Here is a 288,358-nt window from a genome sequence, read left to right as displayed (position 1 = left end):
AAGCATCTTCAATGCGGGGTGTGGTATATTGGTCTTGGATGGTGCGTCGATTCAACGTGCAATAATCAATACACATACGTAGAGACCCATTCTTCCTCACTACCACGATAGGGGAGGCATAAGGACTCCTAGATTCTTGAATTACCCCTGACCTCTTTAACTCAGCAAGTTGTTCTCTCAAATCTTCCAAGTCACTAAGGGGTACCCTCCGGGCTCGCTCTCAAAAAGGCTTGTGCTCCTGAAGACGAATTCTGTGTTTAGCACTTCTTGTGCATCCCACATCAAAATCATCTTTGGCAAACAGCTTCTCCCATCTCCTCAGCTGAGTCTTCGCCCTTGCTTGCCAGGACGAAGGCAAATTCTCTGAACAGTGCTGGAGCTCTTTCTGCAACTGCTGGCTATTCTCCGAACTCTTCACCTCTTCCGGAAGTACAGGGGTGGCAGCGCTCACCTGCCACGCCAACATCCGAGCTCTCAAAGTAATTGGCTGGTCAGTTACATTCTTCAACTGGATAGGCACTCTCCTCCCTGTTCTATGCAAGTCCCGGGTGGGGACCAACTCAGGAACCATCTCCAGACCTATTGCTCGGGCTCTTTTGTCTGTCTCCAGCACTACAAATGGCCCTGGTTGATCCCACGTTAGTTTAACTGTGGCCTTCACATCAGCAACTTCTCCCGGCCGTAGGGTCCTTTCTCTGGCCTCCATCTTCCACAGCCATCCCACTTCTCCTTTCGGGGCCTTCTTCTCCCTTACCCCCCACTGGCAAGCTTGCCCTAACTGCGGGTGAATCTTGTGAGTAGTGCACCATTTTTCATCCAACACTGAGGACAGTAGTCTTCTCACTAGATCCGTGTTCGTTCCTACCAATATGGAATTCTGCCCAGCCCCTGGGGGTCTGGGACACACGACAGCCAGCATGTCGAAAGTCTTTTTTTTCCCCACAGCTGCTGCCCAAAGGAAATTTGAATGGGGATGTAACCATCGTAAGGACATCTGGTGGTCTCGATTCCCCAAATCTCAAGCTCCTCCAACTTACGTATAGGAATGTGACCTAAGTGCTTGTCATAAAAGTCTCGGTATAACAGCGTAACTTGGGCCCCTGTGTCCAGTAAAGCCTTGGTATAGACCCCTTCAGTTTGCACTGGTACAAGTGGGAACGGCCCCACTAGTTTTTCCGGGAAATTCTCTGAAGTCTCCCTAGTGCGGTTAGGGTCATCACTCCTCTTCTTCTTGGTGTTCCGAAGATCTTGGTCATTAGTCCTGGGCGATATTTTAGAGTTTCCTTGAGTTGTGCCCACTGAACAGGCCTTCTTGGGAGTACTCTGAAAGGACCCAGCCGTGGTCCTAGAGACCGGTGAAGCATTGACTTTCTGTGTCCGGTTTCCTGACCCTGGTGTAAGGTTACTTGACCATCGGCTCACCCTTTGGTGAGGTACTCTCATCTCCTTTGGCCTCATTCTGGTCATTTTCCCTTCCTGCTTCTTGTAGCTCTGCTTTTAAGCGGGCTTCTCAGCTGGCTCCTTCACTGAGACCCACGAGAGTTTCCCGCCGGCTGATCCTTCAACAAAGTCTTCAACATTTTCACCAATTCCCCCAACAACTCAGCATTAAGGTCCTTCTTTGGGCATTGTGCCCTGAAATGTCCAGGGTCTCTGCACTGGTAGCACCTCAGAGCGCCCATCCGCTCAGTTGGATTCTTAGCTTGCACCCCCATCACTCGTAACAGAGCTTGTTGCACTTGTGCTTGAGCTTGGGTTCCATCCTCGATTGGCTTGACCCAGGTAGGCTTTGGGGTGGATTGCACCATAGGATTTCTAGAGTGTTCCCCCCACTCATACTCCTCATCACTTTCGTCCTCCACACCTTCCACAGACACTGACTGCGCAGCAACCCTCTCATTCTTCTGAGGGGTCCCAGTGATCAGCCGAGCCTCTTTACCGTCTAGGATGGCTAGGATGGCTTCTTCTTCTCTCACTAGTCCCATCAATTCCGGGTAAGAGGGAGGCTCGTTGGTGCCCTTCAGGAGTAATTGGAGAGCAATGGGATGGTTTGGTCTAGCCCCCTGTAAAGTCTGTTCCAATCTGACTTTGTCCACCTCTTTAGGGTCAACGCCCTTCTTCATAATGATCTGATGCAAGATCTGGTCTATGCGAACAATGTAGGCAGACAGCTTCTCTCCCTTCTTCTCATGAGTATGCTCGAACTGATACATCAGGTCAGATAATTTTTCTACCCTTCCATACACAGCATAAAGAGCTTTGATGTATGTAATCCCTGGCATCATAGTCTAGCTTTCCCCTTCTAAAGCTTCTGATGACATCAGCTGCTGGGCTCAACAAGCTCTCACTGATTCGTCGTCTTCCTAGTGGTCCCTGGACATTCCAATCTTCCAAAGCTTGCATGGCCTGATCCATCCAACTCTCAAATTCTTCCTCCCCCTCGGGTCTTGGTATTCGTCCTGAGAAGATCAGCAGCCTCCGATACCTCTCATTCGTGGACGTCTGGTGGCTGTGTATCAGACTATCCATGAGGCGGCTCATGTCCAAGTAAAATGATGCCGGTGGCATCCAAGTCACAGAGTTCCCTCCAGGGGTCGGACACACAGGGTTTAAACTTCCTGTCATTGAACTTCTTGCCAATGGGCTTCCTGGCAGTGTCACTGGTGATTTCTCTTCTAATTCTTGTAGTGGAATCACCTGCCCATCAAGGCCTTGTGCTAAGCTCACCACCCCCTTTCTGAACTCTGCCGGGGTATATTCTCTCCATGCTAAGAGGACGTAAGTAAAATCTTCCTGCACATCCTGCTTCAGCTCCAACAGATAAGACCCTTGTTCTGGTACCGCTTCTTCATAAGCAGTCTGGCAGTCTCAGAATGGTGGTTCTCTCCAATGAGCCCCATATTCTCGACTCCCTTGAGTGGCCGTTGTTGAATCCATCATTTCTTCTATTCTGGACTCCTCCCCTGATCTGTGCGGGCATTCCAGTTGGGAAATCTCAGTGGGACCTCCATGTGTACCCCCATGGGGGTTGCTGGTTTGTTCTATTTCCCACTGGCTATCCCAGCTACTACAGGGCTACCCTTACCTCTGATACCTCGGGTTCCTTGCGATCAGTAGAGGGACACACACACACAGATGGTGATTGAATAACTTAAGCAGTTTACTGAAAAGAGATTGGATTAACTTTGGAGACAACACCTCTCAAGTTATTTTATACAAACAAACAGTTGCAATGAAGGTATAAACAAATGCTCACCCTAACACACACAATTAATAAATAGTACGTGCAAGCGTGTCTCCAAGTGGGACTGATGCTTAGAGTGGTAAGACCTTTTACTCTGGGCACCTTCCCAATTCCAGTACGGCCATGCAAGCACACCAAACCCTCAGCACACTATGTAGTGCTAGTTAACAACACAATACAGTATAATTGCTCATGAGCTCCCCCTTTCAGTGTAATGCAGTTCTTTGAATATGTAAATGAACACAAGGCCTTACAATGAATGGTATAGGCTCTTGCCTTCTTTCTTCAGCTAGCCATATAATACTACAGTAATTGTATTCCAGGGAATGAACAGATGACAAAATGATATAAAGTAGTAGATAATAGTGTGCTTAATTATGCAACACTCTTGTAACTTTCCTCTGGTGAGAATAGAGTTGAACCGTCAATCAGTGACTGGTAGAGTACAGGCTTTGAGGCCTAACTACACACAGTCTATTAGATGAGGCCGTTCTGTGGAACTGCAGGTCTCAGCACAATCTGAAGCACTCTATACCATGTAGTCAAGTGTTATATAAATCTTGGGCAAACAGCCCTCTCACCACACCAGGCCTGGACAGTTGGAATGTTCCGCTCCTGTGATCTCCAGCCAGCACCGTCATGCTGTGCTGCTCCGCTAGATGACCAGGAACCCTCAGTTGGGTCCGTCAGGTGTTCTGATTCCTCCGATCCGATCACGCTGCTGATCCAGCACACTGTGGTCTGAGTCTCTCCGGTGGCTTCAGCTTCATTCCACGCCAAGCAGGCTGCGGCTCTTCCGAACACACACCCACACCAGTCCCTGCAGGCAGGTCTCATGTCCCGGGAAGAAGAGACCCCAACATGGCTGCGCTGGGCCTTTTATTTCCCTCCCCAGCATGCAGTTCTTTCACTTGGCCTCATGGGTAGGTAAGTGAGGCACTGTGGGTAAGTAAGTCTTTCCCATATATTTCACAACATGTTCTGAAGTGTGCACAAAGTTTTGCTTCACAGATATACTCTGACCACTAGGGGAAGACATTTGCTTAAGCAATACAGTGCTGGTTCATATAACTTGTGAAACATCCTGCATTGCATCCTAAATTCAACTAAGCAAGGCTACATACAGTATCACACAAAAGTGAGCACACCCCTCACATTTTTGTAAATATTTTATTATATCTTTTCTTGTGAAAATACTGAAGAAATGACACTTTGCTACGATGTAAAGTAGTGAGTGCACAGCTTGTATAACAGTGTCCCCTCAAAATAACTCCAACACACAGCCATTAATATCTAAACTGCTGGTAACAAAATTGAGTACACCCATAAGTGAAAATGTCTGAATTGGGCCCAAAGTGTCAATATTTTGTGTGGCCACCATTATTTTCCAGCACTGCCTTAACCCTCTTGGGCATGGAGTTCACCAGAGCTTTACAGGTTGCCACTGGAGTCCTCTTCCTCTTCTCCATGATGACATCACAGAGCTGGTGGATGTTAGAGACCTTGCGCTCCTCCACCTTCCGTTTGAGTTTGCCCCACAGATGCTCAATAGGGTTTAGGTCTGCAGACATAATTGGCCAGTTCATCACCTTTACCCTCAGCTGCTTTAGCAAGGCAGTGGTCGTCTTGGAGGTGTGTTGGGGTCATTATCATGTTGGAATACTGCCCTGCGACCCAGTCTCTGAAGGGAGGGGATCATGCTCTGCTTCATTATGTCACAGTTACATGTTGGCATTCATGGTTCCCCCAATGAACTGTAGCTCCCCAGTGCCAGCAGCACTCATGCAGCCCCAGACCATGACACTCCCACCACCATGCTTGACTGTAGGCAAGACACACTTGTCTTTGTACTCCTCACCTGGTTGCCGCCACACACGCTGGACACTATCTAAACCAAATAAGTTTATCTTGGTCTCATCAGACCACAGGACATGGTTCCAGTATTCCATGTCCTTAGTCTGCTTGTCTTCAGCAAACTGTTTGCGGGCTTTCTTGTGCATCATCTTTAGAAGAATCTTCTTTCTGGGATGACAGCCATGCAGACCAATTTGATGCAGTGTGCGGTGTATGGTGTGAGCACTGACAGGCTGACCCACCACCCCTTCAACCTCTGCAGCAAAGGCGAGGCCTGTTCTGAGTGGAACCTGTCCTGTTAAACCACTGTATGGTCTTGGCCACTGTGCTGCAGCTCAGTTTCAGGGTCTTGGCAATCTTCTTATAGCCTAGGCCATCTTTAAGTAGAGCAACAATTCTTTTTTTCAGATCCTCAGAGAGTTGTTTGCCATAAGGTGCCATGTTGAACTTTCAGTGACCAGTAGGAGAGAGTGAGAGCGATAACACCAAATTTAACACACCTGTTCACACCTGAGACCTAGTAACACTAACGAGTCACATGACACTGGGAGGGAAAATGGCTAATTGGGCCCAATTCAGACATTTTCACTTAGGGGTGTACTCACGTTTGTTGCCAGTGGTTTAGAAATTAATGGCTGTGTGTTGAGTTATTTTGAAGGGACAGCAAATGTACACTGTTGTACAAGCCGTACACTAACTACTTTACATTGTAGCAAAGTGTAATTTCTTCAGTGTTGTCACATGAAAAGATATAATATACTATTTACAAAAATGTGAGGGATGTACTCACTTTTGTGAGATACTGTATATATACTAGACTGTATGTATATGTATGTATATATATATATATATATATATATATATATATATATATATATATATATATATATATATATATACTAAACTATATATATACCGTATTTATCGGCGTATAACACGCACCCCAAGTTTAGGAGAGAATTTTAAGGAAAAAAACTTTTAGGAGGGAAGTTTAAGGAAAAAAAACTTACATTTAAATGCCCATCAATGCAGCCTCATCAGTGTTCATCTGCAGCCTTGTTAGTGTCATTGCAGCCTTTTCAGTGTCAGTGCAGCCTTGTCAGTGCAGCCTTGCCCCAGTGCAGCCTTGTCAGTGCAGCCTTGCCCCAGTGCAGCCTTGTCAGTGCAGCTTTGCCCCAGTGCAGTCTTGTCAGTGCAGCTTTGCCCCAGTGCAGTCTTGTCAGTGCAGCTTTGCCCCAGTGCAGTCTTGTCAGTGCAGCTTTGCCCCAGTGGTCAGTGCAGCCTTGCCCCCTGTGTCCATGCTTGATCGCCGCCAACATACACATAGCTGCATGTTTTTTTAATATGGCGCCGCGGAGTTCGGAGGGACTCGGCGCCGGCGGAACTGAACGAATGCCGCCGAGATACACATAGTCGAGTGTATTCGGCTCTTCTCGTTGCCGCTCACAGTCCCGCCCAGTCCCGCCCTATGATGGACATAACACAGGTCCAATGGCGGGACTGGGCGTGACTGTGAGCGGCGCTGGAAAGAGCCGAATACACTCGACTATGTGTATCTCGGGCTCTGTGATTTCGGGGGCGCTCGTTCAGCTCCGCCGAGTCCCTCCGAACTCCGCGGCGCCATATTTAAAACTACTCGCTATGTGAATGTCGGCGGCGATCGCCGCCGATAGCTCACAATTAGCGGGGATCGGCGTATAACACGCACCCACGATTTTCCCCTGATTTTAAGGGGAAAAAAGTGCGTGTTATACGCCGATAAATACGGTATATATAAAAGTTCAAAAGGTTGAGGTGCACTTCGGTCAGAGTAACAAGTGCAAGCAATCAAGCCTTCCCAAAGGCTTATATTATAGGAAACTACAAAAAGGGATTGCTGCACAAAAATATTTTAATGAAAAATATTATCAAAACATCCAAAGTATATAGGCAATCATAGTTAACGGTTTCGGGCTGGTACAGGTCACGCTCTTCTTCAAAACATGGTGCCTATGAGTAATCACATACATGGTTCAATTTATATAGAGCAAATACATCTGCATTCTATTAAGTAATCAACCAGCCTGTCTAGAATCAATTCATCACTGGATCTCAGTTAGCCAACACATTATAGTAAAAGTCAAAAATCTATTATAACATAAAGAAGATCCTGGAACGAAGAAAATAACAGGTGTAACTGTTTTCCACACTTCACAGAATATATCAATCGAACGAACTCCTGAATGATGAAATAATTAATAAATAAAATAAAATAAAAATAGAAATAATAATAATAATAATGATGATAATAATAAGCTTACTCCATGTATACATACATATGTGATTGTGTGTGCCCAAGGTGCACACACACGCACATATGAAATAAAGTGCAATGAATCAAAAGTACATACATAATTTATAACAAAAAATGCATGACGCAAAAATTAAGCATAACCAAAAGTGAAAAATTTAAGAAATAAATACAAATCAAAATCTGAATCCAACGCTTTAGGTTGAAGGGTATCAAGCCGGTGTATCCAAGCTGTGTGTATCCAGGTGTTTTAAGCTCTAATTCTCTATTGCCACCCCGTCTGTTTCTTGAAACTCCGTCAATCACCATAAATCTGAGTTGGGAGACTGTATGACCCTTACCTACAAAATGTCTCGATAGAGGCAAGTTTTCTAATTTGTCCCATATGGAATACTTATGTCTCGCAATACGATACTTTATTTTCTGTGTGGTTTCCCCCACATAGAGGAGACCACACGGACATTTAATAATATAGATGACGTAGGTAGACTGACAGGTGGTTTAATCTCTAATTGCTATATCATAACCCTTTTGAGGATGAGAAAAAACATTTGCCTTTCATCATGCTAGAGCATTGTATGCACAAGAGGCAAGGAAAAGATCCCTTATTCTTAGGGCCCAGAAAAGTCACATGGGGGGGGTAGGAGCTGAATACTGATCCGATTTGACCACTCTGTCATATATACTCTTAACCCTGCGATACGACGATAGTGGGGGGCTGTAAAACAGAATGGATAGCTGGACCAAAATGGACCAATTTTTTTTATAATATTGTTATAATGTTGTTTTCCGAGAAAATGGGTGGAATTGAGAGATGAAGGGCATTCTGCAACTGGGTCTGATAGTTTTAGTACTATCCTTTAAGGACAAGCACTCTTTATGAACAGCGTCTACAGGATACTCCCATTGTCGGAGCCTGTCCTCCATCTGTCCCAATCGAATCTCTCAGGTTTCAGGATCACTAGTAATCCTGGCTACCCGTTAAATTGGCTATGGGGAATGGACTTAAAAACTCCTGGAGGATGAAAGCTACAATACTTTAATAACTGATTACGATCAGTAGGTTTTTTGTACAATAATATGTCCATCTTTAATTGATAATAATGTATCTAAAGATGCAGTATATTCCTAATTAACTGACATATTAAATTTAAGGCCTGGAACCAATAGATTTAAATACATATTGAACAATGATAGAGATTCAGAATCGCCCGTCCAGATGGCGAAGTGTCGTCTCTAGGGGGTGGCTTTTGGGGCTATAGCCCCGAATCTGGGGCCCATAGCCTCGAGTCTCTGCAGGGGTCCCCAAGGGGAGGGGAGGCTCTCTGGGGACCCTGATGTAAGTGGGGGGCTCTCTGGGGACCCTGATGCAGGGGGGGAGGCTCTCTGGGGACCCTGATTTAAGGGACAGGCTCTCTGGGGACCCTGATGCAAGGGGGAGGCTCTCTGAGGACCCTGATTTAAGGGAGAGGCTCTCTGGGAACCCTGATGCAAGGGGGAGGCTCTCTGGAGATCCTAATGTAAGGGGGTTCTCTGGGGACCCTGATGTGAGGGGGGGCTCTCTGGGGACATATACACACACATGTATATTATATACAAGTGTATGCCCGCCCAAGGGTATGACTTTCTTTACTACGTTGCTATGGGCTCTAGCCCCAGATCTTTTGTAGACCTAGCAACACCCCTGCTGTACAGTTATCATTGAAAAGAGTACAATTGTAAATAAACCAGTCTACCAACTCAGATTTATGGTGATTGATGGAGTTTCAAGAAACAGACGGGTGGCAATAGAGAATTAGAGCTTAAAAAGAGAGAAGTCCATTGGATACTCCAGCTTGATACTCTTCAACCTAAAGGGTTAAATTTAGATTTTGATTTGTATTTATTTCTTTAAATTTTCTCTTTTGGTTATGCTTAATTTTTGCGTCATGCATTTTTTGTTATAAATTATGTATGTAATTTTGATTGATTGCACTTTATTTCATATGTGTGTGTGTGTGTGTGCAGCTTGGGCACACACACTCACATATGTTTGTATACATGGAGTAAGCTTATTATTATCATCATTATTATTATTATTTCTATTTTTATTTTATTTTATTTATTTATTTTTTCATCATTCAGGAGTTCTATTGATTGATATATTCGGTGAAGTGTGGAAAACAGTTACACCTGTTGTTTTTTTTCATTCAAGGATCTTCTTTATGTTATAATAGATTTTTTACTTTTACTATAATGTGTTGACTAACTCAGATCCAGTGATTAATTTATTCCGTTTCAATTATTTTTATTATGATATTTTTCACATAAAAACATTCCATATCATTTCATTTAACAACTTTATATATAAACATTCTTAATATACATTTATATAAAACAAAACACACAATCACCAGTTCATGGATCAATCTCATAGTACCTTCCAAAAAAAATGTTAAATGTTTTCCACGGTCTCCCCCCTCTCCCATCCCAAGAGAGAAAAAAAAAATATCCAAACATAATAGTAATGTGTATCCCTTTACCCTTTCCCTTTACTTTAGTGACCCCCCCCCCCCCCTTATTACTTATTCCCGATCATATTTATCCTTTATCCCGTACTATAACCCTAATATTTTCCCAAACTATTATGTTTATTTTGAAGAGGAGAGAGTCGCAACTCTCTAGCAAGGTTTATATTATTCCTTTGTGAGAGAAAAAAAAAATTAAAACTTTATAGTGTAATGTACCCCATGTCCTTTCCATTGATTTTAGTGACCCTCTTACCCTAACTACTTATTTCCGATCATAATTATCCTCAACCCCGTACTATATCCCTAATATATACATATATGTGGTACTGTATCTTTCCCAAAACTATTATGTTTATTTCAAAGAGGAGAACGTCCTCAAAAAAAAAAAAAACATTTATAAAGGGAAAATAAAAATAAGGGGAGGGAGGGGGAAGAGACAAGGAACAACAAAATTCCTAATTACCCCCCATATAGTTCACATAAACCTGAGTTTGCTTAAATTCTAGCCAACTCTTCCAGGTGTTGGCATATTTTATTTCAGAATTATTTTGTACATGTATTACTTCTTCCATACACCTAATTTTATCTATCTCCCTAAACCAATCCTTTATCGTAAGGATATTTTTTAACTTCCAGTATTTCAGGATTAATACCTTTGCTGCGTTCAGCAAGAATGGTGTAATTGCTTCTCGATATTTCTTCTTTGGTATCGCAGTTACATGAAACAGGTACTGCCAGGTTTAAAAAAGAAAAAGAGAAGTGGGACTTTAAATGAAGCACACAGCAGCACAAAAGCAGGTCAAGTGACCAAAATACATTTATTTGGTATAATCCATGGTATGTAAAATGGGAAAAAGTCCCCCGAGCGGGGTTTTTAGGCAGCTAACTATAGATATGAGCAAAGCATTAAGTAAAATATTAAAATTCTTTATTGAAGGGTATTGGATAAGTGTAACAACATATGAATATAAATTAACAGCTCAAGTGGGAAAATACCCATACCATATACATATAATAGTAAACATAGGTTATACACAGCATGTGATAAGGCTATTGCATAACAATCCTGGCGTGTTTCGACCCATGAATTTTGGGGTCTCTTCAGAGGATGAGTTTGCTAAGGAAAAAAGAAAAATTTATAATAGTATGTCCAGCTTATTTAAAAGAGTTACAGCATAGGCAAGTTTGTTTAGCAACATGTTTAGTAACACTTTGCACATAATTACCACTGAGTTTGGATGTACCCCTCGATCAGAGCCTCCCTACATAGCAGCTAGACCATCCAGTGTGCCGCACGTAGCAGCACCCCGGAAGAGGGGGGAACAGGAATCCACTTGATATGGCTTGCAAGGAGTCACACGTATAATTGCCCCCCCACCAACACGCCACGGGGGAGGTGGGGCCGGAACCTACGAAAATTGTCAGAGCATTCGCTCATGAATATACCCATGTTGGTTAATGGTTAAAGTTGTCTATTGGGCGGTCAGAAGGTGTTGTAATAATCTATTACAGCTTGAATTGATCATGTGAAGGATAATAATATTAGTAGAGTGACTATATTGGTATAACTAATATAAAATATGTCAGGGATGACCTTGTCTTTAAATGCTGACAATGGCAGTGATAGGAGAAAAAGTGAGGGATGTGCACAGTGAATATTGACGTGTAGAATATAAAAAATATAAAGAAAATGTAAAAAAAGAAATGTGCATGAAAATGATGCGAGTGAATGTTTGAACAGCAAGAAAAAAAAAAACAACAAAAAAACAAAAAAAAAAAAAACAATGAGTGTGTGTGTGAAGTGTGAATTTGAGGAAAAAGTGCATGATATTGCCAAGTATCTAAGTCTACGGCATCCAGAGCTGGTGTGCACATAAATCAAAATTAAATATAAGTAAAATATTATTCTATGGAGTCTGACAAAGCATTGATAATCAGATGTATCATAAGTTCTTACTCACTCCTACCATTGAGGAAAAGAGTCTGGCCGTCCAAGGAGGAATGTGGAGGGATCACACCCAGATCCACCCCCATTAAATAGTGTCCTTAATTAGTACTGAAATTAACAACAGCTATCGTTTCTTCCGCCCCTCAACCCCTGTGTGTAGAGGGAGGCTGTGGCCGCCATTGGCAGGCCTCATGTGGCTCCCTCGGCGTCCATCAAGGTGAAGCCCTGACATCTGTCATCACCTTCGCCGTAAAATATGTGATGTCATGAGGCCGCACGCACACGGGACCCACACGTGTGCGCACACCGCACGCAACGTCCGAAGGTGATGAGGGATGCCGCCGGCAGGGTAATCACGCCCGTGGGCGGCCGACCCGGGAATCCGGCCATCCAAGGGGAGAGACAAGGGGAGCGCAGGTAACTGAGCTCCCCACCCTGCCGGGAAGACACATCAGGGAACATGATCCCCGACCCGGGGAGCATGCGTCCATGCAGGCATCACAGGGATCCGATGGCCCAAGCTGCAAGCGGGGAGGCGCCGATCGAGAGGCACACAAACGAGCTCACATATGCAATTTGTGAAATGACAAATGACAAAAGTTTTCTACATAATTACTTATTGATCATACAAAGTAAACATTTGAAACTGTGCACTGACAATTCTAACAATATTCCTAAAAATATGTAATAACCAAAACAACCCAGAAATGGCAACATGATTTCAACGTTTAAATAGATTTATTTGAAAGGAAATAACTCCCAGATGCACAAAGTAGTAATGTATAACAACCCAAATAAGGAAATTTGCATTGGATCCAATGGATCCCTCATTGCTCGCGGTTGTGATGCGATTTTACTCTATTCGCAACCACGAACGAGGCTATAAATTATAGACTCGATTGAGTATAATAATAATACAGACTCACAATACAAGAGCGTAACTGATTTAGTGAGCTCAAGGGGAGAAATATAATTCCGATTTAGTCCCCTTATTGCGAGTCTACTTAATATCCTAATATGCGATTTGACACATTTTTGGAAGATATATGGATGCAATCTAATGTGGTATCTAGGATTAACACAGAGGGGTATATACAGGAGAACAGACAGTGCACAGCTTATGTCTAACTCCCATGTGTCAAATGGGGGAAGGGGTGTTTAACCACCTGAATTTGTATAGCAAAGAGGGAAGACACATTAAGGAGAGATATCAATGCTGCTCACCCCAATATAGACAAGAAAAATGGGAAAAAGTCCCCCGAGCGGGGTTTTTAGGCAGCTAACTATAGATATGAGCAAAGCATTAAGTAAAATATTAAAATTCTTTATTGAAGGGTATTGGATAAATGTAACAACATATGAATATAAATTAACAGCTCAAGTGGGAAAATACCCATACCATATACATATAATAGCAATAGGTTATACACAGCATGTGATAAGGCTATTGCATAACAATCCTGACGCGTTTCGACCCATTAATTTTGGGGTCTCTTCAGAGGATGAGTTTGCTAAGGAAAAAAGAAAAATTTATAATAGTATGTCCAGCTTATTTAAAAGAGTTACAGCATAGGCAAGTTTGTTTAGCAACATGTTTAGTAACACTTTGCACATAATTACCACTGAGTTTGGATGTACCCCTCGATCAGAGCCTCCCCACATAGCAGCTAGACCATCCAGTGTGCCGCACGTAGCAGCACCCCGGAAGAGGGGGGAACAGGAATCCACTTGATATGGCTTGCAAGGAGTCACACGTATAATTGCCCCCCCCACCAACACGCTACGGGGGAGGTGGGGCCGGAACCTACGAAAATTGTCAGAGCGTTAGCTCATGAATATACCCATGTTGGTTAATGGTTAAATTTGTCTATTGGGCGGTCAGAAGGTGTTGTAATAATCTATTACAGCTTGAATTGATCATGTGAAGGATAATAATATTAGTAGAGTGACTATATTGGTATAACTAATATAAAATATGTCAGGGATGACCTTGTCTTTGAATGCTAACAATGGCAGTGATAGGAGAAAAAGTGAGGGATGTGCACAGTGAATATTGACGTGTAGAATATAAAAAATATAAAGAAAATATAAAAAAAGAAATGTGCATGAAAATGATGCAAGTGAATGTTTGAACAGCAAGAAAAAAAACCAAAAACAAACAAAAAACCAATGAGTGTGTGTGTGATGTGTGAATTTGAGGAAAAAGTGCATGATATTGCCAGGTATCTAAGTCTACGGCATCCAGAGCTGGTGTGCACATAAATCAAAATTAAATATAACTAAAATATTACTCTATAGGGTCTGACAAAGCATTGATAATCAGATGTATCATAAGTTCTTACTCACTCCTACCGTTGAGGAAAAGAGTCTGGCCGTCCAAGGAGGAATAATATTCCATAATAAGGGAAGATTGGTAATATTCAAAGCTCTATGCGTTTTGCGGTATAACAACCGCTCATCAGGAGCATACGTCATGGAATGATTCTAAAAAATATTTTTTTATTTAAAAAAAAAAAAAATATATATATATATATATATATATATATATTATATTCAATAAATAAGCAGAGGATGAAATGAAGCCAAGAAAAAACATAAACAATAAAGACTAGTGAGAAAGATGAGATGAGGAAAAAAGGAAACAATACCTGGTGTGCACAGAGTGGACAATTCCATACACATGACTGTGATGCTGAACAGAAAGGAAGGTAAAGTGTGTGAAGCCCAGCCTAGGAGATGCCTATATAGGTGTTCCATCATGGCCCAACCCCCAACATCAGGTCGACAAACAACACCTGAGAGTGGAGCACTTTCACCTGGGCGCCTATCCATCTCACCAGTGTGTCCGCCGAACAATGACACACCACCGGAAACACTGCGCCACAAGGACGCCTGGTGACCGGAGCATGTGGCATGACGCAGAGAGGGAGGGACCATGCATCTGTCCCCTCCACAACACCGAACGGGCGGGGAGAGGGGTAGGAGACCCACATGAGACATCGCATCTAGCGGAGGTGAGCAAATGCAGACAGATCAGCGAAAACAAAACATGGATAGAGGAGTAATTGTGTGACTGCTGCTGTGTGCTTCCATCCCGGGTTACATATTCAAAAAAGGAAAAGTAAATTTGGGACTTTAAATGAGGCTGGCACCAAAGGGATGCTCGCCTCCATCCTGGTCATTGGTTTAAAAAAGAAAAAGAGAAGAGGGACTTTAAATGAAGCACACAGCAGCACAAAAGCAGGTCAAGTGACCAAAATACATTTATTTGGTATAATCCATGGTATGCACTGCCAGGGATCGAATTCAGTTTCACTCCCACTAATCTTCTTAATCCACTCTACTACTTCCCTCCAATATGGTTGAATTAGGGGACATTGCCATCATACATGTGCATGAGTCCCCTCCTCCCCACATTCCTTCCAACAAAGAGAAGATAGATCAGGATTAATTTTATGTAGTTTTAATGGGACATAATACCACTTCATTAATAATTTATCATTAGTTTCTTTCACCCTTGTGTCTAGTGAAGACGAGTGAACATAGTCATAAACTTTACTTCTCATTATTTCAGGCAGTGAATGATTTAGTTCTAATTCCCAACTTTCCAATGGACATCAGGAACCCACATCTGAGGGAGTCATCAACAGCCTATATAAATTGAAGATCCCTTGTCTATTTTTTCCCCCTTGGTCAACTAATCTTTCCCATGGATCCAGCCCCCTTACTGAACAAAGAGGTTTTGGGAGAGAATCTACAAAATGTTGAAGTTGTCTATATCTCCATGCATCCCAAGGCGTTCCACCATATTTTTCTCGTAGTTCCAATAAGGTACAGATGATATTTCCTTTCAGCACATCCTTTAATCTCAAATGTTCAAAATAGGTCCATTTTAAATATAATTTATTATCCTTACCTGGAGGGAAATAGTTATTACCTGTGAGGGGCATCAAAGGGCTATTATATTGCCAGGATCTACTTTTGGAGAGCTTATCCCACATTCTAAGTGTCTCTACTGTGATTGGAGCCATATCTCTGGGGAGACCTCTGTATTGGCTTGGTATCCAAATAATCTGGCTCAGAGTTGAATTGCTCAGCTCTGACTCAAGTGTTACCCATTTTTTATATGGAGATCCATGGACCCAGTCCATAATTCTCAGTAGTGCTGCCGCCTCATGATATTTTTCAAATCTGGCAGAGATAATCCCCCCTCTCTTTGATCTACTCAAAACTCTGTAAGCAATACAATTCCCTCTGTTGTTCCATTGGAACTTTTGTAATATCAATCTAAGAGTTTTAAGGTAAGCCACCTGAATTTTTATCGGAAGACACTGAAAAATATACAAAGCTTTTGGGAGAGTCATCATTTTAATTACACTTATCCTGCCAAACCATGGCAGTCTATGGGTATGGTAACCTTTCAGGTCTTGTTTGAGTTTATTCAATAAGGGCAGGTAGGTATCCTGATATAGATCCATTGTTAATGTTGACACTCCCAGGTATTTCAGTCCTCTCTTCCTCCACTTAAAGGGGTATAGGGTTCTGAGAACCCTAAGAACCCTTCCTTCATCTAAGGGGGCCGAGATATCTAGTATCTCAGTCTTCTCCATATTTATCTTAAGATTTGAGATGTCCCCATAATTATTTAGTTCTTTCAAAATATCCGGCAGTGTTTTTGTGGGATACGTTATATATAACATAACATCATCCGCAAACGCGGATATCTTATGTTCCTGTCCTGCAACTTCTATACCTGTTATTTTATGATTAGCTCTTATAGAGGCTAATGCCGCGTACACACGGTCGGACTTTCCGGCATACTTGGTCCGGCGGACCAGAGTGTGCCGGACAATCCGCCCGTGTGTGGGCGGCGGCGGACTTTTCCGGCGGACTTCTTCCCAAAAGCCCGCCGGACCTAGATTTTAAACATGTTTGAAATCTTTCCGTCGGACTCAGTTTCGGGCGGAAAGTCCGCTCGTGTGTGTGCTGGTCCGACGGAAAGCCCGCTCGTGTGTAGGCTGGTCCGACAGACCAAATACGACACGAGGGGATGGTATTGCATCTCGCGCTCGCTGCAATAGGAAAAACAAATCTTCCTATTGCGGCGAGCGCGGGGCATACCAGGCCCTTAGGTCTGGTATGGATTATAAAGGGGAACCCCGCTACGCCGAAAAAACGGCGTGGGGTCCCCCCTAAAATCCATACCAGACCCCGATCCGAGCACGCAGCCTGGCCGGTCAGGAAAGGGGGTGGGGACGAGCGAGCGCCCCCCCCCCTCCTGAACCGTACCAGGCCGCATGCCCTCAACATGGGGGGTGGGTGCTTTGGGGGAGGGGGGCGCCCTGCGCCCCCCCCCCCCAAAGCACCTTGTCCCCATGTTGATGAGGACAAGGGCCTCTTCCCGACAACCCTGGCCGTTGGTTGTCGGGGTCTGCGGGCGGGGGCTTATCGGAATCTGGGAGCCCCCTTTAATAAGGGGGCCCCCAGATCCCGGCCCCCCACCCTATGTAAATGAGTATGGGGTACATGGTACCCCTACCCATTTACCTAGGAAAAAAGTGTAAGTAATAAAACACACCACACAGGTTTTTAAAATATTTTATTAAACAGCTCCGGGGGGGGGGTCTTCTTCCGGCTTCGGGGGTCCCTCCGCTTCATCTTCTCCCGGCGTCCGGTTGGTTCTTCTCCGCTCTCCGGCCTCTTCTCCCGGTGTCGCAGGTCTTCGGCCGGCCCCTCCGCTCTCTTCATGTAGCTCTATTGCGAGCGGAGGTCCGGACTTCTGGGCTTCTTGGCTTCTTGGCTTCTTGGCTTCTCTTCTCTTCTCTTCCCCCAGATGTTGACACGACGCTCTCTCCGGCTGGACTGGTCTCTGAGGGCTGCGTTGTGACTTATATAGGCGGAGACCCCGCCCCCATATGATGTCACAGTCCCTGGGCATGCTGGGACTGTGACGTTTTAGGGGGCGTGGTCGACGCCGGACCAAATCTGAGCATATATTTTAACATCCTCATTAATCAAGGATATTGGCCTAACGCTCAAGCACAGTGTTGGATCCTTTCTTTCCTTAGAAGTATAGAAGTGATATGTAGGCCCCCAAAGCTTCTTGACGAATTTTCAGGCCTTCCTTGATGGAATTCATATATGAATGATAAAAGGGGTCAAAATACCTATAAACTTTTTAAAGTATAAGGCTGTATATCCATCCGGGCCTGGACTTTTACCAGCCTTGCTTTTCCTAATAGCCTGCTCAATTTCATCCCTGGAGATTTCTTTTTCTAATTTACTTGAATCCTCCTCTGATATTACCGGTAACTTAATCTTCCATAAATACTGATCTATTTTATTACCTTTATTTAGTCTATCTTCAGAATTTTGAGTAGCATTTAGTTTATATAATGATTGATAATACTCCAGAAAAATGTTGCCTATATCCCTTGTAGAGTATTTCTCCCCTTCTATCCTTCATTTTTGCAATATAATTTAAGTTCCTTCTAGGTTTAATCACCCCTGCCAACATTTTCCCAGGTCTATTTCCACACTCGTACTGACTTTTTGCTGTTCTGATGAATGCACATTTAGCTTCTTGCTCCATCAACTCCCTCAGTGCCTCACATTTTCCTATCAATTTCCTCTTTACTGTATTGTCATTTCACTCTGTATGTAACTGCTCCAGATCCTGAATCTCTTGTAAAAGAGATTGTTTATTGGCTGTCAAAATTGTTTTACTCTTAGCCCCTTCTGCTATTAGTCTCTCCCTCATAAATACTTTATGTGTTTCCCATAAAATAGTTGGATCCATATCCTCCACATTATTCTCTTCAAAAAACAGGTTCATATCCCTTTCCAGTTCCACCACTATACCCTGATCATATAGAGGTGATTCATCCAACCTCCAGGTTCTCTGCCTATCCGGTATATTTTACAAATCCAAGTTAACAATAACCGGGGCATGATCCGGGAGGGTGATTGACTTCACCTCTGCCTTTAATAACACCTCTAATAATTGATGATCATAAAAAACATAGTCGATTCTCGAGTACAAAGAGAGTATCTGAGAATAATATGTATAATCCCTCCCCTTAGGATGCATGATTCTCCATGGTGTAGCTTATGTTTTACTACCTTAAGATGTTTACCCTCTGAACATAGAGATAGGGGCTGGGTATCCAGGGTTGGATCAAGCACAAAATTAAAGTCCCCTGCCATAATTACCTTCCCTTTTTTTAAATTATCTAGCGTTCTCATTACTTTTCTCAAGAAGGAACACGGGTGGTTATTAGGACAGTATATGTTCACCAAAGTATAATCAATATTGAACATTGAACACTTGATGAACAGATACCTTCCTTCGGAATCGGATTCCATAGATTTTAAGTTAAACAGTGTATTTTTATCGAAACCTATTGCTATTCCTTTGTGACTGCTTCACAATGTTGTGTGTATATATTGTGTGTTGTCTCATGCTGTTGTGTATTATTTGCTGTGCTAGTTTGGGGTGGGGCTGTATTCCAAGGTTCTATTGTGTCTGTCTGCCTTGGATATCACAGGATGTGTATCTCTATGGAGGGAGGGGGGATTCCTTCAACAGCTCTCCTTGCTGATAAGACTGTGTACTGATGAGATGTTAAACACACCTGACCTGTGTGTCCATTGTCATTGGACAGTTTAACCCACCCTGTTTTCCAAGGATGGGGGGAAGTGTTTTGAAGTGGGATTTGTATAACATGTGTTTGAATAAAGATTCATACCTGCTTGAACCTCAAGACAGAGCCTTGTCTCGTATTTGGGGGAGAATTATTTGTATGGGTTCCTTGTTCGGCTGATGGAAGTGTTTGGTAGCTGCCTTTTAGTTCGGAAATGGAATGTCTTAAACGGCTTAAACCCCTTTCATACTCGGGGTGTCATTACACTTTATATCTCTTATCAGGGGAATATCTATGAAACCAGACTGGGAAATTTTTGGAGTTCAATCCAACCTTGATGATCATTTAAAGTGAGTCTCTTGTAAAAAGACAATATTAGATGACCAACTTTTTAATTTCTGCAATATTTGATGGCGTTTATTAGAGCTGTTTAGGCCCCTGACATTATATGTCACTATCTTCAGTGGTGCCATTTCTTACATAGGTGGAAGATAGAATCCCATACATTCTTGCTATAGGGTGAAAATACACATACTTCTAATTTACCAGAGATGATGCATTTAACTGGTTCAATACAGGGCATTTTCACTCCCTATCTTCCCAGACCAATTTTTAGTTTTCAGCGCTGTTGCACTTTAAACAACAATTGCGCGGTCGTGCGACGTTGTACCCAAACAAAATTGACGACCTTTTTTCCCCCACAAATAGAGCTTTCTTTTAGTGGTATTTGATCACCTCTGCGGTTTTTATTTTTTGCGCTATAAACAAAAGAAGAGCGACAATTTTGAAAAAAACACAATATTTTTTACTTTTTGCTATAATAAATATCCCAATTTAAAAAAAAAAAAAAAAAAATTTTCCTCAGTTTCAGCCGATACGTATTCTTCTACATATTTTTGGTAAAAAAAATCGCAATAAGCGTATATTGATTGGTTTGCGCAAAAGTTATAGCGTCTATAAAATACGGGATAGATTTATGGCATTTAAAAAAAAAAAATGTATTATTTTTTTTACTAGTAATAGCGGCGATCGCAATTTTTTTTTCATGACTGCGACATTATGGCGGACACATCGGACACTTTTGACACATTTTTGGGACCATTCACATTTATACACCGATCAATGCTATAAAATTGCATTGATTACTGTGTAAATGTGACAGGCAGTGAAGGGGTTAACCACTAGGGGGCGGGGAGGGGTTAAATGTGTTTCCTAGGGAATGCTTCTAACTGTAGGGGGAGGAGGGGCACAAGGGGAGGAGACCGATCAGTGTTCCTCCGTTCTGGGAACACAGATCGCTCTCCTCTGAGCTGACAGGACGTGGATCTCTGTGTTTACACACAGAGATCCACGGTCCGGCCCGGTTAACGGGCAATCGCGGGTGCCCGGCGGACATGGGCCTGCCGGGCACACGCACCGGGTCCCGAGCAACGCGGCGCGCGCACTCCCGGCGGCGCGCGCCCCCTAGGTGGCCGGGAGCCTGAGGCCGTCATATGACGTCCACCCAGGATGGGAGATCCCATCTGTGGACGTCATATTACTATGGCTGGGTAGGGAAGTGGTTAACTAACACATACTTTAACAAGATGTAACAAGACTGAACAACACCCCCTAATACCTCCCCAAAAGGGTTCCTCTTGTGAACCCCCCTCCCCCCTCCCAACCTCCCTTCCAAATATTATGGCCTGCCTGGCTATCGTCCAAGTCGTGAGCAGCTAGCCAGGCAGGGCATCCCTTGGTGGTTATATTATGTCTGCCTGAACCCCCAGCTCTCATCCCAAATTCAGGAATGGCGCTGGGAGAGCAGACAGACATCGCCAGAACCCCATGCACCCCCAAGCGGATTTCCTCTTTTACTAAACCATCATACCTTTAACCTGCCCTATGCTGCTCGTTTAATCAATCACCAGTATATTCTGTTTAATGGACACTAAACTTTCTTCCATTGCTGATCTGTTAACTTCCCCCATTCTGGATTTTTTTCCCCCAGTTCTCTAAGTTGATACATGGTAGATCTAATTTGCTACAAAAGTCTTCCAAGTCTTCTGGGAATCGCAATGTAGCTGATATCGCTTGTTTTTTAGCTACCAGACATGCTGGAAAACCCCATCTATACAAAATATTTTTTGCCTGAAGCTGATATAATAGGGGTTTCAGAGCAAGTCTCTTGTGACAAATCCGTAAAGATTAATATCTCGCTTCCATTGAATTTGATTGGTGCAGCACTTCTCATGCCTTATGAGACTTGTTGTTTTATTTCATAATAAGTAAATCTTGCTATTTCATCTACTACATCCGTTTGTAACGTTACTACATCCGTTTGTAACGTATTTGCTTTTTGTATCCGGTGAACTCTATCAATATGTATAGGGAATGATATTTCTTTGCCTAGTATTTTATTAAACACCTCACAAAGCATTTTTCAAGATCACTATTTTTCACGGATTCAGGTAAACCCTGAATCCTCAAATTGTTCCTTCTACTACGATTCTCTTGATCCTCTAGTCTGTATCATATGTTCCTCATTTCCAGCCAATCCAATTCCACTCTCGCCTGCAGATCCAAAATCGCTGTTTTATGTTCTTCGAGATGTGCTTCAGATTCTTCAACCCCTTGTAATACATTTTGTATGTCCCTTTTAGTAGAATTTAGTTCTCCTTCAATCATACACTCTAAATGAGACATCATTTCAGCCATGTCTTGCTTTGTGGGAAGAGCTTGTAAGCTATCTGCATCTTTATCTCCTGCCATCTTCAGTTGTTGATTCTTCGGCTTACTTACTTCTTCCACAGGCCCAAGACTTTTGTTCCTTTGATCTTCTGGGGAGGAAGTTATTGTCTCAAGCTTTTCAGATGTATTTTCAATTATATTTTCAGCTAATTGTTCCATTTTTGGATCGGCTTTATCCTGTACCATATATGTTTTTATAGAGTTACAGTTCTGACTTTCTACTTGGTTAGTTTTTGCCCCTTTTCTCCCCATTTTTTCTTTTCCTGGATTATTATTCCTTCTATTCATTCGCTATCTCAAGAAATGGGCTTTATTATCAAATTGTATAAACTGAATGATATATGGGAGATCTAGAGCGATCAACAGGTGGCTATACTAGTGAAGCAATAACAAAAGTAGCGATACTAATAAGGAATGGTCTATATATAATACCCCGTTCTATCTCTCTATACCATCCTCCAAATTACCATTGATCGATACTCCCTCAACCGTACAGTTCACCTTACGTGCACTATTCTGAAAAATAAACAGTTACAAAAAACATTCAACAATTGAGGGAGTAGAGATTGGCATCTAATGTGGAGTATACCAAAAAAAAAAAAATCAGATACAAACAGTCCACAGAAAGTCAGCGGATCAAAGGACAATAAAGCCAAATAAAGCAGGGTAAGGCAGTACTGCGATAACTATTAGAAAAAACGAATGGTAAGTATAAAAAGAACTACTCCTTAATATATAAATAGTGAAAAGTAAATATATAAGTAATGATGCAGCGTAAAGGTGTAGGTTGATTTACACTTGCTGTTTAAACGATTGTTCAGACAATTATTCAAGCAATTATTCAGGCTGTTACTCAAATTCTTCAGATTAAATTTTTTTGTTTAAATTTCCACCTCCTGCACACCTTCCATACACAGTTCACAATAACACCAATATTATTATTATTCAGGCTCTTGTTCAGGTCATTTTTGAATTTTCCTCCCACATGACTTCAAACGCACAATTTGCCTTTGTAGAAAACAGTCTGTATAATGAGTATACCAGGTATTTTTAAGAATGTAGGTTAAAAAAAAAAAGGAAAAGCGATAGCTGGTTTATAGATGGCAAGCAGAAGAAGCAATTCTAAAGCAAGTCTAAAATATAGTTATAGACTCAAACCTCTATCGATATAGATTTTCTATGTCTTATATAGGCTTTATCAAACCGTCCATAGAGCAATCTTTGCAGACAATCTTTACGATCAAAATGAAGCAGAGCAGTGAAGCAGAACAGAGCAATAGATCAATGGTTTTAAACTTAAATGTTCTTGTTAGTCATCCTTCTATTGCATCCACATAAGTCCTACGTTTTCTCTAGGGACACTTTAAGAAAGGTATGTTCTGTAACCTGTACTTTGCTTTGATATTTTGCTTTTATTTTTGGAAAATGTGGGGAAAAAAACTGCGCTAAAACAAAATGGATGAAAAGAGTTGTCACATGTTCTGTTCTGAGGTCAGAGGGAAGTTTGAATTGTAGGCCATTTGTGTGTCTGTGTTGGACGGTGGAGAAATCTAATGAGTGCAGGAGGAGCCCCTCTCACCGCCCGCTCTACACTCGGCTATCTTGTGCCTGGCCGCCATCCACTTACTGAGGGCCTCTGCTTTTAGCAAATATATAATTTGGGGGTTTTAGGTGGCTTAATTAAAAGCAGCAAGCTCCTTCCCAAAATAGATGCTGGCAGTTTTTTCGTTGGCGTTTATGAGGAGCTGTTCGGAGCTACACCTACCTTGATTTCACAGCGCCTGTGGAGTTTTGGGATGGAGAGTCAGGGACCCTGCACCTGATCCACTTGACCATCTCCCATGCACAACGCCTGATCCGGACCCTTCAGGATCTTGAGCCTTTTTGACCCACTGTCGTAAGACATGTGTGTCCATCCCACCTGGTAAGAATATTTATTTACTTACCCTTGAAGAGTTGCTTAGAGTGACTACAGCCAACCTGTTTTCCTTCCCCCAAAAGAAGTTTCCTTTTAGATCTCTGTGGACTTTATAATGCACTTGCTTTGGAGTTTATATTTACAATTGGACTCATGCACTTATTGCGTTCACTGTATTAATGCACATTTATTTTCGTTTTTCACATACCCTTTTTAACACATATAGATTGTGTTTAAGCACATGCATTACTTTTATTTTTAACCAGGTTTTTTATTCTAGTCAATCATTCCTACCCGATCTTCGATCTCCTGTCAAATCCACTGGTAAGTAGCCGTTGTAGACTTCTCTCCCCTCGGACATCTCCAGAAGCAACAAAGCTTTCAATCCTCTAGAGATTTCTGTAGGACTGACTGTCCAGCTATGCTGCACCCGACCAGCTCCGCTGTTTTCTCGGCCACGTGGCACCCGAATGGCTGTGTGTTGAGTTATTTTGAGGGGACAGCAAAGTTATACAAGTTGTACCCTCACTACTTTACATTGTAGTAAAGTGTCATTTCTTCAGTGTTGTCACATGAAAAGATATAATAAAATATTTACAAAAATGTGAGGGGTGTACTCCATTTTGTGAGATACTGTATATATTCATACGCTGCCTGAAGTCTATTATATACTGTACACCACCGAATATATAGCCTACACTGAATGTAGCGTATATATAATTATATTCTAGACTGTATATATATATATATATATATATATATATATATATATATATATATATATATATATATATATATACAGTTGTGCTTATAACTTTACATACCCTGGCAGAATTTATGATTTCTTGGCCATTTTTCAGAGAATATGAATGATAACACAAAAACTTTTCTTTCACTCATGGTTAGTGTGTATATGAAATACACTGCCTGCACTAAATAACCTGGCTGCCTAATTTATCTCAATCTCTCTCTCTCCGTCTACATCAACAACACTACATATGGCCGCTGTTGGAGGCAGCCTTATATAGTGTGGGGCATGGACTTAGTCCCCCTGAGCCATGATTGGCCAAAGACCCCCTGCCTTTGGCCAATTATGGCTCTCACAGCAGTGCATTATGGGGCGTTCCACGGCACTCAAATTTCCTGCAAACGCCCCATATATTTGGTTCATTTGTGAACGGACGAACACCCGATGTTCGAGTTGAAGGTACGTTTGGCTCGAACCGCGGGCTCATCCCTACTGGGGAGTTACAAGGAGGGGGGAGACTGCCACATGTACCAGTTCTCTCTGAAGACAGCTGTGGGGCAAGTCTTCATCCTTCCCCAGGAGATCTCCTGAGAGTCAGCCGGGTAGGCTGGTGAAGAATCAGTCTGGTGGACTGCTGTGGAGAAGTTAGCCTGGAGGACTAGTGAAAGGGACTGCTGCAGCCAGGTGGGTTGGCAGTGCCTGAAGAGGTGCTGCTAGGATCAGTAGCCACAGGAAAAGAAATACAAGCTAATCACTGTACATTGCTACACAACAAGGGGCTGCAAGTTCCTGCCTGCAAAGGGCTATTTCTAAATCTAACTGAGCCTGTCAGATCAACGAACAATGATTAAGCTGGGACCAGCATGCAAGTGTGTACAGGTGGAAAGTGAGGAGACTGTATATAGGAAGATGTCCCTGAAATTGTTGTTGAAATTCTGCTACATAAAATGGGAATCCCATAACCTCCCATCCCTATCCAAGTTATTAACCCTCAATAAATAAATCCCCCCCAGAAGCCATGGACTGTTCTCTGACTCTGGAGTGCCTGTGAAAATTTGGTGTGCCTGGCTGGGCAGGGTGGGGGTTCCCAGTTCAACTGTGGCTTTTAAGGGGGGGTGCACTACATTTAGGGGCTCGTCCGAAATATTGCCCACGGTATCCTGCACAGCTGTTGCTCCTAGAAACCAGAGTTTATTGAGCCAGAGGACTGTGCTTTGCTTCCAGGACCACTGTGAAGGTTAAAACCGGGAAACAGAGTTATGTGCCCTGCATAACTGTGACTGTGTTGCCTAAGTCAAGTGCTATTATTCATAGCAACCGGTGGGAGTTGCTGCCGAGTCAGTACAGCAGTTTCCCCAACCGCGGCTGGGACGGACACTTGTGCTTAAAACCTGCTATTCAAAGAGAACTATGTTATGTGCTGTCACCTGTTGCAACCACAGCAGGAGATGACGCCAATGGATTACAAAATTCCAGCTGCATAAAGCTGGAAAAGGGGACTGTATGCTGCAATGTCCTGCTGAGAACAGTAAAGTGTACATGGAAATGTCTGCATGTTGCCCATGGTGATTGGGGTAGGCCAGTGGGTACCTGCAGGAGGGGGTCTATCAGTTGTCCAACCATGGCTAATTTTAAGGACTGTCCTAACCCTGCTAAAGACAGTGTGGTATGTGTTACAGACTTTACCGTTGCTCATGGCAACCACAGTGAACACTTACTACCATCTGCTCCCAGTTGCTCAGGCACAGTTGGTGCCGAGCAGCATGTCCTGACAAGTTCTGCAAGCATCAGCGTGTACATAACAATCACCAGTTACATAGTTACATAGTTGGTAAGGTTGGAAAAAGACACAAGTCAATCAAGTCCAACTTGTGTGTGCCTATCCAATAGTTTTTTGAAATGATCTATGCTCCCTGCTGAAACCACAGTGTTATCAGTGTAATGCCTATGCCTGCAAGTTCCAGTTCAGTCAAGAAAGGGTTACTGCAGAGCACCCAGGAACAGCCTTGATAATCAGTGCTGTGGGTGCCAGCCAGTCTGGAAGCTTGGGGGCGGAGCCATGCCCCTGAGGAGACCCAGCGTGTCCTGCTTGCGGAGATAGAGAAGCAAGATGGCGGACGGTGCATGTGTGTACCCAGCGCTGAGCTGGTTGCCTGACATGCAGGAGATGACACTGGTTGACACCACTGTGTGGCTGGAGCATCGAGGGGGATTCACCCTTCAACTGATCAAGGGAACAGAAAGGCCATGTCTGTTATGTCCTGGCTACAGGAGACCTACCACAGTGGTCAGTGCATGGATCCGGTGTGGGCACTGTGACAGACTGCTTACCAAGCTGACACTGAGCAAGCAGGAGTCGCTCACTTACAGCGTGGATCTGTGATCAGGTCTCTGCAAGAAACAGCCACAGAAGCAGGCCTAGAAGTGACTACCAAAGGTGGGGTTGAGTCTGAGGCTGGTGACTCCTCTGTGAAGACAAGTGACATCAGGGAAGGATGCTGGAAATGTGCCTTGGCCTGCAGCCCGGTCATGGAGCTGGTAGCTGTAAGTAGTGCACAGCAGGAGCCAGACGCTGTTCCTGAAAAGCCGGCTGTGCCCATACACCCTGTCCACCCCACCTAGTAGGAGCCAGTGTAGGAAGACAGCTCGTCTTCAGGTGAGCCAGTGGGAAGTGGCCGTGGTGGGGCCATAGACTGGGGGTTGCCTCAACTGCAGGTGGAATTTGGACCCCTAAAAGAAGAGTATGCAGAGTGGTCATTCCATAGCAGCTCAGAATGGGAATGGGGAAACTCCCAGGAAAATGTAGAGGTGCTGTCCAAGGTGACAAGTGTGACAGACTCATCTGAAGGGACCGAAGGATCCATGCAGACCCCAGTTCAAGAACAGACCATCCACAACCCAGGCCAGAGCTGCTGAGTATAAGGCCCGTGTTACATAGTTACATAGTAGTGTAATGGATGTGGTTGGAATATCATGATGAAATGTCTATTCCAATATATATAAGTACATGCTTTATATGTCTGACATATATCAGCTTCTGCTTATAAGCTTATAAGCCGGTATATGTGCGCCACGTGGACGCCAAACAGCCGGAACGGGAAGCATGACGTCGACACGCAGTGGAGAAGACCTCGCCCTCCGCGTCAGAATCTCCCTTATTCCCTGTTGAATTTTGATTATGCATATTGTATGTGTGCATTGGTGGTGTCGGCTGTTGTTTGTCTTGGCCGTGCTTCTTTTGTCACGTCCCGGAGCAGTGGGTATTTCCCCTCCCCCTTGATCTGACGCGGGGGCGGGGTCTTCTCCACTGAGTGTCAACGCCATTCTTCCCGTGCTGGCTGTTTGGCATTCTCATGGTGCACATACACCGGCCGGCAGGCATACCACCTCCAGCGCTCGGGGAACTTGATATGACGCTTTCAGTTGAGCGGCTTGGTATGTCCAGCTGCCGGCTCCGTGGCGCCTCCCTCGCCCCCATGGGCTGTTGGTGCATGACGTTGGGGGTTTATTTGTTGGCGGAGCTCCCCGCTTGAGCCTCCCCCTGTTCTGGGTCCCACACTTTGGTCTCCTCTTTTCACCTTCCCCTCTGGAATCTCACGTCCCTGGCATCCTTTCCCTTATTCACTTTGCAGCAGGTAAATTTTCCCTTTCACGATCCTTTCTTTTTCTTTCTTTTCTTTTTCCTTTCTTTTCTCTGTTTTCTTTTTCCTTTTCCATGTTTCCCTTTTTCCCAGCTTTTCTTTCCTTTTGTTCCTTGTTTCTTCTATGCATTTTCTCCCTCACTTTATTTCTTATTTTTCACACACTTCAATATTAGTTTTTATTCACACACCACTCATTTTTCTTAGGTCTCCCCTATCTTGGGAACACCGTCCCATCTGCCGCCCCCCCACCTTTCACCAGCCACCTTTGTCACTCCCCTCTTTACCCACTTGGGGTGTTGTTCGTGCTGATTGTATGTCGCCCGGATGTGCCCCCTCAGCTCCGGGATGTGGCATCTTTGGCTGGCTTGACTTTCATGGCCGCACCGCCATTGCGCAGATATATATGTAAGTTTGTGGGTCAAGTGTACATATGTGAGGGACATATTCTACATTTGCCCACCTTTTTTTTCCTAAACCCTTTTACAATATGGTTGTTTTCCATATCCATAGGTGATCACTGCGGTTTTGCTCCTGACGAGTGGCTATAAGGTCCCGAAACTCGTAGAGCTTACAACTACCAATAGGTGTACACAATTATTAATCGTGTATGGACGTTCCATCTTTATCTGTGTTCTTTCTTTGTAACCCCTTCCAATTGACACTTCAATGTGTCACATATTCCATTTTTATCTCTTAGATATTTGAATTTTCATGTATTTGCAAACAAGTCCTTGTTGGAATGTATATCTTGATGAAATATAGAGTATTAGTATTAACTATGTGCAATAATAATATGTAAATATATGACTATTTTAAACCAATAAAACCTGCTTTCTATCTAATTTTTGTATTTGCTTCCTTGTGCCTTATTCAAAGTCCCGCCCTTTGCTCTTCTCTTTTTATGTATATTGATGGAGGAGGGGATCTGAACGGCCCCTATAACTTCATTTAAAGTCCCAACTATTTCTCTGTTTTTTAATATTCAGTAGATATCTGCACAGCTCACCCCTCTCTTACTGTGGAACTGAACTGCAAGAGTTAACAGAAGAATCACTCCTGCTTCCAAGAATACACTCAAAAGAATACACCAACGTTTTAGAAGAAGCAAGAACATAGCTATGACCGGTTGCTACTTCCTCATATGGATGACCCAGCTAAAGCCTATACTTAAATAAAAATATTTTGTGGTGGTTTTGTGGTTTGCATACGCCAGCCTTATCTGATAACGAAATGTCCGGCTAATAGTATATAAGCCGTGATGGCAGGAAATAATAAAGAGAAGTACTTTTACACTGAACTCTGTGTGTGTGTGTCAGTGAATTGCTTCGGTGCGCACCCTCCATTGAAACCAATTTGAACAGGGAGACAGATGTAAAAATATCGAACGGTTCTGGTTCGACCCAAAACATTTGGCGCCCAACATGGGGCTCGAGGCTAGGCCAAAAGGCTAGCTGATCCAGAGGAGACTGAGAAGAACCAACACGGGCAGGTCGGAGACTAATCACCTCTGAGAAAACGGTAAGACACATTTTTTTTATATCTTGTCTACTGTCTATCCTGCACCCGTGGCTGGTTAATCTCTGTGTCCGTATCGGCTTCCTGCGGTCCGCAAAGACAGATATATATCTTGCCTAGAGTCTGTTGATATAATAAGGAACCTGCCTCGCCTGTATTTTGTCTGTCCTGTTCTGTTGATCTTGTGTCTTGTGGCGGCTGCTGGGAATGAGGGATTGACTATATAGTCACGGACAAGGATTAGTTGACGTGGTTAAACCCCTCCTGGGGGAATACATAATTGTGCGGCAAAGCACGGGTGCGGTAAAGCACAAGTAACCAGGAGGGGGGTGTCAGGAATATGCCCAGCGGCGTGGGGATCCCGGTAGAATCTAAGTAATCCTATAATTCACTCCGGTCGTCACATACCTTGTTGGTTACATCTTGTTGGTGGTAATGTCATGTCCTAAGTGTGTCTTTGGTCTGTTATTTGGCATACATGAAGAGGGCTGGAGTCTGATCAGAGTAATAGAGCCACATGCTGTGCAATATAATTGTATTCAGATTGAATGTATATTATCCAGTCAAAATTGTTGTTGGCAAATCATTGGAGGTCATAGAGGCTCAAGCTAATAAGTGGACAAGGAGCAAAAAGGTGCCCCTTGCAATCTCAACAACCGGAGGGGCTTGAGGAGAGGGAAAAAGCCAGAGTGAGAAATTTGTGCTTTGAGCTGGGGCATGTAAAAGCTTTGAGCTGGGACTTGTAAATGAAAGTTGAAGTGGTCCATTGAATATTAACTGCTGTACTCCTTATTTGTCTGTTAAATGTCTTGTTGAGAGTAATAAGTGGTCACATATTACTCGGCTCCCCTACCTGCGGCCACCTCGGGTGGACAGGACCGTGACTAGTCTAAGTTTTGGGAAGATGCACACAAAGAGATTTGCGTGGCAGTCGAACACAGTAGTTGCTCTCTCTCTCTATCACTCTCTATCTGTCTTGTCCTCATTAACTTGAGACTGCGATATAGTCTGAACCGGTACCATGTGAAGGATTGAGGATTGTCAGACCCTTAAGTCCAAGACAGCCTCATGACCCGTCTAAAAATCCTGAGCAGACACATAAATATCCCAGTCATCAAGAGGGAACGTAGCAAGGTAGCCTTATATATTGGCGGGTGGTCCGAAAGAGGACAGGTGGCGGTCAGAGGATTGCCGGACCATTGAGTCCAAGACAGCTTCATAAAACCGCCATACAAACCCTGAGCCCGGACACATAAAATCTTCAATAGCTAACAATGGGGCAAAAGTTAGGGAGGCCCAAAGAGGGCAGTCTGGCCTGTTACTTGGTGCTAGAGCGGGAAGGAAAGGTCGCTGTAAAAAAGGGAAAGAAATTGGCAAAAGTGTGTGGCGTTGATATGCATTTGGGCGGAAGGCTACAGGTAGATGAATGGCACACTATTTTGAAAAAAAAAAAGGGTCTGTTGTCGGATCACGGACTGCAGCGAGCAGCAGACACTTGGTTCAAGGTTGCAAAAGCTATTTATGAGGAAGGGTGGACAGAGCAGGAAACGAATCAACAAAATAGTTGTATTGTATATGTGTATAGAAAACCAGAGTCACGCCAACCCTGTCAGGATGCTCCTAAATGACAGACAAGTCGGAACAGCTACGATCCCACTCCAACGGACCGTTACATTTTCAGGCCTTCCCCTGTATGACTCACAAGCTGGAGGGGCAATAGATCCTTTCGCGCCACCATTCAACAACCCATTTGACAACCTATTTGATAGTAACACACATTTACAGCCCATGTCCCTCTTACGCCCTTCACAGTCAAATACACAAATCCAACATACAACTACCAGTATTCACCCTGTACCCTCACACCACCAAGGATGCGGCCCCATCCTCACACCACCGAGAGGACTACCTGCAGCACCAGGGGCTCCCCTGATGTACGTAAAGTTCACCCCCTCTCAGGCCGCTTCTCTTGTCACGAGCTTACCGGACCCTGAAAAGCAGCCCCTGCCATTTTACAGAAGGATCGCTCAAATCCAAAAAACATACGTAGCTGCGTGGCAGGATTTGGTGAGCCTGTGTGAGATAAAGGCAGGGGATGCTTACTGGCCGGTGATGGAAAAATGCTTTGATGAGTATTACAGTGACAGTACTTATGACTCAGGATGTGACTTGGTGAGTCACATTTTAAAAAAATGGGCTCAAGACCGCTTGGCAGACCAAGCAATTAGTATACACAAGATTACACAGGAAAAAGGCGAATCCGTTGAGAAATATCACAATAGAATAACACAAGTGTTTATTGATTTGGGTTTTAGCATGCTGAACAAAGCACACAGACACATGCTAGCTGCCGCATTTGTCTCAGGTCTTAAAGAACCAATCCAAAAGGGTCTGCTCCTATCACGCCCAGAGTACAGAGTAATGGAGCTTGAGACGCTGTTATTAATGACAAAAGGTTTAGAATCCTCACAAAGCAGTAGAAAGGTAGCTCCTCTCATGATGGCCTCTGACACACCATACCTGCGACCACCAGTACCAACTCCGCATGTCTGCTACAACTGCGGAAGACCCAGCCACTTCAAAAGGGAATGCCGAAGCCCTCAGAAATTCACCCACAGTCAACCAAGCCCCAGCCGTGGTCCACATGAAAGCGCTCAGTATCAGAAACATGACACCCCACCCCGCCCCTCTCCGGATCACATGGACCTTCTCCACCAGGATTCAGGCAAGCCTGTGTCACCTGCCCCTGCCATGGTATCCTCCGGAGACTCAGGAGGCCCTTTTGCAAATGTAACCCTCCCCATCGAGGGCCATCCTACCACTTTTCTATGTGACACAGGCGCGGCCAGGTCCGTAATCAGGGTAGAAGAGCTACCCGATACAGTGGAACCTCGGATTACGAGCATAGTCCATTCCAGGAGTATGCTCGTAATCCAAAGTACTCGCATATCAAAGCGAATTTTCCCATTGAAGTCAATGAAAATGAAAATAATTTGTTCCGCATTGACTTCAATAGGATGCAATACCTCATGCAGCCAGAGGCGGGGGGCGCCGGAGAGCCTCGGAAACAGCCGAAAAGTCCGAGGACACTTCGGCTGACCTCGGCAAACCTCGGAAAGACTTCCTACCAGAGATTTGCCGAGGTAAGCAGTGCTGTACTCTGGCCTTTCGTGCATTTCCGGGGCCATGGAGAGGGGCATTTCCATTAGGCTCTGCTCGGCACCAGTTACGATTTTCAAAAATACAGTGCTTGTATTGCGAAATGCTCGTTAAACGCGTTACTCGCAATCCGAGGTTCCACTGCACATCATTCCTATCAAACATTGATATAACATGTGTGGGGGTTGATGGAACGCCCAGGAAGAACCCCTTAACCTGCCCCCTACAAGTTGGCAATTTTCCTGACCTACTAGCAAGATTTGTTATCTCGTCCACATGCCCCTTAAATCTGTATGGGGCTGATGTCTTGTCCAGACTCCAGGCTTCTATTTCCTTCCACCCTGATGGTGGTGTTCTGATCACTTCACCACTAGCTATCGATGATGCCTCAGCGTTGTGCTCCGTCCCCCTTCTGCAATCCTTAGACACACCTGATGAGGCTGGAATCCCACAAGAAGTCTTGGATCGCGTACCCCCCCATGCCTGTTGTCCACAGGGCCCAAAGATATAGGACACCTGAAGGTGCCACCAATCATGATACAGCTGAAGCCAGGGGCCCTCTTGCCCAGAAAACTACAATACCCCCTGAAGCCAGTTCAATCTGCATCCATTTCAAAGCAAGTAGAGGCCCTTTTGTCGAATGGAGCTCTGGTACCTTGCACATCCCCGTGTAATACACCACTGTTTCCGGTGAAGAAACAAACCGCAAAAGGAAAGCCAGAGAAATACAGATTGGTACAGGACGTCAGGGCAGTGAATGAAGCTACCGTACTGGAAACGCTCATTGTGGTCAACCCCCACACCTTGCTGGCAGGGATACCGCCCACAGCAAAGTACTTTACAGTGGTGGACCTAGCGAATGCTTTCTTTAGTGTCCCCCTCAACCCCTGTTGCCAGTACCTAATTGCCTTCACCCACGAGGGGCGGGGCTACACCTGGACTGTTATGCCACAAGGGGCCCAGAATTCCCTATCTCAATTCGCTAAAGCGATGGCCCTCATTCTGGACACTTGGATGACGTTACACCCGGACATTGTACTTCTCCAGTATGTATATGACCTCCTGCTCTGTGCAGATACTTTTGGAGATGCTTTAATCTTCTCCAAAAGCCTCCTCCACCACCTAGCCAAGCAAGGTTGCAAGGCCTCAAAGCAAAAGGTCCAGTGGTGCAGAGAGAAGGTGCTTTTCCTAGGTCACTGCATCTCCCAAGACACTTGACATCTCACCGAAGAAAGAGTTGCTACAATCAAGGTCATCCCCTTGCCTCAAGGCCACAAGCCCCTGCATGCTTTCCTGGGATTAATCTCCTATTGTCGCTCCTGGATCCCAGAAGCCTCCCTCTTCATGCAAACTCTCTATGATGCCCTGAAATCTGACTCTTTCCTGCTTTCCCCAGAAGCTGTGAGCAATTTTGAAGTTCTGAAGGAGATCCTCTCCATGGCCCCCGCTTTGGGCCTCCAAGACTATGAAAAGACTTTTTCAAACTGTTTGTCTCAGAGAGACAAGGACATGCCACAGGAGTTTTGGCTCAGGCCCATGGCAACAGGCTCATACCCATTGGGTATTATTCCTGTCAGCTGGACTCAGTGGCCAGGGGGGGACTCTCCTGTCTCAGAGCTGTCTTTGCAGCCCAAGCCCTTCTGGACAAGACCGCTGACCTTGTGTTGGGCCACCCTCTGATCCTCCTGGTACCCCATGACATAACTGCCATACTTAACCAAATACAGCCCAAACACCTGTCCTCAAAAGACACGTCAGACTCCAGTGTGCCTTGCTTCTCCCCGATAACATTACTCTCCTCCGATGTAATACCCTTAACCCATCCACTCTGCTTCCTCTTCTCGAGGGGGGAACCTCTTTGGAGAATAACCCTCATCTCACCGCTCATGACTGCTTCGAAGTGATGAAGATGGAAACATCACACCTACCGACAGTCAGTGAAACAGCCCTTGAGAATCCTGACTTTCCAATTTTTGTGGATGGTTCCAGGTATGCAGACAGCACTGGACGGTACCACACAGGATACATAGTCACCACCGAAGATACAGTTCTATAGGCTTCAGCATTTCCTTCCTCCATATCTGCCCACGAAGCAGAACTCCAGGCCCTAACCATGACATGCAAGCTAGCAGAAGGAAAAAGAGCCAACATCTATACAGATTCAAGATATGCCCTCGGCGTTGCCTGCAATTTCGGTATCATCTGGAAGACCAGAGGGTTCCTAACAGCAGCAGGTACACCAGTGAAACACAGTGCAGCTATCAAGGACTTAATGGATGCCTTACTCCTCCCAACACACGTGGCTATACTTAAGGTGAAGGCACACGAAAAATTGGTATCCCAAGAAGCACGGGGCAATCACCTGGCAGACACCGCTGCAAAACAAGCTGCAAATGGAATGCGAGAAGTGGTCAGCAGAGTGAATGCACTCATCCTGGATGACCCAATAGATACCCCTGAAGAGACTGTGCAAACCACCATGATTCTACAAAAGTGATCAGCGCAACTAATTAAACTGTATAACAATCATGAGGTATAAATATAATCACTGTGCAAATAATGCTTGTATATACAATCACTGGGCAAATGATGCTAGTAAACAATATAATCACCGTGCAAATGATGCTAGTAAACAATATAATAAAGTGACTAAATAAATATGTGCAAAAAATCAAATCCAATAATCCAGTGCAAAATTTCAAAACAGTGCACATAACACTATAATGTGACAAACAAATAAATGGCTGTTACCGAATAGTCTGTCTGAGTTAATCAATAACAGATGGGTGGTTCATTCAGTCCCAGATGATCACAATCAAAATCAGAGGCTATCAAAATGACTAGGATAGTAGTCAGTTAGTCCATAAAAGAGGAAAAAAAGAAAAAGTGCAAAAAGTGCATACAATCTGTATCTTCATTGAATAATCTCCAATGTGGCATCTTCGTGTGTATCACACAGTGCTCTCTACACTCTTACCTCTGTACAGATGGTATATGGCTTTAGGGTTAATGCGACTGGGGGGCCTCCCAAGGTTCAATGAAAGTGAATAGTGCCTCCCCTGGTCCTGCGTTCCAAATACTGGCTCCCGGTTTATCAGCATGGGTGTTCACACAAAGCCGGTATATGTAGGGGATGAAAAAGAATCTCCCATAGCATAGTAACGTATGAACAAGGAAGTTTATTAATTAAAAAGGGGGGCCAAATGGGTGCTTACAGTTATATAAAGAAAAAACGTCAGATCTGTAATAATAACGGCGTTACAGGTGCCTCTTACAACACTTACGGTTCTCGCAGCATCCGATCACTTCCTATGCATTACGACACACCACGTGTCTTCATTATATGCATTACGACACACCACGTGTCTTCATCAGGGTCTGATGAAGACACGTGGTGTGTCGTAATGCATAGGAAGTGATCGGACGCCTTGAGAACTGGAAGTGTTGTAAGAGGCCCTTGTAATGCCGTTATTATTACAAGATCTGCCGTTTTTTCATTATACAACTGTAAGCGCTCATTTGGCCCCCCTTTTAATTAATAAACTTGCTTGTTCATACGTTACTATGCTATGGGAGATTCTTTTTTGCCCCCTACATATACCAGTTATGTGTGAACACCCATGCTGATAAACTGGGAGCCAGCATTTGGAAAGCAGGACCAGGAGAGGCACTATTCACTTTCATTGAACCTTGGGAGGCCCCCCAGTCGCATTAACCCTAAAGCCATATACCATCTGTATGGAGGTAAGAATGTAGAGAGCACTGTGTGATACACACGAAGATCCCACATTGGAGATTAGTCACTGAAGATACCGATTGTATGCACTTTATGCACTTTTTGCACGTTTGCACTTTTTCTTTTTTTCCTCTTTTATGGACTAACTGACTACTATCCTAGTTATTTTGATAGCCTCTGATTTTGATTTTCATCATCTGGGACTGAATGAACCACCCATCTGCTACTGATTAACTCAGACAAATTATTCAGTAACAGCCATTTATTTGTTTTGCACATTATAGTGTTATGTGCACTGTTTTGAAATTTTGCACTGGATTATTGGATTTGATTTTTTGCACAGGACCATTGGACACTGTCACACATATTTATTTAGTCACTTCATTATATTGTTTACTAGCATCATTTGCACAGTGATTATATTGTTTACTAGCATCATTTGCACATTGATTATATATACAAGCATTATTTGCACAGTGATTATATTTATACCTCATGATTGTTATACAGTTTAACCACTTGCTGCCCGCCATATAGCAGAATGACAGCGGCAAAGTGGTTTCAAAATCCTGACTGGACGTCATATGACGTCCGCAGGATATTGAGCCGCTGCGCGCCCCCGGGGGCGCGCATCGTGGTGATCGTTGTTACGGGGTGTCAGTCTGACACCACGCAGCACCGATCTAGGTAAAGAGTCTCTGATGGAGACTCTTTACCACGTGATCATCCGTGTCCAATCATGGCTGATCACGGTGTAACCAGGAAGAGCCGGTGATCGGCTTTTCCTCATTCGCGTCTGACAGACGCGAGTAGAGGAGAGCCGATCGGCTGCTCTCCTGACAGGGGGGGTCTGTGCTGACAGGGGGGGTCTATTGTTTATCAGCACAGCCCCCCCTCGGATCCTACCCAGGACCACCAGGGAAGCCGCCCAGGATCACCAGGGAAGCCGCCCAGGACCACCAGGGAAACCAGTCACACTGGACCACCAGGTATGCCCCCTAGACCCCCAGGGACATACTAATTAGTGCAAAGGCAGCTGCCAATCAATGTCCAGGCAGCTGCCAATCAGTGCCCACTCCAATGCCTACCACCAGGGATGCCTATCAGTGCAGCGTATCAGTGCCCATCAGTGCCCATCAGTACCGCCTATCAGTGCCCATCAGTGCCGCCTATCAGTACCCATCAGTGCCGCCTGTCATTGCTCAGCAGTGCCACCCATAAGAACCCATCTTTGCAGCCTTTCAGTGCCCATCAGTGTCGCCTATCAGTGCCCATCAGTGCCCACCAGTGCCACCCAGTGACACCCATGAGTGCCCATCAGTGCTGCCTATCAATGCCCATCAGTGCTGCATATCAGTGCCACCCATCAGTGCCGCCTACCAGTGCCCATCAGTGCCGCATATCAGTGCCCATCGTCAGTGCCCGTCAGTGCCCGCTCATTGGTGCCACCTCATCGGTGCCGCCTTATCAGTGCCTGTCAGTGCTGCCTTATCAGTGCCCATCAGTGAAAGAGAAAACTTACTTATTTACAAAATTTTTAAACAGAAACAAAAGCAAAACTTTTATTTTTTTCTAAATTTTCTGTCTTTTTTTATTTGTTTCGCAAAAAATAAAAACCGCAGAGGTGATCATATACCACCAAAAGAAAGCTCTATTTGTGGGAACAAAATGATAAAAATTTAGTTTGGGTACAGCGTAGCATGACCGCGCAATTGTCATTCAAACTGCGACAGTACTGAAAGCTGAAAATTGGTCTGGGCAGGAAGGTGTCTAAGTGCCCTGTATTGAAGTGGTTAATTAGTTGCGTTGATCACTTTTTATATATTTATTTGTTATGAGTGCACTGTATACGCTTTAGGTCTAGCTGCAATTTTTAGATATATCATCGTCCATTTAATAAATTCACTTTGATAGCGCGAAGGACTACACTTTATACTCATGATTCTACAAAACCTTCCCGTGGACAGGACTCATCTCAAGGAGCAACAGGAGGCAACTGACAGAGAAGAAAAAGAAGTGTGGATCAAAAAAGGAGCAACAGAAGTTGAAGGAATCATGGAATTAAACAAGAGACCGTGTCTGCCACGATCAATGTTTCCTGCAGTGGTACAGTGGGCCCACGGTGCCTCTCACCTATCAAAAACTTTGATGAACGCCCTAATCAACAAATACTACTTGGCTCCAAGGATCACTCCACTTACCAACAACTTCTGTAAGTCATGCACCATCTGTGCTAAATGCAATCCTGGAAGAACAGAAAAGGTACCTTTGAATCATCTAGCAAAAGCCCAGTACCCCTTCCAAAGGATACAGATCGACCACATCCAGATGCAAAAGAGTGGCCGATATGAATATGCATTGATTATCACTGACATGTTCTCCGGATGGCCAGAAGGCTATCCCGTTACTAACATGATGGCAAAGACCACGGCTAAAAGACTTTGGAAATAGTGTACAGATATGGTGTCCCAGAGGTCATAGAGAGCGATCAGGGGCCGGCTTTCACAGCCTCAGTGACCAAGGAAATATGGGCAGCTTTAGGGGTCACACTAGCTTTCCACACCCCATACCATCCTCAGAGCAGTGGGAAGGTAGAAAGATTGAATTGCACAATAAAATCTAGAATTCTAAAAATGTCTCAGGAAACAGGAATGAGTTGGCCAGACAGCCTACCCATTGCCTTATTCAGTGTTAGGTACACTCCAAGGGGAAACCATGGCCTGTCACCCTATGAGATATTGTTTGGATCAGCCCCCAGAATGGGTTGTTACTTCCCACAGCATTTACAGCTCCAATCTGATGTATTGACTGATTATGTGACTGCTTTATCTCGAGAATTAACCCGTATCCATTCACAAGTGTTTTCTACCATTCCAGATCCTGAGCTAGATACAGGAACACACAAGCTGGTCCCTGGTGATTGGGTCCTATAAAAAAAGTTTGTGAGAAAACATACTCTTGAACCCAGCTATGATGGTCCTTTCCAGGTTCTCCTAACAACTGCCACATCAGTCAAGGTGGCCGGGAAGAATACGTGGATACACGCCTCCCACTGCAAGAAAGTCCCTGTACCTGAGGAAGAGGCCGAGGGGACCAAACCATGATTCTGTATATCCTTTTCATTGTAATCATTGTTCAGGCACACAAGGTAGCAATCAAACAGAAAAGATGGTATAACACAATTCTGGTACAATACATCCAATACACATGTTGCCACCTTTATATCCTCTTATGAACAGATAATTCCAGGTACTATGTACAAGATCCGGTCCTGGGATCGCGCATTAGGTCCCATGACTGTGTATGTATGCATCACTGACACCTATTGGGGAAATAACTGTGATTCCTGAGGAGCAGTGGGATGGAACACCGGAACAGACTGGGGGTAGAAGCCTGAGAACGCCTTGAATAGAAAGGACAAAAATGGGAAGTCACTCATAGATAGAATGACAATCAACAAGCACATGGATCAGTATTTCACCAAAGATTTCAGGTTGACCATTGAGGATCGTAGCCCAGGAGACAGTGGGACCTATGTTCTGGGCCTGTGGTGGGGAAGTGGGTATCCCAGTTTTAGAAAACCTTTCCAACTGAAAGATATGTTCAATAACCCAAAGTGGGGAGTTCCCCAATCTACATCTAGCTCCAACCCTCTGAGGCCCCATATACAGACATTAAAGGACATGGTAGCCGTAGCAGACCCTACCTTTGAGGACACCATGGCTGCAGAGACTAGGTTCTTAGATGTCAACTTGTGGCTCGAGTGGATGAGGTACAGTGCAGGAAAGCACAATAAAACCAATTGCTATGTGTGTGGGGGGCTAGACCTCATTTAGGAACAGTACCCCTAAACATGAACATGAGACATGTTTCCTTATCCTGTTTACCAACACAACCACAAACCACTCCCTGTGCGAACATTGGAAAAAGGAGTATCCCATAGGTACCAAGACCCCAAAGCCAGGAGAGGGTATCACCATATATCCTGGCAATTACACATGTTATGGACGGTATCGGGGAGTGGGGAAATCTCTTGGGAATTTCACTAAGGGTTACTGTGGATCTTATAGTGAGGTGTCTGCAGATCTGGTGCAAAATCAAGTCCAGTCTTTGGGAGATGTGTACTGGATCTGCAGAGGCATGAAAATCAGAAGCAGATTGACAGGACAATGGACAGGGGAATGTGCATTGGCTAAGGCTATAATGCCTCTGCATATTTTCACAGAGGCCACTCCGCAGATAGAACCAGCACACAACACACCCAGGCCTAACAGGAGGCGTAGGAATGCCCCAGCAGGGAGCTTTGACCCTCATGTATATATGGATGCCATAGGGGTCCCTAGAGGGGTCCCAGATGAGTTCAAAGCAAGAGACCAAGTAGCAACAGGATTTGAGTCCCTGATCCCCATCATCACTGTAAACAAGAATGTAGACTGGATAAATTATATGTACTATAACCAGCAGAGGTTTGTCAATTACACTAGAGATGCACTCCAAGGTTTAGCTGAACAACTAGAAACCATTTCACACATGACCTTCCAAAACCGCATGGCCTTAGACATGGTCCTAGCTGAAAATGGGTGTGTGTGCAAAATTATACCTGAAACAAGTACATGTTGTACCTATATCCCAGACAACACAGGCCCAAATGGTAAAGTGACCTTAGCCATCCAGAAACTTGAAGGTTTGTCCAAGGAACTAAAAAGGGATTCAGGGCTCTCCAACCCCTGGGATCAGTACTTCACCTGGATCAAGGGGGATGACAGGGAATTTTAACACAGATCAGAATAGCCATTCTAATAATTTTAGTGACCCAACTGTCATAGTCTGCTATGTTCTTCCCTGCTTTAAGAAGTGTGTAGAAAAACCAGAAATACCAGATGATGATGAAGATTATGTAAGACTTACTGGTAATTATGAGTTATACCCCATTACAGATGCCCCCCCCGGATGCAATACCGCAGGGCTGTAGCGATAGACAGCACCTGATCGCCCTTCTCTAAACTGTATTGAGGAGGGTAGTGAGTTAGTCGCTGCTCTTCTCTATATACAGCCCAAAAGATTTGCAGAGATTGGGCCAGGTGAGTAGGGCTTTTAGTATGAGGGACAGATTGAAATAGAGACTTTCAAGGGGGGACTGTAATGGATGTGGTTGGACTATCATGATGAAATGTCTATTCCAATATATATAAGTATAAATAATGATATTTGAAGCGCTTCACAATGTGCAAAAAAATGAATATATATGAATAAAAATAAATAAATAAATATAAATACTCAAAATAAATCCAGCGGTGAGTAAAATTTCCTAAAAAATCCAGCAATCAAAATAGTGTAAAATTATAAAAATTATTAAAAAATTAGTGCCACCAAATGTGTAAAAAAATCCGCATAAAAAATCAACATAAAAATAAATATATAGGGATGTATTCAGAAGGATCAATTATACAAGTGTAGAATCCGATTGGTATAAAGCTTTGATCCGGTCCCACTAGCAAAGCTGTTTAAAAACACTTGCTTAATTAAGGTGCTCATTGACATTTATAGTAACAATGTTTCTTTTGCTTCTGTTCACAACCAATGTGAGAATCATAAACAGATCTCATTTAACAGGCAGATAAGAGAAAAAAACAATCATTGTGCAATAGTTAGGATACCAAGGTACACAGGCAAACTTCAAACCACTCACGTGTGCCTTATAATGATAAGGCATATGCAGGTTTTGCTATAGCAGTCAGCCGCCTTAGACAGGAGCAAATTCACTGCAGTGCACTGTGTGACACTGCTGATCTGCACAGAGCGTCCTTGGCTCCTCCCACGCGTTGCATCACAGTCACGTGACTTTTTCAAGGATAATACAAGCTCTGACGGACTCAGCTTTATAGCCCAACAGCAGAGTGGTTGCCATGGCTACAGCATGAGTTAATCATCATCCTGCTTCCTGCATAGACTTCAATCCTGTTAAAACCTACTTTTATTAGACATGTTATTCATATGAATATCGTTGGTTTATCAAAACCACGATTCCATGTGTAAAAAACGCAGTGTGTAAAGAACAAAAAATATATGTATTGATATCTTTAATCACGTTTACTTCTTCAACTCCCTCCAGTGGTCACAATTGGTATAACATCTCACAGAGGGAATATATAGCAAAGCATTACATAGTTACATAGTAGGTGAGGTTGAAAAAAGACACAAGTCCATCAAGTCCAACCTATGTGTGTGATTATGTGTCAGTATTACATTACATATCCCTGTATATTGCGGTCATTCAGGTGATTATCTAATAGTTTCTTGAAGCTATCAATGCTCCCCGCTGAGACCACCGCCTGTGGAAGGGAATTCCACATCCTTGCCGCTCTTACAGTAAAGAACCCTCTACGTAGTTTAAGGTTACACCTCTTTTCTTCTAATTGTAATTCTGTCTCTAATGGTTTTGATAATTGACCAGTGCCCCATAATATCACAAAAATGGGGTATCCACATGCTCTGCTCATAAATGTATGGAAAACGGAGTAAACAAGATGACATGATATATATGTATATAAAATACACATATATAAAATTAAAATAAGGTATGATATAAGAAATAGGGAAATAATATTAAAGTGTAAAATTAAAATCTAAAAATTCCATGATAGAATATTGCAAAATCGGATGACCATTATTTATATGCTAGAACTGAAACAAATATTGCCACTCAGAAAAAACTGGTATTGGACAAATAATGAGAATCTAGGACCAAAAAATGAGAAATATATAAAAAAATATAAAAAATTAAAATAAAATATATACCATAAAAATATATATATAAATCTGAAAAACCTCTAAAAATCAGAAATAAAACAATTCAGGTTGAATTCAATGTTCAAACCATGGGGTTCTAATGTACCCATCTGGAATATCCATTTGGATTCATTCTTGCTGAGTTCCCTCACTTTATGGGAACCCCTCCAATGAGCCTTATACTTTTGAATAGCCCAGAATTGGAGACCCCTAGGGTCTCTGTTATGATACCTATCGAAATGTTTTGAAACACTGTGTTTTGGATAGCCTTTTCTAATGTTCTGGATGTGCTCTCTTATTCTCTTCCACATTGGTCGTTTCATTCTGCCAATGTATTGGAGGGAGCAGGAGCACTGTAAAGCATATACCACCCCCTCAGTCCTGCAAGATATAAAATCCTTTATTTCAAATTCTTGTACAGTATTTGTTGAAGAAAATTTCTGACATTTGTATCCATTTTGATTAGTATTTATGCAGGCATAACACCTTTTACAGGGATAGAATCCTTTACCCTGAAAAAAGGTTAAATCAGTTATTCTCTTGGGTGGGTTTGGTACATTTTTAGCTATGATGTCCCTTAGAGTTGGAGCTCGTCTATAAATAAATCTCGTTTTTTCTGGGAGTATATTTGCCAAAGTAGTATCAGTTTTTAAAATAGACCAATGTCTTTTTATAATCCTCTCCATTCTCCTGTGTTGTACACTGAAGTCCATTATCAGAGGTATGTCATCTGTTTTGTCATTTACCTTGATTTTATCTTGGATCAGCGCTTCTCTTGGGGTTTGATTGACTTCTGTTATTTTTTCTTCTATAAAACATTTATTGTACCCTTTTTCTTCAAACCTCTTACCTATCCACTGAGCTTGTTTAAGATAGTCATTATTTTCTGAACAATTTCTCCGTAAGCGAATAAACTGGCCCTTCGGAATGTTGATTAACCATGGCTCATAGTGGCAACTCGTTACTGGTATATAGCTGTTCCTTTCCACCGGTTTGAAGAAAGTTTTTGTGCTGATGATATTGGCTGTTAGTTCTATTTCAAGATCAAGGAACTGGATTTTAGTCTCACTAATTTGATGTTCAAGTTTAATATTTTTTTGGTTCATATTCAAACGTTGGAAAAAGGATCTTAAACTCAGTTCATCACCCTTCCAAATAAAAATACAATCGTCTATGAATCTTTTATATAGAACCAGTTCCTTTGGGGTATTTAAAAAGATGGCATCCTCCTCCCATTTTGCCATGAATATGTTGGCTACACTTGGGGCATATTTAGCTCCCATCCCAATACCCGTTAGTTGTTGAAAGCAATTATCATTATACCAGAAGTAGTTATGTTGAATACCAAAGGCCAGGCTTCTAAGAAGAAATCTTTTCTGTTTAGAAATGAGATGGCTGAATGAATCCATAGCCCATTTAGATGCTTCTATTGCATCGCTATGTTCAATTATTGTGTACAGTGAAGCAACATCAGCAGTTGCTAACAGATATCTTCCATTAGGGTCCAGGGTCAGAGATTTTAATATTTGTAATAAATGTTTGGTATCACGTAGATAAGCTTTAGTGTTGGGTACTAGGGGTTGCAAGAATTTGTCCACATATTCCCCTAGTCTTGCATTGATCGATTGAATCCCATTAATGATGGGTCTTCCTGGTGGTGCCTCAACATTCTTATGGATCTTCGGGATGGTGTAAATGATTGGAACTCTACATGTATCCAGTACTAAATATCTAGATTCTTTTTTGGATAAAATATTTTTGTTGATTCCTTTTTGAATCAAAGAGGACAGATCTCGTTTGTATTCTCTAGTAGGATTGCTACTGAGTTTCAGATATGTGTTATTATCGTTAAGTTGTCCCATCAGTTCCTGGTGGTAGTATTCCTTGGTTAGTACTACAATGGCGCCCCCTTTGTCGGCCGGTCTAATTATAATATCTTTATTTGCTTCCAATTGTTTTATACCTTATTGTATATGCTGGGATTCCGAGATTCTACTGAACTTGAGTTGTTCCAGGTCTTTGATCACCATTTTTTTAAACACCTCAATATGTTCATTATTTGTAGAGGGTGGATTGAATAGTGACTTATTTCTTAAATTACTATACTGTACTCCTCTGCCAAGTTCCACTCCTTTGTTCAATGTAGATGGTGGTCTGGATAATAAGTATTTCTTGATGTTCAATTTTCTTGTGTATTTTTGTATGTCAATATACATCTGGAATTTATCCAGATTCTTTTTTGGTGCATATTTAAGGCCTTTGTCCAGTGTGATTAATTCCGCTCGTGTAAGCTCTTTGCCGCTGAGGTTGTAGATGCCTTCCCCTAGTACTCTCTTTTTCTTTTGGGTTTGCCATCCTGCTCTGCATCCCCTTTTATGGTGTTTGGACTTCTTTCTCTGTTTGTATATTCCTGTAGGGGATCTTCGTTTCTGCGGAAATCTAAAAAAGATTTTGACTGTTCTTCCTCTATGTAGTTTCTAAGAGGCTTGTATCTATTAGTGGTAGGCAATGGGCTCCTCCTATCAGCATATCTGTATTGGTCGTATTCTCTGGTCCCATTCCTATTACCATTGAACTGGTGGTCTCGAGATTCACCATTGCTCTGTTGATAGTCCCTATGATCTCTCCTATCCTGATCATACCGATAATCCCTTGGCTGATCCCTATGAGGTTGTTGGTAGGAGTTTCTGGGGTCATTTCTGAAATTATATTGATTTTCTCTTGGTTCAGTTCTAGTTGAATGTTGATAGTATCCTTGTTCCCCATACCTGGGGTACCTGCCATTTTCCACCTGATCATATTGCAATTCATTACCTGATTGATGCGATCTTGATTGATTGTAGGGTGGATAGTGGGGTTTGTTTGGTCTTTTATTGGCATTATTTTTCCAATAAGGTCTTCTTGGTGATTTATTTTTTGTTTTGTTCCTCCACCAAGGTTTTGGTGTTCTTGATCCATTGTCATCTCTCAGTGTGTTACTTTGTTCCCATTGTTTCTGTTGGTTATATCTTGGGGTTTTTCTCTTATCTGCCTGTTAAATGAGATCTGTTTATGATTCTCACATTGGTTGTGAACAGAAGCAAAAGAAACATTGTTACTATAAATGTCAATGAGCACCTTAATTAAGCAAGTGTTTTTAAACAGCTTTGCTAGTGGGACCGGATCAAAGCTTTATACCAATCGGATTCTACACTTGTATAATTGATCCTTCTGAATACATCCCTATATATTTATTTTTATGTTGATTTTTTATGCGGATTTTTTTACACATTTGGTGGCACTAATTTTTTAATAATTTTTATAATTTTACACTATTTTGATTGCTGGATTTTTTAGGAAATTTTACTCACCGCTGGATTTATTTTGAGTATTTATATTTATTTATTTATTTTTATTCATATATATGCATTTTTTTGCACATTGTGAAGCGCTTCAAATATCATTATTTATTCTTTTTAAGTGACTCTGAAAACACTCTCTTTTGATAGCAGCCTCACTTGGTTTTATGTGTAATTATCAGCTATTTAGCATCACAGCGCTTTGTGTTCTATATATTCTTTTTCAATATATATAAGTACATGCTTTATATGCCTGACATATATCAGCTTCTGCTTATAAGCCTTAAAACATATTCAGCAGATATCTGCACAGCTCACCCCTTTCCTCCATCATACTTACCTAGGTGGATGCAGCATCGGTCAGATACTGCATCTGTCCCCCGGCGCCTCTACACTGAGAACCGAGTAATCGCTCTGCTCTGCTCTCTAGAGCGCTGAGCTGTGGAGGGGTGTGGAGCGGCCTTCTCAGGTTCTTAACGGCTCGTTGAGAGCCTGAAATGGGTGTTAGTCCAGGCACCTGGCGGATCCAGACTCTCATTGTCATGGGCGGATGAGGCGGTGTCTGGACTGATTTCTCTGACGTCAGCAGAGAGTGGACTTCAGTCCGCTCTCTGCTGAAAACGAGTCACAGGATTCCAAACGAATTGCACTCTTGTGACCCATAGGAGAAGCCCAGCCAAATGAGTATAGGCTGGACTTCTCCTTTAATCCTCAGTGGTGTAATCTTAACCCCTGAGGAAGTTTCACAGAAGCAAAAAACAAACAAATTGCAATGATATAAAACAGTGACACAGAAGCAATATAAGGTACAGTATATATAATCAATAAGTGTGAAAAAACCTATTGATTCTGCAAGAAATCTTGTCACCTGATTGCTTCTTGTGCCTGATACCTGTGCTCTGTTATCAGTTACATTGTTATCAGCTTTCTTTGTGTACTATAAAACATCTAGTCGATGATATGAAGAAGCAGAAAGGCGAGTTGTTCTGTTTCTGTTGTACTGTTCTAAGAGAACAATGCTTCTCTTCCATAGGTACAGTATGTGGGGGGAGGGGTGGGGGCAGTGTTGTTAAGCCTGGTACACACTATACATTTTTTTTTTGTTCAACCCAGTGGGCTGAATGAAAAAAAACGAGGCGCTCGCTGTACTAACTATGTAATGTTAGTACAGCAATCTCCCTGCTGAGCTATTGTGTTCTCAGAGGGGGACTGCCCCTGCCCCATTGCCAGAACACACCAGTCAGCACTTGCAGCCGTTGGCTGCAAGTGCTGATTGGATGCCAGTCGGCTGCTGGTTTTCCAGCTTGCCCGTTAGACAGAAGCCGGACAGGCTGCTGTACACACTGGCCGAATGTCAACTGGTTTCTGTTATAGTTCCGATATGCGGCCCATGTATATCAGCCTTTACCGTGGGATAGTTAGTTTTGCTACTGTTAGGATCACCAGGTGAAAATTAATTTAAAAAAAGAAAACTAATTTTAGCTACCACATCTAAGAAATAGAAAGCTGCAATGTATAATATTTTTGTTCTTGGGTTTACATATGGATTAAGTCCTGTCCCTACCTGGCAACATCTTGCATAGGTATTTATTGAAATTGCCTAGATGATACTTCAGCACCCAAAAGTAGAACTGGGAGCTTCGTCATTTTGGGGATGTAAACCGTTTCATCCCTTAAATGCGCCAGTACATACCTCACAACTTTTTGAGATGGGAACGAGGGACATCTATTAGCAAAAGTATGTAGGCATAGGACACACCCCCTGTCACGCCCCCTTAAAAGTGAATTATACAAAAAACATTAGTTAAACCCACAAATGTTTTTTTTTTTTACCATTGCTATTCCTTTATACCGGCTTTTGAAATTTACATATGTACCAATTTAGAATTTGATGAAGGTTTTAGCACTGGGAAACACTTTTTGAAAGCTAGAAATGTGCACTTTATATATAACTATATAGAGCAGATCAAAATGAGGGACAAATGAGGAGGAAAGAGGGACAGAGGGACTTTGTTCCAAATCAGGGACAGTCCCTTTGAAATCAGGGACAGTTGGGAGCTATGCACTAGTATGCACAAAAGTAAAAAAAAATGTATGCAATAATAATACACTGCCAACAAACATGTCTCATATTTACTTATTTTAAGTGTATGTAAAGCCAATGTTTTTTTTTTTTTTAGCTTTGGATAGGTGATGAGGAGTTAACACGTCTGTCATGTAATTATAGCTGTCTCTGTCCCTGCAAGAGAGATTTGCTGTCTCTATTTTCCTGGTGAGTGCAGTCATTGAGACCTAAAGGTGTCTGTTTATGAAACAGTGCAAAAATTTTGCTGCTTCATTCTCCGGCATTCTCAGAGGAGATCATTCTCCTCTGTGTGCTAGTTTATGAAGCTTTGTAGATCGCTTCTCCTTTTGTGAAGTGCAGAGATCTACAAACGCTTCAAACAGTGGAGAACAGCCCCTGATACTGCAATCTCGTGAGACTTTATAATAAATTATCACTACTCAATACACAGACAGACGGCGTGGTTAATGCTAATAAAATAAAGAGTCCCCCTACATAATATACAGTGGGGACGGAAAGTATTCAGGCCCCCCCAAATTTTTCACTCTTTGTTATATTGCAGCAATTTGCTAAAATCATTTCAGTTCATTTGTTTTCCTCATTAATGTACACAGAGCACCCCATATTGACAGAAAAACACAGAATTGTTGACATTTTTGCAGATATATTAAAAAAGAAAAACTGAAATACCACATGGTCCTAAGTATTCAGACCCTTTACTCAGTATTTAGTAGAAGCACCCTTTTGATCTAATACAGCCATGAGTCTTTTTGGGAAAGATGCAACAAGTTTTTGCACACCTGGATTTGGGGATCCTCTGCCATTCCTCCTTGCAGATCCTCTCCAGTTCTGTCAGGTTGGATGGTAAACGTTGGTGGACAGCCATTTTTAGGTCTCTCCAGAGATGCTCAATTGGGTTTAAGTCAGGGCTCTGGCTGGGCCATTCAAGAACAGTCACGGAGTTGTTGTGAAGCCACGCCTTCGTTATTTTAGCTGCATGCTTAGGGTCATTGTCTTGTTGAAAGGTAAACCTTCGGCCCAGTCTGAGGTCCTGAGCACTCTGGAGAAGGTTTTCGTTAGGATATCCCTGTACTTGGCCGCATTCATCTTTCCCTCAATTACAACCAGTCATCCTGTCCCTGCAGCTGAAAAACACCCCCACAGCATGATGCTGCCACCACCATGCTTCACTGTTGGGACTGTATTGAACAGGTGATGAGCAGTGCCTGGGTTTTCTCCACACATACCACTTAGAATTAAGGCCAAAAAGTTCTATCTTGGTCTCATCAGAACAGAGAATGTTATTTCTCACCATCTTGGAGTCCTTTAGATGTTTTTTAGCAAACTCCATGCGGGCTTTCATGTGTCTTGCACTGAGGAGAGGCTTCCGTTGGGCCACTCTGCCATAAAACCCAGACTGGTGGAGGGCTGCAGTAATGGTTGACTTTCTACAACTTTCTCCCATCTCCCAACTGCATCTCTGGAGCTCAGCCACAGTGATCTTTGGGTTCTTCTTTACCTCTCTCACCAAGGCTCTTCTCCCCTGATAGCTCAGTTTGGCCGGACGGCCAGCTCTAGGAAGGGTTCTGGTCATCCCAAACGTCTTCCATTTAAGGATTTTGGAGGCCACTGTGCTCTTAGGAACCTTAAGTGCAGCAGATATTTTTTGTAACCTTGGCCAGATCTGTGCCTTGCCACAATTCTGTCTCTGAGCTCTTCAGGCAGTTCCTTTGACCTCATGATTCTCATTTGCTCTGACATGCACTGTGAGCTGTAAGGTCTTATATAGACAGGTGTGTGGCTTTCCTAATCAAGTCCAATCAGTATAATCAAACACAGATGGACTCAAATGAAGGTGTAGAACCATCTCAAGGAGGATCAGAAGAAATAGACAGCACCTGAGCTAAATATATGTGTCACAGCAAAGGGTCTGAATACTTAGGACCAAGTGATATTTCAGTTTTTCTTTTTTAATAAATCTGCAAAAATGTCAACAATTCAGTGTTTTTCTCTCAATATGGGGTGCTGTGTGTACATTAATGAGGGAAAAAATGAACTTAAATGATTTTAGCAAATGGCTGCAATATAACAAAGAGTGAAAAATTTAAGGGGGTCTGAATACTTTCCATCCCCACTGTATGTATATATATATATATATATATATATATATATATATATGTATACATATATACTCACACATGTTATATATACATATACCGTATTTATCGGCATATAACACGCACTTTTTTCCCCTGAAAATCAGGGGAAAATCGTGGGTGCGTGTTATAGGCCGATCCCCCCCCAATTGTGTGTGATCGGAGCGATCGCGGCGCTGACATACACAGCCGTGTGGAAATTCAAATACGGCGCCGAGACTGCAGGGACTCGGCGGAGCGGAGTTACACATAGCCGAGAGTCCTCGGGTTTTCTCGGCGCCGCTTACAGTCCCGCCCATAGGGCGGAACTGGGCGGGACTGTAAGCGGCGCCGAGAAAACCTGAGGACTCTCGGCTATGTGTATCAGCGCTCCGCCGAGTCCCTGCAGTCTCGGCGCCATATTTAAATTTACACAGGGCTGTGTATGACGGCAGGGATCGCGGCGATCCCACAAAGCTGCACGGGGGCAAGGCTGCACGGGGGGGCAAGGCTGCACGGGGGGGCAAGGCTGCACTGGGGCAAGGCTGCACTGGAGAAAAGCTGCACTGACAAGGCTGCACTGACATGGCTGCACTGACATATCTGCACTGACAAGGCTGCACTGACATATCTGCACTGACAAGGCTGCACTGGGGCAAAGCTGCACTGACAAGGCTGCAATGGACACGGGGGCAAGGCTGCACTGACAATTCTGCACTGGGGCAAAGCTGCACTGACAAGGCTGCACTGACAAGGCTGCAATGGACACTGGGGCAAGGCTGCACTGACACTGACAAGGCTGCAGATGGACACCGATAACGCTGCATTGATGGGCATTTTAATGTAAGTTTTTCTTCCTTAAACTTTACTCCTAAAAGTTTTTTTCCTTAAAATTCCCTCCTTAACTTGGGTGCGTGTTATACGCCGGCGCGTGTTATACGCCGATAAATACGGTATATATATATATATATACACACACATTATATATATATATATATATATATATATATATATATATATATATATATATACATACACACATTTTATATATGTAGCGGGCACCTACTTTTAAGTAGGTGACCTTTTTTGTTAGCTTCTGTTACAGGTAAATTTAGACAGGCTGATGCTATTGCAGCAGGCCTGTTTTGTTTGATTTCCATGTTTAAGTGACAGGTGGTTTATGTGTTGGTCTCAGCCAATCATTAATTTGCTTGGTAATCCCGGGACTCTCATATAAAAAGGGGGTCACATGGTGCCCGGGAGAGTTCGAGTCCAGTCCTGCTCTGAGGAGTGAGAGAGCCAGCCTGGTTCCCGGAGGGGGAAGTTGGAGGTTTTCCCCTCAGGGGAGCCAACAGAGCTTCACCTTAGTGAGAAGGGTGGAGGTCCGGTCCTCATGGAGGAACAGACGACATCTTGCCGCATGTAGTCGTGGATGTCGTAGGCCGCCCCTGCGGGGAGGGGAACGGGCCACAAAGAGATAGAGAGAACTGAGGATCATTGCGGATGAAGTGGCAACAAAGCGGAAGGAAACTGGGCGATCGATTGTTTATGAGTGGCACATGGACTATTGATCACGTGAGTGAAAGCCCAAGGGAAAGGTACTGCCAGAGACTGAGGGTTGTTGGTGAACAAGTCAGTGAGATGGGCAGTAATGGCCTATGACTTTGAGTTCAGCATTGCCCTGGGATTCCAATTAGTCAAGTGGGAGGAGTTATTCAGGTTGGCTCTCCTCTAGCCTAATTTGGAAGTACCATGTCGGTGGGAAGTAGTGGTAAAGAGGTAGCGGTGAAGCTGCAAGCACACATGTAGAGATATGGATCGTTCGTTCTTTTGAGGTTATCCAGATGAAGAAGTTATTCAGAATGACTCTTTATCAAATCATTCTCTATCAAATCTACTTCCATTGTCCCTGATTGAAGAGAGCAACTGTACTCAGATTCTCCTGTATGATTCATTGAAAGATGACAATGTAACAAAATAGCATCTCAAAGGAAGTCCTTCTCCCATCCCAGTTTATGTTGATGAATAAAGCATTTAGAAAAAGCATTAAGGACTGTGACTTTTAAATCTATGGGCTGCGAGGGTTGAGTAGTAAACGTGAATCACAGATATAGCAAATATTCAGCCGCTCCTTCGGGGGTAAGCGCTACATGTGGGGGCATCGTCCGGGATATCTGTTTCACGTTTGCTGCTAACCATCTCCCATAGCAACAAAAACCTACATTCAGTGATTGTTGTCAAGATAGCCTGCAGTATAACAGTATCTGCCACCAGGGGTTGCTGGGGAGGACTTTGAAAATGTACAGCTACAGTTCCTTGCGCACTGAACCAACAAGTGTGGGGTAAAACCACGCCCCAGAGGAAAAAGTTTCAGTGTTCAGCATGATAGTGGAAGGTGTTGAGGACACGTTTGCTATGCAGCTGTTATCTGATGTGCAGGACCGGGTTCTGGTTGACACTGGTGTTCGGTTGGAGCTAACCGGAGGACTGGCATTGGGAGTAATTAACGGAGTAGAGAAACTCTGTATACTATGTCCTGGATGTCGGAGGCCTACAGTTGGAGTCATCGCCTGGGCTCAGTGTGGACATTGCGGTATCCAGTTAACAAGATTGGTACCCATCCAACAGGAGGTCAAGTATTATTTTGTTAAAGAAAAAATGGGACTGCCGCGGGAATTGGTGATTCGGAAGGCCGGAGAGGGTCGTGTGTCACCTGCAGCAGCAGTAGAGGAGCTCCCGTCTGATTCGGCTGAATCAGAGCTATCAGGAGATCAGGTAGGATCTACTGAGAAAACCTGTGACTTGACTGGGGTTCCGGGGACTGTTGAAGTTGTTGCCCAGTCTTCGGAGGGAACCCCTGAGAAACCAGTTAGCAGTGAACCCTTTCATTTGCCCGTCCGGAAGGAGCCTAAACCACAGGAGCGGGATCCCTCGGGTGAGCCGGACAGGGTCAGCGAAGATCTGGTTATAGATTGGGGATCACCACAGATCTTGCAGAAATACGGATCAATGAGCTATCTATTTGAATGGTCATTTCCTGAAGAGTTTGATTCAAGTGAGGAGGAATGTTTTATTGAGAGTTCAACTTCAGTGGAGGCTTCCACAGGAGTGTCCGGTTCAGTTAAAGTTTCAGCACCTCCATTTAATGTGACGAATACCATTGTTCCTAGCAGGCCAGCTACATTTCTGAAATGGGTCAGTAGAACTACTGACGCATGTGTCTTGCCTGTCCGAGGAAAGGCTAAAGACTTACCTAGACTCTCTAGATTTCAGAGAGAGGTCCAGCGAAAGGTGGTTCAAGAATCGTGTTTTGATTATCCATATGTCCCGGAACAAGTTATGGACATTGTGGAAAGTTCCTGGGAGTCATGGGAGGATGAACTTGTGTGGGACTACCTTCATGTTCCCAAGCCAAAAAGGACACCTGACAGTGAGCTTTGGGTTCGGTTCAAAGACATTCTTTGAGAGTGGAAGCTTGGAAGAGCGATCCACAAGGACAGAGTATTGGTGGTAAAAGCTGGACAAAATACCCGCAGTTACTCTATCTCGGTGAGAGGACCGGGTGATAGTCGAAAGAGGTTGCCTGACCCGAGATATTATTTGTGAGAAGGATTGTATTCACAAGTGTATGTCTTTTACCCAGATTGACTGCAGGATGGCAGATGGGTTAGGGTGGGTTTTCCCCAATTAAACTGTTAAGCAGGAGACTCACATTCATGGTGCCTAACAAGGACAAAGTTATAAGGACACTAAGGTGTGCTATCTCTGCTTGAATCCCTTTGTAGCACAAGTACTTCTTCAAGGACTTTTATTTAAGAGCCATACAGAAAGTTTATTATGCCAACGGACAAACGGATCTATTTGCCGAGCATGTCTATTGGGATGCGCTTTGCAGGAGTACTGCTGCACTCCTTTTGAGGGAGCGATTATCTCAATGGGGATATACATGCCATAAAGAAATGTATATTTGTTCAAATTACATGGTAGAGGATTATAACACCCTCTGCGTGGTAATGTTTGTGTAAGTAGTTAGAAATTATTGTGTGTTTTCCTTTAGGTATATTGGAGATGTGACGGCTATCCATTCCACAGAAGAAGGCCTGTGGTAATCAGAGTATTCCTCCCACGGGAGCAGTGCTTTGGTTCCACTTGTATTGAGTGTTAAATGTAGGGATCTACAGTCAGGCCATCTAAATATTTTCTTTTGAATGTTAATATTGTATACTGTGACAGGTGATATTAACCCTGTTTAATGTTTTTTCCCTTTTTCCCCGTTCCCATTGATGTAATGAGATGCTCTTTCCTTTTGAAATTCTAAGGAGTCAATTTGAAATTTATTCCCCACAACTGGGAACAGTTGTGATTCAAGTGGGGGGTGTATGTAGTGGGCACCTACTTTTAAGTAGGTGACCTTTTTTGTTAGCTTCTGTTACAGGTAAATTTAGACAGGCTGATGCTATTGCAGCAGGCCTGTTTTATTTGATTTCCATGTTTGAGTGACAGGTGGTTTATGTGTTGGTCTCAGCCAATCATTAATTTGCTTGGTAATCCCGGGACTCTCATATAAAAAGGGGGTCACATGGTGCCCGGGAGAGTTCGAGTCCAGTCCTGCTCTGAGGAGCGAGAGAGCCAGCCTGGTTCCCGGAGGGGGAAGTTGGAGGTTTTCCCCTCAGGGGAGCCAACTGAGCTTCACCTTAGTGAGAAGGGTGGAGGTCCGGTCCTCTTTTTTGTTAGCTTCTGTTACAGGTAAATTTAGACAGGCTGATGCTATTGCAGCAGGCCTGTTTTGTTTGATTTCCATGTTTGAGTGACAGGTGGTTTATGTGTTGGTCTCAGCCAATCATTAATTTGCTTGGTAATCCCAGGACTCTCATATGTAGTCGTGGATGTCGTAGGCCGCCCCTGCTGGGAGGGGAACGGGCCACAAAGAGATAGAGAGAACTGAGGATCATTGCGGATGAAGTAGCAACAAAGCGGAAGGAAACTGGGCGATCGATCGTTTATGAGTGGCACATGGACTATTGATCACGTGAGTGAAAGCCCAAGGGAAAGGTACTGCCAGAGACTGAGGGTTGTTGGTGCACAAGTCAGTGAGATGGGCAGTAATGGCCTATGACTTTGAGTTCAGCGTTGCCCCGGGATTCCGATCAGTCAAGCGGGAGGAGTTATTCAGATTGGCTCTCCTCTAGCTTAATTTGGAAGTACCATGTCGGTGGGAAGTAGTGGTAAAGAGGTAGCGGTGAAGCTGCAAGCACACGTGTAGAGATATGGATCATTCTTTTAAAGTTATCCAGATGAAGAAGTTATTCAGAGTGATTCTTTATCAAATCATTCTCTAATAAATCTACTTCCATAGTCCCTGATTGACGAGAGCATTGAAAAATGATCTCTAACTGTCCGCAACTGTACCCAGATTCTCCTGTATGATTCATTGAAAGATGACAATGTAACAAAAGAGCATCTCAAAGGAAGTATTTCTCCCATCCCAGTTTATGTTGATGAATAAAGCATTTAGAAAAAGCATTAAGGACTGTGACTTTTAAATCTATGGGCTGCAAGGGTTGAGTAGTAAACGTGAATCACAGATATAGCAAATATTCAGACGCTCCTTCAGGGGTAAGCGCTACATATATATATATGTATACATATGTATACACATAAATATGACAGGGGGGCATGGTTATTGTCTTGGGGGGTCTGAACAAGGTAGAAGGAAGTTAATAATCTTCCTCTTTGATCCTCAGATCCCCTGAGATTCCCTCTTCACTCCCCGATTCTCCACCTCTGAGCTGGTGAATCGGGGAGGGTGAATTCTGACTCCGATCGCTAGTGGAGAGCTGAGATCAGAGCCTCATAAACTGTCCGTTTCTGTGTCAGTCAATGAGGATTCTCAGTGTGTGGAGATCATCGGCGGGAGAACATGTTCAAACACGTTCTCCCCCGATTATCTCTGTTTCAAAAGTGTTTATGGAGTGTGATCAGTGGCGATCCTCGGGATCACCACTGTTCACTGCTTCATAAATGGACACCAAAGTGAGGGAAAGATTCCAAAATTATAAGTTGCCATCAAAACCAGTAAAGAGAAGAAACTTTCCAGTGAAATACAAATGGCAAAAAAGACAGGCCTTAACCATTAAAAAACAATTTTGCGCAGTGCTCTAACTAAAATATTTCCATTTCAAATTTATATAAATAATGTGATAAAAAAAAATTCAAGAACATAACACCAAAAGTGTATACAATGAAAAAAATGAAATAGGATGGTGATATAAAGTCCCAATAACTCTAGTGAGTTGCGACAATAAAAAACAAAACAAAAAAAAAAACACTATTAATGGTGTTTATAAGCTCAGAGATCTCCATTTCCTCTGCATGATGCAGGAGGTGAAGAGAAAGAGACTTTATTTGTCTAAAGTAGGGAAACATCTGGTGACCTTCTGGAGGTGTGGAGTCCCTAGAGGTGATGGAAAGTGTCTGTACAACTGGTGCACTTAGACCTCTTGTAGTGTGGAGGTCTGTGGAAGGTGAGCACGTACACTTGTCTGTGTCAAGGCACGTGGTGTGTGAAAGAAGGATTTTTGGAGCTTATAAACACCATTTGGTATAAATTTGTACTGGGAATTTTATGGTTAGGTAGTCTCACTCAGAGCGCTGCACAAAATAGTTGTTACATTTTCTGCACTAGATTTGTGTGAATTAATCTGTATGTGTTCAGCTGCCTAATTTAAGAAGGGTTAAAGGTGTTTTCACTGTGCAGTGACTTTTTTTATTCATTTTCTTCAGATCTTAACAATTCCTTACTCTATCCAAATGAAAAAAAGTCTTTAAAGTTTTTTAAAGAAATCCTGGAACACCCCAAATTCTTATTCAAATGGCTCTTTAATTTGCTGGTGGACCTCTGCAGAAGGGGATTTACAGTTTTCTCTTGAAATTGTACAGCAGAAAGTCTCTCTTAACCATTGAATATTTTATTTTAGCTCAACACAGCATATCACTTCTTTCTCTCTTGCGTAAAAGGAATGTGTCGGAAAAGATATATCACAGCTGCTAATGCTGCCTTAGTTTTGAATGTACAAGCTCAATGGTTATTAGCGTTGTTCCTTCATTATTTTGTCACTGATAAACCAGATTAAGCATGTGCATATTAGGTGTTCTAATATCTAATATACAACATGCTTGTTCCACATCAATGACCAAATACTGAAGAAATAATACGTATGACAACCTAGGAGCAAATGTTAGCACATGCATCACCCATATTTTTATGCTGAAATGTTCCTTATATTGCCTTTAAAGCGGAGTTCCACCCAACTTTACAAGGTGGTCTTAAACTAAAGACCACCCCTCCACCCCTCATTTTTGGCTATAGGTATATTTTTTTCTTCTTTCCTACCTTTTATGAAGTACTAAATGTACTTCCGTCCTAGCCCAGCCGCGGTGAAATACGTAATTTCCTCCTTCTCCCCCAATGCCTTCTGGGGCCTGTGTGTGTCCCAGAAGACGAGGTGGCCATTCACAAAGCGCCGCACGACTTGCGCAATGCACAGTAGGAAACCAGCTGTGAAGCCTGAAGGCTCCACTGCTGGTTTTCTTTAGTGGTAATGGTGGCACCTGCACCCGAGCCGGTGGACGAATCGGCCTCGGGGGGCCAACATCACGGGCTCCCTGGACAGGTAAGTGTTCTTATTAAAAGTTAGCAGCTACAGTGTTTGTAGCTGCTGACTTTAAAAAAAAAAGAAAAAATTTTGAGGCTGAAACTCCGCTTTAAAGTGGTTATAAAGCCTAAACATTGTTTACCTTAATGCATTCCTTGCATTAAGGTAAAAAAAAGTTTGGACATTAGTATCCCCCCTTACCCATCTTTTACTTACTTGAGCCCTCACTCAATCCATCATTGTGCATGTCTGTAGCTCTTCTGTCCCCTCACTTTCTGGTCTCACTGTCTTTGCTGAGGCAGTGGGAGCCGATGCTGTTAATGAAATCCAGTGACCAGGGGGTGGGTCGAGTCCTGCTGTCTGTGGCTATAGACAGAAGACTCTGGAGCAAGATTGCATGAGTGCCCCCATAGAAAGCAGCATTCAGCGGAAGGGAGGAGCCAGAAGCACAGGCGGAGACCCAAGAAGGGGAGGATTGGGGCTGATAAGTATAAACCTGTTTTTCTTTTTACATTTACATTAATTAACTACTTTAAAGTTCTTATCTTTCGAAAGACTTAATTTTTGATCTGGGTACTGTGGCTTGATTATTATTATTATAATTCACAGGATGAATGAATCCAAACAATCAGTTTCATTTTGGCAGCCAGCAAAATGTCAAAATTTATACTTTCCCTATTGCCATCTGCCTATTTTAGACTTTTCAGTCTGTGTTGTGCAGTAAACACTAAAGCGAAAATAAACCAATAGCATTAATTGTAATAACATGCAATGAGAGAAACCTTTCCACCTCCATGTTTTAATATATCTTCATGCTGATAAAGCCCCCAACGTCTGTCATAATTATATTACAGTCTATATCCTCCCTAATGCTTTATTGAATATATGTTTAAATTGTGCATGACAACGTACCTAATTACAACACACATGGGATCCTGTAACATTTTTCTGATAATTTTGAGATCTTGGCTTTCAAAAGGTACCACTGTCATTGAACATCTCACACAAGATGCAATAAAACTGATTTTTTTTATTAGAGAAGCGAAATTCAGAAATCTTGCATTTAAATATCAATTAGTAATACAATGGACTGGTTTAAGAATCTGTCATTCCTAAAGTCAAGGAATCTCTCAAACATTGTCTTTAGTCATACCCCTATAAATATGTGCAGCTAATACATAGGGCCTCTACAATTTATTCTCTTGTGCTTTATATTTTTTTCAGTGGTTGTGACTTCAGCACAATTAGGGTGCAGTAGCAAACTGTGGTATACATTTGGATTTAGTTTTAAACACAAATCTTTAATACTGGTGATCAGAAAGGCACTTAGTGTATGAAAGTTTTAAAAATGAAAATAAAAATCTTGAGCAAGTAAACATCAATATAATAATTGGCCCATTTGATCATAAAATTATGTAGAATACAACAATCTACGTTATTCTTTGTGTCAGCCAGTGAAAAGTGCGGGATACTCTTTTATTAAAATTGTCCCACATGCTTTGCATATTGCCACCAGCCTGTTTTAAATGGTTTAGTCTATGTTATGATTTGAACACCGCAGAGAGAGAAACCAATAGCATCAAGAGGTGCTATAAAGTTCAGCACTCTATTGCTTTTACTGGAAAATGGAGGACCAAACTTTTATCCTCTTTAATGTGACATGTGTACTTGTGGCTGCTTCTCACAAAGCACTGAGATAGCTGATGTGAAGAAGGCAGATGATCATCCACATGGGTACTGTGCTGCAGTAATTGGGCGCCATCTTGGTGCAAGTGCGCTAAACAGAATTCCTTTCACTGCCAGAGAGGCCTGAAACACTGTTACAGGCGACTCTGGGACTGAAGGGGATAGAGTTGTGACACAGTTCAGAGGCACATGAGGTGACAAAAAGTAACACTATTCGCTTCCTTTGGTTCCATTGTAATCTGCGTCTCGAATTTCTGCATCTTCTTCAGCTCCATCAGCTACGCTCTCTATCGCTCTTCTGTTCCCTGCGGATCTTCGAGGAGGGACAAATGATGCTGGCTCATTACCCCGTCTGCCAGGAAAAGGAAAGACGGTCAAGCATTTACAATGGTATTTTCCCAGTCTCTGGTAATGATGAAATATTTAAAGGATTGTCATTAGTTTAATTTTTAAAAATTTTTTACATCAGAATTTCACTGACCAGCTGAAAGGTAAGTATCGGTATTCATTTCAGGTTGTCTACATACTATTTTATGGTGCTGTGCTTTCTATGAAATCTTCAATAAAAAAAATTTGCCTCAAAGGGCATTTCTAACTCCAACAGTGCAATTAATATTTTAAATTACTGCTTTAAGAGGGTGCAGGTCACATCACCAAAAGGGCACTATATTTTGACTATACGTAACCTTAGTTGGATAGGCTTGCCTAATGACACTTACATTTCTTTCAATTATTATCTACTGTAAATAGTAAAGGACAGGTTAATGAGACATTATAGCCTTTGTGCAGTGTCACTGTTTAGCAAACACAGTTTTTATGTTCAGCATTGTTCATACTTCCAAGAATCTCATGTCTCCTATAAAGTATCTTTTATTAGCAGTGTGATGTTCTTGTATGGCTGCTATTGTAAATTCATGGGGTTTAATATAATAAACATTATTAGTAGAGTGGTATAATTGTTAATTAATGATCTGAATGTACATCAATATTTTCAGTGATCAGTAAAATCTCCTTTAAGATGACATCTCCTTTAAGTATTTTGATCCACAAATGAGAATGAAAACAAATACCCCTCCTACGCATTACATATTTTCCTGTAAAAAGACAGATGTGGATTAGTAAATGAACATAGGCTTTGACCGTGATATTTATGCTATAATGATTTAGTTCTGTATGTTAAGTTCCAAGGATAATTTTCTGCATGCAGTTTGTATTTAATTACAGCCATGTTACTAGGTTGAACATGCAGGGGTGTCTCCAATGCAGTTAAATAGTATACAGTAAGTTGGATATACTATTATAAATCAAGCATTTCATACTTTTTATTAATATTAATTTTAAAGTCAGCATCTTATGTGTCTAGGGATCTTTCAGCAGTGTTTGCATTTTTTTTTTTTAGAGTACATATATTATTTTTGGCCTTGTACTTTACTGAATATTTGGCTTTAGTTAAAGCCATCCATGTAGAACCCTGGAGAAATCTACATGAAGCAAGATCACAGTGTTTTAGAGCAGTTTGTGTGGAAACAACATTATTACATCTAATGCCGCGTACACATGAGCGGACTTTGCGACCGGACTGGTCCGACGTTCTATCCGACGGACTTTCGGCGGACTTCCGACGGACTTTCTGAACAAACAGACTTGCCTACACATGATCACACCAAAGTCCGATGGATTCGTACGTGATGACGTACGACCGGACTAAAATAAGGAAGTTGATAGCCAGTAGCCAATAGCTGCCCTAGCGTCAGTTTTCGTTCGTCTGACTAGCATACAGACGAGCGGACTTTTCGTTAGGAACTGGGTCCGAAGGAGTTCCGACGTAAAGATTTGAAACATGTTCCAAATCTAAAGTCCATCAGATTTTCGACCGAAAAAGTCCGCTGCAGGTCCGATGAAGCCCACACATGGTCGAATTGTCCACCGGACTCGGTCCGTCGGACCAGTCCGGTCGAAAAGTCTGCTCGTGTGTACGTGGCATTAGGCGCATGCCACCATTTCCCAGCAGTAGAAATATTTGATAGATTTGATGCCTTCTGTTTATAGCTGAACTCCAGGTAAATATATATTAAAAAAAAGCATTTATTCCAGTTATGCATGAATAAGAAAGATATTTAAATGTTTTTTTCACAGAGAACATGGATTTTTTTTTCATATTTCCTAAATCTGTCTTGTTATCAAAGCAATTTTCATACTGCAAGAGGGAGGATCAGCACTTGGAACCACCTTGTTCTCCATTGCTTTGCACAGGTCCTTCAGTCAACAATCTGAACATGCTTACAGGAGAAAGGAGCAGAGTGATTACCGCATTAATATGCTGCTTATCCTTCACTGTCTTGTCACTGGATGAAAGCAAGTTGGTGGCTAAGCTGCTTTGCAGTAGATAGGTTTAAAGCAGCTTATTCAACCACAGTACCCAGGCTCCCAGGCTTCTTCTCCTTCTCCTTTGCAAAATGCCTAAACCTTACCCAAAATTTGTATACAAGCCAGGAGGTGGATGAGGCCTGCTTTTTAGTTACACAAACCATTGGTTTTCATTGTGCATCATTACAACCTTCCAGCCGCCAGCATCTTAATGACCAATGATGTCATCGGTTGATAACTGGGGGGGTCATCCACCTACACAGAATCTTTGTTTGCCCCTCCCTTGCCCCTCTCTTTCAGCACTGGGGTCACATTAGCTGGGTGAAGGAGAGAAACTGAGGGAGAAGAGAAACATTGGAATACTAGTCAGTACCAGTGTGCAAAGGTATATTTGCTTTGGAAGACACTTCTAATGCTGGGTGTCCTACATGTGTGGATGTTGCTGCATTTTGTTTAAGGTCATTATAGTTGTATTAGTGCACTTGTTACAAAAAGAAAAGGAATACTTTCCGTGATTTTTTTTTAATTTGCACTAACATCCAAATTTTCTGGACAAGCTTTTGGAGTGTATCCCCTTCTTCAAGGTCCAAGCAGTACTGCTTGGACCTTGAGGAGAGGGATACACCCCAAAAAACTTGTTCTGAAAAAATTTAGATGTTAGTGTGAATAAAAAAAAGTATCACAGACAGTACTCAATTGTTTTTGTTGTATTATATAGAAATTAATTTAGTTTTTTTTACATTTTAGAATGGGGTGCCTCAAGAGAGTGAATAATTTTTTAGGATGCCTTGACTGAAAAAAAGGTTGAGAAACACTGGCCTAGAGAAAGAATCTAGCTATGCAATCTTGTGCTTTGATTATAACATTAGCTAAACACAGTTTTTTCCTTTCGCAGTTATTTTTTAACATGTTTATGCATTTCAGTTGTGCATATAGATGTTTGCCTTGTGTTTTGCTTTAAATGTTAAACTACAGGTATTTGTGATATTAATCTTATAGACTTGTGAAGTGCTGCTAGAGTGATTTTCTTACCAACAGATTTCCTGTACCAGTAGAGTCTAGACTCTAGAACTACCAAAATCTTGAGAACGAGATTTTTCTACTTTAAGAAAGTGAGTTTCTGAGATGACCAACCTTTTTTTATGTGTTACAGAAATATATAAAACACAAAAACAGGTACTGTACATGGTTTTAAAGGCAACCTGCCAGGATAGAAATGCCACTGCTGACTTAATTTTGAATTTGCATGCTCAAAGCCTGTCCTTCTTATCTTTCCTTCACTACTTACCTGAAAAAAAGCATGTGTATATCAGGGGTTCCAGGTCAGTGATGCATTTAATAGACAACTGGATTAAGGAGGACAGCTCTGAAACATGCAATATATGTCAGCAATGGATTCGGCCTAGGGGGCTGAAGTAGAGATGAGGTGGCAATGGCTGATTTATTTGGGGATAACATTTACAGGTCTGATTGTTAGTTCCCCACACACACACCAGTAAATCATGAACATTCTTTCTGCACACACTCTAATTTTGAAATTGACATTCACCACAAGCAGAAGGTTGCTCATACAAAAAGTCAAGACATTGGGCTCTATCCTGAACTGTGCACAAAACAACAGGTTGCACTGTTTTCTGCACAATTTAAATTTGCCGTGAATAGCATTAATAGTATACTTTATATAACGTGGAGTTTTTATATAAGACTTGGGTTGTACATGGAAGGCCTATCCAAAACTGGATTCTCCTTTTTAGGTGGTATTCTCCTATGAGTAGCATACCTATATTGTACTCTAAGAATAATTGTTGTTGCTGTGTTACAGAGTATACTGCAGATATGTAACTAGCACAATGGATGCAAGCATTCTAATATATGCTCTCATAATAAATAAGACTAGTAATGTTACTATGCAAAGTGATTGAACTTATAGCAACAAACCATAGTTACACTTTTAAAATCATTCTCTTTTACTCTTTGAAATCATCTGACAACAGTAATCTGGAACTGCAGTTGGTTGCTGTGGGTTAGTGTACTTTGCCCATTACCATTGCCCTTTGCACTGCTTTATTCACCAATCTTGTATTGTTTTGATCTAAAAACATTAAACACTTTGCAACTTAACTCCATGTAAACACTTTTCAGTTGTATATGTATCCATTTACAGTACATCTCATTTGCTTTAAAAGAAAATACCAGTGATTAATTAAAATGAAAGGAGTAGAGCATGTTTAGTTTGCCAAGTGAATGTTCACGTACCTTAGTGAACAAAGTGAAGCTAAGTGACAATTCATTTTGAAAAGAAAATGAAAAAAAAAATGTATTTTTGCTTGCCCATGATTGTATGATTGGAGTCAGCAGAGCTTCGGCTTATTCACTAATTAATCCACATTTTTCCTATGGTAGTCTGCTATAAAGTTTATTGAATTAGAACTAGATAGAAATATATTCCATTTAATCCAGGCTAAGGTGCTCATTATCATGCATGACTTAGACGATTGAGGATGGCAGTAGAGAGATTAACGTGTTTCGTTAGTTGAGTGCAATACATTTTCAGAAGTATATTTGTGTAGGTGGAGGATGTTAGTTTTCAGACTATACATCTTCCGTTATGTATTAGATTTGTATCTATACATAAATGTCCAAGCCTTCAGATTTTGCTGGAAAAAGTGTGGCTGTTTAAAGACACATTGCATGCTTCATAACAGAAAACTTTTATACCATTTTGTTCCCAATATGAACTTATTTATTTAAGCTTGACTAGTCCTTGTTTCAACTAAAATAAAAATTCTGTTCCTATTGAGCTGGATAATCCAATTACAGAAACATACAATGTGAATTTAAAATAAAGATCAAGGTGGAAATGTATACACCTGTCTAAAGGAATTGCAAAATTGAAGGCATTGCTACCTGCTTAGTCATTGCGTAGTGTCCTGTGTCCCTCTGAAACAGAAAGTCTACAGCTGTTATACTAGCACATCATAACAAGTTAACGTCAAATAAAATGGGTTAGATAAAATAGCAGAAGGGAATGCCTATATATATATATATATATATATATATATATATATATATATATACGCTCATTCAGTTGTTTTCAGCTGAATTTTATATACCAACCATACAGAAAATATAGCTTCTTCTAATACAACTTTCACAAGTTGACTATAAACCTGGTAATCGGTCCAGCCATTGAGTAACCAGCAGCAAATCTTTTCAAATATAGTAACAGGTGACTAAAAGTAATGTTTCTCAGACCCTTCCACATGTCTCAGAAGCAGTGCATATGTCACATAGAACCTCACACAAGCACAGGATAAGTGATGAGTGTTTTAGTAATGCAATTTAGATGCAGTGGGTATAGAAAATAATCACCCCCCTTTAAAATAATCACATTTTGTTGCTTTGCAGCCTGAAATGAAGGCAGACACATTTTTTGTTTTATCCAGCTGTATTTACTTAGTGCAATTTATAACATCCAAGTAAAAGATATAATACCAACATATCAGAATTTTTCTTGAAAAAAATTCAAAAACAGAATCACTGAGTTGGAAAAAGGATCACCCTCTTGCGTTAGTATTTTATTGAACCACCTTTTGCTTTACTTACAACCTTTAGTCTGTTGGGATTTGTCTCTACTAACTTTACACATCTAGACTTTGCAATATTTGCCCACTCTTCTTTGCAGAACTTCTCAAGTTCAGTTAAATTTCATGGTGACCGTTTGTGGGCTGCAGTCTTTTTTTTTTTTAACAGAAAAGTTTGTGGGCTGTAGTCTTCAAGTCATTCCACAAATTTTCAATGGGGTTTAAGTCTGGGCTCTGACTAGGCCATGCAAGGACATACACCTCGTTCTCCTTCAACCACTGTGTGGTCATTATTGCTGCGTGCTTTGGGTCATTGTCATGTTGGAAGGTAAACCTGCTTCAAATTGACAACTTTCTGGGAGAGGGCAGCAGATTGTCCTCAAGAATTTGACATTATTTTGCCCCATCCATTTTTCCTTCTATCCTGACAAGTGCTCCACTCCTTGCTGCAGAGAAAGACCTCCATAACAGGATATTACCACCTCCATGCTTTACTGTAGGAATGGTGTTATTTGAATGCTGAGCTGTATTGGATTTCCGTCGGACATATTGTTTGGTGTTGAGGCCAAATAATTCAATTTTAGTCCCATCTAACCATAACACCTTTTTCCATATGGCCTTAGAATCTTCAAGGTGCGTTTTGGCAAAGCTCAGTCATGACTGAATGTGGTCTTTCTTGAGGTGTGCCTTTTTTCTTCCAAACCTCTCATACAAGCCACATTTGTGGAGAATTTGTGATACTGTTGTCACATTCACACAATGACTACTCTTTGTCATAAATTCCTGCAACTGCTTCAGAGCATAGTTGGTAGCCTCTCTGACCAGGTTCCTCCTAGCGCTTTCATCCAGTTTGGAGTGACGTCCTGATTCAGGGAGGGTCTGTGTTGTACCAAATACCTTCCACTGATCACAGTTGAAAGTCAAATGGCTATACCTGATTGAGTTTGCAAGTCATTTTTAAGAGGGGGTGATCCTTTTTCCAACTCAGTGATTCTGTTTTTCATTATTTTTTTTATTTTTTATGACAATTTGGTGTTATATCTGGGATGTTATAAGTTGCACAGAGTAAATACAGCTGGATAAAACAAAAACTGTGTTTGTCTTCATTTCAGGCTGCAAAGCAACAAAATGTGATTATTTTAAAGGGGGTGATTTATTTTTTTTAGATTTACTGTCTATTTCAGTAATATGTTAATTAACCTAATTAACTGTATATCTACTGTATACTGGTTACCTTTTAAATCACAAACGACTAATATTTTTGGTTAAAATGTTTTAAATGATTTAGCTGGCTACAAGATAGCTGGTCCTGTGTATTGCTTTAGAAGTAGTGGAGCTTTAAAGCAGTGGCATTAAGAAAACTACTCTCTACACTGAACTAAATACTTCATAAACTGCTGCTAACAGGAGGATTCTATCTCCAATCAATCAATATAAAGCAATATAAATATAAAGCAATATAATTCAGGGTAATGTATACAACATGAGCATACTATTTTGTTGGGATTTTTCTCAGCTAAAGCTGGGAAAAAGATATGCACCTTCTCCCTTCCTACCTGTACTACAATGGTTGGAATTCTGATTACCTTCTCACCCTATCAGTCAGAATATGTATGAAGCATAGCCACACCAGTTTTTGGTATGCTCCACACTTCACTTCTAATCTTAAATCCTCTGCCTTCCAAATTATAGTACATTATTGCATGCAATTCTTATGTCAGTCATTCTATATTTAAAGAATTGCTTATTTGGTTCTTTGCTGTTTTGCAAATATTAAAAACCAGCATAAAGGCTGAACATAATGTTGCTATGTGTGAAAGCTCTCAATTACAATTATCACATGGATTTCTTTGAAATTATTCAAAATATACAATTTTGGGGTTAAAGCTATTGTTGTATCATACAGCTGTTTTGTTTGGTGACCATTCTACCAATAACAACTAGACACAATGATTTTTACTTTATCTCTCCAATCAATTTTTGAATATTTTTAATGTAATAAATATTTACAAGCCCTCATTGTACTGTGCAGGCACTGTGGGAAAAGCAGTGAAATTGTTCTTTAAGCCAGCGCAGCTCATCCTCTCAACAGTGACTTGGCAGCCTTTTAGCCCTATAATGTCAAAAGCACTGGGGCTTAACATGTGTCCCACTCGCTGGTGCTTAATGTGCATCCCACAGTGCGTTAGAGCCTTTTTATAGTCTGGAGAACAGTGTGCTGCACTCTAAATGCCAGCAGCTTTAGAGGGCTATACCACCAGAACTGCTGATTGTCAATGACAGCACTAAGCCCAGGATCTAGACTTGAGTTTCTGTTACAAACCACTTGTTAAGAGCACACTATAGCAGCCTAAAAACATATGAATAAAAACTAAGCTATTGTATGGCCATCTAAACATTAGGGGACTTGAGATCCCTGATATTTAGTAAGTTGACCGCCACTGTTCTAATGTAGACACAGAGCAGGTGCCAATGGAAGGTGGAACAGAGTGAGCTGAGCTGAGAGTGCAGACTTGAATAACTTCAGTTCTTCTGCTTTGAAATTTGAGGATGAATCACTCCACAGTTCCTGCAGCTAGAGAGGTCACTGAGGGCCTATTTTGAAGTTAATTTACAGCTTGTTAAAAATTTCTAGTCTGGTGATTTCCCTATCTGGACTGTTTTGTTTGTCTGTCTTTTCTATTTTTTGGCCATTTAGGGCTCTGCCCTCATTATCTAGAGATAGTCGATCAATCTCCTGGTTATGATTCCATTTGTTCCTGTCTGTTTGTTGTGTATTCAATGTAAACATGGTCCACACAAGAGACTTTAAAAAAAAATAACACATCTATTATATTGTCTTCGTAAATGAAGTACAGCAAAAACAGAACTCCACTGTTCAAAGTAGCTATGTTTTTGACCCTGATAGATCCTTTGTCAAGTTTGGAATCTCCAAGTATCACTTTTGCATTTTAGTAATAAAGACAATAAAAGACCTAATTTAAATTTCTAAATGCAAATCTCCTCTGCAGGTTACCTTAGCAGATGCACTGGTAATGGTATAACATGTGCACAGGGCATTTGTTAAAAAAGCTGTGAAGTATGCTTATCAGTTCTGACCCCGTGCCTACTATCTTGGGTTTCAGCACTGTGCTTATGTTTCTCTTCCTTTTTTACAATGGATTTCTGCTGTGTTCCTATCATCAAGTCCCCTTACGTTAGAAATTCCTAAATCCTCTGCATACTATGACTTGTTGTTAATAGTATATTTATGGATAGATTAAAATGTATCATCTTTCAAAGTTTTATTTATCTATGTATACCTGTTAAATTGTACAATGTACAAATGTTAAATTTACCTGCTAGAAACTCTTGTCTGTATATATTTTTTCTAAATATATATATACTGTAAATATGGCAGCAGCCATATTTGCTATTTATATATGCAGGCTCTGCTTTTTCTATAGTGCTAAACAATGAATGTGTTGCACTGCTGCTTCTGACAATGCAAGTCTACAAGTTGTTCAATTCATTAAAATCAATGCAGTCCCATTATGATAAGCTGATAGCATATCTCAACCATACCTCTCAACTTTTTGTTATGAGAATGAGGGACACCTATTAGTAAAAGTATGTAGGCATAGGACACCCCCCGCCACGCCCCCTTAAAGGAGAATCACACAGAAAAATGATTAGTTAAACCCACAAGTGCTTTTTTTAACCACTACTATTCCTTTACTGGCTTTTGAAATTTACAAATGCAGCAATATAGAAATTGGATGAAAGTTTTAGCACTGGGAAACACATTTTGAAATATAAAAAGTGCATTTATTATACAGCTTTATAGATCAGACCAAAATGAGGGACAAATGAGGAGGCAAGAGGGACAAAGGGACTTTGTTCCAAGTCAGGGACAGTCCCTTGAAATCAGGCACTGTTGGGAGCTATGTCCCAACTGTTATTAAGAAGGGAGACAGAATGATTGCAATTGGACTGTTTGTTACCTCCAGTGGCTAATCTACAATGTGCTTTATGTAATTCAATACTAAAATAAAATATCCATTAAATGACTTTAATGCAAACACTGTAATGAAAACTACAACTAATCTGTTGACTGAAAATGCACATAATTTTCTCTTATGGCGCGTACACATGACCGGACTTACAGCATACTTGGTTCGGCGGACCCGAGTCCGTCGGACAATTCGATTGTGTGTGTGGGCTCCAGCGGACTTTTTTTCCCCAAAAGTTCGACGGACCTAGAAATGAAACATGTTTCAAATCTTTTTGACGGACTTGAGTCCGGTCGAAAAGTCCGCTCGTCTGTATGCTAGTCCGACGGACAAAAAACGACGCTAAGGCAGCTATTGGAAACTGGCTATGATCTTCCTTGTTTTAGTCCGGTCGTAAGTCATCACGTACGAATCCGTCGTACTATTAGAGTACCTCAGCAATTCAAAAAGGCTAAGTTCAGCCAAAAAGGAATTGTTGAGATAATGACAAAATCCTGTAGATAATTAATTGTGTGGAATCTGGACTAAAACTAAAAGGGATAGTAAAAGTCATGATGTTAGTACCAAACCAAGAGCTTGTTGGAGGGATCTTTATGAAGTCCTGCATGATGGCATCCGAGTGCTAAAAGATCTGTTTTGAAGAACACCAAAATTTCAATGTGGTATATTTACTTTAAAAAAGATCTTCTACTGAAAAATATCCCCCACTGAATTCATCTCCATAGAATGCTGTATATAGTGTAATCAGCCAAACTTCCACTAATATATGGCTTGTTCACACATGCAGGGCTCTCTGAAGAGCAATGCCATTTAATAGACGGAGCGGAAGCATTGTGTTGTCTCCTCACTGCCTGGTTTAACTCTGTTAAAATGCTGCACTATAGTGCTACAATTGCATGCATTGCACTTGGTTGTGGGGCTGCCCCATTGACTTACATTGATCATGTTCACATGCCCACTGAATGGGAGAAAGGACAGCATTGTGGCCATGCCATGTGTACAACCCTGAGCAAATAAATGCCCAGGTTCGGGCAGGTGGTTGGAGGGCAGCAGAACTGCGGCTAAGCTGCCTGGTTTTATCAGCTGGTGGTTGCAAATATAAAAGAAGCCTAAATGAGAATACCAACTTTTCTGTCTATCAAGCAAAACCATTGCAGATTTCCTTAGTTATGCCCTCAAGGTTTAAAGGAAAGAAAGCTAAAATGACTGAGGCACCAGGGAAGCAATTTAAAAAATATCATGAAATATAACTGTAAATTCTCAAAAAAATTTGCCTTGACAACAGTATCTCACCTAAGTTTGCTCTTGAGCCCACTAAGTTCTCTGGTCAGCACATCATTACTTTCAGTGGCCTCATCGAGCTCTCTCTGTACTTTTCTCCGAGAGGCATTGAGACGCTGTGTTTCTTCCTCAGCCTCCTCGAGTTGTCGTTTTAGTTGCTTCTGTTTGACAAGTCCCTTTTCAGCCTTAAATAAATAAGGAGAAACTATTTTGGTTATTGGTGAAGTGGATTAAAAAGAACCAAGAAGCTGTCCACCAGAATTATAATACATTTAGCAAAGAGCCCAACTCAAGCCGAAGCCTTTTTTTTATTTTGTTTTAGATTGGGAAATCTGGGGTGGGGGAGGGTTTGAAATTCTGTTAAATTTGGTGCCTCGTTTGAGGAGATTGTTCTGCCAGATTTCTTCTGTGTTCTTGTTCTATCAGACACTCACCGCTTGTAAAGGAAGTGAGGGGAAGCTGTTGTAGGGACACAAACCACAACAAAATGCTGACAGAGGTTCTAAACTGTCCTGCTCTACTAGAAAATTTTGAAAATGTGTTTTTATTGCTTCCTGTGCTTTTGCTGGGGGGATCTTCACTCACCTCCTGTTTTGTCTGATCGAATAGACAAGAAATTAAGATGTTTGTAAAGGCAACGCATTTTTTTTAGTTTTGGATATAGTGGAGAGGGATTAGAACCTTTGTCAGCTTCTATTGCCATCTGTGTCCCCCCGTTAGGAAGATTCACTTTCTCTATTTGTCCTGTTTACTGTTATCACCAAACGTTAAAGTAAAATAAAATCCCAAATTTTGGGTTGACATCAGAACAGAAATAGAGAGGAAATCTTCCAATGGGGACACTAGTTCTGGTGACATACCAGGATCCCCTCACTTTAGAGGGATTTCCTCTCACTTCCTGTTTGGCTATGGGACAGGGAGTGAAGTGTCCCCATTGGGACACAGATTACAAATAAAAAATGACAGGGGTTATAACACTCCTCAACTCCATTCAAAATGAAAAAAAAGTTTTGCTTTTAGTTACACTTTATGATATTTTCCATCGCTTATATTTTGTCACACTGAGAACTCTTGCAACTAATGACACAATCAGCAATAAAAGGATAGCAGGGGGTCTAACACTACCAGACTATATCCAAAACAAAAAAAGAAAAAGTTTTGCTGCAGATTGACTTTAAAACAGATATTTTAATTTCACCACTTTCTTACAGGTTCAAAAACATAATTTGTATTGCAGGCACTGTAAGGCCATGAAAGGATACTGGGCTACTTTATGTCACTATAGCTGAGCAGAACCATTGATCTATACCACAGATACAGAATAATATGCACAGCAATATACAACTGTTTAGGGTGTTTACACTCATCAATGCAAGATAGAACCATGATAGATTAATGGCTTAAAGAACATTACCACTTTCACAGTCACATTTGAGAAAACCCAACTTTATGTTTGTTATATGTTGCCATTCACACAGCATACCTAAAAATTGCCCCCCCCCCCCCATGTAACATGTAACAAATATATAGTAGGTGTTATCTCAATATGGCTTAAAAAGTAGAAATACTAAAGATGCTAATGCTTAAGCACCATACTTATACCCACATTTAAGATATAATATTAAATCCTCATAACATTAAACCCCTTAATCTACAATACCAGGCCATTTTCTTTTTATTTTTCATTCTATTTTTTGTTCTGTTAATTTTAATTATAATTAATTTATTATTATTAGTTACAATAATATTATTTCATCGGTTACAAAAACTTATAACTCCTTCACCACCTTCCCTATATGTACTCTTAACATAGAATGAGATCCATTATGTCAATCCCAATTCATTATACTTCGTCATTTGCCTCTTTACATTCTTGTAAACTGACATACATACTCAACCTGTATTTGATATTCACTATATTGTCAATTGTCAACTGTGAAAAACTTTCAATAATGTTCGATTGAGAAAAAAAAAAGCGGAAATACGCTTTATAATGAGTGAATGGTTACTTGAGAGGAGAGGTATTTACCTGGTCCTTGTACTGCTCAGCCTGTTTCCTCTCATCTTCAACTTGTAGAAGAGCTTCTTTGAGCTTTTTGTCTTTCTGTTTTAAAGATTTTGCCTGTGCCTGTTTGTCTCTGCAAATTTCAAAAAAGTTATTTGGTTAAGTGTGGGAGCTTAAAGAAAATATATGTAGCAACTTTTAAAAATGCACATTAGAATAAATTAATTTTTGTACTTGAAATTATGGACCCATTTATATTTCTTTAGTAGTTCATAGGGTAAAACAGCAGACCACTGGGTATATACAACTGCAGGCAGAAGGCATAGCTGCTCCCTTTGGGCCATACCCTCCTGCAAGGCCACCACACCTCAGGAGTAGCCAACAATCAGAAAAGTAGCCTCTGATAACCTTAAGGAACCGTAATTATATGGGCCCTCGGGTATGAAAAGCTACTAATCTAAGGGAGAAGAAGCATCAGGAAGAATCATTATTGTTTTGGTAAACCCTGATTGTTCTCTCAATGTCCAGGTAGTGAATTACAATATTCTTTGAATAAATAGGAGATGGGCAAAACATGGAGAGGATCACGTCATTATTAAAATTGAAGGAAGATACCCTTTTATAATGAAAGTAGGGGGGAGGGAGGAGGGGTATATAAAACAATCAATCACATACAGACACCCCAGAGGTGACTTTATCACACCCGCTAGGGTGTCTGCATGTGATTGATTGTTTTATATGCGATTTTACTCCTGCCTTTGTGTAAGTAGTTTTAACCTTCATTAAAAAACCTGGATTTTTAATTACTACACTATGAGTTCCTCCTTATCTCTGACTTTTGCTGAGCCCACTGTTGAACATCCTGGTTGTATGGTAACCCATCCTGGAATCTTGGCTCCTGATATCCATCCACCCCATGGGGATATTTGGATAAAATGCAGCCACACCTGCATCTTGGGGTTAGAGTAGCTAGTAAGCGGCTTTAGTGTTGGGTGTGCACCTTTGGATGTCAAGATTTTGCTATCCACACTGAAATATGGATTATTGTTGATACACAAGTATAAATTAACTTTTTGCACAAGAGTACTTCTCTTCTTCTTTTTTTCTGATGAACTTTAATGGATTATTTATAAATTTTTTTTAACACATTCTTATTTGATATGTATTATTTTACTTGATTGAATTTATGCACTTTATATTGTTAGCGCAACACATTTTTCATTAATAAAATTGTTGTTTATCGTTTATGATCATACACAGTCTTTCATATCTGAATTTTCTCTTACGTAAGCCGTATGAAAACAGTACAAATTAAACCAAAATCAATAGTTCTATTCACGCTACGAGAAAAGTTTTGGAGTTTGTTCCTTTTGAAATCTTCATTTGGAAAGTCTGAATCAGACGTTGAAAGTTGTGTACACACTATCCGAAAATCCAAAGATTGTTCCTCGTTTGGAATTTTTCTTTCAATTTTCTCGTAGTGTGTACCCCACTTAAGATAGGACTTATGATGCTTCACAAGTCATTGTCACTCTGTAGAGTTCCTTTTTGCTGGCTTGCTATCTCTGCAAGATGTAATAGTCAAAATATGCAACAGAAATGCTCCTGGCTTTGGAAGAGCTAGTACTGGAACATCAAGTGTAGTTCCCCTATCATTAAGTATAGAAAAAGTGGAAAACATGGGTACATGAAAACAAACATCTCTTACACAAAATACACAAAAGTCAGAAATTCTCCTAAAGCTAAGGATGCTACAACAGATTAGGTTCCACCTGTTTGCTACAACAGATTAAGTTTCCACCTGTTTGAAGCTACGCTGTAATATTACAGCGTTGCTTCAAACAGGTGGAAACTTAAGCAAAAGAATCCTGCTTATTGCAATAGCTTCAGAGCTAATGGGACAAATTAGGAGATTCAAATATTTTGAGGCATCACATAAGAACTCGCTGGCTTGCATTACTACTGTGGTGGGGTGACCCTTCATTACCTAGGTTTTGAGGCAAGCCCACTTGGCAAGGGCTCTGAGCAAGCAGAACCTCTGTAATAATTTTTTTTTAAAAAGGTGAGGATTTTCACCTTTTTGTCCACTAGGTCCATGAAACTTGGAGTCTGTGACAGGGATGACCACTCCGTTGCTAAGGCAGGACTCCTTAAACCAGGGTGTCTTAGCATAGCTTGAATCAGGCTATTAGTGATCTCCTGGAGACTCTGGGGAGAGCTCCTAGTCTGACTCAAATGACATACAGTCAGGTCCATGAATATAGGGACATCGACATAATTCTAATCTTTTTGGCTCTATACACCACCACAATGGATTAGAAATTAAACAAACAAGATGCTTTAACTGCAGACTTTCAGCTTTAATTTGAGGGTATGTACATCCAAATCAGGTGAACGGTGTAGGAATTACAACAGTTTGTATATGGGCCTCACACTTTTTAAGGGACCAAAAGTAATGGGACAGATTAACAATCATCCATCAAACTTTCACTCTTTAATACTTGGTTGCAAATCCTTTGCAGTCAATTACAGCCTGAAGTCTGGAACGCATAGATATTACCAGACGCTGGGTTTTATCCCTGGGGATGCTCTGCCAGGCCTCTACTGCAACTGTCTTCAGTTCCTGCTTGTTCTTGGGGCATTTTTCCTTCAGTTTTGTCTTCAGCAAGTGAAATGCAAGCATAATCGGATTCAGGTCAGGTGATTGACTTGGCCATTGCATAACATTCCACTTCTTTCCCTTAAAAAAATCTTTGTTTGCTTTCGCAGTATGCTTCGGGTCATTGTCCATCTGCACTGTGAAGCGCCGTCTAATGAGTTCTGAAGCATTTTGCTTAATATGAGCAGATAATATTGCCCGAAACACTTCAAAATTCATCCTGCTGCTTTTGCCAGCAGTCACATCATCAGTAAATACAAGAGAACCAGTTCCATTGGCAGCCATACATGCCCACGCCATGACACTACCACCACCATGCTTCACTGAAGTGGTATGCTTTGGATCATGAGCAGTTCCTTTCCTTCTCCATACTCTTCTCTTCCCATCACTCTGGTACAAGTAGATCTTGGTCTCATCTGTCCATAGGATATTGTTCCAGAACTGTGAAGGCTTTTTTAGATGTTGTTTACATCTTGTGGTGAACCCTCTGTATTCACTCTGGTGAAGTCTTCTCTTGATTGTTGACTTTGATACACATACACCTACATCCTGGAGAGTGTTCTTGATCTGGCCAACTGTTGTGAAGGGTGTTTTCTTCACCAGGGAAAGAATTCTTCGGTCATCCACCACAGTTGTTTTCCGTAGTCTTCCAGGTCTTTTGGTGTTGCTGAGCTCACCGGTGCGTTCTTTCTTTTTAAGGATGTTGCAAACAGTTGATTTGGCTACACCTAATGTTTTTGCTATCTCTCTGATGGGTTTGTTTTGTTTTTTCAGCTCTTTGGATCTCATATTGAGAGTTGATAGCAACAGATTCCAAATGCAAATAGCACACTTGAAATGAACTCTGGACCTTTTATCTGCTCCTTGGAAATGGGATAATGAGGGAATAACACACACCTGGCCATGGAACAGCTGAACAGCCAATTGTCCCATTACTTTTAGTCCCTTAAAAAGTGGGAGGCACATATACAAACTGTTGCAATTTCTACACCGTTCACCTGATTTGGATGTAAATATCCTCAAATTAAAGCTGAAAGTCTGCAGTTAAAGCACATCTTGTTCGTTTTGTTTCAAATCCATTGTGGTGGTGTATAGAGCAAAAAAAGGTTAAAATTGTGTCGATGTCCCAATATTTATGGACCTGACTGTAGATGAATCAGCAGTAGTAGTGGGAGTAGTGAGAGCTCCTACAGGCACCTATACTAGGCATGTGTGTGTGAAGACTTGTCTAGTATATGAAACAGTTGAGCTAGAAACTCCTGAACTCAGACAAATTCTCCATTGCTGCACCTGAGAGCTCCAGTGAGGGTTCTGAAAAGGGCATCAACACAAGTGGTTTAGAGGAGGTCTGTTAAACATCACATAATTGGTAAAGCCTAAGTGACCCCTAGGAAAAAGACTAGTGCTTAAAGGTTCCTTCCAGCATGGTCGAAGTACAAAAGATGTCAGGTGAAGACATGCAGACGGTACCCCCGCCATGGTGCTGGTGAGTAAGGTACAGATAGGTGCAAGGTAAGGACTGCATGTAGAAGGCTCTTAACACTTACAGGGAAACAGCAGCATACCCCTTGGAAACAAGTTTTAAAAGTTTTTAAGGACACTTTTTATCTGTGTGGCAAGAAAGTCTATGTAGGCAGGGCATAACAGCTCTATAAGGAAATAAATAAAAGTTGGTGTGCGAAGCACGCCACGGCGAAAAGTGTGCATGGTTTAAAATACACTAAATATTGGACGTGGCTTAAAGGGGTGGGATTAAATAGCGTCTGAGATAACATACATAGTGCAGAATGTGGTAATGTTAAATAGGAAAATGTACAGTGCAGAACGAGGGAGGATGGAGATGACTGTTGTGTGTGTTTGTGTGTGTGTGTGCTGGATGACGATGACAGTATGAAAGTGAATGTGTGTAGGATGGAGATGACAGTATGGAGGTGACTTGTGTGTGTATACAGGATGGAGATCACTGTATGTGTGTGTGTGTGTGTGTGTGTGTGTGTAGAATGGAGGTGAAAGGATGGAGGTGTATGCAGGATGGAGATGACTGAGCCATCCCCATGAGATAGAGACCCCAAATGGCTGCTGCTCGCTCCCCCACCAAAAAAAAAAAAACACAGAGAGAGCCCAGCCATCATGATCTTCCTCTAGAGATGGCGATGCAGAAAGACCCCATGCTGCAGCACTATGTGGGGTCCACTCCTGCCTCACAGGTGTTGCAGTCTAAGGGTCAAGGTGGGCTGGCATAATCATCTTCATCCCTCTGAGGCTAACCATGCCCTCTCTCCGAGTCCCACCCAATCACTGAGAAGCAAGCTCCACCTGACCTCCTCGCATTGGTGAGTGAGAGTCCTGAGTACAGGAGCTGCCTGAGCAATTCAGTTGCTGCTGGGAGAGGAGATAGGGCCAGGAGAGGGATCCGATCTGTGTCCCCAGCAATGTGTTCCACATCATATGATGTTGTGTAACCAACCCCGCAGCTGTCCGTGACAAATAATGATTTTTGGGACTCTGCCTGGGACAAGAAAATTTTGTGACAGCTGCTAAGAATTTGTGAAAGTCACGGGCAATTTGCAACTATGAGGTAGGTGGATGCATATGCTGCAGTAAATCTCCAGGGTTTGGGAGCCTGTTAGGACACTGAGCATGTTAGGTGGCCATGGCTGTCTCAAGACTTGGGGGACTGGTTTAACACTGCCAGCAGCATACAGGAAATCTTTTGTCTTAAATTCTGAAACAACAGTAAACTGTGGAGTGACATCTTAACTCCTAAGTTAAAGCTAAACTGGGATGCTGGGTGTGCATTATAGTATGGCCCACCGGCCTGGAGCTACACCTTCTGCTTACTTAGTGTCCACCCCAAGAAGAAGGGGCACGTACTAAGTAGTCTTGTGTGTTCCCCATTAAAAGCTAAGAGTATAACAGATTTAGCTTTAATCAGGTTTATTTACCTGTACACAGCATGACTTTCAAATGGCCACACTTAAAGCCTTGTTCCAGACATTTTTTTCCTTTTAATATTTGAAACAATGGGGAAAAGTATAGGCTGGAGATGAACTTTACGTATATGTGTACATTCCTTTCTTATTCAGTGATTTTAATTTTTAGTTCAGTTTACATTAAAATTAGAAGCATAGACAAAAAGAGAAAGATATGAAGTAAGGAAAAAGGGTATGTTCAAGTGCAGTAACCCTTGGCAACCAATGAAAATTCATCTTTTTCTATCATGAATACAAGCTGAAATCCGATGATTTATTGAAGATGTCTGAAAAAGTGTAAGCAATCATTTCAAAATCTTGGAGGCTTTATTTATACAGCATATTTCAAAGGACAATGGGGCTCCAATCCAAAGGAACAAGCATGGAAAATCAATTTAAAAAAATGAATGCTGTCAGATATGTGGAAATTGATGTCCTATTGGTTACAATGGTTTACTGTATCTCATTGCCCTTTCTTTGCACTGCGTGTTAGGCTTTCCTCTGGAAATGGTATTTGTAGTCAGAGTCTTCAAGTGAGAAATGCGATACTCCTAATAACCAAGGCCTGAGGTGTGCCTTGGCCTGACTGGTCAGTATGCCTGGGCATACCCTGAAAGTAAGAATAGGAAAAAAGTACTATGAGTATGTATGAAGGCTGGGGGAAACGGGTGGGTGGGAACCCAGAACCGCCGACAACACCAGCCCTGACAGAGGAGGAGGCTTAAATTGCCCTCTCAAACTCCTCCCACAAATACAGGCTAGCCTCCGGCCAGCCTTACAGTTGTAGTCAGAGTCTTCAAGTGTGAAATGCGATACTCCTAATAACCAAGGCCTGAGGTGTGCCTTGGCCTGACTGGTCAGTATGCCTGAAAAGAGGACAAAAATACACCAAATTCAGGTGAAGAAGGGAAGGTAACAATCCATTAAGTGGAGTAGCGTGCGCCCGGATGGCAACAGTATGTATCTGCTAAGTATCCTCTATGACAGGAGAAACCCACCGACTCCTGACTTGGTGATGAGAATTAACCCCCTATAGAACCTGCAAAGCTACCCAGAACCCAACTAAACATCCCGTGAAAGATTGGATGAGCCTGATGCCGGAGACAACCCAGACATGAGAATAAACCGCTTATGAATGAGAGGATACGTGGGGGAAAGGGAGCAAGGGCTGGCCCGAGGAGCCCCTGCAAAATGATGGCCGTGAAGAACGAAATACTTCACATGGATGCCAGTGAAGTAGCTCATTGAAATGCCCCCCAACCCCTGGCCTACCCATACTTGGTATGGGGAAGTGAGAGGGTGAGTGCAAAAGACAACTGGCAGGAGTTTGAAATGCTGGATACCTGATAGATGTGATGGAGTAGGCAGATAAGGCCCATGCGCTATGGCAATAAGCATCCTCGAACATGGAGAAACCAAGCCAGAGACAGAATACTGGTCCCACCTGATTCGATTGGGTCGTGCTTCAGCCTGAAACTTGACAACCGAGTCTGAATCCTGAACCGAGGAAGGAGGGCCAGACTCCATTCTGGGGAAATGAGTCCCATAGCATTATACCGTCGTACCCAAAGTGACTGAAGCCCCCCCACCTGGAACAGGCTGGGGATCGGAAAAAATGACTGGACTGACGTCCCTGAGCAGTTCTCCAGGCAAAGTCCTAGACAAGAGATCAGAGCAGAGAGTGGAATGCAGAATCATGACGATGTTTGCCCAAACCTACCACTTAAGGATCGTCAAGGGGACGTGGCTCAGCACACACACTGAGAGAGACTATAAATCCCTGGGCGGTAACCAGGGCCTCTGCAACAGGATGACAACTGAAAGAAAATTGATGACTGCTTCCGACCCAAGGGTGAGCCCAGTGGTGAAACGACATCTGCACCAATCAACTAGCCCTAACAACGGGCAGAACTGATGGAAGTGAGTGCAAGCATGGTTGATGTAAGTATGGATGCCAATACAGCCCAACCTGAGAACACAAACTACAGAAATGAGAGACAACCAGACATGAGAACAACAATGCCCCTCTGTGCCTACCTAAGTATGAGAACATGGCCAGAAATGTCAAGACCACTGCGCGTAAATGAACCTGATGACAGACCCCCCCACCCCCCCTTGTGTAAGTGGCAAGTGAGCCCGAGTAACTTGCAGCACAGAGACAGGTAATTAAACTAAAACTCAGGGCTGGTGTACCCACAGACCGTGGTGGGTGGTCGTACAGGTGTGGTGAATGAACGTGCATCGTATGACGTATGGTATACGGGCGAGAAGATTGTGGTCAACAATCATTAACAAACGAAACCTCAGCCCATATGGATCTGTAGACGTGACAGATACCGACATGTGAGCCCTAGCTAACTGACCCAGGTACAAACATGAACAAAGATACAATGAGACATGACAAACAACGAAGATAAAAACAGCTACCGAAGTATATGCCGTGACTGAACAACGCCCCTCTGAAAAACGCTGAGGCTGAAAGGCTATGACAGAAATGCTGGGACTGAACACTGAGGCACAAACGCTATGAAATAAATCCTGGGGCAGAAACGCAAGGACAGCAATGCTATGACAGAAAACGCTATGACAGAAATGCTGATACTGAACGCTGAGTCAGAAACGTAATGACAGAAATCCTGGGGCAGAAACGCTGAGACTAAAATGCTGAGGCAGAAATGCCATGACAGAAATCGTGGGGCAGAAACGCTATGACAGAATGCTGAGACTGGAACGCTGAGACAGAAATGACAGAAATCCTGGGGCAGAAACGCTGAGGCAGAAATGCCATGACAGAAATCCTGGGGCAGAAACGCAGAGACAGCAACGCTATGACAGAAACGCTGAGACTTAGACGCTGAAGCAGAAATGCAATGACAGAAATCCTGGGGCAGAAACGCTGAGACAGAAATTCTCTGACAGAAATCCTGGGGCAGAAACGCAAGGACAGCAACACTATGACAGAAACGCTATGACAGAAATGCTGAAAACTGAACGCTGAGGCAGAAATGAAATGACAGAAATCCTGGGGCAGAAATGCTGAGGCAGAAATGCCATGACAGAAATCCTGGGGCAGAAACGCAACAACAGAACGCTGAGGCAGAAATGCAATGACAGAAAACCTGGGGCAGAAGCCCTATGAAAGAGATGCTGAGACTGAACACCGAGACAGAAATGCTGAGCAGAACACTATGACAGAAAAACGCCATGACAGAAAAACGCCATGACAGAAATCCTGAGGCAGAGATGCCATGACAGAAATCCTGGGGCAGAAACGCTATGACAGAAATTCTGGGGCAGAAAACATTATGACTGAAATTCTGGGGCAGAAAACGCTCTGAAAAAACCCTGGGGCAGAAAACACTATGACAGAAATGCCGAGACTGTACTCTGAGACAGAAATGCTGGGGCAGAACGCTGTGACAAATGCTGGGGCAGAACGCTAAGGCAGAAATGCTGGGGCAGAACGCTGTGACAGAAATGCTGGGGCAGATTGCTGTGACAGAAATGCTGGGGCAGAACGCTAAGGCAGAAATGCTGGGGCAGAACGCTAAGGCAGAAATGCTGGGGCCGAACGCTACGACAGAAATGCTGGGGCCGAACGCTACGACAGAAATGCTAGGGCCGAACGCTACGACAGAAATGCTGGGGCAGAACGCTACGACAGAAATGCTGGGGCAGAAACACTATAGCAGAAATGCTGGGGCAGAACGCTATGACAGAAAAGCTGGGGCAGAACACTATGAAAGAAATCCTGGGGCAGAAACGTCATGACAGAAAAGCTGGGGCAGAACGCTATGACAGAAAAGCTGGGGCAGAACGCAATGACAGAAATCCTGGGGCAGAAACGCCGAGACAGAAATGCCAGGGCAGAACACTATGACAGAAATGCCGGGCAAAACGCTATGACAGAAATGCCGGGGCAGAACGCTATGACAGAAATGCCGGGGCAGAATGCTATGACAGAAATGCCGGGGCAGAACGCTATGTCAGAAGTGCCGGGGCAGAACGCTGTGACAGAAATGCCGGGGCAGAACGCTGTGACAGAAATGCCGGGGCAGAACGCTGTGACAGAAATGCCGGGGCAAAACGCTGTGACAGAAATGCAGAGGCAGAAAAACGCTATGACAGAAACGCTGGGGCAAGAAAAACGCTATGACCGAAAAACACTATGACAGAACTCCTGGGGGAGAAACGCTATGATATAAACACTGACCAAAGAAACAAAATAACCAAGTAAAAGCAGCATTGTATGTGGTTTACATCCTCCCCGTCTTGCCAAGCCAAGCCCTGCTGACAATGAATGTGACCTTATGTAAGCTTGAGAATGACATGCGACTAAAAACCACAATGAAAATCGATAATGATAACTGATAACAATCCAGCATGGTACATACACTGCAAGCCACAACAGACCTGTCACCTCCCGTCTGGCCGTTGCCATGACTGCTGTGTGCAGGTCTGATGTCCTCTGTGACTGTGCTGCAGCGATACAAATTGTGGGGAGAGAGGAGCAGGCGGGCGGGTGGCCGCCCATCCCCCCATGTGAGCACCAGGAGAAATGGGTGGGCCCCCTCGTGGAGCCGCATGAGGAGAAGAGCAGGTGGGCTGGCGGCCAGCAGATCACCCCCCCTGAACACCCGGAGAAGCGGGCGGGCGGCTCCCTCGTGGAGCTGGATGTGCATGGGGAGAGGAGTCAGCGGCGGCGGCCGATCACCCCCCTTCACCCGGTGGGAACACCGGGAGAAGCAAGCAAGCGGTCAGGCGGGCGGCGTCCCCCCCCTTAATGCTGGATCTGCCTAGACAGAAAGGAGCTGGTGGGTGGGTGGGTGGCCGATCGCGTGAACACTGGGAGAAGCGGGAGGCCCCCTCGTGATGTGGGATGTGCCCAGGGGTAACAAGGTGGGTGGGTGTATAGGCGGACTCCCCGGTGGAGCCCGGTGTGAGCAATGAGAGAGGCACCGCCACCATGATGCAGCCGACCATGCTCAGCAAGGACCTGGAAGTGACGTCTCAGCCCCACCCCCTTCTGAACCCAAAACCGCGACAACACTGTCCCTGACAGGGGAGGAGGCTTAAATAGCCCTCTCAAACTACTCCCACAAATACAGGCTAGCCTCCGGCCAGCCTTACACTTATCACTGTTACACAATGCATTATTTATTAGATATGGCTAAATAATTTCTAAATTACTATTTGGTGCATTCCACATTGCCCACCTGGATTCCTGTTCTAATTGTTCTTCGAGCTGAGCAATCTTGGCTTCCAAAGCAGTAATGCTAGACTTGAATTTTGACTTGACAGAGCCTTCCATTTCCTGTAGTTTGCTCTTCAGTTCTTTGTTTTGTCTTTCAAGCTGCTGTCGTGCACTCTCATTCTTCTGTGACGTGCTGCGTTCAGCTGCCAGTTCATTTGTGAGTTGTTCCGCCTTGAAACAGTCACGAACACACATTACGGCACTGTCTCTTGTAACCATTCACGTAATGTATAGCAAGATGTAAATCATTATTATTCTACCCACCTGCTGCACTGCTTTCCTCATTCTGTCACCCATTGCTTCCATGTTACCCTGTTCCTCTTCCAACTCCTCCTCCATCTGAGCAATTCTGGCTTCCAGACGGCGCTTGTCATCCTGGAGGGATGATCTGCATAGATTAAATGAATATGGTTATAATTGGCCTTTACAGTGCTGGTACAAAAATTTTACACTGAGGCCCAGTTCACACTTGTGCGATGCCAGACATCGCATGTAATTCGCACTGCTGTTCACATTACATGCGATGTCTGTGCAGTGCAATATCAGCCATACAGATAGTATGGCTGATATCGCACCACTTTCGGTCCAAACACGCAAAGGACCCTTTTTTCTGTTCGGACCAGAATCGGATCGCATGTGTGTTCACACATATGCGATCCGATTCATGTCTGAACTGTCAGTTCGCAGTGCGATATGCAAGTTGAACTGGGGGTGTCGTTAACAATGTATTGACACTCCGCAGCGATATGGCAGTGTGAACTGACATGCGAGTCTCTGCGATGCGGGAACCTGCAGTGGATTTGCAGTGTTCTTTCATCGCACAAGTGTGAACCGGGCCTTAGAGTGAATATGAATTGTACAGCTAAAGCTGGAATTAAGAACATCCAAAGAGCTGTAGACATACAGGCTTTATACGCGCTCTGCCTATGCAGAATCACCAGAAGTGAGAGGCCAGCTTTCAAATGGAGTTACAGACAGCAATAAAAACCTGTAAGTGGTTCTGAGCCTTTTCCATTCTGGAGCTGTGATTTAGCCTTAGGAGTCCTTAGAAAGTTTTATCTATAGGGCATCAAAACACCTCAGCTTTTTGCATCCGACTTACTTCCCAGACACACTTCCTGCAAGCTCTTCTGCCAGTTCCTCTTTCTCCAGCTCTGCTTGTTTTCTTGCTCTTTCTGCAGCAGCCAAATCCTAACAGGACAAAATTATTAGTAGGATTCTAGGGCTAGGTAGAGTGTTTTCTGAAGTTCTAGTTGTCCCATTTCTTTAACAGTACAGTCAACCCTGAGCAGCCAAATTATATAAATTTTACCTCTTGTAGTTGGATGAGTTCAGCTTCAAAACTCTTGGCCTTCTTCTCATTTTCTCTTGCAGTAGCAAATATTTCCTCCCTGGCTGCACGGGCATCATCAAGCTCTCTTTGGAAGTCCTTCATCTGAGCCTGAAATTATATTTTGTTTAAAACGTATATTACATTTTTGAGGTTTTTAACATTTTTGTTTCATCAAAATGCCATCTGACATCTTTATGTTAAATTAAAATAAATACAGCGTGAACATTTGTTTTAAGTTGGATATAAAAATGATATCATGAATCATAATTTTGCTTTTTATTATTTATTTTTTACCTGCAACTTCCTTAGTTGTTTGATAGCTTCATCCCGACCTTTATTGGCAAAGTCCACTTGTCCTTCTAGATCCTTAAGGTCAACTTCTAACTTCTTCTTGGCTGCAGCTGCCAAAGTTCTCTGTTTCCTCTCATCTTCCAGTTCTGTTTCCAACTCATGTACCTTGAAAACAAAAAAGTGTTCATTTCCCAAAAACAGTGGCCTTTTCTTTGTTTCCTGACTTTTGCTTTTCCACCTTATTTATACTGTTAACAAAATGTCAGTTACCTGTTTAACCAGCTGTCTCCTTTTCTCCTCATTCTGCTCATCTCTGCCTTGTAAGTCTCTTTCAAACTGTGCTTTCAGAGCTTGCATGTTGACTTCCAATCTAAGTTTGGCATCTTCTGCTGCCTGAAGCTCATCTTCCAGCTCTTCCAACTGTGTCTTCATCTCTTCAACTTGTTGCTCAAGACCTCGTTTGGACTTCTCTAAATCATGAACCTTTGTATACAAAATATTCAGCTAGACATGGCTAAAAACTAAGTTTAAATTTAAAAATACATGACTAGAGATTCCATCTGTTGCTTGGCTATTTATAGTGGTTGTAACCCTAAAGAAAAAAATGCTCCTGTCCCTTTAAGGCATAGTATACAGCACACTGTTTCTGTAGTGTCCCGTTTTATGTTGTACAATACCTGGTTGATCCTGCCTGTTCCTGTCTTCCCCTGTTTAAACTGACCGCATTTATCATGGCTACTGATCCAGTTTAACTGCCTCCATCATCCTGCTCTCTCCTAAGTGTCTCTGTATTGCCCCCCTCCTTCTCTTCCTGTCAGTTCCATAGTCTGTGTGTGAGCCGATCTCCTCCTTGCCCCTCCCCTCTCCTTTCCTCTCCTCTTCTATCCTCTCATGCCTGTGTAATTCTATTCCCTGAAGCTGCTCCAGTGCTTGTAAAGTAAATAAACATGTATTAATTACTTCGATCCCCTCTGTTTTAGGTCTCTGTTCAGTACACTGTGTGTGTTTATCAAAAATTTAAATACTAAATACCTTCTTTGCAGAGCCCTGCTGGAGGTCACATGACAGACCAGCATGGTGCTGCAAAGAAGGTATTTATAATTTTAGGAAAACACATACTGTACTGAACAGGGACCTAAAAGCGACCTAAAACAGAGAGATACAGAGTAATTAATTTCCATGTGACTTTACAACCACTTTAACATACAAATATTACATCCTGATCAAACTAATATTAACTGATGTTTCAATAAAATATGGGTATATGTGGACATCAATTACTAACCAAAGTTGCCACTGAAAAAACATTACTTACGTTCTTTCCAACATCATCTTTGGAGCTGACCAAGTCCTCCATTTCTGCCTTTAACATTTTGTTCACCCTCTCAAGTTCTTCCTTTGCTTGTATAACTTCATCAAGAGCTTTGGCAAGTGATAGCGCTTTGGTCTCCTTCTCTCTAGCCTCAGCCTCAGCTCTGTCTCTCTCATCAGCATATTTTGAAGAAATAGTTTTCTCTTCTGCTAACATCTGAAAATTAATAAAGTTAGCCAACTTGGCCTTGCAAAACAAAACTTACCTACATTTAGAATCACAAGTAGCATGCTACACCTGGTCAAACTTTTTCTGTTTCTTCTCCAGGTTGGACACAAGTTGACGCTGGTTGTCCAAGTCAACTATTAAGTCATCAAGTTCCTGCTGTAAGCGGTTCTTGGTCTTTTCCAGTTTCTCATAAGCAGAAGCTTTCTCCTCAAACTGTTGTGTCATGGCCTCAATATCTCTCTGGAATTTCTTCTTACCTTCTTCCATAGATTCTATTGTGGCAGTAAATTCTTGCAATTTCCTCTTGGAATCTGAAAGCTAAAACAGGACAGTTGTGAAGATATCATAAGCTACCCTGTTGCTTTAATCTGCTATGAAATTTTACTGAGCAATGATATCTGACAGAAGGGGCTTGTTAAAAACAATATAGACATTCTGTATAGATAAATGAATGTGCACTCATAACTGTGTCTGTTTTGCACATTAAACATGTAACAACCCTGTATGCAAACTTACTAAATTGTACCTGTGTTACCTATTTGACAAGCTGCCATACAGCTCATCTGCTACCACAGTATAGAACACCACATAATCAAATTGTTCCTAATCCTGTTAACTGGTCTGAATTGGTAATCAGGCAGCTTTGGCAGATACCAATAGGCCTGTTGTATCTAAGAGCTTATTTGGGTATTTGACAAGTATGCCAGGGCTTCTTTATATGCTCATCATGGCATTGTAACTGCACATCTCGCTTCTGTGTCTAATAAAACATTTTGCTTCAGTGAACACTGGACTTTTGGATTTTTGAACATTGCATTTTTTCTTATGTACTCATTAATATGAGTAGTCATTTTCACTCATAAAGATGTTGCTCTTTAAATCTTTCAGATAAATGTGGTAGTATTACATTTCGACTATACCAGCATCTGTGTGGAGACTTAATAAATGTAATAAAGTGTCTCAAACTGCTTTTTTTGCGCTTTAGAATAACAAGCTTGTATCTTACAACTTTTATTACTTACAAAATACCATTGCTTATATATATTATGTATAATAAGCAGGTTGTTAGAGATTCTTTGAAAAGTGAAAGTATTAACATGTATGCCTAAAGATGCTGTGCATATATCAATTAATTATATGTAGAACTACTATGGGCTATAGTAATACCTGAATATTTAGAGTTGAGATGTGACGTTCCAGGTTCTGTTTAGCCTCTGTTTCTTCATCTAGTTGGTCCTGAAGAGTGTTCTTCTCATCCTCTACTTGGCGAAGCTTGGTGCCAACATTCAGTTTCTGCCGGGTCTCTTCTTGCAGTAACTCCTGCAAATTGAAGGCCAATAAATAATTCAGTAACATTCCCCCAATAATAAAGGCCTTTATCTATTTATATGTAAATTAATTGAATAACTTGCCTGTGAATCCTGGAGCTGGGATTGTAAACTGGCAACATCTTTGGAAAGCTTAATGGATTTGGTCTCTGCTTCACTTAGCAGAACTGTGACATTTTCCAGTTCTACCTGCAGATGCAAGAAAACATATTTAGTACAAACAACAATATTATCTTCAATGCAATTATATGCTCCTAAAATTATGACCTACAATACCTGTACTCTATGGGATTTTTCTGTCAGCTCATTTCTGGCCCGTTCTCCATCAGTGTATTTAGACTGTAACTCCTGCAACTGGACTTCAAGCTTCTTCTTCTTGTGCTCTACATCTTGTTTGGCCTGGTTCAGTGATCTAATCTCAATTGTAAGCTCAGAGTTGTCTTTCTCCAAGCCTTGCTTGCTCTTTTCCAAGTTGACTTTAACCTATGGACAGAAAACACATTGTAAACTAGGAAGGTATTTTGCCAATAAATGTGCTTTTTGTATGCTAATAAAGACATCATACCCTTTTCACTTGTTCCAGTTGTTCCGTTAGCTCCTCAACAGCTTGAGTATGTTTTTGCCTCATTTCCTGAACCTGGGCCTCATGTGATCTTGTTTCCTCTTCCAATGCTCTCTTCAGAACAGTAACTTCCTGTTCTCTCTTTGCCCTGTAATATGTTTCATAAATTATCCACAGTGCACATGCACAATACATTTTAACCTATTACAACACCCATCAGTTCTCAGCAGTCTACTACTACTACTACTACTACTACTATGTTTGGTTGTTATAGGTTAATGAACACCACAGATATTTACACCATGTTTTAAAATACAATCTATCAAGATATGTAATTCAGTGCAAAAAATAGTGAGGTGGTGTGACCCATAACAGCTCATCAGATTTCATGAGTGCAGCAGTCAGAACAGCAAAATGTAATTACCTAATGGTTGTTACTGGTTACTGCACATTTCTCTTTGCTTTATAAAATAATTCTTTTATGAGTTAATAAAGTAATACATTATTATAATAATGTATTTGTTGCTCCTATGTACTGTATCTTGACTTTGAAATAATTTTTTAACACCCTTAGTCCGAAAAATTGCAGGCTGTTGCTATGTACTGTATGTAGCAACCCCTTTTTGTTTTTTTATTTTTTAACATTTTTGCTCTACAGTAATGATTGCAGGAAACAAAGGTGTTACCTTTACATCAATTTTAAAATTGCTTGGGGACAAAGAGATGGCAAATTTATTAAATACTTTCTTCAGCTCTGTGTATACAAAGAAGCATGGGGGAACTCATGTCCATAATAGGGATGGTAGTGACAGCCCCAAATTATCCTCAATGGCTCAAAAGTATTATGGTCCAGAATATTTAGACAGAATAAAGGTGCATAAAGCACCTGGACCGGATGGCATCCACCCACAGATCCTAAAAGAATTGAACCCTGTCATTTTCAAAGACATTGTTTCTACTTTTTAGGGACTGTTTAATGATTGGAATAGTACCACTGGGTTGGCGTAAGGCCAAAGTGGTGCCTATATTTAAAAAGGGATCAAAGTCTTCACCAAGTAACTACAGACCTGTTATTTTAAAGTCTACAGGGAAGGTTTGGAGAGTTTAATAAAAGACCACATATATGAGTTCTTGCTGGAAAAAAATAATTTAAGCAACAGACAGCATAGATTCATGAAAGTCAGAAGTTGTCAAACAAATCTGATTTATTTTTATGAGGAGGTAAGTAAAACCTTAGTCATAGGAGTGGCTGTGGACGTGGTATACTTGGATTTTGCAAAAGCATTTGACACAGTTCCCCACACACGGCTAATGTGTAAGGTAAAGTCTACAGGCTTGGAAAGATCAGTTTGTAAATGGATAGAAAACTGGCTAAAAGATAGAATTCAGAGAGTATTGGTTAATGATTCTTACTCTGAAGGATCTAAGGTTATCAGTGGTGTATTTATAAATGATATAGGGTCCGAGATTAAAAGTACCATTTCAGTCTTTGCAGATGACACCAAGCTATGCAGTAGAATAATGTCCTTACAGGTCTGTCTCCAACTTACAAGCCAACCTCAATGCACTGTTTAATTGGGCAACTATGTAGCAAATGACGTTTATTGTTAAAAATGTATGCACTTCGGGGCTAAGAATATGTAAGCATCATACATACTAAGGGGTGTACAACTGGGGAAATCAATGGTGGAGAAGGATCTGGGTATTTTGGTAAATCATAAGCCTAATAATAGCATCCAATGCCAAGCTGTGGTTTCCAAAGCAAGCAAAATCCTTTTTTGTATTAAGAGAGGTATGGACTCCAGAGAGAAAGATATACTTTTGCCCCTGTACAAATCATTAGTAAGACCTCATTTGGAATATGCAGTTCAGTTTTGGGCACCAATTCACAAAAAGGATATTGGAGAACTGGAGAAAATGCAGAGAAGAGCAACCAAAACTGATGGGAGATATGGAGGAGCTCAGCTATGAGGATAGATTAGAGCAACTGAATTTATTCTCTCTTAAGAAGAGGCAATTAAAGAGGGGGGGGGGGGGTATGATCAACATGTATAAATACATAAGGGGTCTGTATAGTGAACTTGGTGTTGAGTAATTCACTTTAAGGTCATCACAGAGGACAAGGGGGCATTCTTTACTTCTAGAGGAAAAGAGATTTAAACTCCAAGTACGGAAAGGTTTCTTCACAGTAAAAGCTGTGAAAATGTAGATTGGACCCACTCAAGAGCTGGTTCTGGCCAGCTCAGTAGATTTAGTAGCTTTAAAAAAGGCCTGGATATATATACAACTGGATACTAACAACTATAGGTAAAGTTGATGCAGAGAATATCCAATTGCCTCTCTGGGGATCAGGAAGGAATTTTTTCCCTGCTGGAGCAAATTGGATCATGCTTTGCTGTTTGTTTTTTTTGCCTTCCTCTGGATCAACTGTGGGTATGGGATTATGTATATGGGATTGTATATATAGGTGCATTTCAAAATATTTGAATATCATCAACAAGTTTATTTATTTCAGTAATTAAATTCAAAAAGTGAAACATATATTATATAGATTAATTACACACAGAGTGATAAATTTTAAGCATTTCTATTTTGTAATTTTGATGATTTTGGCTTACAACTAGTGAAAACCCAAAATTCAGTATCTCAGAAAATTAGAATATTACATAAGACCAATAAAAAAATATTTTTAATACAGAAATGTTGGTTTACTGAAAAGTATGTCCAAGTACAGTATAGTATGCATTATACTAATACTTGGTCGGGGCTCCTTTTGCATGAATTACTGCATAAATGCGGCGTGGCATGGAGGCGATCAGCCTGTGGCACTGCTGAGGTGTTATGGAAGCCCAGGTTGCTTTGATAGCAGCCTTCAGTCCGTCTGCATTGTTGGGTCTGGTGGGTCTTCCTCTTGCCAATACCCTATAGATTCTGTCAGGCGAGTTTGCTGGCCAATCAAGCACATTGATACCATGATCATTAAACCAGGTATTGGTACTTTTGGCAGTGTGCCAAGTCTTGCTGGAAAATGAAATCAGCATCTCCATAAAGCTGGTCAGCAGAGGGAAACATCAAGTGTACTAGAATTTATTGGTAGAGGGCTATGCTGACTTTGGACTTGATAAAACACAGTGGACTAACACCAGCAGATGAAATGGCTCTCCAAATCATCATTGACCGTGGAAAATTTTGCATTTCATTTGGAAATCAAGGTCCCAGAGTCTGGAGGAAGAGTGGAGAGGCACAGAATCCAACTTGCATGAGGTCCAGTGTGAAGTTTCCACAGTCAGTGATGATTTAGGCAGCCATGTCATCTGCTGGTGTTGGTCCATGTTTTATCAAGTCCAAAGTCAGCGCAGCCCTCTTCCAGAAAATTCTAAAGCACTTCATGCTTCCCTCTGCTGACCAGCTTTATGGACATGCTGATTTCATTTTCTAACAGGACTTGGCACCTGCCCACACTACTAAAAGTACCAATACCTGGTTTAATGATCATAGTATCACTGTGCTTGATTGGCCAACACACTCGCCTGACCTAAACCCCATATAGAATCTGTGGGGTATTGTCAAGAGGAAGATGAGAGACACCAGACCCAACAATGCAGATGAGCTGAAGGCTGCTATCAAAGCAACCTGGGCTTTCAATAACACTTCAGCAGTGCCATAGGCTGATCGCCTCCATGCCGCACCACATTGATGCAGTCATTATTGCAAAAGGAGCCCCAACCAAGTATTAAGTGTATACTATATTGTATATGAACATACTTTTTTGTAAGTCAACAACTCTATATTAAAAATCCTTTTTTTTATCGGTATTATGTAATATTCTAATTTTCTGAGATGCTGAATTTTGGGTTTTCACTAGCTGTAAGCCATAATCATCAAAATTAAAATAAAGAAATTCTTGAAATATATCACTCTGTGTGTAACGCATCTATTTAAAATATATGAGTTTCACTTTTTGAATTACTGAAATAAATTAACTTTTTGATGATATTCTTTTATATAATTTTTTGAGCTGCACCTGTATATCTATATATATCTATATAGATATATATAGATACTGTATATATCTATATATAGATATATAGATATATCTATATATCTATCTATATAGATATATATATATATATATATATATATATATATATATATATATATATCTATATACATAGATATATATATATATATATATATATATATATATATATATATATATATACATAGATATATATATATATATATATATATATATATATATATATTTTTTTTTGTTATTGGTTGAACTGGATGGTCTTTTTTCAATCTGACAAACTATGTAACTATGTAAAATCCCTAAAATATGTGAAGTAATTAGTAAATCATACATATAATTTGGATATCAGATTCGGACCATATCTGAGAAATTTAAGCTGGGTATACACAGATAGTTTTTTTTGGGGTTGAAGAAAAAAACCCTGACAGATCTTTGCATCAACACAGTGATGTCTGGGATTTTTCAGCATGCCTGTTCGTCAGAAGCCAGCTGAACGGAACCAGCCAATTTTCAGTACGTGTTTACCTGGGTTTAAACCACAGTTGCTGAATCCTATATTTTATCTAGTTCAGTGGTTCTCAACCTTTTTTGAGTCACGGACCCCTTTAAGAATCAGATAAAAGTTATGGAGCCTATACAAAGAAATATTCACATAAAAAAAATTGCATGCAGTGAATATATTGTACTTTATTTTTTTTAAATGTAAAAATGTACATACAGTATATGACATAAACAAAGCTTGAATAAAGTAAACAATTTTAACAAAAAACTCACTCCTTTTCTTACAAATATTATTGTAATTGCTATTTTTTTATCTGACCCTCAAAAAAAAACCCCTGAAAACCATCTGTGGAAAGGTTAGGGGTCTATAGACCCCAGGTTAAGTGGGCCCTGCTCTAGTTCAATTAATAGAGAAAAGAAAATAGAAAACCTCCATATACACCCTCCTATACCCACAGGTGATCTAGAGGAAGGAAAAAAAACAATAAAGCATGATCCAATTTACTAAAGCAGGGGAAAACATTCCTTCTTGATCCCCCAGGAGGCAACCCTACCCCTGGTGTTGTTACCTATACGTGTTAATATCCAGTTATATTTTGTGAATTTAGGAATGCATCCAGCATTTGTTTTAAAACATTCTACTGAGCTGGCCAAACTAGTCTTGAGGGGAGAAGCCTTTCTGTATGTGAAGGTTAAATCAATTTTCCTCCAGATGTATAAAGTGTCCCTTTGTATTCTGTAAAGACCTGAAAGTGAAAAAACTCTACACCAAGTTCACTATATTGCCCACATATAGTATAAATACATCCATATGGTATTTATACATGGTGATCATATCCCTCTTAATCGCCCCTTCTTAAGGCTTCATGTACAGTACAGCTCCTAATTTTTTTTTTGCCAAAGCTCCTAAACTCAACTCCATAAAAGCCTATGTGTCCATGTACATTTAGGAGCTGCTGTGGTTAGGGGGGCTTCAACCTCCCTCTCCTGAACATGAAAGAATTGCATTCAGGACAGGAACATTTTGCCGCGTTTTGTGTTTTCCCGCGCCCGGCGGTCAAAGTAGGCTATGTGTACATGAAACCTTAAAGTGACTAAATGCAGTTCAGCTAATCTTTCCACATAGCGGAGCTCCTCAATGCCTATTATAAGTTTAGTTGCTCTTCTCTGCACTTTCCCCAGTTCTCCAGATCTGTAAACCAAAGCTCTAAGGCACAAGGATCATATTTCTTAAAATAACACTAAGCTGTACATATCATTAAGCCTAATTAGACCTGACTACCTTGTCTGATCTGCGTTGCTCTCTTGGCATTGTGATCTACTCACCTGAGTTCTTGCTGTGTTGCTGTGCTATCAAGTGTGTCTTCCAGCTCCGTCTTCAAAGCTTCCAGCTCTTCACCCAAATCCCTCTTTTGCTTTTCTGCCTTGTTTCTTGCTGCTCTTTCTGACTCCAAGTCTTCTTGCAGGTCTGAGATATGTGCCTCCAATTCACGGATTTTCTTCAATGCATTATTTTTCTGGGCAATTTCATCTTCCAGCCTTCATGGTGTACAAAATAGAGAGGCAGCATTTTAGTTGTACAACAAGACTGTAATACAGGTGCTACCATCCATATCCAGGTATTGTACTTGTCTCTGCAGCATATCATATTATTAGAATCAAGTGGTTCTAGTTCATGCATTAAAAGAATTGTCCGTATCCACCAAGATTAGGTTATCAAACTTGACCCCCATTCCGAACTGATTTTTAAAGAATATGTAAATCCAACATTTCATATTCCTGGTATGTGCCTGCTGTACCATGTACTTGTAAGAAAAAAGTAATGTATCATGTTCTCTTTGTATTGCTTCCTTTGTGTGAAATACTTGGTGTTCCTGCCAGTCTCTCTACTTTCCTATCAACAACTGACCACATTAGGCAGTAGGACACAGCATGGTCAGTTCTCTAGCTAGCTCTCCTGCAATGATCAGACTTGTCCCGATACGTCTCCCCACCCCTGCACAGCCATTTACTGGGAAGACCAGTGTGCTGCTGTTTCTCCTCCCTTAGCTCCCTATGCAGCTGAGAACAGAGATTATGCGATCACTTATAAAAAAGGTGGAAAAAAAGGTAGTTCTAATGTTTTTGTCGCCTCATGCACACAGGCTTATGAAAATATGCTGCATTTATTTTGCTAAAACTTGGTAGAAAAAATGCCTTTAGTGATGCATGAGTGCATAAACTCATTCTACTGGCTATAATATTATTTTTTACTAGCTATTATAATAAACTTACGCCCATATGCCCTCGCTTAAGCACGTCTGTGCGTATGGGCATAAATTATGCTGGAAAACTCTGAATGCAGGTTTGGAACACTTTTTGTGCCTCTGAACACTGCTCTAAAATACATCTGTAAGGGTCCTTTCACACTGGGGCGGTTTGCAGGCACTATTGCGATAATAATAGCGCCTGCAAACCGACCCGAAAGTGCCGCTGCTTTGATTCCAGTGTGAAAGCCCCGAGGGCTTTCACACTGGAGCGGTGCGCTAACAGGACGGTAAAAAAAGTCCTGCTAGCAGCATCTTCGGAGCAGTGAAGGAGCGGAGTGTATACCGCTCCTTTACCGATCCTGCCCATTGAAATCAATGGGACAGCGTGGCTATACCGCCGGCAAAGCGCCTCTGCAGAGGTGCTATACAGTGGTTTTTAACCCTTTCTCGGCCGCTAGTGGGGGGTAAAACCGCCCCGCTAGCGGCCGAATACCGACGGTAAAGCGCCGCTTACAATAGCGGCGCTTTACCGCCGACACCGCCCCCGCCTCATTGTGAAAGGGCCCTAAGAAACACAATGTGCATATAACCTAAAGCTGCTTTCAGGGACATGAAAAAAATGTAAGTTGCCTCTAACAGCAGCATTTTTTCTGCTTGTGTGCATGAGGCCATAATCTATACACAAATGTTTGCCTTTCATTTCTATTTTAAACTGAATTAGTTATTTTACAAGGTGAGCGTTTACATATACTTTATAGTTAAACGTGTAAAATATTAAATCTTCAAGCTCTGAGTATCTGGCACCAGTGCATATCATGAGATTTCTGAAGGGGCAAATGAATTGTAGCATACAAATTGGAGAGGCATTCATAGTACAAACATATTTTCCATTCTACCCAAATTAATTCTGAGTACATAATGATTGGTGAAGTTCGGAAACACATCCATGATGGTTTGCCTTTATAATAGTTATATTAGGGTATATACAGTATATTTTGTCATTTAGAATATATAAAACACAAAGCGCTGTGATGCTAAATAGCTGATGATTACACATAAAACCAAGTGAGGCTGCTATCAAAAGAGAGTGTTTTCAGAGTCACTTAAAAAAGAATAAATAATGATATTTGAAGCGCTTCACAATGTGCATAAAAATGAATATATATGAATAAAAATAAATAAATAAATATAAATACTCAAATAAATCCAGCGGTGAGTAAAATTTCCTAAAAAATCCAGCAATCAAAATAGTGTAAAATATAAAAAATTAGTGCCACCAAATGTGTAAAAAAATCCACATAAAAAATCAACATAAAAATAAATATATAGGGATGTATTCAGAAGGTTCAATTATACAAGTGTAGAATCCGATTGGTATAAAGCTTTGATCCGGTCCCACTAGCAAAGCTGTTTAAAAACACTTGCTTAATTAAGGTGCTCATTGACATTTATAGTAACAATGTTTCTTTTGCTTCTGTTCACAACCAATGTGAGAATCATAAACAGATCTCATTTAACAGGCAGATAAGAGAAAAAACCAATCATTGTGCAATAGTTAGGATACCAAGGTACACAGGCAAACTTCAATCCACTCACGTGTGCCTTATAATGATAAGGCATATGCAGGTTTTACTATAGCAGTCAGCTGCCTTAGACAGGAGCAGAGGAGCTATAGTAAAACCTGCATATGCCTTATCATTATAAGGCACACGTGAGTGGATTGAAGTTTGCCTGTGTACCTTGGTATCCTAACTATTGCACAATGATTGTTTTTTTCTCTTATCTGCCTGTTAAATGAGATCTGTTTATGATTCTCACATTGGTTGTGAACAGAATCAAAAGAAACAGTGTTTTTAAACAGCTTTGCTAGTGGGACCAGATCAAAGCTTTATACCAATCGGATTCTACACTTGTATAATTGAACCTTCTGAATACATCCCTATATATTTATTTTTATGTTGATTTTTTATGTGGATTTTTTTACACATTTTGTGGCACTAATTTTTTATATTTTACACTATTTTGATTGCTGGATTTTTTAGGAAATTTTACTCACCACTGGATTTATTTGAGTATTTATATTTATTTATTTATTTTTATTCATATATATTCATTTTTATACACATTGTGAAGCGCTTCAAATATCATTATTTATATATTTTGTAATTTGCCACTCTGTAAATATGCACATTCTTTATTATTTAATTTTACCTGGCAAGGGCAGCCTGTAATTCCTCTTCCTTTTTGGCCAGCTGCTGTTTGAGCTCAGCAATCTGTGCCTGTAGTTCTGCTATTTGTTCATTGAGATCACTAGCTTCACCTTCCAGCTTTCTCTTTGTTTTCTCCAATTCTTGCCTGCTTTTCTCTTCTTTCTTTAGACGAACTAGAAGAGAAAATAGGTTTTACACATGCACAAATGAAAAGCTAAGGTTACCAGATTTTTAAAATGAAATCTGGGAACACCCTACAGACTATGCCCTCTTTTTACCATACCCATAAAACATGCTCTCATTTTTAGTCACAATCACAACATCATGCTGTCATTTTTAAACATACGATTGGTCACAGACTTCCAGAACAAAAGGCAGATGTTCAAGGTATGAAGACAAAAAAAATAATCAAATGAAAGGCACCAAGATATGCATGCATAGTTTTGAGGGATGTCTTGACGGTATGAAGAAGAAAACGTGGTGCTCACTGAATGCTTGGAGGCATGGCCAATAAAGTGAGTGTTGCTTCACGGTGCATGGCTTGAAGTGTGGGAGTAAATTAAGCCCTAGCATTTGTGGTATTATCACTGTAAAAATATAACTGTTTCTCACCTGTATGTGCACTTGAAACAACACAGTTGAGTACTGTCCATGATACTTTTTTATTTGAACAGTTACATTTTCAGGAGAAGCTTTTAAGATGTTCCTTTTTTTTTCTTGGTCTAGGTATTGCTTGGACTGAGAAGAAGGCAACAACCTGAAATCTTGTTCTGAAAATGTAACTAATTCAACTAAAAAAGTATCCCAAACAGTATTCAACTATGTTGTAGCATCCATGAGAAACTTGGCATCCACCCTTATTCACAGTGCAGGTGTCAGTAGTATTAAATGTGGAGTTTGGAGTCAGTAGGATGTAACACAGAGTTTGTAAGGAAGGATTCTGGGATAAGGAGAAAGAAATACAGAGCAGAGGTCAGTACTATGTAACACAGAGGTCAGTAATATGTAAAAAAGTTCAAAAGTCAGTAGTAATTAATGGAGAGTTCAGAGGTCTGTAGTAAATAATGCAGAGTTCACAGATTAGTTGTATGTAATGCAGTGTGTACAGGTCAGGAGTGAGTAATGTGTAGTTTAAAGGCTAGTAGTAAGTATTGTAGAGTTTATAGGGCAGTTGTAAATTCAGAGTTCAGAGGTTAATAGTAAGTAAAGAACGCTACATTTTTGTTCTATATTTTTTTCTCCTAACCTCAAAAAAATGTTCTTGCCAGACATACAGCACACTGAAGCATGCACTTTAAAACTTTTGTAGCCTCACTCTTCTATTACATTACATGTAAACAATATTTGGGCAGGTACCTCAACACGCAACCCGCATACTCTAGAGCACATGTACCAAACACGAGGCCCGCATGCCAAATCCGGCCCACCATGCCATTTCATGTGGTCCTTGCACCCAGGGCTTTTAAAAAATTATTTATTCTTAAATTATTTTATTATTAAATTATTTTTTCTGGCCAATCAAATGAATTAACATCCAAGCACTTGATGCTTGTAAACACGCCTAAATACTTGTAAAAGTGTAGACACTTTTACAAGCATCAGGTGTTTTTTCTGCAAAAATGAGGTGTGCATGAGGCCTAAAAGTGGCTTTTCTGAAGTCCCTTTTGCCTGAGCAAAAAACAAAAAAAAAAACAAATAATCTAAAACTGCACATTATATGGAAATTGAACAACCAAGTTGAATTCAAACCGTAAATCCAGACGTAACATTTTTTTTTGAGCGTGAGAAAGGTTTTTAATGCTGACTGTATCTTCAGTGGAGAGAGATTTACCCTCTCTTCTTGCTCTATTGACAAGTGGTCACAGTGAGGGAAAAATCTACTCAACGCAGGTATGCAGGCAGCAAAACACTCTTTTTTTTTAGTTGGACAGAGTAGAGTTAAAATCCTCTTTAAATTTTATTACTGTCTGTACCCTCATTAGGTAATGATTTATCCTCACTCCCTATCATGGTCCATCCCTTTCCCACTCTTATCAAAGGTAAAAAAAAAAAAATTTGCAGGAATTAGACATAAGTCCAATATGGCAGACTCTCACAGGTATATGAACATGCCAATTATGAAACCTCAGCCACGACACCCTGTTATAATAAACATAAAGCTGGCAATTACACAACACTTATTGGCTCTCAAAATTAAAAAAATACAAGCCTCATTTCAAGTTACAAATGGTTTTCATGACAAATACATGGTCACAATATTTTCATGAATTCTATTTCAGTATTTCCTATTTATTAATACGACTAATTTGGATCTGTTCTTCCTATACTGATTGATACAGAAGATCCTTCTCCAAATTTATAAATGACTAGTACCCCTATCTGCATATATTTCTCACTCAAATCACTGATAAAGCAAAAGTTTTGTCATACCCTCCAGTTCTGAGATCATAGATTCATGTTTGTTTTTTAATTTAGTCAGATTCTTTGCCTTTTCTTCTTCTTCTGCTAGGTTAGAGGTAAGGTCATTTACTCTCTCCTCAAGCACTTTTCTTTCCTGTTTTTAAAAAAAAGATAAAAATCATGTTTTTTTAACTTCCAATTATTTTCTATTACTGCCAAAAAATGATTTGCCTATATTTTTATCAGCATGTCTATGGGGGCAGATGTGTAGAAAAATGTGTAGATGTGTAGAAAAAGAAAACCTGTGTAGAAAAGGAAAACCAATGCTAATGGTGACCATTTGTACTGCAGCATGTGTTTGTGCAATACAGTGCCTATTAAGTGCCCGCTTAGAGATGAATGGTAAAGTGGTTAGCACTTCTACCTTGCAGTACTAGGGTTGTTGGTTCAAATTCCAACCAGAACACTATCCCCATGGAGTTTGCATGTTCTCTCTATGCTTATGTGGGTTTCCTCCCACACTACAAAGACATGCTTATAGGGTATTTGGCTCCTGTCTAAATTGTCCCTGGCATGATTTAGGGACCTTACATTGTAAGCTCCTTGAGAGCAGAGACTGATGTGAATGTATGATATATGTGTAAAGCCGGCAGAAGCAGCCAGGATTCTGCTGAGAGAGGAGAAGAGGCGCCCGGTGGATGCTGAAGGGATAACCCCCAACTGTCCCAGGTTGCTGGCAATCTCTGCTCTCCCCCTCCTCAATATAGAGACCGATGGCACAAATTTCAGGCCAGCTTCATCCTCCGCCTTCCGCTCCTGCTCCTGTTTTCTGCCTCTCAGCGACTCCCCTGTAAGGAATCCTGCAGCTCTGCATGTTTTAGTTTGGAGAGATATCTTTTTTGTGTGCGAGCGCCAGGCACCCAGGGCATATGCCCCACATTTGCTGATTGGTCCCCCGGGTCCCTGCGCCACAACCGCTCGCATTGATTTTTGTTCCAGTCTGAGGCGCCTTTTTTCCCATCTGTCAGAACTGTATCATAGAGCCGAGTGAAGTACTGATAAACTCCTTCTTGGCTCTGTGCTACAGTCCCAACAGTTGAAGCTGTCAGCGGCACTGTGCTGAAGAAAAAAAAAGCATAGAAATACCAAACAGAATGGTACCTGCTGCATTCTATATTTCTAAGAGGTGAGAGAGCTGGGGGGCAGCATTGGTGAGAGAGCTGGGGGGTATAGGTGAGAGAGCTTGGGGGGCATTAGTGAGGGAGTTGGGGGGGAATTAGTGAGAGCTGGGGGGTTATTAGTGAGAGAGCTGCGGGGTAGCATTAGTGAGAGAGCTGGGGGCATTAGTGAAAGAGCTTGGGGGGTAGCATTAGTGAGAGAGCTGGGGGGTAGCATTAGTGAGAGAGCTGAGGGCATTAATGAGAAAGCTGGGAGGGCATTAGTGAGAGAGCTGGGGGGCATTAGTGAGAGATGGGGTGGGCATTGGTAAGAGAGCTGGGGGTAGCATTAGTGAGAGAGCTGGGGGCATTAGTGAGAGAGCTGGGGGTAGCATTGGTAAGAGAGCTGGGGGCATCAGTGAGAGAGCTTGGGGGCTAACATTAGTGAGAGATCTTTTAGGGGGCATTAGTGAGAGAGCTGGGGGTAGCATTAGTGAGAGAGCTGGGGGGGCAGTCTTGGTGAGAGAGCTGTGGGGGGTATTAGTGAAAGAGCTGGGGGCATTAGTGAGAGAGCTGGGGGGCATTAGTGAGAGCTGGGGGGCATTAGTGAGAGAGCACGGGGGTAGCATTAGTGAGAGAGCTGGGGTAGCTTTAGTGTGAGAGATGGGGGCATTAGTGAGAGTTGGGGGGCATTAGTGAGAGAGCTGGGGGGCATTAGTGAGAGAGCTGGGGGGTAGCATTAGTGAGAGAGCTGGGGGGATATTAGTAAGAGAGCTGGGGGTACCATTATTGAGAGCTGGGGGGGCATTAGTGAGAGAGCTGGGGGGTAGCATTAGTGAAAGAGCTGGGTGGGCATTAGTAAGAGAGCTGGGGGTAGCATTAGTGAGAGAGCTGGGGGAACATTAGTGAGAGAGCTGGGGGTAGCATTGGTGAGAGAGCTGGTGGGGCATTAGTGAAAGAGCTGGGGGGTAGCATTGGTGAGAGAGATGGGGGTAGAATTGGTGAGAGAGCTGAGGGGGCATTAGTGAAAGAGCTGGGGTTGCATTGTTGAGAGAGCTGGGGGTAGCATCTGTGAGAGATCTGGGGGGGAGCATTAGTTCATTAATGAGAGAGCTAGGGGCATTTGTGAGACCTGGGGAGCATTTGTAAGAGGTGAGAGAGCTGGGGGGGCATTTTTGAGAGATGGGGCATTTGTAAGAGAGCTGAGGGGGGGCTTTTGTGAGAGGTGAGAGAGCTGGGGGGCATTTGTGAGAGATGAGAGAGCTGGGGGCATCAGTGAGAGAGCTTGGGGGCTAACATTAGTGAGAGATCTTTTAGGGGGCATTAGTGAGAGAGCTGGGGGTAGCATTAGTGAGAGAGCTGGGGGGGCAGCATTGGGGAGAGAGCTGTGGGGGTATTAGTGAGAGAGCTGGGGGCATTAGTGAGAGAGCTGGGGGCATTAGTGAGAGCTGGGGGGCATTAGTGAGAGAGCACGGGGGTAGCATTAGTGAGAGAGCTGGGGTAGCTTTAGTGTGAGAGATGGGGGCATTAGTGAGAGTTGGGGGGCATTAGTGAGAGAGCTGGGGGGCATTAGTGAGAGAGCTGGGGGGTAGCATTAGTGAGAGAGCTGGGGGCATTAGTGAGAGAGCTGGGGGGATATTAGTGAGAGAGCTGGGGGTACCATTATTGAGAGCTGGGGGGGCATTAGTGAGAGAGCTGGGGGGTAGCATTAGTGAAAGAGCTTGGGTGGGCATTAGTGAGAGAGCTGGGGGGTAGCATTAGTGAGAGAGCTGGGGGGACATTAGTGAGAGAGCTGGGGGTAGCATTGGTGAGAGAGCTGGTGGGGCATTAGTGAAAGATCTGGGGGGTAGCATTGGTGAGAGAGATGGGAGTAGAATTGGTGAGAGAACTGAGGGGGCATTAGTGAAAGAGCTGGGGTTGCATTGTTGAGAGAGCTGGGGGTAGCATCGGTGAGAGATCTGGGGGGGCATTAGTTCATTAGTGAGAGAGCTGGGGGCATTTGTGAGACCTGGATGAGCATTTGTAAGAGGTGAGAGAGCTGGGGGGCATTTTTGAGAGATGGGGCATTTGTAAGAGAGCTGAGGGGGGGCTTTTGTGAGAGGTGAGAGAGCTGGGGGGCATTTGTGAGAGATGAGAGAGCTGGGACGCATTTACAATCCTGGCATACCCGTGTATATGTGCATACCCCTGTATGATCCTGATAAAATGTGATCATGAGGGCATTTCAGAGCGGGACAACTGGTGGCGAGTAACTCTTAAGGCCTGGCGAGTAGCTCAGGGGACATTAGTGAGAGAGCTGGGGGGGCATTAGTGAGAGAGCTGGGGGGTAGCATTGGTGAGAGAGCTGGTGGGTAGCATTAGTGAGAGAGCTGGGTAGCATTAGTGAGAGAGCTGGGGGGCATTAGTGAGAGAGCTGGGGGCCATTAGTGAGAGAGCTGTGGGTAGCATTAGTGAGAGATCTGGGGGGGCATTAGTGAGAGAGCTGGGGGGTAGCATTAGTGAGAGAGCTGGGGGAGCATTAGTGAGAGAGCTGGGGGGTAGCATTGGTGAGAGAGCTGGGGGGGCTTTGGTGAAAGAGTTGGGGGTAGCATTAGTGAGAGAGTTGGGGGATTAGTTAAATAGTGAGGGAGCTGGGAAGGGCATTAGTGAGAGATCTGGGGGGGCATTAGTGAGAGAGCTGGGGGAACATTTGTAAGAGGTTAGAGAGCTGGGGGGAATTTTTGAGTGGTGGGGGGTCTACAAGTTCCGCTCATGCATGCTAATGTTCAAGAGATGTTTTATGGACGACCTTCACACCAACGGATAGAATATCGTTTGTTCACAAACGATACGACACAATTTTTCCATTTTTTCAATCAGTCTGTTTCATTTACAATATCGATATTAGTTGCTGGCCATCAACGAGTAGAAAATCGGCCGATCGGCAGAACGGAAATTTTCGCCTGATTTCCTTATTGTGTATTCCTGCCATAACTCTTAAAGGGTTTGTTAACCCATCTACACAAGTTTATGCCAGCCCCTCTATTAGAGGCTGGCATAGCACATTATATAATTCGTTTTAAAAATGAGCGCTGTAAATACCTAATATCAACTGTCTTCAGGCCGGTCCCATCACTTGCGGCTGCTTTCCAGCTACGATACATGTCTTCTGAGGGAGGGGCCGTGATCTCCCTCTGACGTCAGCCTGGGAGATCACGTGGCCGCTTGTCTCCTCTGCAGAAGCAATGTATCGTAGCTGCAAAGCGGCCGCGAGTCACATGACCGGCCTGAAGAGAGCTGATATTAGGTATTTACAGCGCTCGTTTTTTAAAACAAATGACACAGTATGCTATGCCAGCCTCTAATATAGAGGCTGTCAGTGAAAATTTAGCAAATGTATTTTACAAGAATAGTGGCGGCGGGGCCGGGTCGGAGACAGACACAGCGGAGAATGACAGGCAGGAAGGAGGGGGGAGAGAGGAGATCGGAGCAGGGCAGCCTATCACAGAGGGAGGCACTTTGACCACGGTGATCAGGGTGGAGCTGCCCTGGTTATCATGGTCTGATTAGAGAGGGCATACAGGAAATGGTAGGTTTAGGGTTTTTTTTTTTTTACAGTTTAGAGGGGGGCAGATTACATAGGACAAGCGCAGTGCTGTGTAATCTCCTTTAAGGGACCAGAATCAGCATTTTATTGGGGGGGGGGGGGTTAACAAACGCTTTAAGGCCTCGCGAGTAGCTGAGCCCTGGTGTAAAGCATTGCAAAAATTTTCAGCCCTATATAAGTACATATATAACATAAAAACACATACATCATACATTTTTCACATATATGAAATGTTTATAATTTTTATTCTTGAATGTCCTTCTCCCTACTTTGTGTAACACACACAGGGGCTTATTTACTAAAGCTGAAAAGTGCAAAATCAAGCTCACTTCTGCATAAAAATCAATCAGATTCTAACCTCAGCTTGTGCTATTAAGCTTTGGCAATAAAACCTGGAAGCAGATTGGTTTCAATGCAGAAGTGAGCTTGATTTTGCACTCGCCGGCTTTAGTAAATAAACCCCACAGTAATGCACAAAATGTAAGATTTTTTGTGCATATAGATGCGATAAAAGCCCTTAAGGAAAATGCACAGTTGCTCCCAATCCTTGAAAGAAAACTGGGAGGATCTGTTTTCTGCAATAGAAAGAAAAAGATGTGCTGCCCCTGTCTGGTAGAACTTTCTGGGTTAAAGGAGAAGTCCAGCCTGAGCTTTTTAGGCTGGGCTTCTCCTAAAGGTCACAGGAGTGCAATTTGTTTTGCACTCCTGTGACCTGTTTTCAGCGGAGAGCGGTCTGAAGTCCGCTCTCCGCTGATGTCACTGCCATCAGTCAATGCACCGCGTCATCCCGACTTCCCAAGTCTGGATCCACCAGTTGCCTTGATTGATAGCAGTCTCAGCATCTCAGCGAGACGCTGAGACGGCCTCTCCCCGCCCCTCCACAGCTCATCGCTCCAATGAGAGTGGAGAAGCAGACCAGGAACGATGCTGACTGATAGTCAGCATCGTTCTGCTCGGGGAGGAGTGAGAACCGAGCCATCGGCGATGTTCGGTGGCTCGGTTCTCAGTGCAGAGATGCGGGGGGACAGCTGCAGCATCGGTTTGATGTTCCATCCACCGAGGTAAGTATGATTAGCAAAAACAGAACAAACCCATACATCTCTTTTAAACACAATAATTTTTCTTGTTGGCCTTGGCATCCAGAAGCCTTCTTCCATTTTTCCAGTGTAGTAAGGGCTCTACCTTAGTTAATTTGTTGTTATGGTCATCCATTAAAAGAACATCATCTTCCAATTTCTTGATCTTGGCCTCTGCTGTCACTTTCTCTAGTTGCAGCTTCTGTCTGGCTGCTTCCTCTTCCTCCAGCTGCTCCTCCAGGTCCTAACAAAAAGCATACAAAGTCATGGCACAGATCCTGAAAATTTCTAGGGTATGAAAACTGTGCTAAATTAAAGTTGAACCAGCCTTATCTTCAGTCTTGCACAATTGCACAGGTTCCTCTCCTGTACCAAAGTTAGCTTACTCTAGTTTCACTCCACACCATGTGTTTCTTAGAGTGTGCAGTAGAAGCTACAATCAGTCAGACAGAACCCACCTTATTTTCTGGCAGGAGGACAAACAACACCATCTAGAACTCTCCTCCCCCAGTATGACTGTCTCTGGCCCGGTCTTTAGCTTTTGGAGGTTGAACATGACATGTGGCATGTGGGCATTATCTAGGGTGGTCTACCAACCACCCATCAAGGCATTTTGATGTTTACTTAACTCTTCAAAAGAGGCAGCCCACTGGTTGCAACAGGACTAAGATTTTTCAGGAGGTGTAGTGAAACAGGGTGCTGTGATGTTTTCAGGAAACTACAGTATGCATAGCACCCTGCTGGCCCCTAACAACAACCATGATCTGCCTGCATTGCATAGAGTAGTACAAAAATCTAGATATTACATCACTGAGTATTAAGGTATGTAATGAAAAGAGTTTTTATAATGGGATTTTTAGCATGCTGATGAGGGGGAATGATGGAACCAAAGAAGGCAAAATATAAGCATATTTAAGTTTAGTTTTAAACATTTATTGTTGTCTATAGCAATCAAAGTAGGTCTTCTAATAGCAACATGGGAAGCTATGTTATACCTGCATCTGCTGCAGCATTTTTTTCTTCTCTGCTTGCAGTTGCTGGCCACGTTCTTCTTCCTCTTCTATCCTGGCTTCCATTTCATGAAGAATCTCCTCCAGTTCTTGCTTCTTAGCTTGTAAACGTATCCTCATCTCTTCTGCTTCAGCATACAGCTCTGTTTCAGCTTGAAGTTGCTCTTGGAGGACATTCTTCTCTTCTGTAATCTGATGGAACAAACAATAAGTGTATAAACACATAAGTGGTTCATATAGTGAACTTGGTGTGGAGTTATTCACTTTAAGGTCATATAAAGGACAAAGAGGCTCTCTTTATGTCTGAAGTGAAAGAAATTTAACCTCCAAATATGGAAAGGCTTCTTAACAGTAACAGCTGTGAAAATGTGGAATAGACTCCCTCAAGACCTAGTTATGGCCAGCTTAGTAGATCATTAAAAAAAAAGACCTGAGTTATTTCCTAAATGTACACAATTTACCTTGATACTAATATTTATAGGTAATAACACCAGGAGTAGTTTATCCAGGGAATATCCGTTTGGCTCCTGGGGGATCATTTTTCCCCCCACTGGAGCTAATTGGATATTTATGATTTATTGGGGTTTCTTTTGCCTTCCTCTGGATCAACTGTGGGTATAGGATAGTGCATGTGGAGGTTTTCTATTGATATGAGTGTGTTTTTTTTCCCATTATTTGATCTAGATGGGCTTGACAACTTATCTTGGAACTCGACTGCAAGATATACAATTAGAATTCAATGATAACAATGAAACTGGCAAAAAAATTTGATAGGTTGAGCTAGAGAGAAGTGTTTGCGTCTCTATACCTGCACATGTTTCATGTGTAGTTCCTTCAATTCAAGCTCTGTTTTGTGGTATTTCTCAGTGACTTGTTTAAGCTCGTCATCTTTAGCTTGCATTTCTTCTTCTTGACGGGTCACTTGCAAAAGAGGCTTCACCTGAAAGAAGAATGACAGTCAGTGAAGGGTGGAACAAAAATATATTGTAATGTATTGTTTGGTATATTTATGCATAAATCAAAACTAAGTAACAACTTTACACCTCAGAGGTACCTTGCTAAATAAGAGTGTAAATACGAACTTCACTGGTCAACAAAGAGAAAGATTTATACAGATGACTCAAAGAGCATGCAAAACCTAAGTGGCGGGATACAAAATTTTAGCAAGGTGGTATCAGGTTCATAGGACTATACATAATTTGTTCCAGCTTTCTGCTCCACTGTGTTGGAGATGTCGAGAAGAGGAGGGCTCCATGCTCCGTGTTTTCTGGCCTTGTATGGGTCCCTGGGACTTCTGGGCACAAGTTAAATACTGGATTTTTAGGTTGACGGATGTTCAAATGCCAAATGATCCTTCTGCCTTCCTTTTGCACTTAGCCCCAATGGCAAAGAAGCGCAACAAGTGTTTCCTACTGATACACCTGCTCAATGCAGTTAACACCTGTATTCCACTATACTGGAAACAACCTGTGCTCCTCCCATTAGTCTGTGGTTCGCCAAGATCAATGAAATTAAACAAATGGAGGAATTCAAACCCCCACAAATCACAGGTAAGATAGTTTCTGTAAAACATGGTTCTATTGAACTGAATTTACCTGTTCACCTGAATATCGAGACATTCTGGGCTCTCAATTGTGAACTACTGAACCAAACCCCCTGGAGATGCAGCAAACACCATTTGGGATATGTCTGTCTCCGTCGGGTCTCGACCCATGATGCACACACTCTTGCTGCTTCCCTCTCCCCACCTTTATCTTTTTTCACTGGACACCTTCGACACACCTGACAACCAGGTACTAGGTTGAGACTGTGGAGTTGATTTACTAAAACTGGAGAGTGCAAAAACTGGTGCAGCTGTGCATAGAAACCAATCAACTTTTAACTTCTAACTTCAGCTTGTTCAATGAAGCTTTGATAAAAAAACTGGAAGCTTATTGGTTTCTCTACAGAGCTGCACCAGATTTTGCCATCTTCAGTTTTAGTAAATCAACCCCTGTGTTTCATTAGCATATCTAAACTACAGGCTTTTTACCTGACTAGTATGGATTACCACTGCCCGATGGGTGCTTTATTGCTACTGTGTATGTAATAATGATAACTACGTTGTATATATAAACATTTATAGCAGGCAGTGATGTCACTGGAGCATGCAAACAGTGCTCTGAATAGACGGCACACTGAAGTATGCTGTCCCTAGGGGGACAGCATTTTAGCATCGCTAGGGGGGCTCCATTTTAGGGTAAGTCTGTCATAACGTGCTAGTATGCAGTGCATATTAGCACATTATGACTTAAACCACCTGGGGGGCCTACATTTTTTTTTATTGTCAGAGTTTTCTACAGCTTTAACACTTTTGGAAATTTTTTAACATTCTTGTAGAAGCCAATATGTAGCTAAGGAATTGACATTCAAACACATTTTGTGTCTGTGCTCACCCCCTTCATTACAATTCTATCCCATGGATTCTTTTGGAGTTTGGGGCTGCAGGCAGTCTGCCTTTATTATAGTCTGCCAAAGGGTCACATGCAGGATACAACTGTTATTACATACATGAATGAAAAGCAGTAAATCTGTGAGATGGGCATTTATACATATAAAGTTGTTTCTTTCGGCACACTTACCTTAGTGAATAGTCTCCACCACTGCCAGTTTCTCAACTTTAGATAAGCAGCACAGTTTCTCTGGATGACTCTCATAGCAGTCAGCTGCTGTTGTCTTTTTGCAAATGCCCTATAAAAGCAAAAGGTGTATGTACAATTCAATTGCATACAACATTTTGTTTCAAAGACTTTAGGGTTCAGAATTATTGGGACATATCATTTTCAGGAAAAACATATTTACAGTCATTGGTGTTGGGGATTCATAGAGACTTTAGTTTTAAGCAAACCCTTCCCTGCTCTATCCAAAATAAAATAAAGTTTTGGTTTGAGCAGGTCTTTAAAAAAGAATATAAATATGCCTAGAAAATCTTGGAATATGAGAGAGCTATTAAAAATGTTGGTCTCTCTGGGACTATAACATTTCATGTTTGTATTTGTGCTTGGTCCTTAAATACAGATAAACGAGTGGAGCAATCACTAATCATAATTACATATTTGTATATACGAGTCCTGGACTTTACGTGGGTTTAACATTTTTTTTAGCAAGCTTTACACATGCCTATGTAAATTAACTAATGTGAAACCTCCAGCCCTTCACATTTGACTGGTCCCTGGAGCAGAAATATACTTCTGATTTTTACCTTCCCTTTAATTTAAACAGCCGTTTTTCATGAATGTTAGTCTTCGGATAAGTGTGTCCTATTAAGCAATCAAAACTAACTTAATAGTATTATATATCATATCTGAAAATCTGGGCAATGCATATATAATAAACTACATGGGTTATATAAAAAAAAAAAAATTTAGCTAAATTTTCAGTGCTAGAGAAAGCATTATCTTTTTGGTAAAAACCTGTATTAGTCCTGATACCTGCTGGAGAGCAGGGTCCTCTTATTAGAAGTGTCAGGAATGTGGGTCTTTAGCTTGACCATATTATATGAGTGGTGGCAGTCTGTGTGTACGTTTTCTTATGTGTGGTCGGGGGGCTTGTTTTCTCAGAATTATTGGCCAGTCGGATAGTAAATCTTTTAAAATCAAAACTTTGCATTTCTCACGTTGTCTTCTTCCTGATAGTAAAATTCACAGAACCCTAATTAAAAGCCAGCAGAATTGTGCAGTAGAAATGAAAGGTAAGAGCATTAAGTTACCTCTGCACTAGTAACTAGAAAAGCTCATAAGGGCTTTCCCTATTTTTTTCTAAAAGTAAAAAGCTCCTTATAACATTAGTTTCCTGCTAAAGTATAGCAGATTACATGTAATGCAAAAAAACATATCGCAGTGTCACTCACTTTCTTGCAAGGTAACCACGGCTTTGAGCTTGGAATGCAATAATAATATCTGTTATCTTTAAGTCTCTTTCTTCTTCCAGGTGGGCGAGGACACCTGTCCTAAAGAATATCTTACTTTGACCAATCCTGAATAAATTAGTGTCAAGCTCTAAAGCTTTCATCTAAAAAGAAAGACATTTCACATACATTGTAAAACAGCATTTTTTCATTAGAATATATCAATCACTGACCTATCAAACAAAACATTAAGATATTTCAGTGTGGCAATATACTAAAAGTGATTCAGGAAAATACATAATACAGTTATTCTGAGAGAATCACTCATGAAGATCGCATTACTTTATATGTAAAGACAGCAAACTTTTATTGCAAAAAATAATTACAAAACGCCTCACAATATACAACATATGAAATCTGTTATACACAATTCTTTATTAATAATCACAAAAAAGAACAAATGTATTATTGTATCATATGATAAATATATGATTTATGCAGTTCATCTTGCCACTGCATAAATTTAGCATACATTCACTCACTGACTAAATAGGGCTACAGTGTCTTGAAAATAAACATAACCAATTGATATTCCAAGGTTATTGTACTAAAGGCCATGAAATAACACATGAATCAATAGAATATTTGAAATGAGGAGGAAGAGAAAAAAAATGTTTTACAGTACACTGTATGTCAGGCCACCCAGTTAAGGTTATACTGCTACCGGGAGCATGTGTTCATCAAGGGTAGTAATACCCTATTCCATTCATATCCTCCTTTACTGCCCCTCAGTAGGGCAGTACATCCAAACTATGATGTTGTACTGTTTAGAGGCCTCTCTATCAAGTTAATTACCACTGGCAATGCCACAAAAAGTGTTCCACCTGCCACCCCTAACTTCAGCAAACACAAGAGAGCTGCTCCTGGAAGAGCTTGAAGATATGCTGGGACCATAGCATGTTACCAATGTGGTCAGGTGGTATGCGCAAGATGGACAGAACAAAAGCTAGATCCAGACCATGTTTCTGCACAGGATTCCCTCTTCATCTAATGATCAATAATATACGCAGTAACCTATTTTTTTTAACACAGGGTATAAATGTTTGTTTAATGACATAGGTGGATCTGAACAAATCTGAGTCAGGTTACCAATGAGTTTAAAAAGTATCAGCCCAAACCTAACTTTTAAGCCTTGTTAATTGTTAGTGGAGACACATGTCCCTTGGCTATTTAAAAGGTAGGCCTGGCTTCTGAACGTGATATTGAATTGTCTGCCTGTGACTATATATGTGTAACGTTAAGAAGCAAGGTAAAAATCTATTACATTAATGTTTATTTATTTTTTATATTACCATAAGTATGCAGGCTTGTTTGCCATCCATAAAGCCCTTTGGAATAGCACCAGCAGCAAGAATTTCATATCTGTGATAAAAAAATAATAATAATAATTTAATGCAGTGGCTTATTTTGTAGTCTAATAGGATCTAGAACATGAGAAAAGTTTTCTTTTTACCATTATTTTCTTCTAGTTGTTGCTTTTAATCCTGTTGTCACGCTAACAAATCTTACCTTTGACGAAACTCCTGGAAGACAATTCTATTCGGGAATCCTTGACGGCAAATTCTGATTCCTTCCAAGACACCATTGCACCTCAACTGTTCCAGCACAAGGTGGGCATCGAGTTTTCCTGACTAATGAAATAAAAAATAAGCTTAAAATTGTGAGTTCTTTCCCAGGAACTGTTTTTTTGTTACCTTTTGTTACTCAGCCATTCAGTGTACTTATATTGTATAGTGTAGAGCTATATGCAAGAAACCAAATTAGTAAGTGCTACTGTGTACTTGGAAACTAACAGGTACTATAATAATTTTTAACAATTCTTAACAAATAAAAATGTTCACTCACCCGTTTTTCATGATTTGGAATAATACAACGGACAAAGTTAGGGCTTGTATTTCTCAGTGTTGTCATCAGCTTGGTTAGCTGCTCCTTATAAAGCTGGCCGACTGTACGGAACATGCCTTTTTTAGTCTTAGAAGCACTCGGTAAGGAGCTTTCGGTCATTTTTGCCATCTGGTCCAATCCCACAATACGATCAACTAGAATTATAAAACATATTATCTTTAAAGATATATGACTCTGCTAACTAATTTTATTTAAAAAAAAAATGAAAACCTGAACAGAGCTTTAGGGCATAGGCTAAAAAGTAGAACAATAAGGTGTGGCTGCTTCTAGCCTCATCTTAACCTTACAACTTTTCAGATGGCTACCACTCTCTTCAGAGCTCCAATGAAAAGGTGAAATGAAAGTGACTTAAAGTTGCATTTGGAAAATTGATGATTATTTCTAATACAGTGAATTATGACCTACAGCTGCTATGTCTGCTGGCACTTTCATATGCTAAGAGACATGTTCATCCAGTTACTCTCAGGAAAGCTAGCACCAGGCTCGCCTCCTCAGTACATAAACATTTATACCTGTCTGATAGGTACCTGCATGTTTGTGCTCCATTCTGATAAACAAAACCTGTCAGAGCTCAATATAATGTATACACCTAAGACCTTTTTTCTAGCAACAGCCTGCCTCAGCCTGTTACATGTCATCATGTCTCTACTATTTATTGCCATGCACCAACCTCTATTATTATAATAAAACACTTTTAGATCGCATGGACGCAGAATAATGATTGCTAAAAATAGAAATATTTTAATACCATCTTTCCATAGGTCTGCAACAAATTTATCAGATGACTGGTTCAGTAGTGAAGTTACATTGTCATTCAGGGGGTCCATATTTTTGGTCAACCAATTAGTGGCATCATAGTCTACCTGAAGAGTAAACAAAAACGTAGCAGTAGAATTCTTTTTTTTTTTACTAGCATTATATAATAATCTGTACGTATTACAAAAATAGTTTATTTATTTCTAAGATAAAATTACAATGATCTTTTTACTTTACATTTTCTAACAAGTGACAAAATATAGAAGCAGAAGTAGGAACATAGATTCAAAAGAACCCAACACATACCTTTCCTGCATAGTGAAGAAGGGCGAAGATGGTTTTATCCTTCAGCTGCTTCACTTTTTGAAATTTGATGTGGTTTCCTTGTTCCTGAGTGAGTTTTTCAACAAATGAGACATCAGTTGCCTTAGGGAACCAGCATTCTTCATCAAGAAGGGCCAAGACACCAGGTGGGTTGTTCTTCAGAAAGAAAAAAAACAAACTGGTATAGACCCAAACAAGCTATATTACACGTTACTGTATATAGCATATATTTGTTATTAGCTTACAGGTCTTTCGATGAGCTCAATGCATGGCTGCAGATCAAGACCAAAATCAATGAAGTTCCATTCAATGCCCTCTCTTTGATATTCCTCCTGCTCCAGAATGAACATAGTGTGGTTGAACAACTGTTGAAGTTTTTCATTGGTATAGTTGATGCATAGCTGCTCAAATGAGTTGACCTGAAAGGTAAAAGCACAGATAAGTTTGATGCAGCTCATACATACAGTATACACAAATAGTTAAATTATCTAACTATTCATATCTAAATTGTTTTGTTTTTTTTCTAAGAAACTATTCCCAAGTGAACAGAAGGCATCGCCAGTAAACTAAATGCATCTGTATCAGTAGTAATAACAGGGTATTCATTCTAATCACCATCTTAATGCAATAGGGCAATAGCATCTATTTCTGTGTGTTGGGGTGTAGTTTTCATACCTAATCAGCTTTCATTACACAGCAACTTAAAGTGATTCTAAAGGTTGTAATTTAATTTGGTGCTATGAGAAAGTCTAAGATTTGTTTACATACTCAACACACCTGACACATGACACATGAATATGTAAATTAATCGAGGTTTTTCAAGGGCTCAGACATTTTGGCTCTCCGCCTAATGAAGAAGTCCAATAGGAGGACGCAACACATCTAGGAGGGAGGAGCCGAGTCCGTGATGTCATGCCACCGCCGCAAAAGGTTACATAGTGGTGAGCTGGCTGACGAGAGATTTTAAATGCACATTTTTTAAAGTGTTTTTGTAAGTGTTTTTTATCTAATGGGGATTAATAAATCGTTAAAAATGGAAAACATTATGGTCTTGCTTTTTTGTATCATATAATCACCGGGTGGATCTCAGAAGAGGAGGCAAACCTGTCCCTCGAAGAGACACAGGGGAGAGAGGAGAGCAAAACTGTATGGGGAGAGTGGAACAGCGGTCAGACACATTAGACGTTCCATCTACTTATCTGCTGGAGGTGAATCTCAGGAGAGGAGACAGATCTGATCCTTGGAATAACACAGGGGATAAAGAAGAGCTGTGCTGGGCTGAGAGAGCATAACATCGGTCAGATGTACCAGATGAGCGATTTACCCATGTATGGGAGGTGAGCAGGCATTACATTAGGTGGTGGATAATTACTTGACACGAAGAGGATTTGATGTGTATTTATTGCAGCAAAACACAGAGCACTGGGTGTTGAAATGAATACTGATATATAACTTTTGATTAATGCACTGGATCTTTGGACTTTTAAGCTGATTCACAATTGCCTTGGTTTATTTGTTTATTTTTGTGTTGCGCTTCACTTTTTTTATAAAAACATTTATATGCAAGGGTGAGGTGAAACACCTAATAGTGTTATAGCTAGTGACACAAGGAAAAGTTTAATGATGCTTTGTATACATTTATCACTATTTATTTAGAATTTATTTACACGTGGTAGCGTAGATTGGTTTAATATAAAAAAATATATTGTATTTATATTGGAGGTATGAGGATTTTCAGTGCCACCTAATGTTCCTTTGTTCGATTTTTTTCAGACACTGATTTGATTTGTTTGATTTATAAAGGGGAGGCAGCACTACACACTATTTTTGTTTATTATTGATTTTTTGGTTTTTGTTTAATATTTACACATATTAAAGGATTTTTCTTCTAAACATTATATTTTTACACATTTGCACATTTAACCACTTCAATACAGGGCATTTTCACCCCCTCCCTGCCCAGGCCAATTTTCAGTTTTCTGCGCTGTCGCAGTTTGAATGACAATTGCGCGGTATTGCAACACTGCACCCAAATGACATTTTTATAATTTTTTCCCCACAAACAGAACTTTCTTTTGGTGGTATTTGATCATCTCTGCGGTTTTTATTTTTTGCACTATAAACAAAACAAGAGTGACAAGTTTGAAAAAAACACAATATTTTTTACTTTTTGCTATAATAAATATCCCAATTTAAAAAAAAAAAATTTTTTCCTTAGTTTAGGCCGATATGTATTCTTTTACATATTTCTGGTAAAAAAAAATCACAGTAAGCATATATTGATTGGTTTGCGCAAAAGTTATAGTGTCTACAAAATAGGGGATAGTTTTATGGCATTTTTATTATTATTTTTTTTTTTTTTACTAGTAATGGTGACGATCTGCGATTTTTATTGTGACTGTGACATTGCAGCAGACAGTTCGGACATTTGTGACACCATTTTGGGACCATTCATATTTATACATTGATCAGTTCTATAAAAATGTACTGATTACTGTATAAATGTCACTGGCAGAGAAGGGGTTAACACTAGCAGGTGATCAAGGAGTTAACTGTGTTACCTAGGGAGTGATTTTAACTGTAGGGGGAGGGGACTCACAAGGGGAGGAGACCGATCGGTGTTCCTCTGTACTGGGAACACATGATCGGTCTCCTCTCACCTGACAGGACGTAGATCTGTGTGTTTACACACACAGATCCACGATCCTGCTCTGTTATTGGGCAATCGCGGGTACCTGGCGAACATCGCGGCCGCCGCGCACGCTCATGGGCTCCCGATATATATAGTTAGTACATATTTGCAATACAGGCACATTTTTCTAAAAGTGTGTGTAAACCCTAATATTGAATGTATTAAATCTGCCCCCCTTTTGGACTGCTAAATATACCATTAGTATTTTGTCAGATCGGTTTAATAAATGAAATGTACCTGTTGATTTTGCCAGAAATCTTGTGAGCTGATAACTTAGGAATTCAGAACTGTGCTGTCATGTCATAGAGGAAGGTAGGAGCACACTATATTTCTGACCTATCAACATTTTTTTATATTGACAGCATGTTTAAAGGGATAAAACTTGGGAAATGTGTATGTATTGCAGAGATGTATGAAAGATATATATATTTTCTCATTTTGACTTGATGTACGCATTAAGGTTTATTCCTTTGAGTGTTAACCATGCATTCGGATGTATGAACAGTGAGCATGGCATCCACATTCTGAAACCTTTCAGTGTTACAGGCTATTGGTTCATCAATGTGGAATATCCCCTCAGATGGATCTAGCTGGGACCAAAGATATGTTCAAACTTTGTTGCCAATTTTTGACAAAAATCTATCAGCCATTGTTGTGTAAGCTGATGGGGTTTTATGTTCACATATAGGCCTGCTTCATAATTAGCCTCTAACTAAGTTATTTCCAACTTTTGTAAACATATTTCAACAATATCACCTTTCATTAACAAACTAAGTTATCTATTACCTTACCATAACATACTATGTATTCAAATATTCAATATACAGTGGGGACAGAAAGTATTCAGACCCCCTTTGTCAGAGAGGCTCTCCGTTCAGCACACTTGCTGGGCACTCTGGAGTGCGCCGGCGCGCGCATGCTTGCGGTGTTTGGCGCCGGTTGCCCTATTTAGGCTGATGGGATGCTGTGCTTGGTGCTGTCCGATCATCAGCTTCCTGTTTCCGAACTTCCTGTTTCCTGTGTATTGCTCTGATCTCCCTGTGACCTGGCTTGTTTACTGGACTAAAATTGTAAAATATGTGGACAATTTAAACCGCCTCTGCCTCACATCAATCCGCGCCTTGGAATTACTCTGTAATCAACTGCAGCAGGTTCAAGCAGCTACTTTAAAAATTGAACATGTAATTAAACAATAAGACTAAAATCATAAATTATGCGAGCCAAGTCTCTGATTTGTTGTACTTATTGAAGCAGCGCTGAATGTCCGATGTTAAAACACTTTATATAAAACAAATGCTGGAGAGACAGGAAAGTTTCAAAATAAAGATGTAGTCTGTGGTTATGAAGGTGTACGTAGAAATCCTTCCACTAATAATGATCACCGCGTGAGGGGGTCGCCCCCCGTGAGATTGCACTCACCACAATTTTAGTAATCACAAGCCTTTGGATAATAATCTTTAAACTTGCCGTCTCCTTAGTTCAACCACCAGGTGGTGCAAGACCCATTCTGATGGCTAAATCACTGGTCTGTAATTCCAATCGTCCAGCAATACCCTGTATCACACACGTGCAATCCACTCTGGATCATTATTGGTGGAAGGATTTCTACGTACACCTTCATAACCACAGACTACATCTTTATTTTGAAACTTTCCTGTCTCTCCAGCATTTGTTTTGTTTACTGGACTCTCTCTCTCTGCTATCCGCCTGCAAATTGACCCTGGCCTGCCTCTGACGTTGAACCTGCCTGACCCCTTGTACCGTGCTGATTGCCTGTTGCCAAAACCTGCCTGTGACCTGGACTTTGTATCTGCCTGCTCCCTTTGTACCGTGCTGACTGCCTGCTGCCAACTTTGCTAGTGACCGGATCTGCCTGCTCTGCATCTGTTAGCTGATCTCCAGCCTACCTATTACCACCTGCCAGCTTGTGTCAGGATCCTGGGCCATCCTCTGCTACATCGGGTTCGTCAGTCTGGTAGGGTAAGTCTGACACCCTTAAATGTTTCACTCTTTGTTATATTGCAGCCATTTGCTAAAATCATTTAAGTTCATTTTTTTTCCTCATTAATGTACACACAGCACCCCATATTGACCGAAAAACACATAATTGTTGACATTTTTGCAGATTTATTAAAAAAGAAAAACTGAAATATCATATGGTCCTAAGTATTCAGACCCTTTGCTGTGACACGCATATATTTAACTCAGGTGCTGTCCATTTCTTCTGATCACCTTCATTTGAGTCCAGCTGTGTTTGATTATACTGATTAGGAAAGCCACACACCTGTCTATATAAGACCTTACAGCTCAGAGTGCATGTCAAAGCAAATGAGAATCATGAGGTCAAAGGAACTGCCTGAAGAGCTCAGAGACAGAATTGTGGCAAGGCATAGATCTGGCCAAGGTTACAAAAAAATTTCTGCTGCACTTAAGGTTCCTAAGAGCACAGTGGCCTCCATAATCCTTAAATGGAAGACGTTTGGGATGACCATAACCCTTCCTAGAGCTGGACGTCTGGCCAAACTGAGCTATTGAGGGAGAAGAGCCTTGGTGAGAGAGGTAAAGGAGAACCCAAAGATCACTGTGGCTGAGCTCCAGAGATGCAGTCAGGAGATGGGAGAAAGTTGTAGAAAGTCAACCATCACTGCAGCCCTCCACCAGTCAGGGTTTTATGGCAGAGTGGCCCGTCAGAAGCCTCTCCTCAGTGCAAGACACATGAAAGCCCGCATGGAGTTTGCTAAAAAAAAACACCTGAAGGACTCCAAAATGGTGAGAAATAAGATTCTCTGGTCTGATGAGACCAAAATAGAACTTATCGGCCTTAATTCTAAGCGGTATGTGTGGAGAAAACCAGGCACTGCTCATCACCTGTCCAATACAATCCCAACAGTGAAGCATGGTGGTGGCAGCATCATGCTGTGGGGGTGTTTTTCAGCTGCAGGGACAGGACGCTGGTTGCAATCGAGGGAAAGATGAATGAGACCAAGTACAGGGATATCCTGGACGAAAACCTTCTCCAGAGTGCTCAGGACCTCAGACTGGGCCGAAGGTTTACCTTCCAACAAGACAATGACCCTAAGCACACAGCTAAAATAACGAAGGAGTGGCTTCACAACAAATCCATGACTGTTCTTGAATGGCCCAGCCAGAGCCCTGACTTAAACCCAATTGAGCATCTCTGGAGAGACCTAAAAATGGCTGTCCACCAACGTTTACCATCCAACCTGATAGAACTGGAGAGGATCTGTAAGGAGGAATGGCAAAGGATCCCCAAATCCAGGTGTGAAAAACTTGTTGCATCTTTCCCAAAAAGACTCATGGCTGTATTAGATCAAAAGGGTGCTTCTACTAAATACTGAGCAAAGGGTCTGAATACTTAGGACCATGTGATATTTCAGTTTTTCTTTTTTAATAAATCTGCAAAAATGTCAACAATTCTGTGTTTTTCTGTCAATATGGGGTGCTGTGTGTACATTAATGAGGAAAAAAATGAACTTAAATGATTTTAGCAAATGGCTGCAATATAACAAACAAACAGTGAAAAATTTAAGGGGGTCTCAATACTTTCCGTCCCCACTGTAGCTAATGAATATCTGCATATTTTTCACATAGGTAATGTTAATTTAATAACAGCCAGTAATTTTACTTACCTCAAAAATCTCAAATCCAGCAATGTCAAGAATACCCAAGAAAGAGGCTCCTTGCCTCTTGGTTTTATCCAGAGCTTTGTTAACCCGATTAAGAATCCACAAAAAGAGTCGTTCATATGTGGCTTTGGCTAAAGCTTCAATTGCAAAGTCAGCCTATTGGCAGGAACATAGCAAAAAACACTTTATAACACTTGGTAACACAATATGTAAAAATATGACAGCATATAAAAGATAGCCGAGAATAAAAAAGAAACGCCATAAACATCCTTGAACACAGCCCAATGGCTATATTGTTTCAGACAACTTTAGACAACATTCTATGTTCTTCAACCACCTTAAACGAATCCATGGATCATGACATTTACACTTAACCCTTACAATGTGAATGGAAATGTATCTCAGTAGACTGTACAACAATAACTGAAAACCTACCTGTTCTTTGGTTTGAGCTTTTTGCACAAAATCCCTTCCAACCTTGATGCGAGGGCTAAGGATGCATCTTGTAAAGTCTGTCACATTAATTCCCATAAGGTGACAACATTTCTGAGCAGCTGAGAATATATTAAGTAAAGTTAGGTGACTTGTATTTTTTAAAATAAATCAGGACTCAATTACTAGCATGCCTAAGGAAAGAACAGTCTTTGCTACCTACCCACGTAAAGAACTAGTTTCTCCTTGTATTATAGTGTTTTGATGAAACAGGCCTAATACAGTTTGTGTCAAATTTCATCGTATTTATATTTACAGTCTTTCTTGAATCTGTGGATTTTTTAGTATTGACATAAATACAAATACCGATGCTTCATACAGTATACATCCTTTACAGCACCTTATATTTGACCTGATTTACTAAAGGAGTAAAGAATATTCACTCAAAAATTGGTAAATATTCATTTCAGTTATCCGGTTATGTGAAAAGCATCTGCATATGATTGGGTAGTCAAAGTGAACAGGAATTAGCTTTTTGCACAATTATCCAAATATCCAAACAATCTTTTAAATGAAGATTCTCAATGCCTTTAGTAAATTAGCCTCATGTTGGTATTTAAAACAAATTTTGCTATTATAGTTGTCCTTAATATATTTTAAAAATACAACACTATCTATTATATATTAACTATATTAACACTTAATATATTACTGAAAAAAAAAACTCCAGGCAAAGAGCTAAATAAACATTTGAAATACATGTACATGTACAGTGTCATTGGAGAATGAATAAACGTTATCAGTTATGTGAGCAATGAACTGCAAATGCTGAAGACTTAACGGGAAACATTACAGTAAAATTTCAATCAATGCAGTGTGGCATGGGTTTGTGATTCACCAGAATATCTGACTAGAATTGCAAACACATTTTTTAGGATGAGTAGTTAGCATACATTTCAAATGTAGCAGTATTATTACTGTGTAAAGCATTGATTAATGCAGAAAGTCTAGAGTTTAAGTAATACCCTTTATTAGCTAACTTAAAGTGTTAGTTCACTTTTTCAGAAAAAAATGGAAAGATGAGATAACACCGTACACCCTCCGCAACCCCCAGTCCCTGCTCTACTTATCTCATTGGGAGATGAGCTGTCAGTGCCCAAGCAGATAATGTAGCAGTCAGGAGATTTGAAATCCCTGTGGGGACCAAGGGGGTGAGAAGGGTGTACGGTGTTATTTAACCTTTTAATTTTTTTATGAAAAGGTGAACTTACACTTTAAGTTATTGAAGATGCAAGATTTTGGGATTCAATAAATCCCTTCTTCAGGCTTTATACAATGCATATATGCAATAAAACCTGAAGAAGGGATTTACAGCCAGCCATAGAGGGTCCCTGCTGAACCGGGTGAAATATGAAACCATGTATGGGCAGACTAATTGTACCCAAGTTGATCGATTGATCAACTTGGGTACAACCAGCCTGTCTGATTTTTCATCTATAGCCACTAGCAATAATCACTGTGTGTTCTCCTGGCCAGGATGGCTCTCACCCCCCATACTGAGTAAACACAATAGCTCCACGGGAGGGATTCCCCCATCAACACTGTTCACGGGGAATCAAGCGATTTTCTTTCTGCAACTAGTGGTTACAGGAAAGAAAGTTGCCCATCTATGGTTGGCTTAAGGCATCCTGAAAGCTTGCATCTTTATTAACTTAACATGTTTGTTACCCTAAAAAAAAATAAAATAAATGAATCCTGTTCCTTTAAAGCATGAATAACAGCACAGTGCTTGTGCTGTGTAATTTGGCCCCTTGTATCACCTGAAATACCTGGCTGATCCTGCCTGGTTCTGCCCCCCCCTCTGTAAACTGACCACCGTTTATCATGGCTGCTGAGCTCTGACACCGTGGTCAGTTTACGTGCCTCTGTCATCCGCAGCCCTCCTGTCTCTCCTGTCCTCCTCTCCCCCCTCCCTCCCTGCTGTCAGCTCGTGACAGTGCCCACCCCCCTCTCCTCCTGCTGCTAAAATAACTTTTACATTTTTATACAATCCTCTCTGTTTCCTAATGCTATGTGGCCCTGTGTGTGTGCTTTATGAAAAAAAATGCCATCTATACTTTATTGTGGCTGGTCATGTGAGCACTGAGAGGTGCTCTGAAATAAGGTATAGATAGCATTTTTTTTAAAAAAAGCACACACATAGGGGCACATAGCATTAGGAAACAGAGGATTGTATGAAGAGGACAGAGTGGCCACTTTAAGTTAGTTGATTAAGGCTATCACTTCAACTCCAAACATTTTTCATTATTCAATGGCAAACACAGTATACATACTCTACTACTTGTATCTATAATAACGTAAGTTAGCCAATAAAGGTATTACTTAAAGGGGGGTTCCGGCCGGGAAAAAAAATTTAAAAGTCAGCAGCTACAAACACTGTAGCTGCTGACTTTAACTAAGTACACTTACCTGTCCTGGGTGCCCGCGATGTCGGCTAACTAAGGGAAACAGGCAGTGGAGCCTTACGGCTTTACTGCCTAATTCCTACTGCGCATGTGCGAGTCGCGCAGCTCTTTGTGAATGGGACGCGATGTGTTGTGGGACACACACAGTTCCCATAACACACCGTGCCCCATTCCCCAGAAGACAGCGCGGGGAGGAGAAGACAGAACATCACCGCGGCGTAGGAAGAGGCGGATTAGGAAGACTGCCTAGCAACAGCCATTTCAGTTGAGTTTAAATTACATTACATTTTTTTTTCTTTCTTTCCTCCAATTTTTTAGGGATTTTTTGGTGCGATTTTTTTTGTGGTGGACCTCCACTTTAAACTTTCTTCATACATCTAATATATAGAAATAATACTTTAAAGCCCAATTCCAGGGAAAACTTTTCAGTTTTAGCAGAGAGTAAACCCTAGATTTGACCACTGTCAATGAATCCCCATTGAGGAGATTTTCTTCTACTTCCTCTCCCAGTGACAGGAGTTTAGTTTTAGTCAATATAGGAAATGATGGGAAATTGCTTCATTGGTGATAAAGACTGCGTAAAAACATTTCTTAATAACAGAATAGGAAAAATGTTAGAATGTCTGAGATTTTTTTGCTTTTTATGGCTTCCTGTGCCAGTGACTCCAATACCCCTCAGACAGCAATAAAATCCTGACAGAAATCCTAATCCTTGTTCAGTCTATTTACAATTACTTGGCTGTAGTGGGGCTTTACACCGCGTGTCTTTTTTTTTTTTTATTGCCCATATGTTTACAGATATTTGTTTAGTTCTGTCTGATATCTTCAGCACAAACCCAAAGCTGTGGAAATTGAAGACATTTACAAATTAGGCTTAATGTACACGGGACGTTTTAAAACCTCTCCTGAACAATTTAACTTGACATATAGTAACCAACGTTTAACCTGTTCCCGACCAGCCGCCGCAGTTGCACTGTGACAGGTTGGCTCTCCTGTGCACATCGCCGTCATTGTACATTGGGAGCATACACGGCAATCTGTGGGTGCACGTGTGCCCATTTGCTAGCAGGGGAGCCAATCAGCAGGTCCAGCGGACTCGATGTCCGCCAGCCACCCACGATCGCTCCACAGAGAGGCAGAATGGGGATCTGCCAGTGTAAACAAAGCAGATCCCCGTTCTGTCAGGTGAGTAGAGTGAGATTGTCTGTTCCTAGTGATTAGGAACAGTGATCTCTCTCTACTCCCTGTCAGTCCACTCCCCCCACAGTTAGAAAGCACCTCCCTAGGGAACATTTAACCCTGTGATCGCCTCTGGTGTTAACCCCTTCCCTGCCAGTGTCATTTATACAGTAATCAGTGCATTTTTATAGCACTGATCACTGTATAAATATCACTGGTCCCAAAAAAGTGTCAAAAGTGTCCGAACTGTCCCGCTAAAAATTGCAGATCACTGCCATTACTAGTAAAAAAAAAATTATAATAAACATGCCATAAATCTATCCCGTATTTTGTAGATGCGATACCTTGGATGATTTTTTTTTTTACCGAAAATATGTAGAAGAATACATATTGGCCTAAACTGAGGAAGAAATTTGTTTTTTTTTATTTTTTGGGATATTTATTATAGCAAAAAGTAAAAATTATTGTTTTTTTTTCAAAATTGCCGCTATTTTTTTGTTTATAGCACAAAACATAAAAACCGCAGTGGTGATCAAATATCACCAAAAAGAAAGCTCTATTTGTGGGAAGAAAAAAGACATCAATCTCCTTTGGGTACAACGTTGTACAACCGTGCAATTGTCAGTTATAACGTTGCAGTGCCGTATTGCAAAAAATGGCCTGGTCAGGAAGTGGGTAAATCCTTCTGAGGCTGAAGTGGTTAAAAACGTCCGTTTTGTTGTGTTTACATGCCGCATTTAGAGGCGTTTTTTTTTTTTTAAATAGTCAAAAATGTATCTCCGCTAAAAACACCTGTAAACCAAAATGCGGCTAATGCGAGTTGCTGTATTTACATGCATTTACAAGCTGTTGCAGGCATTTGGCGTTTCAATTGCCTCTGAACATCCGTCCTGAACACATTTTTTTTGCTTTCCAACAAATGCTTCTAAACTCAACTGCCTAGAAACAACTATAAATGATCCTGTGTACATGTGCTGATAAGATAACATAGAGGAGAGTTCAGGGGCAGCTGAAAAAATGCCCAACTGCTCCTAAACATCCGTTTACCAGCAGCAGTGTACATGAAGCCTAGCAGAAATACTGGTGACAAGTTCTAAGTTCTTTATTATATAGGTATACCTGTATCATCTGGCATGGAAGCCTGGTCTGTGTTTCTTTCCTTCTTGAAGACAATATTACCCAGCTGTAATACTGAGGATACCACCTTCATCATGGCTGCCACAGAGGGAAAAAGAGTTTCGGTTTGCTTTAAATAAACATCAGTATATTTTTCATCATTGCAACAAATATTGGCTAGGTCTTTACTCATTTCATCAGGGTCATTTCACTAAAGCATAATACAGTAAAACCTTCGATTGCAAGCATAATTCATTCCAGAAACATGCTTGTAATCCAAAGCAATTGTATATCAAAGCAAAATTCCTCATAAGAAATAATGGAAACTCAAATGATTCCTTCCACAACTATTTATTCAGAGGTCTTTCAGTTTATAGCCCATATAAAAAGATTATTGCAATGTGATAAGTTGTGTAACCATAAAATGTCCATCCACAAATGGCAGCCTCCACAAGAGGATTGGAAGCAAAATCCAGCAGGAGCTACAGAGTATAAAAGAGAAGAGAGGTGCCTCTAAGTGTAGCAATATGTTGCTAAATGTTGTACCTTCATTAAATGCAACCATATTGCTACACTGATGCCCTGTACACAAGGTCAGACATTGATCGGACATTCCGACAACAAAATCCATGGATTTTTTCCGACGGATGTTAGCTCAAACTTGTCTTGCATACACACGGTCACACAAAGTTGTCGGAAAATCCGATCGTTCTAAACGCGGTGACGTAAAACACGTACGTCGGGACTATAAATGGGGCAGTAGCCAATAGCTTTCGTCTCTTAATTTATTCTGAGCATGCGTAGCACTTTGTGCGTCGGATTTGTGTACACACGATCGGAATTTCCGACAACGGCCACATTAATACCTGAGCAATCTGAAGCACAGTTTGAGGCTTAGTAAGAAGTGCTTCAATGTTTGATACTAGGATATCCATCATATTCAGTGGTGCCCGTTCAGACCTGAATGTAGTGTTGCTTGAAGCTTGTCAATTGAAAATGTACATGAGTTCCTTTTGTGGCAGAGTCACACATTTTGGCCTCAACAGACTTCAATGGGAATGCCTGAAAAATACCTGTTTCTTTACACTCTTGTTGTACAGAACCTCCCCAATCATTTAATAATGGGACTAGATCACTGCTATTTCCAGCAGTTTTTTTTTTACAAAGCTGGGACTGATCATTTGACTATAGCTGGAATCCAATCCAACTCATCATATATGAAGTAGGAATCAGTGACTTAAATGTGTAAGCTTCTTTACAAACAGCAGCAGGTTGTTCTGGAAATAAGTTTACCACAAATACTCACATTATCTGTAACTGCCAATTTTACTATTTATTTCAACATTACAATACAAGTGCACTTGTATTGCACACTGCACAAACATGTTCTGCTATTGCCACCATAAGGAAACCCACCCTGAAAAACGAAATGTGACTGCGGATAAACAAACATCATCAGTGCTAATATGCAACGAAGGATGAAACAAAAAGTAATAACAGTATATTATTTAAAAAGTTTTGATTGTTTATTATACACAGGACTTTTGCAAAGTAAATGTCATTCAGTTAGGTTTAATATGTGCCTAATGTTATAGGGCAGGGTTTCTCAATCAGGGTTTTATGGAACGCTAGGGTTCTGCCACCATTGCAGCAAATGTACATACACCCAATGCTTGCTTCAATTTTCCCCTGTAGTTACTGCTAATAGTTCCAGGCCACCTGGGAAGGTAGAAAGACATTGGCCAGTGCTGACAGGATGGGTCTATAGACCAGCAGCCAATGTGTATAGTGTGTGGAAGTGCACCAAGGAGAGTGCATCATCCCCACCCTGTCAGCACTGACAGTGGCTTTTCCTGAAGTTGCTCAGCAACCCAGAGGGGATCTGTTACCCCATAAGGGTCAAGATGAGTGGTTGCTAGGCATTGATGCCCAAGATGGAGCAGGTAAAAGGCATATCACCCTTTACCCCCTGGATACTGTCCCTGCTTACCACCAATGCAAACTTTTTCTATGAGTAGAAATGCAAACTTTTCCCTGGACACCAATGCAGACTTTCCCCTGAGCTCCAATACCACCAATGCAAACTTTTTCTATGAGTAGAAATGCAAACTTTCCCTGGACACCAATGCAGACTTTTCCCTGAGCTCCAATAAACATTTTCTTGAGCCTCAAAATCAAACGTTACCCCGAGTACCAATACAAAGTACACCACTATTTACACTGCCACATTTAACCATCATTACTACGACTTGACTTTCTTTTAGTAATTGTTACATCACCAGTACCAAGTGTACTTGATTGGTTTCTTCGGCATCCCCTAGTCATTGGATAGTGAAAATTCCCTTGCAAACAACCTATTTACAATTAGTAGATTAAACCCTTTGCATCCTCCCCTGTAAATAATATATCTTGTGTCATAAAGATATGTTTCATAACACAAACCCAATCAGTGAAACTTGTTTTCCCTATTATAGCCTTTGAATGTCTTAGGGTTAGTGTACATAGGTATTTGCAATGAGCCTAAGAACATTTTGAGTTCTGGCTGAGATTAGATTTCTATGTACACTATTCCATAAGATGCAAAGCAAACATGTACAAGTACACTTGCCCTTGCAGGTGTACTCATCCTTTTACTAAATGTGAAGTCAATATGTAATGCATCCTACTACAGTCTACTGATCAGCTGACCTGGCTTGACATACAATGAAGGAGTTAATGGTTACATTATTAAAGTTGCCAGCAACGATATTAAGGATCAGTGCTTCAGATTCACAAGATTAATTTAATTGGTAGATGAGGATACTTCAAAGAGAAAAGACTGACTATAATTGGTATAAATTCTTCTGTTGGGCTTAGCTCATAACATAATTTATAACCTTTGGTGCAATCAAAATGTCATTTTCTTAAAGGACCACAAAATTTAAAATGAAAATGTTACACCGTTGGAAAGGGCTTCTTAAACCATTAACATCTATTGTATGTTCATTACAGTACACCCACATGTACAAAAATGCAAATATTTGATATTAACATAAACTTTATTGAATGCCTTATTGCTAAATTTTTATGGCTACCATGTTACTCAAATTGAGATACCTCCTTACCAAATAATGTGTTTCTTCTTTGGGATGGCTGCTTAGGAATAAAAAAAAAAATCAGCCCTATCCTTATTTGATAGTAAACTATTACTTAAAGAGTATGGAAACCCAACATTTCATATTAAAGATATGTGCCTGCTGTACCATGTACTTGTATCAAAAAGTGCCCTGTTCTCTGTATATTGCTTCCTTTGTGTGAAATACCTGCTGTTCCTGCCAGTCCCTATGCTTTCCTGTTACAAAATGACCACACTAAGTAGAAGAACACACCTCTGTCAGTTCTCTAGCTGTGCTGCAAACTCAGTGTGCTCTCCTCCAATGGTCAGACTTTTCCTGACACCCCCCCTGCACATAGCCATTCACGGGGAAGATTAGTGTACTGCTGTTTCTCCTCCTCCAGCTGAGAACAGATATATTTAGAATGAGTTTTTGTATATCTATACACAGATATTTTAAACTGAATGAGTTGTTTTACAAGGTGAGGGTTTACAGTAGCTTTAAGAATACCAAAATATGTTTACATAAAATAGCAGATACATTTCATCCCTAGCCAAAAGTGTAATGCCCTGTACACACGGTCGGACATTGATCGGACATTCTGACAACAAAATCCATGGATTTTTTCCGACGGATGTTGGCTTGAACTTGTCTTGCATACACACGGTCACACAAAGTTGTTGGAAAATCCGATCATTCTGAACGTAATGACGTAAAACATGTACATCGGGACTATAAATGGGGCAGTATCCAATAGCTTTCATTTCTTAATTTATTCTGAGCATGCGTGGCACTTTGTGCGTCGGATTTGTGTACCCACGATCGGAATTTCCGACAACGGATTTTGTTGTCGGAAAATTTTATAGCCTGCTCTCAAACTTTGTGTGTCGGAAATTCCTATGGAAAATATGTGATGGAGCCTACACACGTTTGGAATTTCCGACAACAAGGTCCTATCACATATTTTCCATCGGAAAATCCTATCGTGTGTACAGGGCATAAGAGTGTTAAAGGATAGGAACCCCTTTCAGTCTCCTATTTATATCCAGGCTCTATTGGAGTGATTTCTGCACACATAACTGTCCTGGTGACTGCAGGTTCACCAGACCAGACATAAGAAATCAGCAAAACAGGCAAAAATGAAAGTGTGTTTTTTTCTTCAGATTGCCAAGGACAGGCTAGAACTCCTAGAAGACACAGGCTAAAGGACACAGGTTGAAAAAGTAAAGTGGTAACTTACATATTTGTTCCTCTTCATTAAATCCCATAATTTCCATAGCTTCCAATGTTTCTTGGAACATATCAGAATCATCCTGAGAAGGGATAGGCACATAACCATGGGACAGAAATGTGTAATTGCTAAAACCTTCAAGAAGTAATTCCTCTTAAAAAAAAAAAGAACAAGTTGTGAATTAGCACATTTAAATGCATATTGACATAATCAATCGAATACTCATTCTAATCTATATTCAATAGTGTCTAGTGTTCTAAGTCAAAGTTAAACAACATGCTGCCAAGGAACTACATTTTGCAGTCTACCCTGCCAACAACTGAATTATTAATTTGTATATAGACCTAAGTAAAAATACTTCTTTGTAATGCTCTATAGCAGTGATGGCGAACCTTGGCACCCCAGATGTTTTGAAACTACAGTTCCCATAATGCTCAACTACACTGCAGAGTGCATGAGCATCATGGGAAATGTAGTTCCAAAACATCTGGGGTGCCAAGGTTAGCCATCGCTGCTCTATAGGTTTAGAATCATTAATGTATCAGACATGACTAGGGATGAGCCGAACACCCCCAGTTCGGTTCGCACCAGAACCTGCGAACGGACCGAAAATTTGTACGAACGTTAGAACCCCATTGACGTCTGTGGGACTCGAACGTTCAAAATCAAAAGTGCTCATTTTAAAGGCTAATTTGCATGGTATTGTCCTAAAAAGGGCTTGGGGACCCGGGTCCTGCCCCAGGGGACATGTATCAATGCAAAACAACTTTTAAAAACGGACGTTTCTTCGGGAGCAGTGATTTTATGATGCTTAAAGTTAAAAAAAAGTGAAATATTCCTTTAAATATCGTACCTGGGGGGGTGTCTATAGTATGTCTGTAAAGTGGTGCGTGTTTCCCGTGCTTAGAACAGTCCCTGCACAAAATGTCATTTTTAAAGGAAAAAAAGTCATTTAAAACTGCTTGCGGCTTTAATGTAATGTCGGGTCCTGGCAATATGGATGAAAATCAGTGAGACAAACAGCATGGGTACCCCCCAGTCCATTACCAGGCCCTTTGGATCTTGTATGGATATTAAGGGGAACCCCGCACCTAAATTAAAAAAAGGAAAGGCGTGGGGCCACCAGGCCCTATATACTCTGAACAGCAGTATACAGGCGGTGCAAACAAGATAGGGACTGTAGGTTTGTTGTTAAGTAGAATCTGTTTGTAATTTTGAACTGGTACATTTTTAACGCGTTTAGCTCCAGCCAAAAAATCAATTTTAAGCTTTTTGGAAAACATAGGGAAGGGTTATCACCCCGGTGACATTTGTTTTGCTGTCTGTGCTCCTCTTCAGAAGATTTCACCTCACTTTTTGTCCCAATGACAAATGTTTTTTGAAAATTTGGGTTTTTTTGTGAAACAAGGATTGGTGATAAAGCATCAGTGGAAAGGAGAAACGTTTTTCCCATATTAACTCTTACAGGAGAGAATTTCCCTTCTTAGGGGTAGATTTCATCTCACTTCCTGTTGTCTCCTTCTGTTTGCAAGTAGGAGTCATTTGTAAGTTGGATGTTTGAAAGTAGGGGCCTGCCCTATATACTCAGCAGAAATTTGGGCCTTAGGTGTTGTTGTGGCCACAACACTGAAAGCCCTCACAGGGTCCTGCTGTGTAATATTAGATCAAGAATTGTAATTACATGCCCCTGTTGAACAGGGGCAGAAAAATTGGGCCTTTGGTGGTGGTGGTGCTAGTGCCACAACACTGTAAGTCCTCACTCGCTCTTGGTGGGCGCAGAAACGGGCCCTGCTTTGAAATATTAGATCAAGAATTGTAATTACATGCCCCTGTTGAACAGGGGCTGAAAAATTGGGCCTTAGGCACTGGTGCTGGCGCCACAACACTGCAACTCCTCACAGATACTCTAGTTGGAACGCAGAAACGAGCTCTGCTGCAAAGTATTGCATCAGAAATTGTAATTACACCCCCTGTTAAACAGGGGCTGAAAAATTGGGCCTTAGGCACTGGCACTGGTGCCACAACACTGCAACCCCTCACAAATACTCTAGTTGGAACGCAGGAACAAGCCCTGCTGCAAAGTATTGCATCAGAAATTGTAATTACATGCCCCTGTTAAACAGGGGCTGAAAAATTGGGCCTTAGGCACTGGCGCTGGTGGCACAACACTGCAACCCCTCACAGATACTCTAGTTGGAACGCAGAAACGAGCCCTGCTGCAAAGTATTGTATCAAAAATTGTAATTACACGCCCCTGTTAAACAGGGGCAGAAAAATTAGGCCTTAGGCACTAGTGCTCGGGCCACAACACTGCAACCCCTCACAGATACTCTAGTTGGAACGCAGGAACGAGCCCTGCTGCAAAGTATTGCATCAAAAATTGTAATTACACGCCCCGGTTAAACAGGGGATGAAAAATTGGGCCTTAGGCACTGGTGCTGGTGCCACAACACTGCAACCCCTCACAGATACTCTAGTTGGAACGCAGAAACGAGCCCTGCAGCAAGTATTCCATCAAAAATTGTAATTACATGCCCCTGTTAAACAGGGGCTGAAAAATTGGGCCTTAGGCACTGGTGGTGGTGCCCAGAACCAAAAATGTTCTTACAAGCTATCAGCGTGATCGTTGAGGAGGTAGAGGATAATTACTCAGAATAGTCACTCAGCATCAGCATAGGCAGTCTTTGAAGGGATCTGAGATTTTAAAAAAAAATATTCGGTTACATCAACATCAGATGCTTGGTAGCTGGTGGTGATCCAAGACTGATTCATTTTTATGAAGGTTAGTCGAACGACCGAGTTGGTGGACAGACGCACCCTGTGATCGGTTACAAAGCCTCCAGCAGTACTGAATGTGCATTCCGAAAGAATGCTGGATGCAGGACAGGCCAGTAGCTCAATTGCAAACTGTGCAAGCTCTGGCCAGTGATCCATCCTCAAGACCCAGTAACCCAGAGGATTTTCGGTGGGAAAGGTGTCCAAGTCAGATCTTGCCCCTAGGTATTCCTGCACCATGTAAAACAGATGCTGGCGATGGTTGCTGGAACCGATCATACCTTGGGGCTGCGGACCAAAAAATTGTCTGAACGCATCGGTCAGACGGCCACCTTCTCCACCGCTCCTTCTTTGACTGACCGAAGCCTCAGGAACACGTTGTCCAGAAACAGGAGTTTGTAACCTCCCAGTCTCTGGGAACGCATTGCACAGACCTTTCTGCAAGGCCTCCCGAAGATGTTTCATCCTCTGCTCCCTCTGCGATGGCAAGATAAGGTCCGAAACCTTACCCTTGTAACGTGGATCAAGGAAGGTTGCCAGCCAGTATTGGTCCTTCTCCTTGATACCACGAATACGAGGATCCTTACGCAGGCTTTTACAGGATCAGGGAGGCCATGCAGCATAGGTTTGCTGAGGCATTCGGTCCGGAGTCCTCTGGGTCACTAAGGACGACATGGTCCGCAGCCACCTCCTCCCAGCCACGTACAAGTCCATGTGTTTCTTGGGACTGATCCCTTAAAGACTGCTGCTGATGCTGAGTGCCAGGCTCCACCTCCATACTGACACAATCCTCCTCCTCCTCGTCCTCTTCCTGTGTGATCGGCGGGCATGCAGGAACACTGTCTGGATAAAGTGGGCCTTGAGAGCTAAGGAAGTCCTCCTTTCCTGCCTCTGTTCTGCCTCAAGTGCCCTGTCCATTATTCCACGCAGCGTGTGCTCCAACAGGTGGACAAGGGGGACAGTGTCACTGATGCATGCACTGTCACTGCTCACCATCCTCGTGGCCTCCTCAAATGGTGACAGGACAGTGCATGCATCCCTGATCATGGCCCACTGGCGTGGGGAAAAAAAACAAGCTCCCCTGACCCTGTCCTGGTGCCATAGTCGCACAGGTACTCATTAATGGCCCTCTGCTGCGTGTGCAGCCGCTGCAGCATGGCCAACGTTGAGTTCCACCTGCTGGGCATGTCACAGATTAGGCGGTTCTTGGGCAGTTTAAACTCCTTTTGGAGGTCTGCCAGCCGAGCACTGGCATTATATGACTGGCGGAAATGCACACAGACTTTCCTGGCCTGCCTCAGGACATCCTGTAAGCCTGGGTACCTGCCCAAGAACCGCTGCACCACCAAGTTAAGGACATGAGCCAAACAGGGCACATGGGTCATTTGTCCCTGTCTGAGGGCAGAGAGGAGGTTGGTGCCATTGTCGCAAACCACCATTCCTGCCTAAGTTGGTGTGGCGTCAACCGCCTCTGAACCTGCCCCTGCAGAGCTGACAGAACCTCTGCCCCAGTGTGGCTCCTGTCCCCCAAGCACACCAGCTCAAGCACCGCATGGCATCTTTTGGCCTGCATACTTGCGTAGCCCCTTGAACGGCTACGGAGCACCGCTGGTTCCGAGGACAAAGCACAGGAAGAGGAAATGGAGGAAGAAAAAGAGGAGAGGGTGGAGGAGAGAGGTGTGTCACAATCATTAATAGTGGCATTTTGGAGGCGTGGTGGTGGAACAACCTCCAACACTACTGCACCTTGTCCTGCATCCTTCCCAGCTGCCAGCAGAGTCACCCAATGCGCGGTGAAACTTAGGTAACGTCCCTGTCCATGCCTGCTGGACCATGAGTCAGCGGTAATATGCACCTTACCACTGACCGCCCTGTCTAGTGAGGCCACGACATTGCCTTCCACATGCCGGTAGAGAGCCGGAATCGCCTTCTTTGAGAAAAAGTGGCGTTTGGGTACCTGCCACTGAGGACCTGCACATTCCACAAACTCACGGAAGGGAGCCAAGCTAGCATTCAACCGCTGGGCATGTGGATGGCTGGGAGTGAACTTCTTTCGGCGGTGCAGCAGCTGGGGCAGGGAAATTTGCCTGGTACAATCTGACGTCGGTGTACCAAAAGCAGATTGCCCACAAGTACTTGGCTGTGACACACCTAATTCTACACCTTCATTCCTCTCAGTGCAGGTCTCAGAGAGAACTGAAGGTATAGTGGGGTTGGAGATCTCAGCTGATGAGGAGTAAGGAGAGGTCCTCTTTGTTCTTTGGTGTGAGTCTTTTAGATACGCTTGCCAATGAACTGCATAGCAGGTCAACATATGTCTGGTCAAGCATGTGGTGCCCAAGCGGGAGATGTTTTGGTCATGCGAGATACGCTTGAGGCATATGTTGCAAATAGCAGCGGTGGGATCTGATGCACTCATCTCAAAAAAGGCCCACACCAAAGAATTTTTGGAATAACGCACAGAGACAGCAGCGCCCTGCACATGCGGAGCTTTGGGGTGTGATGCAGTCAGTGTGCTGCCCTTAGGCTGGCCCCTGGAGGGCATCCTGCCTCGTTGGTGATGTGCCTCCTCCTCCTCCCTCCTATCAGGCACCCACGTTGAGTCAGTGACCTCATCATCCCCTCCCTCCTCATCACTGGAGCAAACCTGGAAGTATGCTGCAGCAGGGGGAGCATGACTGCCAGATTGCTGTCCTTCTTGGGCACCCCCTCTGTCCGTGCTCACGTTACTGCCTTCATCTAGCTCAGTATCATCATCAGAGCCTTCTAAACGCTGGGCATCCTCCTGGAGCATGTACCCAACACTGTGGTCAAACAGTTTGAGGGACTCCTCAGGAGAACGACTCCCTCACTGTGCTTCGCTAGGAAGGGACCGCTCTGTTAAGCAGCCACTATTCAACACATGGGGGGATTGGAAAACAAGGATTCCAGTGCCAGGGTTTTGTTTCTCAGTGTCCATTTCTCCTGTAGATGGTGGTATAACAGTTGTTTCAGAATCATTCTGAGCTGTGTCCCTTAATAAAGTACAAGAAAAGGATTTTATGAATTCGTCCTAATGTTGTTATGGCCATTCCCGTTATTGTTCCCTCCCCTTCTTGATCACGATTGGTCCTTATCACTACTTCGTAGTTATTTAAGCTTCCTGGTTAGCCTTCTCCATAATACACTTGAAAAAGGAGCGCGCATGCCCATTACGAGCTTCGCGCATGCTCTGAAACGCGTAGTGGTTCCCAGCTAATCTGAACTGTCCGAGTGACGTCATCTCCCATGTGATCCGCTGGAACGCGGAAGTGACTTCTCCACTACACCGCTTGTACAGCCGGTGCCTCCGAGCGGAGGTCCGCGGCCATCCGCACGGCGTCCATCTAGGCTCCCCCTGATCACTAGTTACTACCGAGAGACACCGGGACTAGTTCTTTATGGAAGCAGCATATCATCTACCTCATTGTGAGTGTTTACTATATTTTTAACATATGAATAAATCCGTTATACTTAAGAGGCGCTTTCTTCTTTGGTTTTCCTCAGGAGAACATGGTGGGGCTAGGGAAGGAGTCATTGATGCCATTGAGCCGAGGGAAGAGGCCGCGTTGGCAGCTGCTTTGCCAGACAAAGTACCCTGAGCATGGGTGAGAGAGGATGAGGAGGATGAGGACGGCTTGGTCATCCACTCGACCAAGTCTTCCGCATGTTGCGGCTCAACACGGCCAGCTGCCGAAAAAAAGGCCAAGCGTGTCCCACGGCCACTTGCTGATGAGGATGCACTGTCTCCACGACCAGCACTGTTGCCTGTAGTCACAGAGCCTGCTTGATCTCTTTTATTGGCTTGTGACTGTCTGCCTCTCCTTGTTGGCCTTCCAGACATACTAATGGCCTGTAGCTGCACTAAGCTGGGATATATATATATACTGATACTGCAGCTAGCAAAATGAACTAAACTGATTGGTCTATTGTTCCCAAGAGCTCATGCGCGGCTCTTGCAAATCAATAAAAGTGGCGCTAAAGGTCAGTGTTTAAACTGCCAAGTGTGCAAAATAGTTCTATAGACTAAAATGATCTAGTGCTGTAAATGCTATATAAACAATACAAAATTATTACATAAATGTGCAAATGAAATCGTGACAGTGTCTCTGAAAGTATACCATACACGAAGCAATATTAAATCGTGCACTGGTATCAATAATAGAATATGAGTGGTTTAGTCCATAAAAAATCCATAGACAGGACACCGTGCCGGAAATGTGCAGTCTCTGGAAACAGTCCACCAATACACTCAGTGATAGTGATTCCTCTCCCTTTGAACTCAACACTCACCAGCTCAATATGCCTCACACTCTCGTGTTTTGGCAATAAGGCATAAGTATAGTTGGTCAATAGAAGACGGAAGATCCAGATTCCTTGATAAATCGAAGTGTCACCTCAATGTATAAAAGAACTCAAAATAGTGTGATACCGTAAAACATGTAAAATTTATTTAATTAAAACCTTCAATCATTGCACTCACAAGAAAACTTCTTGAAAAAAGCCAAACTGACACTGCAAATCCAATCCAAACACAATCCTCCTCTGTGAAACGCCCAGCACCACTATGGAAATGACGGTCACGGCGGACCTCAAGGGACAGCGTTAGATCGATTCTCACCCCACTTCTCTGACACGCTACTGGTGTAGATATCCTGCTGTTAGGCAAGCCCAGGGGGCAGCTCCTCTGTCACCCTCGAACTCTCTCGCCGGTGTACGGAGGTACACAACCACGTCCCGTCCGTCACTGATTGTTACTGGTAGATGCCGTACAGCCACGCCCCGACATGTTTCGTCATACCTGACTTCCTCATGGGATTGCTGTTGCCTGTAGTCACAGAGCCTGCTTGCCCTCTTTTATTGGCTTGTGACTGTCTGCCTCTCCTTGTTGGCCTTCCAGACATACTAATGGCCTGTAGCTGCACTAAGCTGGGATATATATATATACTGATACTGCAGCTAGCAAAATCAACTGCCTGCCTGTAGTATGAGAACACCACCAACCTTCTACAGGTATCTTTAGCTGAACACTGTGCAGAGCTCGCAAAAAACTAACTTGAAGCTTATTTAGCTGCCTGCGGTAGTGATAGGGTCAGGAAAACACCACCAACCTTCGACAGGTAGCTTTAGGTGAACACTGTGCAGAGCTCACAAAAAACTAACTTGTAGCTTATTTAGCTGCCTGCGGTAGTGATAGGATCAGGAAAACACCACGAACCTTCGACAGGTAGCTTTAGGTGAACACTGTGCAGAGCTCGCAAAAAACTAACTTGTAGCTTATTTAACTGCCTGCGGTAGTGATAGGATCAGGAAAACACCACCAACCTTCTACAGGTAGCTTTAGCTGAACACTGTGCAGAGCTCGCACTACACTAACTTGTAGTTTTAGCTGAACACTGTGAGGAGGACGCACTACACTAACTTGTAGCTTTAGCTGAACACTGTGCAGAGGTTGCACTACACTAACTTGTAGTTTTAGCTGAACACTGTGAGGAGGACGCACTATACCAACTTGTAGCTTTAGCTGAGCACTGTGAGGAGGACGACTACCCTAACTTGTAGCTTTAGCTGAACACTGTGCAGAGGTCACACTAAACTAACTTGTAGCTTTAGCTGAACACTGTGAGGAGGACGCACTACCCTAACTTGTAGCTTTAGCTGAACACTGTGCAGAGGTCACACTAAACTAGCTTGTAGCTTTAGCTGAACACTGTGAGGAGGACGAACTACCCTAACTTGTAGCTTTAGCTGAACACTGTGCAGAGGTCACACTAAACTAGCTTGTAGCTTTAGCTGAACACTGTGAGGAGGACGCACTACACTAACTTGTAGTTTTAACTGAACACTGTTCAGAGGACGCACTACACTAACTTGTAGCTTTAGCTGAACACTGTGGAGAGGTCGCACTACACTAACTTGTAGTTTTAGCTGAACACTGTGAGGAGGACGCACTACACTAACTTGTAGCTTTAGCTGAACACTGTGCATAGGTCACACTACACTAACTTGTAGTTTTAGCTGAACACTGTGAGGAGGACGCACTACACTAACTTGTAGCTTTAGCTGAACACTGTGCAGAGGTCGCACTACACTAACTTGTAGTTTTAGATGAACACTGTGAGGAGGACGCACTACACTAACTTGTAGCTTTAGCTGAACACTGTGCAGAGGTCGCACTACACTAACTTGTAGTTTTAGCTGAACACTGTGAGGAGGACGCACTACACTAACTTGTAGCTTTAGCTGAGCACTGTGAGGAGGACGCACTACCCTAACTTGTAGCTTTAGCTGAACACTGTGCAGAGGTCACACTAAACTAACTTGTAGCTTTAACTGAACACTGTGAGGAGAACGCACTACACTAACTCTAAATAGTCTAGCTGCCTGACTGTGGTACTAATAGGATCAAAAGAACACCAGCAATTTTCTTCAGGTAGCTGTAAATACTGTAACAAGACAAGCCTGCCTGTCAGTAGGAAGATAACAGGAACGGATCTAGCTAAACTGAATACAGTGTATATATATATATATATATATATATATATATATATATACACACAACACCTGGGATGCATATATATACACAATACACTGTAAGTGCAGCTAACTCACTAACTGTCCTGCCTAATCTAGCTAACTCAAATGAAATGACACTGTCTCTCTGTCTATCTAAGCACGCTGGAACACACTACACAGGGCTGCCGTGCAGGCAGCCTTATATAGTGTGGGGCGTGTTCTAAACCCCCTGAGCCATAATTGGCCAAAGCCACCGTGGCTTTGGCCAATTACAGCTCTCTCTACTGACGGCGCTGTGATTGGCCAAGCGTGCGGGTCATAGTGCATGCATCAGCCAGCAATGCACTGCGATGTCGCAGTGAATTATGGGCTGTGACGCGCCACACGAATTTGGCGCGAACGGCCCATAATGTTCACAATTCGGTGAACGATCGAACAGCCGATGTTCGACTCGGACATGGGTTCGACTCGAACGCGAAACTCATCCCTAGACATGACAATTTTATAAAATTATGCAGGATCTTTCCACAACAATGTAATACCAAGAGAGCTTTTTAGTAATAGGCCCATTGCATAGATGCAGCATTGAGCCTTGTCCACTGCCTGCAGCCTATCAGGTTGCAGCTTGGCAGGGCTGAACGCTTTACCAAGTGGTACTCATATTTGGGAAAAAATAGGGGTAAGTGGCGCTCCCTAAGAAGGGGTATCCCTATATGAGTGTATATCCCAAGAACACCTAAATGTGTGGTGCAGTGGGAAAAAAATTGTGACCATCCACTGTTAAATAGGCTATTGGAATATTTATGTCACTTTAGTGGTATTTGCTTACATATTCTCAATATCATGTATTGATGCTATGCTTACTTGGTAAGGTATTGAGATACATATATATTTATAGGAATTTTTATAGGAATTTTTGTTTCACATATATTTATGAAGTTTAGGATTTAGATGGTTTCAGCACCACACATTTAGGTGTTCTTGGATATACACTCATATAGGGATACCCCTTCTTAGGGAGTGCCACTTACCCCTATTTTTTCCCAAATATTTGTATCTCACCCTCCTTAGGGAGGTGTGATTCAGGGGAGGCTGCATACCGGTATTGTCCTAAGCGTGGAAATCTAGTCCATTTTTTTAAGTGGTACTCATGTCTAGGGTTGAAATACTTTACCAAGTGGTACTCGTGCTTAGGGTTCTATGTGTTCAGGGAAGAATGCCCAGAATGCAGAAGAGCAATTTGTGGATGTGAAACACTGGGTACAGGGGTTGATTTACTAAAGGCAAATAGACTGTGCGCTTTGAAAAGTGCTTTGAAAAGTGCAGTTGCTACAGAGCTTAGTAAATGAGGTAAAGCTTAATCTGGCAAAGAATACCCAACCACATTCAAGGAAACTAAAAAAAAACAGCATTTTTGTTTGAATGTGATTGGATGTTGGAAGTCAGCAGAGCTTCTGTTCATTTACTAAGCTCTAGGGAAGGGATATGCAATTAGCGGACCTCCAGTTGTTGCAGAACTACAAGTCTCATGAGGCATAGCAAGACTCTGACAGCCACAAGCATGACACCCATAAGCAGAGGCATGATGGGACTTGTAGTTTTGCAACAGCTGGAGGTCCGCTAATTGCATATCCCTGCTCTAGAGCAACTGCCCTTGCAGTTTACAACTGCACTTTGCAAAGTGCACAGTCTATTTGCCTTTAGCAAATCAACTCCACAATGTTTAGCTCCACCCAGACGCAGACTGACATAAACTTTGACAGGCTGCAGTCAGTGGGGCTAGATACTGCACCTGTTCCTCCAGCGTGCAAAAAAACGCCAGTAGGGATGCACAGCAGTTAGACACTCGCCACCCCCGTTTGTAAAGGGTTCTATAGACAACATTTCTAATTTGTTCTTTTATTTTGCTACTACAATGTTCTGGTACCAGACAGCTGAAATATTATTCAGTCAGTCTAGTTCTTATTTAATTTTATTTTTCTTGGATTAAAGTAGAACTGTAGGCACAATTTTTTTTTTATTTTGGATAGAGTAAAGGAGGGTTATAACCCCTTCAGATTTTTATCTATTTATTTTTTTGCCATCTTTGTCCCATTGCAGAAATTTCCCTTCACTTCCTGTCCCATAGCCAAACGGGAAGTGAGAAGAAATCTCTGCAAATTTGCAGGATTTTTGGGGACTCCCAGGTCACCAGAACTAGTGTCCCAATCCCCCTACTTCTTTTCTGGGGACACCCCAAAATTTGGGATTTTTTCTTACTTTCAATTTCAATGCTAATGGTAAACAGGACAAATAGGGAAGGTGAATCTCCTTAGCAAGGGCACAGACAGCAATACAAACTGACAAGCATTCTAACTCCTCTTCATTCTATCCAAAACTAAAAAAAAAAAGTTTTGCCTTCAGTTATACTTTAAGGTGCTCTGGAGGCCATATTGCTTTCAATTTTAAAACACAATTAATGTGCTTTGTTCATGAATCTGATTGTATCAGTTTATTAGATTGCATAGTAAAAACACAGAAGAGATGGATGGTTTATGATCATATCCTACAAATATCGATCAAAATTGATCTATGAGGAGTAGCCACATACAGATACTGTACATAATATATAAACATATCTAGCAGTTGCAACAAACATGGGACTCTAGAGTGTAAGCTCCTTGAGAGTAGAGACTGATGTGAATGTGTAATATAAATGTAAAGCGCTGCGTAAATTAACAGCGCCATATAAGTACCTGTAATAAAATTACAAAAATTATTTGCAGATGTTTTTTTACAGTGTTATAAATGAATCAGTTTAGAAAAAAAATCATGATTTTTAGAGGTTTTGTTATTAGGCAAATGTGTTGCAACAGGTGCTGTATCTGCAGCTGACCTTGTTCTGACAACTGAATGTTAACCACTTGAGGTCCGGGCCATAGCCGAATGACGGCTACAGCGCGGACCTCAATCTCCGGGAGGACGTCATATGACGTCCTCCCCTATGCACGCGCACCGCGCGCACCCTGCAGGGCGCGCGGTCTGCGCGCTGTGATCACCGAGTCACGGAGACTCGGATGATCACAGATCCGAGTAAGGGGCCGGTCCTGGCCCCTTACCATGTGATCAGCTGTCAGCCAATGACAGCTGGTCACATGATGTAAACAAAAGCTCGGTGATCGGTTTCGTTTTCTCCTCACGCTGACAGCGTGAGGAGGAAAAAAAAGCCGATCACCGGCTCATGTCAAAGGGACATCGGTCCCGAAGAGGAAGGAGGCACAGATGCCTCATCTGTGCCTCCAAGTGCCATCTGCCAGTGCCCACAAGTGCCACATATTAAAACCCACAAGTGCCACATATTAAAACCCACAAGTGCCACCTATTAAAACCCACAAGTGCCACCTATTAAAGCCCACAAGTGCCACCTATTAAAGCCCACAAGTGCCACCTATCAATGCCCACAAGTGCCACCTATTAGTGCCACCTAGCAGTGCTGCCATCAGTCAGTGCCCAATCAGTGCCCAACACTGCCACCCATCAGTGCCCATAACCGCCACCCATCAGTGCCCATCACTGCCACCTATCGGTGCCCATCAGTGCCGCCTCATCAGCGTACATCAACGAAGGAGAAAAATTAACTGTTTGCAAAAATTGATAACAAAATATAAAAAAAAATATAATTTTTTTTCAAAAATTCTGTCTTTTAAAATTTTTTTAACAAAAAATAAAAACCGTAGAGGTGATCAAATACCATCAAAAGAAAGCTCTATTTGTGGGGAAAAAAATGATAAAAATTTCATTTGGGTACCGTGTTGTATGACCGCGCAATTGTCATTCAAAGTGCGACAGCTCTGAAAGCTGAAAATTGGTCTGGACAGGAGGGGGGTTTAAGTGCCCAGTAAGCAAGTGGTTAAACATAACATGCATATACTATTTTGGATCTATATTACATACCTTTCCAAGCAGGTTTGGCACCTTGGAGTAAATAGTAAAAGATGTGGAAAGCTCTTTCTTCCCTTGCTTGACGAACAGCACGGGATTTTTCGAGCAAATCTATTTAGTTATTAAAGAAACAACTTTCTCTAGGACAGAAAACAACTGTAAACAACGCTGAACTAAAAAGTTAAGAAATGCAGTACTTGTTTATGCAGTGGCATATGGTGCCAACATCTTAATATTCCTTATATGGAATGTCCACTTATATTTTAACCTTTGTACAAAACATTCCTGTGTAATGGATCTAAACAAGAGCCAATAGTGAGGACACTACAGTGATATGCTATGTTAGGAAATGTTGCTGAACTTGTAATTCAGAAGGTTCAGTCTATAATATTTTCATCTAAGTTTCATCTAACCCTGTGATTTTTCTCTTTGCTATGTTTGGTACACACACACAAGAAGTTTTCAGCTGCCCTAGGCAACTTAAGATGTCTTCAGTTGTCTTACATTCGAGGCATTCAATAAAGTCATTGCTTTATGTGACCCAGTGTTAAGCTGACCATACACTATACACTTTTCTTATTCAATTTTCTTTAGATTTACCTTCAACTATGTAGTACAATGGCCTGCCTGATTGCATACAAATTGAAAGAGTTTAGATTTGCCCTCCTATTATATGGTTTTGGTAAATCTAAAGGAAACGTTGTACAAGAAAAATGTATAATGTATGACCAGCCTTAGTATTCTAAAGATAACAATAGGAACACACTTGCAAATGCACCTTGGTATTGGTGGAAGGCTTCAAAATATATTTGCAAATGTGTTCAGCTGAGACCTCCAACTATTTTTAAATGTTAAAAATAGGCTTTAAAGGAAACCTGTAAATATGCAGGGTGCCATTGACGGCACCTCCTGAACACGCTAATGGCGCAGATGTCCCTGGTATCAATGCTTTCAGAGTTACTGACCTAAAATAAGAATGTAGAAAGTAAAGTCATAAAAAAGAAAATCTTCATCACCTGCTTTTCTGATCAGTGGTTTATAATAATTAAAGCAAGTTGATCAGGCAACTAGCATTTTAAAAAAAAGGACAGGTCAGTAAAGGTATCTTCCATATGTCCCTGAATTGCACCTTCCATATGCATCTCCCTAGCTAGCTATAAATTAACAGAGCGGTTTGCAATTATCTCTTTTAACTCTTTTAGTGGGCAGCACAGTGGTGTAGTGGGTAGCACTCTCACCTAGCAGTAAAAAGAGTCGCTGGATCGAATCCCAACCACTACCTGCCTGGAGTTTACATGTTCTCCCTGTGCCTGTGTGGGTTTCCTCCCACACTCCAAAGACATGCTGGTAGGTTAATTGGATTCTGTCCAAAATTGGCCCTAGTATATGAATGTGAGTTGGGGACCTTGGATTGTGGGCTCCTTGAGGGTAGGGACCAATGTGTGCGATGTATGTGTGGAGTGCTGCGTAAATTGACGGTGCTATATGGGTAGCTTAAATAAATAGGGATAATTGTAGACACGCACCCACGCTCACTCAGGATGGACTGGTGTCTTTATTCAACCTTACTAACTATGTAACTGTTGTCAGTTAAGTAGCCTGAAGTGGTCACTTGACAACACTAACATTAGTCAAAAGGGCTTATAAGAGTGTTTTGAGATTCTATAGGCTGCTGAAACTCAATGTATTTTCCTTGTTTGTGAGGTTCATGCAGCCATGTCTTGCATTCAAAAAGTGTTAATAATAAGAAGCAATATATAGAAACAGAACAGTATTAAGGCAAAGAGCAATGTGCAAAAAACAGTACTTGGCAAATCATCTTCAGGTGTTCGGCCATAAATTAATGCATGGTAAACTTTGGCTTCCACTCATTTCCATACAGCATTATTCCTTGCATTGCCTTACTAGAGGTATAGAGACTCATGAAGCTCACTGTTTCTGGCTTCCAGGAACTGGCCTACAGCATTGGTTTCACTAGAAATGATTTTAATTTGTTGGCAATCATGGACTCAGAAAAAATGTTTTCAAGGAATGGGTGAATTATTTTCTTAGATAAAGATAATTTTTGAATTGAGATGGAGGAACACATTGTCATAATCTTTGACTTTGGTAGCAGCTGGGAAGAGCATCATTTGGAGCTGTAAAAATTGTGAATTTAGCATCTATATAAACAATTTCCATGTCTTAGTGTGTTTATATTTCTACTGTGGATATTTGCCTTACTTAGACATACAGAGCATATCTGTTTATCCAACTGGCTGACTAGGCTTACCAGAGTTCCTTGAAGTATAGCAGGCTAAAAAGGATACAGGTTTCAATGTTCGCTCCCACAATGTAGCCAGTAACATCAAAGTTGATTCGAATAAATTTACCCTAAGCAAGACACAGAATTTATTTTATAGTCATATCATCAAATGTGATTATTTTACATATTTCATATGTGCTTCGCCCATGTAGGGAAAAGCAGCGGGTCCGATTTAACGCCCACCTTTCTAGTAGCAAACTGCCTCTCCTTACGCAGAAGTGCTGGATGCTTTCTTCACTTCAACAGAGCAGCTAAGAAAAGGTGAGCATGCGCTGCTAGGGAAGGAAGCATTAAAGTGAACCTGTTGCTTGGATCTACATGGGCAGAGTTTGCTTTATAGGGTGAAGGCACATTCAGACTTATGGAGAATGTACAAGCAGATTTCAGACAGCAGGTAGTTTTCAAACTGAATTTATTATAAAAGGTTGCAGGTAGCTAAATAAACAGAAAACAAATCCAAGCCAGTGAAGCACCCACTGAAGATTTTCTCAGAGAGTAGCTTCCTGTGGCCCACGACGGAAAGAGAGGCCTGCAACAAAACCTCCTTAAACCTCTGAACACAGCAATAGCAGCAATAGAAGCCAGTAAAAACAAAATTTGGCTGGGATCAGGGCTAAATGTAAGGACAATAAACATTAAAACATACCTCCTTCCCCTCTCTTCTCAATGTCACAATACATACATATACAGTATATATATATATATATAAATAGTTATGTATACATACATATATATATATATATATATAGTAAAAATCCAGCGCTAGTAACGCACTGATATATACTGCATTAAACGTACAGTAACGCACTCAAATATACTGCATCAAACATGCAGTAACACACTGATATATACTGCGTTTAACGTCCAGCAACGCACAGATATATACTGTGTAAAACGTACTGTAACGCACTGATATATACTGCGTTAAACGTGCAGTAATGCAAAGATTTATACTGCGTTAAACATGCAGTTATGCACTGATATATACTGTGTTAAATGTACAGTAATGCATTATTACATGTGTACTGCATTAAATGTGTAGTAACGTAAGGATATATACTGCACTAAAGGTGCAGTAATGCAATGATATATACTGCGCTAAATGTACAGTAACGCACTGATATATACTGCATTAAATGTGCAGTAACGCACGGATATATACTGTGTTAAACGTGCAGTAGTGCACAGATATATACTGCATTAAACGTGCAGTAATGCACATATATACACTGCGTTAAACATACAGTAACATACAGATATACACTGCGTTAAATATGCAGTAACAAACGGATATACTGCGCTAAACGTGCAGTAAGCCACTGATATATACTGCGCTAAACATGCAGTAACGCAAGAATATATACTGCTTTAAATGTGCAGTAACACACTGATATATACTGTGTTAAATGTACAGTAACGCACTGATATATACTGGTTTAAATGTGCAGTAATTCACTGATATATACTGCAGGAAACCTGCCCTCACAAATTAAGCTGACACTAAAAGTAAAAATGAATGATCACACTACACTCACTAAATGGACACTAAAGTAAAAATGAATGGTCACACTATATTCACAAAACTGACACTAAAGTAAAAATGAATGGTCGCACTACACTCACACTGAACTATCAATAGATTCACACTAAACTGATATTCTACACTGACACAATAGCACACTATAGCACACTAACTCGCTAGCAACACTGAAAAGAGCCCTGTTCTATCTCTCTCCATGCCAATATCACACTGCAAATGGCTGCTCTGTGGAGAATATTTTTATAGTGTGGGGCGGGAGTAAGAGCAATGGGCCATGATTGGATAGAGTCATCATTACTTTTTCCAATCATGGCTCTGAAAGTGATCTGTGCCCTGATTTGGCAAAGCCTTCATTGCCTCAGCCAATCAGGGCTTCCAATGCACTGTGTGGCAGCGCAGTGCATTATGGTCATTCGGTGGGCTGAACAAACGGTTGAATGTCCCGATAATTTGGGTGTTCGTCGAACGGGCGAACAGCCAATGTTCGGCCCAAACTCATGCTCGGACCGAACCATTCACCCAACTCTAATGCACAATGTAAGGATCTTTCTTTACACAGAAAATATGAGCAGAGATACTCACTATTAACTGCAAAAGTAACTCTATATTGCCTGAGTATCCTGACGTTTAAACCAGAAGCATTGTTTACAAAAATGAAGACATGTTTGTGCTATTGGGCTAAGAACTAGATTAAAAAATATGAAGTGTATGATAGCTTATGGTCTATGAGAACAATTAAACATTTGAAATTGTGTAAGAATTGTTGGGCTCTGGAATACTTGTTCAATCAGTGCCACCGGCTAGAGACAGCGTTGCTGATGAGTTTATTCTGATGGCGTGGATCTCACTCGCTGTCAGAATACAATAGCTCCACAAGAGGGATTCCACACCTTGAATGTGTGGATGGGGGAATCAATTAATTTTCTTTCATTCTACTTGCTGGTTAAATAAAAGAAAATTAAACATGTATGGCCTGCCTTAGAGGGTATGTACACCATACCGGATGAGAGCAGAATAAGCATATTGTAGCATCTTTTTGATACATGTCAGAAACTATCATTGGTTGATTAAATAGAAGTATTTTGAAATCTGCAATATATAGTATATGCTAGGAGAAGCCATAGTAGCAACCAGTCAGACTTTTTCTCCAGTCCTGTAATGAAAATTTGACAAATTAAGGTGAGGGCCCATTTACATCACTGTAGTGCTTTAGCACATACGCATTACCTAGGTTGCATTAGGTAGCCCTAAAATTTGAATAGGCTGCCTAAAACACTAAAACACCCCGAAAGGGTACAGGTACCATTTCTGGCAGCACACCGCAACATGTATTATGCTGTGGTGCAGCATAAATCTGCTGGCAAGGTGCGCTAAGTTAAAGAAATGAAAATAAAAGTAAAACTATAGGTAAAACTTTTTTTTTCTTCATTTTAGATCAAGAGGAGTTTATAAGCTCCTGCCAGATTTTTTTTTTCACCATCTGTGTCCCATTGCGGATATTTTCCTTCACTTCCTGTCCCATAGCCAAACAGGAAGTGAGAGAAAATCCCTGCAAAATAGGGGAATCCCTTGGGCCCCCCAGGTCACTAGAATTAGTGTCCCCATTGGAAGATTTCCCCTCTAATACTTTTTGGGGACAACCTAAAATTTGGGATTTTCTTTTACTGTCATTTTCAATAAAAATGGTAAACAGGACAAATAGAAAGAGTCATTCTCTTTAATGGGAGCACAGACAGCAAAAAAAAAAAAAACTCAGAGGGGTTCTAATCCATCTCCACTCTATCCAAAACAAAAAAAAAAGATATTGCCTTTAGTTATACGTTAATGCAATACACTAGTGTGAATGGGCCCTCAGTGTTTGAAATTCTTAACTGACAATGAATGCTACTTACAAATCGAGAGGAGTTGTCATTTTTCACAGTTTTGGCATTTCCAAAAGCTTCAAGGATGGGATTAGCCTGAAGAAGTTGTTTTTCCAGCTCTCCCTGGAATTCATATCAAGCAGTGTTATGAACATGAAGTCAGAAAATGATACTTATTCAAACGTTTTTAATAAAGTAATGCAAAGAGCAATAACGACTGTAAAATTGTGCTGCCATCTCGATTTTTATTTACTGTAGTCGTAGTGTTTAACATTATTTGTGGTTGGTTGGCAAGGGATTGCACAGCTTGTACTTTGCTCTTGGCATTATTACATAAGCCACACAGACACAATAGTGATAGATTTAATATAACTGTATATTGTATATTTGATGGCATTTGTTGTTAAATGTCATTGATTTACTGTTTGGATATTGACCATAAGACATCAATAGTTGTTATTGAAGTGATCTCTAACATTGCTTCTTTTTTGCTTTGACCTTCAAAATTGCCAAGTTTATCATTCTGTAATAACATTTCTAATGTATTTGAATATGAAAATTAAAGTCTGCTCTTCCACGTAAAGATGGGGGCTTTTTCAGCACTGTTTTTCGCCCTTTCCTGAGTACGGCTTAAACTTGGGAAGTCCTTATCCCAGGCATACTTGTAGTCAGTCAAACGACCTTGTGTAGAGTCTGATCGCCTCCACTGAATGATCTTCTTGCATACCATCCAGTAGCCACCACTGCGTGATCGTGTCCAGAATCTGGTTTGAGCACAGATCTTTTCAAGTCAGCCATGGTGCAGTCCAATTTCTAGCAAGTCCTTGTAAATATTATAATATGGTTCTTGATTGCAATGTTCAGGCTGAAACAGGCATTTATCCACTTGAATTGATCTCTGCAATATAATGACTCTAAAACTACCAAACGTAGTTCAAGGTTGATCCTTTTACAGCTTTGGTTTCTTTTCTGGGTTGGAATCTTCTCTTTAACTCCTGTTGCTTTAAGAAAGATGATCTTGTTTTTCATTTATTTTTTTATTCTCTTGTATTCACAATTGCAGTAGTTTGCTTTGTCTAATCTAAGCACACAGCATTTTTGGATAATTTAAAGTCTTTGTTAGCTTGTGCTCACAGATCAGTTGCCCCTTTGAATAAACAGATCAATGTACTAGCGAATGCAATTCAATTAGGGTCTCTGCTGTAGCATGAAGTATAAAGCAGCAGCTATAATGCAGTTCTGTAATGTTTCACAGATCAAAGGCACAAGCTAGCACCAGAAAAGCATCATTACTGGGGACCCTGACTGGCCTTGGCACACAACCAAAGCCAAATGATTCAAATTCTTAGCATAAACTATTATTAAACTAAGACATTAGGGATTCCCATAATGACATACTTTCTGAACTGTGCATAGCATTGGGCCATGTTATGAAGAATTACATAGTATCAGGATGGAAAGTGGCTATAACCCCACCTTAACCACTTGCCTGATTTCCACTGCATTCCACAAAAATGCAATAGCGTTAAATGCAGCCGATGAAACAAATCGTTGTCTTTGAATGATATAATTGACTTTTCATGCAAATTCACAATAAGGGAGGTTATTCACTTCATCAATAAATACACAGCACAACATGCACGTGCAGTAACGGACAGATGTAATATTGACAAAATAAAGCATTTTATATGAAGAATTAACAAAATTACTTTAATTATCATATGCGGATGTTAATCAGTGCAAAAATGATATTTAAATGCAATGAGATTGTGATATTTGCCTTTGTTTTAATAACAATGCATAAGGCAATGATATGCAGATATCTCGAGTAACTGTTTGTACTTTAAGGCTGAGTTCACACCGCAGCACGGAGCAGCTCACAGCAGGGATCCGGTGCGTCCCTGTTCACAGTTTCAGGTCTGAATTTAGCAAGAATTTTTGGCTGATTTCGTACCTAAAACAGACCAGAAGACAGACGGGACTCCTGTGCAATTTGCACCGGTGCCACTCTGGAGATGTGTGAACCGACTTCAAAGAGAGCCGGTCACAATCTCCTGACATGCGAATTGGATACAGGGAAACCTACATCCAATTGGCAATAGTGTGAACCCAGCCTCAATTTGTCATTACATTGGAAGATTATTTTTTATTTGTTGCTATGAGTTATTTAACATTTATGTTTGCCTTGAGAAAAGAATTCCTGTATATCTCTGCTGCAACATGTGATACTGGCCTGAAGGGGTACAATATACAATACTTAAAGAGACCAGCTTAAAAAATTGCAGGTAAAAGCACAGAAAAATCAAGTATTTTTAAAGTGTTTTTACTTTCCATAAATGATTTTAATTGACTTGTAGTGTGCCCTTGAACTTGAATAAAACATGTGACTACTCTAGGGAGAGCCAATTCCAGTGCAGCTCCCTCCCTTATTGCATGTCATAGCCCTTTCCTTTTTTGGGAGTGTTAAATTACTCTCTGAGCACATCCAGCTCTTCCACCCATTTGTTCACCTATCTGGTGGGACCCAGCAGTAGTCTCCAGATTTTTGAGTGTCTACCCAAGGGAGGCTTTTCACAGGTAAACATCTTTCATAAAATATGTCATTTTATGGGAAGATTTTGGATGAAATAAATGGTCTAGAAACAGGGGGGATTTACTAAAATTGGTGCACACAAAATCTGGTGCAGCTGTGCAAAGTAATCAATCAACTTCTAGGTTTTAGCCCCCATTCACATCGGACATATTTGACATGCGATTTGACATGTCAAATTGCATGCCAAATCTGAACCTATTGCTGGCAACCGCACGGATTCCCAAAAGTAGTTCCTGCACTACTTTTGGCTACTTTAGGGGTGATTTCAATAGACATCTTTGCATGAACTTGCACAACAGATGTCTTTCAATTGGCCCCCAAACTCACACTGAAATGCGGGTTTGAAATCATGCGAGTTCAGCTGAACTCGCACGATTTCAAACCCGTCCTCTGTGTGACCTCACTTGTCATTGTCAAAGCTTAATTGAACAAGCTGAAGTTAGAAGCTGATTGGTTACTGTGCACAGCTGCACTAGATTCTGTGTGCACCAGTTTTAGTAAAACTCCTCAGGGTCACTTTAAAAGACATTCCAAAAAGAGAAGAGTGAGCTTTTTTTTATTCATTAAAAAAATCCAATTGCTCTAAATTTTCACTATTCACATTGTCTGTAGAAGGCTGGAAAAATACAACACGTAAAATGTTCATCTTTACATGAATAAAATAGGGATGTCATAGACCAGCAGTAAAAGCTGCTATTGATCTGTTACTTGTGGTTCCACAGACCAGCAGACAAGCTGTTATTTGTAGTCCCACAGACCAGAAGGCAAGTCAATATGTTACTTGTAGTTCACAGCTTTAACATGCAAAGCTGTTCTGCTTGCTGTAGTTCCACTACATGTGCTTTGTTCTTATCTTGGTCCTGGATACAGGACTAAATGTCTCCTCTCACCTGCTGATTATTATAATTAGCTACTCCACTAGGCCTTGTCCAACCTGACTATCTGTCTTAGTTCTACTGCAACTGATTAAAGCAGCATCCTCCCTCCCATTTTCCTTTATTTAGCCTTGACTATTTAAAATCAGTGCAGCTTTCAGCTCAGTGCCCAATATTGCTTTTGCAAGTTAGCAGCTGAGCCCTGTACTAGCCTGCTATCACCTGCTTTTGTCCTTTGAATATTGTGTACCAACCTCTGGCTTTGGCCACTACCTGCCATTACCCTTGGCATTGTTCCTGGCTAACCGAGTTTGCTACCTGCCCCACTCTCAACATAATTCCCGACTAACCATGTGTACTACCTGCCTGGATCCTTGGCTTCATTCCTAGCATGTCTGTTGAGTAGGGTAAACCTGGGGGTTGCAACGTGGGTTCAGCACACAGTGAAATTAATTTCCACCATGAAGAGATCTGGTGAACACTGACTGATCCTTGGACTCCTGGAGGATCCCACATCATCTGCTCTCACCTGGGAACTTCTGCCTACTTCTACGAGTTCTGTCCTGACTCACAGGTCAGACCTGTCCTGTGGTGCCCTGCTTTATTGTAAACCAGATATCAGCCTACTCTTCTCGAGTAAGCCTATCATCTCTTTTTGGGGTATCCTTAATAGTGTAACTAGAGTGTCCATGTTGGACTAGACGTCAGAACAAGGGAGCAGTTTAATCTGCTCTCTATTTATATTCAATTATATTTTCCCAGAAAAATTCCTCCTGTATATAATTAGCTTTTTTTTTACAATGTCTGTTTAAAAATGGTGTGTAAAGGGTGTGTTTATATTTAAAAGCCAACTCCATCCCAAACTGGCATTTTGGTTTTGGATGAGCTCTAGTGGACTGAACTTGTAGGCTATATTGGCAAGATTAGCCTGCAGATGTTTTTGTCTCCACCCCCTCCCACAAGGCTGTTACAAAGATGACACAGACCAGAAGTTGTCTAACCCAGTTATTGCAAAATTTAACTTATAAAAAATCAATTGGAGAATATTTAAAAGCACAATTTGGCTTTGTAATAACGATGGCAGTTGTGCAGCACTAGAAGACTTGTGAGGATTTCTCACCAATCGATTCCCTAAGAGATATAAGTCAGTATGTGATCATGCCTGCTACCATCACACATATTTAAACATCATTTTTGGATGGAGTTGACCTTAAAAGCGACAAAACATTAATAGCAAGCAGGTTGGCATGCAATCATGCAAGACACTCGGAATATCAGTAAAGAACATGCACATTTGGGTTTACAATCAGTAGAAATTTAACAGTCCTAATACATCAAGGTTGAATGCCATTATTATTTAGACTCTTGACAGGTTTCCAATTCAACTTGTTGACTTTTTCAGGATTATCATAATTAATCAACCACAAATATCTTACACACAAAAAAAGAGTATGAGGTTTGACGGTAGACCAATGATTCTCAACCATTCCTAAGGCTGAAAAGCAGCATTAGCCAATAAAACAGAACATCTGTAGTAAGATGGTATAATTTTTGAAGTAACAGTTTTTGATGTCTCCAATTGTTTTTGGACTTTGCAGATGGATAATATTGTCAATTTTTATACCTACAGTACATGGAATTAGCTTGGTTGACAACCACATTTCTAGACTTGTCAGAGCTCACTCATTTCACACCGTTATGTGTCAAGGACAGGTGCTATTGTTGCGTTTCTCCGTGTGATACAACATTATATCACCACCACCAGCTCCTATATCACTACTGCCACCACTGGTACTATAGCATGCAAAGTTCCACACTGTGGTAAAAAACACACACTTCACAATCTAGTTACTCACGTAGGCAAAAGATGGGCCTTGCTGTAGTTGAATAATGTGGTAAAACAAATGTCAGGATCATAGTGGCAAAAACAACATAATGTCCTTTTGTAACAGACATTAAATAGACAATTTGCATGGAGAACATATCTGCACAATAATTACAGATAAATGATACGATGATTTCTTCCAGACTTATCAAACTGACCAGTGGACCACAAAAATGATGGGAATAGTAACATGACTTGCACTGAAATATGTATATAAGGCTTTTGTGCAAACTGTGACTCGCCAGCTTATTCAAATGATATAAGTATTAAAGGGATTCACAGCTTTAACTAAACTTAAATGCCTGTTTCAGGCAACTGAATACAGTAATGTAGGGGGGCACAAATAACAAAAGTACTCATTTAGTTAAAAACAAAGTACACAATTAACCTGGAAAAAATAAAATGTTATATACAGTATTGCTGGAGCATCAATAGAACTATCCATATTGACCCAGAAATTTAGATAATTGCTATCCAGCTGAGTGCAGCCTCTCATTCTCTGTGGTCATCTGTTTCCATTTATTTTTACTTTTGCAGTCAAGTTTGAGAAAACCCCACTATATGTTTGTTATGTGTTCCCATTCACATAGCATACCTAACAATAATTTTTAAAAATATTTCTCACCTTTTAGATGGGTCTTTGGAGCAGGCTCTGGTAGACTGCAAGCTACTCTGAGCAATTTCAAAGTGAGTCTGTCCCCAGACGAAATGAGGACAGACTTAGGCTCCATTCACACTAGCGCGTTTTTTGATGCATTTTGCATTTTGCAGAAATGCATGGGAATTTTTTAACATGGGTTCCTATGGAACATGTTCACATCAATGCTTTTTTGTATCTCTGCGTTTTTGGAAAGGGTCGGGGACTTTTTTTCATGCAAAAAGCAGCGTTTTGCATGTAATGGATTTCAATGGACAAGCATCAAAAATGCAAGTGCACCGTTTTTGCAGCGTTTTTGCAGCGTTTTTGGTGCGTTTTTGGTGCGTTTTTGCCGGTTTTTTTTTTTTTGTAATTTTTTTTTAAGACTGTAAAAAAAAATGAAAAAAAAAAAAAACGCAAAACGCAAATCGCGGCAAAAACGCGGCAAAAATGCCGCAAAAACGCTACAAAAACGCTGCTCAAAAACGTGCCAAGCATGAAAAAAAAACCTCCAAAAACGCTCAAAAGCAACATGCATAGGTGTGAATCGAGCCTTAGGCCTGGTTCACACCTATGCATTTTTTAGGATGTTTTCAGTTTTATAGAAACACAGTTTTTAACATGGTTTCCTATGGATGTAGTTCACATCTGTGCATTTTATGGAAAGGGCCCGGGACTTTTTTCTGGTTTTTGGTTCCATAGACTTGGATGGATGGATCAAAAATGTGTATTAAAAAACGCAAAATGCACCTGGAATATACAAACTGCAACCTGCATGGGTGTGAACCAGGCCTAAGGCCTCATACACATGATGAGAAAACAAGTGACTGTCAGTTTTTAATTTTTTTTGCATGCTAGTCTCTAGGGATGAGCTTCGAGTTCGAGTCGAACTCATGTTCGACTCGAACATCGGCTGTTCACTAGTTCGCCAAACAGTGAACAATTTGGGGTGTTCGCGGCAAATTTGAAAGCCGCAGAACACCCTTTTAGGCTCGATTCACACCTATGCATGTTGCTTTTGAGCGTTTTTGGAGGTTTTTTTTTCATGCTTGCCGCGTTTTTGAGCCGCGTTTTTGCCGCGTTTTTGCGGCGTTTTTGCCGCGTTTTTGCCGCGATTTGCGTTTTTTTTTTTTTTTTTTTTTTCATTTTTTTTACAGTCTTAAAAAAAAATTACAAAAAAAAAACAAAAAAAAAAAAAAAACGGCAAAAACGCACCAAAAACGCATCAAAAACGCATAAAAAACGCTGCAAAAACGCAGCACTTGCGTTTTTGATGCTTGTCCATTGAAAACCATTACATGCAAAATGCTGCTTTTTGCATGAAAAAAAGTCCCCGACCCTTTCCAAAAACGCTGAGATACAAAAAAGCATTGATGTGAACATGTTCCATAGGAACCCATGTTAAAAAATTCCCGTGCATTTCTGCAAAATGCAAAATGCATCAAAAAACGCACTAGTGTGAATGGGGCCTAAAAGTCTATGGGAGAAATCAAAAGTGCTAATTTTAAAGGCTTATATGCATGGTATTGTCATAAAAAGTGTTTGGGGACCTGGGTCCTGCCCCAGGGGACATGGATCAATGCAAAAAAAAAGTTTTAAAGACGGCCGTTTTTTAGGGAGCAGTGATTTTAATAATGCTTAAAGTGAAACAATAAAAGTGTAATATTCCTTTAAATTTCATACCTGGGGGGTGTCTATAGTATGCCTGTAAAGGGGCGCATGTTTCCTGTGTTTAGAACAGTCTGACAGCAAAATGACATTTCAAAGGAAAAAAAAGTCATTTAAAACTACTTGCGGCTATTAAGGAATTGCCGGTCCGACAATACACATAAAAGTTCACTGATAAAAACGGCATGGGAATTCCCCACAGAACCCCGAACCAAAATTTAAAAAAAAAATGGCGTGGGGGACCCCCTAAATTCCATACCAGGCCCTTCAGGTCTGGTATGGATATTAAGGGGAACCCCGGCCAAAATGTAAAAAAAAAATGGCGTGGAGTCCCCCTCAAAATCTATACCAGACACTTATCCAAGCACGCAACCTGGCAGGCTGCAGGAAAAGAGGGGGGACGAGAGAGCGTTAACATTTTTGAGAGCGTCAAAAATGTTAAAAATGACAAGAGACAATTTTTGACAATTGCTTTATTTAAATACTTCTTCTTTCTTCTATATTCTATTTTCTTTCTTCTATGTTCTATCTTCCTTCAGTTTCTTCCTCCATCTTCTTCTTCTGGTTCTTCTGGTTCTTCCTTCGGTGTTCTCGTCCGGCATCTTCCTGCCTTCTTCTTCTCGGGCCGCTCCGCATCCATGATGGGAGGCTCCCGTTGTGTGACGCTTCTCGACTTCTGACGGTTCTTAAATAATGGCACAGGGACTTGACATGGACTTTCCTGTGGCATTCCCCGTGACGTCAGAGGGGGGCGGGGTCACCCATTACATAACGGGGAATTCCCATGCCGGTTTTTATTAATGAACTTTTATGTGTATTGTTGGACCGGCAATTCATTAATAGCCGCGAGTAGTTTTAAATGACTTTTTTCCTTTGAAATGTCATTTTGCTGTCAGACTGTTCTAAACACGGGAAACATGTGCCCATTTACAGGCATACTATAGACACCCCCCAGGTATGAAATTTAAAGGAATATTACACTTTTATTGTTTCACTTTAAGCATTATTAAAACCACTGCTCCAGAAAAAACGCCCATTTTTAAAACTTTTTTTTGCATTGATCCATGTCCCCTGGGGCAGGACCCAGGTCCCCAAACACTTTTTATGACAATAACTTGCATGTAAGCCTTTAAAATTAGCACTTTTGATTATTCATGTTCGTGTCCCATAGACTTTAACGGTGTTCGCAAATTTTTTGCCTGTTCGCATGTTCTGGTGCGAACCGAACAGGGGGGTGTTCGGCTCATCCCTACTAGTCTCATATCGACAATGAAGAGGTTACCAAAGTTATGAAAATTCTGGTACGACAGAATACAACTTCGGAAGTGATGTAATGTGTTGTATTGCATTGCAATGTATTCTTTAGTTTCCTAGAATGCGTGTTCTTGGTCTTCTGAGTTTTTTTGGACGAATACTGTACCGATTAAACGAAAATCGCTTATTCTGGTATCGTACGAGAAACATTTTTGTGTTTGTCCCTTTGGACTGTCGTGATCGGCACTCGAAAGCTGTATACTAACACTAACACAGATTGTCGTACGATCGCGTCAAAAGCGTTATTTTTTTTCGTCCGATTTCCTGATCAGGTGTACTAGGTATAAGTTTCCCCTGATTAACATCAAATGCAGAAGCCAAGATTCTACATAGTTAACCCTTTCTTTGGAAAAACTGTGTTCAAATCTAGTTTCCAACTAATAATGACATCTGACAGCAATACAATTGTAAAGTAAAATGTAAGCAGACATTTTTATTATATTATTTTTTAGTAATTGTATGTGAATGAGAACATGTAACAAATATTAAGTTATTATCCCAATTTGGCTGAAAAAGTGGAAACACATTTTAGCCTAAGTTCACACTGACAGCGGGAATGAAATCGTGCAAGTTCAGCTGAACTCGCACGATTTCATTCCCGCATGTCAGTCCCGACTTCGGGGCAATTTCAGAGACATCTGTGTGGGTTTCTGCACAGATGTCTATTGAAATGACACCCTGAAGTCGCCAAAAGTAGTACAGAAATAGCTGCCGATTTGGCATGCGATTTAACATGTCAAATTGCATGCCAAATCTCTGGAATGTGAACCAGGGCTTAAGGAGAGCCTGTTTGCAGCTTCTCTTAATAAGCACTGACACAGGTTCATATTAAAGTGGTTCTAAAGCCTTAAGGTTTTTCACCTTAATGCATTCTAAGCCTTAAGGTTTTTTCACCTTAATGCATTCTATGCATTAAGGTGAAAAACCTTCTGTGCTGCAGCTGCCCCCCAGACCCCTCCTTTTTCTTACCCGAGCCTGATCCAATCCAACGATGTGCACAAGAGCAGTGGCTCCAGCCACTGTCTCTCTCCTCATTGGACAGATTGATAGCAGCAGGATCCATTGGCTCCTGACGCTGTTAATCAAATACTGTGACAAGGTAGCGGGGATCAGAGACTTAGGAGCGAGCCCGCATGGGCGAGAGCAAAATGACATTTCTAAAGGAAAAAAAAGTCATTTAAAAGTACTAGCGGTAGCGCCGGCTGCTATAATGAATTGGGTCTCTGCAATACTCATAAAAGTCATTGAAACAAAACGGCCTAGGATTCCCCCACAATGCATTACCAGGCCCTTTGGGTCTGGTATGAATAGTAAGGGGAACCCCGAACCAAAATTAAAAAAAAAAATGTGTGGGGGTCCCCCCAAATTCCATACCAGGCCCTTAAGTTCTGGTATGGACATTAAGGGGAACCCCGCGCCAAAATTTAAAAAATAAATGGCGGGGGGTCCCCCTCAAAATCCATACCAGACCCTTATCCGAGCCGCAACCTGGCAGGCTGCAGGAAAAAAGGGGGGATGAGAGAGCCCCCCCCCGAACCGTACCAAGCCACATGCCCTCAACATGGGGAGGATGTCCCCATGTTGATGGGGACAAGGACCTCATCTCCACAACCCTTGCCCGGTGGTTGTGGGGGTATGCGGGCAGGGGGCTTATGGGAATCTGGAAGCCCCCTTTAACAAGTGGACCCCCAGATCCCGGCCCCCCCTGTGTGAAATGGTAATGGGGTACCTACCATTTCACAAAAAAGTGTCAAAAATGTTAAAAAAGACAAGAGACGGTTTTTGACAATTCCTTTATTGATGTCTTCTTCTTTCCCCGCTTCTTCCATCATCTTCTGGTCTTCATTCGGTTTTGTTCCTCCATCTTGTTCTTCCCCCGTTTCTTCCTCTGCTTCTTCCTCTTCTTCCACCTATCCTCTGCTTCTTCCTTCGGTCTTCTCGTCCGTGTCTTCCTCCGGCTTCTTCTTCGCTGCTTCATTCTCTAGATGATCCGCATCCATGGGAGGTTCCCGCAGTGTGACGCTTCTGTTCTTCTGACAGTTCTTATATAACTGAGGGCGGGGCCACCCCGTGACCCCGCCCCCACTGACGCACGGGGACTTCACGGGGACTTCCCTATGGCTTTCCCTGTGATGTCAGAGGGGGGCGGGGTCACCCGGTTACGTAACGGGTGACCCCGCCCCCTCTGACATCACAGGGAAAGCCATAGGGAAGTCCCCGTGCGCCAGCTGGGGGGGCGGGGTCACCGGGTGGCGCTGCCCTCAGTTACATAAGAACTGTCAGAAGAACAGAAGCGTCACACAGCGGGAACCTCCCATAGATCGTCCAAAGAATGAAGTGGGGAAGAAGAAGCCCGGAGGAAGATGCGGACGAGAAGACCGCAGGAAGAAGCAGAGGATCGGAGGAAGAAGCAGAGGAAGAAGCGGGGGAAGAACAAGATGGAGGAATAAAACCAAATATAGACCAGAAGAAGATGGAAGAAGAAGCAGGGAAAGAAGAAGACATTAATAAAAGAATTGTCAAGACTTCCGGTTCCAGCGCCGCATGGAGTGACTGCTCCTCTCCTCGGCTCCTGCAGCAAAACTTAAAAATCAGCATAAAAACCCTGATCGAGCCGCCCTGAACACCCTCGCCCCCTCCGGGTGTCCCCCCACCGCAGAAGGACCACTTTGATGAAAAAAACGGCTCCCGCACCCAAACGGCCCTGACGGCGCCGCCGGACCTGCCGCAAATCGAGGCCCCGGTCTCAACCTACTCGGAGCTTGTAGCTGAAACACAAGCGGCGGATATGGAGGTAAGCGGCTGCTCGGCCTCCCAACCCACCTCTCATGCCTTATCCCCACAGACATTTTCTGCACCTGCCTCAGCTCCCCATGCCATATCTCCAAATGCCTCTATCTCACAGCAAACAAACACCAGACTGAAGATAGATCACCCCCCAAACATCTTAGGCCAGGACCCGATCCCTCCGTCCCCACTCTTTTTGCATCTACCATGGACTCACTCCATCTCCAAGACCTTTGGCGCCTCTCTCACCCAGCTGATAAATAATTTACATGTTATTCCAATCCACATAATGTCCTCACCAGGATTGATTATTTCTTTGGTTCTAATAACCTTATCCCTATGATGTCTGCTACAGACATTCATTATATAGCTATCTCTGACCACGCCCCAATAGCAGTGACACTCGATAATCTGGATCTACCTCCCCATCCCAAAATCTGGCGTTTCCCCTCTTACCTCTACAACAACACCGATTTCCAGAAATACATGGAAAATTCTTGGACAGAATTCTCCACTGCCAACGCTCCCCACACCAATGATCCCAATCTCTTCTGGGATGCCGGAAAAGCATACCTCAGGGGACGGATCATTTCCTATGCCACCACCTTCAAAAGAAACACCTTACAAAGTGCAAACTAGCCAGCGTGCGACTACACCGAGCACAACAATCCTTGACCACCAAAGACTCCCCTGACAACAGTAATGAATGGCAGGCAGCCAAGAGGGCCTTTGATACATGGGCAGACACCCTCGAGTTAACCAAAAAAGCCCCACCTGGACGCCACCCTACACAAATATGGAAATAAAATGGGTAAGCTACTAGCCAGGCTTTGTAAAGGTACTTTCCACTCGACCCATATCACTTCACTACGAGACACCAAGGGCCTCATACACTCTACGCCACAGGCAATAAACAAAACCATGCTTCAATTTTACTCGGCACTGTATGCCCCCGACCCCATAGACAAACAAGTAGCATGCTCGTTTCTAGAGAAAGTAGACATACCCACCATCACTCCCCTACAATTAGAGGCCCTTAATGCTCCTATTTCTCTCTCCGAAACCTCAAACACTATCCGTAACCTCACCCCCTCCAAGGCCCCTGATCCCGACGGATTTACTAGTGAGTTCTACAAAACCCTCCAAAACATAACAGCACCCACGCTCCACAAGGTTTACAATGGTATCTGGTCCGGCGGTTCATACCTTCCAACAGGGAACTAGGCTATCATTAAGTTACTCTCTAAGAAGGGCAAAGACCTCCTAGAACCGGGGTTGTGACAGACCTAGCCAGAACAGAGGCTGTTGGAGAGGACTGTATGCAAGCCTGTTGCCTTTTGATTATGGGCCCTGGATTTTCAATGGAACAATACTCTTTGTGAGGTGAATGAGAAATCCAGGCTGAACTGTACTAATCGGACTCAGTCGTGTATATATGTATATATTGTATGGGGACTCCTTACTATAGATTTGTGTCCCTGAAGAGGGAGGGGGGGATTCCTCCAGCAGCCCCCTGCTGATAAGACTGATTCATTCTGTTGGGACACATCCTGTGAGGAGATGCTGGTGTCATCAACCTGTGTTTATGTTAATTGAGAGAGCTGATCACATTAGCCACCAGCCCTGGCTAGGAGACGAATGGTCTAGGCTGAGGAGGGGGTAGATTGTTGTTTGTATTGTTAATTGTAATTAGCTCCAGCTATTGTGTTTATATTAATGTGTGAAGCTCGGTGCCCACAAGTCTGTCATCTGGTCTGGGTACATTTTGTAGTAAATTAGCTCATGTTAATTAGGTTAGCTTTGAGTCATCCCTGCTGTATAAATGTCTGTGAGATCTGAAATAAAAAGTTAGTTCTGATGTACTCCAAGACTGGTGTTGTCTAGTTCTTGGGGTTCCTATAGCCAGATCCATTGGACTCGTGTTCCAGAACTTAGGAAGCGGTATATGACGGAAGCACTCAAGCGGAGTGTGGGACGTTCCGTGACATTGGTGGCAAGCAGCGGGAAAGCTTCCTGCAGTCTGAGAAATTTAAACCTCCACCTGGATCCAAGATCAGGATAGCAGACTTCAGTCACCCCAGTGGAGATATGGACCTGGCATCAGAATTCCCGGGGCTGCTGCGAATCATCCTTTCAACATACACCAGGACTGTGTCTGAGGATGAATACCTGGAGCTTAGGCAGCAAATTCGGGTGGAGCTCTGGATTGCAGCCCTCCGTCTCGCTGGTATAAAACAGGGCAAGTGCATTCCAACCCAAGAGCAACGGGCCAGTGACCAACGGGCATTGCGGATGGCATTCCTGGGAGAGCAGCCCCAGGAGCAATGGGTGACTGAGTTGGACAGGTTGGTCCAGCAGGAGATAGAGCTGGACAATCGTTATCGGGCTCTGCAATGGCACGCAGAGGAGGGATATTTAGGGGAGACAACAGAATGCTCTCCGGAGGGATATGACTTTGGCGGCCCTGGATTGCTGTGGGAGAACCTTACAGATCTTTTTATGTTTGGCGATGAAGGGGAACCTGACCTTGAGGACCTGAGAGAATATAGAGAGTCTATGCTCGGTCTTGCAGGGGTCTCAGAGCTCAAACCTGATCTGGACCATTTGCTAAGGAAGGAACAGCATCTGGAAAGGGCATACAGGAAACTGCTAGAACAAGTTCAGCAGCATGCCAGAGAATCGGCAGTGGAAAATCCGGAGATTGCCGTCCCCAGACCTGAAGTGCTGACAACAGGGCAGAGCTCTGCTAACCTCTGCCCAGAAATGATAGCATCTTCTGGGTTCCATGGACAGGAGATGGTGAACCTCTATCCCCAGACATCAGTTGCAGAGACATGGGATTTGATAGACTTTTCTGCTGAGGAAAAACAACCTGATGAGCCTCCAGCAGAAGAGCTGCTATCAGGGCCAAAGTTCACTGTGTTCTGCCCAGCACCAACAGTGGCTTCGGCCTTCTTGAGAGAAGAGGTAGTCGGCCTTTCTCCCACAACACTGACAGGGACATGTGATTTTCTGCCAGCAGCATCTATGGAGTTAAAACAAACTTCTCCAGCTGAAGATCTGGTAACTGAACAGAGGGTCCAAGACCTCTGTCCCACACTATTACCAATTCCAGAGACTGGGGATTTAATAGACGTTTCTGTAGAGGAGGAACCACCTGGCAAACCCCCAGCAGAAGTGCTGGCAACCGGACAGAGGGTCCAAGACCTCTGCCCCACACCTGAAGCAATTGTGGAGGCCCAAGGTGAGGAGGTGGCAGTCTATCGCGAGCTGCAGATCAGGATCCAAGGAGAGAATGCAGTCATCACCTCACAACTACAGCTTGATCTGGTGTCGGTTGATGGGGCTTCAGTCCCCACCTGTATACCCCAGGGATGCTGGGCAGTTGGCCCAGATCCCCAACAGCAGGATGGAGTGAGCCCAGTCCCCTGTCTTCTCTCCAGCGGCAGAAAGGACTCCAGGGAGAAGGGCCAGTCCGGGCCTCTCCCCAGCGGCGGATATGTTCTCCGAGAGAGGCAGAGGTTGGCTGGGTGAGTAATACTCTGTTTGGAATAATTTGTTTGGGGTACTGTGTGGGTACAGGCAGTAGAGGACTGGAACTATGGACTAACTTCGGAGTCAACCCGTCTGGGGTCTCCTCCTGTGTTAGTCTCCTGCCGAAAGGGGAGAAATGTGACAGACCTAGCCAGAACAGAGGCTGTTGGAGAGGACTGTATGCAAGCCTGTTGCCTTTTGATTATGGGCCCTGGATTTTCAATGGAACAATACTCTTTGTGGGGGGAATGAGAAATCCAGGCTGAACTGTACTAATCGGACTCAGTCGTGTATATATGTATATATTGTATGGTGACTCTTTACTATAGATTTGTGTCCCTGAAGAGGGAGGGGGGGATTCCTCCAGCAGCCCTCTGCTGATAAGACTGATTCATTCTGTTGGGACACATCCTGTGAGGAGATGCTGGTGTCATCAACCTGTGTTTATGTTAATTGAGAGAGCTGATCACATTAGCCACCAGCACTGGCTAGGAGACGAATGGTCTAGGCTGAGGAGGGGGTAGATTGTTGTTTGTATTGTTAATTGTAATTAGCTCCAGCTATTGTGTTTATATTAATGTGTGAAGCTCGGTGCCCACAAGTCTGTCATCTGGTCTGGGTACATTTTGTAGTAAATTAGCTCATGTTAATTAGGTTAGCTTTGAGTCATCCCTGCTGTATAAATGTCTGTGAGATCTGAAATAAAAAGTTAGTTCTGATGTACTCCAAGACTGGTGTTGTCTAGTTCTTGGGGTTCCTATAGCCAGATCCATTGGACTCGTGTTCCAGAACTTAGGAAGCGGTATATGACGGAAGCACTCAAGCGGAGTGTGGGACGTTCCGTGACAGGGGTCTTAAAGACCCATCTCATTACTAAATCTGGATGTCAAAATCCTATCTAAGATAGTCGCCACTAGACTCGCTGCCATCCTCTCCCGCCTCATACATCCCACCCAATCTGACTTTGTGAGAGGTAGAATTGCTACTCTGAATATTTGCAAAGTTCTACTGGCCTTAGAGCATGCTAAACACCACCCAGACGGAGACTATGCCTTATCAAAAATGGAATTCACAGGCCCCTTCTGCCATCTCATCGACACTATGTACACGGCACCTACAGCTAGGCTAGTGGCTGCGGGCCTACTTTCAGATGACTTTCGCCTCCATAAAGGGACTAGGCAAGGCTGCCCCTTATCCCCGCTTCTTTTTAATATTGCTCTAGAACCCTTATCCAGATACCTGTCCCAAGTAGCCCCCTTACATGGCGTCAAAATTGGTAAACGTGATCTACGCACTTCCCTCTTTGCAGATGATGTCCTCATATTCACAGCTAACCCCTCTTCTGACATGTCCACTATTAAAAAAGTATTCGATGAATTTAAATTGTGCTCGGGCCTTCGCATCAACTATGGCAAAAGCGAAATTCTTCCCATAGGCAACCTATCCACCCCTCCCTGGGCCCACCACTCCATCTTCTCTGTAGCCAAGTCCCACATTACCTATCTGGGAATTAAAATTAGGAAACTACCCTCCTCTTTATATCTCCTCAACTACCCTCCCCTGATCGCAAAAATATCTCAGGAATTATCTAACTCGATGGATCTGCCCCTTTCGCTCCTGGGAAGATGTCATCTGGTAAAAATGGTCAGTTTTGCTAGATTACAATACCCAATGCAAACCATTCCTTTACTTTTACAACACAAAGATGTCAAACTTCTTAACTCAACCATCTCAAAATTCCTTTGGCAGAACAAAAGACCTCGCATAGCATTAAAAAAATTATACCTTCCCAGGAGCGAAAGGGATATCAGTCTCCCAAATGTTAGGACCTATAACTTGGCATGCTTGTTGAGAACTAGTCTGGACTGGATAGCTCAATCTTCCCGCTGATCCAACTATCATATGGAATCCGAAATGGCCAACCCATACTCCTTAGTGGCCCTTCTTCACTGCAAATGGAAGTCAATTCCCCCTCCCTTCCAACACAACCTCCTACTGAGGGACACAGCTGTCGCCTGGAGGGAATCCAGGAAAATCCTCAAGCTTTCTCCTTTTATGTCTACCCACCTACCTATACAAGGCAAGCCCAGTTTTCCCCCTGGTCTGGATTACAAACCCTTCACCGTCTGGCAAAAAAAGGGCCTCAATACAGACACAGGGAGACCTTTGCCCTTTTCGACCATAGCGGATACTTTCTCGCTCCCCCAAACCCATGCCTTTTACTACAATCAGTGCATCAGCTTTCTAAACCGTACCTGCAAGGAGGACCACAAAAGATTCAAACCAAATGTTACGGATCACATGCTCCTAGATGGCTCCTATAAAATATCAGATATCTATAAACCTCTTTTACGTGAATCCACCCCCCCTCTGTCATCCTCATCGGTGGCCAAATGGGGTATAGACTTTCCGGATCCGGACCTTATGGTAAAAATTCTGCAAGGTCTTAAAAAGGTACTGCAACTAATCCCCAATGAAATATGGAGAGAATCCCAATTGAAGATCACCCACCGAGCCTACATACCCTTCCTATCTTCTAAAACAGATCAGAGCAAAGCTTCCTGCCCCCTATGTCACCAACTGAGGCCGTCCCTGACCCATCGCTTCTGGACTTGTTCATTCATTTCCACCTTCTGGGATCAGGTTCTATCCTTTATTTATGAAGTTACCCTACTAAAGATACCCAAGGACCGGCTGTTTCTTATTTTCGGTCATTGGGACCCCCAACTTCTACCATGGTCCCAAACTACAAATGTAATCACCACTGGATAATCCGACAAAAAACTCCCCAACAAGGAGTGGGCCCTGATTTGCCTCCTCGTCGCATGGAGAACTATTCTTAAAAACTGGACCTTACCACATTGCCCTCCTATTTCTCAAATTAAGAGAGAGCTCCTTCTCCTACTATTCAAGGATCGAATTAACACCGACTTCAATCAAGATAAATCCCAGAGCCCGCTTCTATTTCACGTGGCATGCCTTCATGCTTAAAACACTCTCTCCAGCTGAATTAGCCACCTTTGATCAATTCTCATTCTCATACTTTGGACCCCCATTGTCAATCTCAGAGGAGCCAGGCACCCCCCCTTCTGGATTACTTACAACTAAAGGTCCTTAACTTTAACGGGTCGCAAACTACACTTCAAACTTTTCCACAAGTCTAAAAACAACGGATCCCCTCTCTTTCTCTACCAACTTCAGGAAGGATCATACCAGGATCAGACTTAGCGTCAGCCATGTTGCCCCTCCCCTCTCCTCCCCCTTTACAAGGGACGTTACCATGTTATTCATCCCTCCACCCTTCCACCCACTTACCCCGACTTCCTTTCCCGCTTCTGTTGTTTTTTTGTTTTTTTTCAGTTGCGCCTTCTTGAATTGTTAGGGAACTCTTGTAGACAGATCCATCCAGTTTTTCTCCTGTTGACGTTAATCTCTGCCTAGTCTGATGTATCCTTTAGCTTATCTGACTGAGCTACCTCATCCTGTAATATATGTCTACAAGCCCTTGTTCACCTTGCTTGTTCACCATGTTTATCAAAATCTACTCTGTAAAATGTTCTCACAAATGTTGTCATCAATATGTATGGCTTTTTCTATAAGTATCAATAAAAACTTAAAAAAAAAAAAAAAGAATTGTCAAAAACCGTCTCTTGTCTTTTTTAACATTTTTGACACTTTTTTTGTGAAATGGTAGGGGTACATTTGTACCCATTACCATTTCACACGGGGGGGGCGGGATCTGGGGGTCCCCTTGTTAAAGGGGGCTTCCAGATTTCGATAAGCCCCCCGCCCACAGACCCCCACAACCACCGGGCAAGGGTTGTGGGGATGAGACCCTTGTCCCCATCAACATGGGTACATCCACTCCATGTTGGGGGCATGTGGCCTGGTACGGTTCAGGAGGGGGGGCGCTCTCTTTCCCCCCTCTTTTCCTGCGGCCTGCCAGGTTGTGTGCTTGGATAAGGGTCTGGTATGGATTTTTAAGGGGACCCCCACGCCATTTTTTAAAAAAAATTTGGTGCGGGGTTCCCCTTAAAATCCATACCAGACCTTAAGTGAGGGTCTGGTATGGATTTTGAGGGGGACCCCCACACCATTTTTTTTTTCATTTTGGCGCGGGGTTCCCCTTAATATCCACACCAGACCTGAAGGGCCTGGTATGGAATTTGGGGGGACCCCATGCATTTTTTTTTAAATTTTGGTTCGGGGTTCCCCTTAATATTCATACCAGTCCCAAAGGGCCTGGTAATACACTGTGGGGGAACCCCATGCCGTTTTTTTCAATGACTTTTATGTGTATTGCAGAGACCCGACAATTCATTATAGCTGTAGAGTACATTTAAATTACTTTTTTATTCCTTTGGAAATGTCATTTTGCTGTCGGACTGTTGTAAACACGGGAAACATGCGCCACTTTACAGGCATACTATAGACACCCCCCAGGTACGAAATTTAAAGGAATAGTTAACTTTTATTGTTTCACTTTAATCATTATTAAAATCACTGCTCCCAAAAAAACTGACGTTTTTAAAACTTTTTTTGCATTGATACATGTCCCCTGGGGCAGGACCCAGGTCCCCAAACACTTTTTATGATAATAACTTGCATAATAACCTTTAAAATTAGCACTTTCGATTACTGCCATAATTTGCCGCTAACACCTCAAAGTGTTCGCTATTCGGTGAACGGGCGAACAGCTAATGTTCAAGTCGAACTCATGTTCGACCCGAACAGAGAGCCCATCCCTCGTGGGACCAATCCAATTCTGTTTTGTTCATAAACGACCTGGAGGATGGGGTAAACAGTTCAATCTCTGTATTTGCGGACAATACTAAGCTAAGCAGGGCAATAACTTCTCCAAAGGATGTGGAAACCTTGCAAATAGATCTGAACAAATTAATGGGGTGGGCAACTACATGGCAAATGAGGTTTACTGTAGAAAAATGAAAAATAATGCATTTGAGTGGCAAAAATATGAATGCAATCTATACAGGGGGGGGCGGGGAGAACCTCTGGGGGAATCTAGGCTGGAAAAGGACCTGGGGGTCCTAGTAGATGATCAGATGATAGGCTCAGCAATGGCATGCAATGCCAAGCTGCTGCTAACAAAGCAAACAGAATATTAGCATGCATTAAAAAGGGCATCAACTCCAGAGATAAAATGATAATTCTCCCGCTCTACAAGACTCTGGTCCAGCTGCACCTAGAGTATGCTGTCCAGTTCTGTCACCAGTCCTCAGGAAGGATGTACTAGAAATGGAGTGAGTACAAATAAGGGCAACTAAGCTAATAAAGGGTCTGGAGGATATTAGTTATGGGGAAAGGTTACAAGCACTGAACTTATTCTCTCTGGAGAAGAGACGCTTAAGAGGGGATATGATTTCAATTTATAAATACCGTACTGGTGACCCCACAATAGGAATAAAAAAGGAGGTTTAACCTTAAACTATGTAGAGGGTTCTTTACTGTAAGAGCGGCAAGGATGTGGAATTCCCTTCCACAGGCAGTGGTCTCAGCAGGGAGCATAGATAGTTTTAAAAAACTATTAGATAAGCACCTGAACGACCGCAACATACAGGGATATACAATGTAATACTGACATATAATCACATAGGTTGGACTTGATGGACTTGTGTCTTTTTTCAACCTCACCTACTATGTAACTATGTAACTATGTATACTGTCTCATTAAACAGTTTTCCTGTGTTTGTAAAAAAATGTCTTTATTTACTCAAGAAATTTCTTTCAAGTTACATAATTAATATGAATGTAGTTTCAAAGACAGAAGTCATTGTAGGAATCAAATAAGTTCAAGCAGTCGCACACTAAAATGTGTATGCTTACTAGACTTAACACTTAAATTTTTTGTCAAAGTCTAAACATTTTGTAAACATTGGAACATAAAATGTATGCTGCATGTTCTTAACATGACAGTACCTTGGCAGAAGAACAAATAACTAGCAATATGCTGTTTAATTTACCAGATCCTTGCCTAGAAAAGTGTTTACGTATTTATGTATTATCACAGAACATTAACATGGATTAATTGGCTTCGGTTTGCACTTACCGTGATAGTTTCTTTCTTTCCTTTGTGTGAGGATGCCACCACAGCTAGGTACTGAATGACTTTTTTGGTGTTCTCTGTTTTTCCAGCACCAGATTCACCCCTGAAAAAGACAAAGGGAACAGCATATTACAATATAAGCAGGGAGAAAATCTTTCACCATCCAAAAAAGTTTACAGGATTCCAACGACTGGATGACAAAATGTTCCTAATAGAAATCTGTATATTTGTTTGACTGCAACATATTAGAGGACATATTTTAAACCCAACTCTAGGAAAGTTGAAAATTATTCACTGCAGTGGGGCTGAGACCTCACTGCAAGGGTTAACTACTCATTTGGGTCTAGAGGGCATATAAAAGCAGATTTACTGACCCAATCCTCCACTACTTCATGCTGCTAGACTGGTTCCCAACGCATCATTCCCCCATGCTCCAGCGGTCAAAGGTCCTGATGTCATCAGGGCCAATGCAGGGTTATGGTGGTCCAAAGCACAGTCCGATATAATAGGTGCCGAAGCATGAGGGAATGCTATCTTCCAGAGGAGCAAAGGATGAGGTAAGTAACATGTTGCCGAATGCTATCTGCCAGAGGAGCAAAGGATGAGGTAAGTAACATGTTTTCAATCTCCACCAAAACCTAAATGAGCAGTTAATTTTGCATTTGGGGAGCAGCCCCACTGCAAGGAGAAATTTTCAGAATTTCTTTAGTTGGGCATTAAATAACGTTTTAATCCAGATTAAATTTGATCTTTTTGTAGAAGCTTTAAAATACTAAAATTAAACTATTAATCTTAGGGAATTATACAAAATATACCCTTGCAGTGCCCCCCCATTCAGCTCTAAGAAAGGTCAATGTGTACCAAAAGAAGTTATTTTATTAAAAAAGCAGGATGAGCACTGACAGCATAGTCCCATATTCCATATAAATATTTCTAACCTACAAAAACTAAACAAAATGGAAGGTGCACACACCTAGTGCATTGCCAAAAAACATTTATTTAATAATAAGATCAGTAAAACGTGGGTACCCACAAAGTGGCAACTATCAATGAGCCATAAAACAACACAATGTTGAGTTAAGCTCTGGAAGGGGGTGCACCCCTGAATCGTGTCAACTTTATACCACATGATGTGATACGGCATATGTGTCTGCACTGCTCAACATGGTGTGTTTTTTTGGCTCATTGATAGTTGCCACTTTGTGAGTACCCACTTTTTACTGATTTTATTATTAAATAAATGTTTATTTGGTAATGCACTAGGTGCTTGTGCCTTCCATTTTGTTTTGTTTTTGAAGTATCTATCGGAGTACACCATCTCAGGAGGGCAGCATCCGCCTAGTCCCAGAATAGCGTTATCCTTGCTGCTTTTTAGCACAGAAGAACTCTCAGAGCTGGAAGTGACTGCTTGCCTTTGTAAATATTTCTAACCTGTTCAATCTCTGTTTCGCCCAAGGACACTTGGCCAGTGGTGTTTGATGGTAATTCTGAGACAAGAGCCTAAGGCCTCATGCACACTGGACGTTTTGCTAACTTTCATAGACTCCTTTCCTCCTGGCAGCAGAGTTTTAGCAAAAACGATTGACTCTTGTGAACTTGTGAACGCCTTTAGGTACACTTAATGTTTTTTTATATAAAATTGCACTAAAGTCCCTAATGCTAAATCCCTAAGTCATATTTATAAAGCAGTAAATGGGGCATTCACCAAACATTCATGGTGGTGAATCATTCACCTTATATTAAAACACATTTATCAGGAAGATTTACCTGAAGTTATTGTTTGGTGAACGTCACACAAATAAACCCCTAAGAATGAGAAACCTGGAATCTGTTTGAAAAGTGAGGACATGTCCTGTCTGGGCATGGCAGATTTTATTTAGTATTTACATCTTGTCTCTGGGTGCCATCGGAATTATCATAAATTATCATTACAATTCCAGAATATTGCTAGGATGAAAGAAAACAAGGCACAAATTAGCTGAATGTAATTGTTTCCTATTTAATTGAATCTGTGTTGGAAGGCATACTGTATAGGCTAGAATCTCTGAAATTTGTAATACAGAAATTACTTTGTTTACTGTTGCCAATAAGCATTTTTGTGCTGGTATATAGTGTAGCACAGTGGTGTAGTGATTAGCACTTTTACCTAGCAGCAAAAGGATCGCTGATTCAAATCCCAACCACAACACTACATGCCTGGAGTTTGCATGTTCTCCCTGTGCCTGTGTGGGTTTCCTCTGGATACTCTGGTTTCCTCCCACACTTCAAAGACACGCTAGTAGGTTAATTGGCTCCTGTCTAAAATGGCCCTAGTATGTGCATGAATGTGAGTTAGGGAATTAGATTGTAAGCTCCTTGAGGGTAGGGACTGATGTGAATGTACAACGTATATGTAGAATGCTGTGTAAATTGATGGTGCTATATAAGTACCTGAAACAAATACAATAAAACATTGATAGCAGCTAAAAGTCCAAAGATCTCATTCAGTAAAAAAAAAAGATCAATCAACGAAGTGTAGTTACCTATCAGATGTCAGTATACTGCCACTTCTATAGATGGTTAGGAACTGCCATCGGAAAGAATGTACAAGTTGGAATGTGCATAGGAACGCACTCACAACAGCAGGCACATCCACTACAGAGAGTGGTGACTATATAAACCCGGTCCCTTCATGAGATTGTTGCTGAATGGTCCTCTTAGTTCATATTCCAATAAAAAAGAAATAAGGATGGCGCCCTCTAAGTGTAGCATGTATGTTAAAAATATTTATTACAATAGATAAAAACACTCACATTTGAGTTGCTAAAAACCAGCATGTAAAGTCGGTTTATCCGCGTGGTCTCGGGGGATGTGGGTGTCACGGGCCAGTGGGGGGGTTCCTGGGATGTGAGTCCTGTGACCTGGGTCCTGGTAGCTGTTCCGGTGGTGCCGAGGGTCCTCAGAGCCTCCAGGCGGCCAGGATGTCGGTCATGGATCCTCTGTGGAGCGCCGTGCTGACCTGCATCTTCACTTCCGGGAGCGGGGTGAGGCAGGCGGTGCTTCGCGTTCCTTCATCAGGCTATGCACCACTGGAACAGCTACCAGGACCCAGGTCACAGGACTCACATCCCAGGAACCCGCCCGCTGGCCCGTGACACCCACATCCCCCGAGAGCACGTGGATGAAACTACTTAACATGCTGGTTTTTAGCAACTCAACTGTGAGTGTTTTTATCTATTGTAATAAATATTTTTAACATACATGCTGCACTTAGAGAGCGCCGTCCTTCTTTCTTTTTTATTGTTCCAGAGCTTCTTCTAGCTTTTATAGACTGGCTGCCTTCCATTTATTCAGCATCATTTTATCCTTACATGGACTAATACCTGAACTTGTTGTGAAACATTAACTACCACCACCAAGTTCCCCCTCTCAGGAATCCCCAACCCACCCCATTCCCCCCACCATTTTTAGCTATATGTACTCGGCTACATCCATTGTGCGCCATATTAACCCCTTGATCATTTATTTAGTTCATATTCCAACTTTCCCTGATCCTGAATCTGCTTAACCCAGCTGTCATCTGACCTGATTCTGGAATACCTTTTCCCGTCACTGTTTGCTGCTTACCTTTGGTACGACCTCAGCCTAGACTCTTGACCAACATTTTGCCTGTAGATTCTCTACCTCGCTGCCTGCACATTGCCAATCTCTGCTCCTCCCTGACCTTGATCCTGCACATGATTTACTGCCATTCTGCTCAACTGCTACTGAACTTGATTTGTGACCTGGCTGTGCTGATCCAACTTTCTGGCACCTGCGCCCTTCCATTGCCCTAGCAGATCCTGTCCCAACTTCCAGGAGTTCTTGGATGGGAATTATGCAAGAAGCCACCCTCATCATCTCGAGCACCTCATACAGGTATGTCTGAGTCCTATGCACAGCCATCTATGTCCATGGGAGCCCTGTATGCTGCACCTGTTTTTTTCTAGGGGAGAGAAGACACAGCAATTTACGTTAAATTGCAGCATCTTCTCCCACCTGTTAATCCCTGGTGCAGCATACAGTTTCCCATAGTTATACAGTAGACATACAGTAAACTTCTCTGTTCCTTGGGGTTGATTTACTAAAACCAAATAGGCTGTTTACGTTTCAGAATTCTTTTTTTTTCGTTTCGTTTTCATTAAATTTTGTTTCATTTTCATTAAATTTCATTTTGTTCATTCATTTTCTAACGAATTCCAAATTTTCGGAATGATTTGAATTTCAGATCCATCTAAAGATGATTGACTAATTAGAATTCTGTGTCAAGAATAGCTGGTTGTAAAGCAGCAGGCCGGGAACTGGGCGCCGTGTCCTTAAAAACCTATGACTCATCAGCTGGCTTCTGAAATGTAAACAAAACAATGTCGGCAATAGAAAATGTTTTAAAAAAACAGTGTAGGGTCCCCCCAATCCATTCCAGGCCCTTCGGGTCTGGTATGGATTCTTAGGGGAACCCCAGGTCAAATAATAAAAAAATGGCGTGGGGTCTCCCCAAAATCCTTACCAGACCATTATCCAAGCATGCAGCCCCGCAGGCCAGGAAAGGGGGGGGACAAGTGAGCACCCCCCCTCCCGAGCCATACCAGGCCAAATGCCCTCAACATGGGGGGTGCTTTGGGGCAGGGGAGCTCCCCGCGCCCCAAAGCACCTTGTCCCCATGTTAATGACAGCGTATGGAGAGAAAAAGATAGCCAATAACCGGCTTGTGTTAAATGGACATCAACACTAATAATCAGGGCACTGATTTTATCAGTGTCCTGATTATCTGTACAGTCCCAACAGTGCCCACCAGTGCTGCCAATTAGTGTCCACCAGTGCTGCCAATCAGTGCCCATCAGTGCCTCCTCTTCAGTGTCACCTATCAGTGCTGCCTATCAGTGCCGCCTACCAGTGCCCATCAGTGCCACCTATCAGTGCCAATCAGTGCCACCAGTGCCCGCCTATCAGTGCAGCCTCATCGGTGCCTCCTCACTCAGTGCCACCTATCAGTGCCCATCAGTGCCACCTATCAGTGTCCATCAGTGTAGCCTATCAGTGCCCATCAGTGCAGCCTCATCAGTGCACATCAGTGAAGGAGAAAAATTACCTTATACATTTACCAAAATGTATAACTATTTATATATATTTTTTTCTTCAAATTGTTCGTTTAGCAAAAAAAAAAAACAAAAAAAAAACAACCCAGTGGTGATTAAATACCGCCAAGCTCTATTTGTGTGAAAAAATTATGAAAAAAAAATGTAATTTGGGTACAGTGTTGCATGACCGCGCAATTGTCATGCAAAGTGCGACAACGCTGAAAGCTGAAAATTGGCCTGGGCAGGAAGGGGGTGAAAGAGCCCTGTATGCAAGTGGTTAAACAATATATTTACAAATGGCACAGTGTCTGCATAAGCCAGTTTTTGTAACAGAATAAACTTAAAGTTTAGGCTGAAAGATGATAAGGGCAGACTTTCCTTTAATGCTTTACAGGATACAGGTGGATAGCAAAATATCTCCCACCCCTTTATCTAAATATGACTCTAAACAACAGAGACGAAACTAAGGGGGCCTTTTCCCCCGGGCGCCACATTAGGAGAGGCGCTGAGGCTGGCAGGAGTAGTGAGAGCAACATCACTACTTGCGTCAGCCCAGAGCTGGGAGAAAGCAGGAGAGAGCCAGGCGCTGACTGTGTTCTCTCTCTCCCTCCTCCTTCCTGTCATTGCAGTACTCCTGATTACACAGAAACAATCTTTACTAAAGATCAGGTGTTCTCTCCCCCTAGCTGTTTCTCTTGGCTCCCCTTGTTTTTTTTGCTGTGCTAGTGGCTGCCATCCCCATGTGCCAGGTCTCAATGGGAGCCTAAAGGTATAACAACAGTGAGGATGCAGGGTGCCTGAATGTCAGCAGATGCTTAGAGAGGGAGCGGAGCTGTAGGAGAATGGGGCTGGTAATGAGTATGTAGGAGAACATGCCCCCCCCCCTTTTTTTTTCCCCTATCAGCTCCTGGTCCGGGTTCACAGCACCAGTGACCTGTCCTAAGGAGCTCTGGAGAGGCAGAGGAGTGTGGAAACCTGATGCAGGAGAGGGAGATGCCTCAGATGCCACATTGTATGCTGTGCTTGGGAGGACACGTGCGCCCCCCTATTTGTGTCGGCTCTGCAGGCTGTCAGGCAGCGCCGATGGTCTATCCCTGGGGATCCCAAAGTGTCCAGAGTGGTTCTAGGAGCCTGTGCAAGCAGGACTGGATGGAGGATTGTGCCTGGAAGACAGCAGATCCTCTGGGCTCTGTAAGTACATGTCCACATGCCCCCTCCCACACTCACACATGTGACCGATCTTTGAGCTGCACCTGACAGTGACAAGAACAGATCAAAGATCTGTTCATTGTTACTAAAACTGCACTGCCTAGTGCTCTAAAACCCTGTACACCTCCTCCCCCCCAGTTGGTTTCCTAACAACCAGTTACATGACTTGTTTAGTTCACCCCCAGCTCCTAGAGGAGGACAGAATTCCCTCATTTAAACTCCCTCCACCTCCCAGCTCCCGCTGTGCTGCTACAATCATGCTGGTAAGGTAGGGGGCACACTGATATTGGGGGGGTACATTGATGTAAAGGGGGGCACACTGATATAAGAAAGGGGGCAAACAGATGTAAGGAGGGCAGACTGATGTGGGGGGTCACATTGATCTAAGGGGGATACTCTGATGTAAGGGGGGTCACATTGATGCAAGAGAGGGACTCGGATGTAAGGGGGAAGCTCTGATGCAAGGAAGGCACTATTGTAAGGGGAAACACTGATGTAAGGGAGGACACTGATGTAAGATGGGGAAATGATATAAGAAGGGACACTGATATAAAGGGGGAATTGATGTAAGGGGGAGCTCTGAAGAAAGAGGATACACTGAAGTGATGGGGTACACTGATGTAAGGAAGGACTCTGATGTAAAAGGGGGAATGGATGTAGGGGGTATCTGAAGTAAGGGGGGACTCTGATGCAGGGAAGGCACTATTGTAAGGGGTAAATTGATGTAAGAGGGGACATTGATATTAAGGGGGGACTGATGTAAGGAGGGGCTCTGAAGTAAGGAGGGACTCTGATTTAAGGAAGGAGGATTCTGATGTAAATGGGGGGCACTGATGTAACTGGAGAATCTGATGTAAGGGGGGACTCTGATGCAAGTAAGGCACTATTGTAAAAGGAGACACTGGTGTAAGGAGGAATTGATATAAGAGAGAACATCAATATAAAGGGAAGAACTAATGTAAGGGGGGCTGAAGTAAGGGGGAACACTAACATAAGGATGTAAGGGGGGGGGGGGGGCTCAGAAGTAAAATGGTGCATTAATGTTAGGTAAATGATGGAAGGAAGGACATGGATGTAATGGGGATACTAATGTAAGGTGGGGCATTAATATAAGTGGGGGGACACTGATGTAAGGTTGGATAAAGGGGGATTCTGATGATAGGAAGCACTCCGATGTTAGGGGGGAATTCTAAAGTAATGAGAGAAACTGATGTAAGGGGACACTAATGTAAAGGGGGCATTAATGGTAGGGGGATTCTAAAGTAATGGGGGACTCTGAAGCAAGAGAAGCACTGATGTAAGGGGGGGGCATTGATGTAAGATGGGGTATTGATGTAAGGGGGGCGCTGATGAAGGGGGGGATTGATGTGAAGGGGACACTGATGAAGGGGGGCATTGATGTAAGGGGGACACTGATGCAACATAATAATCTTCTAAAAATAATATTTTAAAGAGATATGCCCATGGGACTTTTATAAGTGGTGCTGTATAAAATGGTACAAAAAAGTATTAAAAAACTTACAAAATGTATTTCAGAATACATAAAAAATACATACAATTCAATTTTTGGTTGCGTCATCGATATCAACAAATCAAGAGTACACTCATATGGTTTTGCACGGTTGGATATATTCTCAGGTTTATCTGTTTCAATCTGGGTAAAATTATATCCCCTTATTTCATTCACCTTTCATCCACTTAGTGCCTTCTTATATTTTTCATGCACCTCTTCTTAGCAGTTGCCAACAGGCATGCTTTTGTATGCCCTTTCACTACCCATTCTCCTCACAGCCTATCACTTTTATATTTCTTTGTATTTCATTTTTTGAGCCCCACCTTTCATTTATTTCAGAGGTACGGTGGTTTTGGCTCCTCTTGTGTGCCTGGCCCTGGGTCCTTTCACCACCATCAGATCCCAGGTGAAACCTCTCCTGTGGATTCATTTCCACAGCATTGAGATTATGGTGTTAATAACATTTGTTCTTTAGTTTGCATTGTTTTGCTTATCCTTTACTCCATCAATGTTTGTGCGAGTATACTCTTTATGTATATTTGGATCAATTCAATGCAAATGGATGCACTTCTCTAATACAAACGTATAAATTCTAAATTCCTCAATTTATTGTTTTTTCATGACATGGTCTCTCCACAGATATACACAAAATGTAATCTTAACTGTCTCCTGAAGAAGTGGGCGCTGACTCACGAAACGCATAGAGATTACAGCCTATATGAAGTGGAAATTCTATTGGGTCAAGGTGTGAATCCAACACTTCGCAATCTCAAATAGGGTAAAACTTTGCTAGCAATTTTACCTGAAATTATGAGATTAGTCGAATTCAGGACAGGCGTGACCCTGGATTGGAATTTGGCAAGAATGACATAGCAGAGTGTCGGACGAAATGGGCAGAGTAGAGGACCTTCATATAATTTAACTTTTATGTTGTGGGGTCCCCGAAATTGCCTGCCAAGGTCTAAATCCAGCACTGGTCACTGACACTGGCACCGCAACTGTTATTGCAACTGTTACTACAACTGTTACTGCAAGTGTTAATGCTAGATTGTAAGCTCCCAGGAACAGGGTCCACCTTACCATTTTATACTGAATGGTATTGTAGCTGTATTGTAAAGCACTGCGGAAAATGTTGACACTATATAAATCCTGAATAATAATAATAATAATAATATAATAATACCAACAGTAACCTGTTGCCTTACTACTTTTCCAGTACAAGAAGTATTCCTTTCAATTGGTCTCTGTGTAGCGCTCTTCCATCATTAGGTACCACAACCCTGGGCTTCACTCACAATCCTCTAACAGAAAGTCAGATCACAGCAGCAAAAAAAAAGCAGTTTAGTATCACTTTAACTGGCTGCCGCCCGCCCACTGTCAAATGACGGCGGGGTGGTGTGGCTCTTATTCTGGGACACCGTCATATGACAGCGTCCCAGAACGGCCGCTCTTATGTGCCTGCGGGGCGCGCAACGTGGCGATCGCGGCTGTGCCGTGTTGCTAGGACACAGCGCAACCCCACTGATAGAGTGTGTGGCGAGGAGAGCCGATCAGCGGCATCTCCTCACAGGGGGACATGTAGGAATGTAATCAGGGAACTGATCATCAGTGCCCTGATTACAATAAAGAAATACAGTACAGTGCCCACCATTGCCCACCAATGCCAGCATACAGTGCCCACCAGTGGCAGCAATCAGTGCCCACCACTGCCCACAAGTGCCACCAATCAGTGCCCATTAGCCATGCCAGTCAGTGCTGGCAATCAGTGCCTCCTATCAGTGCTGCCCATCAATGCCCATCACTGCTGTCCATCAATGCCCATCAGTGCCACACATCAATGCCCATCATTGTCCATCTGTACCACCTATCCGTGCCACCTATCCGTGCCTACCAGTGCCACCTATCAGTGCCTGCCACTGCTGCCTACCAGTGCCCACCAGTGACGCCTATTAGTGCCCGTCAGTGCCACCTAACAATGCCCATCAGTGGCGCCTATCAGTGCTCATCAGTGCCACCTATCAGTGCCCATAAGTGCGGCATATTAGTGCCTCCTCATCAGTGCCACCTCATCAGTGCCCATAAGTGCCGCCTCATCAGTGCCCATAAGTGCCACCTCATAAATGCCCACCAGTTCAGCCTATCAGTGCCCATAGGTGCGGCCTCATCAGCGCACATCAGTGAAGGCGAAAAATTACTTTGTTACAAAATTTACTGACAGAAAAAAAGTAAAAAAAAGTTTTTTTCAAAATTTTTGGTCTTTTTTTTGTAAAAAAAAAAACCCAGCAGTGATTAACCACTTGAGATCCACACAATAGCCGAATGACGGCTACAGCGCGGACCTGCTTTGCAGGGACTATGTCTATTGCCGTCGTCTCGTGCCCGAGTGGCCTGCGTGCCCCCTGCAGGGCACGCGCAACGCTCTGTGATAAGCGAGTCTATGAGACTCACTGGATCACAGATCGGAGTAAGGGGTCGATCCCGACCCCTTGCCACGTGAGCAGCTGTTAGCTAATGACAGCTGATCATGTGATGTCAACAGAGCCGGTAATCGGCTATTTTTTCTCCTCACGCTGACAGCGTGAGGAGAAAAAAAAAAAAAGCCAATCACCGGCGGCCGTGAGAGGGACATCAGTCCCCAGGGCCCACCTGTGCCCCCTGCCAGTGCCCCCTAGCAATAGGCAACAGTGCTGCCTACCAGTGCCGCCAGCGCCACCCATCAGTGCCCACAGTGCCACCTATCAGTGCACACAATCAGTGCCAGAACAACAGTGCCAACTATCAGTGCCACCTATCAGTGTCACCTACCAGTGCCCATCAGGGCCACCCATCGGTGCCCATCAGTGCTACCTATCAGTGCCCATCAGTGCCATCTATCAGTGATACCTATCAGTGCCCATCAGTGGCACCCATCCATGCCACCCATCAGGGCCCATCAGTGCCATCTTATCAGTGGCCATCAGTTCCACCTTATCTGTGCCCATCAGTACCGCCTTATCTGTCCCCATCAGTGTCACCTTATCTGTGCCTAGCAGTGCCACCTTAACTGTGCCTAGCAGTGCCCATCAGTGCAGCCTATCAGTGCCCACCAGTGCAGCCTATTAGTGCCCACCAGTGCCGCCTCATCAGCGCATATCAATGAAGGAGAAAAATTACCTGTTTGCAAAATTTTATAACAAACTATTAAACATGATTTTTTTTTTCGAAATTTTCCATCTTTTTTTGTTACCAAAAGAAAGATCTATTTGTGAGAAAAAAATTATAAAAATTTCATTTGGGTACAGTGCTGTATGACCGCGCAATTGTCATTCAAAGAGTGACAGTGCTGAAAGCTGAAAATTGGTCTGGGCAGGAGGGGGGTTTAAGTGCCCAGTAAGCAAGCGGTTAAATACCACCAAAAGAAAGCTCTATTTGTGTGAAAAAAATGATAAAAAATTTGTTTGGTTACAGTGTAGCACGACTGAAAAATGGCTTGGGCAGGAAGGGGGTGTTAGTGCCTGGTAGGCAAGCGGTTAAGCAGTTCTGCAATGCCCTTTAAGGGCCAGTTCACACCACAATTTCTGTGCTCTGTATGCTATTCTGCATGCACATTTTTGATGCTCTCTGGTGTGTTATTGATGCATTTTTGATGTGTTACGGTGCCTTTTCCCCTCTTTTTACGTCATCTCAGTTCAGGCCATGTGCGTTAAGGTGTATTGTTGATGCATTTTTGATGCATTTTTGTGTGTTCTATGCATTTTTGATGCATTTTGCCACGTTCCATATGCGTTCCATACAGAAAAAATGCTCCATGTTTTACCTTTGTTGACTGCACTGGAACACAGTGCACTGGTGTGAACTAGGGCCATTGGAATACATTAAGAACACTGTGCAAGCCCTTTTTTTTTTTTGAAGCAGAACAAAAAAAAAAAACCTGCACTGCATCTGGTGGGAACCAGCTCTAAAACTTTATTTCCTGTCTACTGGCCCCTAAAGAGCAATGAGGCATGCAGTAACCCAAGCCCTGATGTGTTGGCTAAATCCCTTGCGTTTCAGACTGGCAAAGCTCTGACATTTCTGAGTACCGTCTGCCCTAATAAGAATATATAGGAGGCAGGAGGGGACAGGCAAGGAAGCGTCAGAGCTTTTCTTGTCAGAATGGTCCTAGATTTGACCATTAGTCAAGGGTTCAGGAGGTGATGCTTGTATACACAGGTACCTCTAGCTGCAATCATTTTTTTTATTAATGTCAGTCTCTCTAAAGTGCTAAAGGCGTATATCTAATTGGTGGATTATAGGCTGACTTTTGGACATTTGATAAGAACTGCACTGTGTTAACACAGCATGGTATTCCTATGTGTAAAAGCTTGTGTGTGTTCAGATATAAATAAAACATCCTGTGGGAACGCTAACAAAGCAAACATTCCTACACAGCGTTTGCAATAAACATACCTTGCAGCTAAACATTTTGATTCTGTTTGTGTTTTGGAAAACTAAAACGTTTCCTCGGCATGGTGGGATGGAGCAGTGTCTCCAAATAAAAGGTTACACCGTGGTCATAAAGACTTTAAATTGTATTTCCTTTCTCCCAGGCTAAAAGTGCCTATCTCTTGGCATTTCTCTGAAGTCCCTGGCTCTGACCATATAAGGCCTCATATTGTCTAATTGTCATACCATGCCAATTGACCTTCATTGCTAAACTCTCTCCCACATATTAGGACAGCTGGGAACATTTCCTATACCACATAATCAGCTGTCCATCATTTAATAATGGCTATTTATTATACCTTTCAGATATGTATATGAAAGGTCTTTAAATTGTATGTTTATATATGGTTTACTAATTTGCCATACAAACGGACTATAAATCATTAAGAAGAATTGCAAATATGCATATTTTTACATAGTTACATAGAAACTGATGTAGTAGACACCGCTACAACAGTGATCTCCGCTAGCTTCCAGATCCTATGGCAAACAGCTGACCTGCTGCATAGCAAACACAGGAGGCTGCCCACTCTAAATGGATGCCATTCAGCGATCACTTTGTTTTTTCTCATTGAGTGGATGAGGTGGAGAGGCAGGGCAGTGATGTCAAACTCTCCACCGCTTCCATTTAGAGAATGCTTTGGTTTCATTGAGAAAATGCAAAGCATTCTCTGACTAGTGCCCATACAAGTGGGCACCCTCCCGTTCACAGTGCAGCAGGAAAGCTGCTCGGCACAGGACCCGGAAGCTATTGGAAATCACTGTAATGTCTACTTCAGTAATTTCCTGTTTCTAGAGCAGAGATGGTGAACCTTGGCAACCCAGATGTTTTGGAACTACATTTCCCATGATGCTCATGCATTCTGCAGTGTAGATGAGCATTATGGGAGATATAGTTCCAAAACATCTGGGGTGGGGCCAAGGTTCGCCATCACTGTTCTAGAGGGATCCCACAGGTATGGCTTATGCATGTTGGACCAATGTAACTATGTAAAAATATTAATACTTGAAATTCTCCTTTAAAGTCTTGTTCTATATATTACTATAGTTAGTCATGATGTTAACGGGGATTTCCAGTGTACAAAGAAATTCCCTAATTTCTCGGGCCTTTCTTTGAAGTAACACCCCCTCCCCTCTACAAACAACCTGGGATCCCCCCTCCCTCCAAATATTGCTTTCAGTCACTACTCAGCAGACCTATGCCCCGTACACACGGTCAGACTTTCCAACGGAATATGTGCAATCGGAGATTGTTGTCAGAATTTCCGACCATGTATGGGCTCCATCGGACTTTTTCCATTGGAATTTCTGACACACAAAGTTTGAGAGCAGGCTATAAAATTTCCCGACAACAAAATCCATTCGCGGAAATTCCGACCGTGTGTGGACAATTCCAATGCACAAAGTGCCACGCATGCTCAGAATAAATTAAGAGACGAAAGCTATTGGCTACTGCCCCGTTTATAGTCCCGACGTACATGTTTTACGTCACTGTGTTCAGAACGATCGGATTTTCCGACAACTTGTGCGACCGTGTGTATGCAAAACAAGTTTGACCCAACATCTGTCGGAAAAAATCCATGGATTTTGTTGTCGGAATGTCCGATCAATGTCCAATCGTGTGTACAGGGCATAAGGCTGGCTTAATGGATTCTTTTTTTTTTTTTTAGCCATAGTGCAAAACAACAACGACAGATTACCCCATCCACACAAGCGGGTCCATCCAGTGCTGTAAGGGTTAATATTAGCACCTCAAACTGTCACAGGCTCTTATGAAAAGTGCCTACTATGCCCATTCTTTCCTCCCCAGTACTCCATTCATAAAAGCCATACTATCAGTCCCGCAGAAGGAAAAGCTTTTCTATGAATGAAGGAGAATCTCCTTTCATTCATTTTCCGTCCTCCATTCATGGATTGCTTTTCATGAGTTTGACCCAAACCTAAGCTATTCACAGTTCACCAAATGGGCAGACTAAATGGCCAGATTTGGCCAGTTTGCCTGCCCCCCAGAACCTGGTGCAGCCAGAAGTAATTAATTTAGGGTGGTATTACTGGCACAATAAATAAACTCTTCCAGCCACCTGCCTGCCACCTTGTTTCAAACTGGTGGGCATCCCGAGTGAAAACACTGACTAAACATCACTAACTGCATATTTGAGTGCCCTGGGCTCAGGGCACTCCAGATGCAATGTTATAGGGTAAGGAAATGTTTACAATTATTACCTTCAATCGAAGCCAGAGTAACATCAAACATCCTCTTCCAGGGCCAGGGATAAGGTAAGTATTAACCCTTATTTATGAATCACTAGACTAAACAAGCATGGAACCTTGGCAGTAGGAGGGGTATGCACTGCAAGGATAGATTTTGTCTTGTTTCCAGAGATCACCTTTAATGCCGTTGAAAGTTTTTATGTTGGAAGATGAGAATAATTTGATACTTATGTTTTAGTATGTAATACGACCAATGTTACAATAAAATGATTAGATTTGTTTAGTATTATACATCAGTCAGACATAATAAATCATGATTAAAATGCAGCAGCTTCTATTTGAAAATAGCTTATATTGTATGTGATTTAAAGTGGTTCTAAAGCCTAAACATTTTTTACCTTAATACATTCCCTGCATTAAGGTAAAAATGTTTAAGTAGCAGTTGTTACCACTTCAGCCCCGGAAGAATTGGCTGCTCAATGACCATGCCATTTTTTGTGATACTGCACTGCGTCGCTTTAACTGACAATTCCTTTTTTTCTCACAAATAGAGCTTTCTTTGGGTGCTATTTGATCATCTCTGCGGTTTTTGGTTTTTGCGCTATAAACAAAAAAAGAGCAACAATTTTGAAAAAAAACACAATATATTGTACTTTTTGCTGTAATAAATAGCCCCAATTTTTTTTTAAAAAAAAGCAAATTTTTCCCTCAGTTTAGGCCGATATGTATTCTTCTACAATTTTTTTGTAATAAAAATCTCAAAAAGTGTATATTGATTGGTTTGCGCAAAAGTTATAGCGTCTACAAAATAGGGGATAGATTTATGGTATTTTTCTTCTTCTTTTTTTTTTTTTACTAGTAATGGCGGCGATCTGCAATTTTTATCAGGACTGCGACATTATGGTGGACATATCAGACACTTTTGACACATTTTTGGGACCATTGGCATTTATACAGCGATTAGTGCTATAAAAATGCACTGATTACTGTGTAAATGTCACTGGCAGGGAAGGGGTTAACACTAGGGGCGATCAAGGGGTTAACTGTGTTTCCTATGTGTGTGTTCTAACTGTGGGGATGGGACTGACTATAGGAGATGAAAGATCGTGGTTCCCAGCTCGTAAGAACTCACGATCTCTCTCTCCTCTCCTCACAGAACTGGGATGTGTGTGTTTACACACACGTCCCTGTTCTGCCTCTCGTGCCCACGATTGCTCGTGGCCAGTGGTCATTGCGTCCGCCGGTCATGAGCATCGGCACCCCTGCTGTGCAGTGGGCGTGCACGTCTGCTATCCTGCTTAAAGGGACCAACGTACAGCTACGACGGTTCACAGGATCGTACCAACCTGCCGCGGTATAATGACGGCGGCTGGTCAGCAAGCGGTTAAGGTAACATAGTTAGTAACGTCCCCTCATGCCCCCTTACACTTACCTCCTCACTCATTGAGTCCTCTGCTCTCTGCTCCTGCTCTCACAGGCTTTGCTGGGGCAATCACATCCTGTGATGAGGGAGTGGGGGCAGGGCCAAGCCATGCTGTCTGTGAGCATGGTCACAGGGCGCATGGCTCAGAATCGAGCCAATATGAATGTCCCCATAGCAAGTGGCTTGTTGGGTGGCACTCACAGAAGAGAAGAAATGCCAGCAGGGGACCCCATAAGAGGAGGTTGGGGGCTGCTCTGTGCAATTCAATTGCAACAGACTTCCAAAAAAGACTTCCAGTACAAACGATGCATCAAGGCCCCCAATAATGTCAGTTATGATGAAACGCCTTGGAATTGTCACACTTTGATGCATCGTTTGTACTACCTGGAAGTCTTTTTTACATCGTTTGGGAGTATCATATGTATACAGAGCTGTTTTTATGATTCACATGTGAGTAGTTTTACCATTTACTTTTAATAAAATTTCCTTATGAATTTCACACTATGTGGGCTTTTTATTTTGATATCATGGTGAAATCCTGCATCGCCATCATTAACATGTATATCTAACATGCTACTGGGGAATTGAAGACATCATGAGGATCTGATCAAACCATATGGGCCCAGCATTTTGTGAAAGGATACTTGTTTCAGGCTAAATTGACTCCATAACAGAGTCTGTTGATTCTGGTAAGAGTCCACTTTTCCTATTAGGGATGGTCCTTGTGATGAATCTGGAATCTTTTTAAAAATAAGTATCCCCTATTTCACAGTGCTGTATGTATTACTGGATTGGGACTACCATTGTTACCACACGCAGTGCAATTGGACTTTCCTTTATTTTCTTTCATTTATATGAATGAGCATTATTAGCACTGCAAAAGTTATATTTTTATGTTTCATGAAGCATAAATCTCCAGTCTCACAGGGATGGGGGTCCGGTAATTGTATAGTAAAAGGAGAATCAGGACACTAAAAATATTTTCTATAGATATAGATACAAAATAAATTGTACTTACGTGCACAGAATAGACTGATCTTCACGATCTGAAAAGAAGAAAGAATTATTAGATATTGACTTATTACATGATTACAGTTATTTTGATTTGTTCAATATTTGTACTTGATAAGATGTGATTGAGCAACACATATAAAAGCTTAAAACAATCAATATAAATCTAGTTCATTGATAGGGACATTTTCTGTGCTTGTCTCACTGAGTACGCTTATTTAGGCCATACACTAGTAGATTTTCGGATAGGACTCTGCATACGAACATTCATACAAAAATTCTTTGTACATTCAATGAATGGACGAATGTCGTTTGAAAATTTCACTTGCTTTTTACATTCAATTTTTAAATGTAATTTCTTAATGGAAACCACATACACTGTCAAAAATGTATTTGATCATGAAAAGTTTTCCGTCCTTCTCCATTAAATTTTCCCATCAACGATTAGAAAATCAAACACACATTCCTAAACAAAAATTTTTAAACCAAAATCTATACCTGCATGGCCAGCATTGGGCTCCATTCAGACAGGTGATTAAAGAAACTGCACTCCAGCAGCAAGAATCTACAGATGTGTGAGAACAGCTGCAGCTACTGAACCCGTACAATGAATTGCCAGGCTGTCAGCAGCCGCAGCTATTTGCGACTGTTCGCACAGCCAGCAGTTACCTATGCTAGTCAACTTTGTAAGATAAAACCCACACAGAGGATAATGAAATCTAATACCCTAGCTGTGTAATTTTTAAGGTAATGGTGTAACTCTGCACTGCACATTTGACTAAATGGACTTCAAATATACAGGTGTACTGTATAGAGGTGTATACGCTAAATACTGTATATACAATGTACATATTGTCCTTGAGTATTACGCCAAAAATATAGACATAAATATCTTTTGTCACAAACAGAAAATTCTAAGTAAAATATTAAAGCAGAACTAAACTGTGTCTGAGCAAACTCAAAGCAAACTCACCCATCCGTCCATGTCTCCATGCTTTATTTTTTGGAAAAATCACTTTGAAAAACACCCCCCTAGCATTTCTAGCTGTGGCCATCTTGAGTAAGGGCAGATGATTCATTTAGTAATTACTTCCTGAAACCCATCTGCTCTTAGCTCAGGCATGCAGGCAGAAGGGTGAGCTTAGCTGAGAAAGCCCCTCCTCCTTCTCCCATGAAGACGTCTTGAATTTATAAAATGATTTTTGCCTAAGCCAGAAACCAGGAAGCAACTGAAAAAAAGTGAAAAAAAAAAGATAAAACAAGAAAATAAATATACAAACAAAATAATTTAGCTTCCTATTTTCTAATGCTAGATTCATAATTATTAAAAATAGTTAATGTAGCCTGAGAGAGTTCAGTTCCATTTTACGGCACTAAAAGTGCAATAATCATCCTCTTCTGTATAAAACCAAAATGGACTTTTCTCACACAGCTCTGCAGTGATGAGAAAATGTCAAGACAAAAATAGACTCAAGCACACTGGATCTCATCTCCCATGGCTCATAAAGACAATAAACTCTCTTGGCATCTGCTCAAGCCACAAGCCCCTACTATACAAATGTCTTTATTGTTATTCAATAACACTGCCATCATTTTTAACGTCTTCCTTAAAGTTGCATTTATCCATGTTTTTATTTTTTTCTCTTACTTATGAATATACTCTGTAAAGGCACAACAATTTTGCATAAACTGGATGAACATCTTTTAAATATATTCTAAAATGTGGCAATCATTTAATCAATCAGCTTTTCACAGTCAAAGTGAATTCAAAGCTGTTTAATAGGCTAGGCCAGGTGTCTATATAGTGCTAAAAAATCTAAACAATTTATGCAAGGCTTTGCATACTGTAAATTCACATCAGTCCCTACCCTCAGGGGGCTTACATTCCAAAGCTAGGTACACACCGTTCTTTTTTTTGTCCAACCAAAGGACTGATTGAAAAGAAAAACCACAAAAGAGGTGGATGCAAGATTCCCCCCCATTGTATTCTAATAGCAGGGACTCCTCTGCTGTCAGAATACACTGATCAGTGCTGCAGCCACTGATTGATGAAGGTTTTCCAGCAGGACCGTTTGACAAACATTGATCTAATGATCAGCTTTTGTTAAACAGTTAAACAGGGAGGACCACACACAGAATTTAATTTGGCCAGTCCCTGCTGCACCAGCTGAATTTTGATTTGTGTGTTTTTTTTGGAGTGTGGGAGGCAACCAAAGAAGAAACCCGAAGAAACTTACACAAGCACATAGTGAACTTGCAAACTCCATGGAGATAGAATCATTGCCAAGATTTGAACCAACAGTGTTGCAAGGTAGAGTTGCTAACCACTAAGCCACACAATGCTTTTCCATAAAACCATGAATTATCTTCCATCAACTGAAAAACTATACTCTGCTGTGGGAAGCTGATTTGTAAATTGTAAGCAAATTCAACATTTTTATTTATACAGTAAAACCTTGTTTTGAGAGTGTTTTGCAAGGCAAGCAAAATTTTTAAATACATTTTGACTTGATATACAAGAAATGTCTTGATATACAGGTAGCCTCATGTCACAACTGAGTATAAAAGAGAAGAGAGGCGCCTCTAAGTTTAGCAGGCATCCGGGGTAAAGTTGTCCACATAGACCATACTCTGCGCCGCCATCGATGTCATCCCTTCCACGCTGCGCTCCATGAGCGCTTCAAGCCTCGCTTTGAGATTGCTACTGCAGGGAAGTCTTTCCGGTCACAATTGCAGACTGACATCGGAGAGAGACGGTGGTGCGGAGGATGGTCTATGTGGACAGCTTTACCCCGGATGCCTGCATACTTAGATGGCCTGTTTTAATCATCAACCATGTGAGTTGCTAAATGTTGTACCTTCATTAAATGTAACCATATTGCTACACTTAGAGGCGCCTCTCTTCTCTTTTATACTCTGTAGCTCCCTGCTGGATTTTGCTTCTAATCCCTTTACGGAGGCTGCCATTTGTGAAAGGACATTTTATGGTTACACAACCTATCACATTGCAATAATCTTTTTATATAGACTATAACCTGAAGGACTTATGAATAAATGGTTGTGGAATGAATCATCTGAGATTCTATTATTTCTTATGGGGAAATTCGCTTTGATATAAGAGTGCTTTGGATTACAAGCATGTTTCCGGAACAAATTATTCTTGCAATCCAAGGTTTTACTGTAGTTAATAAAAAATAATGTTTTGCATTTTAATAATAACAATAGTTATTCTGCCTTTAGGTCTCCTTTAAGATATTAAATGATATTACATTAATAAAAAAAAACTGTCTACAATCTTCACCAAATAATTTTCATTTCATTTTCACAGGCATGTTTGAAAAGGAAAGTTTCTGTTGTATATCCAAGATTCTGGGCTAAATGCCATTACACCATATAAGTGCATTCAGTGTTGGTGTAATGTGGCACTCTGCCTGGGAGCTACACATCTAATGGCAGACACAGTAAATGCCTTTTAAAGAATGCTAATGCAAGGGCATGAGACACTGGTTTAATTGCTCTGATTTAGACTAATCCACTCTACCTCAAGAATTACTTAAATAAGCCAAAAACAAAGATAGTGTTCTTAGACACGTGATAAATAAAGTGGAACTCAAGTGCCAACCACAACATGATGATGTAAGTAACCGGATGTACTTTAACTTTGTTCTACAATTAGGACCAATGGGGTGAAATGTGTCAGTGGAGCATGGCCATAGGCAAGGACTGTCAGTAAGCCAATTAGGTAAAATAAACTATTCATGGCGTGACATCATCAGTGTGTGGTTGGCCCTGCTTTTACACTTCTATCTTTGTTGATGTTGTGTTTCTGGTTATGTCAGTATGGTACTAATCGTGTATCTGCAGAGGTTGTAATTGTGTCGTTACATTACTAATGTTTTCCCTGCAGAGATGTTCCGATTGTGATCTTGTTAATCTGGGTTTCATTCATTTTTTTTTAAGTATGATCATGACCATGCTATTGTTATAATGTTGTCTTGGTAAGTAGTTTTAGGTGCATTATGGTCAGTGTGTTGGTGAAAGGGGAGCCCAAGACTGCAAGGTGGTACGAGATCCGTAACCTAGGAGAGAAAAGTATAAATCCAGCTCTGGGTGCACTAAAGAATAAGGAGTGTGCATTTTAACTTCTTCCCACTGACGTGGACCATATATGCAGCCTTTTGGCTGGTGGGCTTTAACAACAAGAAAAGTATTCACGCCCCTTGAAATTTTACACATTTTGTCATGTTATAACCAAAAACGTAAATGTGAGACTGAAATGTATGCCCATTCTGCTTTGCAAAATAGCTCAAATTGCCATATATTCTCAATTGGATTTAGGTCTGGACTTTGACTGGGCCATTCTAACACATATGCTTTGTCTAAACCATTTCATTTTCGCTCTGGCTGTATGTTTAGCGTCGTTGTCCTGCTGGAAGGTGAAGCTCCGCCCCAGTCTCAAGTCTTTTGCAGACTCAAACAGGTTTTCTTCTAAGATTGCCCTGTATTTGGTTCCATCCATCTTCCCATCAACTCTGACCAGCTTCCCTGTCCCAGCAACATGGTGGTGGCAGCATCCCCACAACATGATGCTGCCACCACTATGTTTAACGGTGGGGATGGTGTTTAGGGTAATGCAGTATTAGTTTTCCGCACACATAGCGTTTTGCTTTTAGACCAAAAAGTTAAATTTTGGTCTCATCTGACCAGAGCACCTTCTTCCACATGTTTGCTGTGACCCCACATGGCTTCTCGCAAACTGCAAATAGGACTTCTTATGGCTTTCTTTAAACAATTACGGAAAAAACAGGGAGGGGGAGGCACAGACCTGTAGTATTAAAATGATGACTTTAATAGGATAGGATTAAAAACATTTACAAGATGATAGAAGATGCATGCTCGTCAAAGTAAAGTGCAGTCCTGGCATTCCACATGGCTCTGTGGGTCCCACTGCTGTTCTCGATAACTGGAAAGGATTGAGAAGCTGGCTGGAATGGATCACAGTGTTTGTCCAGGAGCAAAGGAACCAAGCAGCTCCACACAGACCAGCATGGACCATGAAACAGGAAGTGATGTCACCGGTGTCTGATTGGACCTAGGCAGGGCTGGAATCTTGTCAGTCGGGGCTGCAGTGATGAAAGGCTACATGCTCGGAGCTGACCGCTCTTTCTATCGGTCTGCTGCCCTCTAGAGGAGGACAGCTATATATACACAATGGAGAGCATGTGGGTGTGGCCGTGGAACTGGAACTTTCAGCAGACCAATCAGTAAACAATAAATTATAGCAGACCAATCTATAATTTGTTGTTTATTGATTGGTCTGCTGGAACTCTGTCTTGCAGAGTTCTGGACACACTCTGAAGGATGGCTGCCCTTCTTTTTAACCCTTAATACCCCTTTCTATGGATACATCACCATCCAGCTATTACAGACACAGACTATATCCCTAAGGATTACTCCATCCGGAGTGCCAGAAAAACACTGACTATACTGCTTTCTTTAAACAATGGCTTTCTTCTTGCCACTATTCCGTAAGGGCCAGATTTGTGGAGTGCACGACTAATAGTTGTCCTGTGGACAGATTCTCCCACCTAAGCTGTGGATCTCTGCAGTTCCTCCAGAGTTACCATGGGTCTCTTGGCTGCTTCGCTGATTATTGCTCTCCTTGCCCGGCCTGTCAGTTTAGGTGGACGGCCATGTCTTGGTGGGTTTGCAGTTGTGCCATACTATTTCTATTTTCGGATGATGGATTGAACAGTGCTCCGTGAGATGTTCAAAGCTTGGGATATTTTTTTATAACCTAACCCTGCTTCAGACTTCTAAACAACTTTATCCTTGCCCTGTCTGGTGTGTTCTTTGGTCTTCATGATGCTGTTTGTTCACTAAGGTTCTTTAGCAAACCTCTGAAGGCTTCACGGAACAGCTGTATTTATACTGAGATTAAAATACACACAGGTAGACTCTGTTTACTAATTAGGTTACTTCTGAAAGCAACTGGTTCCACTAGATTTTAGTTAGGGGTATCAGAGTAAAGGGGGCTGAATACAAATGCTCGCCACACTTTTCAGATATTTATTCATAAAAAAATTTGAAAACCATTTATCATTATCCTTCCACTTCACAATTATGTGCCACTTTGTGTTGGTCTATCACAAAAAATCCAAGTAAAATACATTTACATTTTTGGTTGTAACATGACGAAATGTGGAAAATTTCAAGGGGTATGAATACTTTTTCAAGGGACTGTATGTGGCCCTATGTAAACACTTTTCTGTGCTCAGAAGCACAGTCACTGGCTTGCTATTGGGAGCTTTACGATCATGTGACCACTTTGACAGCCAATTACAGTGGTCACATGACCCAAATGCCTGCCTTCGCCTCCCAGCAATTAGAAGCTCTTAAAGGGCCGGGAGGCGGCAACAGCAAGGGGTTAAGGCTGTGGGGGAGATTAACTAAAATGGGAGCAAAATCTGGTGCAGCTCTGCATCAGTAATTCAACAAGCTGAAGTTAGACGTTGATTGGCTAGTGGCTACCATGCAAAGCTGCACCACATTCTGAGTGCTCCAGTTTTAGTAAATGTTACATCAAATGAATAACACTGAAAAAAAAAAAAAACGACAATATAACAAGCAGCAAAATAGTCCACTAACATATCAAATGCTCAAATGCAAAACAAATGATGAGTTAAAAAAAGCCCATATGCCATGTTGTTGGAGCGAATAAGGCAAAATATGCCAGAATTTTTTTACACAACTTTCATTCACAAGCAGAAAAATATAAGAATGTATATGTATGTTTACAAAAAAAAAAAAATATATATATATATTTATATATATATATATATATATATATATATATAAAATATATTCTGCGCTCACCCTGATTGTGTCTACAAAAATATATAAAAATATAACTGTAAAGGTGCTATATTATATAAGCCTGAATACACAACTTGCAAATATTAATAAAAGAAATATGCGCGCAACCTGTTAGTCAATAATTTTGTTATAGTGAACAACATGAATTCAATTATTATAATAAATTGTAAAATCACTATAAATACATTCAGTCCACAGTGAAAGGTGAAAGTCCAATTATTTTATCTGTGCTCTTTAAATGAACAGTGCTTCATAGACGAGTTCTCAGCAAGGTGCCTTCCCCACATATACACACGCCTCTTACCAGAAGAATTGTATCTCAAATTATAGAGACCTAACTAGCTCCCACAGGTTTCAACCACCAGAGATAAAAAAGAGAGAAAGTTTGGTTGGCGGGACTTTGAATGAGGCCAATCACTATATAAAGTAAGCATGTGGGATATAAAACACAATATTGTTTTTATGGGTTCCAACAAAAAGGGGGGGCCACCAGAGATATTCCACTCTTTAGCCACTTTGAAAGCACTCCCTCTGTATATGATCACAGCTCCACTGTTACAATGTTTCATCCACCAGATCCATGTGAAGCGTACCGCTATAGATTCTTTCATGCATAGAGGATAACAGATGGAAGAAGATTCATAGTGGAGTATGAAAAACATAATTTATTTAAAAAGTATTATTGCACTTACTGTACATGTTTAAAAAGGATCAGAAGCAATACAAAGAAATATTCAACTCATTCAACTCATTGGTGAAAAGCTGACAATGCAGTACATTACATACACATTACGTCATCCTACATGACATATGCCAAAAAAATCTATGTAATAATGTTTGTATATTCTCTTTACCAATAATACTATATTTGTTTGGAAATGTATCTATTTAAAAGTAAAGAAGTGCATGAAAGATATGTTCACCAATGCCAGGAGCTGGCAGACAAGATGGGTGAACTAGAGATACTGTTGCACGAGAAGGATTTGGATTTTGTGGGAATTTCAGAGACTTGGTTCAACAGCTCTCATAATTGGAACTGGAAACCATTCAAGGGTATACCCTTTATCACAGGGATAGAGAGGGTAAAAAAGAGGCTGGGATATGCCTTTATATCAAGAATAATGTAAGTGAATGTGAGAGATGACATCACAAAGGGAGGAGGTGGAATCCTTATGGGTAAACCTCTCAAGGGATGAAGTGAAGGGGAAAATAATACTGGGAGTATGCTATAGGCCCCCTAACCTGAGGGAAGAGATGGGGCGGACCTCCTGTCACAATTTGGATTAGCAGCAAGGATGGAAAGTGTTATCATAATGGGGGATTTTAATTATTCAGACATAGACTGGGAGGAGGGAATCACTCATTCGTCTAATGCTTGCCAGTTCCTAAATGTCTTGCAGGACAATTTCATGGGTCAGATGGTAGATGCACCAACTAGAAATAAAGCGTTACTAGATCTACTGATTACCCACAATACAGACCTGATCACGGATGTGGAAATACGGGGCGTTTTAGTAAACAGCAATCACAGGTCAATTGGCTTCAGTATAAATAACACAAATAAGAAACATAAGGGAAATACAAAGACACTGAACTTCAAAAGAGCCAACTTCCATAAACTACGAACCTTGCTAGAAGATATAAATTGGGATAAAATCTTAGGAACAAAGAACACGGAGAGATGGGTTCACTTTAAGACCATATTAAATAAGGGCATTAGCCAGTGCATCCTATTGGGTAATACATCTCAAAGAGCAAACAAAAAGTCCTGGATGTAAAAATGCATATAAAAGCAAAGGAGAAGGCCTTCAAAAAACACAAGGTTGAGAGATCATCAGCATTTAAACTTTATAAAGAATGCAACAAGAAATATAACGGTGCAATTAGGGTGGTTAAGATAGAACATGAAAGACACATAGCGGAGGAGAGCAAAAAAAATACCAAGAAATCCTTTAAGTATGTAAACAGTAAAAATGGGAGGACTGACTATATTGGCCCCTTAAAGATTGAAGAAGGACATCTGGTTACAGAACATCTAGGATGTAGAGATGGCAAAGGTATTGAATTTATTCTTCAACTCAGTCTTCACGAGGGAATCGGGGGGGCTTCGGTAACCAGAACTGCAGTGTTCATCCTCATGACAAATCACAGGAAGCACCCTCATGGCTAACAGAGGACAGAATTAGAAATAGACTTGGGAAACTTAACATTAATATATCACCGGGACCGGGTGGCTTGCACCCGAGGGTGCTTAGGGAACTCAGTCAAGTAATTGCCAGACCATTGTTTCTAATTTTTAATGACAGTCTACTGACTGGAAGGGTACCAGCGGATTGGAAAAAAGCCAATGTAGCAGCCTAACATCAATAGTATGCAAGCTCTTGGAGGGGGTGATAAGGGACTATATACAAGATTTTAGTAATGAAAATGGTATCATTAGCTGTAATCAGTATGGATTCATGAAGAATCTCTCTTGCCAAACCAATCTATTAACCTTCTATGATTGAGTTGCCATCTAGATAAAGGAAGGCCTGTAGATGTGGTGTATCTGGATTTTGCAAAAGCATTTGACACAGTTCCCCATAAATGTTTACTGTATAAAATAAGGTCCGTTGGCATGGACCATAGGGTGAGTACATGGATTGAAAACTGGCTACAAGGGTGAGTTCAGAGGATGGTAATAAATGGGGAATGCTCTGAATGGTCAGGGGTGGGTAGTGGGTCCTACAGGGTTCTGTGTTGGGACCAATCCTATTTAATTTGTTCATAAAAGACCTGGAGGATGGGGTAAACAGTTCAATCTCTGTATTTGCAGACAATACTAAACTAAGCAGGGCAATAAGAATGTGGAAAACTTGCAAGAAGATCTGAACAAATTAATGGGGTGGGCAACTACACGACAAATGAGGTTTAATATTGAAAAATGTAAAATAATGCATTTGGGTGGCAAAAATATGAATGCAATCTATACACTGGGGGGAGAACCTCTGGGGGAAGCTAGGATGGAAAAGGACCAATGCCATGCAATGCCAAGCTGCTGCTAACAAAGCAAACAGAATATTGGCATACCTTAAAAAGGGGATTAATTCCAGAGATAAAACGATAATTCTCCTGCTCTACAAGACTCTTGTCCAGCCGCAATTAAGAGTATGCTGTCCAGTTCTGGGCACCAGTCCTCAGGAAGGATGTACTGGAAATGGAGCGAGTACAGAAAAGGACAACAAAGCTAATAAAGGGTCTGGAAGACATTAGTTATGAAGAAAGGTTGCGAGCACTGAACTTATTCTCTCTGGAGAAGAGATGCTTGAGAGGGGAATTGATTTCAATTTACAAATACTGGTGACCCCACAATAGTGATAAAACTTTTTTGCGGAAAGGAGTTTAACAAGACATGTGGCCACTCATTAAAATTAGAAGAAAAGAGGCTTAACCCTTAAACTACGTAGAGGGTTCTTTACTGTAAGAGCGGCAAGGAAGGAATTTCCTTCCACAGGCGGTAGTCTCAGTGGGGGGCATCAATAGTTTAAAAAAACTATTAGATAAACACCTGAATGGCCGCAACATACAGGAATATACAATGTAATACTGATATATAATCACACACATAGGTTGGACTTGATGGACTTGTGTCTTTTTCCAACCTCACCTACTATAAATGAATAAAAATATACATATAAAGACAAATCCTATTTTTAGTTTAATTATATCTTAAATTACCAAGCTAATTCATTACTCATTTATATTCACTGGCTTGACCAGCCATTTTTTTACCAAAAAAAAAATGAATTACCAAAAATTTTAAAATTTACCATATATAAGCAAGCTCATATACTACCTCTCTAATAATATTACAGTGGAGTATTTCATGACTAATGAATTAGCTGGATAATTTAAGTTATAATTAAACTAAAAATAGGATTTGTTTTCATATATATCTATAGATCTATAGATATAGATCTATAGATCTATAGATATATATCTATAGATCTATAGATCTATATCTATAGATATATATATATATATATATATATATATATTTTTTTTTTTATTCATTCATCTTTCATGCACTTTTTTACTTTTAAATAGATACATCTCCAAACAAACGCAGTATTATTGGTAAAGAGAATATAAAAACTTTATTACATAGATTTTTTTGTCATGTGTCATGTAGGATGACGTAATGTGTATGTAATGTACTGCATTGTCAGCTTTTTACCAATGAGTTGAATATTTCTTTGTATTGCTTCTGATCCTTTTTAAACATGTACAGTAAGTGCAATAATGTTTTTTTTTATATGTCATGTAGGATGATGTAATGTGTATGTAATGTACTGCATTATCGGCTTTTTACCAATGAGTTGATCTAATTGTATTAGGTAGATGTATTTTTTAGAAGAAAACTAATAATTCATTTATTTTTGATGATACTGTATAAAGTTCCGGTGTCTCTCCTACGTATTAGTATTTTATGCTTAGTGAGTGACGTTCCAGGCGAGCCTTCATTCCTAGTTGATGCCTGTTATGGGGAAATGTCACAACGCACAAGCCTGCTGGTGAGATATTTGTTTGTATTGCTTCTGATCCTTTTTAAACATGTAAGTGCAATGTTACTTTTTAGATAAATTATGTTTTTACATAATGCACTATGAAGCTTCTTCTATCTGTTATCCTCTATGCGTGAGAGAATCTATAGCGGCATGCTTTGCATGGATCTGGTGGATACTGGGGATACATTGTAACAGTGGAGCTGTGATCATACACAGAGGGAGTGCTTTCAAAGTGGCCAAAGAGTGGAATATCTCTGGTGGCTGGAACCTGTTGGAGTGAGTTAGATCTCTATAAATTGAGGTCCAATCCTTCTGGTACGAGGCGTGTGTACAGTGCCTTGAAAAATTATTCATACCCCTTGAAAGTTTACACATTTTGTCATGTTACAACCAAAAATGTAAATGTATTTTATTGGGATTTTATATGATAGACTAACACAAAATGGCACATAATTGTGAAGTGAAAGGGAAAATGATAAATGGGTTTCAATTTTTTTTTACAAATAAATATCTGAAAAGTGTGGCGTGCGTTTGTATTCAGCCCCCTTTACTCTCATACCCCTAACTAAAATCTAGTGGAACCAATTGCCTTTAGAAGTCATCTAATTAGTAAATAGAGTCCACCTGTGTGTAATTTAATCTCAATATAAACACAGCTGTTCTGTGAAGCCCTCAGAGGTTTGTTAGAGAACTGTAATGAATAAACAGCATCATGAAGTCCAAGGAACACACTAGACAGGTCAGGGATAAAGTAATGGGGAAGTTTAAAGCAGGGTTAGGTTATAAAAAAATATCCTAAGCTTTGAACATCTCACGGAATACTGTTCAATCTATCATTCAAAAATGGAAAGAGTAGACAATTTTTTTTTTACTGTTTTTTTTAGGAGCCCCGTTGGGGGGCTTTGGTGAAATATCAAGGATCTAAACAGAGAGAAAGGGACTGAGGCTTCCCCAAATGCTTTCTCTGCAGCCTCAGCTGAACTGGACAGCAAACAAATGAGAAGTGCTCTGTGCTGAGCGGCTTCCTGTTCGTTCATAAACTGAAGCATAGTGAATGGTTTACTATGCTTCAGTTAAGAATGTACACAGGAGCGATTGGTACAGATCACTCACTGTGTTCATTCATTAATCCATCCTGAAACATCCCCCGCAGCAGCAGGCAGGAGAGGAGAGAAGGGAAGCTGGAAGCACTGCAGGGGGGAGAATGGGGGCATCAGGAAATTGGAGGAATCGGCACCGCACAGGGTGATTAGGGTGTGCCCATGCACACCCGTCACACAACGTGCGCACGCCTATGCGTACGTGATATCTCCATTACGAACGCTAGTTATATCTCTGGCTCGTACTTGATTACGAGCATGCGTGGACTTTTCTCCAACGGACTTGTGTACACACGATCGGAAAGTCCAAAAACAAACATTTGAGAACCTGCTAGCCAACATTTTGACAACAAATGTTCGATGGAGCATACACACGGTCTGACTTTCCGCCAACAAGCTCACATCCAACATTTGTTGTCGGAAAATCTGATTGCGTGTACGGGGCATTAGTCGTGCACTCCACAAATCTGGCCTTTATGGAAGAGTGGCAAGAATAAAGCCATTGTTGAAAGAAAGCCATAAGAAGTCCTGTTTGCAGTTTGCGGGAAGCCATGTGGCGGACACAGCATGGTGTGGAAAAAGGTGCTCTGCTCAGATGAGAGCAAAACTGATCTTTTTGGCCTAAACGTAAAATGCTATGTGTGGCAGAAAACTAACACTGCACATCACCCTGAACACACCATTCCTACCATGAAACATGGTGAAGGTAGCATCATGTTGTGGGGATGCTTTTCTTCAGCAGGGACAGGGAAGCTGGTCAGAGTTTAAGGGATGATGGATGGAGCCAAAAACAGGGCAATCTTAGAAGAAAACCGGTTAGAGTCTGCAAAAGACTCCAGACTGGGGCAGAGGTTCATCTTCCAGCAGGACAAGAACCCTAAACATACAGCCAGAGCTACAATAGAATGGTTTAGATCAAAGCATATTTGTTTTAGAATGGTCCAGTGAAAGTCCAGACCTAAATCCAATTGAGAATCGGTGGCAAGACTTGAAAATTGCTGTTCACTGGCGCTCTCCATCCAATCTGACAGAGCTTGAGCTATTTTGCAAACCAGAATGGGCATATATTTCACTCTCTAGATGTGCAAAGCTGGTAGCGACATACCCAAAAAGACTTGCAACTGTAATTGCAGTGAAAGGTGTCTCTACAAAGTATTGATTCATGGGGGCTATCACATAAAATAAAATTACACTTTTGGTTTTAACATGACAAAATGTGGAACATTTCAAGGGGTTTGAATACTTTTTCAAGGCACTGTAAATGTGGGGAGGGCACCTTGTTGATCACTTGTCTATGAAGCACTGTTTATTTAAAGAGCATGGATAAAACAATTTGACTTACACCTTTCTCACTATGGACTGAATATGTTTATATTGATTTTACAATTTATGCTGTTTTGACATTCAGAATCTAGAGGGTTTATAATTGAATTTATTATGTTCACTACAACACAATTATTGCATAACAGGTTGCGCACTTATTTCTTTTATATATGTATATGTATGCCTGCCATGGTCAAAACCAACCCCAAAGTGTTTAGACATGGTGGAGCTTTAACCCTAGTGGATTTTTATTTTTCAGTTTCTTGTCATGATGTTTTGAACGAAAGTAGGCTTTTAATTCAAATATAGGTGTATGTGTGTGTTTGAAAGGGAATTTTATAGTGTAATGTAGCTCCCCTACATAAAGGCTGTGGACAGCTTTCACATAAACTTTCCACAGCTCATTTTTGGAAGTTGCTGGTGAATCCCTAACACAAATGTCTTTGCCAGGTGGAACAGGTTGTTTATCTGTGCCCCCTTCTCCTGAAACAGCCCAATCCTGACTTGTATCAGCATATCAGGGAGTCTTCATTCTATTGCTAGAAGGATCCTAGGAACTTTGTCCAGTGTGATGGACTGGTATCTTTTAGAAGAAGTTGATAATTGTCTGTGTTGTATTAATATATATATATATATATATATATATATATATATATATATATATATATATATATATATATATATATATATATATATATATATATATAAAAAACATATAATGATATTGCAGGAGCAGATCATATAATGCATACCTCTACTACCAAGCCATATAGTCATACTGCCTCGTCATACAATTTTAAATTAAATTTACATGCATGTGATTCCCGTGTTCTTTCTATACAATTTCTTGACAATACCACTGCAAAAATGATGTCTGAGAAAATGCAAGCTGATATATTTTCTGTGCTAATGGCTCCCTGCTCTTCCAGAGAAGCCATCTCTGCCTAATCTCAAACATAATCTGATGGTTTATTACAAGGATGCAGTCTTTTAGTAGCTTTACCATAAAAGGAGAAAAACAGATAGCAACTCCGATCAAGCACTGTGTAAGGAAATCTTTTATGTTTTACTTTCTGGATAGAATGCTGGACATTATTCTTATTTGTTGTACTAATAGGAGTTTGTTAAGCCATGTATTACAACCAGAGTAGCATCTCTAGTTGTTATGATAATGGTGTGTTTACAAGGTTTCAATTCCATGCAAGTCCAGCATCTAGCAAAGTGCTTTGGAAACAACAGCTGCTTGTTTGGAAAACCAAATCTGTAATAATATATACAAATGAACACAACGCAGACACACATCCAGTGGTGCACAACTGGATAGTGAAAATGTCTAGAAGAGCCTTTAAAGGGAACCAGCATCAAATCATGTAAATCCTGTAAGGTGGAATGGGGTTGGTCTGTGTTTTTACCCCCCCATCTGTCCATCAAAAATAACATGATGGCCCCTCAGTTCTTTACACAATGCCACGGACACGATGCATCGCGGTGTGGCAAAATTTATTTTCTCATGTCTCATTTGGCAGGCTGTGCCGCTTGATAAACACACCCATTGAAGTCAATGGGCCTACATTATAACCCTGTGCTAACCACTTAGAACATGATTGTGGTGCAGTATTGCAATGCAAATAGGTAAAAAACAGGCATTCAGGAGCTAGCAGTATTGCCTTGTGAGTATGCATTGTTATATATTTATTTTGTTATTGCTATTAATATTATACTTATTTGTTATGATTTCTTGTTTAAAGACCAAATTAACTTTCCATTTAAAGGAGCTAAACACATTTTTGGTGCATCATAACAAAACGTTTGTTTGTTTTCTTTGGATAGCAGTCACAGCATAAACCTGGCCATAGATGGATATATATTTTTTTCTTTTTTGATCAGCCAGCTGGCTGATCAAAAAAAACATGTTTGTGGCGGATGGGAGAATCCTTCCTGCTGCACTATTGTATTTTGACAGCGGGACTCCACTGTCAGAATACGCTGATCAGTGTTGCAGTTGATTGGCTGCAAGCGCTAATCAAACAAAAAATACCCCAACATCTAATGATCGACTCTTTTCGAACGGGAAAGGCCATAGTTGGATCGAAATTCATTCAGTCTTTGCTGAACTGCCTGAATTTCAATTAATCTATGACCAGCTCTGGTAGATAATGTCCCTTGCCAGAAGGCTTCAGAAAAGAACCCTTAGGCCTTGTTTACATGTGGGGCCATGTTTACTCACATGGGGATACACAGGTGTTCTGTGCATCCCCATGCAGCCAGCCCCATTGATGTCAATTGAAATGCCACGGTTGTACAGACACAGATGCTGCTCCGAATCTGACATCCATGCAGGTGCATCGCCCCGAACGCACTGCTGAACTGGCCGAGTTTCAAACCATCTGTGGCTGGCTTAATATGCACTGCTTGTCCCAAACAAACAGAAGTGGGAGAGAAGAGTAGAAGTTTGGGATCTCATGGAAAACATTAAAAGGAGGCAGAAAAACACAGTAAGAAACAACTTCAGGAAAAATAGATTACAGAACCATTACATAGTGAATGTTTGGATTCTTTTTTGAGAATAAGGATACAATTTAGTGTGACTGGATCCAAGTGTTCAGAATCAATAAATGTGACCAAAATACCCCAATAAATGGTAAATGGAAGTTTTAATTGCAGAATATTTTTTTTTTTTTTCTTCATAGGGTTCCCACTTTAAATCAATACCAAATCCACAGGGTCTAGTATGGATTTTTTTTTTTATTCTTGCTGCTGGATGTGCTACAGCAAAAGTGCCACGTTCACTGCTACATTCCAAGCCACATGCCTCAACATGGGGCGGAGTACCCGTGATGATGAGGACAAGGGCCTCTTCCCCACAACCCTGTCCCAGTATTTGTGGGTGTCTGTGGGCAGGGGGGGTTTGGAATCTGGAAGCCCCCTTCAAAATTAAGGGGGCATCCAGATACTGCCCCACTGTGTGAATACAGAAAGTACAGAAAATACATGTTGACCTTACCAAAAATTCTGTGTCTTTGTTACTTCATGTAAGCTAAACAAAACAAAGATTTCTTTCTTGTGTAAACTACTAGTCCCATATAAGGAAGATGAACAAGGGCAAACATGTTCAGCCTGGGAACTTACAATGGCTCCATAAATACACAGGAGGTATATATGGAGCCACCAGGGGACAGAGTGTTTTATTTGTAGGATTACAAGGTAAAAAATAAGCAGAAAAACTTTAATAAAGAAAACTAACTCGGACAACTTATCTAAGGACTGGTAAGTTGTGATATATTCATTTTTGGGGGTGGGGGGTGTCTAGCTATACTTCATTTGAGTCTTAAAGTGATTCTGAAGCTCCCTCAGCCACCCCCCCACCCACCACCACCACCACCACCAAAAAACTGAGCCTTTAGAAGCGCTTTAACTTTGAGCTTAGATCTACTTTAAAGTGGTTGTAAACCTTTACATATACTCAGTGAGGTGACTGGCCTCCGGTGATACAAATACTACATAAGTAGTATATGTTTATCTGTTGTTGCCTCTCCTCTACAGCCGTTCAAAGTGCAGAATTTGTAAACCTTGTCTGAGAGTTCACAAAAAAGGAGACAGAGAGCTAAAGTTAGGAGAGCTCAGTGAGGAGAACTCTGAGAGCTGATTGGAGGGAAGGAACATACCCCCCTCCACACAGCACACAGGAACAGAGCTGGGGCTGTCAATCAGCTGAAGGTCCCTCCCCAGTCACCTTTTTTCTCTTGGTGTCAGGAAAACTTGTTAGAAATTATTCATGCTGATAGCAGAGGAACAAAGCAGCAAACAGAAACGACACTTAGTGCTCTTAATTGAGACAAGTACACACTATAGAGGGATATGCTTTGTTCACAGGGCCGCCAATAGGGGGTACCACTGGTCCTCCTGTGGGAGGCCCAGGCACACAGGGGGGCCCATGTTGCAAGGGGATAGGTGGTAGCAGCTGCAGAGCGATGCCCTGTGCGGCTCTCTGCAACAGCTGAAAGCCATTTTCTCCCCCTCTCTCTTCCACCAGCTTTTAGATGCTGGAGGGAGAGGCACAGACCAGTGTAACAACCAATAGCACTGCTCATCTGAGTGGGAGGGAGTGACTGCTGATAAGTTGCTCCACCTCCCGCCACCTCCTTAGCCAATCAGCATACCTCTGTAACCTGCCCCTTACCCAGCCCGCCACATTTGACCAGAAGATGCTGGTGGCCAGAACAGGGCTGGATGGGGGCGGGATGGAGAGGATCTGACATACCTGAGTATGAAGAAGGTATGATCACATTTAGATTAACAGATCACGTAGTACCCACACAAGAATCTACATAGCTAGCTCTATAGAAACAGCTGATGATCGTCACTAACAACATGTCACACACATGTAATGCCAGCTGCAGAAGTCTAATCATCACCATAAGTGTATTCTTCCGTCCTGTGTGCAGTGCGCAGATTAGGCAGTGAACACACTGATCAGGGAATGACTTCCCCTTGGTCTTCACACTGTTTCTTATTTTTGTTTTTATTTACATTGCACACTGCTCAAAGGACGGGTGAACACACGGATGATGATGATTAGACTTCTGGAAGATGTTGTAGCCAGCATTAGGCCACTTTCACACTGAGGCGCTGGCCGCGTTGACGGTAAAGCGCCACTTTACTGTCGTTTTAGCGGTGCTTTTCGGCCGTTAGCGGGGTGCTTTTAACCCCCGCTAGCAGCCGAAAAAGGGTTAAAAGCACCCGCAAAGCGTGGCTGCCGAATCGCTTCGGCAGTGCTGGCCATTGATTTCAATGGCAGGGGCAGTTTAGGAGCACTGTGTACACTGCTCCTGCACCGCCCCAAGGATGCTGGTTGCAGGACTTTTTTTCCTGTCCTGCAAGACGCACCACCCCAGTGTGAAAGCACTCGGGCTTTCACACTGGGGCTGCAGAAGAGGCAGTTTACAGGCGCTTTACAGGTGCTATTTTTAGTGCAAAAACACCTGTAAAATGGCTCAGTGTGAAAGTAGCCTTACATGTGAGTGTGTGCCATGTTGTTAGTAATAAACTTCAGCTGTTTCTTTAGAGCTATTTGTGCCAGAGTCCTGGTGAGCCCTCCATGATTTGTTTGACCTTTTCCTTTTATGTTATCTTTGCAGGAAGTAGGCGGGTCAGGCAAGGAGCTTCACAGACTTGTTAACCATTTACTGTCCTACTGTGCTTGAGCAAGTGACTGTTTTTTGGGGTTTTTTTGGCACTTTGTTTTATCTTGTAAACCCCTGTTTACACATAGTGCAGTGATCAATGTTTTTCCACACTGGAAGAACACGGTCACTGCCAGTGGTGTATTTTGGTTTTGTGCTGCTCACGCAAGACTAAAATTGGGTGACCTCCTATCTTGTCCCACCCCAGCCGCGTTATACAATTCTTGTCTCAGAGCCTGATAAGGAAGCTGCAGCCATTTACAGCTTTCTTATCAGACCCTGAGACATGATTCGTCCAAGTGCCATGTATGTGGTCAATAGGGCAGAGGATGGGGTCAACAGGGTATAGGACTGGGGTCAGTAGGGCAAAGCCTGGGGTCAGTGCAGCTGGGGATAGGGTCAGTACGGTAGAGCATGTGGTCAATGGGGCAGAAGATGGGGTCAGCGGGGGAGAGGATGGGATCAGTGGGTCAGAGGCGCGAAGCATGTGGTCAATAGGGCAGAGGACATGGTCAGTAGAGCATCACATGTGGTCAATAGGGCATAGGATGGGGTCAGCAGGGCATAGGACAGGGTCAGCAGGCCATTCTCTCTCCCTCCTGTACACTATGCACACTCTTCTATCTCTCCTGTACACTAGACAAACTCTTCTCACTCTCCTGTACAATATGCAAACTCTTCTCTCTCTCCTATACAATACACAAACTCTTCTCTCTATACATCTCTGCACAGTTATCACTTCTCTCATGCCTCACCTCCATATGTCAAGCCACACCTCTACCTTCTGCCACTGCACCCCTCCAACCTCAACATCATGGCTCCCCACCCACACCACCCTGCCTTTTCCAGAAACCCTCTTAGTCATTGGACATGCCTCTGCTCCCCTCCACTTTTCATTACCGATTGGTCACTGCCTGTCAGCCATCCTTACCTCTTTGACTGTAGTCAGGGAGGAGGAGGTGAGGGGGAAAAAAAATAACAATAGTTTGGGCCACTATCTTGGTTTGGGGGGGCTCGGTGGTGGCTGAAAGGGGGCAGAGAGGAAATGCTGCTACATAAAGAGGCTCCCTGAGCGGTCCGACCGGTGACACTGAGCCTCCTCCTCCCTTACCCTGCCAGGTATGTGTGACTTCTTCCATGGAGGCCTTCCATCTGCTGCTTTACCTCACCCTGCCCTCAGACCCTGACTGTTTAGGAGCAGAGGTGGCTCTTTAATTAGGTAAATTAGGCGGCTGCAAGGCCTAATTAAAGATCTGCCTCTGCCTGGGGGGGTGGTGCCACCCCCCTGAAAAGGCCTTGTTTGCCTTGTGGTAGATACGCCCCTGTTCACTTCTAAGACACGCTTGTACTATGACTGCAGTCTCTGACCATCTCCTGTAGTATGTCCACAGTCTCTGACCATCTCATGTAGCATGTCTGCAGTCTCTGACCGTCTTCTGTAGCATGTCCATAGTCTCTGACCGTCTTCTGTAGCATGTCCATAGTTTCTGACCGTCTTCTGTAGCATGTCCGCAGCCTCTGACCGTTTCCTCTAGTATGTCCGCAGTCTCTGATCATCTCCTGTAGCATGTCCAGAATCTCTGACCGTCTCCTGTAGCATGTCCACAGTTTCTGAGCGTATTGTTTTCGATAGGCATTCTGTCATTTTCTAGGTTGTCAGTAAAATATGTGCTCTGTCAATACATTTTCATGTTTTGTTAGTAAAAAAAGTCACCAAGTGTTGGCAACACTGGCACAGACACTGTGCATCATTCTGTAATTGTCCCCCCTGCCCCGCACCGATCCCCCTCCACCTGATTCCCCCCAGTGTTCTTGGCCCTCCTCGTCTCCCAGCAGTGCTGCTGGCTTCCCTCTCGTGCTGGCTGCTGCAGGTACATAGGGGGATGGAGAGCCAGTAAATATGTAGTTTACCAGCCCAGCCACATTAAAAAACAAAACAAAACACTGAATCACACTGTGCAGGCCACATCACCCATGTGGATGAGCCCCAAGACCTCTTTTACACACAGAACTTTATTTAATACGGTAACTCAATGCAGTTGTATCTTTTAAATTTAGCAGGAATTGTGTAAGTTATGTTATGTTTTTGTCCACTAATAATGATTTTCATGTATTTTTAGTAAAAATATTGTTTCTAACAGCAGCCTTGTTTGTTTATTTCATGCATGAGGTTTACAACCACTTTAATACTAAAATCTAGATTTTTTTTTTATTGCACACAGGAAAATGTATCGATAATGACATGCATGGATCTTTTAATTGTGTAATCATATAGTGATTGCTTGACAAACTCATCCAACTGACTTAAGACTTAAAGCGGTTCTAAAGGCAGAAGGTTTTTTTTATCTTAATGCAATCTATGCATTAAGATGAAAAAACCTTCTGTGTGCAGCAGCCCCTCTCAGCAATGTTGCATGAGAGCCTCAGCTGTCTGGGACTCTCCCTTCTCATTGGCTGAGGCAGCAGCGGGCGCCATTGGCTCCCGCTACTGTCAATCAAAGACAGTGAGCCAATGAGGAGAGAGAGGGGGCAAGGCTCTGTGTCTGAATGGATACATAGAGCAGCAGCTTGGCTCAGGTGCCCCCATAGCAAACTGCTTGTTGTGGGGCAGGAGGGAGGGGCCAGGAGTGCCAGCAAGGGACCTAAGAAGAGGAGGATCTGGGATGCTCTGTGCAAAACCACTGCACAGAGCAGGTAAGTATAACACATTTGTTATTTTTAAACAAAAGAAAGCAAGACTTTAATATCACTTTAACAATCAGGCCTCACTTCTAAACCTAATAAAATATATGTTTAAAAAAATATAACATCATTAAATAATACAGAACTCCAGTTTAAATGAAAAGTAGGATTTGGTATTTACATTTTCATTAGTAGTTTAATAACTTATTAAACAAATACGTATAATTACATTTATATAAAAACAACTATAAGCTTACATTGCAGATAAACACAGAAAATACCGTATTTATTTAACACGTGAGGTATATGTCTCTTTGTTATCATGTCCTGCAAAGTGCATCAGACTTCCCTTTCATCTGCTTGTTGTCTATCTTATCTCATCACAGCATAACTTAAGTTGTAAAAGTGGTCTGTTAACAGGAGTCAATGGAGCTTTCAGCAGTTATGCAACTAAATGATACACAGTGCCAAGATGTAACCATAAAAATAGACTCAAGGGAAATCCTGACACTGAAGCCGAACTTATCTTTCTGTTCAGCTAGAATAACTGTCTGTGGAAACATAAAACAAAGGATAGGTTTGCCTTTTATTAAAATAATAAAATAATAATAATAATAATAAATACACTTCTTTTTCCAAGTAAAAAAAACTATTTGCATTTATTATGGCGCCTGTAAAGCATTGCACCTGGGATCAGCAGATCGCGGGTGCAGTGCCATGATCCTGCAGACCCTCAGTACACTGTCTGCCCGTATTTCTGATACAGGCAGGCAGTTACCGAATTGCAGGAAGACAATGCTCACCATGGTCCTCGCAGTTCATTGAAAACTACAAGTCGTTGGCCATGGTGGACGACGGTAGTTGTAGTTTATTCATTCACAGAACTCTGTGATCAAATGATGCGGCCATGTGGGCGGAGCCCTGCACGGCCATGCTGTTTTAAAATTGTAACCGGAGATGCTGGGAGAGGATCTGCCCACTGTCACAGGGAGGGGGGATCTGGGGGGAGAGGATACAGGAACTGGAACATGTTACATGTTCTACCTGAAATACAGGTGGAATACCTAACATGTTCCAAAGGTGAACTTAGCCTTTAAATATTCTGTTGATCATAGTTGACTTGATTTTCCACCAATACAACAGTTTCATCTGTGGTAGTTGAATAGCTTAAAAATTATGCAGATTTAAAGTGGAACTAAACCCATCAATGTAATTGTTTCCCAAAACAGTTACATTCAAGGCATGCTCTGAATGATAACTGTCAGAGTTTGTACTTTCAACCAAACTGTCAAGGAATCACATGGCTGGGGTCATAACTGATCACCATTGCAGCACCATGCCAACTGAAGATGAAATAGAGGCTAAAGCTGGCCATAGGTGGATCAAAATTCAGCCAGTTCAGCAGGAACCAGATTAATTTTGATCCATCTATGGCCACTCCCTCTTGACAGAAGTCAAACTTATGATTGACTTCTCGCAAATGGGGCTGTTGGAAAACAGTCACTGCAGCACTGACTGATTAGTGTATTTTGACAGCAGAGGAGTCCCCCCTGTCAGCATACAATAGAACAGCCGGGGGATTCCTCCACCCACCTCCCTTGTGTAGATGGGGGAATTAGTTTGTTATTTTAGTTCTTTGTTTTTTTTATTAGCCCGCAGGCTGATTGTAAAAAAGAATGACCCATGTATGGCCAGTCTAAGACAGCAGTGTCTTTGTCTGTAAAGGGTTAGAGGGTTTAATTGTAGCCAAAGTTGGGGGTGCATCCTGGTCATGCACTGGTGTAGCTCCCAGTTAAAGTGGTTGTAAACCTCTATATATATATATATATATATATGTATATATATATATATATATATATATATATATAGTGATATTGGGGTGTTTAGCTCAAGTGGATAGTTGCGTTTTTGTGCAGTGAGTCCACATCAGACAGGTGTTTATAGTTAAGGGTCTGGTGGCCCATGTTTATTAAAGGGAAAAAAACAAAACAAAAGTCCATCCAGGAATCCCACGCAGGGGTTTAACTTCATTCGGCACTCATAAATGAAAACATACCAAGCCAGCTGGCTCTCTCTTGTCAGCAGTTCCTCTGCTTGCTCTCAATAGACTTATTGATTCTTTCCAGCCCCCTGGACTCACTGGTTTCCTTAGTTTTCCAGACTCTCAAGGCCGGCCAGCCTTTCTCAGTCCTTGGGCAAAGAATCCCCCTTACACGGGCTGCAGTCTCCCACAGGGCAGACCACTCTCCAAACACAGGTTTGTCTTCGTACAGCAGCAGCAAGCTGCTCACACTCCACCTTTCACCTTTCGTCTATCTCTGCTCTCACCAGCCCCTCGTTATATGCACCTGGGCACACACCCTGCTGGCTATCCACAAGACTTGGACACAGGGTTGGAGATCCAGTCCCACCCAAGACTCTGAGGGATCTCCAAACTACAGAGCCCCATCTGGATATAGCAAGACCTGGAGAAAGCTGCCAGAGCAGTCCTCTCCTTTTCAAATCTACGCTCTGTAGCTCTGCAATCCGCAGATATGCAAACTCTGTGTCCCTTTTAACTCCTTTTTCCCAGAGGCAAGGACTCTCACTATTACAATATATATATATATATATATATATATATATATATATATATATACATTATCTCACAAAAAGTGAGTACAGCTTGTATAACAGTGTAAATTTTCTGTCCCCTCACAATAACTCAACACACAGCCATTAATGTATAAATTGCTGGCAACAAAAGTGAGTACACTCCAAGTGAAAATGTCCAAATTGGGCCCAATTAGTCATTTTCCCTCCCCATTGTCATGTGACTCGTTAGTGTTACAAGGTCTCAGGTGTGAATGGGGAGCAGGTGTGTTAAATTTGGTGTTATCGCTCTCACTCTCTCATACTGGTCACTGGAAGTTCAACATGGCACCTCATGGCAAAGAACTCTCTGAGGATCTGAAAAAAAGAATTGTTGCTCTACATAAAGATGGCCTAGGCTATAAGAAGATTGCCAAGACCCTGAAACTCACCATGGTCAACCAAAGAAGTTGAGTGCTCGTGCTCAACGTCATAAGCAGAGGTTGTCTTTGGGAAGTAGACGTATGAGTGTTGCCAGCATTGCTGCAGAGGTTAAAGGGGTTGGGGGGTCAGCCTGTCAGAGCTCAGACTATACGCCGCACACTGCATTAAATTGGTCTGCATGGCTGTCGTCCCAGAAGGAAGCCTCTTCTAAAGATGATGCACAAGAAAGCCGCAAACAGTTTGCTGAAGACAAGCAGACTAAGGACATGGATTACTGGAACCATGTCCTGTGGTCTGATGAGGCCAAGATAAACTTATTTGGTTCAGATGGAGTTAAGCGTGTGTGGCGGCAACCAGGTGAGGAGTACAAAGACAAGTGTGTCTTGCCTACAGTCAAGAATGGTGGTGGGAGTGTCATGGTCTGGGGCTGCATCATTGCTGCTGGCATTGGGGAGCTACAGTTCATTGAGGGAACTATGAATGGCAACATGTACTGTGACATACTGAAGCAGAGCATGATCCTCTCCCTTCAGAGACTGGGCCGCAGGGCAGAATTTCAACATGATAACGACCCCAAACACACCTCCAAGATGACCACTGTCTTGCTAAAGAAACTGAGGATAAAGGTGATGAACTGGCCAAGCATGTCTCCAGACCTAAACCCTATTGAGCATCTGTGGGGCATCCTCAAATGGAAGGTGGAGGAGCGCAAGGTCTCTAACATCCACCAGCTCTAAGAGATTAACTAAGAGATTGGATGTGGGGTCTTTATAGAGAATAGAGGCCCATTTTTGGAACTTAGTGCGGAAGGCAAAAGAGCGTAACGCAGCCATAAGGAAGGGCCATTCTATCGAATCAAAGACTTTTGCGGTATTCAATAAAGCCAGCGCACAAGACTCAGGCAGAAATTTTTTGAGCTGAACTAATCAGTTGCATCCTACGAATGTTGATGGAGGTGGACTTTCCTGGCATAAAGCCAGTTTGGTCTGGATGAATTATACGGTACTAAGAATTGCTGAGTTAAGGAGTCTGGCCAAGATCTTCACTAGTATTTTGTAGTCAACCCTCAGGTATTATTTATTCAAGAAATGAATCATATCTCTGCTTCCCACCCCCCACCCCCCCAACTAACCAGGCACTTTTTATTCAGTGGGAGCATGTCTCCCAAAGCTAAAGCAAGAGATGTAGCCAATTATTTGACCATGAGGGCCTTCTCCTATTTTCATAGGGTTTAATTAATAGTTGCAAGCTTCCCCTTCCAACAATTTATGCCCCAAACACACGGCAACTTTCTTTTATCAATCTAACTCTGACTAAACTACAGTAATTCAGAGAGGGTTTCCTAATTCTTGGGGGTGACTTTCATTTGGGTCTAGCCCCAGCTCTAGACACCACTGCAGGTAAGTTTCCACTGGTGGATTACTGGAGGTCATTGCATGTACTAACTTGAAACTAAAGCTATTACGCAAAGGTCCATAAGACCTACTCCAGGACAGACATGGAAGCAAGTGGAGAGCCCTGGAGTAGTGGTGTCTTCTTTAGTGATTTCTAGATTTCAAGGACATCACCCAGGTGTGGTCTGTAGATAGCTATATTGGTCCAAGCTGGATCAATTTAACAATGTAAAAATATACCATGGAATCCATCTTTAAAATCTTAACCACATGAAAAGTAGAAGGAGGGCTGGGTCTTCTGGATATAACGTTCTATCATGAAGTGGATTAAATTGATATTTTTATGTAAAATATAAAAGATGGGTCTCTATGGAAAAATCCATGGTCGGAGAAATTTAGCACCTTGGTCAGCTGCTCTTTTGAGGCCACAAAGGATTTTATTTCTCCATTTGTGTGACAAAATTGACAACATTGGCCCAAGTGGTTTTGCTTTGGCTTTCTCTGGACACAAACTGCAGGAGTTGTGAGGAGCTGAATGTTATTGGCGTGTGTCTTAAACCCAATTAACTATGCATATAATGCATGTCGATCAATGATAAATACAGCATTATGTGCAGGAATCTGCCATAAAGATGGAATTACTCTGCCGTGCATTTACTTCCCAGTAATAAAACAAAAACAGATATGAACATATCAGCTTGAAACATGGCAAAAACAGCCTCAGAGTTAACACATTATGTATCTGCATGATAAGCAGAAAGTTAGAGAGAAGTTAAATACTGGATAATTTTTCCTACCACAAAAGATCTGCCTGGTTGAAGTGAACAGCTGATACAGTAGGCATTCTTTTTTTTTTTTAATCAGAAATAAAGTTTATTAAGTATAAACAATCATACAGGAGATTACTTTCAGAAAATAGTGGTGCGATTAGCACCCAACAGAAAACAAAATTAATTAATGAAAAATTCTATCTCTTCTTCCTTTTGTCATGTTGCAATGGTATTGATATATATGAATACTGCTTGATGTAAGTAAGGCATGGCTGCCTGCTTTCACTGTAGGCACTGGCAGTGGTGCCACATAGTAGGTAGGCATGGTAAGTTAGTAAGGACACATTTAAGTTCAATCAGAACAAGTGGAAGAATCATCAACCCATCTATCCCAAATCTTGTGGAATTTGCCCGGACAACCACGATGGGAATAAAGAACTTTTTTTATACGGGAGGGTGAGATTAACAGCCCTCTTCCAATGTTGTATGGTACGGGATGCAGCCCTGAGCCAGAGGCGGGCTATTAACATTCTAGCTGTGAATAGTGTTTCCTGTAGGAATGTAGACAAGTGTTTCTGCTCCTCTGGGATGGGGAGGAGGCCAAGTAGACATTGGCGTGGGCATAACGTCAAGGGAGAACCCATGTGGTCGTGAAGAAATTTGACAACTTGCGACCAGTACTGTTGAATAGGTGGGCAAGTCCAAATTAAGTGATAAAAGATGCTGTCTATATTGCCACACCTGGGACATGCTGGGATGGTATCTGGCTTGTACTTGCTTAAACAAGAGGGGGTGAGGTAAGATCTGTGAAGAATATAGAGGTGTGTAAGACGGTCTGAAAGTTTGGGGGACACTTTTTTACATGAGCCCAGGACCTCCCCCCACTCCTCATCCTCCATCTCCCCCAGATCATCCTCCCACCTGGACTTTAATCGGTATGCCTGTGAGGTGGCAGTTGGCAGGAGGAGTTGATTGTATGAGTGGAGATTAGTTTCTTAGGGTCCTCACCGAGGAGCACTCCCGCCAGGGGACCCGACTCCAAGACGGGGATTGAATCACCAGAGGAAACCAAAATCATGTCTATGCGGGACATGGCGGCCTGTGAGCGGGTGAAGCAGGAGAATGCGGCAGTGGTGGGGTGTTTGAATCTCCAGGTGTCTGTCATTGCAAACTCCAAGAGAAATTTCCCAAACCTAGTCGGTGTGGACTGGGTGGGTGTTGTACCAGGTGGGTGGAATCTGTCGAGGAGAGGGTCTATGACCATATTGAAATCCCTAATCCACATGGTAGGCACTGTAGGATGTTGAGCCATAAAAGCCAGTCCATCCTTGAGGGCAGCAAATTGAAATGGCGGGGGAATGTAAAAGGCTAGAATTAACACCTCAAGCCCCCCAATGGTGGCGTGCAGGAACAGATACCTGCCCTGCTGATCTGACCGCATATTGTGAAGCTGAAATTGGACAGTTTTTCTCGAGTTATTGGTGTAAGGGGCTTGGTAAATCCAACCCATCCAGGGCTTTTTAAGTGCCAACTGCAGTTGGCCAGTAATGTGAGTCTCTGCGAGAATGGATATGTCCGCTCGCATTTGTTTAAGGTGGGAGAGGACGGCAAGTCGTTTGGGTTTAGCCCTCAGCCCCCTCACATTCCTAGTGACCAACTTAAGAAATGCCATGTTGTCAGTGGAGATATGTGAGCATGCAGCCAGATCAGAGGGGGTAGCCCGCCCCCACACCCACAACAGTTCAAATGCCCACGCACAGGGACATGCATTTAAACAAGTATATTACAACCTGTTGTGTGCTGGGTCACCGCAGGTGAGGTCACAAAAGCCACAAAGCGGCTGTGTGAGACTCGCAAGGAGCCATACAAAGAGGGAATTAAATAAACATAGTACATTGCAGACAGCAGTACAAAAAGTGCAACAATAAGCGTGTCAGATACCATATCGATAGAAAATAAAAAGAGAAAAGGAGAGAAAAAAAGAAAAACAAAAAAAACGTGAACCTTGCCAACGCTGGACCAGCATGGCATAACAAACTTGTGGCAGTCCTCCACGGCCATGGGGACTGTAGCTGGCCAGGGAAAAAGTTCTTGGGGGGGCAGCGAGGTGCACCATTGTCGGCAGGGGAGAGGAGAACAAACAAGGACTTGTGATTGAAGCAGAGGTATTGGTGCCGTCCTGACTGTCCCTAGGGACGAACAAGAGTTATTAGAAGTGCAATTCGATGCTAAAAAGTCCAGCATCTATGTACATGGGTAAATGCGAACATCGTGCTCCTATGTGGCTGGGTACAAATATTCTGCAGGGACATGAGGCAAATTTTCAGGTGTCCAGAGTGACGCCATGTACAATACATGGAGGGTAGAGGGGAGGATTAGGGGCCACTTATAGTGATCGTCAGGGGAACATAGTCAAGATGGAGGAAGGGGGAAGGGCAAACATGCAATAGAACATGACTCACAGAAAGTGGAGATGTCATCAAAAATGAAGGTCTCGGGTTACCAGTTCTGAATCTTGCAGCTGTAAAGGAGATAATCTGGAAAGTTAAGATGGTGCAACTGCAACCAGGGTAATGATCGCGGAGGGGTCCTCAAAGAAGTGGGCCTTTCCGTCACGGATCACCCGGAGACATGCTGGAAACAACATGGCATAGGGGAGATGGCGGTTGCGTAACTGACGCTTGGCTTCTGTAAATTGTGCCCGCTTCTTTTGGACCTCAGCGGAGAAATCTGGGTAAACCGCAATGTGCGTGTCTCCAAATGGGATGTTGCCCTTTTCGCGGGTGAGGCGCAAAATTGTATCACGGTCACAATAATTAAGGTTCGCGGGTGGGCTCCGGGCGGCGGGGGTCTCGCAGCCAGCCGATGCGCCCGCTCCACTACAAACGTGGAGGAGAACACCTACCTGTTGTAGTTGGTAATGAGAAGGTTCTGTCAGGAAAGTTCTGTCAGTATCAGACGCCCTGTGCGGGCAGTCGCACGCATGCGCACGCGCACCAGGCGGGCTATTTAAACTGATCTGTCACATGAGAATCTTGCTGTCTGCTCTACAGCGTTACGTGTGCACTTCCTGAGAACACTTCCTGTTTCCTGTACTAGACCCGGCTTGTTCCTGATTATCCTAGCTGTCTGCCTGCATCTGATCCCTGCTTGTCTCCGACCATCCCTGCTTTCTGCCTGCATCCGACCCCGGCTTGTCTGACCACTCTTCTGCCTGACCCTTTGGCTCATCTATAGTCCGCCTGGCTATCGATCCGGCTTGTATGACCTTCCAGTCTGCTGTGTGGTTCCAGTCTGCTGCACCAGTGTTCCAGTCTGCTGTCCTGTGTGTTCCAGCCTGCTATCCAGTTCCAGTCTGCTGTGTGGTTCCAGTCTGCTGCACCAGTGTTCCAGTCTGCTGTCCTGTGTGTTCCAGCCTGCTATCCAGTTCCAGTCTGCTGCACCAGTGTTCCAGTCTACCTACCAGATCAACTTAATCTCCACTGCACAGTGTTTCCAGAGTACCAGACCTACCTCCTGCTGTTGATCCTGCCAGGCACTCGTGCCACTCCTGACTCTTGTGCTTCCTGTATACCCTACCAGGGCCCTCGAGTCGGAGCCGCAAGAGAGGCCATCCCCTGCAAGTCGGGCTCGTCCACAAGGTACGTGACAGTAGCAGACAGCCATGACCGAGCCCGAGCAGGGAGCCTCTCCTATGGAAGAACTTTGTATGCACCTGGCCGGCCTTACACAGGCTGTTAAGAGTCTCCAGGAAGGATATACACGTCTGGAAGAACGGGTCCAAGTACTGTCTGGTCCCACTGAGACCCAGGGATCTTCTCTGCCATCTACCTCTGCTAGCAGTACTACTTCCCCTACAGTAGTGATGCTGCCCCCTGAACCAAGGGTTCCCACTCCTGAAAAGTTTTCTGGAGAACGAAGTAAATTCAGGGCATTCCGGAATGCATGCGAACTGTACTTCGCCCTTCAACCTCGCACCTTCTCGCTTGAAGCCACCAAAGTAGGTTTTGTGATCTCACTACTCCTGGGTGACCCCCAAACATGGGCTCACCGCCTTCTGGAACTGAAAGCCGAGGTGTTGACCAATTTAACCACCTTCTTTGATGCAATGGCCCAGCTATATGAGGACTCACAGCTTTCTGCAACCGCAGAAGCCGCCCTGCACACCCTTCAACAAGGGCGTAGGGCAGTAGAGGACTACGTTGCGGAATTCCGCCGATGGAGTGCAGACACGGACTGGAATGACGCTGCCCTCCGCTACCAGTTCCGTATGGGACTTTCCGACCCTTTAAAAGATGAACTGGCCCGAGTGGGAATTCCTCTGTCTCTGGATGCCTTGATTAATCTTGCCATACAGATCGACCGACGGTTGAGGGAGCGAAGAGCAGAAAGAGGTGCTGGGCCTACTCGCCCAACCTGGATGTTGCCTAGGGTCCCCAGCTATACCCATCCTGCACCCACCTCTAGTCCTGCTGTTTCACCTGATACCTCTGAGCCCATGCAACTTGGAGTCCTCCGCCCATCTCTCACAACGGAGGAACGCCAACGTTGCCGGGCTAACAACCTGTGCCTGTACTGCGGGGAACCCGGACACTATGTCAGGAACTGTCCTAACAAACTCCGTAAGTGCCTGTCTGTCTCCTCTGGTGATGTGACTGCTTGGCCTAAGACTTCCGCTCACTTGACTCTTTCTATATCTTTGCAGCTCCCAGGAAAGACTTTACAGGTTCCCGCTATCATTGATTCCGGGGCTTGCAGCTGCTTCTTGGACTCATCCTTTGCAGCTAAACACCAGATCCCACTGCGTTACAAGGCCCATGGACTCTCTATTCATCTGGCCGACGGGTCTGCAATAAAATCTGGGCCGGTTATACAAGAATCCGCTCCCCTTCCAGTCACCATCTTCAACTTGCACCAAGAACTGCTTCGCCTGGACATCATCACTTCTCCTTTATTTCCTATTATTCTTGGCATGCCATGGCTACAAGCCCATAACCCTACTATCAACTGGGTCACAGGAGAAATTACGTTTTCCTCTTAGTACTGTCAACAGTTCTGCACTTTGAAGGACTCTGGTGAATCCCCTGCTCTGTTATGTCTCAACACTGATTCTGAGTTATTCCAGGCGGTCCCCAAGGTCTATCATGACTTTTTAGATGTCTTTAGTAAAAAAGGGGCTGAAACCCTTCCTCCTCATAGGGCTTACGATTGCCCCATCGAGCTCCTTCCCGGAGCCGAAGTTCCCTTTGGCAGGATATTTCCTTTGACCGAGCTGGAGCAAGGAGCACTAAAAGCATACATCGACGAAAACCTAGAAAAGGGTTTCATCCGGCCCTCTACATCCCCAGCAGGTGCAGGCATCTTTTTTGTTGAAAAAAAAGGTCACTCTCTTCGTCCTTGTATAGACTACCGCGAACTCAATATAATAACTGTTAAAAATCGGTACCCTCTCCCCTTGGTACCAGAATTATTCCAGAGACTGGGGACTGCTACTATTTTCACCAAATTAGATCTCCGAGGGGCTTACAATCTAGTTCGCATCAGAAAAGGGGATGAGTGGAAGACAGCTTTCCGCACTCGCTTCGGGCACTTTGAATACATGGTGATGCCCTTTGGACTATGTAACGCCCCTGCAACTTTTCAGTACTTCATAAATGATGTTTTCCGGGACTATTTGGATCTATTCGTCATAGTCTACTTAGATGACATTCTCATCTTTTCTTCTTCCCTGGAATCCCATCGCAGACATGTTAAATGTGTTTTAGCTCGACTCCGGCTACATGGCTTGTACGCTAAGGCTGAAAAGTGCGAGTTCGAGCAAGAGAGTATTCCATTCTTGGGGCTAATTATCTCCGTGGAAGGGATCAAGATGGATCCCCATAAGGTTGCTGAAATTCTTGACTGGCCAGCCCCTACTGACAAGAAAGGAGTCCAACGTTTCATTGGCTTTGCCAACTTCTATAGAAAATTCATTAAGGGGTTCTCAGCCATCATTGAGCCCATCACTCAATTGACCAAACAAGGGGTGCGTTTTCATTGGTCGCCCGAAGCTCAATCCGCCTTTGAATCTCTCAAAAGACTGTTCACCTCTGCTGCTGTTTTGAAACATCCCGATTCCTCTTTACCATTTGTCCTGGAAGTGGACGCTTCTGAGAGTGCTGTTGGTGCGATTCTTTCCCAGCAACAAGGGACCAAAGCTCTGTTATACCCTGTAGCCTTCTTTTCTCGCAAACTATCATCCGCAGAAAGGAATTATGATGTAGGAGATCGGGAACTACTGGCCATAAAATCCGCTCTGGAAGAGTGGCGGTATCTTTTGGAAGGAGCTGCTCATCCTATTCTGATCTACACAGATCACAAAAACCTGGAATATCTTAAATCCGCAAAGAGGTTGAGACCGCGACAAGCCAGGTGGGCCTTGTTCTTTTCCAGGTTCTCCTTCCACGTGACCTATCGGCCAGGCTCCAAGAATATAAAACCTGACGCTTTGTCTAGGATGTTCCACAAGCCTCAAGAAACCTCACCTCCAGATACGATCCTTTCTCCTGGAAATTTTTTCCTGTTGCAAGAAGACCTACTTTCCTGGATTAAGCAAGCTTCAGTAGGGTTGGTACCTGCTATGAGAACAAAACTACAAGAAAAGGATGGTCTGCTTTGGTTCGGGAGTAAGATCTTTGTACCTGAAGGCCTACGGGTCACAATTTTAGAACTTTGTCATGATCACGCACTAGCAGGACATTTTGGTGTTACCAAGACGGCTGATCTTGTCCTGCGCACCTTCTGGTGGCCCCAAGTGCCTAAAGACTGTAAGAAGTATGTGGAATCCTGTACCATCTGTGCTCGGAATAAAGTCAGTAGAACCAGGGCCTGGGGATTACTGAAACCTCTACCTGTCCCAGACAGGCCATGGAAGATGCTGTCTATTGACTTCATTGTCGGGTTGCCTCCGGCTGAAGGGCACACTGCCATCTTTGTGGTGGTAGATCGGTTATCTAAAATGGCTCATTTCATTCCAATGAAGGGTACCCCCTCTGCTCCTGAAACTGCACAAACGTTCATTAGAGAAGTGATTAAACTCCATGGAATTCCGGCTAATATCATTTCTGACCGAGAAGTACAATTCACTTCCCGATTCTGGAGAGCCTTGTGTAAAGCCCTAGGAATTGAACTATCATTTTCCACCGCCTATCACCCCCAGACGAATGGCCAAACGGAGAGGACCAACCAGACTCTCGAGCAATATCTTCGTTGTTTCTCTTCCTTTTCTCAAGATGATTGGTTCTCGTTGCTCCCCTTGGCTGAATTCGCCTATAATAATGCTGTCCATTCTGCCACAAAGCAAAGTCCGTTTTTTGCCAATTACGGGTTTCACCCTACCTTTTTGCCCAGCTCCATTCCTGAAAGTTCCGTACCAGCAGTCCAGGAAACAATAAATTTTTTCTCTGTCAATAACCAAATATTACAGGAAACCATGACGAAGTCCCAAGAACGTAACAAGGTAACTTTCGACAGGAAAAGACGTGGGGAATTGCTACTCGAACCAGGTGATCTTGTATGGTTATCCACTGTAAACCTGAAACTGACTTGTCCCTCCAAGAAGTTGGGTCCTAAATTCCTGGGTCCTTTTCCTGTAAAAAGGAAAATAAATGAAGTAGCTTTTGAATTGGAACTCCCGGACTCACTCAGAATTCATCCTGTTTTTCACGTTTCCCTGTTGAAACCTTTTGTCTCCAATCCTTTTCCTGAACGAAATCTGAATCCTCCAGATCCTGTAATAGTGGACGGTGAGGAAGAATTTGAAATTGAAGCCATCCTTGACTGCAGGAAAAGGAACAATCAAGCCCAATTCCTGATCAAGTGGAAAGGGTATGGCCCGGAAGAGAACTCGTGGGAGCCTGAGGAGAACATCCATGCTAAAAGCTTAGTTCAATCCTTTAAGAGAACCCATCCTGAGAAATGGGCCCGGTTGGGCATCCGGAGGCTGCCCCTTGGGGGGGGCAATGTCAGGAAAGTTCTGTCAGTATCAGACGCCCTGTGCGGGCAGTCGCACGCATGCGCACGTGCACCAGGCGGGCTATTTAAACTGATCTGTCACATGAGAATCTTGCTGTCTGCTCTACAGCGTTACGTGTGCACTTCCTGAGAACACTTCCTGTTTCCTGTACTAGACCCGGCTTGTTCCTGATTATCCTAGCTGTCTGCCTGCATCTGATCCTGGCTTGTCTCCGACCATCCCTGCTTTCTGCCTGCATCCGACCCCGGCTTGTCTGACCACTCTTCTGCCTGACCCTTTGGCTCATCTATAGTCCGCCTGGCTATCGATCCGGCTTGTATGACCTTCCAGTCTGCTGTGTGGTTCCAGTCTGCTGCACCAGTGTTCCAGTCTGCTGTCCTGTGTGTTCCAGCCTGCTATCCAGTTCCAGTCTGCTGTGTGGTTCCAGTCTGCTGCACCAGTATTCCAGTCTGCTGTCCTGTGTGTTCCAGCCTGCTATCCAGTTCCAGTCTGCTGCACCAGTGTTCCAGTCTACCTACCAGATCAGCTTAATCTCCACTGCACAGTGTTTCCAGAGTACCAGACCTACCTCCTGCTGTTGATCCTGCCAGGCACTCGTGCCACTCCTGACTCTTGTGCTTCCTGTATACCCTACCAGGGCCCTCGAGTCGGAGCCGCAAGAGAGGCCATCCCCTGCAAGTCGGGCTCGTCCACAAGGTACGTGACAGGTTCTCTAAGAATGTAGGGGAATCCGATCCTTCTGCTCTCTCCGGTAGTCCTATAAAACGGAGGTTGCAGTGGCGTAGTCTGTTCTCCATGTCATCCTGTTTGCTGAGGACGACATTTAGCTGGTATTGGAGCCTTTCAGTGGTGACCTGCAATGGAGAGATGTCGTCCTCCGCCTGCCCAATCCTGCGCTCCGTTTCAGACACCCTCTCCCGCAGTTTGTGGATATCCTGGCGGATCAGGGAGATGTCGACCTTAACCACCTCTATTTTAGAGGTGAGGGTCGTCTGGCAGAGGGAAACGGCTTTGAGAATGCGTGCTGTGTCGCCTGTGAGAGGCGCCTCCTCCACGGCCGAGGAAGCGGCGCCATCTTCCCCAGTTGCGTCCCGCTCCTCATGGCGATATTTGTCCAGCTTGGCCAGCACTCCTGGGGTTTGTTTCGGCTGTGACATGAGCACAGAGGGTACACTGCCTGATGAGGGTATTGTGTGCCAAGTAAAAAGGCGATATTGTCCCAAAGGATCGGTATTTAGGATATTAAAAAGCCGGAGCTCTTAGTCTGCACTCCCTACTCCATGCAGCTTCAGGCCATGCCCCCTACAGTAGGCATTCTTAACACCTATTTTTAAAGTTTTAGTTTTGTTATGTGATAAAGATTAAAAAACCAGCAATGAAAAGAAATGTAAAGAAAGTCTGGTCTTAACAGCTTTTTTTTCCCCATGTAATGTGAAAGAGGTTTACATGAACATCACCCTCAAAAATGAAACTAGTAGCAATATCTTCACACAGTAACTTGGCCACACTCTGCCTTAAAATTTATTATGGGTCTACTTTTCGTTCCTACCAAATAAGGCAACAACAGTCTGCAAGTGCTGTTCATTTTCTATTGCTTAACTTTTATATGTGGAAATACTTCATTTTCCAGATGTCTCTACAGCTTTGTGTGACACTGGGGACAAGGCACAGATCCCATATAGATATCTTACCATTTATATCCAACAGTGTATCGACTACTTTAACTCTCTAAAGCCTAAACAGTCCAATGATACTGAAAATTGCTAACCATGAAATACTAAGATTTTCACTATAAAAAGTCCAGACATAGAACTTTGCATAAAAACTGCTATGAACATAGACCAATATCAAACATTACAATAGCACAGGTGTCAGGGTCAGGGCCAAACTATTTACTTCGTTTTGGCATACCTAGCGTATTTGACATTCGGGGCAGAATATTAATTAAAATTCACCTTCTGTATACATCACAATTATTTCCAGTTATAAGCATGAACTAAAAAAATACTATTGATGGCCAGAGAAGAAACTCGAACAGCAAAAATGTTGTATAATCATTCCAAAGGATAAAAAATAAAATGGTAGAGTCTAATAGCAAAACACGGGAAATTGGTGGTATTGTGTCATAGTGACAGGCATGTAAGGGGGTGAAATTACAGTAATATAATTCTTTTAACAACAGTAACAGGCAATATATAGGCAAAAAAAGGCAATCCTGACAATACATGGAGTACAACTGGGCAATCAAATACAATATCAAGGCAACCAATTGTTTCAACGGGAAGGCATAAAATAGGAAATTGCTATGATACAAACAATATTGATATAATATAAAAATATAATAATATAATAATATAATAAAACAGTCAGTTTCTAGTTTCTAGTAAAAAAAATAGCCAGTCATTACAATATGTAGGCAGCAAACAAAAAAATATTACAATATGCAAGCAACAAATAGGCACTTGTAATAATACAGTACATAAGGAACAAATAGCCAATCATTACAATGAGCAGCAAGCAAACAGACAGCCATCACAATACACAGCTATTGACAACAACAGTGACAATACCTGAAAGATAAGAAAAAAACGTGCACTGAATGGTTGTCTCAAGAATCCAAAGTGTATTATTCCTATCAAAAGCGGCAACAGGAAAACAAAAAGCAGTCAACTTGTTTCAGGGGCAAAAATCCCCTTTCATCACAGCTTGAACACTGTAGAAAAAGTATTTTGTGGACTCAAAACAAAAATCTCAGACAGGAGATGATATTAATGAGTAATTGAACCTGCATCAGCAGCCAAATGATTTGTCACATTATTTGGCAGCTAATGCAGGTGACCACGGAATATTATTTTAACCCAGGTGCTTTTATTTTGAATCCTATAGATACTTTTGCTACATTGTTTAATCCCTGGTGAAGGGGAATTTTTAACCCACGAAATGCATTGACTACCTATTATTATTCTGTTGACAATTGTGATACCAATAAAAGATTTTGGACTCTCTAAATGACCGTTTGTCTCTATTTTTGTCTTATCTACATGTGGATTTCTCATTTTGGGTGACTCCCATTTCCCTAGGAAGTCCCACACTTTGTGGGGGGCTGCAGAATGCAAGCCACTAGGGTAATGTAAACACTCAGTGTAATTGTTTAAAGATCTTAATCCAGCACCTCACCTACACCCCCCTTTAATGCCTGGAACCCAATCAGTGATAGCTAATATGGTTGGTGGGAATTATGTTCCTTACATTGTGGGTCAGTGAGATAAATTCATTTATTATTGGTGGTTAGTAGGAAAAGAATCCCTCTAAATTTAGTGACTAGCTGACCACCAGTGTAAAGGGTATTCCCCCTCTCATTGACCATGTAAATATCCATGTATTTCTTGCATTGGTAGTCAGTGGAAAAATGCAGAGGCACAAAAAGGCCAGATATAAATAAAACTCCCCAGGGTCCCTGTGTGTCTTGTTATCGGGGTCCCGAATCCCCCTTATCACTGTTATCAGAGAGCCAGCAGAGTAGGTCGTTCTCTACTCACTTCCTTTGTGGCTCCAACAGGTCACAAAGATATAATACAAAAAAGAAAAGTCTGCAAAGCGCTCCCCCAGCTGGCTAAATCCAGAGTTGATCTTTCCCCTAGGTTCGCCATTGCCTCAGGTACTGAATTTAGTAACACATCCAGCCTTTTTGTGAAGCAAAATACTGAATTGCCTAGAATATGCTATTGTGCAAGATTATTCCTTATTTATTTATTTATTTCAGGTACTTATATAGCGCCATCAACTTACACAGCGCTTTACATAGTGCCGCCCCCCCCATCCATGCACCGGGCCCCTTTCAGGACGCTGGACACATGGATTCCTATGGCGGGGGTGGGGGGGTGGTACTTTTTGAAGCAGCAGAGGCTCTGATAGGATTCAAAATAGGGTGGGCTCGGGGAGCAGAGATTGCACCCTAATCCCACCCAGATATGTGATGATAGCAAATAAATTTTCACTATATTGTCACACTAACCTTCATCCCCGCCATTCAGGAGGCAGGGCCTCAGACCTGTTTCCTGATTGGCCAAAGCACCAGGCCACCCTATTGGATGCCTGGCGCTTAGGAAGAGGAGTGGAGGACTCAGAGACACACACTGGAACGGAGGCTGTGGTAAGTGTCACAATGTCAGACCTGCATGCCGGGGGGGTTGGGGTGCTGCCAGTGCTGCGAGCCCCACTGGGAACAGTGGCTGCATTTGATGGGCACAAGTGGCTGCGTTTGATGGGCACAATGGCTGCATATGATGGGCACAAGTGGCTGCATATGATGGGCAGAAGTGGCTGCATTTGACAGGCACAATTGGCTGCATTTGATGGGCACATGTGGCTGCATTTGACGAGCACAAGTGGCTGCATATGATGGGCACAGTGGCTGCATATAATGGGCACAAGTGGCTGCATATCATGGGCACATGTGGCTGCATTTGACGGGTACAAGTGGCTGCATTTGATGGGCACAAGTGGCTGCATATGATGGGCACAAGTGGCTGCATATGATGGGCACAGTGGCTGCATATAATGGACACAGTGGCTGCATATGATGGGCACACGTGGCTGCATATGATGGGCACAAGTGGCTGCATTTGTCAGGCACAAGTGGCTGCATTTGATGGGTACAAGTGGCTGCATATGATGGGCACAAATGGCTGTGTTTGATGGGCACAGTGGCTGCGTTTGATGGGCACAATGGCTGAAGATGATGGGCACAAGTGGCTGCATATGATGGGCACAAGTGGCTGCATTTGATGGGCACAGTGGCTGCATTTGATGGGCAAAATGGCTGCATATGATGGGCACAAGTGGCTGCATATGATGGGCACAGCGGCTGCATATGATGGGCACAGCGGCTGCATATGATGGGCACACGTGGCTGCATATGATGGGCACACATGGCTGCATATGATGGGCATAAAGGCTGCATATGATGGGCACAAGTGGCTGCATATGATGGGCACAATGGCTGCATTTGATGGGCACAATGGCTGCATTTGATGGGCACAGTGAGGCTGCAATTGATGGGAGGGGGTTTCAGTATTTTTCATTTTGTTTGCGCCCAACCAATCAATGCGCAAACCAATCAATATACAGGCATACCCCACTTTTAAGTACCCAATGGGGTTTATTTACTATCGCTGGAGTGTGCAAAATAAGGCTCACTTCTGCATAGAAACCAATAAGTTTCCAGGTTTTATTACCAAAGCTTAATTGAACAAGCTGGGGTTAGAAGCTAATTGGTTTCTATGCAGAAGTGAGCCTGATTTTGCACTCTCCAGCGATAGTAAATAAATCCCATTGTGTACTTAAAGGTGGGGTATGCCTGTACGCTTATTGCGATTTTTTTTTACAAAAAATATGTAGCAGAATACATATCAGCCTAAACTGATGAATGAATTTGTTTTTTTACATTTTTTTTTTTTTGGAAATGTTTTATAGCAGAAAGTAAAAAATGTTGTTTTTTTTTCAAAATTGCCGCTCTTTTTTTGTTTACAGCGCAAAAAATAAAACCGCAGAGGTGATCAAATACCACCAAAAGAAAGCTCCATTTGTGGGAAAAAAAGGACATGCATTTTGTTTGGTTACAACGTCCCACCACCATGCAATTGTCAGTTAAATCGACGCAGTGCAGTAACGCAAAAAATGACCTGGTCAGGTGGGTAAATCCTTCCGGGGTCGAAGTGGTAAAACTAGCCCTAATTCAACAGTGGGTGAAGGAAAATATCCCCTGTTGGGACACAGACAGCAACAAAATGTAATAGTTGTTCTATCACGTAAAAAAAAAAGTGTTCTATAGTTGTCTATTGTTATGAGAAATTTCCTCTATGAGTACATAGAGGGCAATTAAAAGTTAGGAGAGATTCTATTCTTTCCCCACCCTATAAAATGTGGCTGGAGCTCCATTTTAAATAAAGCCTAAGGTCTGTAGAACGATACATTAAAAATCTGTATACACATAGTGGTCTCTGGAAATTGTATTTCAATACTGATGTTAAACAAGTTTAAAGTGTCAATATACCCTATTTTCCTGATGCATTCTTTGTCATATAAGCTAGTCAGCAGCTACATACCATTATATGTAATAAAGACATCATAAAAACATATTACTCTCCTTACCTTGTAGCATACTCCTATACGCAGTATCAGCTATTGCATAGATATGAGGGGGCATTTCATGCCTCTTCTTCCCTTTGTACATATCAATGATTTTCTCAGAATAAATTGGAAGGGCTTTGTAGGGGTTCACCACAACACAGAAAAGGCCAGAATATGTCTGTAAAATAAACAGATTTATTTAATTGACTGTGAAAACTATTCAAATTGAACAAAGTAAACTGCATTCATCCAACAAACTGAAAGCTAATGAACAAAAACACTGGTCAGGTAATCAAATGCACTAAAATATTATGTCAGTATGCTCTAAACTCACAGACAGTAGAAATTTGATAATCCTTAAACAGGTAGTCGTGAGAGGATGGAATGGCAAACAGAGCATGTGTGGAGTACTTACATTCTCAACAAACCTATGCCAACTCTTCCTAATATTCTTGACGTTCTTGTTCTAAAGCCTATTTTATCCCCAAAATAAGGTTCAGCCCTTGGGGGAACACAACTCTAAAGTGAGAATCAGATATCTACAGGAAGTATGCTCGACATCTGCTCTAGGTCTAAACGTCATACTATAATATAATATAACATATGATATATATTTAGGATCTAGACCTTAAAGTTTTAAGCCGTTTTGGATAACATTTGTAGACCTGTTTGTTACTGTAGCTTACTAAAGCACAAAACTGTTTCCTAGAATTAAATGAGGTTAGGGTACTTTTTAGTAAAGCCATACTTCAGTGTTTAATCTGCACATACTAAATAAACAGACGTAATAAGAAATATCAAGGTATTAAGTGTTAAACTGTAACTAGAAATATATATATATATATCTATATATATAGATAGATATATATATATATATCTATATATATAGATATATATGTATATATCTATATATATTTGCATCATTGTTGTTCTCTATACGTGGTAATTATTCCCATTTTTGGCACCTTGGAAAAGGGTTTCACATAGGAGTACCAAGATCTCTATTTGCTTGGCCTTATAAGGAGAACAAAGACAGACTTGTTTAAAGAGATGGTATGTATGGTCTGCTTGGTATTTAGAAACAGAACATAAATGGGAATATGTTTGTTACTGACTAGACGGTCTTGACATATGACGCAGGCACTTGTTTTTCCCTATTTTTGCTATTCCCAATATTACAACAGGGCCAGACAAGCTGTGACATTACAGATGTTGATGTACTACATTTCCCATGATGCAATATCCCTCCAAGACTAAATCCTACATTTCTAGTCAGCTTGGATAGTCTTTGCTCTTTATGTAATTCCAAAACAATTAGACTACTCTACTGGCGGTTGTTATTGTGATGTTTTAATTTTACAGCTTAAGTTGATAATCTAATCTTTTATTTACATATATACAGTCAATTAAATTATTGTCTGACCAATGTTTATTTGCATTTTAATAATTATGGCCAAGATTCTAGCCAGGTTCCTGTCATTTATGTGTCTCTGGCTAATAGCAGCTCATGCTTTAAATAACCTGAAGCTCTAATTGTGAGACATCTGCCAATGTTTTTGCTGATTAAGGAGTAATTCTTGCCTTCATCATGGGCAACTAATTTCAGGTTTATGGTGGTACTTGCTATGGGCATTATGGATATATTTTTTCCTTCGCTTATTACTGTTCTGCTTTTCAGTGGGATAAGAGGGATGGGCCCCTGAAAAGCAAATTAATGCAGTCACCTGCCACATAATAGCCTCATGGCTGTCCAAATGTGTGGGTCTTCTCTCTACCAATAAGGACTAAGTGTATGAATTTACTATTATCTGAAATAGCCATGTGAAAAAGTCTCATGATCACTTTTTTTGTTGGTCGCCAATGCCAGAAGTCAGCCAAGAAAAATAGGAGAGTTGGTGCATGAGGAGAACTATGATTTAAATGGTCTTGCTGAATCTTGTCCTCATTCATTACATTATTGAGCTATTAATATTCCTGGCTATGCTCTCTTTCTGTGACATAAGGTAGAAGTGAGAAGTAATATAAAGGTGAGTGTGAAAGACAGCCTTGTTGATGGAGAGTGTGATGGTGCTTAGGCATTATGGTTGAAGTTGCATATGGGTGTGAATACTTCAAAGTCAGTTATTAAAGTTCTTTCAGGCCCCCCCAATGTCAATGAGGGGGTAGTGACTTAGCACTTTGCACAGATAGAAAGGACTACAAGGACTGGGGCAATGGTAATAATGTGAGATTTTAACTACCCTGAAAATGACTGGAGTAATGGTACTTCTATAACAGTAAAAGGGCGGAAATTTATAAACCTATTAGGCCTCATGTACACTGGACGTTATAAAAATCCCAGTAGTGTTAGCTGTAAAAATCTGTAGCTATAGAATTAATTTTGCAGCATTTTTGCAGTAGCGTTTTTGAGCATTTTTTAGCTGTAGTGTTTCTTTAGCTTTTTTTTAGCAAAACTATACTCCCACAAAAGTTTATGGCTCAAAAACACTGATAAATGTGGAATAGTTTTTCAGCATTTTTCAGCTTTTATCAGATTGAAAGCAATTTTACAGCTGAAAAACTCCTCTTAAAACCCCATATTTTTTTTTTCCCAGTCAAAAAACACCCCTTCCAAAAAACAGCTATAACAGCCTATGTGTGCATGGACACACAGGAAAATATGCTGGGGAATTTACTGGCTGCAGAAAAAAACACCTGAAGCTAAAAACAGCAGCTGTAAAAACATCCAGTGTACATGAGGCCTTCCAAGAGAATTTTATGGTTCAGATTATAGAAGCCCCTACCAGAAATTGTGCGTCTTTTGGTCTGTTTCAGGTCCAAATTCGGCCAAAAATTCAGACTGAAATCTGACCTAAAACGGTGAATGAGGATGCACCGGACTCCTGCTGTTAGCCGCTGTGTGCTCATATGTGAACCCAGCCTCAGACTGGGATGGAATATTGCCATCAAGGAACACAGAACAGAAATGTAAGTTACAAAGAATATAATAAAATGTGTAAACAGGAAATTAGGGCTGCAAAAATTCAAAACAGTTTGAGCATCTAGGGCCTTTATAATAAAACGCAGGGTTGGTGACTCAACATTAACATGGTCCAGAAACAATTAGACAAAATATATAGCACCTGGACCAGATGCCATACACCCATGTATTCTCAAAGAGTCTAGGCTTGGAAAATTCTGTCTATGTATGGATAGCATATAAGTTTATTGTTGATAAATGTAAAGTTATACACTTAGGGCTAAAACATTCATGCATTTTAGGAGAACAACTGGGGAATCAGTGGTTGAGAAGCATCTGTCCTGGTGAATCATAAGCATGCAATGCCAAGCTGCAGTCTCTAAAGCAAGCAAAATACTTTCTTTTATTTAAAGGTATAGACTCCTGAGAAAGAGAGACATTATTTTGTCCCTGTACAAATCATTAGTAAGACCTCACCTAGGATATGCAGTACAGTTTTGATAAACAGTTCACAAAAAGGATATCAGGGAACTGGAGAAAGTGCAGAGAAGGGCAACCAAACTAAGCAGAAGCCTGGAGGAGCTCAGCTATGAAGAAAGATTAGCTGAACTTATTTTCTTCTCTTTTGATAAAGGGTGATTAAAGGTAGTATGATCACCAGGGTAGGGTAGTATAGATACATAAATGTACCATACTCGGAACATGGTGCAGAGTTATTCACTTTAAGATCATTACAAAGGACAAGGGGCCACTCCTACATTTTTGGAGGAAAAATTTTTTAACCTCCACATACGGAAGGGGTTCTTCACAGTAAGAGCTGTAAAATGTGGAAAAGACTCCATCAAAAACTAGCTCTAGCCGGCTCAGTTCATGGTTTTAAACAAAGAGCTGAATGCTTTCCTTAATGCACACAGGTGCTTTGACGGCGCTACCCATTGATTTCAATGGGCAGGGGCGCTGCAAAGAAGCTGCTTGCAGGACTTTTTTGACATCCTGCCAGCGCAGCGCCCCAGTGTGAAAGTACTCGGGCTTTCACACTGGGATTGCAGATGAGGCTTTTTTCAGGCGCTTTACAGGCGCTATTTTTAGCACTAAAGCGCCTGAAAAACACCTCCAGTGTGAAAGGGGTCTTCAGGATTACCAGGTAAAAATTAAAGAAAGAAAGCCTACACAAAGAAAACCAAGGAGAACCAACTAAGAATTGGTCAGCTGCAATATAAATACTTGCTTTTGGGCTTAATATTGCTTTAACTGAATTCCTTTTCACAAAGTCTTTAGCAAAATGTTGCAAAGTATTTGGTAAGATATTATTTCCATTGTCTTTGCTTTAGAATTGTTATATAGTTAGTTGGTTTGACTAAAGACACGTTTCTTCCCTTATTCTATATTCTATGATCATAGTACTCAGAAATACTGAAATTAGTCTACTTTAAGAATTTTCATGGGAGACATACATGCTCAATATTTAAAGATCTTATAGCTTTACATTTTTTTTAATGTTATGTGCTTCCCGGTAACTTCTCTTCTGAGAAACAAAACAATTGGCTTGCTATTGGGGCTGCTGATCAAGGGGGAGGAGCCAGGAGAAGAAGAGGATCGGGGCTACTCTGTGTAAAACCATTGCACAGAGCAGGTAAGTATGACATTTGTTTATTATCACTTTAACAGCAGCGGGGATGTAAACAATGCCCCCCGCACAGCCTCCTTCCCCCTTGGTGGTCACCAGTAGCTCAGGCTGGCCTTTCCCTGCCTCCTCCCCTCAAATCTGGCCTTCCCCCACCTCCTCCCCTTACATTGTCTGAGCCGATGCTCCCTGCTGTACCACCCATTGTCTCTCTGCTTCCTCCCACCTCCGCTGGTAGCATGGCTCCTGAGCTGAAGCATGCTGACTATGGGGGAGGCATTGTTACTGTTTGTAAGGACTCCGGTGGGTTCTGGCTCCTTAACAACCACCCGCCGGTGTCCTTAAAAACCAATGAATAGCTGGTTCTTAAGGAGCCAGCCCCAAGGGGATCCTTAAAAGCCCATTATTTAAAGCTTTATTTATTTTTTAAATGCAGAATGCATTTTATAAGCACTGCAATGTAAATATACATGTGATGCAGTGTGAAAGCAGCCTAACTGGACCATGAAAAGAAAAGCAACATTCACTCTGCTTTATCTTTCTATCAGAATGCTTCTTGTCAGAACATGAACTGGTTGGCTCCTTGCACTGCTTTTTCCTCTCACACTCCAGATCTGCTATAAAGAGACTGATACCAGGTAAAATTCAGGTACTTACTCTGCTTGCATTTAACTTATACATTTAATGATATATTCATTAATACAATGCTGCAGTAATTTGTGTCACCTCTATGTCAGGAACATGGTGCATGCTTAAATTTTGGTCTACTTTATTGTATTGGCAGCCCTTTCAAATGAGAAGGCATGAGAAGTCATGACATAACAGGCATATGTTAATGCACCACAATTGATTGCTTAGATCTAAAAGTGCTCAAAGATGCACTATTAATGGCACTTTGCATTAAGAGGTCTGCAGAGAGCTGTTTATTCATTGTATACACAGACTATTATTAAAAATAGATTAATAAATACAATGGCTTTGAAGATGACCAACATTTTTAAAGAATAACTGAAGGCAAAATTGTTCTACCTTTAGCACCCCTGTCAGTTCATATTGCTGTCTGTGGCGTCATTAGGGAGATTCACCCTCTCTATTTGTCCTGTTTACCATTATCATTGAACGTTACAGTGAAACAAATCCCAATTTTGGGTTGTCACCAAAAGGGGAATAGGGGAAACATCTTCCAATGTGGACATAGTTCTGGTGACCCTGGTGACAACCAGGAATTCTCTCACTTTAGGGGAATGACACAGGACACAGATGGATAACAAAAACCTGATGGAGCTTATAACCTTCCCATACTCTATGCAAAATGAAAACAAACGTTTTGCCTCTAGTTCTACTAGAACCTTATTTTACACAAAGTGGAAAATTTTAACTAAATTGATTTAGTGCTAGTAGATGCCCTGCTAATCTCAAATTTACTTAAAAAAATAAATTATTTTGAAACATTGTAAGAGCAAGAGTAGCATAACAAGGAAATTGTTGTTGGAATTATTGGAAATAATAAGCAGTTAATTCTTTTTTCACAAAGAATACATTTTTACCTGAAAAACTCACATCATATGTAGAGCATAACTACATTATATTTACTAGGATACCTTGACTAGTTATACTCCCAGATCAAAGTAGACATACCCAGACAAGGTAGTAGATTAAGTCCAGATAATATAATGGGTATTATGATAAAAGTAATAGCTTACAATTTTGCAATCATCACTAGCAAGTATCCAGAACACTTGTTGCAGATTGTTAAACTCATTATACTCAAAGTAAATTCTTGAAAATGTTCCAAGTAAGGAAGATCTGCCAAACCTTCAGTATGTACAAAGAAGCAAATGTTCATGCTTTAGAAACATGTACGATTTGACTTAGTCTTTGAAATTAGTAAGTAGAGTCCACTTGTGTCTTTGAAATTAGTGAAAAAAGCGAAGAACCCCTATTACTGTCCAAATGTTGGAGTAAAACACCACTCTCATCTTTCTTCAGAATTTTGTTTCGCCATGTTTGCCATGTTTTATAAGAGATCAAGTTTTACAAGTTTGCCATGTTTTATAAGAGATCCTGTACCCAGACTACTATACAATGCCTTGAAAAAGTATTCACACCCCTTGAAATTTTCCAAATTTTGTCATGTTACAAGCAAAAACGTAAAAACCTTGTAGAACCACCTTTCGCTGCAATTACAGCTGCAAGTATTTTTCGGTATGTCTCTACCAGCTTTGCACTGCTAGAGGGTGACATTTTTGCCCATTCTTCTTTGCAAAACAGCTCAAGCTCTGTCAGATTGGATGGAGAGAATCTGTGAACAGCAATTTTAAAGCCTTGCCACAGATTCTCAATTGGATTTAGGTCTGGACTCTGATTGGGCCATTCTGACACATGAATATTCTTTGATCTAATGCCGCGTACACACGGTCGGACTTTTCGTCTACAAAAGTCCGACAGCCTGTCCGACATACTTCCGACGTACCTTCGGTGGACTTGCGGCAGACTTTCTTACGAACGGACTTGCCTACACACGACCAAACAAAAGTCCGACGGATTCGTACGTGATGACGTACACCAGACTAAAATAAGGAAGTTCATAGCCAGTAGCCAATAGCTGCCCTAGCATGGGTTTTTGTCCGTCGGACTAGCACACAGACGAGCGGATTTCGGGGTCCGTCGTACTTACGACGTAAAGATTTGAAGCATGTTTCAAATCTAAAGTCCGTCGAATTTGAGGCTAAAAAAGTCAGTTGAAAGTCCGGAGAAGCCCACACACGATCGGATTACCAGCCAGCTTTAGTCCGTCAGCGTCCGTTGGACTTTTGTAGACGAAAAGTCCGACCGTGTGTACGCGGCATAAGCCATTCCATTATAGCTCTGGCTGTATGTTTAGGGTCGTTGTTCTGCTGGAAGGTGAACCTCTGCCCCAGTCTCAAGTCTTTTGCAGACTCTAACAGGTTTTCTTCTAAGATTGCCCTGTTTTTGGCTTCATCCATCTTCCCATCAACTCTGAACAGCTTCCCTGTCCCTGCTGAAGAAAAGCACCCCCACAACATGATGCTGCCACCACCATGTTTCACGGTGGGGATGATGTGTTCAGGGTGATGTGTGGTGTTAGTTTTCCCCCACACATAGCATTTTTCTTTTAGGACAAAAAGTTCAATTTTGGTCTCATCTGACCAGAGCACCTTCTTCCACATGTTTGCTGTGCCCCCCCCCCCCCATGGCTTCTTGCAAACTGCAAACGGGACTTCTTATGGCTTTCTTCCAACAATGGCTTTCTTATTGCCACTTTTCCATAAAGGCCAGATTTGTGGAATGCACGACTAACAGTTGTCCTGTGGACAGATTCCCCCACCTGAGCTGTGGAGCTCTGCAGTTTCTCCAGAGTTACCATGGGCCTCTTGACTGCTTCTCTGATTAATGCTCTCATTGCTCAGCATGTCAGTTTAGATGGACGACCATGTCTTGGTAGGTTTGCAGTTGTGCCATACTCTTTCCTTTTTCCGATGATGGATTGAACAGTGCTCCTTGAGATGTTCAAAGCTTGGAATATTTTTTTTATAACCTAAGCCTGCTTTAAACTTCTCCACAACTTTATCCTTGACCTGTCTGGTGTGTTCCTTGGCCTTCATGATGCTGTTTGTTCACTAAGGTTCTCTAATAAACCTCTGAGGGCTTCACAGAACAGCTGTATTTATACTGAGATTAAATTACACACAAGTGGACTCTACTTACTATTTAGGTGACTTCTGAAGGCAATTGGTTCCACTAGATTTTAGTTAGGGGGATCAGAGTAAAGGGGGCTGAATACAAAAGCACGCCACACTTTTCAGATTTTTATATGTAAAAAATAGGGAAAACCATTTACCATTTTCCTTCCACTTCACAATTATGTGCCACTTTGTGTTGGTCTATCACATAAAATCCCATTAAAATAAATTTACGTCTTTGGTTGTAACATGACAAAATGTGGAACATTTCAAGGGGTGTGAAAACTTTTTCAAGGCTTTGTATATACCAAAATTCATGTTCCTTCCATCACCCTGCCTCAACCCAAGACAACCGTACTCCTCCTGCTACCCCACCCTAGCCCTTTGTCTAGTGGAAAGCATAACATCATATAGGAATCGATGACACTACATGATAGTGATGAATAGGGATGAGCCGAACACCCCCCGGTTCGGTTCGCACCAGAACCTGCGAACGGATCGAAAGTTCGCATGAACGTTAGAACCCCATTGATGTCTATGGGACTCGAACGTTCAAAATCAAAAGTGCTAATTTTAAAGGCTAATTTGCATGGTATTGTCCTAAAAAGGGTTTGGGGACCCGGGTCCTACCCCAGGGGACATGTATCAATGCAAAAAAAACTTTTAAAAATGGCCGTTTTTTCGGGAGCAGTGATTTTAATGATGCTTAAAGTAAAAAAAGAAAAAGTGAAATATTCCTTTAAATATCGTACCTGGGGGGTGTCTATAGTATGCCTGTAAAGTGGCGCGTGTTTCCCATGTTTAGAACAGTCCCTGCACCAAATGTCATTTTTAAAGGAAAAAATCTCATTTAAAACTGCTTGCGGGTTTAATGTAATGTCGGGTCCTGGCAATATGGATGAAAATCAGTGAGACAAACGGCATGGGTACCCCCCAGTCCATTACCAGGCCCTTTGGGTCTTGTATGGATATTAAGGGGAACCCCGCACCCAAATTAAAATAAGGAAAGGTGTGGGGCCACCAGGCCCTATATACTCTGAACAGCAGTATACAGGCGGTGCAAACAAGACAGGGACTGTAGGTTTGTTGTTAAGTAGAATCTGTTTGTCATTTTGAACGGGTACATTTTTAACGTGTTTAGCTCCAGCCAAAATATCTTTTTTAAGCTTTTTGGAAAACATAGGGAAGGGTTATCACCCCTGTGACATTTGTTTTGCTGTCTTTCCTCCTCTTTAGAAGATTTCACCTCACTTTTTGTCCCAATGACAAATGTTTTTTGAGAATTTGGGGTTTTTTGTGGAACAAGGATTGGAAAGCATCAGTGGAAAGGAGAAATGTTTTTCCCATATTAACTCTTACAGGAGAGAATTTCCCTTCCTAGGGGTAGATTTGATCTCACTTCCTGTTGTCTCCTTCCGTTTGCAAGTAGGAGTCGTTTGTAAGTTAGATGTTTGAAAGTAGGGGCCTGCCCTATATACTCAGCAGAAATTTGGGCCTTAGGTGTTGTTGTGGCCACAACAACGTAAGCCCTCACAGGGCCCTGCTGTGAAATATTAGATCAAGAATTGTAATTACATGCCCCTGTTGAACAGGGGCAGAAAAATTGGGCCTTTGGTGGTGCTGGTGCCACAACACTGCAACCCCTCACAGACACTCTAGTTGGAACGCAGGAACGAGCCCTGCTGCAAAGTATTGCATCAAAAATTGTAATTACACGCCCCTGTTAAACAGGGGCAGAAAAATTGGTCCTTAGGCACTGGTGCTGGTGCCACAACACTGCAACCCCTCACAGACACTCTAGTTGGAACGCAGGAACGAGCCCTGCTGCAAAGTATTGCATCAAAAATTGTAATTACACGCCCCTGTTAAACAGGGGCAGAAAAATTGGGCCTTAGGCACTGGTGCTGGTGCCACAACACTGCAACCCCTCACAGACACTCTAGTTGGAACGCAGGAACGAGCCCTGCTGCAAAGTATTGCATCAAAAATTGTAATTACACGCCCCTGTTAAACAGGGGCAGAAAAATTGGTCCTTAGGCACTGGTGCTGGTGCCACAACACTGCAACCCCTCACAGACACTCTAGTTGGAACGCAGGAACGAGCCCTGCTGCAAAGTATTGCATCAAAAATTGTAATTACACGCCCCTGTTAAACAGGGGCAGAAAAATTGGGCCTTAGGCACTGGTGCTGGTGCCACAACACTGCAACCCCTCACAGACACTCTAGTTGGAACGCAGGAACGAGCCCTGCTGCAAAGTATTGCATCAAAAATTGTAATTACACGCCCCTGTTAAACAGGGGCAGAAAAATTGGGCCTTAGGCACTGGTGCTGGTGCCACAACACTGCAACCCCTCACAGACACTCTAGTTGGAACGCAGGAACGAGCCCTGCTGCAAAGTATTGCATCAAAAATTGTAATTACACACCCCTGTTAAACAGGGGCTGAAAAATTGTGCCTTAGGCACTGGTGGTGGCGCCCAGAACCAAAAATGTTCTTACAAGCTATCAGCGTGATGAGTGAGGAGGAAGAGGATAATTACTCAGGGATAGTCACTCAGCATCAGCATAGGCAATCTTTGAAGGGATCTGAGATTTCAAAAAAAATTATTCGGTTACATCAGCATCAGGTGCTTGGTAGCTGGTGGTGATCCAAGACTGATTCATTTTTATGAAGGTCAGTCGATCGACCGAGTCGGTGGACAGACGCACCCTGTGATCGGTTACAACGCCTCCAGCAGCACTGAATGTGCGTTCCGAAAGAACGCTGGATGCAGGACAGGCCAGTAGCTCAATTGCATACTGTGCAAGCTCTGGCCAGTGATCCATCCTCAAGACCCAGTAACCCAGAGGATTTTCGGTGGGAAAGGTGTCCAAGTCTGATCTTGCCCCTAGGTATTCCTGCACCATGTAAAACAGACGCTGGCGATGGTTGCTGGAACCGATCATACCTTGGGGCTGCGGACCAAAAAATTGTCTGAACGCATCGGTCAGACGGCCACCTTCTCCACCGCTCCTTCTTTGACTAACCGAAGCCTCAGCAACACGTTGTCCAGAAACAGGAGTTTGTAACCTCCCAGTCTCTGGGAACGTGTTGCACAGACCTTTCTGCAAGGCCTCCCGAAGATGTTTCATCCTCTGCTCCCTCTGCGATGGCAAGATAAGGTCCGCAACCTTACCCTTGTAACGTGGATCAAGGATGGTTGCCAGCCAGTATTGGTCCTTCTCCTTGATACCACGAATACGAGGATCCTTACGCAGGCTTTGCAGGATCAGGGAGGCCATGCAGCCTTAAAGACTGCTGCTGATGCTGAGTGCCAGGCTCCACCTCCATACTGACACAATCTTCCTCCTCCTCCTCCTCCTCCTCCTCGTCCTCTTCCTGTGTGATTGGCGGGCACGCAGGAACACTGTCTGGATAAAGGGGGCCTTGAGAGCTAAGGAAGTCCTCCTCTTCCTGCCTCTGTTCTGCCTCAAGTGCCCTGTCCATTATTCCACGCAGCGTGTGCTCCAACAGGTGGACAAGGGGGACAGTGTCACTGATGCATGCACTGTCACTGCTCACCATCCTCGTGGCCTCCTCAAATGGTGACAGGACAGTGCATGCATCCCTGATCATGGCCCACTGGCGTGGGGAAAAAAAAACAAGCTCCCCTGACCCTGTCCTGGTGCCATAGTCGCACAGGTACTCATTGATGGCCCTCTGCTGCATGTGCAGCCGCTGCAGCGTGGCCAACGTTGAGTTCCACCTGGTGGGCATGTCACAGATTAGGCGGTTCTTGGGCAGGTTAAACTCCTTTTGGAGGTCCGTCAGCCGAGCACTGGCATTATATGACCGGCGGAAATGCACACAGACTTTCCTGGCCTGCCTCAGGACATCCTGTAAGCCCGGGTACCTGCCCAAGAACCGCTGCACCACCAAGTTAAGGACGTGAGCCAAACAGGGCACATGGGTCATTGGCCCTGTCGGAGGGCAGAGAGGAGGTTGGTGCCATTGTCGCAAACCACCATTCCTGCCTTAAGTTGGCGTGGCGTCAACCACCTCTGAACCTGCCCCTGCAGAGCTGACAGAACCTCTGCCCCAGTGTGGCTCCCCAAGCACACCAGCTCAAGCACCGCATGGCATCTTTTGGCCTGCGTACTTGCGTAGCCCCTTGAACGGCTACGGAGCACCGCTGGTTCCGAGGACAAAGCACAGGAAGAGGCCATGGAGGAAGAAGAAGAGGAGGGGGTGGAGGAGAGAGGTGTGTCACAATCATTAGCATTTTGGAGGCGTGGTGGCTGAACAACCTCCAACACTACTGCACCTTGTCCTGCATCCTTCCCAGCTGCCAGGAGAGTCACCCAATGCTCCGTGAAACTTAGGTAACGTCCCTGTCCATGCCTGCTGGACCATGAGTGTCCAGCGAGGTATGGACATTGCCTTCCACATGCCGGTAGAGAGCCGGAATCGCCTTCCGTGAGAAAAAGTGGCCTTTGGGTACCTGCCACTGAGGAACCGCACATTCCACAAACTCACGGAAGGGGGCAGAGTCTACCAACTGAAAAGGCAGCAGTTGAAGTGCTAGCAATTTTGCCAAGCTAGCATTTAACCGCTGGGCATGTGGATGGCTGGGAGCAAACTTCTTTCGGTGGTGCAGCAGCTGGGGCAGGGAAATTTGCCTGGTACAATCTGACGTCGGTGTACCAAAAGCAGATTGCCCACAAGTACTTGGCTGTGACACACCTAATTCTACACCTTCATTCCTCTCAGTGCAGGTCTCAGAGAGGACTGAAGGTATAGTGGGGTTGGAAATCTCAGCTGATGAGGAGCAAGGAGAGGTCATCTTTGTTCTTTGGTGTGGGTCTTTTAGATACGCTTGCCAACTAACTGCATGGCAGGTCAACATATGTCTGGTCAAGCATGTGGTACAGAAGCGGGAGATGTTTTGGCCACGCGAGATACGCTTGAGAAATATGTTGCAAATAGCAGCGGTGCGATCTGATGCACTCGTCTCAAAAAAGGCCCACACCAAAGAACTTTTTGAATAACGCGCAGAGACTGCAGCGCCCTGCACATGTGGAGCTTTGGGGTGTGATGCAGTCAATGTGCTGCCCTTATGATGTGCCACCTCCTCCTCCTCCTCCTCCTCCTCTCTCCTATCAGGCACCCACGTTGAGTCAGTGACTTCATCATCCCCTCCCTCCTCATCACTGGAGCAAACCTGGCAGTATGCTGCAGCAGAGGGAGCATGACTGCCAGATTGCTGTCCTTCTTGGGCACCCCCTCTGTCCGTGCTCATGTTACTGCCTTCATCGAGCTCAGTATCATCATCAGAGCCTTCCAAACGCTGGGCATCCTCCTGGAGCATGTACTCAACACTGTGGTCAAACAGTTTGAGGGACTCCTCAGGAGGACATGGTGGGGCTAGGGAAGGAGTCACTGATGACATTGAGCCGAGGGAAGAGGCCGCTGCTTTGCCAGACAAAGTACCCTGGGCATGGGTGAGAGAGGATGAGGAGGATGAGGACGGCTTGGTCATCCACTCGACCAAGTCTTCCGCATGTTGCGGCTCAACACGGCCAGCTGCCGAAAAAAAGGCCAAGCGTGTCCCACGGCCACGTGCTGATGAGGATGCACCGTCTCCACGACCAGCACTAGACACAGAGCCTGCTTGCCCTCTCTTATTGGCTTGTGACTGTCTGCCTCTCCTTCTTGGCCTTCCAGACATACTAATGGCCTGTAGCTGCACTAAGCTGGGATATATATATATATATATAGATATATATATACTGATACTGCAGCTAGCAAAACTGCCTGCCTGTAGTATGAGAACACCACCAACCTTCTACAGGTAGCTTTAGCTGAACACTGTGAGGTGGACGCACCCCACTAACTTGTAGGTTTAGCTGAACACTGTGATCAGGACGCACCCCATTAACTTGTAGGTTTAGCTGAACACTGTGAGCAGGACACACCCCACTAACTTGTAGGTTTAGCTGAACACTGTGAGCAGGACGCACCGCACTAACTTGTAGGTTTAACTGAACACTGTGAGCAGGACACACCCCACTAACTTGTAGGTTTAGCTGAACACTGTGAGCAGGACGCACCCCACTAACTTATAGGTTTAGCTGAACACTGTGAGCAGGACGCACTGCACTAACTGTAAATAGCCTAGCTGCCTGACTGTGGTACTAATAGGATCAAAAGAACACCAGCAATTTTCTTCAGGTGGCTGTATATACTGTAACAAGACAAGCCTGCCTGTCAGTAAGAAGATAACAGGAACGGATCTAGCTGAACACTATGAGCAGGACGCACTGCACTAACTTGTAGGTTTAGCTGAACACTGTGAGGTGGATGCACCCCACTAACTTGTAGGTTTAGCTGAACACTGTGAGGTGGACGCACCACACTAACTTGTAGGTTTAGCTGAACACTGTGAGCAGGACGCACCCCACTAACTTGTAGGTTTAGCTGAACACTGTGAGCAGGACGCACTGCACTAACTGTAAATAGTCTAGCTGCCTGACTGTGGTACTAATAGGATCAAAAGAACACCAGTAATTTTCTTCAGGTAGCTGTATATACTGTAACAAGACAAGCCTGCCTGTCAGTAAGAAGATAACAGGAACGGATCTAGCTGAACACTGTGAGCAGGACGCACTGCACTAACTTGTAGGTTTAGCTGAACACTGTGAGGTGGTCGCACCCCACTAACTTGTAGGTTTAGCTGAACACTGTGAGCAGGACGCACTGCACTAACTGTAATTAGACTAGCTGCCTGACTGTGGTACTAATAGGATCAAAAAAACACCAGTAATTTTCTTCAGGTAGCTGTATATACTGTAACAAGACAAGCCTGCCTGTCAGTAAGAAGATAACAGGAACGGATCTAGCTGAACACTGTGAGCAGGACGCACCCCACTAACTTGTAAGTTTAGCTGAACACTGTGAGCAGGACGCACCCCACTAACTTGTAGGTTTAGCTGAACACTGTGAGGTGGACGCACCACACTAACTTTGTAGGTTTAGCTGAACACTGTGAGCAGGACGCACCCCACTAACTTGTAGGTTTAGCTGAACACTGTGAGCAGGACGCACCCCACTAACTTGTAGGTTTAGCTGAACACTGTGAGCAGGACGCACCGCACTAACTTGCAGGTTTAGCTGAAAACTGTGAGCAGGACGCACCCCACTAACTTGTAGGTTTAGCTGAACACTGTGAGCAGGACGCACCCCACTAACTTGTAGGTTTAGCTGAACACTGTGAGCAGGACGCACTGCACTAACTGTAAACAGTCTAGCTGCCTGACTGTGGTACTAATAGGATCAAAAGAACACCAGCAATTTTCTTCAGGTAGCTGTATATACTGTAACAAGACAAGCCTGCCTGTCAGTAAGAAGATAACAGGAACGGATCTAGCTGAACACTGTGAGCAGGACGCACTGCACTAACTTGTAGGTTTAGCTGAACACTGTGAGGTGGACGCACCCCACTAACTTGTAGGTTTAGCTGAACACTGTGAGCAGGACGCACTGCACTAACTATAAATAGTCTAGCTGCCTGACTGTGGTACTAATAGGATCAAAAGAACACCAGTAATTTTCTTCAGGTAGCTGTATATACTGTAACAAGACAAGCCTGCCTGTCAGTAAGAAGATAACAGGAACGGATCTAGCTGAACACTGTGAGCAGGACACACCCCACTAACTTGTAGTTTTAGCTGAACACTGTGAGCAGGACGCACTGCACTAACTGTAAATAGCCTAGCTGCCTGACTGTGGTACTAATAGGATCAAAAGAACACCAGCAATTTTCTTCAGGTAGCTGTATTTACTGTAACAAGACAAGCCTGCCTATCAGTAAGAAGATAACAGGAACGGATCTAGCTGAACACTGTGAGCAGGACGCACTGCACTAACTGTAAATAGTCTAGCTGCCTGACTGTGGTACTAATAGGATCAAAAGAACACAAGCAATTTTCTTCAGGTAGCTGTATACACTGTAACAAGACAAGCCTGCCTGTCAGTAAGAAGATAACAGGAACGGATCTAGCTGAACACTGTGAGCAGGACGCACTGCACTAACTGTAAATAGTCTAGCTGCCTGACTGTGGTACTAATAGGATCAAAAGAACACCAGTAATTTTCTTCAGGTAGCTGTAAATACTGTAACAAGACAAGCCTGCCTGTCAGTAGGAAGATAACAAGAACGGATCTAGCTAAACTGAATACAGTGTATATATATATATATGCAACACCTGGGATGCATATATATACACAATACACTGTAAGTGCAGCTAACTGACTGACTGTTCTGCCTAATCTATCTAACTCAAATCAAATGTCACTGTCTGTCTCTCTCTCTCAATGAACGCCGGAACACACACTACACAGGGCCGCCGTGCAGGCGGCCTTATATAGTGTGGGGCTTGTACTAAATCCCCTGAGCCATAATTGGCCAAAGCCTCCTTGGCTTTGGCCAATTACGGCTCTCTGTTCAGGCGGCGCTGTGATTGGCCAAGCATGCGGGTCATAGTGCATGCTTGGCCAATCATCAGCCAGCAATGCACTGCGATGCCGCAGTGAATTATGGGCCGTGACGCGCCACACGAATTTGGCGCGAACGGCCCATATCGTTTGCAATTCGGCGAACGGGCGAACAGACGATGTTCGAGTCAAACATGGGCTCGACTCGAACAGGAAGCTCATCCCTAGTGATGAACATGGTGATTTTTATCTGGTTTAGATATCCTTTAACAGAAACCTCTTGAATTCAACTGATGTAAATTTCTCTTCATCTGAGTACTCTCTACAGCAGGGACCTCCAAATTGTTCAGTATGCGGGCCGCATTGTTTATTTTATATTTTTTACACTGGCAGAAAACAATCAGTTTGCAAGTGAGCAAATCAAATTTAAATGAATGAATGTTTAGCTTGGAGATTTTTTGTAATCAGCATGATATGCTTTATAACAGGGAAAATAAACAAAACAAAGAAATTCCAAGTAAACTCGAGCCTATCAGAGTCTGCATTTACATTAGAGTCCTTATCAGAGCCCCATTATATCATAGTTCCCTCTAAAGTCCCCCTTACATTGGAGCCCCTGCTTACATAAGAGCCCTCATCAGAGTCCCCTCTTACATCATGGTCTCCATCAGAGTCCCCTCTTACATGAGAGGGCCAGGTAAAATCTTGCAGCGGGTGAGATTTGGCCTGTGGGCCCTAGTTTGGAGACCCCTGCTCTACAGTAAATGTTTTGGCTGATGTGTATTTTTTTCCTTTTAAACCAGTGTTTATTTTCTGTGTACGAATGTCAACAAAGGAAAAAATGTAACTGTATATGGCTTAAAAGAGATGTATGTTTTTTTCTTTTAAAGAATCATACTTAACTAGGTGGATTCAGCATCGGTCTGGTGCTGCATTTGTCTCCCGGCACCCCTAACACTGAGAACTGAGCAACTGAACACCTCTGTCAGTCAGCAGCCCTCTGTTCTGCCCCCCCTTGCACTCACTGAAATGCTGGACTGTGGAGGGGGGCGGGGCTGAGAGGCTGAGCTGGGTGGCGGTCCAGGCATGTGGGCAGATCCCAACTTCATTGTTGCGATCTTGCCCGAGCCTGGACCGGCTGTGTGACATCAGCTGACAGTGGGCTTCAGTCTGCTGTCTGCTGAAAATGAATCACAGGAGTGCAAAACGAACTGCACTCCTGTGATCCATAGGAGAAGTACAACCAAATGAGCTTTGGCTGTACTTCTCCTTTAATATACTGTAGATGTATACACCAAAATGACACTAATTGGCCCACCACTCTCCAGCATCAAGGTAGGATGGTCTATGATTATGAAATATAGGTTCTATCTTTCGTTTAGCATTTAATCATAAGCATATGGGTTAAAGTGATTGTAAAGGCTCATTTAAAAAAAAAATAACAAACATGTTATACTTACCTCCTCTGTGCAGTTGGCTTTGCACAGAGCAGCCTGGATCCTCTTCTTGGGCCCCTCTTTGCTGCTCCTAGCCCCTCCCTCCTTTGGGTGCCCTCAGCCAGCAGCTTGCTACAGGGGGCACTCAAGCTGAGTCAGAGCTCTGTGTATCCATTCAGACACGGATCCCCAACCTGGCCCCGCCCCATCTCTCCCCTGATTGGCTGACTGATTTTGATTGACAGCCGCAGGAGCCATTGGCGTCGCTGCTCTGTCTCAACCAATCAGGAGGAGTGTCTTGGATGGCTGAGGGGATCATGGACATCGCTGAAGAGAGAAGGGGCTCAGGTAGGTAATTGGGGGGGGGTGCTGGGGGGGCTGCTACACACAGAAAGTTTTTTATCTTAATGCATAGAATGCATTAAGATAAAAAATAACCTTCTGCCTTTACAACTACTTTAAGGGTTTCAAAGAAATGATTTAGCCCCGGTTCACACAGGGGCGGCACGACTTGCAGGTCGCCTCAGCGAGGCGACCTGCAAACGACTTCCGCGGCGACTTGCAAAACGACTTCTGTATAGAAGTCTATGCAAGTCGCCCAAAGTCGCCCCCGAAGTAGTACAGGAACCTTTTTCTAAGTCAGAGCGACTTGCGTCGCTCCTATTAGAACGGTTCATTGTACAGAACGGGAGGCGACTTGTCAGGCGGCTAGGTCACCTGACAAGTCGCCCCTGTGTGAACCGGCTCTTACTGTCAAAGAAGCAGACCAGACCACCAACACAAAAGAAATATACATAAACAATGCTGTGAATGTGAATGTCATTAGCCCCTAACTTATTCTTACTTGTGTTTGTTGGAGTAAATATTTGTATAATTAGTAAAAATGTTTCTAAAAATGTGGGTCTCATGATAACTACCACAGCTGTCACTGTGCAAGGAAATTATTAAAATAGAAAATGATTTAGTATCAAAAGTGTTTTTTTTATAGTTCTCCAATTATTTTATTTTAGTTCACTGACTTATTTTTGGCTAAATAGTCGCTATTGGTTACTGCACTTTAGACAATGATTGAAATTTTGCACTTTTATTAAAAGAGAAGTAAAGGTTTTTTTTGTTTTTTTTTAGGAATCATACTTACCTCAGTGGATGCTGCATCTGTCCCCCGGCACCTCTGCACTGAGAACCAATCGATCGAACACCGCCGATCGCTCAGTTTTCAGAGCTCCATGAGCAGAGAGCTGGTGACTGTTAGTCACAGCTCTCTGCTCTTCTCCCTCCTCGCTAATTAGAGCGCTGAGCTGTGGAGGGGGTGGGGCGTCCGGCTCAGTCTCTCAGACTGCTTTCTGTAAAGTCTGCAAAACCTGCTTGTGTGGGGCTTTTTTCTATTTGAGCGCTAACACTCTTGGTTTGCTGTCACCCATATCCTCCAGTATGGTTATTGTCTAGCTGCCTTGGATTTAGCCCCTATTATAATACCTGTGATCCCACTCCACATGACCACAGTTGAGTGCTGATGAAACTTTGCTTTTTTTCCGGAGAGCAGAATTCAGCCCGCTCTCTGCTGAAAATGGGTCACAGGAGTGCAATATGAATTGCACTCCTGTGATCCACAGGAGAAGTCCAGCCAAACGAGCTTTGGCTGGACCTCTCCTTTAATAAACCAGACTGGATGTTATCTATCAAGTAATCTGAGATCAGAATTGTCTATGTCTCCATGGCTTATTGCACCCACATTCTCACATTCCTTCTGCTCGTACAATTTGGAAAGGTATAATAGAGAACCTGAATAATACTATATGCAAAAAAAAAAGCTAGTGTGTGATATGTCTTTTACATGCCTATTAGCAAATTTTCTAAATGATATACATTTTTACTGTTTAAGTTTTACTTACCCCATCCTCCACTTTCCTTGCAGGCGGCACTCCCCTATGCTCTGGCAATGGACTGTCCCCTGCAGGGATATGGACTATGCATCAATCTTGATGACATCAAGACCTTGGACCACAGAAGCAGGGGGGGGAAAGATATTGCAGGGACTAGTCTAGCAGCTCGGAGGAGCGCAGAAGCAGGTAAGTAGATCTATTTTGACAATGCCCCCAGACCGAAACAAACAGTCTTTGTTGCAAGGGAGAAATCTCCAGTTTCCTAGATTTGAACTTAATATTTATTTCTCAATAGCTATAAAGACCAAATGTCTTTGCAAACCCAACAATTATCCAGTAATCTTAGCAGCAACATTTCACTGCGCTGTATATAACCTGTGCAGAGCAGCACTGTGGGAGGGATTCAGCAGGCCCCCCCACTACACACTGCCTGCAGAAAACTACAGTATGGGTGGATACAAGACCAGTTATACTGCACAATGAGAGAGGGGCAGTGACTGGTCTTTGTAACAGGAATCTCTAGCACCTGTTCATGCTGGATTACGGGACACAATTAGACAAAAAAATTCACCAAGCACACCAAAATGTAAGTGAGAATACACATGCCTCTTGCATTTAGACAATATTTGCTTATCCTGGAGTGCAGCTTTAATACTTTTTTTTTTTAATACAAGATAACAATGCTTTCCATTGTAATAGTACAGTATAACTTAAAGTAGTATTAAACCCTAAAACAAAGATGTAATATATTTCAGATTACCAAGCATTAGTTGTGTTGGCTGCATTTGTTTTCTTTTTTTAGACTTATTTCCTTCTGTTTTACCTGGTAAATCAGGCCAGTAACACACCTACTGTATTCCTGTGCCTACAATCTAGACCAGGGATCTCCAAACTACGTCCCTCCAGCTGTTGCGGAACTACACTTCCCATAAAACATTGTAAAACTCTGACATTCACAGACATGACTAGGCATGATGGGAATTGTAGTTTATGAACAACTGGAGGGCCATCGTTTGGAGACTCCTGCTCTAGATAAAGGAGTAACAAAGATACATTTGGACAGCAGCATTTGTTAATCTGGAGGGTGGGGAGTGTTAGATGTACTAGCAGATTTAAATACAACAAATCAAAGCCATACTCCAGCTAAAACGTATTTGGCAATTACAGAAAACAGGTTTGTTCCTTTTGGGATAAAGTTTTTGCATGTATAAATAAAAACTGATTACTGTAAGCACCCCTGTCAAAGTTAAATGGTTTATCTCAACTGCTACATCTGCAGGACAGCTTGCTCCATTCAAAAATAACAGACATAATGGCAGGATCACCAGGTGAAAATAAGAGGAAAAAAGCCTAAAAAAGAAAACGAATACAGCCATCACATCTAATTGGTAAGTTACAATTCAATAAAAGTTTGCTTTTGGGCTCAATACTGCTTTAATTGTGCACCTATTTATCGAGTCAGTAATTTTTATGTGTAGAGTAATAAACGTGTGCATACCTTCAAATTCTTGTCAGAATTTGTCTTGTCTTTTTTATATTGGAAATTTATTTTCTGCCTATATTTTCTATCTATGTATCTATCCATTGAAAACCTAGATTTTCTAATCATTTATCTCATTTGTAATGAGGAATAATTATATTTTTATATTCTTTGTAAAAAAAAAAAAAATGAATGAATTTAATCTTTTTTTTATTCTTTCTTTTTTGTTTTTTGCTGTGAAAAGCCTGAGTACCATGTGCATGCATGCTCCTCTCTGCTTCATCAAAGCAAATAACAGAGGAGGGCGGATTTACATATCAACACAGTGCTTAGTAAACTGTTATTTGTTATGTGATTAGTGTCCAGTAGTGACTAGGACCACTATCTAGAGACCATTGTTATTGGATTCCAGCCTGTTTACCATGTTGGTTGCTGGAATGCTTTCATGAGAGATACATGAAAACTGCGATTGGCCCTCCTAAAAATAAGCTAGCTGACTTACCGTCACATGGACTCTGTTTTCAGAAATTTGTGTCTCTGAAAGTAATGTGCAGATAATGACTTAATGTGTATAGGAGTACTGAAGATTAGCATTGCAGAAAATCCAAGCAACCAGCAATTTCAGCAGGAAATAATGACAGCCCTATATTTCCTTCATATGAAGTTTACTTTAACACCCTTAATACATGTATATGAATGCTTCTAGGGTTCTTCCTGGATTCACTACTTTTAATTTTGCATTTTTTATGCACTGTACAGTAGTTGCAATACCAATTATCTTTATGGAAGGTGATTTGCTGTGAATCACTCCAAAGGCACAACAAACAAAATTGTCTTTAATGCATTGCACTAAAACACAAAGGTTTATACTATAAATGTGACTTACATAAATAAGGCCAGAGAAGTATCTTTCTCTTAGGTTGTGCAGAACAGATGCTTCATTAAGGCAAGTCAGCTCCGCCATGTCCTCCACTTTGGAGAATTTTGGGGGGTTCATTTTCTGGATATCATCCTTGTTTAGTGTTAATTTCTTTCCATTATCCAATTCCACCAGGACCTCATCACCTTTCTCTTCCTTGATACTTGCAGCTTCAAATCCATGTTTCTCGGATGGCACCCAAACCTGTTTTTTGGCTGACCAATCTGCCTGGGCAGCAGGGCTGTTTATGAAGTCTTTGTCCACAAAAAGGAATTTTTCATCTTCAGAGATGGTTTTTTGTGACATTTTGACTGAAAGGGTACCTAATCGGCAAACATTAAAAAAATAAAAATTAGTGACAAAGCCATGACAAAAAAGTATATAAAACAGCTTTCTCTGTAAAGTAAGTTAAAGAGTCATCATCCTTCCACCTGTAAATTTGTCAGATATGACCTAATATCTGATTTCTTGCCTACTTCAAGGCAGCTGCTATGCCCACATTGCTGCAAGCATTGGCTGTGCAACTAGAGATAAACCAATGGTTTTATATCAGTAGTGTGAGAAAAAAGGTCTTTGTTTAAGGGCTTCTATGGGCAAATACAGTGTGCTTTTGACATCATTTTACAACACTATTAAAATCATTCAGAAAACATTGCATGTACAGTTGGTCTGCATTTGATCTGGCTGCCTGCAGCACTAGATTACTCCTTATCTTCATAGAGTTTGCATGTTCTCCTTGTGCTTGTGTGGGTTTCCTTCAGGTACTCCATTTTTCTCCCACACTTAAAAGACATGCTGGTAGGGTAAATGGTTTCTTTACAAAATGGCCCTAATATTTTTGGGTGTGTATGTATGGATGTGACCTTGGAGCGTAAGCTCCTTGAGGGCAAAGAATGATTTGATATATAAAGCATGGACAATTATTGACACTATATAAATACCTGTAATGAACAAATTAAATAAATCACAGCTGCCTTTGCATTCTCATATGTTTGGAGAGAAAAGTATTTCTGAAGAGAATAAAAACTCATTAACACAGACCCTAAAACTACTAATGTAATTTAGCCTATAGAGTTATGAAAGACTAAATAATCAGTGCCGGATTTTTACAGGGGCAAAGGGAGAAATTGCCCCAGGCACCCCTGCCAGAGGGGGCCTCAGTCTTCCTTTATAAAAAAAATTAAACTAAATTTCCGTCGAGGCTTCAGTAATGTGTCCAGTCTTCAGCCTTTGTCAAGCTCTGGTCATATGTCTCACTCCATCTCAACAGGCAGTTTTATTACATGATAAAGGGCTTGCTGATACCTTTCCAGGTGTTAATGTAGCCCTTAGAATATATTTGAGCATGATGGTCACTAGTTGTTTGGGAGAACGAGCATTCAGCTAATTGTCACTGATAAGGAATTATCTGAGAACCACGATGAACCATGAAGACTAAGTGCTCTGTGCCTACTGGCCGTCAAAAGCAGTATCCTCAAGAAGATACAGTTTGATGAGTTAGGTAGCCTATAGATTATGCAATTTTCTTTCCTTTCATCATGGGTGGAAGGAAAGAAAATCTCTTGATTCCCCCATTAACGCTGATGCATCGCTACTTCTGCTGGCCGAAAAGGGCGCAGGGAGCTTTCACGAAAGGCAGAACACAGTGATTACTGCTAGTGACTATAGCTGTTGGTAGCAATCGCATGTAAAAAATTGACAGGCTAATTGTACCCAAGTCGATCGATGGATCGACTTGGTTATCATTAGGCTGCCCATAGATGAATTAAATCTTGGCCAGTCCATACTGAAACGGCAGAGATTCAACCCATTTATGGCCAGCCTAAGTTAAAAAAAAATTACAGATGTTAGTTCCCATTACCTGTATATCATGTATTCTTAGACCTCATGCACACTGGACGTTTTTACAGCTGCTCCTAAGGGTGTCTGGTGTTTCTTTTTTCTGCCTCTAAACTCCACTGCATGTCAGCCTAGCTGTCCATGCACACATTGGCTTTTAGCAGCGTTTAGTAGAGTGACAAGAAGGCGGTGGTCGCAGCAACCACCCTGGCCAATCGCGTCTCAGAACGAATCAGGAAGACAATAGAGAATATTAATGTTCTATTGTCACACAACAAGTGCTCTGCACCCCATCTGCCCTTTTTGAAGCCAATTAGAGCCTCTGGCTCTAATCGCTTGCATCTAAAAAATTTAGCACTTCAGTGTTTTGTTCATTTCAATAGCCAGAATCAATAAAAATTCTGGCCAATGAAATAAATAAACTCCCAAACAATAAAAGCTGATAAACTCTGCTAAACTTGTTTGAAAAAAATGCAGCTTAGGTAAGTTTTTAACACTGATTTTCTCCTGTCAGGAGAAACAGTGTTTTACAATAAAACAGTGAGTATGAGGCCTTACAGTCCATAAAATTGAGAAAAAAAAATCACACAAGTGTCTTCTTCAGAATCTAACATATTTTTTTTAAGAAAAAATGCAATTTATCATTCATTTCACTTTACTTTTTATTTGTCATATAATTTAATTTCTATGTTGCGGGGCCCATGAACTTGAAGTGCCCAGGCCCCCCCAAGGTCTAAATCTGGCATTGTAAATAATTGCTAAATAGGTAACTAATTTAAAGATGAACTCCAGCTATAGTTTATATCGCATAGTGACTTTGCTTCAGCATGGACCAGTGGAAGTATACAAATTACATATGGGACTGCTCTGGAAGCAGTTGCCACTACTACAGTGATTCTTTGCAATAGGCGCCAACTGGCAAAGGAGGTTCCTGATGTTGATGCCAACGTGAGTTGGCGCCTATTACGATACTTCGGGTGGAGCCACATCTGTGACATCATCGCGCAGGAGCTGGCAGGTGAGGTCCACGGCCGTGCTTGTATCTGTGTCCAAACTGCTGTTGATTTATTTTCTAAGTGTAAGTGCAATTTTTATTTTCAATAAATGCATGGTTTTAGCATACTGCACTATGAAGTGATCTCATCTTTCTACCCATGCATGAGAGTGGATATATGCCTCAAGGTGTATTAACCAACTGGCTTGGTTAACATCGCTGCGGGGATCTGATGACCCTTCCTTACTAGCTGGGTTCTGTGGATATTTTACATAGCGAGATAGATCTCTATAACCTGAGATCCTAATCATCCGGTAAGAGGCGTGAGTCTATGTGGGGATGGTAGCCTTTTGAACACATTTCACACTGTGTTTGTGGGATGTTGAACACTGTCAAATCACTGGGAGATTCACGTATTAATTGGATTGTTTACTCAAGATGTATTTTCATGAACTGTCGCTATAAATTGATTTATTGTATACTGTGATATATACATTCAGAAATGTTTTTCTTTATGAACACTTAGAGAAGCGCACTGGTATTTTCTGTAGTCTTGTATTCACTTATCACTTTCATTTGATGATTTAAATAATATAATTTTTTTGATTGGTGTGAGGAGACAAGCGCAGAAATTTTTCTTGGTTTTAATTTGTGGATGAAATATGTACATTTACATTAGTCCAACTGGACCAATGTACCTTGCAACAATAACCATACAAGGAGTTCAGCTTTAAATAACTCTTATGTAAAAATGCAGCTTTGTTAGACTGTCCTGCTTGATGTACACTTCTATCATATTTTTAAATAGCTTGGTCCTATTTCTTAAAAATCCATTGCTCTAATTGTATAAGTAAAAAAATTGCAAAATTAGCCCTTCTGCCAAGCAGCACTATGGTTGTCATTTCGAATCCCAACCATGGTACTAACTGCACAGAGTTTGCCTGTTCTTCCTGTGCCTGCATGGGTTTCCTCTGAGTACACCTGTTCCCTTCCACACCGCAAAGACATGCTGGTAGGTTAACTGGCTCCTGACTGATTGGCCTTAGTATGGGTACATATGAATATGAGTTAGTAACCTTAGCTTGTAAGCTCCCTAAGGGCGGGGACTGATGTGAATGCACAATATATTTTCAAAGCACTGCGTAAATTGACAACGCTATATAATAAGTAATTACATTATTTAAACCTGCACAAGTTGAAAATAAGTTTATGACCCCAGGCATCTTTCAGTCTTTAAGATACATAAAGTATATAATTAGTCAGGTTGAAAAAAAGACAAAAGTCCACCCAGTTCAACCAATGGAAAAAAAAATTACAAAATAAATATATAGAAAACCTCCACATGCACAATGTTATACCCACAGCTGATCCAGAGGAAGGCAAAAAAGCCCCTATGAAGCATGGTCCAATTTGCTCCAGCAGGGGAAAAAAAATCCTTCCTGATCTTCCAGACAGCAGTGAGATATAGCCTGGATCAACAATTCTTGGTGTTATTAACTATAAACTTTAGTATCCAGTTATATTTTGTACATTTAGGAATGTATCTAGCTCTTTTTTTAAAACAATCTACTGATCTGGCTAGAACTAGTTCCCGAGGGAGCCTGTTCCACATTTTCACAGCTCTTAATGTGACGAAGCCTTTCCATATTTGGAGATTAAATCTATTTTCCTCCAGATGTAAAGAGTGCCCCCTTGTCCTCTGTATTAGCCTGAAAGTGAATGACACTAAGTCCACAATGGACCACCTATGTATTTATACATGTTGATCATAGTCCCCCTTAATCGTCTCTTCTCAAGAGACAATACATTCAATTCAGCTAATCAACATAGCTGAGCTCCTCCATGCCTCTTATCAGTTTGGTTGCCCATTTCTGCACTTTATTACTAATAATGTTACTAATGATTTGTTCAGGGGCAAAATTATGTCTCCTCCTCTCTCTCCAGTTTATACCTCTTTTAATGCAAGAAAGGATTTTGATTGCTTTAAAAACTACAGCTTAATATTACATACCAATATTTCTGTTATAGGATATATGCCATTATATGATAGCTGTTATCTATTTCATTTAAAGCTCTCATTCAGCACTCAAGGGTTCCACTGCCAACCTCGCAGAAGCAGTGTACGTTCCAGGGCAGAGCAGACATTTGGGAATCAGTCAATGAAAGCACTGAGTGCTGGATGGGAACCTCTGTTAAACAGTTAACAGCCATAATTAATAGATTCTCTTTAATAGCTAGACATTTTATGTCTGGGATTCTGGTGGGTGTTGAGGAAGGAAGCCAGCTGGGGGAAGAATGAACACTTAAGATAAAAGTGAGGGTGGTAGTGATGAGAAATTGAAAGGACTGATCCATAAGAAAAGGAAGTAAAGGACATAAAAGAACAGGGTGCTGACAAGATTATTGAGAACAAAAGAAGAAGGGAATACAGCGCTGTGTCAAATGAAGGTTCAATAGCAGCCAACACAGCTGTAGACTAGAAGCGGTGTATATAGAGATATAAATGCGTAGCGTTATTAAACCCAATAAAACACACAATATGCAATAAAGCACAAATCAAACAATAAAAATATAAAGTGAATTTATAAAAAAAAGTGACTAAATGAATAGATAAGTGATATATCCCTGGGGGGTATACTGAGAAAGTGAATAAAAATTGCTGAAAATGGTAAATAATATGATATGTAAAAAGCAGAGTCCAGAAAAAGGCTGTCAGATATAATTCTGGTTAAAGGTCACAAAGTCCAAGGGTAAAGGATAATCCAAACCACATTAGGGTGAAAGTCCATCAAAGACTGACACTTCATAGAAATCCCAAAGATGAAGTGAGAGAGCCACCACCAGTGAAAAAGGGAGGCTTACCAGATATTGATGACTTGGAGAGGCCTATACCGCCCAAGTCACCAAGGCTTTGAAATCGAGTGGCTTGATGGAAGCACCAGACTTGACAGGCATAACAGGTCCTCGATCTAAGCGATGGTTTGGCACAGGCATTTTCAAACATCAATAGGAAGGCAATATGCTAGTAGGAGCCAGAGATTCGGTATTCACCAACCATGTAGAAAGATTGAAAGAAAAACTTGCATACCGCTCTGATTCCTGTATTCATATGATGTCTTGGATGATTTTTAAACATATGAGTTTACTACATTTTACTTATTAAACCTTATGATATACGGTATCACACAATGCGAGTTTTTCTTTCAATCTTTCCACATGGTTGGTGAATACCGAACCTCTGGCTCCTACTAGCATATTACCTTCCTATTGATGTTTGAAAACGCCTGTGCCAAACCATTGCTTAGACCCAGGACCTGTTATGCCTGTCAAGTCTGGTGCTTCCATCAAGCCACTCGATTTCAAAGCCTTGGTGACTAGGACGGTATAGGCCTCTCCAAGTCATCAGCATCTGGTAAGCCTCTCTTTTTCACTGGTGGTGGCTCTCTCACTTCATCTTTGGGATTTCTATGAAGTGTCAGTCTTTGATGGACTTTCACCCTAATGTGGTTTAGAATATCCTTTACTCTTGGACTTTGTGACCTTTAACCAGAATTATATCTGACAGCCTTTTTCTGGACTCTGCTTTTTACATATCATATTATTTACCATTTTCAACTATTTTGATTCACTTTCTCAGTAGACCCCCCAGGGATATATCACTTATCTATTCGTTTAGTCACTTTTTATTGATATATTCACTTTATATTTTTATTGTTTGATTTGTGATTTATTGCATATTGTGTTGTTCATCTAACACGTGTTATTCACTAATTCTTATATAACTTTAATAGTTATACACAAATTTTTATTGGGTTTAATAGCGCTACACATTTATATCTCTGCTGACAAAATTATTGACTGGGGAAATGGAGATAAAAATTGTTCTTTTGAAACAAAATAATGTAAACGGATGCAAAAGAGAAACTTTAAAGTTGGCCGACATATAACGTTGTTCACTTCATTGGCAATGATCAGACCCTGAGAAGATTCTGTTTCCTCCCAACACATACAATCAATAGACAGTGCATGTTGAGAGTTGGTTGCATTTAAGAGAAAGAAGTTTATAGGACAGGTATTACAAAGATTACCATACAAGACATTGCAAAACCCACCATTGCTGACAAAGAGGATAAAGCGTATAGACATTAAAACTGGTCAGAGACATCAGAAAATTCTAGATGTGCACAGACCAGACATATTGCAATAGGGTTGATTTACTAAGTGCAAAATGACTGTTTACTTTTCAAGGGAATTTGCCCCAGAGCTTAGTGAGCTGAGGTGAAGCTTTGGTGACTTCCATCAACCACATACAAGCAAAATTGCTTTTTTTTTTCACATTTACCTTGCACGTGATTGGGTATTCATTGCAAAGCAAAGCTTCAACACATTCACTAAGCTCTGGGGCAAATTCCCTTGCAAAATGCAATTCCCCCTTGACAATTGAAGAGCCTATCTGCTTTAGTAGTAAATGAACCCACAATCTCAGTTGAAGGCTCAAACAAGAACCTTTGGGAAACAATGGTGTCCAGCAAGGTTTTGTAAGCAGTGAGATCAATTTTCTCCTCCAAAATACTTTGTGCAGGACTGTTGAAGGATGCCCCATAGGTTTTACATTGGCACCAGATCTAGATGAAACACTTTAAGGCCAGGCATACATTGGGAGCTGTGTTCTATAAAGGAAATGCATTAATACAAATTTATATACAGTAAGAGCTGTGGAAATGTGGAATAGACTCCCTTAAGAACTAGTTCCGGCCAGCTTAGTAGATTGTTTTATAAAAGAGCTGGATGCATTTCTAAACGCACAAAATATAAGTGGATACTATTTTTTAGAGGTAATAACTCCAAGGGTGGTTGATACAGGAAATATCCAATTGCCTCCTGAGGGATGAGGAAGGATTTTTCCCCCTACTGGAGCAAATTGGAATATTCTTTATTGTTTTTTTTTTCTCTGGACCAACTGTGGGTATGGGATGCTGTATATAGAAGTTTTCTATTTGTGTGTTTTGTTTTTTTGTGGTTGAACTTAATGGACTACTGTGTTTTTTCAATCTAATTGTATATATATATATCTATATATTTCCTGGGATATATGGTGAACGGATGGCTTACTATTTACTTCATTGACCTAGAAAAAGTATGGAAATCAGAAATTCTGACCTCATTCTGACCTGCTCTTCTGCATACCTATTCTGGGTCAATAAGCTAGTACTGAGCCCAAAGGCAGCTCCTATAATTATAAAAACTAATAAAAATAAATAAACTGCGCTAAAACAAAGGTTATATGTGTTGGGTGAGTTAATAGTGTGACCTAACACCAACAAAAATATAGAAAACAAGTCCAGTAAATAAAAGTCCAAATTCCCAAAGTAGTAGGTATTCAGTATAAATGTGGATGCTGTTCCAAATGAGCTATGATTGCTCTTACCAGAAATCCAAAGATATAAGCGGATGGCAAAAAACCCTTGCCAGGGCCTCTGAGGTATTGGACCAATCAGCACCGTCCGTGGTCAGATCAAAATCCCCTCAATGAATGCAGGAGAGAAGCAAACACAAGAAAAAACTGGCCATAGTGTAGTATGTTAAATGCTAAACATGGACATACGAACATACCAATCACCCTGGTGTGCACATAAAAACAACCAAAAAAAAGGGGAGGGAAGTGAAAAAAACCCCACCACCGTGGCTGTAGATTGTGCTTACCAACTCACGATGATAAACAGGTTCTTAGTAGGTTAGGAGCTGACATAAAGCACCTTGATACGTCTGGCTGGATCCACGAGGTGCAATGAAACTCAGATAATCGCCAAAGCTGAAGTCCCAGCTGTTTAGTCTTTTACGGATCAGTTAATCAGGATAAAATCAGTGTGAACATCAGTCAAGGTTGCACGTTCTTTCTCTAACTTCATTCAGTAATATAAACTTTCCTTATTAATCTGCAGCTGCTGTCATTGGAAAATTCAATGTGATATGGCAATCTGGAGGCCTCCTGTACACGGTGGCTGTCTTTAAGTATTGCAAATGTTTTACACTGGAACAGGTACAAATTCGTGGCAGAAGGGACAAAAGATGGATAGCCCTGTGGCAATAAGACGGTGAAGTCAGATACACCGAGCTGGTCTGTTGGGACATCGGACTGTGTGATGGCAAATAATCAGATCAAATATGATTGTAATTAAAGGTGAAAACATCCATTCAGTCCAGGCTTCAGTCTCATATAATGTGATTCAGAGGTGCGGTGTCTCCATTAAATGACTTTAAAACCCAATCTACCTTAGCAGAGATTTAAAAACATCCAGAGTTGTCACTGCAGAGTAATCAGACTGGTTACAATGAAACTTTTCCCTGTGCTGGGATTAGGCCCCTCCCTGCCAGCCGGCATGACACACATTTCAGTTGTGTGTCATGCCGGCTGGCAGGGAGGGGCCTAATCCCAGCACAGGGAAAAGTTTCATTGTAACCAGTCTGATTACTCTGCAGTGACAACTCTGGATGTTTTTAAATCTCTGCTAAGGTAGATTGGGTTTTAAAGTCATTTAATGGAGACACCGCACCTCTGAATCACATTATATGAGACTGAAGCCTGGACTGAATGGATGTTTTCACCTTTAATTACAATCATATTTGATCTGATTATTTGCCATCACACAGTCCGATGTCCCAACAGACCAGCTCGGTGTATCTGACTTCACCGTCTTATTGCCACAGGGCTATCCATCTTTTGTCCCTTCTGCCACGAATTTGTACCTGTTCCAGTGTAAAACATTTGCAATACTTAAAGACAGCCACCGTGTACAGGAGGCCTCCAGATTGCCATATCACATTGAATTTTCCAATGACAGCAGCTGCAGATTAATAAGGAAAGTTTATATTACTGAATGAAGTTAGAGAAAGAACGTGCAACCTTGACTGATGTTCACACTGATTTTATCCTGATTAACTGATCCGTAAAAGACTAAACAGCTGGGACTTCAGCTTTGGCGATTATCTGAGTTTCATTGCACCTCGTGGATCCAGCCAGACGTATCAAGGTGCTTTATGTCAGCTCCTAACCTACTAAGAACCTGTTTATCATCGTGAGTTGGTAAGCACAATCTACAGCCACGGTGGTGGGGTTTTTTTCACTTCCCTCCCCTTTTTTTTGGTTGTTTTTATGTGCACACCAGGGTGATTGGTATGTTCGTATGTCCATGTTTAGCATTTAACATACTACACTATGGCCAGTTTTTTCTTGTGTTTGCTTCTCTCCTGCATTCATTGAGGGGATTTTGATCTGACCACGGACGGTGCTGATTGGTCCAATACCTCAGAGGCCCTGGCAAGGGTTTTTTGCCATCCGCTTATATCTTTGGATTTCTGGTAAGAGCAATCATAGCTCATTTGGAACAGCATCCACATTTATACTGAATACCTACTACTTTGGGAATTTGGACTTTTATTTACTGGACTTGTTTTCTATATTTTTGTTGGTGTTAGGTCACACTATTAACTCACCCAACACATATAACCTTTGTTTTAGCGCAGTTTATTTATTTTTATTTGTTTGGTTGGTGTTGTCGCACTGTTTACTGCTGCTTATTCTTTTGTATTTCTAGCGCGGAATTTTTTTCTGTTTAATAATAAAAACTAGCATTTTCAAAAGTTCAGCAATATAGCAGTTTACATGTGTCTTTCTGTACAAGTGTACTTTAAAGCTGTCTTGAAAAATAGTGCTAAGCTGGGAGACTTGAAGTAACTATTCGTTCTCTTAACTGAATACTTACATAGTATATTTGCTTGGAAGGAAACAAATGCAACTTCTGAGTACTAAACAGTAATTTAAACAGGAAATAGTTGTCCATTCCTTCATTAACTTATGCAATGAAAGAATAAAGAAACTTGATTTAACTAATACATGGTATAATATAACACGTATTGGTCCAGATAGTGGCAGTTTGTGATCCTTAATGATCCTCTTTTTATATATATAAATTTAATCTAGATTTCACTGTGGCACCACCGAGCTTGGGTTAACAGCAACCACAGCACAAAAGGAAAACAGCAAAGTACTTAGTGCTAATTATAAAAGTCTTTCAACTTTCTACTTTTCGACACCAATATTACCATTTCCTCTACTGAATTTTCCAGTAATTATCTTCGTTAGCTCAAGGAAAGGATGTAAAAAGCTTGGAAACTACCCTTTTCATCTAATTTCCCACTGATAAACTCTAAAGCATAACATTCATTATAAAGTGACGTGGGAATAAAGGTTTAGTCTGCAAGAGATCTATAGACTGCAAAACAGGAATGTAAACTATCAAACCTCAAGCCCAGCTTGCTGAACAGGTCTTTACCAGTTAAAGGGCAACTCTCTTAACAATATGTAGAAAACTACAATATAACAATGGATACCTACAGGAAGAATATATATATATTTTTTTATAAGTAGCAATCAGGAAATCCATGAAAGGCTTGTTGGATTTCTTTAGAAATCATCTGTTAAATAGCAATAGAAATTGCTCTCCCTGGTAAATCTTAATATTACACTACCTGTACTGCTGATGGATATATATGTCTTGTTCTGGGAAGGGGGATAGCAGTGGCTTTGTATGCGTACTTGTGTGATTGTGTTTTCTGTCTTGTTACAAAACCTGTACGTTACCATGTATATGCCAGGGACGTGCGTGGGGTCAGTTTCTGGTGAGGCACTGGCTAGTATCAGAGCCAGATACACACAGGTTATATATTCACAAGTTACGTATTCGATTCTCATCAAGTAGGCGATTGCAGTTCTACTAGTTATTCTCATTTTTAAAAAAAATTTACAAACGCTGTCCCTTTAAGATGTTTTTCAGTTACCCTTTTTGTTGATGCTGGAAACAATCTTTTTTTTTTTTTATTCATGAAACTGTTTTTTTAAAAAAAAAACGCATTTGAAAAATTGCTGCGCAAATACTGTGTGACATAAAAAGTTGCAATGGCCACCATTGTATTCCCTAGGATGTCTGCTAAAAAAGTATATATAATGTTTTTGGGTTCAGAGTAGTTTTATAGCAAACAAAATGATGATTTTTACATGTAGGAGAGAAGTGTCAGAATTGGCCTGGTGGCAAGTGGTAAATTAAAGTAAGTAATATACAAATAATTATTATAGATTGTTTTTAAAGTGATTGTAAAGGTTAATTTTATTTATTTTTTCTTAAATAACAAACATGTTATATTTACCTGCTCTGTGCAAGGGTTTTGCACAGAGTGGCCCCGATCCACCTTTTCTGGGGTCCCCTGGCAGTGCTCCTGGCCCCTCCTCTTCATCGAGTGCCTGCACAGAGAGCCGCTTTCCATGGGGGCACTCATGTGGGCGCGCTCCCGAGTCCTGCTGCTGCCTCCATTGACACAGACAGCAGGACTCGGCCCTGCCCTCGACTCCCATGTCACTGGATTTGATTGACAGCAGTGGGAGCCAATGGCTCTTGCTGCTGTCAATCTGTCCATTGAGGCCCGGAGACAACGTCTGGAGCTGCTGGGCTCGTTCTCATCGCTGGAACGATCAGGTTGAGGTAAGAAAGGAGGGCTCTGGGGGGCTTTTGCAGCACAGAAGGTTTTTCACCCTAATGCATAGAATGCATTGAGGTGAATAACCATGAGACTTTACAACTCCTTTAAGGTAATTTACTATATTTTGAAAAACTGTACTCAAGCAGGTGGCTTAACGGACAAATTACTGAAGTTTGAAGTTATAACTTTCAACCAGTAATTTCACATTAAATGGATAAATAATAAATTATTAGGTTATAACATATAGCATAATAATATATTAGTTAGCTTGATTAAAAAAGTACCTTTTCAGCAGCAGCAGATTCTCCCTCTTAACTGTGTGAAACCCCTTAAGCTACCCTTCAAATTTGGGGTCTCTGTGACCCCAGGTCGCAGAGCTATGACCCTCGAAGCTCGATCGTTTTTACATTTCTTTGTTTTTCTTATTTTATGCTCATAGCAGGTGAGGCTCTGCCCCACCTGCCTCCCCTGACGGCATACCCCTGGTATATGCTGACTATGTTTATCTGGGCTCTGTGTTGCCTTTTCATCAATGGTCATGTTGTGATGTTAAATTTATTCCTTTTTTACATGAATGAAAAAATCTTAAATAAACACCTATTAAAAAAAGGAATAGCAAAGCGAACTAGTAAATAAACTGATTAATGATATGCATGCTGCTCAAAGGTCATGCACACTGGTCAATTCAAGCAGCTACCAATTGCCCAAAGTTTATAGGGGGCGCATGCCACTGTTGCTTGACCTTAGATGTACAATCTGGTCTTCTTGATCCACCATGGCTGCATTGCCAGAGTTTGACAGCTGGGTCCTGGTCTCTGTGTAAGGCCTCTTGAACATGGTACTCCTGTTTGAGCATCTACTTTTTTAGACATTTTTTTTTTTGGTATGTATTTGCGTGTATTTACGCGCATGTTTTCAAATGCGTGCAAACTTATTCTCACGTTCTCTTTCTGCACAATATGTAAATGAGCATTTGCGCACATTTGTGCGCATTTGCGCGCATGAGGTGTAAATTACTGACCAAAAAAGCTGATTTTTCTATTTTTTTTTAACTGAAGAATGCATGGCACTTGTTTATGTGTCTGTGAGCATAGATAAATTACAATCAATGGGCTGTATTTTAGCTTAGTACAAAAAAAAAGCTGTACTGAGCTTTTTCAAGCTGCAATGTGCAAGAGGCCTAATAGTTTGCAGACTAACATATTATATAGCATTATTATTGTTAAATCAAATTTAGACTAGTTATTTAAAGGGAAGATCAAAAAAGAATTCTTTAATCTACATATAAAGTCTGTAGTGATGTGAGAATCTGCTCCGGTTCCTTTCACCAAGGGTTTAATTAAACGTATGCAAAATACAGCAAACTTGAACCTAGACGCAGATCCCACTGAAGTCTACTGGGAGGGTGCGAATCTTGGTGTAAAATTCTGATAATTATTAGCACGCTAATAGGCAAATTAAAAAAGTTAAAAAAGGCATGAGAAAAAAATATTGTACAGTGGGGAGTTTGGGTCTTTTTATGTATCTTTAAGGGAAACACTGAAAACACATAAATCCTTTGCATAATTTGCCTAGGGAATACATTAACCCTCTTGCTTCCTGAGCTGTTTTTTTTTGCACACATTAAAATGCATATTTTAGGCCTGGAGAATACTTAAAGCTCTCTAAGCATTATATATTTTCTGAAAGCAGAAACCCTTTTTGTACTAAATCTATATTTTCGGTAAAAACTAAATTTAAACACATTTTAGTAGCCACAAACACAATAAAAGCTCCAAAATCTCCCTGACAGGTCATTAAAGTGGTTCTAAAGGCAGAAGTGTTTTATACCTTAATACATTCTGTGCATAAAGGTAAAAAACCTTCTGTGTTCACCCCCCCCCATCCCCTCTAAATACTTACCTGAGTTCGATCTTGATCCAGCGCTGTGCCCGCTCTCTTTGTGCTTCCTCTCCTCACTGGACATGGAGGCAACAGTGGAAGCCATTGGTTCTTACTCCTGTCAATCACAGCCTGTGAGGAGGGAGTGGTGGTGGTGGGGGGGCTGAGCTGAGCTGTGCTGTGTATGTCAATGGACACACAGACCCGGGTTCGGGATCAAGCCCACATCAAAGAGCACAAGCTGGAATTATACTATAAGAACTAGTGTACTGCAGAAAATACAGCAGTTTTGAATTGGCCATCAGTAGGACTGGTTTATACAGGGATTATAGGCCTAACTGACGTATGCCTAACTTTTATTTTATCTATGAGGATAGGGAGTGCGGGGAATGTGAGTGATATAATGTAAGGTGGTTTAGGTGCACAATGTTCTTGCACTTATTTTTTGTTCTTCTTTCAAACAATGCAGTGGCATGCCACGAACAAAAAGCAGTTACAAGAATAGATAGCCAGTAACAAGTGAAATCTCTGAACTGAGCAAAAAAGAAACCTATCTCTGCAAAAAAATAAAAAGACCCGTTGGATTAAAATAGCATTTTTGAAAAACCCACATAACAAATGAAAGCCTCAAAAATATCACCCACTGAAACAAGAGCCCCCCCCCCCTTTTTTTTTTTAAAGGAAACCTTGCAGAAAAAAAAAATTTGCTAGGACAGCAGCCAAAAGAGACAGCAAAGTGGTTGGTAGCCCAATTAGCTAGCAACCAGCAAAGCGGTTGGTAGCCCAATGAGCTAGCAAATCATGATGATTGCCGCTTTGTTGTCTCTTTTATTTTACCTAACAAATGATAATTTCCCCCTATGCAGTTTGGCATCTTTCCCTAAGCTTTTACTACTTTCTAAGCCTGCTGGCCATAGTTTAAAGGCTATGCACTGCATTATGGTAAAAAAAGAAAAAAAAAATTTCCCAGGCAAATCTGCACATGAATCTACCGAGACTCAGAATCGCCTACCTGCAGGATTCGTCTTGAACCAATGGTAGCAGCAAACCCAAGCCTCATCCCTAAATGTAAGTGTAGCAACCTTACAATCGAAAAAATATATGTAATTTTTTTACTTAAAAAAAGTTTCTATTTACACCCCCTAACCTTTATTTATCCTTCATTAGTCCTAATAAGCCCCTATGTCTTGACTTATTTAAGTCATAAGTGTAAAAAGTGTAAAAAGAAAAAACACTTGAATTAAGTTGAATTAATTTTGCCATTGTACCAGAAATATCATTTTATTGTCATTATAAACGGGTATTCTTTTGGTGGCTTACCACAGTGCAACATATAATGTATGCTATGTTTAAAGCATTAATTGTTGGCAGCTACATTCTGGTAACCAAAAAAGATTGTGCTGGCCTCTCACTTGTTGTTTTTAGGGTTCATTGAGCAATATAAGCAGCATTGCTAGGGTAGAGGCCCCTTAACTGAAAAAATTCCAGGTTCCAAGTTAGATTTAATTAATGTCATTGGTAAAACTTTATATTGTGTGCCTGTACATTACATCTCCTCATGTTTGCAAAACCTCTGCCAAGATGTATTGATAATCAGGCCAAGATTCTCAGAAAATGTATGCTCATTCTATTTTTGACTTTGAATTATTTTAATGTTTAGATACAAACTATATCTGATGTATGCGAATACATGAATTAGATCAGCTTTGCAACAGAACTACATCAGATCTGCATGTTTTTGTTTAATCAGACTTGATTTAGTATGTGAAATAAGTCTATAAACGTATTTGGGAAATTTTAGAAATGACGCCAAGAACAAGATGCCTAATGTGCTCCTCTGCTGATATTGGTGCCTGGCACCATATAAGGTCATGTTACCCTTAAGACACTAGAACTAATTCATAACAAATACCTTTTAGGGAAAATGTGAAGAAAGTGCAATACACAATCAAAACTTCCGACAAGGACTTAAATCATCAGCTATGCCAAATACCTTCACACACATGTTTACTCTTCTGGTTGACAAATATAAACCATGTAGAGATGTTTAAATAAGTCATGCAAAGCTTTTGGCTCTGAAAAGGTTAACAGAATGCTTTGAAAAGCAAAAGGGTGATGTTCCATTTGCTTTGCAATTAAACTATGGTTTAGTAAAATGAAAATGTATATCATCAAGTAGCATACATCCTTCACAATTTTCTTTGTCAGCAAATACACACCCCTACCTATTTGGCATCATAAATGCAGTTCACCTGCGTAAATATACAGTAAATGAAATGACTCCACAATTAAAATTTACTAGCACTGCCTAATGTTGTTTACATGATTAACATTAACTAGTTATAGTGTTTTTAATTTTTCACCTTGCTGACCTACACCTGAAGCACCAAATCATAATTCTCTTTCTACATTTTTAAGTATTATTACAGAAACAATAAATATATATAAAAAATATAAAAAGAAATAAATATATATATATATATATATATATATATATATATATATATATATATATATATATATATATATATATAATGTTGATGTTGCCAGAATAAAAAAAAAATTATATATATATATATATATATATATATATATATATATATATATATATATATATATATATATATGTATATTCCCTCTGTCTGGCAACTGATAAAATGTTTCAAGTGACTACTTACAGATATCCAATTACTTGAGCAGAGGTTGAATTGAAGGCAGAGACTGGAACCTGTACAGCTCACAGCTGGGACAGTCCAAATTCCCCTTCAGTTTCCAGTCCCTCTATATAGACGAAGCCATCTCCACAGTGGGAGGGATGGAGAACAGCTGGAAGGAGGGGCTGAGAATTCATGTATTGTAGGTGCAGACTGAACGAAGCACCTAGTACAAGATTAGGCAGTAACCCTTTAGCTAATAGTGAAATACGTTGCACATATATGCAGCATCAAACTTATTTAAATAAAAAAATACTTTGTTCATTTACATCAATTAATTTCCTAGTTTCAGCTACTGAATAAAAATAATAGCTGGTATTTACAGAGCATATATGTTTAAAAATTAAGCATTAAACTGAGATCGATATTGTGTAATACTAATTATTATTTTTACATTTTCAGCATCTATTAAGACAAGAAGCAATCTGCAAAGTATTGCAGCACAAAGAAATGTAACCCTAACCCTTACCTTAACACCTCCTAAAGGAAATGTGAAACAAAACTGGAGCATGCTATTGGTTGGAGAAAATAGAATATCATTATTATTCCTTGTGCTTATTTTTTACAAATATAAATGAATTAGGATAACAATATGGTTAGCTGCAGCTTATGCAACCTAGTTAAACTATGCAATCTCTAGCTGCTATGCGTTTAGGCAGATTGCTGGGATTTGTAGTTCTAGAGAAATTGCCTACCACAGTTGTATGTTTTTTATTCCTGGTAAATGTGATTTTACAGTATCTAACATCTAACCTCTACATCTGGAATGGTGCTGAGATCCTACTCCCTTGTGGGGAGCAGATGATTCCCAGTCACACAGCTTGTAGCTGGGGGCTTCCCATGCATGTTCCTGAGAAAGGGAAAAAACAATGTCAAGATATGACTCCATCTGCCCAAATAAGGAGACGGACACCCGTTCTGCACTTTATTCTTCTATGTTAGGGGCTGGCTGTTCTCAGGGTAGGACTAAGAGGAAGGGAGAGAATGCTGATGTACAATCAGACAAGAGTGAATAAGAAAGAGGAATCCTTTGAACATATAGAGCATAAACAAGGAAAGCCCTTGCTTTTAACTACTGCAGTGTTTAAAGGACCACTATCACAAGAATATGTCTTTTAATCACTGTTTGTCTTTAATACTGTACATGTGATGTTGATAAGCAGTACATTTATTTATTCATTTTTTCTACATACTTTCATGCAGATTTGTTCTGTGCATTTATATATAGACCAAGCTGTCCAGCAAAGGTGTGAAAGAGTTTGGGACAGGCTTTACCAATGCCAGGGGTTCCTGAGCAGTGGCAACAACTTTTTAAGAATTAAGCCACCCTGAAAAATGGTAACTATTTAATTCACTGCTTGCTGTATTATCAGCTTGGAATGCAGGAAACTCAGAAAAAAAAATAAAAATAAAGCATTTAAAATAAAAAAAGGAATATAATTACATGTATGTAACCCCATCCAAAAACAGTATTTTTTCCATTTGTGGCCCTTTTTTAAAAACTGAATACAGTTGCTTCTACTTTAAGAAGAACTCTCACTTAAATTGTTTTCACTGCTCTGAAAAGGAGGCTGATGTGTCCCCTCCTGCATTCTTCTTGCAACCACTTGTCTAAGAAAGCAATTGGAGACAAGTGACTGTTATCAAGCAGCTGTTCTTGAAAGCTATGCTATTGGACGGCTGCAGGGGGAAGGGGTTTGCCCTGTCCCACATAGAAGCTAGGCTTTCAAATGACATATGTGTGAGCAGTGACAGGTGTGTGCAATGGCAGGTGGGGGGGGGGGGGGGGGGAGTAACAGTGGGGATACAGTATCAGTGGTGCTGTGGGGTAGTGGCATGAAGTGTCAGGAGGTTTTAGTAAAAAGTGTACTAGGTGTTAGGGTGTGCAGTACAAAAGGTTCAGGATGATGGGCTGATATGGCAGGGAGGTCTTGTGTAACAAAGGGGTGAAGTGTCAGGGGTTCTGTGTTTCTTCCTAAACTTGTGTACCACCTAATTTAAATATGACCCACCCCTTCCTGTCAAAGCCACACCCCTTGCTGTTTAAGACCTGCCCTGAAATTTTCAAGTGGGGACACTAGTTCTGAGGGCCAGGGGGGAGGCAATGGATTACCTTATAGATTTCCTCTCACTTTCTGTTTGGCTATGGGGCAGGAAGTGAAGGGAAATCTCTGCAATGGGACAGGGATGGTAAAAAATAAACTGACAGGGGCTATAACAAAATGAAAAAAGTGTTGCCTATAGTTCTACTTTAAGCACACATTTCTGATAATTTTGTGGAGAGGACTAATAAGATATAACCATGCCAATGGTGCAGCAGAAAATATAGCACAGTGAGGAAAGTTTGTGGTCCAGGATGATAGGACAGTCAAAATTAGAAGCAGTGCCCCCCACAGTTGTGGAATGCCAGCTGCCCGCATACCGGAAGAAGTGCATCCGCTTTAAGGGATAAAACAAGTAAAAAGGTGCAAAGCACAGTTACCTTAATGAGAAACCGATTAGTCCAAAAGCTGAAAATTAGTTAATAGAATGCATGTATAAGTTCATGCATGCATACTGGGGAACATGTAGCAGAGGTCAGTCAGGGCAGCCACCCAAGGAGCCAAAAGCGGGGTCCAGCGAGCTATAACAACAACAAGGAGAGGGGCGCCTCTCAGTATGTATCATAAAACATTTTATTGAAACAGCAATATCCACTCACATTAAAGTTAGAAGAGTTGCATTCCAGTCTGTAGGCTTGGCTGAAGAGATGCAGAGGAACTACAGGTCACAGCTGTTCCTGCAGGGCTGATTCCATGTCAAATCCAGAGGAGAAAGGATGAGATGGTGCAGCAGGGTGCAGTCTCTTGCAGCTGACAGTCTGATACAAATCCTGCTATACTAGGAGCCTGATGGTATCCAGAGTGCAGAGATAAGGGTTCCAAAAGGGGGAAGGTGGGACGCCAGAGCCGCCGGTCAGCCGTGCTGCTGCTCTACATTAGATGGTGAAGCCTCGGGGATAGGACACGGCCAGACGTGTAAAGAACCAAAACGAGGCTTGGGGAGCAAGCACAGCGTGGCGCCCGGTGATGACGTCAAGGCTTATAACCCCCTGCTGGCAGAATGTACAGGTAGATAGTAAGTTAGTGATAGGAATGTGTTCTGTTCTGCAGGTATCGTTGTGAACGGCTGTCCCTCCTGCTTTGTGATGGACTTTGAGTTTCTGCAGTTTGCCAGGAAAGCTTCCCTCTAGGGTGAGGTGCTCAAGCTGAAGTATATGCCTTATACTGTACCTATTATGTTGGCTACAGGGACCTGCAGTTAGGATGTACAGTATATATATGATGTATATATGTTTCTTTGACAAGATGTGTATATTTTTGATACCACTAACTTATTTGTACATAGCCCCTTCCAAGATGTTTCCCTTTTTCCCTCCTTTCTTTTTTATGGGATACCCTATTTATTTTTGCTGGGCTCAGGAGTGTTTTACCCAGCCGATGGGGACACGGCTGCTTTTTAGAGGGGTGAGTGTAGCACCCTCTAGTGTGTGCTAGGTGTTAGTGTAGGTATGTTAATGTAGGTAAATCTATTTAGCTCAGGGCTAAGCCTGAGCTGTGAATCTGGGTCGGGGGTTAAATGAGTCAGGGCTGGATGACTCATCCTAACAGCTCCTCTGGTGCCTCCCCCTGGTCTGGAAGGTTGTAGAAATTTTTAGGGCTAGTGGTGGAGGTTAAGAGGGTCTGTTTGGAATATTTATGAGGGCCTCAGCCAATCCTCAGTAAAGAGCTGGCAGGCTCACCTCATAAATAGGCATGAGCCATGCTAGCAGGGGCAGTCGGGTGGAAGATGGAGATTTAGTGCTGTGAAGGCTGTTGGTGGCGCATTGGGGTACCTCTTAGTCGGGGGGGTGGATCCTGCCACACCCCTTTGTAGGAAGCTCTTCCTGGAGGCACAGGAGCAAGTGGAGGACAGTGAGAGTAAAGCAGCACTACTGGGGACTTAAAAGGGGGGAGAATGCCATACGTAGCCAGTACTCCCTGAAGACAACATTGTGCCAAGTCATGCCTTCCCTGGGAGATCCCCTGCAGAGTCAGCTGGGTGGGCTGGTGAAAGGGACAGTCTGGAGGACTGTGGAGGAAAGTCAGCCTGGACAGCTAGCTGCAGCCAGGTGGGTTGGCAGTGCCTGAAGAGGTGGAGCTGTGAGCAGTAGCCACAGGAGGAAGAGTGCAAGCTGATCACTGAGTACTGCTACACAACAAGGGGCTTTGAGTTCCTGCCTGCAAAAAAGGCCATTGCTAAATCTGACTGTGTCTGTCAGATTCATTTACACTACAGTGATCTAGCTGGAGTTCTGCAAGTAAAGCGTAGGAGGATTGTCAAGGACTGGCTGTATATAGACTGTTCATAGGAAGATGTCCCTGAAGATGTTGTTAAAGTGTTGTTGCTGAAGTCAAGTGGGCATCCCATAATTTCCCATGCCCATTCAAGTTATTACCTTCAATAAACCACAAAAAACAAAGTCACGGACTGTGCTTTGTCTCTGAAGTGCCTGTGAAAATTCACTGTGCTTGGCTGTGCAGGGTGGGGGATCCCAGTTCATCTGCGGCTCCTAAGGGGGTGCGCTACAAGTTTAATAGGGATGACAAAATGAGATAGGAGAGAATTCACTTTATTTTCTTCATGGATAAATGAGGAGACAGACTGTGTAATGGAGTTTCTTTTCTCAGACCAGTGTTTCTCAACTTTTTTCGGGTCGGGTGCTGTGTATATATATATATATATATTACATTTGCTATGTAATGTTAAATGGTAGACAATGCTATAAACTGGTATTTGGCTTCCTCCATTGGTATACTTGTGAATAGACCTGTTTATTTTTTATATAATAGCTATACAGGAAGTGATTTAATGGCTTTAATAAAACGCACTCACCTACCCACAATGCTCACTCACCTACCCATGAACACTGAGTGACTGAACTGCATGCTGGGTAGGTAATAAAAGGCCCAGTACGGCCATTTTCTTTCTCTTCTGGATGCACGGCCTGCCTGCAAGGATCTGTGAGGAGGTGTTCCAGAGAGCGCGGCCTGCATCTCGCAGAGCAAGCTACGGACTCTGCTCTACCCCAGTGTGCTGGAGAAGCAGTGTGATTGGATCGGGAAGGATCCAGAGACACCTGATGGAGCCAATTGAGGGTCCCGGTCATCTTGCGGAGCGGAGCAGCGTGATGGAGCTGGCTGGCAGCGGGACTGAGTCAACCGGAGCGGAGGTTTCCAACTTTCCAGGCCTGGTGTGGTGAGAGGACTGTTGTCCAAAGTTCTTTAACGCCCTTTACACACTTGTGCCCCGTACACATGGTTGGACTTTGTTCGGACATTCCGACAACAAAATCCTAGGATTTTTTCCGACGGATGTTGGCTCAAACTTGTTTTGCGTACACACGATCGCACAAACTTGTCGGAATTTCCGATCGCCAACAACGCGGTGACGTCAACCACGTACGACGAGACTAGAAAAGGCCAGTTCAGAACCAAGCGCGGCACCCTTTGGGCTCCTTTTGCTAATATCGTGTTAGTAAAGGTTTGGTGAGAGACGATTCAAGCTTTTTCAGTCTCGTGGCTTTCAGATCGTTTTCTGCGGTTCAGTTTGTGCTTGTGGGTTTGTATCTGCTCTTCAGTGCGTGCAAACAAGTTCCGCGTGACTTTAATTAGTCATTGTGTTCTTGTTCGTTCGTTACTGTTTTTCAGGTCGCTCTTCACAGGCCTTGTTGTTCTTCAGTGCGTTCTGTTACTTCGTTCTGAGCAGCCGACCGTTTTCTAGCCATGTTTCGTATACGTACTCCTCGTACAGTTCGTGCTGTGCGGGGGCTTGGTGTTGGGGTCCTGACCTTGACACAAGTACAGTCCATGAACAGGGTGGGGAGGAGTTCATGGACCAAGAATTGGTTGCTTCAGCATGACCAGTTCTCTCATATGCCTTTGCTCCGTGAAATCCGTGAGAATAATCCTGATGATTTCAGGAACTTTCTCCGGATGACGGACCCCGTATTTCACCGTTTGTTGGCTTCGCTGACCCCCTATATCAGCAGGCAGGATACCTGCATGAGGCAAGCCATCACTCCGGAGCAGAGGCTGGTCGCTACCCTGCGGTACTTGGCGACAGGGAGAAGCCTGCAGGACCTCAAGTTCTCAACAGGCATCTCCCCCCAGGCTCTGGGGATCATCATCCCAGAGACCTGTTCTGCCATCATCCAGGTCCTGCAGAAGGTGTATATGAAGGTAAGATTTTTATCCTTTAATATCACATTTTATTGTATTTAATGTTTGCTAAGATATTGTATTTCTTTCCTCATTCCCTAATTACCATGATTGTAATATGCTGTGAATGTCCCCTTTGTCCTCATGCATGCTGGATTTTTATGTCCTTCATACATATCTGCCTTCACTTACCTCCCCAACATGCTCTCCTGCCCCTATATTCACGTCATGTAGTCACTTAACAATGTATTTATCAGCTCCATAGTAGTGCTTTACCCCAAACACCCCCTAAAATGTTTAGAAATGTGATTTGTGCTTTAAATTCAGGCAGAGTGCCAGAGGCTTTTTTTTGTAGTGTCCCCAAATCATTTTTCTAAACCCTCCCTCCCCCCAACTGCTAAGTCAGCTGATCCCAATTCTCTATCTATCCTCAATCATCTATCTGCTGACTTTGCCAAACCCATACACACTATACCCATCTCTTTACTGGTCAGATTTATGGATGAATTCCCCAAAGCATGTAGTGCAAGGGCCTGCCTGTATACTTTCCAATGGTACTGTTTAAAGTTTTTGTATTCTATTATTATCTTGATAGGTAATAGCAGAATGTCCAAATGTCCTCAAATGTGTACAGTGTGTATTTATATCTTTGTATTATGACACTTCTTACCTGTCCAGTGGGCTGCCAATAGTGAAACTAAGGAGGGGCTGTTCCAAGTAATACCCTGTATTTAGGCATTCATCTCTCAATGAAGTGAAGAGGGTTACCTGTCCAAGACCCCCCCCTATAATGTTAGGAATGGCCCATGGGGGGGGGGGGGGGAATATGATAGGTGTACCTTATACTTTGGCGTTAATTTCCCCTTAATAAATGCTATCTGGAGGTTGTCCAAGAATGTTTGTGCCTAATCTGCTTGCCATGTTTATGTGCAAAAATAGTAATTTATTTTTGTTTTCCTCAACAGTTTCCTTCCACGCCACAGGAATGGCAGACTGTGGCCTCCCACTTTGCCCAGCGGGGGGACTTTCCTAACTGCGGAGGGGCAATTGATGGGAAACATGTCCACATCGTCCCACCACCCAACTCGGGGTCGTACTATTTCAAATATAAGGGGTTTAATAGTATTGTGATGTTGGCGGTGGTGTCGGCTAATTACCACTTCTTGTATGTGGACGTGGGGAAGAATGGCCGGATGTCCGATGGTGGAGTCATTGCCCAGACGGAGTTCTACAGGCGTCTCCAGAATGGCAGCTTGGACTTGCCACCTACAGAGGACAATGTGGAAGGACTCCCATTCGTCTTCATTGTGGATGAAGCATTTGCGCTGGGGGACCATCTTATGCGGCCATTCCCGATGAGGACCCTCACCCCGGAACAGAGGGTTTTTAATTACCGGCTGGCCAGAGCCAGAAGAGTGGTGGAGAACACATTTGGAATCATGGCCAGCCAGTTCCGCCTATTTCTGACACCCATCCATATGGCGGAGTATAAACTTAATCATCTAATCCTGGCGTGCTGTGTTCTACATAACTTTTTACGCCAACATTCTGCCAACTATGCTGGCTCAGTTGGGCCTGAGGCCAGAATTCTACATGATACAACCCTGACGGCGCTTAAAGTGGCCGTCCTGGCTTGCCCTCCCTGAGTGCCCGTGATGTCCGGTTAAGATACCTTGAGTTCTTTGCGGGTAGGGGGGCCATCAATATGCCAGACAATTTGTGAAGCATTTATCAAATAAAAAAAAAAACCTAATCTTTGGTGAGAGTTACTGCTTGTGTTGGTTTTAGCTGACCCTGACAGCAATGTGGGGAGTCCTGAAAATGGCGTGATTGTGTAACCTTATACAAAGCACTGTTGGGTGTTATTTACTAAAGGCGTAGACACTTTTTATACTACAAGTGCACTTGAAACTGCACTGAAACTGCACTTGTAGTGCAAAGAGGATTTGCCCTTAGGAAATAACCCCCATTTTCACAGAAAACAGCATTTACATCACCACAAAAGTGTTGTAGCGTTGAGACAATAATCCACACATTCTTGATTAACAAACTTTTTAATACCTGCACAATCACATGTGCATTTAGAAAAGGTTTTTAAAACAAACCAACATGTTTGTTGTATAACAATTTTTGGGGTGGTATTATCAAAAATAGAAATGTCCATTTACGATAAAACAGGCCTGTGTAAAACCAACAAGAAAGACAAAAATCTTGAACTTACAAAGTTCACATATGGTAAAACTTGAAGGCAATATCAGACATGATTATTTAGGAACTGTATTTGATATTGCGTTCAGATGGGGTGAAGTCACCCCTTGAAAATCCAAATTTGGAAGATGCACACCAATTTACGAATGTCAACATGTGCTAGCTGCCATCACGGGGGATCAAGGGACGTGTTTTGTGGGAGCAACCCCTTCCTAACCGCTACTTTATTATTGAGGAACGCGTCCATTGATCTCCCGTGATGGCAGATAGCACATGTGTGCATCCTCCAAATTTGGCTTTTCGAAACATCGCTCAAAAACATTTAAGATTGTAGCACACAAAAAAAGAAAGTGATTTTGTGGGGTTTTAAATTCACCCCAAAACATCAATGATGTTATTATTTTTTTGAATAACATCATTGATTTTTTTCTTGAGGTTTTCCAATTCTAAATTACACCCCATGATCTCCCCGATCAGGATCTGGGCACTTTCTGATGTGAAAGGATCTCGATCCATAACATCACGATCACCTAAAAAGAGAGAAACCAAACAAAAACAGGTATCAAAAATCTGCCAGCATCCATCTCTTACCTGAGTCTGTGGTCGCAGACACTCACCTGTTGTGGTGCCAATTTCCACCACATCTTCTTCCTCCTTCTGCTCAGCTTGTGTTTGGGGTATTTCCCTTTCTTCCAGAGGTGGGGGGTCTCTGGTCTCCTCGGATGAGGGGTGTCCTCCGAGTCTTTTCTCCCCTATGTAAAACAAAAATGGTATAATTAGCACACAGATATTTGATGGCAGAACTATAAATAGGAAACATTGCTTGGAAGTGGGGTACAATTGCCAATTTTAGCAGAGTTACAAGATGTAGCTTTTTTAGTGTCCTTTGTCAAGCTGCAATACTTTACCTGTTTTGTACAAGCTTCACAGATGGAGCCCCCCCTATAGTATACACTGGAGCACCTGTGTGTCCCCCCTAGTAAAAATGGTGTTCTTGTGTCCCACACTAGTGCTCCAGTGTCCAGATGTGAAAACAGCTGCTCAGTGTCCTCTCCTTACACAGAATCTAGTTTGCATTTCATTCTAGTAACAAAGCCATCTACACAACAAAATATTTTTCATACAAGTAGGCCCTAAAAAATGTAGGAAAATGCATATGGCCTAAACAATGGTGTTTTAGAGGCCGAAATAAAAATGTTTGATACAAACGAATAATGGGCCCATGAACATTAAAATTGCCATTTTAAACTGTACAACAATTAAGAAAAGCATATGGAGCAGCACGAACGTAATAAAGACAAAAAGAATAGGAACACAGCACAACTACTTACTTTTTTGCAGCACTCTCCGGATCTTTCTGTACTGCTCGGGCTCTCTTAATTTCAGGTGCGACCACCGCTTCCTGAGCTGATCTTTCGATCGTCATACCCCGAAATTCCGGTGCAGACTTTTGACCTCTTTCGCAATGATCTTGGCCTTTCTGATATTGGGGTTGGGGTAAGGTCCATACTTTCCATCATAGTCGGCCTTCTTCAGGATGTCCACCATCTCCAACATCTCCCCAAAGGACATATTTGTGGCCTTAAATCTTCTCCTTCTGGATCGGGACGTGTCCGGATCCGGGCTTTCCTCCTCCTTCTCCTCGTTCCTGTAATTAGCACGCACCTGCTGTGTATCCGCCATGTGCTCTTCCCCCACTGCGCAGAACAAAAAGGGGCGGGGAATAGACTAGAAAGAACGTCAGGGGCGGGCGGAGTTACACGCATGCGCAGTGTGTATAAAGCGTACCACACGTGCGTATTACGTACGATCTGTAAGCGGAGGAAGGAGCATTGGAGGCGCCGATCGTAAGAACGAAGGTAAGAGACATACTTGTGCCTATACTGCTTGAGGCCTATATTGTATCAAGATTTGACATTAGGGTTTGTCTTGTGTTGTGTCTTGCAGTGAAAATGGATATCTTTCAAGATAATGACTTCATGGCAATATTCATTGACATGTTCAGGGAGCTGCCTTGTCTGTGGGAGATCAACCACCCACATTATAGGAACCAAACAAAGAGGAAGGCAGCACTGGATCAATTGTTGGAAATTATGAAGCAGGTGATCCCCACGGCAGACATCACATATTTGAAGATCCTAATTGGTGGCCTGAGGAGCACATATGTAAGGGAGCGCCAGAAAGTCCAGGAATCGCAGAGATCCGGAGCAGCAGATGACATCTATGTCCCCAGGATGTGGTACTATGACAGGCTGAATTTTCTGGCAGGCCAGACTGAACCCAGGTCATCACTCTCCAGTCTTCCTTCCACGCTTCCTTCCCCCCCAGCTGAGGCTTCTGACGCCCAACCTGGGCCTTCCAGGCAGCAACATGTGGAGGAGCCCAGATTGAGCCAGGTATAGCATTCCTCTAAATATTGCTGGTTGTCCAATCAATGATGTTAACTAGATGTTAGTTTGGAGTACTAATTTATGATTGTGATTGATGATGCAAAAACTAAAACCATGTCCCTTTTTCATACACAGGGAAGTCTCAGCCAGGAGGTGGCCGGGCTGAGCAGGCTGCCTGATCTGCAGGTCCCTCCCCTACACCTGGAAAGAGAAAGTGGCAGGAGGAGGAGTGCCCTAGAGGAGGCTGCCATAGGCCTCTTTTGGATGGCTACAGAGGCCCTGGGAGCACCACACACCGTGGAGGATGACTTCGCTGCCATCATTGCCTGTAAAATTCAGAGGATGGAGGAGGGACAACAACTCATGTGTGAGTCCTTAATGTTGGAGGCCCTCAATAAAGGGTTGAGGGCCCAAATTACATCTAAAACATACCTTTGTGTACTCACACATGGTTCTCCTCCTCCTCCTGCAGGTCCTCCTCTTCCTTCTCCTCCAGGTCCTCCTAGTCCTCCTCCTCCTCCAGGTCCTACTCCTCCTCCTGCCACATCTCCAACAGCAGAGCCACAGCCAGGAATGAAGCGTGGAAGGAAGACCAGAAAGTGAGGACCCTGGGTTCAGTCTGGTCGGCCAAAAGATGCAGCCTCTTGTGGTACCACAGCCTGGGGACACAGATGTCATCTGCTGCTTTCCAGATCTCTGGGACTTCTGGACCAGACTGCCCTCCCTTACATATGGACTCCTCAGGCCACCAATTTTGATGTTCAAGAATTGATGTCTGCCCTGGGGGTCCCAGGCTTCGCTAATTTCTGCTGTTTATCCAGTGTTGCCTCCCTTTTTGTTTGGTTCTGAGCCCTTAATAAAGGAATTTTGGTTTGAATTATACTTGCCTATGTGTGTTTTACTTCAAAAAGGACAGTTTGTTGGTGAGGATTCAGGTACATTTCAAAAATACAATGTGAAATTAACAAGGGACACCAACACCAAACCATCTCCTTGAGATTAAATAATAAAAGATATCAATGGTGTTGTGGTAACTTGACACACAAAACACACACAAAAATATTCTGGAGTAAAACTAAAAATAACATTAAACATAGATCAGCCTTTGAAAAAATACAAACATAAAATCTAAAAGAAAAATGGCTTTAAATAAAAAAAATATATATATATATTTATGTCAGATGTGACAAATAACAATATATTCAGGGAATCCCAATAAAAAAAAAGAAATAAGTTTGTGAGAAGTGTGTGTGAATATGAGCAGCAAAACTACTTAATTCTTCTCACATTATAAAGAAGAAGAGAGTGCGCTGTATTAAACCATTTTTAACATTGCAGCGTGACGAAAGTGCTGTATCCATTGCGAACGCTTACCAGACCGAGCTGTTCCGTGTCGGAATTTCTTCTGAGCATGCGTGGCACTTTGTGCGTCGGAACAGGCCACACACGGTCGGAAATTGACGCGATCGGATTTTGTTGTCGGAAAATTTTATATCCTGCTCTCAAACTTTGTGTGTCGGAAAATCCGATGGAAAATGTCCGATGGAGCCCACACACGGTCGGAATGTCCAACAACACGCTCCGATCGGACATTTTCCATCGGAAAATCCGACCGTGTGTATGGGGCATTAGACTCATACCACAGTGTTGCTGAGACCTGCAGTTCCGCAGAGGGGTCTCATTCAAGTAGACTGAGTTCAAGCAGGTCTCAATGCCTATATTTCACTGAGAACTGACACTGTTCAGAGACAACTATACCGGAGGCAGTTATAAGTGTGTTACACATTAAGAACAGTTCCAATCATCAGTTTATGTTACTTCTTTGCTTGTTAAACCCTTGGATTACAAACACTGCAGTATAATAGCTAGCAGAAGATAGAAGACCAGAGACTACATCTTTCACTGAAAGGCCTTGTATTCAGTTACAGTAACAAAGGACTGTATCATACCTCAGGGGAAGCTCTTGAGCAATTGTACTGTGCTGTGTTTGATAACTTTGCACTTGGAGACGCACCTGCAGGGGTCATCCAAGAAATCTTTACACATTAATAATTTATGAATACTTATCACATTGTCATATTACGTTTGTGTGGCAATGCAGTTATTGTGATTACCGTTTATACCAGTCTCAGTAAAATTACATTCTGGTTAACTACAATTGGTGTGAAGTGTTGTTCATTCTTCTACAGGTGGAACAGCGGATACCCAGGTAATGGTAAAGGTACATTATTGATATATTGTTATCGTGGGATTGTCCTTTGTTGTTTAGCTTCACACCAACACTGTTTCACAGCTGTGTCAAGTGGGTTGAGCCAATTTATTGGGGGGTGGAAGAGCAGAGTACAGGCCCAATCAAATATCAGCAGCTCCTTCGGGGGTCAGTGCTACACGTGGGGGCTCACCTGGGATCTCTGTTACTCTGCAATCAAGCCCACCCTGTGGTCCAGTGGTGCGTAGCGGAAGGCGCTCGCTCAGAAGTGAGCGTGCCAATTGAACTCCCAGGAGAAGAATGGGAGAAAGAACGGGTCAAAGAAGTCGTGAAGGCATTGTTCTCAGATAGGAAGGCCTGGGTGATCGCTGTTAGACCAGATTATGGGGCCTCTCACACTTAAGCACTTTTAGAATGGAGAAAAAGAGTTCCTGAAAACTTCCAAGGCACCAGTGTGAAGCTGTCTGACAAAACCAAATTTTACCTGACACATCCAGCCAGATCAGGTGAAAGCTGTCCCAGCTCAAGACAAATGGAGCCAGCTATGCAGGAAGTCAGTTTCCAGTCAACCCCCAGGGAAGGTGGCAGAGGGCCCCCTAACAGGAAGAAGAGGGCTGTTGCTGAAACACTCAAAGCTCATAAGAGAGGTTCACAGTCAGAACAACAGCTGGCTGCCCTGAGACAGCAGTGTAACGATATACAGGAGAGGTTCCAGGAATCCTCCAGTATGATCGCAAAACACCTTAAGGAGCTAAGCGTCACATGCAGAGACCCGAGTGACGGTCAGGCAACACGCAGACCTGTGTCAGTCATACAGAGACACACTAATAGCCACTTGCCAGAGGTGACGATCAGAAAAGATTTCAAGATCGACGGTCAGATAGGGGAGAAGGAACAGAAAGACAAACTGTCCTACACAAACCTCCTGCATCAGATTGACCTGGGACTCCAAAGAGGATATCTGGAATCCGAAATTGTAGAGGCTGTAATCAATGCCATTAGTCCAGGTCCGAGTATCAGGGGCATGCTAAAAATGAAAAATGGACTGACTTTAGTACAACTAAGGAGGATGCTAAAGAGCTACTAAAAAGAGGAGGATGCTGCTGAACTGTATCATCAACTAATAAATATGGCACAGAGTAGTCAAGAGACTCCCCAGAATTTCTTATTCAGAGCCATCGAATTAAAAGACCGCTTATTGTCTGTGTTGGAGAGAGAAGGCACAGATGAACACTTTGGGGCTGAACTGATCCAGTCATTCCTCAGTCCGTGGCTACGGGACTGAGGAATGACTATATCAAGTTACAGTTAAGGCAGTACTTGGACGATCCCTCCATTCCAGATGAGGTGCTCATTGAAGAGACTAGTGAAGCAGCCAAGATGGAGATAGAAAGGGACAAGAAACAAAGGAGAATCCAGCCCAACAGCACAACCAGAACCAAAGGACACCAGTCCGACGTTCTACAGGGCACTCGAGAACCCAGTGTCCTGACAGTGAACACTGACCAAACGTCGTGGTCCTTACCTACACAGCATCTGCCAACGCGCGAGTCTGAACTAGGGAAATTGCTTCAGATGCAGAAGGAGATGTTGGAAATGATGGTTCTGTTGACTGCCAACCTGGTAGAACCACAGGGAAACAAAGTCTCGTTACCTAAGACCCCGATAAGCCCTGCAGTAACTCAGATGGAGAAACCGGCGAAGCAAAAGATCTGTTTCAACTGCGGGGGAATTGGACATTACCATCAAGTATGTCTGAGCCCGGCCAAGCCTGAAACAAAACGTCAAAAGCTGGCGGAAAACTTCAGAGGGCCCCAGTGAAGGAGTCAACTGGGCGCCCTATGACAGCAGCCAACTCCAAACAAACCCATACATACCAGGTCCCTGGGGCCACAGTTATGCCGAAGCCGGGTAAGAATCCATGGAAGCAAGGCGCAAAAGTACAAACTACCAAGCAGGCTAAGACTGCAACTCCCCATGGATTCCCTCCCAAGCTAGTGGGACCTTCTTCAATTGTCCCCATCCAAGTGGAAGGGATCTACACCAAAGCCCTTTTGGATACTGGGGCTCCAGGAACTCTCCTCTACAGAGACTTTTATGAAAAACATCTCAAACACTTGCCACTGCACAAGCTGGAGGAGTTAGAAATATGGGGCCTAGGGACCCAGAATTTCCCTTATGATGGCTACCTACCCATTAAGCTCACTTTCGACCCGAGCGTGGCACGGATGGCCGAGACCTTTGATACCTTGGCAGTGGTGTGTCCTCGCTCCCGAGGGGGTGATAGAAGTTCCGTCATCATTGGGACCAATACTGACGTGGTCAGGAGACTTTTGACACCGCTTGTCCATGAAAAGAGCACTTCTGCCACGAGTGTACACCCTATGCTAGCCCAAGTGTACCAGAACCTAGTACATGAGCAGAAAGCCCCGTCGGAAGGAGTGGGAAAAATCTGGTGCCTGGACAGGAGTGAGAAGGTGCTGCAACTGGATGAAGTAGTCTGTCTAAAAGCTTCCATCAAATTGAGTTGGAGACAACCAGGCCCCAGACAAGGGACTGGAAATAACCCCAGAAGTGATATCGACCAAAGCGCTTCAGAGAAGTCATGGGAGGGTCTCAGTCAGTGTCCGAAACACAACAACCTCACCGGTGAAGATGCCAGCCAGAGTGTTGCTGGGGCAGGTGAATCAGGCAACCCCAGTATCACCATGTGGTATCGTGGAAGGACAAGAGGGAGAGATTCCCATGGAGGAGTTCTACCCAAAAAACACTCCCCTTACACCTGCTTGGATGGAGAGAGCAAAAACCCTGCTCTTGAGATTGTAAACTGCCTTTTCCAAAAGTGAGTTCGATGTGGGGCTAGCAAAAAGTGCTGAACACAAGATCCGATTGGAGGAAGATAAACCCTTCTGAGAGAGGGTCAGACGGATTCCACTGGGAGACTTGGAACACCTGCGGGAACAGCTGGCTGAGCTGAAGAATACAGGAATTATCCGAGAGTCTCGGAGTCCGTATGCTTCCCCTATAGTGGTGGTGAGGAAGAAGAATGGGTCATTACGGTTGTGTTTTGACTATAGGACACTGAACCGAGGGACCATCCCTGACCAATACACCACACCCCGAATACTGTCAGGGGCGAAGTGGTTCAGTGTGCTGGATTTAAAAAGTGGGTACTACCAAATCCCCATGCACCCTGAAGATAGGGAGAAGACCGCTTTCATTACCCCTGTAGGATTCTTCGAATTCAATCACATGCCACAAGGCCTGCTGGAGCCCCAGCAACTTTCCAGAGATTGATGGAGAAGACTGTGGACGATATGAACTTGATTGAGTACAAAATATTTTACAGCGCACACATTCAAGAATTACATTTCCTGCAAGGCTAGTTAAAAACACCTGAACATATTCAAAAATTATGGGGGTTTGGTCACACTATATGGTCATATAGTGCTAAGCCCACTTACTGCGACAAAGTACCCCGAATTAGTGGGTCCTACTCTAGTAATAGAATGGAAGATCGTTTGTCTCAACCATGGGAGCTGAACTCCTCTAAGTGGGAGAACTGAAGGGGATAAATCCTATGCACTGGTGGCCACTAAATAAGAGGTAATGAGGAGGGGGAGGGGTTCTCCAGTCCAAAAAACCTGGTCAAGGTCTATTACAATATACAAAAACATATTTGGGGGACACACCCTACAATGCGTTTAAATTCAAGATGGTGCTGCTATAAGACCTACAAACAGTACAAAATATTTTACAGCGCACACACTCAAGAATGACATTTCCTGCAAGGCTGGTTAAAAACACCTGAACATATTCAAACATTACGGGGGTTTGGTCACACTATATGGTCATATAGTGTTAAGCCAACTTACTGCGACAAAGTACCCCGAATTAGTGGGTCCTACTCTAGTAATAGAATGGAAGATCCTTTGTCTCAACCATGGGAGCTGAACAACTCTATGTGGGAGAACTGAAGGGGATACATCCTATGCACTGGTGGCCACTAAATAAGAGGTAATGAGGAGGGGAAGGGGTGCTCCAGCCCAAAAAACCTGGTCAAGGTCTATTGCAATATACAAAAACATATTTGAGGGGCACACCCTACAATGCGTTTAAATTCAAGATGGTACTGCTATAAGACCTACAAACAGTGAAAAATAGTTTACAGCGCACACATTCAAGAATGACATTTCCTGCAAGGCTAGTTAAAAACACCTGAACATATTCAAAAATTACGGGGGTTTGGTCACACTATATGGTCTTATAGTGCTAAGCCCACTTACTGCGACAAAGTACCCTGAATTAGTGGGTCCTACTCTAGTAATAGAATGGAAGATCCTTTGTCTCAACCATGTGAGCTGAACTCCTCTATGTGGGAGAACTGAAGGGGATACATCCTATGCACTGGTGGCCACTAAATACGAGGTAATGAGGAGGGGGAGGGGTGCTCCAGCCCAAAAAACCTGGTCAAGGTCTATTACAATATACAAAAACATATTTGGGGGGCACACCCTACAAGACCTGCGGGAACAGCTGGCTGAGCTGAAGAATACAGGAATTATCCGAGAGTCTCGGAGTCCATATGCTTCCCCTATAGTGGTGGTGAGGAAGAAGAATGGGTCATTACAGTTGTGTTTTGACTATAGGACACTGAACCGAAGGACCATTCCTGACCAATACACCACACCCCGAATAGAAGATGTCTTACAGAGCCTGTCAGGGGCGAAGTGGTTCAGTGTACTGGATTTAAAAAATGGGTACTACCAAATCCCCATTCACCCCGAAGATAGGGAGAAGACCGCTTTCATTACCCCTGTAGGATTCTTCGAATTCAATTGCTTGCCAAAAGACCTGTCTGGAGCCCCAGCAACTTTCCAGAGATTGATGGAGAAGACTGTGGGTGACATGAACTTGATTGAGGTGCTGGTATATTTGGATGATGTCATCGTGTTTGGCCGAACATTGGAAGAGCACGAAGAATGCCTGGAGAAAGTCCTGAAGAGACCCCATGATGAAGGCCTGAAGCTCTCTATGGAAAAGTGCCAATTCTATCAACCCTCAGTGAACTACCTAGGCCATATCGTGTCTGCAGAAGGAGTGGCCACAGACCCCCAGAAGCTGGAAGCTGTCACCTCTTGGCCCAGACCCACTAATGTGACCGAGCTTAGATCATTCTTAGGGTTCTGTTCGTACTACCGGAGGTTCGTAGAAGGTTTTGCCAAAATAGCTCACCCACTCACTGAGCTGTTGAAGAACCAAAAAGAAGTTGGTTTAGACTCAGACAAGCCTGGAAAACCAAAAGAGGAACCCAGGAAGAAGAAAGAGTCTATCCAAGAACAGTGGACTCTCCAATGTGAAGAGATTTTCAGACAGCTGAAGTGGAGCCTTACCACTGCTCCGGTCTTGGCTTATGCAGACCCTACCAGGCCATACGAACTGCACGTGGATGCCAGCCGAGACGGGCTGTGCGGAGTGCTTTACCAAGAACATGACGGGCACTTAAGGTCCATTGCTTATGTGAGCCGAAGTCTAGCACCTGCTGACAGGAATTACCCTACCCACAAACTTGAATTTCGGGCCTTGAAGTGGGCTGTGGTGGACAAGTTAAAAGACTATTTGTATGGCGCTGAATTCATGATCAAGAAGGACAATAACCCTCTCACGTACTTGCTCACTACGCAAAATTGGACGCCACTGGCCATAGATGGTTGGCTGCCCTCTCGGCATTTACCTTCAGCCTGAAATATCGACCAGGAGTTGGGAACCGAGACGCAGATGCACTGTCAAGAAGGCCCCACTGTTCCTAGGATCACTGAGAAGGATGGACCCAGCTTACCCCTGAAGGAGTAAGAGCCCTTTGTGAAAGGGCGGAACAACAAGTAAAAGGTGGAGCCAGAGCTGAGGAAGTCGGAGTGTCGGCTGCAGGGGTGCCTAGTTGATATTGTGATGTCACTCAAATTGTGTCTGCCTAAGCTATCTCGGAAGGACCTCCAGAGGGACCAACAGGAAGATCCTCTCTGTAGCTTGGCACTAAATGCCTTGGAGAACCAACACCCTGATCTACTTTTAAAAAGCACAAAACATAGAGAGAAAGTGCTGATCGCCTTGCATGATCACCATGGCCATCTGGGATCAGAAAGGACTCTCCAACTAGTAAGGGACAGGTTCTTTTGGCCTTACATGAGGACTGAAGTAGAGAGCTACTGTCATTCCTGTCTCAGGTGTATACAAAGGAAGACCTTACCCCAGCGGGCCGCCCCAATAGGCCATTTAGAGAGTCAAGGGCCAATGGATCTAGTTTTCATAGATTTTCTATGTTTAGAATCTGACCTGAGTGGGCAAGGCAATATCTTAGTAGTCACTGATCACTTCACCCACTACGCTCAGGCATTCCCTAACAAGGATCAACAGGCATCTACAGTGGCGAAGACTCTAGTGGAAAAGTTCTTCATTCACTATGGCTTACCTCAACGGATCCACTCAGACCAGGGAAGAGACTTTGAGAGTACTCTTATTAGATGGCTGTTGGATTTACTAGGCATTCAGAAGTCCAGGACTACTCCCTACCACCCACAAGGAGACCCTCAACCAGAGAGGTTTAATCAAACTCTCCTCAACATGTTGGGGACTTTGGCCTCTGAACAAAAACAACAGTGGAGTAAACACATCACCGCCATGTTACAAGCCTACAATAGCACCATAAGTGATGCTACAGGGTATTCACCCTACCGTCTGATGTTTGGACGAGAAGTCAGACTACTGGTAGATTTAGCTTTTGGAACTTCTCTGGATCATACCTCAGAGACTTCTCATCGAGGGTAT

At 42.2% G+C, this 288,358-nt stretch overlaps 1 protein-coding gene across 3 annotated transcripts; it reads right to left on the bottom strand.

The window, feature by feature from the left end:
• Positions 1-59,931: 59,931 nt before the first annotated feature.
• On the bottom strand, positions 59,932-268,598 carry LOC141101800 (myosin-11). 3 transcript variants are annotated; one of them, XM_073591145.1, is made up of 43 exons: positions 268,452-268,598; positions 251,493-251,848; positions 229,067-229,223; positions 188,017-188,044; positions 171,086-171,185; positions 155,050-155,070; positions 149,756-149,848; positions 146,328-146,391; positions 144,031-144,129; positions 130,798-130,941; positions 126,466-126,561; positions 121,706-121,824; positions 121,274-121,426; positions 115,177-115,350; positions 114,914-115,087; positions 114,600-114,714; positions 113,792-113,985; positions 113,456-113,577; positions 113,239-113,308; positions 111,890-112,050; positions 110,622-110,730; positions 108,809-108,940; positions 107,986-108,192; positions 107,097-107,234; positions 101,202-101,325; positions 98,773-98,944; positions 95,639-95,851; positions 89,779-89,923; positions 89,490-89,696; positions 89,298-89,402; positions 89,053-89,205; positions 87,955-88,203; positions 87,661-87,873; positions 86,616-86,828; positions 86,349-86,510; positions 86,034-86,162; positions 85,824-85,912; positions 84,986-85,109; positions 84,684-84,892; positions 73,861-73,969; positions 71,844-72,016; positions 65,882-65,914; positions 60,830-60,959 (listed from the first exon to the last, which is right to left on the bottom strand). In XM_073591145.1, the coding sequence occupies exons 2-42, from the start codon at positions 251,829-251,831 to the stop codon at positions 65,890-65,892; spliced, it is 5,823 nt and encodes a 1,940-aa protein (XP_073447246.1). In that variant the 5' UTR covers positions 251,832-251,848; positions 268,452-268,598; the 3' UTR covers positions 60,830-60,959; positions 65,882-65,889. The 3 variants fall into 3 exon arrangements, with proteins under 3 accessions (XP_073447243.1, XP_073447244.1, XP_073447246.1); XM_073591142.1 differs by lacking the exon at positions 65,882-65,914 and having other exon boundaries at positions 59,932-60,959; XM_073591143.1 differs by lacking the exons at positions 65,882-65,914; positions 155,050-155,070 and having other exon boundaries at positions 59,932-60,959.
• Positions 268,599-288,358: the final 19,760 nt, after the last annotated feature.

This window comes from Aquarana catesbeiana, linkage group LG06 (assembly GCF_042186555.1).
Source record: "Aquarana catesbeiana isolate 2022-GZ linkage group LG06, ASM4218655v1, whole genome shotgun sequence".
Taxonomy (NCBI): Eukaryota; Metazoa; Chordata; class Amphibia; order Anura; family Ranidae; genus Aquarana; species Aquarana catesbeiana.
The sequence above is the reverse complement of the archived record's forward strand: the minus strand, read 5'-3'. Positions and strand labels throughout refer to the sequence as shown.

What these genes read in the sequence shown, in the direction of transcription:
- LOC141101800 (XM_073591142.1), bottom strand. Translation starts at nt 251,831, where the DNA reads ATGTCACAAAAAACCATCTCTGAAGATGAAAAATTCCTTTTTGTGGAC. An exon ending in TTACAGGCTGCCCTTGCCAG is followed by an intron (nt 95,852 to 98,772) that starts GTAAAATTAAAT and finishes TACACCATGAAG; the next exon opens with GCTGGAAGATGAAATTGCCC. An exon ending in AAAAATCCCATAGAGTACAG is followed by an intron (nt 89,403 to 89,489) that starts GTATTGTAGGTC and finishes TTGCATCTGCAG; the next exon opens with GTAGAACTGGAAAATGTCAC.